Source organism: Rhinolophus sinicus, linkage group LG03, assembly GCF_036562045.2.
Source record: "Rhinolophus sinicus isolate RSC01 linkage group LG03, ASM3656204v1, whole genome shotgun sequence".
In the NCBI taxonomy this organism is placed as follows: Eukaryota; Metazoa; Chordata; class Mammalia; order Chiroptera; family Rhinolophidae; genus Rhinolophus; species Rhinolophus sinicus.
In genome coordinates this window covers 96042825-96274279 of record NC_133753.1, presented here as the reverse complement: position 1 = coordinate 96274279, position 231455 = coordinate 96042825, and the positions used below count along the sequence as shown (strand labels likewise).

Below are 231455 nucleotides of genomic sequence, written 5' to 3'. Positions count from 1 at the left end.
CGAACTGAAAAATTAAAATGAACAATTTTTTTTCCCCCTGAAAGTTTGGGCCAAAAACATGGGTGCACATTATGCACGGCAAAATACGGTACATTCCACAGTAGGTGAGAGGTTTCCTTTCTCTCTTCACCTATAAATGAATAAGGATACGTGGTACCACTATTGCTGCTGGAAATCATCATGTAACCAAGAGGGAATCCTCTTGAGGGTGAACCCAACAGGCAGAAGGGCAGAGCTGTGAGAATTGCTTAGAAGTGGGGCCTGTATATGGTTGCACATTAACTAGAGAGACCCTAACCACTGGACTTTCTGTTTTGTGAGATGATAAAATTTCATATTGTTTGAGCCTGAGTTAGGCATCATTCATTATGTGCAGCTAAAAATATCCTAACCATCTATGCATAAAAAATAGTATACGCTCAGCCTAACACTTTGGTTTTTTTTTAAATTAAGTTTATTGGGGTGACAATGGTCAACAAAACTATATAGGTTTCAGGTGTACAATTCTGTAATACATTATCTATATATCACATTGTGTGTTCACCACCCAGAGTCAGTTCTCCTTCCATCACCATATATTTGACCCCCTTTACCATTTTCTACCATCCACCCTGCCAAACACTTTGTTTTAAAATAAATGTGACCAGCTCTAAACCCTCAAACCATAGCAAATTATATTTGATAACCTAATCAATAAGTATGTGACATAGAGTCTTTGGTCCCTGACTTTATCACCAACTCTTCTTTCACGTAGATGTTGTTCTACCAGCACAAACTTTAAACTTTCATTGTGGGGTACAGTCTGAGAAAGGCTTTCTTACCCAGTTCAGGAGCTCTGGCATAGTGTTTACATTAGTATCTATTTAACTATAGGCAATGGATCTGCATAGAAGATTTATGTATTGATTGAGCCCTTACTATGCAAGGACTGAAAGATGGGGCCATTGAGGCACAAGAGAAACTTGGGGACTGTAATGTCAAGGAAGCAAAAGGAAATAATTGTTTTGAGAAGGAAAGAATATGCAGCCCTAAAAGTGCTGCAAAAACTTTCTTGGAATGTACAATGCAGTTGACTAGGCAAGATATTCACCCTACAAAACAAAGACACACTGTATTACTAATTTCCATATAGTAAATGTCATGTGAATTCAGTCTGTACATTATAGCTCTTTGCAACTCACTGTGGTTCACAAACGAAAGCATCCCCGAGGAGCTGTTAAAATTGCAGAACCTCATATCCCCAGAATCTACTGAATCAGAATTTGTCATTTTAATAAACTGATGAAGGCTGGCATTTTAGGAATTTAACCTAGAGATATGCAGTATGAATTGGAGAGAATAGGGTCTAAAGTAAGGGGATAGGCTTCTCTCTTCCTTTTAATTGAAAATTTTTATGTACATATAATTTGTTTTATATATACATACTTTATTTTTCATCTTTAAAAAATTTAGAATTTATATATGTGTAATTCTTTTTAACTTTTAAAATGTATATATAGATATTCATATATAATTTTCTTTATATGTACATATACATTATATAGACAAGTACTATATAGTTCTCCACATATAATAATACATGTAATTCTTTTTTCACCTTTAAAAAATTTTTTTATCTTTGACATAATTCTCTACTGATTCATGATGAGGTTCCTAATCATTTTAAACAGCTTAATGGTATTCCACTGCCTGAATAAATCATCATTTATTTTTCAGTATCAATGATAGACATTTAAATTGTTTACAGATTACTTTGACCAATACATGGTCCTGCAATCAATGACTTCCCTTATGCATATGTATATCTGTAGGATTAAATTCCTAGAAATTGAATTGCTGGGTCAAAAAGAGTAAGTGTATTTTAAACATTTTTTACTGTTACTGCCAAATTGCCCTCCATAGAGGAGGTACCAATTTACACTTTCCATTCTGGGAGAGTGATATCAAAATTTTTGACATTCGCCTATCTGATAGATGGAAATAGTAGCACGTTGTTAATGCGGTTGAGCATCTTTTAATATATTCAGAAACCATTTGGATTTCATTTTCTGTGAGCGATCTATAATTATACGAATTGTCTTTTCACTTTCTTGATGGTACTGTTTGTAGCACAAAAGTTGTTAATTTTGATGTAGTCCAATTTATTTATTTTTTTCTTACATCATTTGTGCTTTTGGGGTCATATCTAAGAAGCCATTACCTAACTTAAGATCAATAAGATGTACTCCTATACATCTTTGTTTTTCCTAAGAGTTCCATAGTTTTACCTCTTACATTTAGTTCTGTAATCTATTTGGAGTTAATTTTTTTTTGTATAGTATAAATGTACGCATTTATTTCTGGGCCCTTAGTTCTACTCTATTGATCTATAGGTCAGTCCTTCTGCCAGTACCACAACTGTCTTGGTTACTGTAGCTTTGTACCAAGATTTGAAATTAGGAACTGTGAGCCCTCCAATTTTGTTCTTCTTTCTCAAGTTGTTTTTGGCTGTTCTAGGTCACATGTATTTCCACATGAATTTTAAAATCGACTTGTACATTTTGCAAGCTGTAGTTTTGATAGGGATTTTGTTGACACGGTAGATCAGTTTGGCAAAGATCGCCATTTCAACGCTATTGTCTTTTAATCCATGAACATGGGATGCTGTGCTATTTATTTACATCTTTAATTTCTTTCAACAATGTTTTGTAGTTTTCAGCCTGCAAGTACTACACTTCTTTTGTTAAATTTTTACCTAGGTATTTTATTCTTTTTGAGCTTTTGTAAATGGAATTGTTTTCTTAATTTTATTTTCATGATGTTCATTGCTAGCATAGAAAAATACAATTGATTTTTTAAAATATTGATCTCATATCCTGTAACTTGAGGAACTCATTTATTGATTTGATGAATTTTACATATAAATACACCCGTGTATTCGCCAGCAAGATAACAATATGGTACATTTCCAAGACCCCACCATTGCTGTACCCTAAAGGGAACCCCTGTTCTTTTGTCATTGTTGATTCATTTTGCTTGTTCTTTAACCTCACATAATGCAACTATACCTAGGCAATCTTTTGCATGTCTTTTTTTGCTCAACATATTGTTTGTGAGATTCATCCATGTTGTTGCATGTATCAGTGGTTCTTATGTTTTAACTGCTCTGGAGTGTTCTATCTGTATGAATATACCACAATATATTGATCCATTTTTCTTTTGGTGGACATTTGGGTTCTGGTTTGTGGGTATTATGAATAAAACTGCTACAAGTGCATGACTTTTGGTGAACACATGCATTAATTTCTGTTGGAAATCTAGGAATGGGATTGCTCAGTGAGAGAGTAACACAGACAGCAAAAGAGAAAACTACAAACCAATCTCCTTCATGATAGTTCAAGTCCTTCGTTAGATATTTCATTAGATTTTGGCTTGGCTTTTTACCTTCTTAGCGTTCTCTTTCGATGAACAGAAGTTCTTCATTTAAATGAAATATAATGTATCCACTTTTATTGTTAGTGTTATTTTTGTGTGTGTCCTGTTCAAGAAATCATTTCCTGCCTTGATGTCATGTAGATATTCTCTCATGTTTTCTCCTAGAAGCTTTATTGTATTGAATTCTATTCAATTCTATCACATATTTAGCTTCATATAGTCACTGCAACAGTCAAGATACGGAACAGTTCCATCAACACAATGATTCCTTCTGTTGTTCTTTAATAACCACAACCCCTTTTTCTCCTACACCGTCCCCCATCCCTAACCCTTGGTAAACACTCCTTTTTTCTCCATCTCAAAAATTTCATCATTGCAAGAATGTTATATAAATAGAATCATTTAGTATATTATTTTTGGGGTTGTTTTCCCCCCATAATTCCCTTGAGATCCTTCCAAGTTGTTGTATCAATCGTTTATTCCTTCTTATTGCTGAATAACATTCCACGGTATTTATATACCACAGTATAATCATTCCCTCATTGGAGGACATTAAATTTTTTCCAGTTTCGGGCTATTATGAATAAAACTGCTACAACCATTCATGTACATGTTTCCATTTGAATATAAGTTTCCATTTTTCGAGGATAAATGCCCTAGAGTGCAGTAGCTATGTCATATGGTAATTTTAGTTTTATGTTTAGTCTTATAAGAAATGGCTGTGCTCACTTCGGGAGCACATATAGTAGGAAAGAAATGGCCAAGCTGTTTTCCAGAGTGGTTGTACCATTTTACCTTCTCACCAGTAACATATGTGTGATCTGATTGCTCTGCATTCTCAACAGCATTTGGGAATATCGCTATCTTTTATTTTAGCCATTCTAATGGGTGTGTAGTGATATCTCACTCTGGTTTTTAACATGCATCTTCCTAATATTTAACAATGTTGAATGTCTTTCCATACACTTATTTGCTATTTGTATATCTTCTTTGGCGAAATGCTTGTTCATGTGGTTTGTATATTTTCTAATTTGAATGTTCTGTTTGTGTATTTTTTTAATTGTGAATTTTAAGAGATCTGACAATTAAGTTTGTGAACTTGCCACCATGTGCTTACACTGGCAGCACTGTACAAACAGTTCGGTAAGGTTTCATAACTTTGGCATATCAGGGTCTCACAGCTGTGTTTGGGTCAACATGTGGTAGTGTCTTGCTGAGTGGTGTTCATTATTGTTGTTGCGAGTTTTTGTGTGCCGTCACGAGAGTGGCTAAGCTTGAATTAGAGCAATGAACAAACATTAAATTTCTTGTTAAACTTGGCAAGAGTGGAAGTGAAATCAGGGACATGTTAGGCCAAGTTTATGGGGATAATGCCATGAAGAAAATGGCAGTGTGCAAATGAATTAAACGTTTTTCTGAGGGGAGAGAATGCGTCACTGATGAAGAGAGGTCAGGGAGGCCAGTGATGAACAGAACTGACGAAAACATTGCAAAAATTCATTGAATTGTGTGTCAAAATCATCAGCTGATTGTGAGAAGCATAGTGGATCAAGTAAACATCGATACAGAAACAGGACAATCTTAACTGAAAATCTTGGCATGAGAGAGGTGTGTGCAGAAATGGTCCCGAAGGAGCTCACCGATGAACAAAAGCAAAGGAGAGCTGAAGTTTGCCAAGACCTTTTGGAGAGGCAAGATGATGTTTCAGGCCATGTTATCACTGGTGATGAAACCTGGGTGTACCAATACGACCCTGAGACAAAACGTCAAAGTGCACAATGGAAGTCAGCCAATTCTTTTCTTTTTTTAAAAAATTTTATTTTATTAAATTTACTGGGGTGACAATTGTTAGTAAAATTACATAGATTTCAGGTGCAGCCAATTCTTTACGACAAAAAAAGGTCCCTCAGTCCAAATCAAGGGTCAAAACGATGTTGCTAACCTTTTTTTGATATCAGAGGTATTATTCATTATTAATTTGTACCAACTGGAAAAACTGTTAACCAAGTTTACTATTTGGAAATGCTGAAAAGTCTTTGTGAAAAAGTTAGTCAAAAGCGACCTGAAATTTTCTCCAACAACTCATGACTCTTGCATCATGACAATGTACGACGACAGCTCTGATTGCCATTCCAGAAAAAGAGTTCCAAAATTGCTTTGAAGGGTGGACTAGGCGCTGGCGTTGATGCATAATTTTCCAAGGGGAGTATTTCAAAGATGACTGTAGTGATATTCAGCAGTGAGGTATGAAGCACTTTTTCTAGGATGAGTTCATGAACTTAATTGTCATTCTTCGTATCTAGTATATTATAGATACTAGTTCTTTGTAATATATGTGGTTTGTAAATAATTTTCTCCAAGTCATCTGTGGCTTGTTTTGTTTTTCCTCTTCTTAATGGAGACTTTCATGAGCAAAAGTTTTTAAAATTTTCATTAGATCCAATTTATCAATTTTTCCTTTATTGATGCTTTTGCTGTCAAATCTAAGAACTCTTTACCTAACCCTGGGTCCCAGTTTATATTCTAAAAGCTTTATAGTTTTACAGTTCACATGTAAGTCCATGACCCATTTTGAGTCAATTTTTGTATAACTTGTGTAATTTAGGTCAAGGTTCATTGCTTTGGCTACGAGATGTCCAATGACTCCAGCACCATTTGTTGAAATGTCTATCGTTCCTCGTTTAAATTGTCTTTGCACTTTAGTTGGGTGTATTTGTGTGCTTCTGCGTCTGTGATCTCTATTCTGTTTCACTGATCTATGTATCTATCCCTCCCTAATACCATGCTGCCTTTATTATGTCGCTCTGCAGCAAGCCTTAATATTACGTAGAGTGATTCCTCCCACTTTTTCTTTTTCAGTTTTTATTTTTCTTTATTCTTTGGTATTTTATTATTCTTTACGATTATGAGTGTACTTTGTTATACATCCTAATTGGTTATACTGCTGATTTTTAAATTAGCTGTTGATTTTTGAATGTTACTCTTTTATTCATCCATATAACTGAAGTTCTTTTGTTAGTTCTGATGGCAAATTGGGGAGTGAAGCGGAAGAGGAGAATGAAACAACTGACACCCTGGAATCAGGGGTGCTTCTTGTTTAGACCTTACTCCAAATGCAGGCCCTTTGAACTAGCTCAGCCATCCAGGAAGGTCTGGGAAGAATCCAAGGTCACACCTCGAACAAGAAAGCAGTGAAGCAAATACCCGCTCTTAAGGTGGAAAAGCTTTCATAATTTCTAAAAAGAATGAGAGAGAAGAGTATCACAATGAAATACTGTGTTTTGTCTTGTTTTCTTCTCCTGTTGCAAAGGAAACCTCTTTGCAAAATACTGCAGAGAAAATGTAACTGAGAAAACTAAATGAAACTCTTCTATAATACTAGGGGATGGACCTTTTCTATAAACTACAGTTTTAAAAACAACACTTTGAAATAATTAGGTGAGCCCTTGGATCTCCACAGGGAGACTCAGAGATGATATTGGAAGTAAGGGATTGGAAAAAGGTGAAATTTCTGTGTGTAAGAAAATGTGAGGAAAATGGATATTGCTCTGAAAAAGAATTAGGCAGCAAGAAGTAAAAGAGGACAAAGGAAAGAAGAGAAATAGAAAAGCAGGAGTTTATGACAAAATGCTGGAATTCAGGGAGAAAAGTGACTGAGGAAGTGTGCTTTTTACTTTTTAAGCATTAAGTTGTTTATTTATTTACTTAAACATCACTTTGTTTTTAGATAATGTTTTACTTTTCAATTACAGTTGACATACAATATTATATTAGTTTCAGGTATACAACACAGTGATTAGACATTTATATAACTTTTGAAGTGATCACCCCAATAAGTCTAGTGCCCATCTGACACCATACAAAGTTGTTACAATATTATTAATTATATTCATTATGCTGCACTTTGCATCCTCATGACTATTTTGTAACTACCAATATGTACTTCTTCCTCCCTTCACCTTTTCCACCCACCATCCCAACCCCACTCCCATCTGGCACACATCAAAATGAAAGACTGAGTTTATTAAAATACAATTTTAAGCTGTTGTGTTGTAGTTATTACTGTTTCCCAGACTTCAACAAAGACAGTGATTTTTCTCCTAGATAAAGCCGACTCTATGTTATCATTTCCTCTTTCTCCAGAATGAGCTCATTTGCATTTTACCAGTCTGAGCACCTTTCTCTTACGCCCCTGGACTGAAGTGGGTTTGCCCTGCCTTTTGTGTGCTATTAGAACTCCTCAACCCATACTTTACGTTTCTCTTATTGTCTTTATTCCCCACTACAGTGAACTACTTGTTAACATTCCATAAATCTGTTTAATGTTTGATGGATGGATGACGCCTGAGAAGATGGGTATGAATAGGACAAAATGGAGGGTACAGGTTTCCAAACCAGTCAAATATCTGTTGCCTCCATGATTTTTGGCAAATGTATACGGGAGTTGAAATTTGTCTTTATCAATCTCCCACATTTTTTTCTACTCTTTCAGGATCCCTGACCTCCAGGGAATCAGCCCCTGCATCCTGCCCGAAAACTCTCAAAATTCTCCTGCCATCTAGACCTTCCAGTTGCAGTTTCTTCTTCATTCTCCTCTCTCTACTATCAAAGCATCTACTTAGTAGTACTTGACTATGTGATTATCTGATCAATTTAAATAATCTGAATTAAGGGATGACTAAAATTTAACTATCCCGTTAGAAATTTGTACCTTAAAACACACATCTGTTAATTCATATTTACCGCGAGGAATATCTTTTAATGCTTCCTGTCCTGTGCATCCTCTACTGTCTCTTGGTTCCTTATCTAACGTTCCAGAAATTAAAATATGTGTGATGGAGATGATACCATTTGTTGAAACCACTTTTAAAGATGATAAATTAAGGACCAGAGACTTTATCTAACTTGTTAGAGTTACAAGCCAGCAACAATAGTAAAACAGTGACTGTTTACAGAATTAAGAGTGGATTTTCATGGTGAACTGCTCATATAGCCAACCAAAAAAATTACTTCTGCTGTCAAAGGCCACAGTCCCTTTTGTGAAACCCTTGAAGGCCTCACAGAAATTTTCTGAGTCTAGATGGTACACTCTCTCTCAGCGAGTCTGGGTCCTTTCGCCTTTACCCTTTCCTTCCTTTCTAGTTCCTGGAAATAGTATAACACAGTGAGAATAACTTACATTCTTTTATGAGATATCTAAATAAAAACTAAGAAGTGACTTGCCAGAAGCAGCATTAGAGGTAGAGAAATGAATTTACTTCCTCTGACTAGATTAAGTTGCCTACGAAAATAATCTGGGGCCAATTGGAATAACGTCTCTATTGTTTATCATCTGTGGCCAGAAACAGCACTAGAGGAAATCTCAGAGAGTCAAGCTGGTCAATGAAGGATCGTAGGCCCAAGAAAGTTAAATGTTTGTCAGAAGTCAGCCTCATTAGGGGAGTGAGGACAAAACATGAGTTTGAATTTCCAAACTCAATGCTCTTTCCATTCTGCTGAGATGTTTCATTGTGTGATCATGGAAAGCTGGAAAGGCTTGGTGGCCTAGACACCTCCCTCTATTGTCAGCCTTCCTCAGTCACCGCACAAAACACTCATATGGAAACATCCTTTAATAAGCTTTCATCACTTTCGTGTGATTCTAAAGTTGTTGGTGCCTTTGGCCTAAACCATGCAAATGACTTTCTTTCATCCATAATATTGACTTGTTCAGTGCAAGAGGCATGTCTAGGGAGGGTTCCACTGAGTTATGATACTGTCATCTCAGAATTACCTCTGATTCTCCTACTTCCCTTCATACAGACCCACAAAACATCTTCAACCCTCTCTGGGCAAAGTCTCTGCCAGGTCTTTTTTTTTTTTTTTTAAATATTGCTGCCCTCTGTTACCTTATATCTAAGATTAATTTTTATCTTGCCATCGTTGTTTTTCTCAGCTGAATCTCTGTCCCCATTATTCTTGTCTTCTGTCACATTGCCTAGTGCTATCTCTGCCTCAGGCCTTGGCTCAACTGTGTCAATTGGTTTTATCTCAGTAGCTACCCTGCCTGAGTTATTAACCCATCCCTTACTGTGACTCATTTCCTATCTCTGGCTCTGTCTGAGTCCTTGACTCAGCCTGGGCCTCTGGTTCTACCTGAGTTCGTAGCGCTTTGGGGGTCTCTGGCCCTGAGTCTCTTGCTGTTGTGTGGGCCCCTGCCTCTGTTTGGGTTCTTGATTGTGCCCCTGAACTTGCCTGCCTTTCGGGTGCCTAACTCATTCATGGAGAAATACCTACATTGTCTCAGTTAGACGCAATTTTACTGTGGCTGAATTTCCTATCCTTGTCTTGGAGACAGGGATCACAAAGAGCTTTTGACCTGAAACCTGAGATCTTATGTGATTACATGCAGAGAAGAACCCTAAGAGAAAAAGAAAAGGGAAGGGTCAGCACTGTCGATTAGTAATAGATAAAATCTGAAGTCATCCAACACCCTAAAGAGTAGCACTGGCTTAATTATAATGGAATTTGATTAACAATCCATTGCTGAATATCCTGTTCCTTATCTTTAGGGGCCTGGGATTCAAAACATTGACCCCAGCTTTTCTGTAGTCGTGTTTTCCAGGGGGTATGCACGCCAATTCATGAGAGCAAAGGAAGAAATAGTAGTTTCTTTTTGTATTTTTAGCAAATTGTTTTAAATTCTATACCTGAATATATTTTACAACATAATGAAAATATTAGTGACATAACACATGTACATATTTTATAAATAAGCATATATCTTTTTGGAATGCTTTCTAAAAAGTGTTTTACTAATAGGATGTGTGATGCAATGGTTTGGACACCACTGTTGTAGTTAATTAATAAAAATAAGTATGTGGCTTAGAAGGATTAAAGGAGAAGTATACACAGGCAAAACTTCTACATGGTGTGACAATTAAATTCACAAACTTGTTGCAATGATGTTGCTAACATTTTTTTGATATCAGAGGGATTATTCATTATGAATTTGTACCAACTGGACAGTTAACCAAGTTTACTATTTGGAAGTGCTGAAAAGGCTGCTTGAAAAAGAGATGAAACGACCTGAACTTTTTGCCAACAATTCATGGCTCTTGCATCACTACAACGCACCAGCTCACACGGCACTGTCTGTGAGGGAGTTTTTGGCCAATAAACAAATAACTGTATTGGAACATCCTCCCTACTCACCTGATCTGGACCCCAATGACTTCTTTCTTTACCAGAAGATAAAAGAAATATTGAAAGGAAGACATTTTGATGACATTCAGGATATCAAGGGTAATACGATGACAGCTCTGATGGCCATTCCAGAAAAAGAGCTCCAAAATTGCTTTGAAGGGTGGACTAGGCGCTGGTGTTGGTACATAGCTTCCCAAGGGGAGTACTTCTAAGGTGACCTAGTGATATTCAGCAATGAGGTATGTAGCACTTTTTCTAGGGTGAGTTTGTGAACTTAATTGTCCGACTTCATATGTTATTGCTCTGCTTAATATTGGTAATATTTATCTACGTAAGACATGTCCAAACCTCTAGAGAAGTTTAATCAGTTTATTTGAGCCAAACTGACGACAATTGCCTGGTAGCAAAGTCTTAATGGATTAAGAAAGTGCTCTGAAATATGGTGGTTTTGCAGCTTATTTTATACATTAGAATCAAAGGAGGAGGGTTACATGAAATTCATTGGTGGTAGATTAAGGGGCGGGAGAAAGCAAAGCAGGGAATCTCTGGGATTCTATAAAAAGTAAAATGGAGAGACAGGTACTTCTTTTACATTGGTGGGTACAGGATAGCTAACAGCCAGCATTTCACAGCACATAGAGATGGGAATCAGAGGAAAGAATAACAATGAGGGATTCTGTGGGAAAGGGGAGGACTCTGACTTTCCAAGGGTATGTTATCTTAGATGTAAAAAGACAACAGACAGGCTCACTTAAGGTAAAGACTGACCTTTGTCAAGGAAGCTACAGGCCAAGAATGTGACTACCACCCCTGACCCGCTTTTAGTTAGGAATTTTATGTTCAAACCATCCTGTGTGGTTAATTTCAGTCTCTGAGGTTGTGGGGCCTGCCATGTGGGCCCTGAGCGCATCAGGTTTACTATGTGGCCCCTTTTACAGCCACATATTATAGAGGAACATATGTTGACCTTTTCTTTTTCGAGGTCCATAAAGATGAAGAGGATGATATGATGAAAAAATTAAAAGAAAGAAAGGGAAGAATTTATGAACTTTTTTTGGAAGGGCAGAAGAACTATGAATAATTCATTTATGTCTTTGCTTTCTTCCTCTACTTTCTGAACCTTGCTCCTGTCTGTGCAGGGTCAGGTATCATTAGAGAAAAAATATTTTCGGTAAATAGGAAGCGCTTGCTATTAAGGATTGTTCACTAACATGAAATGACTTTTGAAGAGCCCTTCCAAATCACAAGATTCTAATATACCAAACAAACAACCAAATGGAAGAAAACAAGAGAGAGGAAAGGGCCGGCCCTGACTCACCAATTATCACATAGAAGATGCTACCCCACCAATTGAGGTGGCAGACTAGCAGGAAATGGGGCTCAAAGACGTTCTCACTGTACAATCTCACTTGCATCAGAAACCAAATGAGGCAGAGAAGTAGACAGGTGCCTGGAATCAGAATAAAAGCTGTCACAAGCCATCAGAACTCTCCTTCCCCGCCCCTCCCATTCCACCCTCCTCCCTCTCTTTGCACTTCTTTGTCACCCTCAGCCATCTCAATTATGCTGTGGAGTCTATTACATGGGAAGACCCATGTGGCAATTAACCAAGATGGAAGCGTGAAGAGCTCCTGTTTAGACTGAAATAAGATTGTCAAGATGGAGCCTATAGATAAGAAGGACAGGGTAGCTAACTAGCTACATAGTAATTTTCTGGTGCCAAAATGGCCCATAAAATCTCCCCACAACCCCATCAGATAACAACTCTTAGAGATATTTCCATTGGGTTAAGCACAGTCTCTTCAGTTTCCCCTTTTTAGGAGGCAATAGCCCTAGAAAGAGTGAAAGTTTATCGAAAGCTTTCCTCCCTTTGGGAAGAGACAAGAGTCCTTTGATAGCAGTATCCCTGTGGGGCTGGGGGCAATTGGTAAGGGAAGGAGAAATGGCACAGAAGGGGAAGAAATACAGGGACAAACGTTTCCCACCTTATCATGTTGTTGTACCTGAGATGAAACAGATGATGGATATGCCCAGATCTATGTGGGTTTTGTCTCCGGGCCCTTGGGTGAGAGAAATGCTGAACCGTGTAATAATGATGAGAATGACGAGGGCAGAGACGAGGAACAAGACACTGAAGTGCTGGAGGTAGTCTGCAAGGGGAAGGGGAAACAGAGAGGCTTGGCTGGAGCAGAGGTGACCTGCCCTTAAAGGAGGCTACACAGCGTCTAGGAAAGTGAGTGAGGGGCAAAGGAGGATGGAATCAGGGCTTATTTCAGATGCGATGGAGTCCAAGTAAGGAGCCACCAAGTGGGTGGGTGGCCTCACAGGCACCAGTAAGGACCCTCTTCTATCTCCTCGTTGGCATGTAGAATTCCTTTTACAAGGAAGGAAATAATTTATTCCACCATGAGACAAAGTTGAAATTATAACTATACCCTTGACAGGTATATTAGCAGCTAACTTGCATATTAAGGTGTAAATGACTAATATTTCTTTTTCTGAGGGAAGTTTGTGAGCGCAAAAGTAAGAAATAGCACAAGGTCCCTAGGCATTAGCTTCCAATAATTAAGGGGCCATGGCTTTTAAGTCACTGGGGCAGTCTAGTCAAGACAAACTTGGGCAAATTTACCCTGTTGGAGGAGCTGTCCCTGGTGCTTGTGACTCAGGGGAGGAAAGTGGGGAGCTGTGGGGCATCCCAGCCGTCCGACCAAAGGGGGGGCTGGAGGATTTGGAAGGCACTCACAAGATGCCTCAGGTGTGCGGCTCAGCAGAGATCGCGGTGACCCACGGCCCCCGAGATCCCCCCCAAAGCCTCTTCTGGTCTTTCCGCAGGTGAGCGGCACCCAGCGTGGAGGGACCAGCACAGCAGGACGAGGCTGAAGCCAAGAGGCCGGCACAGAACAGGCGGACGCAGTGCCCGGTCCTCTGCAGGGGCCGCTGCTAGTGGGCGGCCCTGCCTGCAAGCGCGGGGAGAACTGGTTGTGGGGGAGACGGAGGAGGCATCAGGAACGGAAGCTTGTCTCAGGTGTCTCCATCTCCACTCAGACAAAAGAAAAGCCGTGGGTCCTCTACTGGGGGAATCCCTCACGCCTCCATACTCAGATCTTTTTCTCCTCTGGCTCCTGAGCCTCCCGCAGGTTTGATTATTTATTTAGTTAGTTAGCTACAGGGGTACAAAGCAACATCATATTTAGACATTTACACCACTCACAAAATGATAACCCTCTTCCCCCAAGCTGCTGTCCCTCTGACACGTATATATCTGTTACAATTCCATTGACTAGCTTCCTCATGCTGTACTCCATATCCTGTGACCATACATACACATACACATATATATGTATATGTATATATATGGCCATATATGTGTATATATACATACAATATTATTCTACTTCAGCTTCAGTTGTACAGTGCATTGTTCAGACATCTACACAGTCTATGAAGTGATTTTTTTTGTTATTGTTTTAATTAAAGTTTACTGGGGTGACAACTAGTAAAGTTACATAGATTCCAGGTGTACCATCCTGTAATACATCATTGTTGTGCGGGGGACCCTGATCGCTGCGCCATTTGTCATGCGGGGCAGCCTGCGGAGTCTCTGGTCCCGCTCCCCACATAAGAACGCAGGACATGGTGAGGCCAAAAAGGAACACCCATGGAGCCATAGGTAGGGGAGTCATACCACTATGGTCTCACTGGAGGCTGGGTTCACACGACGTGCGACCTGCCGTCCGTTTTGCTACCAACCAACTGACTCTCCTCCTCTCTCCTCAACTCTCCTCTTCTCTCCTCAACTCTCCTCAACTCTTCACCACAGCCGCGGGAGTTATATTAGTGGCCAATGGCCCAATGGCTACAGCTGACAGCCAACCAGCCACAGCTGACGGCCATCTACTACCAGAGCCAGCACCTTTCCACATGAGGCCGAGAGCCTGGAAACTGCTCTCTGGGACTCTGTCCCCACAATCATCTATATATCACATTCTGTGTTCACCACCCAGAGTCAGTTCTCCTTCCATCACCATATATTTGATCCCCTTTTACCCTCATCTCCCACCCCCCACCCCCCTTACCCTCTGGTAACCACTAAACTATTGTCTGTGTCTATGAGTTTTTGTTTCTTCATTTTTTTGTCTTGTTCTTTTGTTGTTTTCAGTTTTATATCCCACATATCAGTGAAAATCATATGGTTCTCAATTTTTTTGTCTAGCTTATTTTGCTTAGCATAATAATCTCAAGATCCATCCATGTTGTCACAAATGTTCCTATATCATCTTTTCTTACCTCCGAGTAGTGTTCCATTGTGTATATATACCACAACTTCTTCATCCATTCATCTATCGAAGGACATTTTGGTTGTTTCCATGTCTTGGCCACCGTAAATAGAGCTGCAATGAACATCAGAGCACATATATCTTTATGGGTAAATGTTTTCAGAATTTTGTGGTAGATCCCCAGGAGAGGTATTGCTGGGTCATATGGTAATTCTTAATTTTTTGAGGAACCTCCACACTGCCTTCCATAGTGGCTGCACCAATCTGCATTCCCACCAACAGTGTATGAGGGTTCCTTTTTCTTCAGTCTCTACAACACTTGTTGTTATTTGTATTGTTGATGATAGCCGTTCTGACTGGTGTGAGGTGATATCTCATTGTGGTTTTTGTTTGCATTTCTCTGTGATTAGTGATTTGAGCATTTTTTTAACTGTCTATTGGCCATTTGTATGTCCTGTTTGGAGAAATGTCTCTTCAGGTCCTCTGCCCACTTTTTAATTGGATTGTTTTTGTTGTTGTTGTTGTTGAGTTGTAAGAGTTTCTTATATATTTTGGATATTAGCCCCTATCAGAGGCATTGTTTGCGAAAATCTCCCATTCGCTTGGTTGCCTCTTTATTTTGTCAATGGTTTCTTTTGCTGTGCAGAAGCTTTTTAGTTTCATATAGTCCCATTCATTTATTCTGGCTTATACTTCCCTTGCCTTTGAAGTCAAATTCATAAAATCCTCTTTGAACCCAAGGTCCATAAGTTTAGTACATATGTTTTCTTCTATGCAGTTTATTGTTTCAGGTATTATGTTTAGGTCTTTGATTCATTTTGAGTTAATTTTGGTACATGGTGACAGATAGCAGTCTAGTTTTATTCTTTTGCACGTGGCTTTCCAATTCTCCCAGCACCATTTATTGAAGAAGCTGTCTTTTCTCCATTGTATTAATATGGTTTTGGCTTCTTTGTTGAAAATTATCTGTCCATATTTATGTGGGTTTATTTCTGGGTTCTCAATTCTATTCCATTCGTCTGTGTGTCTGTTTTTCTGCCAATACCATGCTGTTTTGATTACTGTTGCCCTGTAATACAAGCTGAAGTCAGGGAGTGTGATACCTCCAGCATTGTTCTTTTTTCTTAGGATTGCTTTGGCTATTTGGGGTCTTTTGTGTTCCATACAAATCTGATGATTTTTTTCTTCTATTTGCTTAAAAAATGCCATTGGGGTTTTGATGAGGATTGCATTAAAGCTGTATAATGCTTTGGGTAATATGGCCATTTTAACTATGTTGATTCTTCCAATCCACGAATGCAGAATGTCTTTCCATTTCTTTGTGTCTTTGAAGTGACTTTTTAAATAATTAAGTTTATCGTAACATATTCCTGTTTCACCTGTCCCCAGTTAAAAAAAAATAGGAGTGAACTTTGCTTCTCCCTTCTTGACGTTTCCCCCATGTCGTACACAAGCTGCTTCCTCCAAAAGGACTACAGCCCCTCCACAGACTACAAAAGGCTTTCCCACCCTGTATGTTGGGCAGCCAGGTATGCTGGCATTGTAAACACTGTCAAAGGTCATAGCATTTACTTCCTTTCTTTCCATCTTAGCTTCTAGCTCTAGAACCTAACCCTTTGCTATAGACCCCAAACCAACTGCTGTGGAACCTAACCCTCTCTGCCCTGACACCCTTTCCTGCCCCTCCCCCCACCACAGAGCTAGAACCAAAAGGAGTCAGAACACATAACATGGGTACAGTGTCTAGATCTGGTCCAATCCCTTCTTCCAAACCAGGTCTCTACTAAACTCCAGACACTTAGAGACACCTGCCAGCCGAACCTGGGTTTCTCACAAATTCACCACACCCAAGAGGTCTTTAAGAAATTCAGTCGTCTTCTTTCTCTCCATCCTGCACCCCCATTCTGTGCTCTTTTCTTATCCCCCACCAGTCAATCACAATGTGTTCTGCCAATTCCAGCTCTTTAATGGTCTCAAGCCAATCTTGTATTTCTGTGTCCACTTCCGTGTAGCATTGCTTTGTCATGTCTGTCCTAGATTTCTGCAACAGCTTTTTACTGGGTCTCTGCTATAAGGCTTGCTCTTGTTCAGTTTATTCTCCACAAAGTTATCAAGATTGATGCCTCTAAAACACAAATCTGATTTTGTTTCTCCTGTGCTTAAAAGACTTTGATTGCACCCCACTGCTGTGAAGTAGAGTTCTAATGTGTTAGCATGAATTGGTTAGACCCAGCAAGACTGGGTTTTCGCTTGTCTCACCAGTGTCATTCAATCGCTCAATACCTCCTCCATGCCAGGTGTTGTGTTAGGTACTGAGGGTGCAGTGCTGTGTTGGACTTCTTCCATGTGTCCTTCTGGATCCACTCTCTGTCCTTGTTCAAGGAAGCTGACTATTATGGGCTACGTCAATGGGTTCCCTTGCCATTCAGGTCTGACCAATGGCAGGCATGGGCAGATCAGAGGTCCAGAGATCAGTGTGTTTATTCAATGGTTCTATCTTTACTCACGTACTAAGGGTGGTCTGAATCCCTTCACCTAAGGTGGAGCTCCTGACAGGCAGCCCTCTCCTCTGAGGCACGTTTTTCTCTTCTGGTAACTGCTCCTTTTGCTTAGTGATCAGGTTTAGGAGTGGTAATGACTTCCCATTGATAGTTTCCCCCAAGCATTTTCAGTGCAAAGGGGCTTTGAACTAGTCCCTTAACTCTTCCAGGTGAACCATTTTGAGCAAGTCATCTGTTCCCTCTGCGTGTGCTCCTTATTGGCAGGGAGCAGAAAGCCTAGTGCCATCTAGACTCAGTCTCTCCCTCCTTCTCTTCTCATGCTCCAAGCCATTTTATTATTTTTGCAGTTTTTTAAACCCATCTTGGTCTTCCTTTGAACGTGGTGAGAAGGGTCCCTATCTTGCACATGCTATCTATCACACATCCCACCTCATCTTTGTCTGGATTAACATTAATCAAGATTCATTTTAGTCTAACCTTTTTTGGGGAAGCCTTCCCTGAATCCAACCCTCAATCGCTGACTTTGTGCTCCTGTAGGACTTGTGCTTACTTCTTTATACATAGTGTGCCAATTTGTCTGTATTTCCTTCTGGGCTGTGAATTCCTTCAGCAGCAAGGACATACCCTATTCAGCTGTGTCTATGTAACATCTAACACAGTGTTTAGACCATAATAATGATTCAGAAAATGTTTCCTGATTGCATGAAAATTAAAAATGTCAAAAGGAAAAAGTGGACTTCTGGTTTCCAGTCTGTCATGCAAGGAGCATGGAAGTTGTCACTCCATTATAACAACAGATAAAAATCTAAACAAACTGAAAAATCAACAACAATTCTGTTTAAATTCATCAGAGAAACGAGATCACGAGGTAAATGGTGGCCCCCCATATTGGAGAGCTGTAAAACAAATGTAGAGAATCACAACATACTAAAGCAGAAACCTCTGCAGGAACCAGTGCCAGGGTAGGAAAATCTGAACCGTAACTGAGGAATTGCTGGAGGTTCTGTGTGGATGAGTCTGAGGGATTAAAAACTCTGTGGGACCCCGTCATAGAGAGACCCACTAATGTGGGTCTTCCCACATTAGTGAATGTTACTCCAGCACCTTGACCAGGTTCTCACAATGACTATCAGAGAAAAATCCCCTCATGCTTCCAGCAGAAGGAGGAGAAAAGGAATCATTTTGAAATATGCCAGCGCATTCTGCTGCTCTTCTTAACAAGGCTTTCCCTAAAGAGAAACTATCTTACCAGAGCCTAAACTATTGGGGTTTTATCAAAGCTTAACTGACCTGGGGAAAAGGAACACAACTCCAGCCTGCTCTAACCACTCATGTGGGAGGAAGGAAATACCCAACTCCAGCCCACTCTATCTATCCTATCCCACCTAAGGGGGTTGGGGGGTGGGGGGTGCTGAGAAACACTTGTGAAGTTCACAGTCCAGAGCATCACCTCACTGAAATACTGAGACCTAATCACAGGACAATACAAGGTCTGACAGTTAGGTTTGTGAACTCACCCTAGAAAAAGTGCTACATACCTCATTGCTGAATATCACTACAGTCACCTTCGAAGTACTCCCCTTGGGAAGTTATGCACCGATGCCAGCACCTAGTCCACCCTTCAAAGCAATTTTGGAATTCTTTTTCTGGAATGGCCATCAGAGCTGTCATCATATTACCCTTGATGTCCTGAATGTCATCAAAATGTCTACCTTTCAATATTTCATTTATCTTCGGGTAAAGAAAGAAGTCATTGGGGGTCAGAGCAGGTGAGCAGGGAGGGTGTTCCAATGCAGTTATTTATTTACTGACTAAAAACTCCCTCACAGACAGTGCCATGTGAGCTGGTGCATTGTCGTGATGCAAGAGCCATGAATTGTTGGCGGAAAGTTCAGGTCGTCTAACTTTTTCACGCAGCCTTTTCAGCACTTCCAAATAGTAAACTTGGTTAACTGTGTGTCCAGTTGGTACAAATTCATAATGAATCATCCCTCTGGTATCAAAAAAGGTTAGCAACATCCTTGCAACAATTCGCGAACTTAATGGTCAGCCCTCGCATGTTCTGGAGAGGTATATCGGTCAGCCACTACTGTAACAATGTCACACAAATAAACACTCCCAGTGTTCTCAGTGGCTTTCAACAGTGAATTCTCATTAACAGGTCTGCAGATCAAATGAAACGTGGCTGCTTTTGACTGGGTTTGCCTATGTTTGGCCAGACTAGGCTGGACTGCAGGCTTCAGATCGAGTTCAGGTCTACTTCACACGTCTTCACTATTCTGGGACAAATTGCCTGCCTGAGACACATTCTTCCCATGGTGGGTAACAGAAGCACGAGAGAGGGGTAGAAATACGTAATGCCTTTTAAGTGTTCAACTCAGAATTGTCACAGTCTGTTTACATTCCATTAGCTAAAGCATCCACAAGCTACACCCAATGGAGCAGAATAGTATGAGGCTTTGCAGTAAAGAATTGAAAATGATGATTCAATCTGCCATGAGGAAGGGTGGGAGACAGAAAGTAAATATGTATATATTTACTATGTATATGTATGTATATATATGGCAAGTTAAGGGCAACAAGAATGAAGAGAAGGACTAATCTTTTAGATATGATGGTCAAGGAAAGCTTTTATGCAAAGGTAGACATTTGAGCAGCATTCTGTAGGAAGTGAAGAAACCAGGTAGTGGATTGCTGGGGTGAGAACATTCTAGGGGAAGAGGACAGTGAATGAAAAGTGGGTGCCCAAGGTGGGCACTTGCTTGAAAGGATTAAGAAACTGCCCATGTGCCTGGAGTAGACTAAGCAAGAGGGAACACAGTGTAAAATGAGACCCATTCTTCTGTGGATGAATATTTAAATTGTTTCTAATTTTTCACTGTAACAAAAGTGCTATACTGACTATCCTCATAGACACCTCTTTATGCATATGATAAAATCTTCCTGTAGGGTTTATATCTAGCAATACAATTACTGAGTTCATTGGGTGCACCTATCTTCCAGTTTAGTAAATATTAACAAATTGCTTCCCAAAGCATTTTTTACCAATTTATACTCCCCCCAGCAGTGCATAAAATTCCAATTTGCAGTTGATAATGTCAGACTTTTTAATCTAACAATAATTTTATTATGGAATTTAATTATTCATTTTATTCTAACATCGTATTAATGATGCCCTCATAGTATGTGTTAGCACTATTATAATAACATTCATTACAGCATTGCTGTTTTACTTTATATTTCCCTAATTACTGGTGAACTTGAACATCTTTTTTATGTTATTGCCACTTAAGCTTCCTTTTGTAAACTGCTTATGCAGATCCTTTGCCAATTTTTCTATTGGGTTATTTGGCCCCACCTTCCTTTTACTTTGCATAGAATTTCTTTACATATTCTGGGTACTGACGCTTTGTCAGGTATATATATACATATATATATATATATATATATATATATATATATATATATATATATATATATACATATATACACATATATATACATATATATGTGTATATATGTATATATATATATTAAGTATCTTTCTACAGGTGAACTTATCTCTTTGATGACCTTCTGTTATATTTTGTAGTACTTAAGTTTTAATTATAAAACAGTCAAATTTATCAGGATTTTTCTTTGTGGCTATAAATGTTTTTATCTTAAGAACTCCAAAGTCATAAAGCTGTTTTAATATTTTTTGTTTAAGTTTTTGCTTTTAAAAAATTAATCTTTTTGGGGGCGGCCAGATGGCTCAGTGGTTAGAGTGTGAGCTCTGAACAACAGGGTTGCCGGTTCGAGTCCCACATGGGCCAGTGATCTATGCCCTCCACAACTAGGTTGAAGAACAACTACTTAGAGCTGATGGGCCCTGGAGAAACACACTGTTCCCCAATATTTCCCAATAAAAATTTTTTAAAAATTTAATCTTTTTATTTTGCTAAATCTAAAACCCAGAGAAAATGTGAGGAATAGTAAAACTTCCTTCACCTATATTTGCCAAATATTAACATCTTGACAGATTTTTTTTTCTGTCTTCATATACATATAAATATATGTATATGTATGTATATATATATATATTCTTTTTGACAAATCATCTGAAAGTAGGGTATAGAAATTATGACGCTTCACTTTAAAATATTTCAGCATATCTCCCAAGAAACAGGTATATTCTCTTACATATCTGCAGCATCAATACTACGCCTGAGAATAACGACATGAAATCAATATGACCCACAATATACTCTCTATATTCAAATTTCCCAAATCATCAAAAAATGTTTATACATTAAAAAAAATCAACTGACTCTGGGTGGTGAACACACAATGGGATTTATAGATGATGTAATACAGAATTGTACACCTGAAATCTATGTAATTTTACTAACAATTGTCACCCCAATACATTTTTAGAAAATCCAGAATCAATGATTTCATCTGACTATTTTATGTCTTTAGTCTTCTCTAGCTAGACCAATCCTCTCACCTCCTTCCCTTCTTCACGATTTGAATCTTTGAATGTTCTGGGTCAGTTGTCATGGAGAATGCCCTACCTTCTGGATTAGTGTGACTCTTCACTATTAGACTCAATTCAAGCATTTCTAGCCAAAACATCATAAGGTGATGGTGTTTACCTTCCACTGCATCACATCGAGAAGCATGTGATGTTAAGCCATTCTCCTGCTGGCAAAGCCAAGCTTGACTACTTAAGGTTGTGATTGCCAAAACTTTCCATTGTAAAGGTACATTTCCCCTTTGGCATTGATAAGTGTTCAATGGAGGGATAACCTGATATCCTGTTTCCCAATGATCTTTCGCTCAGTGATGATATTCTGGGGATCCTTACCTGAATTATATTGGGGATTATAAAATAACAATTTTCAATTTCTATCATCAACCCTTCTGTATTTGTTACTTGGCATTCTTCTATAAAGAAAATATGCCTCTTCTTTTTTCTCCATTCTCTGTTTCTCTCTTTTGCTGAGTGTCATACACTGTCTCGGATTTTTAAAAAAAATTTGAAGTGTTGGGGGCAGCCGGGTGGCTCAGTTGGTTAGAGTACGAGCTCTTAACAACAAGGTTGTGAGTTCAATTCCCACATGGGCCTGTGAGTTGCACCCTCCACAACTAGATTGAAAACAACGACTTGACTTGGAGCTGAGCTGCGCCCCCCATAACTAGATTGAAAAACAACGACTTGACATCCTGGAAAAACACATTGTTCCCTAATATTCCACAATTTAAAAAAAAAAGAAAAGAAAGAAAGAAAAATTTGAAGTATTATAATCTATTGCTATCATTCTTTTTGATGTTCAAATTTCCTCCAGATGGGCTAGTGGAGGTCTCTAGAGTTTTTTGTTTTTCACATTTGGGTCTTTAATTTATGTGGATTTCTCTTTTTAAAATACGATCATGGAAAAAGAATCTTTCTTCCCTATTTAACCAAAATACACCAGCCCTACTTAATGATTTCAACTACTAGTTGAACAGTCCATAGTTTCCTCATTCATTTTTTTAATACTACCATTATCATACATCAAATTTCTACATATGCCTGTGTCTATTTTTAGATTTTCTATTCTGTTACATTTGTTTTTTTTAAACCTGTGCCAATATCACATGTTTTGATTACAATAGCTTGACAAGTCAACTCCATATCAGTTAGGGTAAATGTCTCCATCTTTTTATTTTTCAAAATGATCTTGGCTCTTTTGGCCCTTTGCAAAGAGAAAAGAATGAATGGTCCTAAATTTTAGGACTGCTTGTCATTCTCCATTAAAAAAACAAACAAACAAACAAAAGAAAACTGTTAGATTTTGTTTGGAATTACATTGAATCCGCAGATTAATTTGGATATTTGATATCTTATTGGTTCAAAATATTAAGTAGACACAGATAGGAATACAAGGGGAAAAAATGAGAAAAATCTAAAGCCATTGTGGGTGATTTTAACAAAGAAACAAAGCACAAAGATGGTAAAGAAACACAAAATTTAAACAGTAAAATATGTTCAAATAACACATATATGTATGTATATACATATGCATATAAGGAATATGTATTATATAAACTTTAGTATATATATTCCTTCTCTTTTTTCTTTCTTAATTAGATTTGCTTGTAGTTTGTCTTTTATTTCATTTTTTTCCAAAGAATTAGATTTTACGTTATTGTTGAACCTAAAGACATTTTCATATCTTACTAATGTTTACTTTAAATTTTTTTGTTTCTTCTTTTGGTTTATCTAGTTATTCTTTTTCAGGTTCATTTGTTTTCAATAAATGCACCTATGGGTTTTGATTGTTACAATTCTTTTATTGTTGTTCAGTTCTAAATATTTGGTCATTTCCATTGTGATTTTCTTTTTACCCATGAATTTTAGGGAGCATTTTTTAGTTCTCAAAAATATAAAGAAGTTTTAAAAATTGTACTTTTTTTATTGAATTCTAATTTAATTTCATTGTGGTCAAGAAACATAGGTTGACTGAGAGCCTTTATTGAAACTTTTTTAGTTTATTGAAAATTTCTTAACAGACATAGTATTTGGTCAATTTTTGCAAATATTCTATTTTCTCTTTGTTGAGTGTACTATCTAGATTTTATCCTATCAATTGTATTTTTTATTTCAATGGCTAAATATTTTTTAAATAATTTTCATATTTTTCAATTACAGTTGACATACAAGTTCCTACGATTAAGTTTGCGAACTTGTTGCAACAATGTTGCTAACCTTTTTTGATATCAGAGGGATTACTCATTATGAATCTGTACCAACTAGACAAACACTTAACCAAGTTTACTATTTGGAAGTGCTAGAAAGGCTGTGTGAAAAAGTTAGACAACCTGAACTTTTCACCAACAATTCATGGCTCTTGCATCACGACAATGCACCAGCTCACATGGCACTGTCTGTGAGGGAGTTTTTAACCAGTAAACAAATAACTGTATTGGAACACCCTCCCTGCTCACCTGATCTGGCCCCCAATGACTTCTTTCTTTACCCTAAGATAAAGGAAATCTCGAAAGGAAGACATTTTGATGACATTCAGGGCATCAAGGGTACTATGATGACAGCTCTAATGGCCATTCCAGAAAAAGAGTTCCAAAATTTCTTTGAAAGATGGACTAGACGCTGGCTTGTGTGCATAGCTTCCCAAGGGGAGTACTTTGAAGGTGACCATAGTGATATTCAGCAATGAGGTATGTAGCACCTTTTCTAGATTGAGTTCATGAATTTAATTGTCTGACCTCGTACAATATTATATTAATTTCAGGTGTACAGCATAGTGATTAGACATTTATATAACTTACGAAATGATGACCCCTGATAAGTCTAGTACCTATCTGACACCATACATAGTAATTACTATATTATCGACTATATTTCCTATGACAATAGCTATATTTTTTATTTCCGTGATTTCTAATTGGGTCTTTTTCATTCAACCTTTTCTTGTTGTATGTCTGTTTTTTGTTTCATAGTTCTGGGTTTTGTTTTGTTTTGTTTTGCAATCTATGATTTCATCATATGTCTCTTTGTACATCCTAAGAATACTTTATCATACTATATATCCTAAGTCTTTATCATACTATAACCCAAATAATCTGAAATAAATTTATTTTCTGATTGTTGACTTTGAGGTTTTTTCTGAACTTTTTTTATTTTACATGTTTTGCATGCACAGATTTTCTGTTGTTGTTGCCTTTTTTGTTTCTTTCTCTCCCTCTAGGCTTATGCCATCCGGTAGTTTTGGGGATTCCTTATTTTGGCCAAAGGCCCCAGTCCAGGGTCAAGTCTCATCATATGGTATTTCAGATTTCCTATTGAATTATGCTATCAGGGACAACATATGCTGTCACAGACACAGTTCATGAATCAATGGATTGCTTGGTCTCCTTTGGGTCTGTAGTTCCAAAGAAGCTACAGCCCCAGTCCGTGCTTGGCAGTAGGTTTTGTTACATTTCTTTTCGTAAGTCCCTAGTTTGAACTAGAGGTGTGAAGCTGGCTCTAGCCTGTATCTTGAGAAGCACTGTTAATCCTTTCCACTCCATAGGAGCTGTCTTCTGTTCACCTCTGCTTGCCTTTCGACTCAGAGCCCATTAAGTTTATGGTTTACCTTGAATCATGGCCTTTTTGTTGTTTTTGTTATTTTTCTGGTCAGTGAAAATGCTTGTCTTGTTTTGACCTGGATTAATATAATACTTACCCCCTCTCTTCCAATTCGTCTATCATGCACTGTATTTAGAGCAGAGGAGATGTATCAAAAGGTCATTTACTGAACTATCTTATTGGAAATCCACTTCAGCTTTTTAAGGAATTCTCTACAAGCAAAGAAAGAGAGAAAGAAGAATATGGAGGGAGCATTCAGTTTCTAAAGGAGCAATGAAAGGTTGTCTCTGCTTGTAAGATCATTCTCTGCTAGCAAAGTAGAAAACTTAGTTATAATTACTGCCTGTTCTCCCCTAACAGCCAGGGTCGTTATCATGACTTCCTTATTATCTAGCATCTTCCACTCTTAGACCCGCTTCCTTCTCACCCCACTTCAAACTTCCGTTTCCTGAAGAGTCATCAGGACTCAGCTCCGCATCAAATTAGTCATATAATTGAAATATTCAAACTGAGTTATAAACAAAGCTTGTGAACCCAGTGAGTCCTTCATTAGTTAATATGTGTGGTATAGTTCGTGTGTGAATGGTGACAGGAGGAGAGGGAGTTAGACTTGATTTGACTGCACGTCTGTTCTTACAACCAGAGAAAGGCCCAGGAACAGCCTCTGAAATGAGGCAGCTTGGAGTAAGGAGGCACCATTCATTCTGCCCTGACTTGGATCTCCTGCTATGATGAGGAGCCAACATGGGGAGCAGGGTTTTCTCCAGCAGAGCCAAACAAGGTGCACGCACGTATGTGGGTCTCTGTGTGTGGGTGCACACATGCTTGTGCTTCAAAACTCCTCCCCTCAGGGATAAAAGCAGAAGTATTAATCTATTGGGCTTCCAGTTACCATCTAGAAATGTTTGGGAATACTAATCAGGGACCGGGATTATAAGAACTACATGATTGCTCCATTTCTGTTTTGTTTGTTTTCTCCAAAGGTTACCAGTGACTATTTAAACCCAAAAGACCCAAGGGCTTAACTTTAAGAACAGCAAGGGCTGAAGCTGGGCACTGTAGTCCATTCCATTGCCAGGCGTGAGGAAGAGAAGAATGGACCTCAGCAGTAGCAGTGGCAATTACAAAAGGAGTGAGAGAGACAATCAATATCAGGGACCTTCTACATGGAGTCTGGTCTGGGTTTGAAAGGCATCTTTAGCCATCAAAAGATCGATGTGATTGCTGGAACCCTGCCCCTGCCCCCACTTACTCAGTCTAACAGGGTGTATAAAACATGGAAAAATCTTTCAACTTGGTCCACATATGTACCAAGGCTGAAGAAAGCCCTTTAGCCTCATTTGGTTCTAAAACGTAATTGATGCCTAACAAATCAAAGGAGTCACAGGCTTGTCAAGAATCTGACGGAGGCTATGGCCCTGTTCATAGAAAAGTGCAAACACAAGTTTTGTGTAGAATTTCAGAGGGTTTGTGGATGTCTGGTAAAGGTATTGCCCAGCCAAGGTAGAAGCAATGGGTCGCAAAATAGACTGTATGGGTTTCAAATTACCAGTCCTCATAGGAAATGGGACCCCATGGATTTCCCAGGACCTCTCAGCACCTTTCGTATTATCTCCATTGGTGTTCATTCCATTTCTGGTAATGATCTCCAATTGAGATTAAGTACTATTGTCCAAGTACCTTCCATGCATGTGTAACAAAGGAAATGTCAGACAGAATTAGGTGGCATTTTTCTCCATGACCATGAGATCCCTGTTGCCCAAAAAGATCTTGGATCAACACACCGCATCTATTGCTAGTTTCTTTGATTCATGACCCTAAATACTGATGTTTTCTTATAGATTTTTTTCTTCACTGAGTTTTCATTACTTTTTTTTATGACTATTATACATATTTTGGATCCAACACACACAAAGGACATTTCATCAGCTTTAATGCTGTCTCCTTCAGTAATATGGACATGATATTAGGAGAGTGTTTTTTTTAGAATCTGCACAATCATTCCCAACTCAGTTAGCTTCTCCCCCGTTGTTAAGGCAAGCAATAGTTGAGTTTTCCTATCACCATCACATTTCTGCATCTGGTAGGTCTGCATCTGGTAGGTCTGCATTTGGTAGATTCTCCTCTCTGTCACTTGCATATTCCATCTCAGGCCTTGATCCTTCATCTTCAGCAGGTGAAACTGTAGTCACTGGACCAATCCCTAGCCTTGACCGCTCTGTGGGAATCACAGTGACATTTTGATCAAGGGGAAGAGATCTGAAAGTTATGTAGTTGACAAAGGAGATGATCCCTAAGGGAAGAGAAGAATTTCACGTTTATTTCAATGGACACATGGTCTTTGGCTTTTAAAATTCTTACTCATCCTTTACATACTCAGTTCAAAAGGCCTCTTTTCAGTGACGCCAACCCTTCTCTCCGCAGCAGGGTTCCTTACCCTCCCATGTTCCCACTCCATTATAGTATTTCTCACATGGTTAGGACAAAGCTTGAACTTCCTGGATTCAAGTCAGAGCTCCACTACTTTCTGTATGGTCTTAGGCGAATCACTCAAGTTGTCTATGGCTCACTTAGTAGTGGAACAGATTACTAATTCCCGGTCGTCAGTGACATACCATACTTCCTCTTGATGTATAAATGTTCTATATAGGAACAGTCAGTGTTTCTATTTCTCCTAGATTCTACCTCCCTTTCAAGAAGTGATTTCCCCTCCGATCCTTCTAGCATAAGGCGGGGGACTGACTCACCAGAAAACATGTATAAGAAGTCACTCCACCAATTAATATGATAGGCCCATAGGAGAGCTGACTCCATAGCATCCCTGGCATGCCCGTGAACCTGTGCCAGAAATAGGATGAGGCAGAGGAGCAAGCAGATGGCTAGGACCAGAAGAAAAGATGTCACAACCCATCAGTGTCTTCAGTCTGCTTTGACTACCACCCCCAACTCTTCTTTTTCCAGATGCCATATGTATGGCAGGATCAAAATGTGGGGATTGACCAAGAGGGGAGAGAGAAAGGGGTTTTCACCTCTCCCCTGGTATAAGTTACCTAAAGTGTGTTTTATATAATAAGACAGGGCAGGTAACTGGCAGCTTGATGTGATACTAAAGAAGAGAAAAGGGACCCAAAAGAAAAATTAGGATGAAAATGCCACAGAGAAGCTTTGTTCCCTTGACAATTTTTCCCTGGCATCACCCTGCCTGTCTATGTTTGTACCTGAGAAGAAGCTGAGCATGGAGACCTTCAGATCCAAGTTGGTGGTCATGCTTCCTCTTCTGGGCAGGCAAGCGCTGAGGAGCCAGCCAAGGCTGATGAGTGTGGTGAGGACAGAGATGAGGTAGAAGGCCCTGGAATACTGGAGATAATCTGCCAAGGAGAAGGAGAAAGGAAAGGCTTGGTTAGTCCAGCAGGCAACCTCTCTCAAGACAACAGATAGAGTCTCCGAGAAGGCAGTGAAGACTAAGGAGGATGAAGCTGAACTTGTTATGTTGCATCCACAGCACAACTAAGGATTGTCTTTCTCAGCTCTTCACTGATACTTGGGATTTCTTTACTATGAAGGCACAGCCTTTACTGTAAAACCAAAAATAATATACACCTAGTTCTGGGTAGTTAACATGTTAACGTCAATGTAAAGTAGCTTGTAAGAGGTATGACTCTAACATCACAACACAGATTCAAATTTTTTCTTGTTCCTAATCCCAATTTTAATAAGTAATACATGCTCAATATATAAGCATTGGAAAGATGACAAAAGCATCAAAAATCAAGAAGAAAATCAGCCACAATCCCACTACCCAGAGGCAACCACTGTTAACATTTTATTTCTTTCTAGAATTCTCCTATTTTCTGTGCACAGTAGATATGATACTCAATACCATGTGATTTTTTTCTAAGATTATATAGTAAGATGTTTCCCAGATCACACACTGTAAACATCATTTTTAATGGGTACAATACAGTATGTTAACACGTTTTGCTTAATAATTAAACCATTGCTGGACTTGGAGTTTCTTTCTGTTCTTTTCTCTTTCAAACGTATCTGGCACGTGTAGGCCTTTGTCAGCCTGTGACTACAAAATGAAGTCACATTTATTTTAACTCCTATATTATAATGATTCCAAGCCCTCGATTTACTGGATTTCAGGGATTTAACACCCCAAAAGTATCTCCCTTTCTTTTCCTGAAATTCCCTCTATGTCCTATCTCACAATTGTTCAAGGAGAGGTCTGCTAAAATTCGTTTGCTCCAAAGCCCTTGCCCAAGTGCCATATACTCCTTCTTCCCTCATCTCTTGGCTCCCAATCTCTGCTCTCTTTGGCTCTGGATGTTGGTAAGAGAGAAGTGGGGCCGTGCTAAACCTTACTTTTTGCTACCACACCCCTAACATGGAACAAATCCTTCCTGAGCTCACAGCAATGTTTTAAGAAATAGAGAGGTTAACTTGTCATTGCAAGTTGATATGGCTTTTCTGAGCTACCACAGACTCAGCAATTTCTTCAGCATCCTTGGAAGGGTGCCTCCTTATCTAGCTTCTTTCCTGTCTCAATGTAGCAGGGGCCAGCTCATCTCCACCACTGAAAGTTCTCTAAGCATTTGTGCACCTAAGAATCCCAATCCCGCTTCCAAGTAATACAGACAGACAAAATTATGTACCAATGTTATCCCAGCAGAAGATCTGCCTCTAAAGTTTTATTTTGTTCTCTAGAACTTACCATCAATAACGGTGATGTCCATGAAACCACACCCCGACTCACAGAGGTGAGTTGTTCTGCAAGTTAGCCACATTGAAACATAATAACCCAAGAGCAGCACATTTTATGAAAACTGAGTCATTCAGAATTGGCAGTATATGTAGCTAGTGAGAACCACCAGCCCAAATTGAGCTGTGTGAAGCTCAGTGTCATAGGCATCTCAGCCCACAATCCCCCTCGGGCCCTAGCAGCCCTTGTCTAGGCTCTGGACTCTGGCTGATTGGACCAAGGAAGGGGACCTGACTCATGCTGGACCAATCTGATTCTTATGGTTGGAAATTTGGATTTGGAACTGATTCATGTTAATTTCCTCTTTTGCTTGCTTGAATCAAGAAGATATAAAACTAGACTGGGATATCACTTTTGGGGCAGTTATACACTAATAAGCAGGGAAAACTGAGCTGTAGCGATAAGACAAAGCTGAAACAAAGATGAGTGACAAAGCAAACCTAGAGACACTGAGTGAGGTGGGCTTGTTTCCAATCTCCTCTGGAATCCTCAAAGGTCCAGCAAACTTCCTGCCTTTGGGAGTCTGTGAGATTCTCCTGAATCTTTATAAATACATTTACTCTTTGGCTGACACTAGTTCAAATTGGTTCTGATATTTAAAACACAAAACTGAATTGTCTAAGATAGCCACTCCAACTCCTGTGTCAGGTATGTTACAGTCCGATCTTTCTTCTACCCTGAGGGGGAGACTGTGCCCTCATGTTCTTCATACCTTTTCTTTTCTGTCTTAGTGCCTCATCTCCTGACAACTACATAAACAAGATCACTCACTACTCCAAATAAACAGCTAAACATTCATGCATAGAACTGTCTAAGTTTTCAAAGGAATCAAGTCTACTAGTCATAACCATGCACAACAAATTGCCCAACTAAACACTTAGCGTCAAAATCTAAAACAGCTGCATTTGGTTACCTTCATAGTTTTTAAAAATTCATTTAACAAAACAAAGGTCCCAAAGCTGCTGAATCTCCTGTAAAACAAAAAGAAAAACCTATTTCACCTGTATCCAAATATTTCTGAAGCTTCCCTTAATGATACGCTGTGACTTAGGCTGCAGGAATAGCAAGGCAAGCCTCCCAGGTTACTGAAGGTGATGAAGCTGACACCCTGGCAAGACAGGGGTCGTCCCTCTCAACTGGAAGAGAAAGAACTCCGAATCATTCGAAAAACGTGGCAAGACCCTTGCTGGCATTCTCAGGACCTTTGCATTCAGTGATTCTGCACTCCACAGCCGTCAGGTAAGAGGTCACTTACCAGGCCTGGGAGGGACACTACCCAACCAGAGGACAGTAGTGCTTCTCAGCCAGTTGAGAACTCGCACCATTTGGCCGTTTGTCACTGATGGGCAGGGTCCCCTACTGCTATGAAAGTAAAACTTTGCCTGGGAGGTTTTGGGAAGTGAGGGGGGCTCAGTTCACACTAGATGCCCTCCTCCTTTCTAGCTGTCGACGGCCCTGGAAGGAAGCAGCGGGGAAGCCGAGATGACATGAGAAGAAAGAAGCCATGAGAGGAGAGAAGCCAGCGCGCGGTGCTCGCTGTTCCAAAGAAACGTGGTGGTGGGGCTCCCTCAACGCACCCTGCGTCCTCCAGCAGAAATCGCAGTCCGGGTAGGAGGCAGTGCTCCGCGCGGATCTCGGCCTTTTCACTGTGAAGGAGCTGGACTGGGTGCGTGGGCGTGAGGGTGGAGATCGGTTTTGAGGATGAAGGTAGTACTGCTGGAGGCAAGCTGGGGAATCAGCCACTTATTCAGCCAAGTCTAAACCCCCACGCTGCTGCCATGGTGCCTTCACTCCAGGCACACAAGGACAAAGCAGAATGCCCCCACACTCAGGGGACGCGCACGCAGGACTTGGCTTGAGAATGGAAAAGATCCCGGATGGAGATGTAGCACCCTGGAGGGGAGGCAGTGACATCCGCTCAGTAGTCGGGTTCGCTGGTGACCCAGTTGGAGCGCCAGAATAAAGCACTTCCCACAACTTGGTGATGTTTAATGCATGGTGGTTCCCGGGGCCCTGGCTCTGGAGTGCCCAGTGTCTGGAATAAAAGACCAACCCTTTCTCTCCCACCCTCTACAAAACAGATCAAGTTACTGCCCATGGGAACACATTCCTTTACACTACATTGCAATCTCACTTATGCTATGAGGGAATTAACAGAAAGGTCCGCTCCACACTTGAGACCTAGTAAAACACGTGAAGGATGGTGTCCTCTACTTCCCGCCTCTTCCTTGTTCTGTCATCAACAGCTACAGCAGAGAGGCTTCGGTCATCTAGAACAAGGTGAAGTCAGAGGCAAGGCACAGTGGTCTAGAGTGGGTCCAGGGCCCAAGAATCTGAGCACACACATTCCTGAGACCACCAGAGATAGCCCCTGTGAAACTCTCAGAAACGACTGCGGATGGCATACGAACAAGGCCCAAATTCTTGCAATCCAGTAGATACAAGTTTAAAGTTCTTGAATTTGGGCAATAACAACGTATTATTGTCACAGGCTGATAAAGCCTGCACTTATCGATTCCATTTTGGGAATTCCTTATGAGATCTGTATTACACACTGATTATCGGACCTGGAATTAGCACTAGTTAATGTTGGAAATCGGGTGGGTACTTAATTTATATGTGTGTACGTAGGGGACTCACATAATTGACTCTCTCTAAACCATTAACAGTTGGCCTCATAGGTGAATTCAAGGCTCCAAAAAAAATAAACTATTTGCTATTTTAAGTGACAAAATTTCAAGATTCTGACTCAAAGATTTAAATAATCTCAAGTCCTGAGTTTAAGCCCAGGAATAGAGTTTACATAAATATAATGACAGCTGAACTTGATGCCAATGTCTTTTACCTCATTTCTCTAGAAATGGAATTAGTGAGTGTAAATCTCTGGATCCACTTACACATATTGCTCGGCTTATACCTGTGTACGTTGTCCTCAGCGTGCATGGAAGTGTGCAGCATTGTATATCACCATTTAAAAATCTGTTAATGTCATGGTTGAAAAATTCTTTCTCATTGTCATTTAATTTGCCTTTCTTTAATGACTGATTGAGGTTAAAATTGTTTTTCCTATGTTCATTAGACATTTGTCGTTTCTCTTTTGTGAATTGTCTGTTTACAAAGAATTTGTTTATTTGGGTATTTATCTTTTTCTAACAATTTGAATACATTTTATATATCAAGGTCATTAATCTTTTATGTTTCATATTTGTTGCAAGTATTTTTCCTAGTTTTTCTTAGTTGAAAATGCAGTTGACTTGTCTGCCTGCCTTTGACTTCAGTTTCTACCCACGATCTTGCGGTACCTTCCTGCCCCTTAGCTCCAAATGCCCCGGCCCATGGCCAAATAACGATGCTCCACCTCAGTGTTGGGCCCAGGTGTCCCCACACCCCCAGCATCTGGGGCACCTCCGTCTCTGACAAGGAGAAATAAATGCTTTTCTTTCACAATACCTGTTTCTTTGTGTAAATGTTATCTCTTGCGGGTGAGAAGGAAAGTTTTTAGTTTAGCTATGTCTTTCCTCTAAGTCTTGGTTCTGATTGAAAAACTCATACATATGGTATCTTCTAGCCTAGAAGCTTATTTTTAAGTATTTTGTGTTGCATTTTCAGTTTTCTTAAATTCACATAACATTGACATTAATAACTTACTCTAAATATCTGGCATTTGTTAAACTACAGATCTGACATGCATTTAAGCTCTCTCCTACTGTTAGCAGACCAACAAATAGACCTTGAAAGTTAAATCTGATGGAGGTTGAGATGCTTTGCTTTATCTCCCAGCTATGATCAATCATTTCTTTTCCGTTTCTGCATTAGAACACCAATCACATAACCGCTTGTAAATGACAAAAGAGTTCTTCCCAGAGAGTAGAGAGGGTATCAACTCATAATTGGGAGAGGAAACAACCTGGAGTACGAGGGAGAAAGGACACCAAAGAAAAGAATGGCTATATTTACAATCTGGCCGAGATCCATCCTGGACTTGGAGACATGAAGGCCAAAGATCTTGGAGGAAGAAAGATGAAGACCAGTGTGGCAGAAAGCTCTGGAACTGTGGGGCCTGCGGCATTTTAGTGGCACTCACAGGGTGGCTTGGGTGTGTGGCTCCAGCACAGCTCATGGTTGCAGGAGATCCAGAGTCCTGCGTAGAGTTCAAAGCCATCCTTGATCACCAGGAACTGCACCCAGTTCAGTGGGGACACGCAGATCAGCATTAGGAGGCTGAAACCACACAGGCTGCCACAGAGCATTCGGATGTAGGTGTGTGTCTGATCCACACGCTGCTGCCGCCTCTGGGGTGGCATCGAGGCACTCGGATGTTTGTTGGTGGGGAGGGTAGGCTACAAGGATGAGGGAAACATTGCCTACCCACAAACATACCCCTACCCCCAGGGTCGCCTACTCTTCTCTACCTGGAGAGTCCCCATGTGGCTTTGATTTGTGGATATCTATCCCGACCCCTTCTACAAAACACAAAAGGGTGATCTTTTCTCTATCCTTATGACATGCTGTCTGGGCCTGCCTTTCAGTCACTTATTTTTAAGTATTTTGTGTTGCATCTGACCTCTTCCTCCCATCTGACCTGCAATTAGGTACCTCCTCACCCTTTGGTATTTCCGGTTCCCCTTAAGTTTGGGGACCTCAGGACTGTAGAAGGTCAAAACTAATTGGTCCCTCCTCTCCATCTCAGCAGCCAGTTCACCTTCTAACTGCCACGGAATTTGTCTCAGCACCTCCTCACACATGCTAGCAGAATCCAAAGGGGCCCAGAGCCCAAGGCGCCGAGCGCATTTCTGTTTCATATTCCAGGTCTGGTCAGATCAGGAAGAGATCATTACATTTTAAGCATGTGCCTGTATGTGTGAGGCTCCCCAGCCTCCTTCCTCTGACTCCTCCCAACTCCTTTATTAAATAAATCCACAAGTGTTTCATCAGCCATTGTTGTGTATCAGACTTTGTGTTAGTTCCTGGGACATAAAGAAGAATAAGACACAGTTCCTTAATAGCAAATAAAAAAAGTGATGAGGTGGTGAGCACACAATGTGATATAAAGATGATATATTATAGAAATGTATGCTTGAAACCTATGTAATTTTACCAACCATTGTCACCCCAATAAATTTAATTTTAAAAAGTAAAATATATATATATATATATGATCGTGATTTACTGCTATCTGTACACACATCTGTACACACACACATCAGTAGCCCAGGATTCATGCTCTTCCCCGAGCTCCAAGTGGAAGGCCCCAGGTGTATCTCAACAGGCTCATGAACCCGTCCGTCAGCCACAGTCCTTCATGCAACATCCACCCTTTTCTGGTTCCCTCTTGTGGGGACAGAGCCAGGAGTGCAGTTTCCAGACTCTCGGCCTCATGTGGAAAGGTGCTGGCTCAGGTAGTAAATGGCCATCAGTTGTGGCTAGTTGGCCGTCAGCTGTAACCAGTGAGCCATTGCCCACTAATATAACTGCTGTGGCTGTGCTAGCAGAAAATGGGGGCTAGCAAGAAGATGGTGGCTGAGCTAGCAAGAGCAGATTGCACTTAGCACGGCGGATGGCAGCTAGTAAGTGGGGTTGGTTGACAGAGAAGCGGACGGCAGGTTGCGGATTGTGAAGCTCCTGCTTCCTGTGTCTCCAACCCAGCCACCAGCGAGAATATAGTGGTGTGACTCCCTCATCTATGGCTCCGTGGGTGGTCCTTTTTGGCCTCACCATGTCCTGCGTTCTTATGTAGGGAGCGGGAGCTGAGATCCCGCCTGACACCCTGCATGACACCTCTCTTTAATTCCCTCTGCTCTTGAAGCCATTGAAGGGTGCTACCCCCCTGCCACTGCCACTGCCCGCTGCGAAAATGCCAGTATCCTAGCCCAGGGGCTACTAGCCAATGCGCTGAAAGCTACCGTTCAATACACTGCAGCGGTGTTGGGGTTTGTGTGGACGTGAGAACGGCCTTCCCCTGCTTCCACACCAGCACTTGTGCGCAGAGTATCTCAAAGCCTCCTTTTCAAACAACTCTCTCAGAGTTGGTCCTAACTTCTGTTCCTACAAAGACTCAAAATCAGTCTAAGACGCCGAACAGATGCCATCCTTTTCCACCGCATGAATGTTTATTCAGATAAACGCTCAGGTGGATCCCCAGCTCATTTTCTGCAAACAGGTAAACTTTGATTCCTAAGTGTGGGCTGACTCAGGGTGCCCCGTAACACTTTGCTGGCATTCCCCTACCCCACCCACCCCACCTTGACACCTACTCTTTATTTCAGTGGTGGGAACTCCTGGAAGTTCAAAGTCTATAGAGTCCTCCTTCTGCAAAATGGTATTTAACCCTCTGTCTCTTCATACTTAGCCCAGTGCCTGGCAAAAATAGTATTTACTGTTGAATGAATGAGTGAAAGGACAAAGGGCAGAATGGGTAACATTGTCAGAAGAAAGTTAGGGAAGGTTTACTGGAAGAGATGATGCCTTGGCTGGATTTTAAAGGAATCTGCCATGTAATCAAGGTAGAAGGAAATAAGACCTACCATGAAAATAAGACCGGGTCTTATACTGTATTTCCCCGAAAATAAGACTGGGTCTTATATTAATTTTTGCTCCAAAAGACGCATTAGGATGTATTTTCAAGGGATGTCATATTTTTTAATGTACACAATCTACATTTATTCAAATACAGTCATGTCATCTTCTTCTGGAACATCGTCATAACGTACTAAATGCGTCCATCTGGCTGACGATCTTACCTGGGGCTTATTTTCAGGGTAGGTCTTATTTTCGGGGAAGCACGGTGTGTGTCAAGGCAAGAAGCCATGAACAGCATGAGGTTCTCAGGGTACGAGAAGCAGTGCGGTTCTGCGAGGCACAAAATCAAAGGGAAGGGTTGAGGGTTGCCGATGTAGCTAAGGGCTAGGTCACAAAGAGTCTTTTGTACCACACTATGCGATTATATTTGAAGCTCAATTGTTGGAATACCCTAGCCCTACTGGCATGATTGCTGTAAAATGGCTTGTGCAGCATGGTGATTAGATACACATGTTGGCTACAGAGCTAGATAGAGACTTTCAGTCAAGAGGCCAGCATTTCAATCTTGGTTCTAATTCTTACTTAGTTCCAACACTTACTAGCTAGGTTCCTTTGGGAAATTTCCTTAATCTCACTGACCCTCGGTTTCTTCATCTCTAAAACTGGGATAATGATTACTCCTGCCTCATAGAAGTTTTGTGAAGATTAAATAAGATAATACACATAAAGCTCTCAGCACGGTGCCTTAAGTACTCAACAAATTCTATTACTGATGGATATTGATGTTATTGATAAATGTGTTATCTATAGCAACCAATGAATAAGTGCTCAGTAAATATTATCTCTTATTATTTTTTAAACTGTCTTTCCAAGTTTGCTTGAGCATGGCCTTGGTACAGGCCACCTTGAGACCGATGAAACACTAATGTTAATGGAAAGAATGTGTTACCCCTTCTCCCTTCAGTAGTGGCACTGAACAAGTACATTACCGAAGAGGTAATTTTGCTGTAAGGTGGGCTAAGAGGTCATTTTGTGAACAGTGTCTGATTTCGTAAATGATGTAACCCTCTAGCTATTAAAGGAACAGGTCAGGCACCATTCAACTCTCAGACCTACCAAAAGGTAGGAGGGATGTCTGTCCTTCTGGGAACTTGCTAGGTCCTGTCCTGTGATACATATGACAAAACAAGCATTTATTCATACCTGGTGGTTGTGTATATTGCCATTCACCCACTTTAATAAGCAATCTGGGGTCTCTGGCCTGTGCAGTGACCCGGTACTTCCAGCACTGAGCTGACACTGCCTGGAGCTGCTGCAGAAACGAGACTGTGAAGGCCATTTATGCTCCCTGCAGAATCCCAGGGCTCTGCTTCTGCGCTGAGGCCCTTCAATGTGGAACTGGCTCAGGACGGTTAAGGATTCAGTCTCTGAGAAAACAACTGAACTGATTCAATTGCAGTTTGGGAAAAAAAGGTGAACAATATATACCGTAACAATATACCACGTTAGCCTGTGGCCGTTGAACCATGGAAGGTCTGTGCACCCCCAGAGGCTGGCCCTGTTTCTGGACCCCAGATTGACATCCCCAGGAAGGATGAAAAGCCAAGCCCCCTATGCAGGGGACTGAGAAGAAAAAGTGAAAGGTAAACTGCTGTCAAAAGACATAATCTGACTAAAAGATGGCTCATGAAAAACATTGATGAAAGAGAAAAAAATTTGGATGACAAAGTGTATCATAATATCCAGGAACTGGAAAATTATGCTGAAAACACACAGAACTCTCTCCTTTATTGAACACTAGTAATATTGGGTATAAAGGATCTTCATGTAGATGATGACACAAGTCACATTGGAAAAGCATGAGGCATTGTCACATTCCCAAGAGCCACGCCCTATCACACTTGCAAACGGTGTTCCTTCCCTGGGATATTTGTATGTTTGACAAATACAACACCAGGTGTTTCACAAGAGGATTTTCTACGCCAAAACCAAGAATAAAATGTGAGCAACCCAATATATGTCATTGCTAGCTAGCGAGGCACAGTTGCTCTTAAAGAAAATTCAACAAGTGGATTTTGATATATTCCATCCATCTTTACAGCAGAAGAAGACATTACTTCCATTATCTTTGTATATTCAGTCATTGAGAAAAAGATATTAAAATAATTTCATGGCACTGGGAAAAAAACAATTTGGTTAGAAGAAAACAGAGTAACACCTTTGTGATCTTGAAGTAGGACAAGATTTTTGTTATAACAGAATTTCTGTTCACCAGAAGATACCACTGAAAGAGTAAAAAGGCAATCCAGAGAATGGGGTAAGATATTTGTAATATGTGTATCTAACAAAGGACTTGTAGCAAGAATATATAAAGAACTCATGAATCAATGGGATAGACAACCTAACAGAAGAATGAGTAAACAGAGGAGTGTCCACACGTCCGCCAAAAGCCACGTACTACAATGCTCACAGCAGCAGTTTTCATAATAGCCCCAAATTGGAAACTACCCAGTTGCCCATCAACAGAAGAATGGAAAATTGTGGTACATTCATACAATGAAATACTAGACAGCGGTATGAATAATCTGTAAGCACACTAGCAATATGGATGATTCTCATAAACATAATGCTGAGCCAAAGAAGCCAGACACAAAAGAGTACATATGCATGATTCCATTCATGTAGAATACAAAACAGGCAAAACCAATTTGTGTTGGCAGAAGACAGAGACACCCTTGGGAGGAGATTACTAGGGATTGGGAGAGGACATAAAAGGGTTTTTGGGTGCTGGAAGTGTTCTGTTTCTTGATCTAGGCACTGATTACCAGAGTTCTACATGTATATTATAATTTAATAAAAAGTTAAAAGAATAACCTGGATATATAAATCAAGAATCTTAAAAATGTATCCTTTGTCTTGGTAATTTCACCTTTAGTTATCTATAAAATCAATATTATTATTACATCGTATTTATATAACCTCTTATCTATTAGGAATTGTGCTAAGTGTTTTACATACATTAATTTGCTTTTGTGAATCAAATTTTTCCATTTAATTTTCTGATTTGTTATTGCTAACACAAATAAGCTATTTTTTTCTATGTATTTCTCTTTCATCTCATCACTTGACTGCCTGTATTGCTTTTTGTTTCATATGTATATTCATTTTCGTGTAATGAAGTAAGAAGTTTCTTACTATTTCTATTTTATCAGGATTTTAAATTTAGAATGGCTGTATCAAATTCCTTTCTAACCTCTAGAATATGGGGTTACTCTTTTAATCTATTTAATGCAAACATTGCCCTAACACATTTGCTAATGTTTATCTAATTTGCATTCCTGTAATAAAATGTATTTGGACAGGATACATTATTCTTCTGATATATTGCTATGAGTACTTGTTTTTATAATTGACCCAAGAATTATTTAGAATTTTAAAAATTTATTCACATATTTAGATCCCCCCCCCCCAGTTTTGATAGATTATAGTCAAAGAATATGTCCTCTAAGAATTCTACTTTTTGCTTCTGATCACAAGAAAAAATAATTTTGTAACTATGTATGGTGATGGATGTTAGCAGAATTATTGTGGTGATCATTGTGTAATATGTGCAAGTATTGAATCACTACATTTTGCACCTAAATTAATATTATATACTATTCTATGTCAATTACCGAGTTTCCCTGAAAATAAGACCTAGACGGACAATCAGCTCTAATGTGTCTTTTGGAGCAAAAATTAATATAAGACCCGGTATTATATTATATTATATTATATCATATCATATCACATCACATCATATCACATCACATCACATCACATCACATCACATCACATCACATCACATCACATCACATCACATCACATCACATCACATCACATCACATCACATCACATCATATTATATTATATTAAAGACCCGGTCTTATATAATATTATATAACATAAGACCTGGTCTTATAATAAAATAGTAAAATAAGTCTGGGTCTTATATTAATTTTTGCTCCAAAAGACGCATTAGAGCTGATTGTCTGGCTAGGTCTTATTTTCGGGGAAACGGTATAACTCAATAAAAAAAAAATTTGTTTTGGGATTTAGGAATATTTGCGTTTTTCCAGTTTTTCTCAATGTCCCATGGGCATTTAAAAACAATGTATTTAAAGTTTTAAATATATTTGTGTAGGGTATATTATAAAGCTATTATATTCAAATTATTAATTACATTATGCAAGATGTTCCTGTTCTTATTTATTTTTTTGCACTTGTTAAAACAGTCTCAGAGAAATGTTAATATTTCTCACTATGATTATAATTTTTCCTTTTCCCTTACATTTCTTCCAATTTTTGCTTTATATACATATATTTGTTTCTTTGTTGTTAGGTGGATAATGGTTCAGGATGTTTATCCTCTTTGTGAATTGTACCTTTTATCATTAAAAATATTCATCTTTGTTCCTCGTAATTCTTTTGCCTTGGGTTCTGCCAGATGTTAATAAATGCTTCACTTCCTCTCTTTTTGTTTGCATCCTCCTGATATATCTTTGATATACCATTCTTTTACTGTCATCATTTTATATCATTTTAAATGTCTTTTATCAACAACACTTAGACTGTTCTTTTGTCAATCTGACAGTCTTTGTCTTTTAATGGGGGAATTTAACCTATTTACATGTAGTGTGATAGTTCAGATAGACTGCGCTTATTCCTATACTCCTATTCTCCACATTTTCTGTTAATTACATATCCTTGTTGCTTCCTCTCCTCTCCCTCTTATTTTGTCAGAATGATCCAGTTTTATTTGGTCCTTTTCTTTTCTATGTTGATGTGGAGGTCATGTATTCTGTTTCTGTCTTGCTGGAGCTAGCTTATGTATCAATTTTATTAGCTATATCTTTTTAAAAATTAATTTTAAGGCATCAATAGTAGCAACAAAAAAATAACAGTAACGTTGAAGGAGACTAATGAAATGGACATTTTCACACATTATTTGTGGGATTGTACATTTTAAAACTATGTTTCCAAGTGTTTAGATTGAATGGGTGAGGAAAATAGCCCTGATTACTTGGCTTAAGCCAGGGAGGACCTGTGGCCATGGTCAATCTCATCCAAGCTACAAAACTAAAGGCTGAAATTTCCAAGTGAAAAACAAGGTATCAATGGTGAGGAAGGGTGAAAATAGATGCTACTGTGTGGCAACCAATATCCTCTATAATGGTCATTGTAGTATTGTTTATTACTGAGAAAATTTGGAAGAAACCTAAATGTGTATTAATAGGGAATTGGGTAAATAAAAGATGGAACATCCACAATATTCCAGCTCTCTATGTAATCTTGGGGCAAGTTAGTTAACCCCTCAATTCTGTTTTCCTATTATCTAATAAATAGAAATAATAAGAGCACCTATATCACTCATAAACTTATTGTGAGGCTTAAATAAATTAACATATGTAGAGCCCTTATAATAGTATCTGGCACATGATAAGTACACAATAAATGTTAGCTATCACTATTATTATTATTATTCAGCTTTTAAAAACAGAATATTATCGGGGAGGGGAGGAGATAGGAGGAAGGTGGCCAAAAGGCACAAACTTCCAGTTACAAGATAAATAAGTACTAGGGATGTAATGTACAACATGATGACTATAGCTAACACTGCTGTATGATGTACATGAAAGTTGTTAAGAGTAGATCTTAAGAGTTCTAGTCACAAGGATATACAGAGGGTGCCAAAAAAATGTATACACATTTTAAGAAAAGAAAACTATTAAAATTGTAATACTCAATATATATGGACAACTAAAGATGAATACAAATCCCATTTGACTTCTGAAATTATAAGAGGGGCTCAAAGTGTTTACCATCAGCATCCAGACATCCCTGATTACGGCGAGCTACTGCTTGAGCAACATTGACCCAAGTGTCCACTTGTATACATTTTTTGGCACCCTGGTATATATGTGTGTGTGTGTATATATATTTGTATCTATATGAGACAATGGATGTTAATTAACTTATTGTGATAATCATTGGATGATATATGAAAGTCAATCATTATGCTTATTTGACTTACATATATCATGCAATGATTGCCTAAACCTGCACAGTGCTGTATGTGAATTATATCTTTATAAAACTGGAAAAAATAGAATATTAACTCTTTTACACAATATGTTAACTGAAAAATTTGCAGAATACTGATTATTTCATGCTCTAAATTTTTGTTGTTAAAGATTATAGATGTGTGCATACTGACAATGGTCATACACAGAAATGACCATACATCGTATTTATGCATAGAAAAATATGTGCTAAAATGCCAGTAGTCTATCTTTCTGCTTTTATGTGGTTCCTTGGCACTGTAAAAGGCTCAAAAGTGTGAAGTAAGCCTAGGGAAGGATGTAAACATCAGAAAGGACGTTGGTGACGTTTCCTTGTAAACTCAGCAGGTCAGGGTCTTGGGTCATGAAGGTAGAAAATATTCTGGAAAACAAAGTTGCAATTCCTGTATAGCCAAGTTTGTGAACTGAGCATCATAACTTCTACATGCAAAATGGTGTTCTTTGACTTTTTCAAATCCAATATGTATTGCTTTTATAATAAAGAAATGGCAGTCATTGACTCCCCACATATTCCCTTCTAAGTGAAGCCATTCCCTCACCAGCACCTGTTCCATCTCTTCTTAGCTGGGTTAATCATTCTCTCTCTGGAGACTTTGAAACTGGAATACAAAAGGACTAAATTAGGAAGAGCAGGAGAACAAAGCAGATGCAGGGGTGGGGATGAGAGACTAAGGAGTAACCTTGATTCCTAAAACATATCCCAGCCCATTTGACCCTGACTATAATTAGCTTCTTGTGTTTTGATGCTTGTGAAGATGATAAACTCCCCACTCTTGAAGCTAGTTGGGATTCTCTTCATAGTAACTAAGATGTCTCTGACAAGAATATCAGGTGTTTAACCTTTTGCACCTAGAACATGAAGGATCTTTTTAATTTCTGAAGCATTTTTATCTGACATATCATCACTCAAAGTGAGGGGAAGGATCACTGTTTCTTTGACCTTTATCTCCAGGGTTAGAGCTCTAATTACCTCATAATTATCTGTGTGTTCACTTGTTGGCTCTGAACAATTCTTTATCCTTCTACTGGCCTCCTGCCACTATTTGGCTGATGTAGACTCAAGGAAGGTTAACGGATTTTAATATTTTCCTAAGCAAAATTTCTTTAGGAAGATTAGTCAGCTACTGCCAAGGGAGAAAAGCATAGGCCAAACACAGTGACTTTTATATTATTTGCATCATTGCTTCATCATAGTTCTAAAGTTAATTGAGAGTTGGCCATGCACATTCAAATCCAGCGATCATTCCTTTCTAGAAGTCAGCGAGCTAAGAAAAAGATGTAGGCCCACTGGGCTCCATGATCAAACCCATGATCAATCTCAAAGAGACTAGATGACTGCAGATATTTCCAGAGGCACAATCCAGTGAAGCAGGGAAACCCCTGGTCAGGAAGGTCACACACCTGTAGTCTATTTCCAGCCTTACCTCTCTCTGGCTATAGTCACACTTGGTTGAATAATTTCAATGTCAAAATTTATCGGTGTGTCTACTGCATGCAATGCACTGTACTATGTGTAGCAAGGAATGAATTTAGTCATTTGACAGTCATTTATCGAGTACCCACTATGTACCTGGCACTATGCTCAATGTTGGAAGTATCACAAGGAATAATATCCTATTCTTGCTTTTGAGGAATGCACTTCACTTCTCTGGTTCTCAGTTCTCTTATTTTAAATAAGAGAAGTGAACTACATACTTGCTAAGATCACATCTAGGTCTATACTCTTATGATTCTCAAAAATTTCCCCTAGATTTTTGTACCCCTTTGGGGGAGGGGTGTTTTGATGTTGTTTTAGTTCAAGCAGAAGTTTACAATAGAGGATCAAACAAAGTTTTCAAACATACATTACAAACAGCATATATTGGTTTGAGTTCAGTAGTATAATGCTTCTCCCTACATCTTTGTTAGAGGTTAATCCTTTCTCTATGGAATTTTATGGATGCTTGATCTTTATTCAGGATAGTATGAGGCCAGGAACAGAATTTTCAAACAACTGAATTCTGACCAACTGCCTAATATGGCTATAACCCTGCCAGATTTTTGTGGGAGAGAGATGCTGAGGACACTCCAGGCCAAAAAGCACTATACAAGAGGTGATCAAACAATATGTTTAAATAAAACATGAATGTTTAAATTTAAAAAAGTATTACAGTGAAAGACAAATTGCCATTAATCCCCCTCAAAATACTCCTCCTTGCTTCAAACACACTTATCCCATCATTCTTGCCACTTTCTGAAGCAGTTCTGGAAGTCAGTCCTCTTTTGTGAATGTGTTTAGTTGAGCTGTCGTGGCTGCCTCGATGTTCTGAATCGATTCAAAGTGTTTACCTTTCATGGTCATTTTGACTTTGGGGAAGAGCCAGAAGTCTCACAGTGCGAGATCCAGTGAATAAGGTGGATGAGGACACACTATAATGTTTTTATTTGACAGAAATTGCCATATACCAGAAGCAACGTGTGACACAGAGCCTTTTCGTTGTGATCACAAAAATACAGTGAATGCTGCTGCCGAGGGCCATCCAATGAAAAAGCAGGGATTTTCAATACAGGAAGCAGCACGTCGAACCTTAGTAACAGTGTGTGACAAGTTTCAACTTGTTCAGCGCAGTCAGTTGGGTGTGAGCTATGGTTGAGAGAAGATATGTTTTAAAAGTGTGCTGTAAATCATCCTCCATCATGACAATGCTCCGTGTCACACATCACTTCTAGTACATGGCAATTTCTGTCAAATAAAAACATTACAGTGTGTCCTCATCCACCTTATTCACTGGATCCCGTGTGACTTCTGGCTCTTCCCCAGTCAAAATGATTCCAGGCATTGAGGCAGCCATGACAGTGCAACTAAAGACACTCACAAAAGAGGACTTCCAGAACTGCTTCAGAAAGGGGCAAGAATAATGGGATAAGTGTATTCAAAGCAAAGGGGAGTATTTTGAAGGGGATTAATGACAGTGTGTCTTTTACTGTAATAATTTTTTTAATTTAAACATTCACCATATTGTTTGATCACACCTCATAGCTGAGACCTTGACCCAGACCTCGAATGAACACGCTGTAGGGTGAGCTAGGCATCACCACACTGGGTGCCACAGGGACTCCTGCCTGGACTACATCCTGGTCCAGCCTTGCTTTTTCTGGACACCTCCTGCCTCCTCTCCCAAGTGGGAGGAAGCTCTGGGACATTTTCTTTGATACCACATGGGAAACAAGTTGTAGAGGGATAGTCAACTCCAACATGAAGAAAAGGAGTCCAAGAGAAAGATCTAAAAGGTGCTGCCAATAGAAATAAGACATCTTAACTGGAGTTCTTGGCCCCAGATGTCCAGCTTTAGCATCAGTGAAATTGGACATTTTGGAAACCTGTTTCACAGTAACATGCCACTAATGTTTCCTGAAGCCAAATGTTAACAGATGGCCAAAGAACAAAAAAGCTGAAGGAATCTGTGCTCTGGTGTCCCTGGAGGCTGTAGCTTCATTATTAGTCATGGAAGGAAAATAAGTATGGGGGACCCAGGCAGGAGGAGAATGGGAGGAAGGCAAGGAATGAGTGGTAAATCTTTACCTGGGCTAACTGGGGAAATCTAGGGGCAATAATGCAGGGTCTGAATGATTTTCCGTAAAGGACTTACTTATATACTCAGATTAAGGTTTCATTGACGTTCCACCTCCCTTAAGGGGTTTCAAATTATTTCTGCAGTTTGGCCAGCATGAGCATTTATAACCATTAAGGCTAAAGGCATGGAGGCCAAAGAGATCAGACTAGAGCAAAGATAATCCTCGTCCAGAGCAGCCATCGGGATGTCTGGAGTAGGATGTAGTTTAAGCAAAAGGAGCCCCTATTAAAAGGGCCTTAAACATACATAACTGTCCTAAATATCTATATAATTTTTCTCTTTTTTGATCTAAAAATCCCAACATCAGAGGCCCTGGACTGATGGTCTAACCCTTGATAGGATTTCTCATGTTTTTCTATGAGTTTATCTGACTTAGATGTAAGTTTAAAGTAGGCAAGGGCCTTAGTTAAACAGCTCTTATGGTAAAAAAGAGATATTAACATGATTTTTATCAGTATTTCTCTTCATGCACTATTGTTTCTAGACAAATAGAATTGCCCACTTCCCTGGTATAACTTCAGATTCTTCAGAGATCTGTGCCAAGGTTCGTTTGCCATTTCATTCTATCCATCCAAAAAGATTCACTGTCCATGTGCCGGATACTCTTCTAGGACCTGTGGATCCTAAAGTGAACAAGTTAGATGGAGGTTTCCTTCTGATTTGTAATCCTTCTCCATGGACCACTCTTTTCCTCCACACATTGAAATTCTGACTGTATTTAAAATTGGAATACAAATGCTTCCTCATTCATGCATTCGTTCAACAAATACTTGTTGGACTCTTACTGTGTGCAGAGTCCTGGTTCACAGTAAGGATACAACTGTGAAACAAGATACCATTCACTCAGCATGTTGTCTGTGGGGGGCGTAGACAGGTAAAGAGGCCACATGAGGCTGCCATGAAGAAGCACCCAAATGGAGGTGATGTCTAAAGGCTTCTCAAAGTTGCTCACATCACAACACATTTAGGGGATTGCTGTTGGCTGGAGGTGGCTGGCCAGGATGTCTATCTGCCCAGCCTCTGCCTGGCCACCCTAAGGATTGAGGGGACCACTGTCTCAGCACACCTGGACTCCATTCTCAGCATACTTGTTGGTCTGCTTTGGGCTAAGACCTGAAGGATAAGTAGATGCTAACTAGGAGAAGAGATATTCAGGGCCCTTCATTCAGTCTGCACTTCGCAAGTCTTCATTGAGCATCGACCATGAGCCAGATGGTGTGCCAGGGGTTAGGATTACTACGGTGAAGACAGAATCTGCCCTGAGGAGCTTTTACTCTAGTGGAGAAGACAGACAAATGGACAGGCAATTATGCTACTATGAGATAAGTGCTCTCATGGAGATAAACTCAAAGGATTATGTGATTTTACCCAAGTTTGAGAAATCAGAGATTTACAGGGTGGTAAAATAAAAGTTTAGGCCATCAGGTAGGTGGTGGGAATGGAAGTGGAGGTGGGAAAGGCATTCCAGGGAGAAGGGACTATGGTGAGATAATCATGGCACACCTCTTTGTGCTCTCCCATAAACCTTATGCTCATTATGCCATCTTCTTTCACACCTCTGTGTTTCACCTGTGCTCCTCTTCCCTGACTGGCTAACAAAGCTCAAAAGTCACCTCCTTTGTGAAAGACTTCCCCAAGCAAAATTCGTCATTCCCTCTTCTCTGCATCTACAGGGATGACACATTATCTGACGTTGAATTCTTTTTCTGATATGTACACCAATTTATTGGAAGCTATGGGAATTAGATCATGTCTTATTCATTTCATAAGCTCTTTAACAAAAGGAAAAATAGAGAAAACAACCAAATATTATATTCATTATTTTTGTTATTCATCATCCCTCAAATTTGATGGTAATGTTATGTAATACTAATTTAAAGAATTCTTATTGTTAAACGTTTAATTTTAAACTGTGCTACTATCTATGCTAGTTTCTGAATATTTATTTGGATTATGATGATTTTTTAAACTTTTAATGGTCATTCATTACTTTTCTGATTCTGTGATATACTGGTCAGAGAGGGTAATTGGAATAGCATGTTTGGAATAGTCTCTCATCAAAAATCTCTAAGAATTTTCATTAATAATTTCTCCAATCTCTTTATTCAAGCCCAGCTCCTTCATTAAGTAAATGACTCTTCTCCCCGTAATAGGTAGAGTATCACATAAGGGGTGCCTGGGCACATGCTCAGTCCTGAAACCCTACTTTGACATACTGCCTGACATACATACCTTTGAACCTGCTCTGAACCCTCCCAAAACTATTGGTCTTGTGGGACAGAACCCTGATTATAAATTGGCTCTTCTGACAATGATTCTTGGATCCTGTCTCTTGGTACTTTGGGTAATGTATCTCCCAAATGGGGGAGTACCCACGAATTGGTGCTGATACAATTTAGGTTTAAAAAATGTAGGAATTAATGTAAATATGCAATCTTAGGATCTGAAACTGTGATTTTGAGATCTAATTTCTACTTTTTTTTGTTATGAGCTCCATTCTACCATAATCAAGCTTCTAAGAGAAATTTGATGAATCCAGGGAAGTTACAGAAGTGAGAGATGATGTTTCTCTATCTGATTTCCCATCATGAGCCATGTATATATAACAATTAAATTAGGCACCTTAATATAAATTACCGTGATTTTAAGAGGCTTTTATTTTAAAAAGTTAATTTTTCTGATCTTCACACTTAATACTAACATGTAATTTTATGATTTAAAAAATTACCTACTAGTCAAATAATGCCACACGATGGCATTATTTTTGTCTCCTTTTGCAGTCAGGGATTCAACTACACTCCGATAATACAGTGGTGACCAAGGAAAGAAGGGTCCCTGACTCGAGTATCTGTGGAGTTCTCATTGCTCAGCCCTCCAGCCTCTCCTATATAAACCCCGGTGCTTCTGGACACCCACTGTTTCCTGAATCTACAGCTCTCTTCCTTCCCCACTGCTGTAGTTCAAGTTCTCATTATCTCCCGCCTCCTAATTGGTTTCTTATCCATTCAACTATTCAACGTGAGATTTCTAAAATGCAAATATTTGGGGTGATTTTCAATTGCCCACAGAATAAAGTCCTGACCTTGGACTTCTATGCAAGGCCCCTGCAGGACCAAGCCTCTGTCTTATCTCTGGGCATTCTCCATCTTGCACTCAAAGTGCAATCAGTGTCTTACTATTTGCAGTAAGTATATACCCCATTTTTTTGAAGTTTTCCTCTCGGGGAGAGGATTTGGGGGCAGTTACCAGGAGTTTATTGACTATCAAGGGAAGCGCTCAGACCAGAAGCAGGAATTGGGGAAACTTGAGCTTGCTCTGAAAGTACACATTTTTTCCCCCAGTCATAAGCAGATCACATTTTTCTGTGACCTTGTGATGCCCTCTCTGGAAGAGCCAGACGACCTACCCCTGACCCTTCCCACCCCACCGCATTTCACATCACAGCGACCTGTGGCTTTAATCCCCCTTTTCTGCTTCTGAAAGTCCCGGGGCCTGGACGTCTTTTACCTCCCAGGCAGGCCTGACGAACTTTTATTCCCCGTTCAAGATTCAGCCTAGAAGTCCTCAGTCCGGGGACTTGCCCGCTCCCCACCGGGCGCGTCTAGTCTGGTGCGCGCACAGCTGTGCGCTGGCAGGCACGGCATGTGCGGTGGGCATGGGCTCCTGGGCCACCAGGCCCGCGAGCCGCCCGCACCGGACCCATCGCCGAGGGCCCGCACCCTACGCCCCCCGCCGCAGGTCAGGAGGTCGGCGCTCCCGGGTCGCGGGCGCAGAACCGCGCCGGGTCACGTGACACGCCGGTTGTCACGTGGGCGCCGCTCAGCTGACCGCGCGGTCACGTGGCCCGGCCACTGGGACTGGGGAGTCCGGCGGGCCATGGCGGGCTCCGGGCTCTGGTTTTCGCTGCTGCTGGCGGCAGCGTTCGCTGGGCGGGCCGTGGCCCTGTGGCCTTGGCCGCAGTCCATCCGGACCTCCAACTGGCTCTACACCATCTCCCCGCACCGCTTCCAATTCAAGTACCACGCCAGTTCGGCAGCGCAGCCGGGCTGCTCCGTCCTGGACGAGGCTTTCCAGCGCTACCGCGGCGTGCTCTTCGGCTCCGAGTTTTGGCCCGGCCCTGCCCGCACAGGTGAGCCGGGCGTGCCCCGCCTGTTCCGGCTCTGGGACAAGTCCCCAGGCTTCCTGAGACGCCCTTCTTTCCGCGGTGCCGCGCCCTCCTCGCACCAGCCTCTCGTCTCCACTTCCTCAGCCCTTTGACTCCAGCCGTTGTCTCAGCCTCCCCAGGGGTTAGCGCCCGACCGCCATTCACTGCATGGAACTGACTTCTGGGGCCAGGGTTTACGTGGAATCCTGTCCTCGGGCTGTATTTCACCCAAAATGCCTGCTATAGGACTGCAGTCCAGTCCGGATGTCTAGTTAATGAAAACACAGTGCCTAGAGGCCTCTACAGTGACCCGTCTTATTACGTTCAAGTGTCACAGGGTCCTAGTGAAGCTGTGACCCGGGCTGGGTAGATGAGGGACAGCTAACACCCACAATTGGTAAGACAAAACGTGAGAAGTGTATTGACCTACGCAGAGTTACATGAAAGTATCTGACACCCTTAGTATGTTCAGTAAATGTTTCAACTGTGAGATAAATCATAGAACACTTTCCATAAAGAGATGAGTTTTGAGCGGCCACTTGCAGTGAGGTGGTGAACAGAAGGGGCCAGGATTGAAACGCTATTCCAGGAAAGATAAAAGACTTGAGTAGAGGCACGAAGGGTTATGATTGAGCTCAAAGTGCTGGGCTGGTGTGTGTGATGAGGGCCGGGGCTAGAGAGAGGGGAGGGGTGAAGTTGGGGGCTGTGTGGGATTCAATGAAAAGCCCAGAGTGCTGGGGATACTGGTTTCATCTAAATGAGCAGGGGCTGGCAATATTCTGTAAGGCAGCTGCTGGAAATGGTGTTTGACGCTTGTTATTTCAAAGCAAATTGATGAGTGGAGTCAGCAACACAGAGGAATAAAATTCTACTTGGTGGAGTTTTCTTGCAAATCTGGAATCTAGTTCTCTGTTTATGATGTGTAGGTGTTTATGAGTGGAAGCCGTATTTATGGTTGGGCCATAGGATCACAGTTTGTATGTTTCAACTGCTTAAATTACTTTCACGAATGTTCTCATTTAATATGTAGAATCAAAAGGATTTAATTAAACAGATGGCACTTAGAAAGTGACAGAGAGTCTCAGCATCAAGGTGGTTCTTAAGGTATAAAATGTATTAGGCTGGGAAGACAAAAAGCCTGCTATCATGCGTGTGGTAGATCACATATTTCTCTGACTCCTTCATGACATAATAGAATACCTTATACCTGATTGATGCTCAGAATATGTTTATTTTGGTATAAAACAGTTAGGGCCTGGCTGGTGCAAAAAAATCAATCTATCATCTAATTGGTATGTGCCTATCCCCCTGCTGGGCGCTCTGGAGGTTACATTAGCTACTGCAGGTAACAAGAAAAGTATAAGACCTAGGCCCAAGCTTTGCAGTCCTATTGGGGAAATATGAAACAAAAGGAGACAATGTATCATAAAATGCTCAAAAGATAATGAGAGTGTTTACTACCGTTGTGTAAATTAGGATAATTCCTGTACTTCTAAATTAAGCCTTTACCTCCATTGCTATAGGACTACAGTTTAATCAAGAAAATAGAAATGGGGTGGCTACGTGGCAGTGGGGTGCTATATATTCCTAAAGAAAGATGTAGAGACAGATAAGAAACGAAATAAGATGTTTATTGCAGTTTATTACCTTCCTGTGAGTGAATTTGCTCTGTTAGTTGAGGGATTCTTGTCCGTTGAAAGAGAATGACAACTGGTTTGGATGCACACTGTCAAAGATGTACGAGTAACTTCCTTCTCTGTTCTTCCCATGGAGCCTTCCCTTAGGAACGGTTTTCTGGGGAGGCTTTCAGATGACTTGAGCTATAGTCCTATTTCTGCAAAACAAACAAACAAAAGGATACATTGACAGAGGGGAAAGCAACATCAACAAGGCCCAAACCAGGGTGTATTTCTCTATAGTGCTGATTTTAGTAAAGAAAACATATGCCAGTTAAATCTTAGCTAACAGCTTTTCGTCCCAGTCCTCCAAGTAACTTCCTTATAGGTGCTGGGCCAGAGTTTTTCTTAATGCAGCACAACTTCTGCTTTTGATCTGAACCTGGAATTCAGTGGAATTCATGTTTTCCTTTTCTGAGATATAAATCTAGTACTGAGGTTCCATTCTATTCTGAATTCACCTTCAAAGTTTAGCCGTAGTCCCACCAATCGCTAAATGGTCTGTGGAGGTGTTTCATATTTGCTCCCTGTCTTGGTCATTGAGAGGTATTTCTGTCAACTGGAGGGTGTGTGTTACATGTTGTTAAACCTGTTAAATGGAATTATTTTAGGCTCTAGATATTTGAATGAACCTAGTTTTCTGTTTCAATTATTAAGCCACATCCTGTTTGCAAATCAAAGGTTTGATCATTTGGGATGGCACCCATCTAATGTGGCCCAAATACTTTTTGAGTGCTTGATGGAGCTGATGAAGCCCTAATTTTTCAGGTCAAGTGACTAAATCTGATTTTGTTGTTTGATTGCCTTCTTCTTTGCTTTTCCTGAAACTAGTTGATTGAAGCCATAGTACTTAATGACTATTACATGTTCCCATTCTGTTCTGATGTCCACACAAATATCCCTTCCGTATTTCCCTGAAAATAAGACCGGATCTTATATTAATTTTTGCTCCAAAAGATGCATTAGGGCTTATGTTCAGGGGATGTCATCCTGAAAATCACGCTAGGCTTATTTTCCAGTTATGAGTTACTTAGGTTACACGGTATGAGTTATTTAGGTTACCGTCATCCCTGAACAGAATAATCCCCACGCTTCTCCCAGTCCTTTTATTCTAGAATGGAAGGAAGGTTATTATATGAGAGTCTGGATTCTTCTGCAGTCATTATCAATATTTGATTTGCTTGTCCTCAGATATCAAACAAGTGACTAAATTAATAAGCGGCATAATGCATTATAATCTGAATCTCCTAAAATACCTCCTTTGGCTATTCCTTCTATAATTATGCCTGAGACATAGTAGATACTTAACTACTCGTTGGATATATTCACTTAAAAGGGCTATTTTGTGTAAAAGTTTGTAAGCAGGCTTCCTGCTTTTGTTTATTTCTAAGATGATTTGCAGGTTTCATTTAGAATGGATTGCCTGCATTTCCTTTCAGGTTTCAAACTTAGAATATTAGCATGTGATTCCAGGGCAAGGAGGATCACAGTATGCTGTGGTCCCAACTCAAGTTGATTCTATCTCATCACAGAGTTGGGGAAGCACTGGGAGTGCATCTAGGGAGTTGTAGGAGGGAAACAGATCAGGCCAGGCAGCGGGGCTGCGGAGAAAGAGTAAGGCTGATTACTACATAGTTCTCTCCACTCTGATTGGGCTAGAGGCTGTGTACACTTTCACCTCTCCCATGACAGCACGCCCTTGCAGAAGACTTGATTGCCCGAGTTTATTGTTTTAAAAGCAAAGAGGGAGAAAACAACGCAGGAAGAGCGTTCTGTAGTTAGAATTATCTTTCTTGTGTGTTGGTATGTGGAGAATGGAGGGACACATAAGGAGGGGAAATACAAAGATGGCGGAGGACACAGGTAGCAGGAGCTCATTTTTAGTGAGGGCCAAAATAATTGTTGTGTTCCATTTTGAATCACAGGGCCTAGATGAGCGTGGCCTGCAGGCCTCAGTCAGCCTCTCCTCTCACAATCCTGTGTTCTTCTTTATTACTAAATCGTAATGATTTTGCGATAGCCCTCGGTGGTACTGAGTCCAGGAAGTTCTGTTTAATCAAGGTGTGTGGGGATAGTCTGGGTCCGGTTTATGAAAAATTGGAGTCGATAATTTTTTTGAGCTGCTGTTGCTTCCCCTGCCTTGGACATTCTGGTCGGAGACTGTATGCAATGGTGGACTCAGGGTCTGGGACATGGTGTATTCAGGAGTCAGCCAGAGAATGTTTATTAGTCACTGGTTCAACTGTGTGCCCTCAGGCAAATTGCCTAATTTCCAAGCAGTTCCTGCTGATTTTTGTAAAAAAAATCTGTATTTCAAGCATTTCTGAAGATAACAAGGAGTTGGTGATGAATGTCTTTACAATCTTTGAAGGAGGGTATGTAGAAGGAAGAAGTTGTCGGTGATTTAAAAAATTAAACAATAAAAGTTAAAAGTCTGAGCTCCAGTGGCGTCCTTCCTTCCATCTTCCTCTACCCCCCACCCCGCTTCCTCACTGCCAAACAGAAGAGTAAAGCAGGGCAAAGAGTAAAGAAGAGTAAAGTATAGGTTTTTGGTTGTTGATACCTTCTTTTTTGGTTTGTTTTTGGTTTTAATAGCAGGTGTGGGCTCCCCCCCCCCCCCCACTTATAGCTACACAGTCTCTTGCTGGGGCATGTTGTCCCTTTCTTAGCCTGTTAGAGGCATACAACTCAATTATTTTCCTTTTGATTATACAGAGGGAAAGTTTTACTGCCGAACCTCTACTTCTTTTAGAAATGGAGGAGGTCACTGTTATGTGTCTGCATTTTTGTAAATTTCCTCTGCTGGTCCTGGAAATACATGATAAGATTGAGTCCATGTGCATCCTCAAGAGGGTAGACCAGTTGGATTAGGTAGGACCTTTCTCCCACCTGTGAGGCCACTGACAGCAAGGTCAGCTGAAGAGAGGAGGTTGCGTCTCTAGAGGTCAGAATGGTGAATGTGTGAAGGGTTTTCTGTGATCTGCCTTAAGGTTTACAGGTCTGTAGTCTGTTGTAATAGAGAAATGGATTTGTGTTTCTTCTCTATTCCTGGCTGTAGTGAAGAAGACCCATTACGGGGTCAGGAACTTCTCTCTTTCATTTCCCTTCTGCTTTAAGCTTCTGTCAAATTGCTGAAGCTTCCTGGCCGTGCGCTCAACCCTGATCTCTAGCCAATAACAATGTCCTTACTATCTTTGAGTCCACGTCTGAGGTTGGTTGAGGTTTGGCTATGGTGCAGAGCGCTTTCCTCTGGAAGTGTGCGCTTGGATGCAGAAGTCTGAGCGCTTGTCAGCTCGGGTGGTGGTCAGCAGCCTCCCCTTTTGTGACACTTTGGGATCGGAAGGGAGATGGCTTACTAGGTACACTAGATGAAAAGTTTAAATTCTGTCCCATCGACCTTGTCTCGGTGGTAACTACTGGGACCCCACTTAGTGGCTTTGGTCTTTTGCCTAGGGCCACAGTCCTAGTTTGAGGCAAATGCAGAGTTCCACGCTTATGTCCCTTTTATATGTTTGGTGTCCGCCTGCTTGCCATACAGGATGGTACCACACAGTAGTGGATTCTTCAGGCTCCACTCAGAAGCTCATGAAAAACTTCGGGGAAGCTGCCCCCATAGTGTTTATTCCACAAAGCCGCCACCCCTGGGCTCCTCCAGCCAAGTGGCCAAACTGACCTCGTAGGAAAAAGGAAGTGAAAAATGAAAGGAAACTAGCATTTATTGAGTGTCTGGCACTTGCTATATGTTATGCTCTATAATCTAAATAATAGCTCTGTGAAGTTGGTGTTGCCCCATCCTTCAGAACTGAGACTCACAAAGGCTAAGCGTCCTGTCCAGGGTTACACAGCCAGGGGTGGTGGAGCAGAAACTCCAAACAGGTCTGTTTGTCTACAGAGATTTTTATTGTGCCATCTTGAAGATAAGTATCTTCATCGAGCAATACACCAATTAGCGATTTGGAAACCACTGGCCTCTGGTAGGGTTAAGCCCTGATCACACTTCAAGTGTTAATTACTTCAAATAGTAACTTCTAACATCTAATTGCTTAATCAGTAGCATTCAGGTTGTGAATATTTTGATACCTGGCCCATTGTTATCAGATTCCAGTAGTGTTTCTGGCTGGCTTCCTTCTTTCCATCCATTCTTAGTACAAGTAGTATTTATTAAGTAACTCTAATTTGTCAGTAGCACTGGTCCAAAGAATATTAATTGAACTGCTCCCATCCTTAAAGAATTTACAGTCTCTGGAAGTGGAAATATAGACACACAATAAAGTGTGATTTTTGCTGGTAGTTGAAGTATAAGGTGTTTTGGGAGCACTTGACCCAAGTGTGTGCGTGTGCGTGTGCAGGGGTACATTTTGAGAGACTCCCATAAAGAGCTGTCTAGTCATGTCTGAAAGTAGGAGTTGGTGGGTATGGAGGTGGTGACCTGCATAGCAAGAGCTGCCTGTGGGAAAGGCCTTTGGGGAAGAAGCCTCCGTGCCATATTCAAGGAAGCTGAGGTCCGTGTGGCTGAAGCAGACAGCTCTAGGTTGGGTCAGCAAGTTCAGAAGCCAGAGAGGCAGTAGACCCGCGTCATCTGGGGGTGACTGCAAATTTATGACTTAGCAATTTGAATGTTTCCTGCAGCCATTCACAAAGATAGGGAAAATAGCAGGAGGGGAAGGGAAGGGAGGGATGGAATGAAAAGAGAGAAGACAGAGACATTAATTAAGAGGTTAGAGGTGGGATGAGAATTATAAAAAGTAAGTTTGATTGTGAACCTGCTGAGTGCAGTATCTAGTGTCTGGCAAACAGGTAGCTATGTGGTGCTGAAGCTTGAGAGAATGAGTTGGAACACTTCCTGGGACAAGAAGGTCCAGGAGGTGAGCATGGGAGGGGGTTGAGGAGGAGGAAGATGAACTTGGATAACTGGTAAGCCAGAGCGTGGGTTACTTCTTCCTCTTGAGTGTTGAAATCGTCTAGGACGGTAGCCAGCCTTGAGCTGGAGAGGAAGACGGGGACCAGGATCCAAAGTCTTGGTTAAATAAAGAAGTGACCAGGAAGTTGCAGAGTGTTGTGACAAGGAGAGGCTCAAGATTTTACAGCTGGGTGACATGAGCCACAGAAGAGAGGATGTGGGAAGGAGCTGTCTCCCAGCGTACGTTTTAGGGGAAGTAGCATTCCTGGGGAGAGTCAGGCTTCAGTTAAGGAGGAAGTAGATGAGACTGAGGATTTTCATAGTTAAAGAACCATAGAACAAGATTCCAGATGGTTTGTGGGGGTGGGTGACTTATAGTACAGGTGGTTTATGGAGGAGAGGAAATACTTACAGGAATGGGAGCGTGGGTCCAGAAATGAGCAGAGGCAATTATATATTGGGCAGAGTGACAAAAGATGATAGAAATATGACATGGTAGATTTCCCTGACTGTAAGACTGCCAGGAAAATAAGTTCCAGAGATAATCAAGAATTCACATACACGTGAAAATTTAATATATGATGAAGCATTTCACATCAAAAGTGAGAAGATATATTAGTCAATATATTAGTCAGTGGGTAGGGATGGCTTATCTTATCCATGTGGAAAAGATTTAAATTAAATCTTTACCTCATAGCAATAACAAAAGTAAATTCCAGATGGATTAAAGATTTAAAGATAGAAGGTGTGCCATAAAAATATTAGAAAGAAATAAAGGAAACGGTACCTATACCTAGGGGTAGAAGAGACCTTTCTAAGCCAGTAAATAAAGGAACCATAAAGGAAGAAACTAATAGATTTCACTGCATAAAAAGTAAAGTAAAAGAACCCATAGGTTCAAAAATAAAAGACAAAATGGGGCAAATATTTGCATCCTTAAAAAATAAGTTTAAAATCTAGGAAAAGCTCTACAAATCAATAAAAGAACATTAACCCCCCAAAAAAAGTACAAAGAATATAGCCAGTAAATGCAAAACAATGCTCAAATCCATTCATTATTAAGGAAGTATGAATTAAAACAATGGTATATTTCTTTATCAGGCTAGCACTGTTGAAAAAGAGTTGAGGTGGTCTAGTTTTAGATGTGGAGAGATGGGTCCATGTATGTTGGTTCAGATGACAATTGGTGCAATGATTTGGAAGAGTAATTTCGCAGTGTCAAAACCCCAAATTTTCTTCTTTGGCTAGGCATTTCCACCTCTTGGAATTTTCCTACAGAAATCTCTCGCAACTGCTTACAAAAAATCTCTCACAGCATATATGTATATGTATATATACTCATATATGACTATTTACTAGAGCATTGTTTATAATATCAGAAAGAAGTATTTCCAAATGCCAACAAAGAGGAGAAAAGTTAGGACTTTTAACTCTTTAAAGTATATCTCAAAAATGGAATTCTATATAACACTTGTAAATGATGTAGTCTGTATATATTGGCATTAAAAGATCTGCAAATCGGACTGGCCCGGTGGCTCAGGCGGTTAGAGCGCCGTGCTCCTAACTCCGAAGGCTGCCGGTTTGATTCCCACATGGGCCAGTGGGCTCTCAACCACAAGGTTGCCAGTTCAATTTCTCGAGTCCCGCAAGGGATGGTGGGCTCTGCCCCCTGCAACTAAGATTGAACACGGCACCTTGAGCTGAGCTGCCTTCCAGATGGCTCAGTTGGTTGGAGCGTGTCCTCTCAACCACAAGGTTGCTGGTTCGGCTCCCGCAAGGGATGGTGGGCTGTGCCCCCTGCAACTAGAAAACGGCAACTGGACCTGGAGCTGAGCTGCGCCCTCCACAACTAAGACTGAAAGGACAACAACTTGAAGCTGAACAGAACCCTCCACAACTAAGATTGAAAGGACAACAACTTGACTTGGGGAAAAAAAAAAAAAAGCCCTGAAGTACACACTGTTCCCCAATAAAGTCCTGTTCCCCTTCCCCAATAAAAATAAGTAAATAAATAAAATATTTAAAAAAAAAAAAAAAAAGAAATCACTCTTCAACCCTCTTTATAAAAAAAAAAAAAAAAGATCTGCAAATTGTTTTGGGACGTGGGAAAAAGTTACCAACTGATATGCATCAGGATCTCATTTTTGTTTTAAAAATTAATAATAAATCTGTATTTACAAAAAAATTGAAAGACTGTGCAAAACGTTAACCAAGGTTACCTGTTGGGATCTATAGTTATAGGGACTCATGGGACGCCATGATCCAAACTGAATTCAGCAGCAGTGTGGAGGGGCTCCAGACTCTGGGCTCCTGTCTCCGGGCTCCGGGCTCCAGGCTCTGGGTTCTGGGCTCTAGTCTCCAGGCTCCAGGCACAGGGCAGCTCGGTTCTCAGACTCCTGCTTTACTCGGATAAGGACTTTGACAGAGGTGGCCTTCCTCTTCCCCTCCCCACAGCACTGTACTTGGGCACTGCCTGTTTCCCAGGCTTTGGAATGCGTTTTCCCCTCTTGATAGCCTGGCACCCACCAACTCAGTGTTCAAGGTTCTGCTCAGAGGTCCCCTCCGAGGTTAAGCCTGCCTCTCTCTGTGGAGGTAGCTATAGTATGACTGTAGCCCTATTAGGCTGTCTTGTAATGTTTGTATTTGTCTTTCTCACTAGACTGTGAGCTCCTCAAGGGCAGAGACCAGGGCTTCTTTTCTTTCTAACTGCCCCAGCACTTAGCACAGTTCCTGATACACAGTAAATTCTCAATATATCCTGGGTGGAATGAAGAAATGTGTGGGAAGTGAGTGATTTCAAGGGTTTTTATTAGGCTGAGTATGGGGAGAGGAAGCCGGATGTGATGTATACAAAGATGGGAGGGGGAGGGAAGAGTGTGGGCGTGGAGAAGCACAACGCTGGCACCAGCCAAGGAGAGATCCAGGACGAAGGGGCCAGGCAGACCTGAAAGAGTGGGACGCTACCAAAGGCTGGGTTGACTTTCCTAGTTTCCACTCCAGAAACCAAACCAAATGGCACGTTATAACCAAACGCATGTGTTTTCTCCATGCTGCTAGGATTCTGTGACTTAAACACATTGATACGGTAGAAATGTTTTGATTCGAGGAAGAGCAGGGCTGGTGGAGTGAGAGGCTATTGTGCGCTGGGTAAAGACATCGCTTCCGGTACCCTAATGCAGCAGTGAGTTGTCCCTTCCAGAGAAGTGGAAAGACCTGAACCTTTAGATTTATGGACCCAGAAGTCTTCAGAGCAGTGTCTGAAAAGTCACTTTCTGTATGCCTGGGTGTCTTCTTACCATCCCCCTTCCAATGCCAGGACTTCAGAAATACTAGGTCTGGGTATAGAAAAGTAACCTCTACATTGACTGTTTGCCGTTAATGCCTGATTATCATGCAGCACAATCGTTATGCACACATACCATTAAATATGCATTTTTTAAATTCTAGCATCATTCATTTTTTCAGCAAACATTTATTGAATGACACCGTGTTTCAGGCACTGGGAAACAAAGACACTGAGATTGGTCCCTGCTGTTGAGGAACTCACAGCCTTGGTGAGGAGATAGACAAACAACGTGCATTAAAATAAATGTTACGAAAAATGTATGTACGTGTTCCTTCATGATCACATAGGATGGTCTCTTAGGAAACAGTGGGGCAAAGTTTAATGAAAGGAAAACCAGAGTTATTTCTTAATCAGGTGAGATGTGGAAGCAACGCAAAGTTTGTTTCAATTGACAGAAGGAGTATGTGCAAAGAGAAGCATGGATAATGTGGCCTTTTCAGGGTTCTGTGGAGAGTTCGTTGTGCTACTGTGCGAGTTCCTACCCAGAGCAGAGGAAGACGAGGCTGGAGTTTTTATAATCATCCAGTGCAGGGCTGTCCAAACTTTTTTCAACGTTTTTCACCAAGGGCCATATGCGGTAAAATACACAAACAGCCGGGCCACTCACTCGAGGTGAAGCACGTATTGCCTCACCTAGTTTATTTAAGTAAACTAAATATGTTTTTGGAATTTGCTGCAGGCCAATTAACAATGGATCATGGGCCGCAGTTGGCCCGTGGGCCGCACTTTGGACACCCCTGATCCAGTGGATCCTGGACTTTCTCCTGAAAGCTACGGGCAGCCATTGGAGGACTTTGAGCAGAGATTATCATTACCTGATTTTCGTATTGAAAGATCACAAAGGATAGTAGATTGGAACGGAGTCTATATGGAGGCAGGGAGAGATCGGCTGGGAGACGCTGAATCAAGGCATTAACCCATGGAGTGCGGGCATGGTGGTGGTGTTAGGAGAGAATAAGGGTTTTGTAGTTATAAGACTTAATTGGGTCTTTCTTTTTTACTGTTGTAATCTCAGTGCTTGGCACGGTGTTTGACACATAGTAGACAGTCAATAAGTATTGAGCAAATCAACTTGTGGGCTACTCAGGAAGGTGGGAGAAGGAGGAAGTTTCTTGTCTGGGTAAATCAGTAGGTGATGTGTTATCCATCTGAGAGAGCAGATCAGCCATGAAGAGGAAGGAAGAGTTGGTTCAGATTTGTATTTAAGAGTTGACATGCTTTTGAGACATTTCAGGGGAGGTGCATGAGTCTAGAGCTCCAGAAGACGAGTTGGCATAAAAAGTTAGGTCTGAGAGTTATCAGCCTACGTGGGAGTACATGACAGTGTCCAGAGAGAGTGTAAGTGAGGAGAAAAAGAGAAGTTTGTGACCCAGGGGAACACCAGCACGTAGGGGTTGGTGTAGGGAAAGCAGAATGAGAAAACATATTGAAGGAGTTACAAGGAAAACCAAGCGAGAGCAGAGAGGTTTAGTTTCAAGAAGATCTGGGATGTCAGATGCTGCCAAGGGGTCTCAGAAGCAGTGAGTGGTCGCTCGAACATTAGCTCCGTGACAGCAGGGGATTTTGTCTGTTTCGATCACTGCTGTATCCCTCACACTTAGAACACCCAGTACATAGTAAGTGTTCAATAAATAACTGTTGTGTGAATGAACGAATGAATGCATTGAAAAGGGTCCCTTGAATTTAGTTACAGAGCCACAGGACCTTGGGGAAGGCATTTTCAGAGGAGCGGTGGAAGGAAACCAGACTGACGAGCAGATAGGATGTGAAGAAGTGGCTACAAAGAGAGGACTAAGGATAGCCAGCTCCACGAGCACTTATCACGTGCGGGTACTGAGCCAAGTACTTCACATGCATTAACTCTTTTAATCTTCCCAATAGCCCAGAAGGTGGGCACTGCCACTGTCCCCATTTTACAGATGAGGAAACTGTAGCTCTGAGAGGGAAAATATCTTGCCCAGGGTCCCACCGCTAGCACAAAGCATTAGAAAGAATCAAGATTGGAACCCAGAGCTGTCAGACTCTGCTCAGGTTACATTTCCTCGAGAGTTTCTTTGTAACTGGAAGGCAAATGAAAGAGTGACTGTTTGAGATGACATACAGTTGAGACTTGCGAATATTTTAATGCTGATGGGAAAGAATCACCAGAAAGAAATAATTTGAAGACTTTGGGGGAAAGGGAAGTAAGTAACTTATACAAGAAGAGCCTGAGGAGAGATGCAGAGCACAGGTGAAAGGAAACCCCTTCCACTGAGGTAGGAGGAGGACAAGCTAAAGATCAGACATGTGCTGTAGGTATTTTTGTCAGAGAGGAAGAGGAAGGTGGGATGGATGTGAGTTCCAATTGTCTGCTTAGAGTGAGGGCAGTGGTGATCAAGCTACAGACGTGAAGAAAGTGGTAGAAGTTTGAACTAGCTGTTGCAGAGATTAGGGGAAAAGCAATAGTGGAGATAGAAGATTTTCAGGGCCGCATCAAGGGCCAGCTGAGATGCAAGAGCATGATTTTGTCAGTGGCCCAGTCCTGCTGTTCCGTGACTTTCCCCTTTCCCTCCAGCAGAGAGGGAAGTAGTCAGGCTTGGGTGCACAGAAGGCAGAGGTTAGTTTGAATTAGGATCGGGAGTTTTGCCCACTGGATGCAACAGAAGAAAAAAGAGACAGGTTGTGGAGAGTACAGATTGTATCTGAAGTGATGGACCACATCTGGGGCCGGAGGGAAGGAAGTGAAGGTGGGAGAGGAAGGCAATGGAAGAGTCCTGGTACTGGCATCTGGAGAAGGTTCCGCAGTGGGACTTGGGTGCTCGGGCTTCTCAGAGGTCGCCGTCCAGCAGATGTATCTGTGATGAATACAGCTAATTATGCTGCAGGCGCACACAAGGGTAGAAAACTTCAGAGAGGGGGTAAAGGAGGGATACCTACGTTCTGTTTGAAGTTCTTCAACTTTTTAAATGAGAAAAAAACCAAACAGCTTTTTAGTGGCCCCAAGAAGATCAACTTCACATGAAAGCAGGGAGTGAGGGAACCGCAGAGACAGGAGGCCGTCATGGAGGGGCCTGACTACACGGTCTGCGCTGTGTGTGGGCCACGTGCCAGCTCGGAGGAGGGAGGACGGAGGACAGAGGACGAGAGGCCACCTCGCCACTGTTTACCAGGGAGGAAAGGGGAGCCTGTGACTCCCTCAGCTTGGCACCAGCAGAACCAGAACCAACCTTTCCTGCTTTGCCAGCTCAGTGCTCTGTTTATCGTGCTGCTTCCGGAGCACTGGAGGCTTCAGAATTTCCTGCTGTCCCGCCAGCATGTTGTGAGTGTGCCTAGGAGATGGCTGCCTGATGGGTTGTTCCCTCTTGCACGTCAGTGCTTCTCTGTGCAGCGTGTGTGCGTGTGTGCAGAGGTGGCGGGCCTGGCCCCTGCCTGTTTCCTGCTCTCCAGACAGACGACCAACTTGGAAGGCAGAAAACCAGTGAGCCTCTGTTTGCATCCTTGTAAGTGATCCAGGATCCCTCCTGTTTTGCCAGCTCTCACTTCACCACCTCCCCCAGACTTTTCCTCCCTCATAGTGTGTTTAAGCAGCAGCCCAAACCCAGATGAGTCACTGAGAGCACTCTTAGGACAGTGATTCTTTACCATAAGATTGGTGGCAGGAGTGGAGGGACGAGCCCTTAAATCAGGGGCACTGTTCTGGGTGGAGAGGAAATCCTTTTATTTTCATTAGCGCTTCAAAGGAGTCCGTGACCCACCCCTCTAAAAGACTGCAGTGCCGGTGTGTTTTAGAAAAATAAGACAGAAAAGCAATAACAGCAAACACTTGTTGTTTTCTTGTCTTCCAAGTAATAGTTCAGAGAAGCCTGGTGTTCGTGCCACCTCTCGTCATCAGGACAGTGACGGTGGCGGCCACGTGTGGATTAGTCATGGTTTCTCCTCAGTTCCTAGATGAGCAGCGAGGTCCCCAGGCCTCGTGCCTCTCCTGGATGGCCGTCTGCGTAGTCGAGCACACGAGTGGCACTGACCTCTGTGCTGTGCAGGCATGGAGTGGGCACGAGGAGGGGGCAGAAGGCCTCGCTTAAGGAGGGATATTCTTCTACAGTTTTCCTGACCCCCACTCCTCACTTAAGTCCTTCTTGATCTTTTTTTTTAAAGATTTTTAATAAACTATAGAAATGAATATGATATGAGTTTCAGGTGAACATCGTACTTACTCAGCAGTACCCACCTGGCACTATACAGAGTTATCACATTTTTTATTATATTCCCTGTGCTAAAGAAGTAATCGCCACGATAAATCCAGCCTTCCTTGCTCTTTGTTTTTGTAGAGATGGCCGATCTGCTTGGGGAGCTTGGGCTGACCCTCCAGGTTCTGCTCGGAGAGTGGTCCCTGCCCCGAAAGCCTGTGCTTCTGTGCTACGAGGATAAGTTTTTAGGGTTTAGAATGCAGCTGTGAGTGGCTGGCCCAGACCGGCCTCAAGTTCCCTTCTCCCTGCAGGGTTTAGGCACGCATTAGAGTGAGGGCACAGAGTGTTTACTGGGAGGGGAAAGAATGTTTGCTCAGGATGATAGGAAAGGGCCGCTTATTGTTCCTTCTTGGCAGACCTGAGAGCTGAGATGCAGCCAGGAGGCCGTGCTCAGGGCGGGTAGGCAGGCTCCTCTGACATGGTTCACGGCTCTCGGATTCCTTCTGTCTAGCGGTGGAGAACGTTTGGGATTCTGGTTTGGTTCTCAAGCCTCTGTCCCGGCCTTTGTAGTTCCACAGGAAGTCGTGGGTGTGTGGTGCCCCTGGGGACACGTGCGGCTCCAGGAAGAGTGGGGGGGGGGAGTTCACTGAGGTTAAGGCTGGGACACTACAGTCACAACCACCTGAAGGTCACAGAGAAGAACTGGCAGGAGGGTGGGAAGACAGCGCGTTTGTGTTGGGCTTTTTTCCAGCATGGACTAGGCTCTGGAGGGCTATATTAGATAGTATGTCAGCTCATACTGGGTGGCTTTCCACTGATGGGAGAAGTCTTGGACAGAGAACCTGTTTGGGAAGCGGAGGGAAGGAAGGAGGATGGGCTAGTGACATGTGCCTTCTCTGGGGCACCAGCTCCGTCATCGCAGGCCTCCCGCGCAGGAGACCCCTGTCATCTGCTTCATCTGCTTCATCTGCTCACATTAGCTCCTGGGCTTTTACAAGGTTGGAAACCCTTCGTGTGGAGCCCTCGAAAGCAGTGCTCCTTCAAGCGCCAGTCTGCAGTGAGGGGAGAAGCACACACACCAGAATGTGAAACTGTCCCCTTCATCAAGAAGACCTTGTTGTGGAAAAATGTTAGAACTAAACAGTGTGTTTATTCTGACATAATTGGTGTACATTCTGGCATCAGACAAGCTTCCTGTCTGGTGACCAGTGACACCGTTTACAGATCAGCAACCAATCCACAGACCACGCCTTGAGCACCGGCACTCTAGAGCTGCCTTTAGTTTCAAAGCAATGGCTGAGGTCTTGGAGTCTGGTGCTTGGACTGGACCAAGCCAGAGATACCGAGTCCTGGTTACAAAGGGCTGCCGCCCGATCATTCATCCGTGGGGGCTGGGGGGGCCCAAGCACAGGAGAAAGTTGGACAGATGAGTAGGCAGTACCTGTGCCAAGAGCATGTTCTCTGTCCTCCCTCCCTTCATGACACAGGCATGTGACCTGAGGGACTAGAGCTAGGGGCCCTCTTATAGGGCTTTGGTTTTGCCCGTTACTTGTGGTGGCCAGTCAGCCACACCGAGTTTCCACTGTCCTTGCAGGAAAGCAGCCTATGTCGGAGAAGACTTCATTGGTTGTCCTTGTGGTCACTCCGGGATGTGATGAGCTTCCTTCTTTGGAGTCAGTGGAGAATTGTAAGTACCACCTTGTTCCCGCCTGGAGCCCTCCGTGCCTGTGGGGACCAAGGGCCACCAAAGCCAAGAGCCACAGAAGGCTTTTTTCCTATGTGCTGTCACCAGTGTCACGCTGGCTGTTCACTGAGTCCCACAGGACCCCTGCCTTCTGCACTGAGCATAATTCCATTGCCATTGTCGGAATGTGTACACTTTGCTGATTTTCTTTATGAACTACTCTGGGGTTTTTGATCCTTTGTACTGAGGTGAGGTCAGGGCCTGTAACTGCCTCCTGTCTTCCCTGAGCAGCCGCGTTTGCGGACTTCCCAGGCAGCAGAGAGAACATTCAAGTCGTGGCTTCTTCCTCATATCCATAGTTGTGGTAGCTGAAGGCTGGGGGGAAAGGAAAAGGAGGGTGCTTACAAAGGCCTTGGGAACGTGGGAACCCGGTCCCACCCCTCCAAGCATCACCGTCCCCTTTGCCAGTAGGACACTTCGTATTTTCAGCTGAAGGCTGGTGGGGATTCATGTTTCTTGGGGGAGAAACTGACCCATAAGCGGGTGGTGCTTTGCAGAGGACTCTGCTGCAGGCTGTCCCCCATCACGCATCATCTTCTAGGGCCTGCAGTCCCTGGGTGACCACCCTCCCCCTCTGGCCCAGGCCTGGCTGACCTGCAGTTGCCCTGCTCTGGGGACATCTCCTCTTTGAAAGAAAAACAAAATGTGATCTTGCTGTTGTTTTTTAATCCAAGGATTTATCCAGAAAATGTGGTCTGTAATCTGAGAGTAGAAATCCTTAACCAAATGGGGTCATTGCTGTCATTCCAGACACCCTGACTGTGAGTGACGAGCAGTGTTTCCTCCTCTCGGCAACCGTCTGGGGAGCCCTCCGAGGTAACGAGGTGGGGCTCATGCTCGGGAAGAGACCGGAGGCTGATGGGGTGGTTGGCATTGGTGGGTGGGAGGACAGGACAGGGGGGCCCAGCGGTGCCCCCACTTTAGGAAACTTTCTTTATGGAGACCAAGCGAAATGTTTCCACAGCCCCCTGGAAGGAGGGTTCACGTACACCTTCCCTGGGCGTTGTCAGTTTTCGCCTGTGCACTGGCGGTGGGCCCTCTGGGCGGGTGCTCGGGGACGCAGTGGGAGAGCCTGCGGGCTGCTGCTGGTTGCCAGTGGGACAGGGGCGACTCGGCCACAGGTGCTGTCTGTTCAGCTCTCACTAAAGCCACTAATTGGCCAGGTTTCATTAAAAAGGAAAACTATATCAAAAGAAATAGATAAATGTGAAAGAAAGAGATAAGTAGTAGGAAAATATGTAGAATTATGTTATTTGGGAGAAAATGAGGCCTTGACTAGCTGCCAGGTGAGAGGCCTGTGCCATTCCTCTTGATTTCCTGGAAAGGTTTTTGGTCCCTAGATACAGACTTAGCCAAACACCTGCTTTTGGTAACACTTCTACAGGTGAAGGAAGAGGGAAATTCTCACAGAACTGAAAACCTCGGTTTGGTTTGTCGTTATTCCCTTGCCCCTCACGGCATGCCACCTCCCCTTTCTTCCCTCTTGTACCTTTTGTGCAAGTGCTAATGATGACTCTGGTTGGGTGGGGAAACCTGCGACTCCAGAACGCTGGGCGTCAGTCGGGGGAGATAAACCAAACGGTATCCTAGCGGTCTGTCTCACATTAGGTGCTGAGTGGCCACTAAGGTCTCACAGATTGATTCATTCTGAAAATTCGGGACTCTGGGAACCCTTCCTGGAGCTTCTGTTGGGTTTTCAGAGGTGCGGCTCCAGCTGTTGAGGACACACAAAGCTCTGGACTCCACGTGCCTGCCCTTGGGCCGAGCTGGAATGTAGAGCCTGTGTCCTGTGGACTGAGACACTGCTGGGCCGGCTGCTCCCTGCTGCACCTCAGCTCCCTACAGCTGGGTCTCTTCTCAAGCTCTGAAGAGGAAAAGTGGACGACTCTTTGTCTTGTAGGTCCAGCTGTGGACCCAGGCTCTTTGGAAACTCAAGCTATGATCACTTTTGCACAGTTCAGTCTGGGAGAAGTGAAGGGGGCAGCAGACAGGGGACTGTTTCCTCCACTCCCTTAGCTCCAGTGGGTGCTATCCCTGCAAAGCCTTAGCCCTGTGCAGGCTGATTGTCCGTGTACCTGTCCTACAGGCACACATCTGGGCCTCTCTTAATATTCTTGTGAGTTCACACCTTTGGAAATACGGGTAAGAGGGATGTGGGTTTTGAGGGTTAGTGTCTTCCAAGGAGGAGCACCAAAACCCCTTACACTGCCTCCTCCCAAATAACTCACAGAGCAAAACTTGACACCAGCTTCCTGGTATCCCCCTTTCATGGTGCTGAGAACGTTCACGCCTACTACGCTATGTCCCCTTTCACTGTGGCTCAACGCGTTACCTTCTGGCACACTGGGAACCTCCCAGATGGATGTCTTTCTCCTCCCCACCCCCCGAATCTTTACTCTGCCTCTCTATTTCCCTATAGGTCTGGAGACTTTTAGCCAGCTTGTTTGGAGATCCCCCGAAGGCACGGTGAGTGTGGGCCCTCAAAAAGGGCTCCTTTTAAGTCTCTAGGGTTTACTCCCCACGTTGAGAGTCTTGAAAATATCTAATTTTACTTTAGAGTCCTGGTGGCTTGAAATGGCCCCAACAAGGGTATACAAGGAAACATGGGTGGAAACTAGTTAGGTAGACTCGGCCTGTTTGGAAACGCTATAATTTAGTCCCCTGAGTCATTATTTAGTAATGATCTTGAGACCACACTGCTTTGAAGAAAACAGACATGTTAACAGCCAGTAAAAATCCAGAGTCTATAGGCTGAGTGCTGTGTTGGGCTAGAATGGGGCAGTTGCTCTCTAGACAGGGTGCTGCTTATGCTCATTGAGATGGAGGTGTGGGGTGTGTGGGGAGACAGTTACCCTGCAAAACAGTCACAGAGCGGCTTTTCAGGGATCTCGGGAGACTTTTCCTCATCCCCCACCCCACCCCCATGGTGAGTTCCCTTTGAGTCCTGACATGGTCAGTGTTTGGTCCACACAGCTCTTTATCAACAAGACGGAAATTGAGGACTTTCCCCGCTTCCCTCACCGGGGCTTGTTGTTGGATACATCTCGCCATTACCTGCCACTGCCTAGCATCCTGGACACTCTGGTACTCAGGCCTTACGGCCTTCTTTACCTGTAGGGTTCTGGGGTGATGGGGCAAGGGATAGCCCGGCTGCATGTTCCTAGAGAGATACAGAGAGAGTGTAAATAACTTTAGGGGCGCCTAGGAAAAATGTAAAGGATGACCTGCCTTACAACTGAAAAAAGTAACAAGAGCATTTTAAATTTACTCCCTGGTCCCTGTGGACACATGTCCAGGCTGTCTCTAGGGACACAGAAGGTGGTTTGGGGATTGGCTTCTTTGACCAGCAGAGCTAACTCTAGTTTAGTTAGGACAAGGTCCAACCTGGGGACATTCCTGTCCCGAGTTCAGTGGGCAGGCTGATCTGACAGTTGCTGACCCAGCTCAGGTGTCCGCCTTTGCATTTGTTCCTCTGGCGGAACCAAAGGAGTGGAGACAGCCCTCATCTTGGCTTCTGAGATTTGCAGGTTATGGGACTACTAAATTCACAACAGGCTCACAGTCTGGATAAACACAAGTCAGCCTACCCAAAACAAATGGCAGGAAGAAGTGTTCGTCGTCAGGGTATTTGAGGGCTTTTGGAAAACTCCAGGGTACCACATAGCTGCAACCCTGCTCTCAGTGTGGCTAGACCTCATCTCAAAAAGAGACACCACTTCTGTCAGCCGCCTTTGGATGGGGGTCCTACAGGGGTCCTACAATCCTGCCACCCACATCTAACAGCACAGGATGTGAAGGAGGTGATTGAATACGCCCTGGGGAAAGAAGAAATGTGCTGGGCTTTCCCTGCATGGCAGGCACGCCTGTCAGGACGGTTTGATAGACCCTGTAAACACTCAACAGAAAGCTGGGCAGGCTGGGTCTGTTCGGGTATGTGGAGCAGCCTAGAGCTCGCCCCAGCTTCCCAAGTCTGAGGCTGAAGCTGGAGAACCTGGTGGGTCCACAGTGTGTGCTCTGCCCTACAGGATGTCATGGCATACAATAAATTCAACGTGTTCCACTGGCATCTGGTGGATGACCCTTCCTTTCCGTATGAGAGCTTCAGTTTTCCAGAACTCAGCAGAAAGGTATGTCTCGATTTTGCCCTAAGTTTATGGGTCGATGTCTGAGCCTAGCTATGGCCTCACTGGCAAGGACACCAGCTCTCCTCCTAACCAGCCAGTTTTAGGGACACACCGACACTGGCTCTGGATTCAGGAGACCCGAGTTCGAGTTCAGAGTTTGCCATTAATTTGCTCTGTGACCTTCAGGAGATATTCTCTCCTGGTCTTTTCTTTTCTTTTCTTTTCTTTTCTTTTCTTTTCTTTTCTTTTCTTTTCTTTTCTTTTCTTTTCTTTTCTCTTTCTTTCTTTCTTTCTTTCTTTCTTTCTGTCTGTCTTTCTTTGTTTCTTTGTAGTTGTTATTCTTTCATTTTCTTTTTATTTATTTATATTCTGTTAGATGGGTGTAATACCTACCTTGTTCATCTCACTGGCGTTATGATACGCAGATTAAACAGTAAATGTGATGGCTTATGGGCAGTTCTGATTAAGTTCCTTAAAGATAGTCCCTGATGCCCAAAGGCTGTGGGTAGATTTTCTGATATCCAGGGAGTCCTGCAGGCATTTTGAGTATCCTCTACTCTGCTAGCCTTCAGGAAATGAGATCCTTAAGGATGTCTTGTGCCTTTCAGGGGGCCTACAACCCTGCCACCCACATCTACACAGCACAGGATGTGAAGGAGGTGATTGAATATGCACGGCTTCGGGGGATCCGTGTGTTGGCCGAATTTGACACTCCTGGCCACACTCTGTCCTGGGGACCAGGTAAAACCATGTCAGAGGCAGGAGGAAGTCTCCTGAGCCCCCTCTGTGGGGCTTTAGCACATTGGCGCTGGGATGTGCCATGCCCCGGTCATCGGCATCCTCCACCTGGGAATTTAGATAGGCAGAACTTACTTTGGGTGAAGGAGGCCACTTCTTACTATTAAAATATGGGCAAGTTCTTCTCATATGTCCTTGTCTTAATGATGCTCTCGCGGGGTGTTGTGCCCTAGAGTGGAAGAAAGATCGAGCCAACTTGGCCGAACGGGGGCTCTCTCTGCTTCTCTGCCCAAAGGCAAGGTGAGCAGAACAGCCGTTAGGAGCAAGGGTGACCCCTGCTGGAAGCCGTGTGTCAGGGCAAGAGCCTGTGCTGACTGTTGTCCGGCTGTAACCCAGCCTCTGACTGTCTACCATTGGGATGTATTTGAGTTTCTTTGATTAAACCCTCACGATGTCCAGTGTCTGTGATCCCAGCGTGTTTCTGCCTGTGTGTGTGGAATGTTTCTGAATGCCACTGCCTTCTCTGAGCGCCTTACTGTCTGTGTGTATGACTGCATGGGGGTCTGTGTGTTTGTGATACTTGCGTGGGTTTCTCTACTGGTTTAGGTGTCTCTGGATTACTGACTCCTTGCTACTCTGGGTCTCAGCCCTCTGGCACCCTTGGACCAGTGAATCCCATTCTCAACAGCACCTATGAGTTCATGAGCACGTTATTCCTGGAGGTCAGCTCTGTCTTCCCGGATTTTTATCTTCACCTTGGAGGAGATGAGGTGGATTTCACCTGCTGGTACGAGCCCTTTCACCTTCCCATCCCATCCTGATGAACTGCTTACTCAGAATAGAGGTTAGCGCCCGACAGGCTGCCTGTCATATGTGCTCCTCAGGGGCTACCCTCCGAGAGCAGCTGTCTCCGTGCACATGACTCAGGTTTTGGGCTTTTCCTTGCTCCAGCTACGGAGAGGTCCTACCCGATTTTGGCAAGGCTGTGAATTCACGCTCTCCCTTCTTGTCATATCCTTAAGTGACTTATGGAAAAACCAGCTCTGGGCACAGAATTGTCTGGAAAAATCCAGGATATGGAAAAATAGTCTCTGCTTTTGAAGGCTTAAAGTAGTCTGGTGGAAGACTCGACACAGATGAGTTTGAGACTAATATATGACAGTCCACTTAGTATTAAACTGTAAAATCCAAACCTTCGGATCTACTTAGCTCAGAAAAGGTGGATGGGCTCCTTCAGGAAGTGGGCACTTGAGCTGGATCTGAGGAAACAGTTTGGCTTTTCTGAGACATGGAGGAGGGGAAAACATTCCAGGAGGAAATGTGAGCAAAATACATTGTGGGGCAACGGAGCTGCGGCCATGCTTGTATCCGGCTGGAATAAAGGATGAATATTAAGGGAAACGCAGAACATGCCCAGGTGGGCGTTAGAGAGAAGCCAGATCCAGCGTGCCGCAGCCCCAGGGCCAGGCTCTGAGCCACGTGGCTAGTCCAGAGACATTCATGCGTGTTCTGAGAGTTGAACTTAAAGCTCTTCAGGTCTAGGCTCCAACTTTCTCAGCCTGTGTCAGTGGCCTCTCCATACAGCTTTGTTAGGCCACACCTTCTATATCTGGGGCCTCTGAGATGCTCAGCTGATTGTGTTTCAAGGTGAAAAAGGGAAGCTGTGGGAGGCGGTAGGACTAATCCCCAATTAGTATTACAGAGTGGGTCCCCTGGCTTTGGGCTGTGAGGATGTGGAAAGAATTAACCTTCATTTTCTCGGGATTCAGGAAGTCCAACCCCGACATCCAGGCCTTTATGAAGAAGAAAGGCTTTGGTGACGACTTCAAACAGCTGGAGTCCTACTACATCCAGACGTGAGGAAGGAAGGGGGGTGGCCAGGGTCCCTCGAGTTACCTCCCAGGGGGTCCTCACTTTCCATACCAGGGCCAGGCCCTGCTTGACCACTCTCTGGCCCCTTCAAAAGGGTCCCTAGCCCTGGATTTTCAGGTTTGGAGTGGTCAGTTCCCAAGTGGGGAAGACACTGCTCAATGGGGGACGGCCTATAGGCACCGACGGCCTAGAGCCAGTCTGAACTGAGCAGACCCTGTCTTTACCCTCCAGGCTCCTCAACATCGTCTCTGCCCTTGGCAAGGGCTACGTGGTGTGGCAGGAGGTGTTTGATAATAAAGTAAAGGTAAGCCAGAGGCAGAGAGAGGGGGCGTCACCCCCAGTGTCCCCCACTGGTCCCCCAGCCCTTCCTGCCTCTGTACGGACTGGGCCTCCCGGTTTGCATTAGGCTCTCATGTTCAGAGCCCTAGGCCCATGTCCTTTCCCTTCAGAAAGGTCGCAGAGGTCTGCGTGTGGGTGTCAGAGCCTCTCTGTCTCCCCTCCTTACACACTGTTCAGGAGTCATTTCTGCTGCTAGGGCACTTGGGATGCCTGAGACTCGCATGTGAGTTGGGTTTTCCTTCCTGAGTCATAGACTCGGGTCATGCAGGTCGATGGAAGCAGGGTTTCCTTCTCCTTCACTGCTGACCAGTAAGATCCCAGTTCCTGCCACATGCAGGGGCTCTGCAGGAACCTTGTCCCGTCCTCAGAAACATCTGGAGCCTTGGACATGCGGGGTCCCGGGGAGTCTCCTGGGCTCCACTGCTTGCCTCCCTTAGCTCCCAGCAGCATTACATCTCAGTGTGGACAAAGGGGGCTGCAGAAGGCCGGGGGGACGAAGCAGCGGGGAGCTCTCCTACGGCCTGTGGAACCCTTGACCTCTGCACCGGGCTAGGAGTTCAGTGGTCAGGAATCACAGAGAACTACTTTGCTACCGGAGAGCAGAGGGGATTCATAGCCCTTGACCTGGGTTGCCTGCATGATAATGTGGTCCAGGAATCCTGTCAGCTGTGTGCCATTGCTGCCCTTTGACCTTTGTGACAGGTTCGGCCAGACACAATCATCCAGGTTTGGCGAGAAGAGTTTCCGGTAAACTACCTGAAGGAGATGGCGCTGATCACCAGTGCTGGCTTCCGGGCCCTGCTCTCTGCCCCCTGGTACCTGAATCGCATAAGTTACGGCCAGGACTGGAAGGGGTATTACCTGGTGGATCCCCTGGCATTTGAAGGTGAAAGCAGGGAGCTTCCGTGCTGATCAAAGGAGGCTGGGCGAGCACACGGGGGAGGCAGGAGGGCCTGGGCTGAATATTTCACGTTAGGTGATGAAACAGCCTATTTGAGGAGAAGGGGGGTGAAGGGAAGCCCTAGAGTTGTCTGTTGTTGCATGTTTTCCCGCAGGGAGTACTGAGCAGAAGGCTCTGGTTATTGGTGGAGAGGCCTGCATGTGGGGAGAGTATGTGGACACCACAAACCTGGTCCCCCGGCTCTGGTAAGGGTTTTCTGAGGGCGGACAGGGTTGGGCTTGTGGGCATGGGGTCTTCCTTCCAGACTCAACCCCATCTAGCCACGCCCAGACTAGTGCCCTCCTTCAGGCCCGAGAGAGAGGGGGCCTTGTAGTAATCCTTCTGTTTGTATGGCATTCATCTCCCGCCTGACTTCCATCTACGCTTCTCCAGCAACCCAGCAGGTGTGTACGATACAGGGTGTTAGCCCGACTTCGCAAATAATGAGGCCTCGGGAGCACAGATGACTTGCTCAGGCTCCAGCCTGAAGTCCATGATTCCTCTAGTAAGACTCCCCCAGGCTGTCTCCTCAGTAGCCTCACCCAGCCTGGGGGCGGGGGCGGAGCTGACATTTTGAGAACACCTGCTGCTGTGGCTGCTGTCAGCAACGGTTCCCGCTGCCTTCAAGACTGTGCTTCCCATGTGTGTGGGAGAGGAGAAGAGTGGGACCCTGTCCACGTTTTCATGAAGATGGAGCTGAGTCCTTGAGGGCCCTGGGAGCCCTCCAGCCAGGCTGTGACCCTGAATCAGGGGTTGATCACATCCCTTGACCCTGAGCCTGTGCGAGAGGCAGTGGCCTGTGGGTGTCCCATGCCCTTGCAGGGAATCCTGGGTCCAATCTGGTGTGTGCCCCCTTTCCTCCAGGCCCAGAGCAGGGGCTGTTGCCGAGAGGCTGTGGAGCAACAAGGCGGTGACTGATTTGGACTTTGCCTTTAAACGTTTGTCACACTTCCGCTGTGAGCTGCTGAGGTAGGTTGGCTGTGGGGCCTTCCCAAGGAAGTGGGAAGGTCAGGGGCTCGGGACCCCTTGCTGACAGGAAAAGAGTACTAATAATACTATGCTTAGCCCTTTAGGCATTATTTCATTGAATCTTCTCTATATAGTAGGTAGTTTTTTCCCCATTTCAGAGATAGGCAACTGAGGCACAGAGAAGTTAAGTAACATGCTCAAAGTCTCTTAGAACCAGGATTTGAACCAGTCCAACTTCAGCGTCTGTACTCAGCCATGGCCATGCTTTTCTGGGCTCTCGTGACATGTGTGCCCATGCTGGGGATAGAACTATATAAGGTGGTCTTTTCCACGATTCATCCACTTCCTGAGTCTCAAGGACCTGAGGGACACAGCCTAGTGCAGCTCAGGGTCCCAGCTGTCTGTAACGCACTGGTGCCTCCGAGCTAGCTCCTTACCACCGCTGAGCACACTGGGTAATGCAGGAGATGTGCCTAGAGCTGAGGCTGAGACCTAAGGACGGATTTCCTGTCTGCACAGGTGGATGGTCCCTCACCGCCTCCGCATTTATAGCCTTTTAGAGCCATTAAAGGGGGACTCAGTGGGCCAAGAGCACTGGGCATCTACCCCTCAGGCATCGACCTCTTTTCTAAAGTGACTGAGTATTTGGGGCTGGGGTACAGAGACAGGCAGGTTAGAAATAGGGTAGTGCTCCCCAAAGTTCCTGGGTGTCCCTATATAGAAATCACCTGGGGCACCCGTTCAGAATGTAGATTCTTGCCAACACATGGCCCCACCCCAGGTGAGAATCTCTGGAAGTGCGATCCCCGGTAACTTCAGTGTGCAGTCACAGTTTGCGACCCACTGAAACAGGGGAAGGGGAGACTGCCGGTTGAGGTGAAGGTGTTGCTGGGCCTAAGACTGACCCCCTTCTGAGTGGCTCATCTCACGCTGTTTCTTCGTGTCCTGCAGGCGAGGTGTCCAGGCCCAGCCTCTCAGTGTAGGCTATTGTGAACAGGAGTTTGAACAAACCTGAGCAAGCAGCCCCAGACATGGAGGAGACGCCGGCCCTAAAAGAGTGGTCATGGGGCCAGGCTTCCACTGCATCCCGGCCGGGGGACCAAGCCCCTTGCCCACGTGCCCCTGTGCCTGGAGAGAAGGGGGCTGGTGCTAGTGTCCAATAAAGAGCAATGTGGCACTTTACTACAATGCACATGGATTACCTATGTGAAAAATGTGAGTGGCCCTGGGGTAGGGGAGCTGCCAGGCCTGGCCTGTGCTCCTCAGAGTGATGGGCTGAGCGGGGCCCAGCCAGGGTGTGCTCAGTACCGGCCCCTGGAGGCATCTTACAAGTTGAGGCCTGGGAAGGAAACCCACAGCCTTTGTGCTGCCCTGCTCAGCCGCATTAGGAGTCGCCCCTCCCACCCCACACAGCCCGGAAACAAACCCCCATCCTCCAGTCACTGCCCTCCAAGTGGGGAGGTCACGCAGACCTCCAAGGATTCCATATATGGAAGAAGACATTATAGATGGTCCAAGAAGTGCTGGGCTATGGCAAGGGCTCTAGACCCAACCTGGTCACAGAAGAGCCTCCTGGCTGGGTGCTCACACGCTGTCCTGCCCTAGAGCTTCTCTTCTGCTTTGGGGTTCTTCCTACATCAATTTCATGCAACCATTATTTGACTATTATAGAACATATACTGCGGTCGGTGTTGAATTTGAAGGAATTGTTCCCTAGAGGCCCTGCTCAACTCCCCAAAATGCCAGCAACTTCCACCCCTACTCCTCCTGCCCATTTCCAGCCCAATAGCATCCTTTCAGAGAATCCATGGCACAGCCCAGACCCTGAGGGGAAAGCTCCTAGGGCCCGGGAGGTGGGCGTGTGGAGGAAGTAACTCATCGTGGGCTCTGGCTGCCCCCTGATGGTTTCATGTTCACAAGGAACAGTGCCACCCAGAGGCTGGGGCAATAGTAGACAGCAACTGTTTCCCATGAGGATTTCTCTGACCATTATTTAAGTTCTTTTACCTGGTCCTGGGGTAAGGGGACAGCAGAGAGCTTCCCAGACATTTCTTTCAGAAAGTTTCCAGTATAGTGGATACAGAGCCTTGGGGAAGGCGGGCCGAGCAGGGGTCCTTAAACGTCATCCTGCAGTCCCTCGATCACGCTCCTTTGGGGACCTGGTGGAAGGTGCACCAGCACTACCTTCTTGCACTGTTTCTGTAGAGACAGGGAGGGCTCCTTCTGCCTGTAGAATCCTCTTGGGGATGGGGTTTTCACAGCCCAGAGTAGCCAAGCCCAGGGCTCTACTACCTACACCCACCAGAGGAGCCCCCTCACCTCCATTACCCACAGAAGGCTGTGGGGTGGTTGCAAGCAAGGACCCTGCAGAAATGCGGCTATACTTAGTTGATCATAACTATAACATTGCTATTGTTTGGGTTAATGGTAAATAAAATCAGCCACTAAGCTGTAAGTTTCAAGTCAATGAAGGAAGAGACCATGTGAACACTTGTGATAAAGCAGTAAAGTTCTATGATACTGTTGTCATAAACATTTTCTTTAATGCTATTATTTGTAAAATTGAAAAAAAAAATGTGGCCGGATCGAGACCTTCAATGGGGGGATGTGCTGTTCCCAACCTCCACTCTGCTCCTCTGAGCTCACTGGTCGTCAGACCTCCAACTGCTGACCGCAGCGACCCCCCAGTCTGTTCCAGTGCACAGAATCACTGCTTGCCCATGTGGGCTCCCTTCACCCCGCTGTGGATTTAGTGCCCCACGGGGCCCTTCGTGGGCCACCATACTCTAACCTACCTGTGTTCTCTGGGCACCACCAGGGGGCAGGGGAGTGCCAGACTGATTTCCTGGCTCCAGTCATCTTAGGGCACACAGTCCACCCCTGCTCTCCTCTGATTCGCCTAAAGATGCAAAACAGGCCTAAAGCAAAGGAGTGAATGGAGACTGGGAGGACATTCAGTACCACCACTACAATCCCCGCCACCCCCCGGCCCCCACCTCCTTGGTAGGAATCCAGGCTGCAGGCCAGGTATCCTCTCCCTTGGAATCTGGTGTTTTCAGGTTCACCTCAATGGACTAGCACAGGAACGGATACAGAGGACTTTCCAACACTAGAGATGGAGTCAACAAGGGGACGATAAAAGCAGAATGATACCAGGAAAGGATGGAAAAGGATTAGATGGGTATAGATTGAATTTAATTTGTATAGCTGGCCATATGCATGACTGCTGGCAACATTAACACTCTAAAGTTTAGATTTTTATAGTTTTGCCAATGTCGTTTGTAAGAGTAATCCATACAGGCCATGACAATTGTGTATCATATACTTTTTTTTTCCACTAAGAAAGAAGATAAGTAGGAATTGGGTGCTTTGTCTATTAAAATTCTATTTTTTTTCTTTATAAACTCTGAAAGTTTGAAGATTAGTGTCCTGTTATACCAACTATTAATAAATATGTATAACGTATAAATACATATTAACTAATTTCAGTGAAATGTTTACTTGTTGAATTTTTTTCATTAGTATTCATTCTACATATAAATCTTCACAGTCCTCACAATTAGTTTTTAAAATCCCTTTTGAAGCAATCCGTGTGTGTGTTTTCCTGCATTTTTCAATGAGATTTTAAAATTAAAATCTCCGTGAACCCTGCTTATTTTCACAGTAATTATTGTGCTCTGACCACATCCATGCTATGTCTTCCCTTTCACAGTAAGTACTTTTATTTTGTAATGATTTCAAATATATCAAACAAAAATGTAACTACCACCCAGCTTTATCAAAGCTTAATAGTTGCGTGTGCTTCAGGTGTTTTAGTTAAAACATATGTCCCCATCCCAGTCCTAATCCCTTTCTCCCCCCAAAATAACCATGTTCTAGAATTTATTTTAAATCTCATTTCCTCTTGAATATCTGATAGTTAGCTGTGATTTTTCTTCATTGTTAATAAATTTTTTATGGCTCACTTTATAGCAAATTAGAGTGTTTTGGAAGTCACTCAAAAAAGGGGAGTGTGTGTATGTGAGAAAGAGAGAGGGAGGAGACAGATCAGCTGGCAGGCAGACATGGGCTGGGAAATGGGGCGTGTCTGTGCTATGCTGGTGTGCTACTGAACACGAGTAAGAGCATATTGGGGGTATCTGGATAATCTATAGGAAAGAGAAGGTATTCGAACATAGAAATTCAGAGGCAGGTGGTTTGTACAAAAAAGCCACTTGAAGAGGCTTGGGTGTGCCCGAAAGTTGGGTGGGGCTGGGTCTTAGAATCACCAGGGCATGGCCAATGAATGGTGTCAGCCAGCTTGATGGAGACTCAGATATGGTGGCTACCTACATCTGTACACCAGATGTGGGAGGGCTCAACAAAGAAACCATGGCTTCCGACAGCTCCTCAGTCTGGGAGAAAGCTGCCCCTTCAGCCCTTGTCCTGAAGCCAGACAACTCAGTTCCCCCTGTATGTACCTGTCGCCTCTCCAGCTGCTGCCCCAGTGCTGGAGTTCAGAGCCAATGATTCCATTGGTAAGTCTATGTGGGTCCCTTTAAGAGGAGTTCTTGGGGCTCCAGCTGACCTCTGTCTCACTCAGCCATAATCTCCGCTGGTTTTCACAGCCAAAAAGTATGGGGTCTTCTCTCCTTGGCTGAGAACCCTGGAACCCTGGGCTGAGAAACCTGGTGTGGAGCTGGGACCTCTTGCTCCTTCAGGGGGTGAGCAGACCTCTGCAGCCAAGATATCCCCCTGACATTTAAGAGTCACAAATGGGACACAAGGGTGTGGGACTAACCTATTCTGTGTCTCTGCCCCTCCTACCAGTCTTGAGGTGGCTTCTTCTGTATGTCCTTACTTGTAGGGCCTCGATTCAGCAAGATTTCAAGTGGTTCTCAACGATGGTTGGTTTGTACTTTAGTTGTAATTTTGATGTGGTCGTGAGAGAAGGTAAGAACAGCGTTTACCTACTCTGCCATCTTGACCGGAACTCCTATGACTGATTTTTTTTTTTAAGGAGGGCACAGCTCACAGTGGCCCATGTGGGGATTGAACTGGCAACCGTGGTGTAATTAGCACCAAGGTTATTAGCACTTGGTGTTATTAGCATGCTTTAACCGACAGAGCTAACCAGCCACCCCTCTACAACTGATTTTTTACAAAAGCAATTCAGTGGAGAAAGAGCGTTTCTCCACAAATGGTGCTAGCATAAGTGCATGTCAGGGTGCAAAAAAAGAATTTATTTTTTAATGAACTAAATTCACACCTGACCCCATACAAGAAAATTAACTAAAAATGATTCATGGAACTAAATGTAAAACTTAACACTGTAAAACTTCTAGAAGAAAACATAGGGGAAAATTTTTGTGTTAGGCAGATTTCCTAGACCAAAAGCATAATCCATTAAATAACATATTAATAAATCCATGTTCATAAAAATTAAATTAAAAATTGAAAACATAAGCCACAGCCTAGGAGAAAAATATTTGCAAAGCATAAATCTGACAAAACACTTGTAACGGTAATATCTAAAGAACTCCCAAAATGTAACAGTAAGAAAAGAAACAATCCAAATTTTTTAATGTGGAAATGATTTCAATAGATGGTAAATAAGAACATGAAACTATTCTAAACATTAATCATGAGGGAACTGGAAATTAAAACCATGATGATATACCACTACACACCTATTAGAATGGCTAAAATTAAAAAGACTGATTATAAGATGTGTAGACAAGAAGAATGTGGAGGAACTTGAACTCTATACACTGCTAGTGAGAATGTAAAATATAACAACATTTTGGAAAACAGTTTGAAAGTTTCTTTAGAAGCTAAACATACACCTATGACTTGATCCAGCCATTCCATGACCCAAGTATTGACCCAAGAGAAAAGGAAATATATGGCCATAAAAAGACTTGTATAGAGTGTTCATAGCAGCTTTATTGTAATAGCCAAAAACTGGAAATGACTCAAATGTCCATCAAAAGGTGAATAGATAAACAAATACTGGTATATAGTACATACGATGGAACACGACTCAGCAATGAAAAGGACGCACACAACAACATGGATGAATCTAAAACTAATTTGCTCAGTGAAAAAAGCCAGAAAAAGGGTGGCCAGATGGCTCAGTTGGTTGGAGCGCGTCCTCTCAACCACAAGGTTGCTGGTTCGACTCCCGCAATGGATGGTGGGCTGTGCCCCCTGCAACTAACAATGGCAACTGGACCTGGAGCTGAACAGCACCCTCCACAACTAAGACCGAAAGGACAACAACTTGACTTGGAAAAAAGTCCTGGAAGTACACACTGTTCCCCAATAAAGTCCTGTTCCACTTCCCCAATAAAATCTTTAAAAAAAAAAAAAAAAAAAAAAAGCCAGAAAAAAAAGAGTACACACTGTATGATTCCATTTATATAAAACTAAAGAAACTTCAAACTAATCTATAGTAGCAAAAATTATATCAGTGGTATCTTGGGGAGGAGGGAGGCAGGGAAGAGCAGGAGGGAGAAATGATTTAGGAGTACAATTAAACCTTTGAATGAAATGGATCTACTCACTATCTTGATTAGGATGATTTCATGGGTTTATATGTCAAAATTTATCAAATTACTTGAAATATGTGCATTTACTGTATTCAACCATACCTCAATAAAGCTGTTTTAAAAGAAGGCATTGCCCTATAAACCCCAAAATACTAGCACTCGGGGATGAATCAATAATGCCTATAAAACCAATATGCATTCAGTATCTGTCCAGGAGAAATAAAGGGAAGGCAATGAGGGGTCCAAGATCCCTGAGAACAGGAGAATCCCGAAATCACTGACAGGAAGTAAATGGTAAGTACAATCTGAGGATAGCACCAAAACTGGGAGGACGTCATGCAGACTTAATTTGCAAGTGAATGAAAAGGAACTGCAGTAAGTTTTGGAGATGTTCAAGTGGTCTGAGCCCTATAATATGTTGATACTAACCAATCATACCCTTCCAGGACAAAGCCCAAACTGAAGAGAAACTGATGGGAGTAGCATCCACATGAAGCTAAACAGGGACAGTAAGGATAAAAGAAAGAGAAGCCTTTGATAAAAGTGGGTGGGACAGTAGAGGATGCAGATCTCAGAAGTCAAAGGTCATATTTTTATCACTTCTGTTTAAATTAAAGTTTATTGGAGTGACAATGGTTAGTAAAATTACATAGATTTCAGGTGTACAATTCTGTAATACATCATCTATATATCACACTGTGTGTTCACCGCCCAGAGTCAGTTCTCTTTCCATCATCGTGTATTTGATCTCTTTTACCCTCATCTACCAACCCTCCTCCCCCTTACCTCTATCACTTCTTTAAAGAAAAATAGAGAAAACTCTAAAGATTTGAAGCTAGAAAAGATATTCTTCCCATAGCTCCTTGTAAACAGAAAAACTAATTGCACTTAAACATGAGCAAATGAAACCAATTTCAGTTGAATCCCATACACGGTCGTAAAAAGGAAGGGAATAAGGACTACAGTAAAGTCCCAATTGGCAATGAAAGCATAATAGATTTACCCAGACATTTAAAAACAAAATGGGAAAAAATTAGTATAAGAATTAGAAAAATTCAGAAATATAAGGATTGGAAAAAAATAAGATTCTAAAAAGTAAGGTTACAGAACTCAGAAAAGAGAATAAACTAAAAGTTATTTCTGAAATGAAAACTAAACTAGAAGGAACACAAGAAAAAATGACAATGGATAATATCTTCCAGACAAAAGAGATTAAATGAAGGACTTTTTTAAAAGATAGAAGAAAGAGACAAAAAATGGATTTGAGAGAAAGTGATAGTAAAGAAGATAGACAAAGAAGATCTAATTTATGCATGATATGATTTCCCGAAGAGGAAAATCAAAGCAATGGAACAGAACATATATTAAAACTATATTTTAATAAATATTTTCTGAAATGAAAACTATACATTGAGGGGAAACACATGTACCTGGAAGAACAAACCAGATTGACCAACACCTGAAGAGATGATGACACGCATCTGTGGTGCCAGTGCTGGGCCTGTTCTATCACTTAGGCAAAGATGGTCTCTGTATATTAGCCTTATGTTAGTCATTTCTTTGGATAGATGCACCCATTAGCTCAAAAGCCAGCTGGCAACATTTGTACACTGCATTATTTTAAATATAGCCCAAATACACAGATTTTTAGCCATTCACAACCTGCCTGCTTTGGATACCTTGTGAAACTGAACGCAACATCTGCAAGCCATGGATATGATAAATTCCAGAACTATAAAGACCCCAAGCCACTGCTGCCTTTCAGAGTTCTCTGACCCTAAGACTCCTAGCTGTGAAACATCACCTACACATGTAAGCCCCCTCTTTGGTCTCTTCTCCCTAGGAATTCTCATGCCCTCCTTCCCTTCTGAGTGGTGGTCCCTATGCATTTGCCCTTAGAAGGTCTCCTGCTGTGAGAGACATCTCCCTCCCCCTTGCCCTGCAAACATGTTAAAACATCACCCAAATAAAATTCATTGTGTGCCACCACCAATCTGTCGTCATATCTTTTACATTGATCAACCCTGAAATCTTTCAAATCCACTGCAGGCCAGTCCTCCTGATTAATATGCTAGCTGGGTCCTACAGAAACCATACTGGGCTCCTCAGGGTTTGATTGGAGACGTCACCAACAGGGTTACGAGTTCTCCCCCAGCTTCTCAGGCTCCCCTTGGACATAAACTGTCCTCACCATCGTGATACATTACCCAAGGGTGAGGTTGAGTATTACTATATTGGGGCACAGTGTTAATAGCACAATTACAGAAATAGATGAGGAAGTGAGGCACAAAATTCCTGGTTCAACTTGGGCCCTTGTTCCTGATCACATCCCTGTCTTTTTTTCAGGGGTTGATTCTGCCACTATTCAAAGTCACAGGGGGACAGTCACATTGATCTATGAATAGTGAGCTGTTACTACTTTCTAGTCAACGTTGGTGTTTCATTCCTTTTTATGTCCATCACAGGTGATAAGATAGGTCAAAGATATGTCTGCCAAGTAAAGAGAGAGTACGGGTGGTTAAACAATACAAATTAGAATTAAATGCAAATAGCTTGAGACCTGATTGTGAGGATAATTTTATGTTGTAAGGATAAACTCTCAATTAAGATATAATCTATATAAATCTTAAAATTCAGCATAATTTAGCCTCAAAACATGGAACACAAAAACTTGTAGAAAAGATAAATATATTAGTGTATGGCAAAATGGAAACATATACAGTTGTTAGAGTTGTTGGGAGAATGTAACCCACCTCTTTTACAATGCTACTTCATGTAAAAAAATGTGGGATATAGAGGATGTGCAAATTACAACCGAATCAATGCATATCTGTAGAACTTTATACCCCAGAACCAGAGAATCAATGTTTTATCAGGTTGGCAAACTCAACACAGCTTCATTCTCATGTCCCAAATCATACAAATATTATTACATATGCTCTGTAATTGGAATAGAAAAAAGAATTGGATAAAAATTATGAATAATTTTCTAAATCAGAAATTAAATCAGACAGGATTAAAGATGAAGACTTGATTCCCAAAACACTATTGAAATAAGTGAGAATGGCTTCAGTGTATCTTAAGGAGTACATATATAGGGTAAAATCAGCATAATATCAGATATACAAGTAAAATCAGAGTAATTGCTTCAGAGAATCTCTCCCTACCTTTGACCAAGAAGCAAGAATTATAGTAAAAGATGCAATAAAGATGAATGCAGAAATTAATGAAACAGAAAAAACGCAGTAGTTAACCAATAACACAAAAAGATGGCTGGAAAATCCAAGCTGTTGCCAACTATGATCAAGAAAAGAGAAGGAAAAACTTCAAGAATGAAAAAGAAGATATAGTAGTAAAACAAGATGAAAATTTGAGAAAAAAGTACCAGGTAAAATATTGTGTAAATACATTTAATGCTGCAATACAATTATTTTTTTTAAGATATATACTAATTACCAAAACTGGCTCATGAATACGTATGAGGATATATGTGTGGTACCAGATATTTGTGTGGAAGAGATGCACCAAACCTTCAAGCAAGGTTTCACAAACTTTTTAAAATATAAGTTTCATTTATTTCCCAGACATGTTGTATTACATTTTCCCAAAGCAATGTGGTGCTAGTAAATTTTGTAAAGCAATATCTTTAAAAAATGATTCATAGTAGAAAATAGCTAAGGAGAAAAGTAGTAAGCGAATCTAAAGCGGTAGCTCTTAGAAAATTACCCAGAATGTATCGAAGAAAGTCAAGGTAATGGAAACTGAAAGAGGTAAAGAGATAGGGAGACAGAGTGAGACAACCTGATAATCTAATCAGAGCTTCAGGCATGACTAGAAAGAATGGGATACTGCAGGTTTGGTTCCTTAGTAAGCTGTGTCTTAAATCAAGTTTAGCATGTAGGATGTTTATAAAGGAGTGCTTCTGGAATCAATCCCCGTAGAAGGGAATGAGAGGAAGTAAAAATAGATAGAGGGAAAAGATGAGCCAACAACAACTACAGCTGACCCCACAGGGAGCCCTGCTGGCTTTCAGAATTGTTCTGATTGGGTGTCATGCGGGGCGGCCTGCAGGGTCTCTGCTCCCGCTCCCCACATAAGAATGCAAGACATGGTGAGGCCAAAAAGGAACACCTATGGAGCCATAGATAGGAGAGTCGCACTACTATATTCTCGCTGGCAGCTGGGTTGGAGAAACAGGAAGCAGGAACCACACTGTTCGCAACCCTCACTGCACCGCTTGCGGGCCCAGCCACCATCTTCTTGCTAGCCCCCATTTTTTGTTAGCATAGCCACAGCAGTTATATTAGTGGCCAATGGCTCACTGGTTACAGCTGATGGCCAACTAGCCACAGCTGATGGCCATCCAATTACAGTTGATGGCCATTTACCACCTGAGCCAGCACCTTTCCACCTGAGGCCGAGAGCCTGGAAACTGCACTCCTGGCTCTGTCCCCACACTGGGGCTGAGATAGACAGGCCTTTGTAATTGGTTATTGATCAGTCATTGGATGTGAACCACCCTGGAAAGGGGCATGATCTTGAGGCAATTTCTGAAAGAGCCGACAGCTGAAGGCTTTCTGCTCTCAGCACTCCCAGCAACTATAACAGCAGATCCTTCATCAAAGGGGAGAGAATGGGCCCTCAGCAGCACATCACACCACATAGGAGAAAGACACTCACTGAGGAGACGATGACTGAGGATTCTCCAGAATTGAGGAAAAATAAGCAGATTTAGGAAGCACAAGAAATTTCAAGCAATTTAAATAAAAAGAATTATACTCTTAAACACAAGATTACAAAAAAAAAAAAAAAGAAAGAAAGAGAAAAGATCTTAAGAACAGCCATAGAGAAAAGCCAATTACCTGCAGAGAAATGACAAGTTGACTTCTTATAAGCAAAAACGGAAACAAAAGGATGGTGAAATAATATCTTCAGAAAGTTGAAAGAAAATAACTAATTAACTAAGCTAGCTTTCAAGAAGTGGGCCAAAATTAAGAATTTCCAGATAAGCACAACAGAGTTTACCACCAACAGACTCCTCACTAAAGGAACTTCTAAAGCAGTAGTTCTTAATCTTGTTTGTAAGCCCACTGGAATCAACAAGGGGGCTTTAAAAACATACTTATGCTTAGGTCCTACCCCAGCAATTCCAATTCAGTTAGTCTAGGCTAGTGGCTGTAACAAGGTACACCTTCTCCTCCCCAACACCAATGTGGTGTCAGAGAAGGTCAAGTGGGAAGCTAAGACTTTCATTCCCACCCAGCATTAACAAGTTCCTTTTCTGTGGATTCAATGGAAGCCACATGGGACTCCTCCCCCTCCTTGCTGGAATTGCGTCAAAGGGACCTAGTTGGAAGTTCCCACCTCCATCCAATAGTAATAAACCCCTTTCCCTCCCATTCAGGGTGGTTTCACCAGACTTAGTAGGAAATCTGAATTTCAACCACCACCTGTCAGTGACAAGGCAGTGTCCCTGTTTCTCAACTAGTGTGGGGTCAAGGGAGACCTGCTAAAATAGAAAATTTAAATATCCAGAGTCTTATAATAGGTACCAACACTGATATGACGCCAATGACAGGACTGTCAAAGATTGTAATGTAACCATCATAAAATGCTTCAACAATCAATTACAAATACACCTGGAACAAATGAAAAAATAAAAAGTCTCAGCAAAGAAATAGAAGATATAAATAAAAACCAAATGAAAATTTTAGAAAATCTCAACAACCAAAATGAAAAACGTACTGAATGGGCTCAACGTCAGAATATAGATGACAGAAAAAAGAATCAGTAAATTTGAAGGTAGAAAAGAACATGTCCAATCTGAACAACAGAGAGAAAAATAAACTTTAAAAATTTTAACAGAGCCTCAGGGACCTACGGGATTATAGAAAAAAGATCTAACATTCCTGCCATCATAATCTGGAGAAAAAGGAGAAAGAGAAATGGCTGAAAAAGTATTCGAAGAAGTAAGGGCTGAAAACCACCTAATTTAGCAAAAGACGTAAATCTACAGATTAAAGAAGCAGAGCAAATGCAAAGAGGATAAATCCCAAGAAATCCACATCAAAACACATCATCGTCAAACTTCTAAAAACTAAAGACAAAGATACAATTGTGAAGTCAGTTAGAAAGAGATGACACCTTACCTACAAAGGGAAAACAATTGTCTCATCAGAAACTATGGAGGCCATAAAGAAGTGGCACATTTTCAAATGCTGAAATAAAAGAACCGTCAAACCAGAATTCTATATCCAGCAAAATGGAGGGGAATGAAGGGGAAATTGACATTTTCAGTTGAAGGAAAACTTAGAGAATTTCTCACCACCAGAACTACCTTAAAAGAATGGATAGGGAGGGACAACCAACATGGCACAGTAGGTAAACACTATGTTTACCTTCTCTCACAACCACAACAAACTTACAACTAATCTACAATACAATCATTGTTGAGAATCACCTAAAAGCAAGCTGAACTGAAGCTTTTCAACTAAGGACATGCAGAAGAAGCCACCTCCAGACTGATAGGGAGGTCAGAGACACAACATGAGCTGGTCCCACACCCACGTGTGGCCATTAAAGATCAGGAAGGCTATTTCAGCTGTGGGGGGTGTCCCCCCATCCCTTAAGGAGCAAGAGATACCAGCCACACTCCAGCCCAGGGTTCCAGTGCTGGGGAGAGAAGTCCCCACAATTTTTGGTTGTGAAAGACAGTGGTGATTGTGACTGAGTGAGACAGTGCAGCTGCAGCCACAGGCGCTCCTCTCAAAGGGACTGTGCAGGTACATACCAACCAGTGGAATCACTTGCTCTGAGCTCCAGAGCTGGGGCAGCAGCTGGAAAAGTGGAAGGGACAAATGGTGGGGAATTCAGTCGTCTGGTTTGGACAGCAGCTGGAGAGGCGGCTTTCTCCTGGACTGGAAAGCTGGCAGACGCCATTGTTTCTTTGTTGAGCCTGCCCCCTTCCCAGTGTATGAACACAAAAGGGCACCATTTCTGAGTCTCCACCTTTCTTTTGCCCCGCCCAACTTTCGGGCACACCTAGGCTGTTTCCAGGGCTTTTTAATGCCGATGACCTGCCTTGGCTCAAGCTGCAGACTTTCCTAGACTCTCAAAAGTTAGCAGAACCCAGATAAGCAGCATCTGGCCTCAGCATGTCCTATACTTCTGGCTGAGCAGCCCTTAGCCGGCACTAGTAGCAGCTGGCCTTGGTTTGTGGCTTGGCCTCTCAAGGCACTTCCAAGCACAACACAGGTGGCAGCCATCTGCAGATTTCTTTCTGGCTCCCACTAGGTGGCCCTGGGTGGGGCAGGGGCTGTGGCTGAACTTGATCTACAACAGATTCCCTCCAAGGTGGTCCTGGGCTGGCGCCCCCAAGTGGCGAGCTTCAAAACGAGTTGGAACATCACCTAGCCGTCTCCAAGTACAATGCAGGCACCAAAGTCCTGCTGAGGCAGACCCTGCTCCATAGGATCAGCCTCTGCACAGCTCTTCCAACTGTAGTCAAGGCCATTCCTCACAACAGTGAGCCCAAGGGTCAGTCCCTCACATTGATGTGCAATTATCAACCAAGGCTCATCTATAAGAGGAGGACACACACAACCCACACAAGGGATACACCTGAAGTGCATGGCTCAGGTGACCGGAAAGACTGTGCCACTGAACCCCACAGCACACCTATTACATAAGGCCACCAGAAGACATAGCAGCCCTACCTAATACATAGAAACAAACACAGGGAGACAGCCAAAATGCGGAGATAAAGAAACATGTCCTACAAATGGCAAATAGACATGAAAAAATGCTCAACATCACTAATCATCAGAGAAATGCAAATAAAAACCACAATGAGATATCACCTCATCCAAGTTAGAATTGTCTATCATCAACAAGACAAATAGTAACAAGTGTTGGAGAGGCTGTGGAGAAAAAGGAACCCCCGTACACTGTTGGTGGGAATGCAGACTGCTGCAGCCGCTGTGGAAAGCAGTGTGGAGGTTTCTCAAAAACTTATGAATAGAATTACCATATGACCCAGCAATCCCTCTCCTGGGTATCTACCCAAAAAATCTGAAAACATTTATAAATAAAGACACGTGTGCTCCAATGTTCATTGCAGCTTTATTTACAGTGGCCAAGACATGGAAACAACCAAAATGTCCATTGATAGATGAATGGATAAAGAAGTTGTGGTATATATACACAGTGGAATGCTATTCAGTGGTAAGAAAAGATGAAATAGGACCATTTGTGACAACATGGATGGATCTTGAGAGTATAATGCTAAGAGAAATAAGTCAGACAGAAAAAGCAGAGAACCATATGATTTCACTGATATGTGGTATACAAACCAAAAACAACAAAAGAACAAGACAAACAAATGAGAAACAAAAACTTATAGTCACAGACAATAGTTTAGTGGTTACCAGAGGGTAAGGGGGAAGGAGGGTAGTAGATGAGGGTAAAGGTGATGGAAGGAGAACTGACTCTGGGTGGTGAACACACAATGGGATTTATCGATGATGTAATACAGAATTGTACACCTGAAATCTATGTAACTTTACTAACAATTGTCACCCCAATAAACTTTAATTAAAAAAAAAAAAAGAAACATGTCCCAAATGAAAGAACAGAGCAAAGCTCCAGAAAAAGAACTACGTGAAATGAAGATAAGCAAGGTATCAGACACAGAGTTCCAAACACTGGTTATAAGAATGCTCAATGATCTCATAAAAATGGAGATGGAAAACTTAAAAAAGAACCAGTCAGAAGTAAAGGATACCATAATGGAAATGAAGAATATATTACAGGGAATCAACAGTAGATTAGATGAAGCAGAGGATCCAACCAGCGATGTAGAAGATAAGGTAGAAGAAAACACCCAACCAGAATAGCAAAAACAAAAAATAATCCCCCCCAAAAAATTTAGGAGAGTTTAAGGGGCCTCTGGGACAATATCAAGCATACCAAGATTCACATTATAGGGGTACCAGAAGGAGAAGAGAGAAAGCAAGGAATTGAAAACCTATTTGAAGAAATAATGACAGAAAACTTCGCTAACCTGGGGAAGGAAATAGACATACAAGCCCAGGAAGCACAGAGAGTCCCAAACAAGATAAATCCAAAGAGGCCAACACCAAGACACATCATAATTAAAATGCCAAAGATTAAATACAAAGATAATCTTAAAAGCAGCAAGAGAAAAGCAGTTAGTTACCTACAAGGGAGCCCCCATAAGACTGTCAGCTGGTTTCTCAACAGAAACTTTGCAGGCAAGAAGGGAGTGGCAGGAAATATTCCAAGTGATAAAAAGCAACAGCATATAACCAAGATTGCTCTACCCAGCAAGGCTGTCATTTAGAATTGAAGAACAGGTCAGGAGCTTCCAAGAGAAGAAAAAGCTGAAGGAGTTCATCACCACTAAACCAATATTACAAGGACTCTTAGAGGGACTTCTTTAAGATGGGAGGGGGTTAAGGATGGGTGAAAGGGGAAGGGATTAAGAAGAACACATTGGGTTCTATATGGTAGTCATGGGGATGTAGGTTATAGCATAAGGAATATAGTCAACAATATTGTAATAACTATGTGTGGTGCCAGATAGGTACTAGATCTATCGGGTGATAGATGGAAATGGGGCTGGGGTCAGGGTGAAAAAGACGAAGGCATTTAGGAATATAAATTGATAGTTAATACAGTTTGGGGAATATAATCAACAATGTTGTAAAGATCATGTAAGGTGCCAGATCAGCACTGGACCTATCAGGAGGATCGTATCACAGACTGTGTAGATACCTGACCAATGCACTATACACCTGAAGGTGAAGTAGAATAATATTGAATGTCAACTATAACTAAATATATAGGTATATATAGTCATGGGATGTGGAGTACAACATAGGGAAAATAGTTGATGGTATTGTAACAGCTATATAAGATGTCAGAGGGGTGGTAGCTTGAGGGTGGGTTATCAATTTGTGAGGGGTTTAAATGTCCAACTATTATGTTGCTTTGTACACGTGAACCTAATTTTTTTTAAAAAGGTTATAAAAAAAAGAATGGCTAAAGAAGTTCTTAAAACATAAAGGAAATGATAAAAAAAGAAATCTTGGACTACATGAAAGGGGGAAAGAGCAATTAAAGAAGAAAAAGTATAGGTAAATATTATAGGCTTTACGGCTCCTCTTGAGTTTTCCAAATTGTTTTTGAATAACACTGTCTGAATTGGTTCTCAAAGTATGTAAAGGACATACTTAAGGCAATTATATTATAAATGAGGGAAGATAAAGGGACTTAAAGGTAAGTAACTTTTCTACATTTCACTTGAACTGGTAAAATATCAACACCAGTAGACTATGTTAAGATATGTATGTTTAATGTATCTAAAATAAGAAACAAATAATCCATAGGTAGGTAGAAAAAAGAAAACAAGAGAAATGAAGAACAGAGGGAATGAAAAGAAAACAAAAAATTAAGTGGCAAAAAATAAAGTCTTGGGGCGGCCGGATGGCTCAGTTTGTTAGAGTGTGAGTTCTTAACTACAAGGTTGCCAGTTAGATTCCCACAAGGGCCAGTAAACTGCACCCTCCACAACTAGATTGAAAACAACGACTTGAGTTTGGGGCTGAGTGGTTAGAGCACTGGCAGGTGGTTACAGCGTGGCGCTCATACACCAAGGTCGACAATTCGATTCTCACATGGTCCAGTGAGAAGCAACTGCTTGAGCCTGGAGCTGAGCCTTTGGTGGACAGTTTGTTGGCTCAGTGATTGGACTGTGGTCCTCATAGCACCAAGGTGACCAGTTCAAGTCCCGCATGGACCAGAGAGCTGTGCCCTACACAACTAGATTGAAAACAATGACTTGACTTGGAGCTGAGCTGTGCCCTCCACAACTAGATTAAAAAACGACTTGACATCCTGGAAAAACACACTGTTCCCCAATAATAATAAGTAAATAAATAAACAAACAAACAACAAAATGTTTGATAAAAAAATTAAGCCCTAACATGTTGATAATTACATTAAATGTAAATGGTCAAAATACAGCAATTAAAAGACAAAGATTAGTGGCCTGGTTTTTAAAAAATGACCCAACTATATGCTGTCTACAAGAAACTCACTTGAAATTTAGCAGTATAGGTAGGTTGAAAATAAAAGGATGGAAAAGATATACCATACAAACATTAACCAAAAGAAATCAGGGTTGGCTATATGATATCAGATAAAGTAGATCTCAGAGCAAGAAATTTATCAAGAACACAGAGATAAATGTGTATGCACCAACCAACAGAGCTGCAAAATATGTGAACAAAAAACTAATATAACTGGGCAGTGTCCTTGTCAGTCCCTCAGATCTGTCTCTAGCTTCAGCAGTGTTTGGACAGAACAGACCCAGGGATGTCCCTCTTCCAGTCTCCAACCACCTTCCAACTTCTTTTCCAGTCACAACCTTCAGAACCATTTCAGCCATCCTCAGCCTCCAAGACCAGCCAACACCATTTTTTGGCTTAACCCCTTATTGCTGAGCAACCATGAGCCCCCAAGTTTGTCAAAAGTATTCCAGCAAGGTGGAGGCCACCATCAACCACTTGGTCGACTTGCATCTGCAGGCCTCCTACACATATCTCTCTCTGGGCTTGTATTTCAACCACAACACTGTGGTTCTGGAGGGCGTGGGTCACTTCTTCCATGAGTTGGCCAAGGAGAAACATGAAGGCGCCGAGCATCTCTTGAAGATGCAAAACCAGTGTGGTGGCCACACCCTCTTCCGGGACCTACAGAAGCCTTTCCAAGATGAGTGGGGTAAAACTCAGGAAGCCATGGAAGATGCCATGGTCATGGAGAAACCTGAACCAGATCCGTTTGGATCTGCATGCCCTGTGTTTTGCCCACACAGACCCCCATCTTTATGACTTCCTGGAGAGCCACTTCTTGGATGAAGAGGTGAAACTCATCAAGAAGATGGGTGACCACCTGACTAACCTCCACAGGCTGGTTGGCCCCCAGGCTTTGCTAGGCAAGTGTCTCTTTGAAAAGCTCACCCTCAAGTACCACTAGGACACTTTGGAGTCCAGAGGCCTTTGAGGGGCCCCTCTGCATCCCCCTAGTGTTGGGCTTCTGCCTGAGCCTCTCCCTGAAACTACTAGGCAGGCTTCTAACCACCCTGGAGCCCCCTCCCATGCCATGGACCAAATTGAAACAATTAAAACTTTTTGCAGGAAAAAAAGAAAGTAGGGCCAGCCTGGTGGCTCAGGCGGTTGAAGCTCCATGCTCCTAACACCGAAGGCTGCTGGTTCAATTCCCGCATCGGCCAGTGGGCTCTCAACTACAAGGTTGCTGGTTGGACTCCTGCAGGGGATGGTGGGCTGCGCCCCTGCGGCTAGCGACGGCAGCTGGACCTGAAGCCGGACTGTGCCCGCCATGGCTACTACTGGGGGGACAGCAACTTAAGTTGGAAAAATCCTGGAAGTGTACACACTGTACCCCAATAAAGTCCTGTTCCCCTTAAAAAGAAAAAAGAAAAAAGAAAGTAATATAACTAAAAGGGAAAATAGATAAATTCACAATTATAGTTGGAGACTTCAACACCCCTCAACAGTTGATAAATCAACTAGACGTAAAGTCAGCAAGGATCTAGAAGAACTCAACAATACCATCAACTTACAGGATCTAATCAGCTTTTATAGAACACTCCACCCAACAAGAGCAGAATATACATTCTTTTCAGATACCAACAAAACATTTACAAAGACACATCATATTCTGAGGGTCATAAACATCTATAAACAAATGCAAAAGAAGTGAAATCATACAGAGCATGTTCTCTGACCATAATGGACTCGAACTAGAAATCAGTAACGGAAAGATAACAGGAAAATCTTCAAACATTTGAAAACTAACCAATACAATTATAAATAATCCATGGGTCAAAGGAAATTTAAAATTACATCGAATTGGACGAAAGTAAAATGCTCTAGTAACCCATTTCGTAATCAGGTAATTACAAGAAGTAACTTTTGTTAAAATTTTAAAAATAATATTTTTTAAAAAAATCACAATTTATTTCTGAATAATATTTTGTTGATTCCAATTGCTATTGCTGCTCTTGAGAGTTTCTCAGAACAGTCAGTGGACACAGGTTAGCAATTTTACTTGAAAAAAGACAAGAAAAAGTTTTGTAAAATAAAAATATAATTTATGAATTATTTATCTTTATTGTATTACTCCTCTGTCCAAACATCACTGGCCCATCAAGAGAATACTCAGACATGAGCAAGAGTAATAAAATTCCATCAGCTCTGATATTTTGCCAACATTCAATCATATAAAAAACAGCTTTACATATATTTTTATTATGAACATGTATTTGTGAAAATGAGACGCGAACATATTTTATTGAACAAATTTGAACTCATTTTACATCTTTTAAATATATAAACACACTGTTTGTCTATTTCCATTTCTTCTCTTGCAATAGGCCCTGCAGATGTCAGGGGCGGGCCTGGTCCTAACCTACTGGACCCTCACTCAGCTTCGTTTTCCAGAAAAGGTGGATAACTCTTTTGAGCTCACGGAATTGCGATGAACTAGGCATCTGAGCAAATATGGCTAATAAGTTCTCTCACCCTCCTGAGGAGGAATCCGAGTTCAAAGAGTGTTTTGGAGTTTTTGTTTTATTATTTTTTTCTTTCTTCAAAAATTTTTTTAAAACAGAGGGTGGGTGCAAGGAAGAACGTGTTTGAGGCTCGTGGGTAAGGAAGTGGTTGAAGACACGGAAGAGAGATGTGTGATGGGGCGGGGTAGGATGGCTCGGAGGAACTGGCTTTGGGAGTGTGAAAGGGAGAGGAATCCCCATCCGCCCCCGCAGGAAAGGTTCCTGTGATTTGAGGTGTGTGTGCTTGTGTGTGTGCTTGTGTGTGAGGAGGGGTGTAGCTCCGACTCCCGCAGACGCATGACGAAGCTACTTCCCCTCACGCGGTCTAAGGCGCACACGCGCGATTCACGGCCACGCCCGCACATACTCGACACACACAGGGCATCCGAAGGTCCGGTTGCCATGGCGAGCAGGCGCGCGTGAGCCCAGCCGCCCCTCCGCCCCCGGCCGAGCCCGGTCAACTCCAGCTCTGATTGGCCGCTGCTTCCTCATTATGCAAATCATTTGCGTAGACTCGGCGGCCAGCTGCCTGACGTCACCAAGCACGGGGGCTGGGGCTCAGGGCTCGGCTCCCGGAGAGCTCCGGCGGGAGCCCAGAGAGAGCGGAGCGGGCACCTGAAACCAGACCCCAGCGTCCGGCAGGCTCGGCCCGGGCCTGCCCCGCCCCCGGCCCCGCCTCTTTCCAGCCCGCCCCTCCCCTTTTACGCCCCTCCACCAGGGACCCCGCCCCCTGTGCAGCCCCCCGCCCTCGCTGCCCGGGCCCCGCCCCCTCCCTCCTGGCCCACGCCACCGGTCCAGGGAGGGGACGGCGGGACAGGCGGGACCGGTGGGACCGGCGGGAGGGCGGGCCGGGCGGGGATATGGCCGCGGCGCCCGGAGGGTCTGCACCGCCCGCCGGCCCCGGCCCGCGCCTGGGTTTCAGCACCGCGGACAGCGGCATCGGCATGAGCGGGCTAAACCCAGGTCCTGCGGTGCCCATGAAGGACCACGACGCCATCAAGCTCTTCGTGGGGCAGATCCCGCGGGGCTTGGACGAGCAGGACCTCAAGCCGCTGTTCGAGGAGTTCGGCCGAATCTACGAGCTGACGGTGCTGAAGGACCGGCTCACCGGCCTCCACAAAGGTGCGCGGGGTCAGCCCAGTCCAGCCCAGCCCTGCCCAGCCCTGCCCAGCCCAGCCCTGCCCAGCCCCAATCCGATTAGAGTGCGGCCCAACCCAAACTCCAGCCTCAACCGCAGCCCCAACCCTAGCCCTACCTAGGGGCAGTCCAATATCAGCCTCATTCAGCCCAGTATCCTCCCCAGATCACAGAACCCCTAACCCAGAATTTTCTCTGTTGTCCTTCCTCTGATCATCACTCTGGTCCTCTGACATGTTCTCAAACTTCCTACTCTTCGCCTCTCACATCCCAACAGTCCCTGCCTTTCAGTTGGACCTCCCTCCATTCTTTCCATTAGACATCCCAAAGCCTGGAATTTGGAAACTTATTCCACCTTCTAGGTCTCTAATACCTTCAGTCCTCCAAATGCTGGACTCAATCATTCCTGAACACCTCCATCTGATGCCACCCCACTTAAGCATAACCACCCACACACATCTTGAACTTGCACCCCTCATTCTGGCCTCCAAGCCCAGCCAAACTCCAGAGTCTTCGTTTGACTCTTAGACTGCCACCTTAAAATGCCACAGATCCAAAGTCTCCCCTTCTTCAGAACCCAGGCCTAGTGAACTCACAAAATCCAATTCCCTTCCCAGGGGGCTCTCAGCTCCAAATTCCACCCTGATGTTTAAGAGTAACTTCCAATCTCTCCCACCCCTTGCCAGAATCCCAACACTGTCTGCCTCTGATTTGAGTCCAGAACCCTAACCTCGGCTTGGAACTCTTGCCACCTTGTGCCCCCTCATCTCAGGTTTCCTCTCAGCTGAACCGGCACTTTTTTCATCCCCTAATCACCCCAATCCTGTGCCTCAACTTTGCCCTTTATGGCCTCCTCTTTTCCCTTCCTCACGGGCTGGTCCTGGACCACAGCCTGTGGGCCAGAGACTTAGGGTGAGTCAGGTTGAAGAAGCAGAAAAGGGGTCTTCTCCCTGCCCCTGCTAGAAAGACAGAAGCATCACAGTCCTGTCCAGCCACACCCCTTTATTCCTGTAGAGAGAGGGAGGAGGCTTGTTTACATGCAGAAAAGTGTTTCCAGGCTGGGCTGGAGTAAGAGAGCCAGAGTCACATGTCATACATGGATGGGGGAAGGAAACGATTTGAGGAGAAACAGTTTATCTTTCCCTACTTTCACCATGCTGTGGTTTCAGGATTTGGGGGAGGGAAAGTTCACCAACTATCCTCCATGATTTTCCTGGGAGAGAAGTGGTAGACCCTGGATAACAGCTAAAGGTACTTCCCTAAGGGAGCTGTAATCAGGCTTCCCCCTCTTTTCAATTGGGAGGCCTTGGGGAGTTCCTAGTGACTTCAGGAAAATAAACACCCATAGAAGATCTGGGACCAAGTAGGTAGCATCTCCTACCCTTTGGGGTGGGGTTATTTTAAACACGGCATGAAAGGACAAGAGCATAACACCCAGATTCCTTCTAATGCAGTCTGGCTGCCTGGCTGTCCTCCATCCATAGCAATTTATTTTCTTATTTTCTAGACATTTATTTCAGTATGTAAATAGAAGCTAATTTGGGGGGTCATCTTTACAATATGGGAAGTGTATAGAATACCTTAATTCTCACTCAAACATCATCAGAGTGTCTGGACTGTTTCCTCATATTCTCTCTCTCCATTTAGTTCTAATTTTTCCTGTTTTTTCATTCACCCCTCCCTCAAGCCATGTTTCTCTGTCATTCCATCCTTCATTCTTCCACCCCCTATCTCAGGTAGTCCACATGGGCTCCTTTAGGCAGCAGTTGGGTCCCTGAGCCTTTCAGACAGGGCCCCAGCCCTGCCCAGTTCTGATGTCAGCTGATATGGCTTGGTGGCAGAAGACGGAACAGAGAAGTAAGCGTACTCCGATGTTTGGTGATTTAGCCCCAAACCAACCTGCAACTCTCCAAGGCAGATTGCCTTGCAAGATGACCAGGGAGGGTCTCCAAGTCAGCATCTTTCCCACCCTCTCCCCAGCAACAATGACGTCCAAAAGCCAGTGACTCATTTTCCTTTTGATGGCTGGGTGCTGAAGGAGGCAGACACAGTGCTCTGAAAACAACCTCAGCCTAGGAGTTAAGAGATTCTAAACCCTATCCTGCCACTGACACACTCTCTGGGCTTCAGTTTCCCTATTGATACGATGAGAATTTGTCCCAGGTAAGGTGCCATTAACTCAACAAACAGTAAATATCCACCCACCTTAAGGGGGAAGCCACATAGAAGGCATTGGAGAAAAGCTCCCATTTGCCTTTCTAGTCCACTGAGGTCTAAGTGGAAAATTGCACCAAGCTCCTAAAGGCTGCCCACATCCACTTTCTCTTCCTTCAGCCTTTCTCCTTCCTACACTCAAAAGGCTCTTTTTGAAAATGCAGATCTTACCATGCCACAACCCTGTTTAAAACCCATTAGTGGCTCTCCACTGCTCTTAGAAAAAAGTTAAAAATCCAGACTGAGGTGTACAAGACTATAGATGTCCTGATACCTGTACACCTCACTGGCTACTCTGCCTCCATCCACCAATCTCCAACCATACTAGCCTTCCACCCATTTCTCCAACACACTGAATTCTTGACTCAGTCGTCATACGTGGCATTCCCTCTCTTGAAATAACCACCACCCTTCTTGTCACCTGGTTAAACCCTATTTGTTATTGCAGACTCAGTGGGCTCTTTGCGACATTCCTCAACCCTTTGGATTCAGTTACATGCCCCTCGTGATCCTTTATATAATCCACACGAAGGCATAGAATGTGTCTGTCTTGTTGCCACTTTATCCCCAAGCCCATCATAATGCCCCACCATAAGTAAGTATTCAGTAAATATTTCCTGAATGAGAGCTCAATGACTGTTGGAAAGGAAGAGATCCCTACCCCAGTGTTTCCTAATAGGCCACAGGTTCTGAGGCTGAACAAAAAGGGGTAGGACTTTTGGTTCAACCCAGACTCCTCTTCCCCATAATCTAGTAGCTCTTCTAGAGAAGTCAGATTTGGGGCACAATAACCCTTTAAGATGCCCTCTCTAGTAACCTTGGGAGAGCTGACAGATCAAGCTCCTTGGATGGGATTGGAGGTCCTGGAAGCTCCCACTTACAGGAAGCCCTTAAGCCAGCCCTATCGTCTAAGCTTCAAATTATCCCATTCCTCAGCTTCAAACTTGGAAGAGGGAAGTGTTAGAAAGGAGTTGTGGGGTCCTGGACTTGGATCCCAACCTTCCTTCTCCTCTTCTACCCCCTCCCATCTGAAACTGAGTTGGGAAGGAATCAAGGCTGATTCTGGGAGACTCTGTGAGTGTGAATCCAAAAAGGAAGGGGCAAGGCTGGGCTTAAGGCTGAAGGCAAAGCCGCTTAGGGAGGTTTAACCCCAACAGGATTTATGGCTGGAGTCGGGAGGAGAGGTGTGGGATTGTATGAGCATGTGACTGGGTGTGGGGACGCATGTTCCCTAGGCAGGAGGTCAAGAGCAGATGAAAGGGAGCCAGAGCCTGGGACACAGGCACGTGAAACCCCTCATTTCAGAGCGGGTAGGAGGCAGAAAAGAAGCAGTGTCCTTGCTTAAAGGAGAGTGGCCTTGAGTTTGTCAACTTAATGGAGTATTTCCAGGAAGAGTATTTGGGGGTTTCAGGAAACCCCCTGAGCCAGCCTCTTCCTCCCCAGGCTGTGCCTTCCTCACCTACTGCGCCCGGGACTCTGCTCTCAAGGCCCAGAGTGCACTGCACGAGCAGAAGACCCTGCCAGGGGTAAGTCCACCAGGGTTGGGGGGTGGGAATCACCTCAAGCTGGGGACAGGCCCTACGTGCACGCCAAAGCAGCACGTAGGAGCTGGACTGAAACCAGGAACTGGCAGCAGAGCCATCTTTCTAGGAGAGGCTTACCTGTGCCCTGGACTGCTGCTACAGGTTCTTCTTCTGGCTGAAAGAAATGGTTCCATCCCATCTTTGAGGAGAGGCATCAGTGTGGTAGGCTACACTGGAATTCACCTACCTTGGCTAAAGTCATGGTTTCAGGTGTCATTTGTCACTGGGGTGAGCATGGATGCAGATACATGGCTTAGGGCTCTTCTGGGCTGGTATCCCCTTTTCTCCAGTTCTCAGGTCCTTAATGGCACGCCCCTCTGGTCATCTTTCTGTAGTGTTTTTTTGGGGTGCCTTGACTCATCAAGACTGCCTTCTCTCTGCACCTAAAACACTTGGCTGAAATTAAGAGAGACCTGATTCTCCGGGCAGCCAGGCCATTATGTACCCATGACACCTAGTACGGCTTTGGCTAATGGCTAATCACTGGACAAAAGGCAAAGAAGGACCTGTTGACCATGTGGCAGGAAGAAAATGGCGATTGTTAGGAACTAGCATGAGTTCACCAAGAGCAAGTCACACTACCCGTCTTCATGTTCTCTTGTCCAAGGAGTGATGCGTCTAGAACAAGAGCAGTATGCAAATGTCTTGGGCAGGCTAAACCTGGGACTATGTCCAGTCCAAGGCCTCAGATTTGAGAGGGTCATTAGCCTACCAAAAAGAGACCATGACGGGATGAGGACATAATATATACATGGGATTACAGTTTAAAGAAATTGGAGCTAGTTAGCTGGAGAAGATAGGGGGGGTTTTACTAGAGAGGCATCCTAATATAATAATTAATAATAGTCGTTTTTGAGTCTCACAGACCTGGATTTGAATCCCCGCTCTTCCATTTACCAGTTCTGTGTCTCGGGATACATTACTTAGCCTCTTGGACTTCAATTTCCTCATCTATAAGTAGTGGGTGATACTAACGCTTAGCTCACTGGGCTTTCATGAGCATTAACTGAGGCTTAGCAAGTGCCTGGCACAGAGTAAGATCTTGATAAATATTACTGTTGGAGGTGGGGGTAATCACCTTCAGATTCTGAAGAGGGATTTGGTTTTCTATGGGTGGTCCCAGAGGAAAGGATCAGGATCAGTGGGTATACAACGTGTGGCAATTAAGTTTGTGAACTTGTTCAAACGATGTTGCTCACCTTTTTTGATATCAGAGGGATTATTCGTTATGAATTTGTACCAACTGCACAAACAGTTAACCAAGTTTCCTATTTGGAAGTGCTGAAAAGGCTGCGTGAAAATGTGAGATGAAAACGATCTGAACTTTTCACCAACAATTCATGGCTCTTGCATCACCACAATGCACCAGCTCACACGGCTCGGTCTGTGAGGGAGTTTTTAGCCAGTAAACAAATAACTGTATTGGAACACCCTCCCTACTCACCTGATCTGGCCCCAATGACTTCTTTCTTTACCTGAAGATAAAGGAAATATTGAAAGGAAGACATTTTGATGACATTCAGGACATCAAGGGTAGTACAATGACAGCTCTGATGGTTCCAAAATTGCTTTGAAGGGTGGACTAGGCACTGGCGTCAGTGCATAGCTTCCCAAGGGGAGCACTTTGAAGGTGACCGTAGTGATATTCAGCAATGATGGATGTAGCGCTTTTCCTAGGATGAGCTCACGAACTTAAGTGTCCGATCTTGTAAAGAACAGAAACACTACCTTCATCTCAAGCTAAAGAAGTCATTTCTTTGAATTGGAGCTGTCCAGCAACGGGACACACTTTGCCTAGCGCCGAGCAAGCTGTTAATGGGGTGTCAGATCCTAGAACCAACCCTAATAATTGAAGCCTCACTGTTGAAGATTTAGTGTCAAGTAACACCAACTTATCACTCTCACCAGTCCCCTGTGTGCAGGCTCTGGAGTCACACAGACCTGGGCGTGGATCCAGGCTTCACTCACTAACTCTGTGACACTGGGCAAGTCTTCACCTCTCTAAGCCTAAGCTTCCTCATCTGTCAAATTGAACTCCTGGGGCTGTTGTAATAAGTAACTGAACTAAGTCATATAAAGGGCTGAACCCAATACAGGTTAGCTGGTGGGGGTAGTAGTAGTAATAGTAACAGCAGCGTTAGTAGGAGGAGGAGGAGAAGTCATTCATCCAACCATGAGAGTAAATGACTTCTGTGGCTAGAATTAGAATTAAGTGTCACCGAGACAAGCCGTAACATTCCATGTGAGAAACAGCGTGGTAGAGGTGCGGAGACAGAAGGAGCAGGATGTGTGTGAAACGGGGCTGGAAGTGTGGGGGAGGGCTCCCGTGAGCGTGGGCCAAGCTGGAGAGAATCCACAGAAGGATCCCCTGGTTAGAGAGGAAACTTTGGATGCCAGGCTGAGGAGTTTGGACTTTATTCTGAAAGCAACTAAAAGGCACTGAAAAAATTAAGATGAACTTTGGGAAAATAACACCCCTCCTCAACCCGCCACAGGGCTCCACAGGATAAGGGGTACCTGGAAGACTACGAGGCTAGGAGCACCTGGTATAAGGGCTGTGAAGCCCTGGCCTCCTGGGATAATTTGTGGGGAAGAAAAGAGAAATAATAGTAAGTAACGTTTATGGATTCCAGAACTTTACATATTCGAAGTCATTTAATCCTCCGTGAAGAAGGTATTGTTATTGGCATTCCCATTTTACAGATGAAGAAACTGAGTCATTGAAAAAAGGTGACATGCCCAAGGTTATGTAGCTACTAATGGGAAGATATAGGTTTTGAGGCCAGGTAGTCCGGCTCCAGAACTCATTCTCTGTTATCTGAGCCAAGGTGGTGACAGAGTGGGGTCTGGGGTCTTGGAGGGGTTGGTGACTGAATATAGCTGCCCCCTCCCACCCTTTCATCTACAGTCTTCCAACATTGCCTGGCCTTCTCTGGCACTGCCAGGATTGGCTTTGTTCCCCCTCCCCAGCTTAACAAAGTGAAAATTAATATTTAATTATTCTCCTAAATGAAAATTGATGGCTCCATTGGCCAGCCCCAGCAACATCCATGCCATCAATCTTTCCTCTGGGCCTGCCAGGGGCAGCAGCAGCTTTATTCAGCTGGCCTCAGGCCCACCAGAATGGAGGGAGGAAGGTGTCCAGCTTTCTCTAAGCGCTGGGTCCCAGGTACAACTGCCATCTTCTGGAGAAGAAGAAACAAAATCAATCTCGCTGCTTCTGGAGACAGGCAGGACTGCCAGTGGGACGAGGAAATGCCAAAGAGAAATCCTGAGCCCCTCGGGGAAATTTCATGGGAACTGCTGCACTGGGACCTCCACCTGCCCTGTGCTCATTTCTGTCACCTATCAAAGCTTGGCTCCCTACTCAGGATTTCCTTCAAACCTCAGTGGTGTGTCCCATCTTCTTCAGCTTCGTCCCTGTGACGCTGGAGCCACTTCCTTCAGCCCCACTTTAGGTCCCAGAATCCACCTGCAGACGGTGAAGCCCAACTTCACCCCCACCTCTGGGACTGAGAAAGTGCCCCCTTACTTGTGTATCTCCCTGCTTATGACTTCCTTTCCTTTGGGCATCCATCCCTTGAACACTATGAAGGAGATGGACAGACTGAGTACATTTGCTCTTGCAGTTGTGCCCTGCACAAAACAGCTTGAGTGGAAAGAGCAAATGGGGGGCAAAATCCAGCCATGCTCTGCTGACCAAGCCATGCACATTATCACAGGGTTGTGTCAGCTCAGAGGAAGACGCACGTTTTTTCTAACTCACACAAAGGCACTGTATGTGCTAGCAGATGCCCAGTGAGTGAGTCAAGTCTTTGCCCTCAAGGAGCTTCCAGCCCAGAAATAGCTCATTACATCTCAGTGGGGTTTACAACTGGGTACGTAAAACACGCAGCAGGAGTAAAGAGGGAGAAGAAACTTCATAGAGGAGATGCCATCAGAGCTGAATCATGATCATAATCCATCATGTTTGAAGGTCTAACTCCTAAAAGACAAAGGCCACTTCTGGAAATCTGTGGACAGTGTGAGAACTGGTAGAGAAGGTGTCCAGCAAAGAGAGCTAAGGCTCTCCGTGAATGGACAGTATCGTGTGTGTTGGGCAGCAGAGAAGGCAGGACTCACAAGTTCTGACTGCCTGTCTCAGGATCTTGGGATTTACTGGGAGGCTTGCAATGGGGAACCACGGGTGGGTTTTAAACAGGGAAGAGTGAGGGACTGGTTTTAAAAGACCACTCTGGCTACAGGGTGAAGGTTGGCTTGGAGAGTTAGCACCACTGGCGGGAGGATGATGCTTTAGGATGGTTGCTTGAGTGCAGGTGAATGATGATGCTGGCCTGGAGCTGGGCGTGGGGCAGGAATGAGGCGGAGAGGATGCACTTGAGAGGTATTTACCATATGCCTATAGAGTCTAGAACCATTGGCACTTGGTTGAATTAGAGGAGGGGGTGAGTAGAACAAACTGCTGGAAGTGGTGAAGTTTGCTTTTCCTCTGCTCTGCTCCTCCCTGCACCCGTGACACCTCTCTTACACCCACCAGTGGTCCCTTCTCTGGGGAGATTCTGAAAACACTCTTCCCGTTGGGGGGGGGGGAAGGGGGGAGAGGCTGAGAGCATGAGTGCCGAGTGGAGGAAGGAGTTGGCATTAGCACAGAAGCACCTGAAGAGGGCAATGCTGAGCCTAAGGGCAGGAATTTTAGGCAAGTGAAGCAGGGCGAAGGGGTGGGGTCTTGCCTTCCCTCTGCTGATGGGGGCAGAAGCATCAAGGCCCCGCACGTGTACATGCTGACTGCCGCCTTCCCCTCTTCACTTCCTGGAGTAAATTGTTCTCTCCTCTCGCTGACATTCTGTCCCTTGATTTCCCCTCCAGGACTGGGCTCTGAAGCAGACATGAGCCTGCACGCCACCTAGGAAACTCTCAAGGGAATAGGTGCAAGCCCAAAGCAAGAGCTCACCTGAGGTCCCGTGACAAGTTCTTGGCCAAGGAGGCAATGCCTTCTTTTCGTCAAAGAGGAACCATGGTTACCTCACGTCCCTCCCCTGGCTGTGGCAGGAAGGAAGCAGGGTAGGCTTGCCCAGGCCGTTCACGTGGGCAGCTCTCTTTCTCCTCCAGCCACAGCATACCTAAATCCCTTGCCACCTCCCCGTGGGGACTGGGCCCAGAGCACGGGGGGCACTGCTCTCCCCAGTTCTGTCCTCATCCTCTTGGGCTACTCCCTTGAGGACTTGTCCTGCACCTCCAAACTCCCAAACTGCCAACCTCCCCAACACCAAAGCCGTAAACCTGAGAGTCAGCCATCATTTCCTCTTCTGCCTCAGTCCCATACCCACCAGGATTTTAGTCCAGTTAATTCTTCCTAAACATCTCTTGAGTCTGTCCGTTTCCAACTCCCCTGGCCCAGGTCACCCTCCCCCCTTTCCTGTATCACTGATTTTCCTGCCTCTGATCTTTCGCTTTCCAATCTTTTCTCTGGATGGTGACAGCTTGTGAGATCTTCCATAAGACAGCAAGGACTAGATTATTTTGCTTAAAACCCTTCCCTGGATCCATATCACCTTTGGAATACAACAAAGTCAAATTCCTTGTCGTGGTTTTCACAGCCTGCCCCGATCTGGCCCCTGCCCACCTTTCAGTTCCATACCCTTCCATTAAACAAACAAACAACCTGTATTACATCTGGTGCACCTACTAAGACGCAGCCATTGTCATTTTCACCACAACCCTGGAAGGTAGGACCATGATTCTCCTTTTTACTAATGTGTATTGAGGCTCAGAGACCTTAGAGAAGTTGCCAGTGATGGAGCCAGGATTTCAATCCATGTCTGTCTGACTCAAGTGATTTGTTATACCCAGGTTGATTCTGTGCCAGGTGCCCACCAGAACCCTTGCTCCTTCAGACTGGCAGCTGCCTCTCCATACCCCAGGCACCTGGAGCATTCAGCCTCTAGCCCTACCTCTCCCATTATCGTCACATGGCCCAGTGACCCCAGTCCTACAAATGACCCCCCAGGTCAAATCTGCCTCCTCCACGAAGCATCCCCTGATCAGCGTCTCCAGCTGGAGTCAGCCTCTCCCTGAGCTCATTACCGTGCACTTCTCCTAAGGCCCTGCTCACTCTGTACCCCATTACTTGTTCATGTCTGAAGAATAGAGTCGAGCAGCACAGCACAAAAATCATGGCCTTCAATGTCAGACAGAACTGGAGGAAAATTCCAGCTCAACCACTTACCCACCATGTGTTCTTGGACAAGTGATTATCCTCCCTCAGCCTTAGCCTTCTCATCTACAGTATGGGGACAATGGTATTACTTGCAGAGAGGTTGGACGGAATTTAGAAACAATGTATGTCAAGTGCCCCAGGAAGGTCCTGGCGCATCCTAGGTTCTCAGGAAATGGTGGCATTATCTTCCCGTCTGTGAGCTTTTGAGGACAGGGTCCCCAGGGTCATCACTGTCTCCTCCAAAGGACCCATACTGGGCATCTTCACAGAGTTCAGGAAAGGCTGGCAGCATGCCCCACTGGTGAGAAGCCTAGGTGCCCAGCCTCTGAGGTCTAGACTCTGCCAGGTCCCTGGGAAACATGTATGTACCACCTAATGCCCACTCTCCATCAAAGGGTGGGGGGGAGGAGGAAAAGGGCGTTCTCCAGAGCACCGATGAGCTCCATCTTCCCAGAAAGCCAGCTGGGAGGCAGCTGCCATGGAAACCACTGCTGTCACATGTGCTCATCACTCTAGGCTCCAGAGAGAAATTCTCAGGATCTATTTAAGAACTAATAAAATAATGATGGTCTCGCTCGCCCTCACTGCCCCCAACCTCAGGTTTCTACCCTTCTTCCCTTCTCCCTCTCCACTCTCCTCCCTGCCTTCCTGCGTCCCCTTCCTGACCCGTTATCTTCTCATTTCCTTCCCATCTCCACCAGTATTTCTCTTTCCTTGTCCCTTTCTAGATCTGTCTCTTATAGTCTCTCATCATTTCTGTCTTCCTGTGTCTCTTCATCTCTCTGTGTGTCTCTGCTCTCCATGGCTCTGTCTCTTGGTCTCTGCTCCACAGTCACAGGTGGCCATGCCCAGCGACGGTCCTGTCCTCCTGGTCCCTGGTCCAGGCCAGCCCAGACCTGTCCAGCTTGCCCTGATATGCTTGGATCGATCTGTCATCCCCTCTAGACTGCAGCCCGAGTCCTATTGGTGTCTCGACCCCCACCCGCAGCCTGGGACACTGCAGGTGCTCCACCACCAGCGGGTGGGCGTGTCAGAGTGTTTAAGAACCTGAGCTTTGGGTGGGAGGGAAATTGCACAGATTCAGGCTTCGTCTGTTTTCCTTCCTTCCTTTCTTTTTTCCCCCCAATAAACCCTCCCCACTCCCCCACCCCCAAATTTGATCCAAAGGAAATTGCTCAACTGTGACTGCCAGGGCGTTACCATGGTTACTGGGTAGCACTTGTGGCTATGGTAACAGGAAGCTGCCTGTTGTCTAGGCAACGAGCACATTGGTAGAGGATGGAGTGGCCCGTGATTGGTGCAGAAGCAGTGCATTTCCTGAGGGGAGGGGGTCAGATCATCACCTTCTCAGGCCAGATGGGCATCAGTACCCCTTCTCCATGACCAGGAAGGCCGCTGTTCTTTCCTCCGGGCACTCAGCTGTCTGCCCCCCAACAATAATTTCTCACATCCTACGCACCCAGCTCTTGGCAGTTTACAAAGACCTTTTGCATCCCCATTATCTCATGTGATCCCCACAACACCCATGAGAGGAAGGTGAGATGGGGATTCCATCATGAATTCTCTTAGGGTGGTTGGGGGATGGGAATGTGTGGGGTGTAAATTGACAACACCTAAGAGCTTTTACAAATTCAATCCCCAGCTTGAGAGTCTGATGTGGTTCCCAGGTAATTCTTGTCCACTCCTGATCAGGGAACCCTTGAATTAAAAGGTGACATTGGTTGGTGGGGGAGGGTATGGGGAGGAGTCAAGCTGCTTTTCAGGTTTATATCTTGGATGACGGGAAGGATCAAGTTCAGGCAAAACACTGAACTCTGGTTTGGCTGTGTCACGTGGAAGGTGCCAGTGGGACTTTCTAGTTGGGATGTCCAGCAAGCAGCTGGACACTTGGGTCTGAAGCTCAGCGGGGAGGGAGGGCTAGAGATGCAGAGCTCTGAGTCATCCCCGTGGGGACAGCAGCTGTGCTGTGGGGTGTGGGTGACAGTATCCAGGAAGAAGAGGAGGAGCAGAATGAGCAGGGCTGAGAAAGACACCCTGGAGAACCCCAACATCGTCAGGGGAAGCAGGGCCCAGGGAGGGGGCTGAGGGGTAGACACAGAAGCTTGGGGAAGCTTTTTCCCATTTAACAAAGCGAATCTGAGAGACGTTGGCTTATTGGAAGTCATACAACCATTAAATGGCAGAGTCGGGGATAGACAGCGCTAAGTCTGATTCTCAGATGGTTTAATCTAAATGACACATAGAATTATATCCTCAATTTGAGGCACAAAACACAAATCTGCAATATCATGTTTACGCTCCCACCCAATTCCTCTCACCCAAAGCCTTTAAGGGAGTCTAGGAGCCAGAGGCACAGGCTTCATGTGGTCCCTGCCCAGAGCCCAAGGCAAGAGAATCTCCTTAGCTTCCACAGTCTGTCCTGCTCTTGACAATGAGCTTCCTATCACCCAACCCTTCAGTTTCCAGCACCTTCTAAATTCCTGGATTTAAGGCAGGAATCCTGGAGAAAATCTGTAATCCCAGTGTGAGAGGGGTAAAGTACAGAGTTCAGAGGGGCCAGGGCTTAGATCCTGCAGAGTCCGGGGGTGGAGAAGCTGGGGGTCCCTAGGGCCAGGCAGTCATGCTGACTGGGAGTGTTGGTCTGATGTCTTTCAGATGAATCGTCCAATTCAAGTGAAGCCGGCTGCCAGTGAGGGCCGAGGAGGTAACTTCCCTGCCTGATGGACCTCAGCGTGTCACCTGTGTAGGGGATGATGGGCCCACTCCTGGAATCAGTCCTACCCATGGTTTATTACTAGAGACTCCCTGGGTCAGGGGGTCAAATGATGTCCAGAGTTGCTCAGCACCAGAAACAGCTAAGCCATCCTAGCTCAAACTGAGAAGGGATGGGGTCCAGGATCCCTAGACCCAGAAGAGGCAGGAAGAGCTTAAACCAATGCTGCAGATAGAAGAAGGGAGCTCTTGCCACCTTGCCCCTCGAGAGAGTTCATTCCTGTTTTTCCAGGTTCTCTTTGTTTGAAGAACAGGGCTAGAGTTACTCTCCTTTCCCAGATCCTCCTGATTACAGAGAACCCAGTCCTCTTGAGGGCGAGGCCACTCATTCCCTCATTGCAGTTGCCTGGCTACTCATGGTCAAAGATGAGGCTGGTACGACAAACTTTGTAGGCCATATTAAGGAATTTGACTCTAGGCTGAAGACCATAGAACTACTTTGAAAGTTTTTTAGTGCATTGCTGGTGCACAAAGACCAATGCTTCTTAAGAACAGGAGGGGTTGAGAGCTTGCGCTTTCAGACAACCCGCTACATTCTGGCCACTTCCATGCTGGAAAAGCAGTGCTAGCTCCTGGTATCAGTTTTTGGTGTCTTTCTCGCTTTTGGGTCTTATATTGCTTGTCACCCTCCCTGATGTCTGCTGACTCTCTCCCTTGGCTAAGATTCTCCCTGCCTTACTCAAGATCAGCCACCATTTTGTTAGGTGAAAGAAACTGCTCAATGTCATGGAGACAACGGAACCCAATTGACAGACATTTATTAACCCTACTAACTCTGCACACCCTCTCAGAAATCATGCTCAGTACGAGGGCTTCTGGTAGCTTCCTGGTTCCATTGTGGAGTTCTTTCCTCCAAAAAATCGTACTTTCATCCTTCTAGATTCTCTGACCTCTGTTCTCTGATTCTTAATTTCTGGTCAAGATGTCACCACCCCTACTTTGCCTCGAAGAGGTATTTCCAAGCTTCCTCCTCCCCTCCACACACACATTCTCCTTTCCCGTCTCATTCTTTCAATTTGTAAGAAGTCCCAGGCTGCATACCAAACCTCTGGGTCACCTGTCCCAAGAATTTCTGTTTCTTGGGTAACTGTTAGGCATCAAGGCCACTGCTGGCCATCTTCTATGCCCTGCCCACAAACACTAGACATCCCATAGCTGAGAGTCCTGCTGAGAGTACCCGAGTGAGCTAAGAAGCAGACAGGTTGGGATGCCATTTATTCAACCATCCAACCAGCAACTTACTCCACATTAGGAATACAGATGTGAGCAAGGCAGACCTGGCCGCTGGCCTCATGGAGCTCTGCGCTATGAGAGGATGTAGACAAGTCAACAAGGGGTTACAATTCAGTGTGATCAGTGCTTTTCAAGTCCTGGGGGTACTGTCGGGACACAACCAAGGGGCAACCAGCTTAGTCTGGGAGGTCAAGGTGGGCTCCCAGAGGTAGAAGTATTTGAGATCTCTAGGACGAGCAAAAAGTAGTGAAACAGAAAAAAAGAGTAGGGAGGAGAAAGTGTTTCAGGCAGAGAGAATAGAACGTACAGAGCTCGGAAGAACATCAAGCAACTTGGAGTCTGGTTTAGGAACTAAGTCCACAGTGCTGGGGGCACGCCTGCCGTTTGGAGTCCAACATCTTGTCTGGGTTGGGGCAGCTGCACAAAGGAAGCTTCCATGCTGACAGTGCTTCTGGTTGGCTACGTCCCTATGTCCTGGTCATCTGGGCCCCAACCAATGGCATCAGCCTAAGTTTTATCATTTTTCTCTTTCTTTTTGTACAAGTGTTTCAGGTGTCACATCAATGGTAAATTCTGTGCACGTAGCATCTCACCTCATTACCTGTTTATATTCGAGCAGCTCAAGAGAGCAGGAAAAGCAAATCTAGCTGAAAAGAGGTCTGCCTGGCAGTAGAATTCATAATTTTAGTAGTGATGTGTTACACAGATATTTCTTAAGGAGCATATACACCACAGATGGCTCTTAAGGAGCATATACTCCAAATGCATCCATGGATAATGCTTCTTGCAGCTTTGGATGGCAAGATCTCTCAATTCCGCCCTGCTCCCGCTCAGCGTCACCAGATGTTCCCTGACACATATTTGGGAGAGAGGAGGCATACATGTATTAAGTCTTCTTGGAGAACAGTTGGGCCTTTATAATTTATAAATATTTTACTACCAACTGATCTGTGTTACATAATCTTGTTAGTAATCAAAATGTTTTCCTTTTCTTCCATGTTGTCATCTCTCTCTTCCAAAGTGAGTTTAGCTCTCTGCTGAATTTTAACACAAATTAATGTCTTAGAAACTTAACTTTTAAAATGGTGTTGGATTTTGCTTTTGAAATGTAACATCTGACACCAATGTGCGACATCTTGTCCCATTCAAATCTTGTCTCTGTGATCCCAGACATTCTGTAAACATTCAGAATTAATGGTCATACCTGTCCTGATATATTTAAGCCTGTGAACCTGCGTGTTTTTTATTCCTGAAGTTAAATCCCTTAGTTTATGATAGTTGATTAATAATGATTTCTATATCTGATAAGAATACTAGTATCAATGTAGACATAATCCAAAGATTATCAAGGCAAACATAATCTTCCAAAAGTCTGCCATTTTCTTGGGATTATTAGATTTTTCTTCCCATAAAATAGGGATCACCAACTCAAATTCTATAGGAGTCAGGTGAGTAAGCCTAAATGGGTGAGACAGACTATCATGATTTAATAAAAAAATTACATTTTAATTATATTAAATGTTGGCAGCTAATTAAATTTTTTAAATAGAGCAGCATATGAGAATCTAACCAAACCTATCAGGTTTGCTTCTTTGGCCCAAAGACTTCCATTTTTTCATCTGCCATACAGAGTTTTCTATTGTGCACACATGAGCTTTTAGACAAAAATAGTTACTTTCCATTCTGTCTCTTGAATTTTGATGCTAGTGCAACAGGATAGTATCCCTCTTATTTTTAATCAATAGACATGAGACTTGTGGTTGAAATAACCTATATTTTGAACACATTGTATATTGTATTACTTTTAGAAGTCATGGGTAACACGCACATTCAATGCTTACAGTGCAATACCAGTAGCAACACAACAGGATCTGCCTAAGAGGAGATGCTAGGCTCCTCTTCTTCCATGGCCATGCCCTGCAGCTTTTCCAGCACTCAGAGTGTTAGATGGGCATCCACGTCCTCACGGACTATATTATAGCAGCCTTTGAATGTATCCCAGCCAGTTCCCATAAATTCTGCAGCTAAATTCATACTGTTCATATATTCCATACTCCATGCCTCTATTTTACATCTAGGGGCACTGAGCAGTATATTCTTAAGGAAAAAATGCACCTAATTTTCCAAAATAAAATTATCTCCAATTATATTAAAGACACTATATACGAGGTGTGATCAAACAATATGGTGAATGTTTAAATTAAAAAATTTATTACAGTAAAAGACACATTGCCATTAATTCCCCTCCAAATACTCCCTCTCACTTTGAACAAATTTATCCCACTGTTCTTGCCACTTTCTGAAGCAGTTCTGATAGTTATCTTTCGTGAGTGTCTTTAGTTGTGCTGTCATGGCTGCCTCCATGTCCTGAATCATTTGACTTTGGGGAAGAGCCAGAAGTCGCATGGTGCCAGATCCAGTGAAAAAGGCAGATGAGGACACACGTAATGTTTTTATTTGACAGAAATTGCCGTATACCAGAAGCGAAGTGTGACACGGAGCATTGTTATGATGGAGGATGATTTACATCACACTTTAAAACACACCTTCTCAGAGCGGCCGGTTAGCTCAGTTGGTTACAGTGCGGTCCTCTTAACAACAAGGTTGCCGGTTCGATGGGCCACTGTGAGCTGCGCCCTTCACAACTAGATTGAAACAACCACTTGACTTGGAGCTGATGGGTCCTGGAAAAACACACTTAAAATAAATAAAAGTTTAAAAATAAATAAATAAATAAATAAATAAAAGTTAAAAAAACAAAAAAACAAAACACACCTCGCAATTGTACCTCACACCTGACTGACTGCACCAAATAAGTTGAAACATGTCAGACACTGTTACTAAGGTTTGACACTTCGCTATCCGTTATCTGTATTGAAGATCCCTGCCTTTTTGTTGGATGGCCATTGCCAGCAGCATTCACTGCATTTGCTGATTACAACGGAAAGGCTCCATGTCACACATCACTTCTGGTACGACAATTTCTGTGAAATGAAAACAGTAATACAGTGTGTCCTCATCCACCGTATTCCCGATCTGGCACCATGCGACTTCTGGCTCTTTCCCAAAGTCAAAATGATTCAGGACATGGAGGCAGCCACGACAGCGCAACTAAAGACACCCACGGAAGAGGACGTCCAGAACTGCTTCAGAAAGTGGCAAGAACGATGGGATGAGTGTGTTCCAAGCGAGCGGGAGTATTTGGAGGGGGATTAATGGCAATGTGTCTTTTGCTGTAATAAATTTTATTTTTAATTTAAACATTCACCGTAGTTTTTTATCACACCTCATACTTTAAACATACGTAGTGCCAAAAACTTTTCCTTCAGCATTTAGATTTATTTGAATGTGAACACTAAAATGTTTTCCTGGACAAATATTTAAGGTTCGTGTATTTGAAAATGTTAACCACAAATTATATGAGGCCAGAGCTAGAGATCCCCAAATCCCTCACATTATGGTAACTAAATAGGTCTATTTTATTTGCTCTTCAGCACAGAGACTGTGGTTGATATTTCCTAGCTTACATTATCTCTACTGTGGAAACACTAAAAATAAGTTAAACTGTAAGTATCAATCTTATCAGAAAAGCATTTTTTAGTCCTAAGGCAAAATCTTCAAAATCATTGAACTCCTGTATTCTTTCCTCTCTTTCAAATTTCATAACATAAAATCAATAAATTCATAAATCACAATGGTGATTGCTCTGCTTGTTCCATTCCCCAAATTTGCTGTATTTTTTTACTCAGCAAATATTTATGTATCTAAAATGACCAAGGTACAGAAATAGGTTAAGTAATCAATCTATGCACTCTTTTTCCCTTACTTTTTAACTCTAAAATTGAAAACATTTTTTGAGGTGAGGAATCTCTTTTTTAATCTTGAAGTTTCATTTAACTCCACTCTAAAATCCAATTATTGTTTTCATATAAACCCTCTTATCCCCATCCTATAATTGTTTAAGTAATTCTGCCTGAATTTGCAAGGGTTTGGTTAAATATTAGCCTGAGTTTTGAGTAATAAACATATATTAGTATCTGACTAGGTGAGCCATCTTTTCCAAAATTTTTCTAGGATTCTATTTTATTCAGCGTTTAACAACTAAACTTTGAGTTGAAGTTAAATTTTGAGCTAGAATTTTCAGAATTTCATAAAAGTGGGACATATCCTCTGATCAAAATCAAATATGGATCTTAGTAACAACGATTCTATTGGTCAGTTGACACTCATATCTATCTTCAATTAAATACTTATTTAATTCTAAAAAGTATTCTTCCAACTGACTGGATATGTTTCAACTGTACTGCTTAAGATTTTACTCAAGTTAATGTTTCACTTCCTGAAATGCATTCTACCTATGAAGGTAAAGAGAGCTGCTTCCCTTCAGTATGGCTCAGAGCAGGTCATCCAAAGCTGATCGTTTACGCCGTGGGCATGGCTGAACCGCTGACAAGCCCTTCAGGTACAGGTGTACAGCTTACAAAAAGAAGAGGCATCGCGGGAGGCTGAAATTCTTCTCTCTTAAGGGAACACGGAAGCCCAATCTTGGTTTCCCTTTCTTACTCATCTCCTGGCTTTCCTGGATCAGGATAAAGATACAGTTCTTTCTTGGTCTAATTTCCTATTTTTTCAACTATCCTTAAAGCTCTTTTTATTTTTTCTAAATTGTGGTAAAATAGACATAACAAACTTTACCATCTTTACCGTTTTTAAGTGTATAGTTCAGTAGTGTTCAGTACATTCACATTGTTGTGCAACCAATCTCTACAACTTTTTCATCTTATGAAACTCAAACTCTGTACCCATTAAACAGTCATTTCCCACTTACCTGTCCCTCCAGCCCCCAGGTAACCACCATTCTACTTTCTGTGTCTCTGGATACCTTGTATGAGGGAAATCATGCAGTATTTGTCTTTGTGTCTGGCTTGTTTCACTTAGCATAAGGTCCTCCCTCAAGGTTCATCCATATTGTAGCATATGTCAGAATGCCTTCCTTTTAAAGGCTGAATAATATTTCATTGTACAGATCACATTTGTTTATCCATTCATTGATTGATAGACATTTGGGTTGCTTCCACCTTTTGACTGTTATGGATAACATTACTGTGAACATGAATGCACAAGTATCTCTCTGAGACCTTGATTTCAATTCTTTTGGATATACACTCAGAACTGGTACTGCTGGATTACATGATAATTGTATTTTTAATTTTTTGAGTAATCACCATACTGTTTTCCATCATGGCTATACCATTTTACATTCCTACCAACAGTGTACAAGGGTTCCAATTTCTCTACATCCTTGCCAACAACATTAGTTACTTACTGGATTTTTTTTGTTTGTTTTTTGTTTTGTTTTGTTTTTGGATAACAATCATCCTGATGGGTGTGAGGTACTACCTCTCTGTGGTTTTGATTTGCACTTTCTTAATTTGTACTCTTGTTGAGCGTCTTTTCCTATGTTTGTTGGCCCTTTGTATATCTTTTTTGGAGAAATGTCTATTCAAGTCTTTTGCTTATTTTTAAGTCAGCTTATTTGGTTTATTGTCATCATTGAATTGCAGGAGCACTTTATACGTATATTCTGGATACAAACTCCTTATCAGATATATGATTTGCAATTATTTTCTCCCATTCTGTAGGTTGCCTTTTCACTCTGATTATGTCCTTTGATGCACAGAGTTTTTAATTTTGATGTAGTCCAATTTATCAATGTTTACTTTTGTTGTCATATCCAAGAAATCATGGGCCAAATGCAAGGTCATGAAGCTTTTCCCCTATTTTACATCTAAGGGTTTTACAGTTTTAGCACTTATGTTTAGGTCTTTGACCCATTTTCAGTTAATTTTTGTATATAATTTAAGGTAAGGGCCCAACTTCATTTTTTTTATTTTATTTTTTTTTGCATGTAGATGTCCAGTTTTCTCAGCACCATTTCTTGAAAAGACTGGTACTCTTGTCAAAAGTCATTTGATCATATGTATGAGGGCTTATTTTTGGGCTCTCTAGTGTATGTCACTGATCTGTATGTCTGCAGTTATTCCAGTACCACACTGATTACTGTAGCTTTAAAGTTTTGGTGTTTTTTTAAGATTTTATTGGGGAAGGGGAACAGGACTTTATTGGAGAACAGTGTGTACTTCCAGGACTTTTTTCCAAGTCAAGTTGTTGTCCTTTCAATCTCAGTTGTGGAGGGTGCTGTTCAGCTTCAAGTTGTTGTTCTTTCAGTCTTAGTTGTGGAGAGCACAGCTCAGCTCCAGGTCCAGTTCCCATTGCTAGTTGCAGGGGGCGCAGCCCGCCATCCCTTGCGGGAGTCGAACCGGCAACCTTGTGGTTGAGAGGATGCGCTCCAACCAACTGAGCCATCTGGGAGCTCAGTGGCAGCTCAGCTCGAGGTGCCGTGTTCAACTTTAGTTGCAGGGAGCGCTGCCCACCATCCCTTGCGGGAGTCGAGGAATTGAACTGGCAGCCTTGTGGTTGAGAGCCCACTGGCCCATGTGGGAATCGAACCGGCAGCCTGCGGAGTTAGGAGCATGGAGCTCTAACCGCCTGAGCCACCGGGCCGACCCAGTAGCTTTAAAGTTTTAAAAGTTTTAAAGTTAGGAAGTGTGAGACCTCCAATTTTGTTCTTTTTCAAGATTGTTTTGGCTATTCAGGGTCTCTTGAGATACCATGTGAATTTTAGACTCTTTTTTTCTTTTTCTGCAAGCTATGCCATTGGGTTTTTCATAGGGATTGCATTAAATCTATAGATTGTTTTGGGTAATATTGACACCTAATGATATCATATCTTTCAATCCATGAACACGGGGTGTCTTCCACTTATTTGTGTCTTCTTTAATTTCTTACAGCAATGTTTTGTAGTTTCCTTTTGCCTCCTTGGTTAAGTTTGTTCCTAAATATTTTATTTTACTTTGATGCTTTTCTAAGTAAAATTATTTTCTTAATTTCCTTTTCAGACTGTTCACTGCTAGAGTATAGAAACACAACTGACTTTTGTTTGTTGATTTTGTATTCTGCAACTTCACTGAATATATTTATTAGTTCTAAAAGGTGTGTGTGTGTGTGTGTGTGTGTGTGTGTGTGTGTGTGTGATATTAAAGCTCTTCTTGAAGTTCATCATATCTGGCCAGGAGACTCTGTTTGCCCTGGATATTAGCTTCATTCAAGTTTCCAGTCTTCCTTGGATCCTTATGCTTCAGTCATCACTAAGATCATCAGTGGAGATGTTCTGCCACCAGCAGGACCTGCTGGGTTGGTGTTTGGAGGAAAGGTGGCACAGTATTTTGAGGATGTGTTTGGTGGTTGGTACCCCAATGCTGAAACCTTGCTTCTACATTATTCCTATAATCATGACTTCCCATCAACATTGAGGTGAGTGGGTGTGAGGGACCTAGAAGCCAGAAACTTGATTACCTCAAGAATTCCTCAGGGTCAACTTGAGGCCAAGACTCCTTTCTTGAATAGCATCTTGGTGCTATTCCTGGGGAAGATGAAGCAGACTGACTCTGCCGCTGGGCTCTCAACCCCATCATTGCTGCATTAGAATCCCTGAGCTGTATGACCAGCTGCACAAGGCGGCTTCATAGATATGGACCTCTGGGGCCCAAACAACTTGGTTTGGGTTCAAAAAAGCATTTGGTAGAAGAGCAAGGAGTACACATTGGTTGCAAACAGAACAATGCAGTTATACCATTCAACTGTGTGTCTTTCCTACTATGTCTTAATGCCACACTGATGTTATCTTCCAATTCCTCCCACTTCAGGAAAGTTGAACTTCCCTCTTTGATAGTCTCATATTTCTAGGGACCCATTCACCACCCATGGGATGCTTTTATTTAGACATTTCTGACCTACCTCTTACAGACTTTTCTTTTTTACCAAACTGGTAGAGTTTGACCTATAGGAAATTGAATTATCTGAACTAAATCTCATCATCATCTCTCCCTGGTGACATTGATCAGCCCTCCAAATATTCAGGGCTGTGGATTTGAGAACTATTCTCAGCAGTCTAGCCTGTACTTCTCTTTTACCAGGTCTCTTAAGTGTATCCCACCACTTTGGGATCACCCGAGGCTTAAGGTCACTGTGACCCAGGTCATCCTCTTGTCAAACACCATTAAGGTCCATGTACAACGGCAAAGAGGATACTAGGATTCAAGGTGATGCCTGGGAAACGGGCAGCACAGAGCCCAGCCTATACCCTGGCCTCATTTCAATTTCAAATTCTGTACAGCCCTGTAGCCCAGAACCATCGAGTCCATGCCTTATCTTGGAAATGGATATTCACAACTTGGGAGACTCTCACTACAAAAGAAGGATCACAGAATTTCATGGTCTGTGATATGACCTTGAACCGACAAGCATCAGCACAAAAGAGCAACAAGAAAAAGAGCAGGTGAAGGATCAGACCACAGTCCACACAACCCTCTTTCCCATCCTGCGGACTCTATCTCAACCTTGACATCTCTCTTCCTACCTAGGATGCTGGTCATGTAGCATGACATCTTATCTAGGTACCATCAGCATCTTGTAGCTCCTACCCAATGACACAGCTGCACTATAAATTAGGGCATCATGAAACCCCTTTTAAGCCTTGGAACTCTGGAGGCCCTAGGATCTTCTCCAGCCCCTCCTGGGCCTTCTGCAGCCAATGGGCATACTTTAGTGTCATAGCTCAGAGTAATGACACAGTCTTCTGGGGTTTGATTCCCTGACCAAATGAGGTCTGTCCTCCAATGTCAAGGCAAAGCCGCCAACATCATACTAGTCAAGAGATTCATGAAAAACCTTTCCTATCTTCTCAGGTTCCTGAACAGGATGATCTCAGATCCCTCTTCATACACCTTCTGGAACTCTATTCCCTATCTTTTAGGTCAGTGGTTTTCAAAAGACTTTCCTTGGAGCCCCATCTAAGGGGTAGTAGGGGAAGATGAAGCCAGAGGAATTCCCGCACACACACACCCCGCACTTCCTTCACTGACGTCAGTCAGAGAAGTTCTGCTTTTCTCTTATATTTTCAGCTTCATCCTAATATTTTTGTAAGAACAATGGGTTCAATAGCCTTTTTAAAAGGTTGGGAAACCAGTGATGTGTTCCAAGGGCACTATTCTATGGCTAACACTCCAAGAAATGAAGCACACCCACTGATTGTGTCCTCACCACAGAAGGTCGACACCTCCTCTAGAATTCTGGCCACAAGTATCTTACCCATCCTTTTCCCCTCAGGATCACTGGGCAGTAATCCTCTGGACAGATTCTGCTGAAACACACTATGCCCATCCCATATAAACTGCAGCCCCGCACCTCCCCCCCCACACACACACACACAGACACAGCATTGACAGACAGACACCTTAGTGTACCCAGGGCAGCCTACTCTGAACCTTCCAGGTGCAATATGGACACACACACATAGCTTTGTTGGAGATTCCCTCCACGGCTAACTTTGGACAGTCTGTTCTTCCTTTCCACTGTCACCCAGGCTTCAGTCTATGACCCTTACCAGCCTTGCTCCATTGCACTCAGGATCCAAGCAACCCCATGGGCCTATCCGAGCTTATAAAGGATGTAAAGGAGTTTGGGGTGGGTTTTCTTGGGCTCCAGGATCTCAAAGGTGAAGCCTGAAGCCAGATTCCCACCCACTTCTTCTCTCCCAACTTGTATCACCCAGATAAAGCCCCACACTGAATCCAGAGACTTCCCTTGGTACAGAAAGGAGCAGGGCTTTGGCAGCAGGCCCCGTGGGCGGGGCCCCTGTACCCCAGGCTCTCGGATAGTGATCCTGTGGCCTGACTTGCTGTATGTGCACCTAAGCCATGGTCTCTAGCCCCAGCTCTCCGCCTTTCTCCAAAGGACACAGGCCCAACTTGCAGCCCTTTTCCTGGAATCTCTGCCAGTCCCAGAGGAAGGGTGGACACAGTGAGGGATCAGACATATTCTCAGGTGGCCTTCCAGGTCTAGAGGCAGAACTTGTTCTCCCATAGCGTGAACACCTGGAGTGGGACCAGGGCAGAGGAAGTCAGAAAGGAGGCAGCAGAGCTCAGTGAGGGCCCTGGCAGCTCAATGAGGCAAGGAAGTGGTGGAGGTGGGAGGTAAGGAAAGGGGTCAGGGATTCAGCAAGTGTAGTGGGAAAAATGCTAATGCTGGAGGCTCAGGAACCCAAGCTTCCTGTCCTCTTTCAGCCTTTGGGGGATGGGGGACACCCAGGTTGAGTTTGGTGCAAGGGGTGGGGAGTAATCATTCCGGAGCTCAGTGTCTGAGGATGAGGCAGTATGCTGAGACAACTGCTTCCGCTGCTGCTTTTTGACCCAGAATACTACTTGATTTAGCAGGAAGGGGCATTGATTCTAGCCACTGCCATCAGGCTGAGCAGCAAGGGTGTGCTTCTCTTCTCCAGACCCAGTCCGAATGCAAAGGCCTTCTCTGAGGACCCCCGACCTTAATAGGGCTCATATGGTCCAAAATAGCCTTTCCCAAACTCTAAGAACAGAAAGGTCAGACATATAAAAGATGTATATCGGGCTCTACCCAACCAGGATAATAACTGAATCACTTTCCACAAAGACAGCAGTGAGTCTTTCTGGATTTTTCCAGGATCTGGGTTTTCCTTATGGAAATCTGGGTTGCAGTTCCTTTTCTCCAGATGTGTCTGTAGGTGGTCCTGCCCCGGAAGAAACCCAACCTTGTAGCCCCAGGACCTCCTCACTCCCCAGTCTCTTCCCAAAGCTAGACTGCGGTGCGCTACCTTCTTAAGTTCCTCCAGCTACTCTGGGGAGTCCAAGAGGACTTAGGTTCCCCAGGTCACTCCTGGATTTGTCCCCAGAGGACCGAAAGCTGTTTGTGGGGATGCTGGGGAAGCAGCAGGGTGAGGAGGACGTCAGACGTCTGTTCCAGCCCTTCGGCCACATCGAGGAGTGCACTGTCTTACGGAGCCCGGATGGCACCAGTAAAGGTGACTTGAGCTGACCCTGGGATTTCCTGGTGACCCTGCCTCACTCTGGGCTACATGACCCTTTGGCCCCTGTGGCCTGAGCCACCCAATCCCTCTATCCTGCCCCAGGCTGTGCCTTTGTGAAGTTTGGGAGTCAGGGGGAAGCTCAGGCGGCCATCCAGAGTCTGCACGGCAGCCGGACCATGGCGGTGAGGGCGGGCGCGGGGGCCGAGGGTGAGGCCAGTGGGGTGGGGACGGGCTCCTCCTCCGCACATACGATCAGTGCCCCAGGAAAGGGCTTGATGGGCAAGGTGCTCAGCCCAGGGCTAGGGCTGGGGTCTGGACCAGTTACGGTGGCTTCCCCTGCCCTACCCAGGGCGCCTCATCCAGCCTCGTGGTCAAGCTGGCGGACACCGACCGGGAGCGCGCGCTGAGGCGGATGCAGCAGATGGCGGGCCAGTTGGGTGCCTTCCACCCGGCGCCACTGCCGCTCGGGGCCTGCGGAGCCTACACCACCGCGGTAGGTGCCGGGCCTCCGCAGGCGCGACGGGAAGGCGGGGGGCCAGGCAGGGGGTCGGGACCCAAAGCAGCTACCCGCCGCTGGGCCCTCCACACCCGCCCTTCTTCCCTCTCAAAGATCCTGCAGCACCAGGCGGCCCTGCTGGCGGCGGCGCAGGGTCCGGGTCTAGGCCCGGTGGCCGCAGTGGCGGCACAAATGCAGCACGTGGCGGCCTTCAGCCTAGTAGCGGCGCCGCTGCTGCCCGCGGCAGGTACTGCGCGCAGGGCCGGGCGCGGCTGGGAGGGACCTGGAGCCGGGCCGCGGCTGGGAGGGGACCCGGAGCCGGGCTGCGTCCTGACAACGCGACCTCCTCCGCCACCAGCAGCCAACTCCCCTCCGGGCGGCGGCCCTGGCACGCTTCCCGGCCTCCCGGCGCCCATCGGGGTCAATGGATTCGGCCCTCTGACTTCCCAAACCAACGCGCAGCCGGGCTCCGACACTCTCTACAATAGCGGGCTCTCCCCTTACCCAGGTGGGCCCCCGCTCCGCCCAAATCTCCCCGAAATGGAGTGGGGAGCGGGGGGTTGGATGAGGGACTTCTCCTCGATTCCTGCTGCCTGTCGCTCCACCCTGCCCGCCAGCCGGCCTTCACTACGGCCTCACGCCCCTCTCTCCCCAGCCCAGAGCCCCGGCGTGGCTGACCCCCTGCAGCAGGCCTACGCTGGGATGCACCACTACGCAGGTTTCACTGGGCGCTACGCGGCCTGGGGCGGGGGTGGAAGGGCCCCCAGAAAGGACTAGGAAAATTTGGATGGGGGGCGGGGGGTTTGGGCTCTCTTCTGAGGAGTTGACCCTCTCATTCCTCTACCCCTGGCCCCAGAACGACCTCTCTAGGGGTGAGGGTTACCATGAACTGGACCGAATTGGTCAGAGGTGGCCAGGCAGATGGGACCCTACTTGGGAGATGGATCCTGGGGTTCACTGCCCACTCCCACCTCTGTCTCCAGCAGCCTATCCGTCGGCCTATGCCCCAGTGAGCACAGCTTTTCCCCAGCAGCCTTCAGCCCTGCCCCAGCAGCAAAGAGAAGGTGAGGGACAGGGGGCTGGAGATCAGAGCCTGGTGGGGGCTGGACTCAGGGTCCCTCCCTCTGAACCAGCCTGCTACTGTTCTTGCAGGCCCCGAAGGCTGTAACCTCTTCATCTATCACCTGCCTCAGGAGTTTGGTGATGCAGAACTCATACAGACATTCCTGCCCTTTGGAGCCGTTGTCTCTGCCAAAGTCTTTGTGGATCGAGCCACCAACCAGAGCAAGTGTTTTGGTGAGCTGTGCCCCAGCCCTGGACTTTTCCCATTGCCAACTCTGAGATTCCCTACAGACCCTAAGATTGTCCCTCCACAAGCCATTGATTCCCAGAGACTGAGTATATGGCATAAAACAGGGTCATAGACAAGTGACGAGGCTCAGCCCAGGCCAGCAACAAGTCTAGTTCAGGATCATCTGGGAAGGTCAGGTGTCTGGAAGATGTTTAACCAGGTCAGGCTTTAGAGTCTAGCCAGGGCAGGAGGAGTCTGGATCTGGGACCAGAGAGCCCCTCCAACTCCAACTGCAGTTCAGACGACCAGAATGGGAACCGTGGAGGGAGAGAATCAACCCATGCTACTGAAAGACAGGGGAACTCCCTGACCAATACACAAACTCAGAATTGCTTCCTGTCCTTCCAAGAATTACCCTTTTAGGAAACTCAGGCCATTTGTCCATGTAAGTATGAGCATGTGTCCGTGTGTGTGTGTGTGTGCGCGCATATGCAAACAATGGAAGGTGGAAGGATGTATGTTTGATGGAACTGGCCTGAGGGGGCAGGGAGAAGAGGGGGCTGGTCAGAGAGAAAGGAGGCCCTGCTAAGCAGAGTTCCCAGCTAACCTCTGCCCACCCCTCAGGGTTTGTTAGCTTTGACAATCCAACCAGTGCCCAGACAGCTATTCAGGCCATGAATGGCTTTCAAATTGGCATGAAGAGGCTCAAGGTCCAACTAAAGAGGCCCAAGGATGCCAACCGGCCTTACTGATCTGCTCTCACTGACCAGCCACAGAAAGGTGAGTCCTTGGTGGACCCCAGGCAGATGGGGCCTGAGTGATGGAGGCCCTCTCCCCTTTGATGTTCTTTTTGGGACATTGGGGCACCCATCTCTGAAAAGTCTGGGAGAGAAGAGCCAGGAGTTTAGGAGGAACCCTTAGTTGGAGATGTTTTTCCTTCCATCCAAGGACTGAGATAAATTAGGCAACATTCTTTTCCCCATCGTCTGGGAGTGACAATTAACAGCAAGATCCAACCAGTTAGTTTTGCTCCCAGGATAGCCGCAGTGGGCCACGGGAATAGAGAACTCCTGCTGAAGGAGGGCAGAGGGATGGAGAATGAGACTAGAAAAGTAGGTTTAGGCCAGCTTGTGAAGGGTCTTAAAGGCCATGAGTTTGGACTTTATTCTGAAGATGGTAGAGAACCATGAGGAGTTCAGGTGAAGAAAGGACACAGTGTAAGGGCTGGGTAGTGTCAATGAACGCGGAGAGGAGGAGAGAAGCAAGTATGCTGAAGAAGCAGCGCCTGCGGGGCCTGGTGGGTGACGGGGAAGGAGACACCAGGCTGTTAGGTTTCTGGCAGGGCCAGCTGCCTGCGACTTTTAGAGACTTGCTATCTCAGATGGTCCTCGTGGCCCTGCCTCACTTGAGTTAACCCTGGGAGCCCTCTGGGGTGGGTGCTGGGCTGAAGTCATCTGCCGAGGACCCAGAGCCTGGCTTCAGTGAATCAGGCTGCTGCCTTCGCCCTACCGTAGCTCTGCTCTTCTGGAAGAGAAGCCCAGCCACTCACCCAAGCCGTCATTGATGGGGCAAGCTGCTGTTCTTGTCTTGCCCTCCAGAGTTATTTTTGCCTCCCTCCCCCACCCTTACCAATTCATACCAATAACAGATACCTAAGAGTGAGAAGAAGGAAAGGAAAACACAGAAGCGCTTGAGCAGCCCTTCTTGAAGGAGCAGCCGCAGCCAGAGGTGGATTGGACCCAAGACCGACGCCTGGGGCTCAGGCCACTTTGAGGATTGTTTTCATCACGTGGGTTGTGCTGTGCCTGTGGCTAGAGCTCAGTCTGGCAAGGCAGCTGGGGCTGGCTGAGGACTGACTGTCTAGGGGAACCAGCAGGGGCCCTTGGGGGTGCCAAGGGCTTCTCCGCAAGGGAAGCCCAGATTTACTTCTTTCAAAATCATATCATTCCTTAGAGTTTAGGGACCAAAGGACTATTGCTTTTTTAAGAATATATATATATATATATATATATAAATTAAAACAAAGAAAACAAACAAACAAACAAAAACTCACAAAAGACAGTATAGAGTCTCATAAAAGCTGCCTTTAACTATCCCTAGGAGACAGGGTGAAGGAGACCTTTAAAAGTCCCAGCCTAGGCAGAAGGGGGCTGTGGGAAGACTGTTCTGTGTCTCATTCTCTCTTAAACCATCTCCCCACCCGCCTTTTGAAGATAATGGACTGAGGTATAGGCTCAGACGCAGGTAACAAGAGCGTTACGGAAGCAGTGAACCCACAATCCCCAAACTCCTGAACAAGCGTCGGGAGGAGCTCTGGCCGCCCAGACAGGCCACCTAGCCAGCAGGAGTGGGAACCACTGCTTCCCCAGGCAGGAAGAAAGAGGGAGTGGGGGCCACCCTAGCTTTTCCCTTCCCCTTCCAGGTAGACAGAGGCCCTGCCTTTGGCTGAGCCGAGACACCTCCTGTGTCCCCCTCACCTCGAGCCAGCCCCAATATCCCCTCGCTCCAGGCCACCTTCTGACTCAAAGTCTAAGTTTGCCCACCTGTAAAGTAGATTCAGGATATATGTAGAGGGCTGTGACAACAGACTTGGAAGGTTTGCTACTGTATATACTGCCATTGAGAAGGGGATAATTTTCAATATGTAGAAGCTTCAGAATTTAGAGGTCCCTCTTTACACGGGACCTGGGAGGGAAGTAGACGTTTTGCCAAAATACTTCTTCATTCCTTTAAAAAGTACATCTTTCCTATGCAAGAGTGTCTCACATGTGCTTATCCAAGGTGCTTCTAGATGGTGAGCAGTGTTCAGCTTAGAAGTGGTGTGTGCTCTGTCTGTCCGTCTTTGTCTGTCTGTTGTATACAGTGGGTGCCATATAAAGCTGATCAAGGGTGGTGCTTTCTGCCTGCTTCTGTGAGATGGGCAAAAGATTTCAGCTTAGAACACCATGACTCACCTTGCCTTGGTCAGCCTTTTCTGGGCCTGCAGGGCCTTGCACATATTTTTCCCTGAGGAGAATTTCTTCTCCACCCCGTAGACATGGATCAAACTAGTCTGGGGTCCCAGCTGTGTGGTGGGCACTCTGATCCCCAGGTGTTACTGAGGCTGGAGGCCTCGCATCTGATAGCACATCAGACAGTAAGGATGTGGGGGTGGGGTTGGAGGGTTCCTCCTTCATGACAGTTTCTAAGAAAACTTGTTTCCACCTGTTCCTCTGTCTTTGACTCATTTTTGGAGGGAATGGGATGAAAAATAGATCCGATAATAACATTACCAGGTAAGGTGTGGTGTATATCAACTAATAATTTCCAACTGAGAAAGGAACCAGTGTCAAGGGCATCTGTACATCAGCACAGTGCTGACACATAGACTAACCACCCTGGACAAAGATGGAGCTATATAGCACCTGCACATTCAAACAGATATTCAGATGGAGGTATAGCGGCCCTTCGGTACTAAGTGCTAAGCGCTGTGCTAGGAGCTGGGGCTCAGGCATGTGCTAAGTACCCAAAGTTAGGAGAAAAGACACACCAGTCATGTCCTTATAATGGAGGACCACACAGGGTCTGTGATAACATGAAGGAGAGTACTAATTCAGACTTGACTGGAGATCAGAAAATGTTTCCTGAAGGAAATGAAAGGAGGGAGGGGTCTTTGAGGTTGAACTGGGGACAGCTGCATCATTTTGATAAACCATCTTTATTGCCAAGAAATAATCATGGTTACCATTTATTCAGTGCCTCTTATGTGGCAGATAATGGGTACCAAGACCCTTTTCCCATTCCCTGAGCCTTAACTCATTAAGTCATGTTAAAACACTTGAACCAAAATGGCATTTAAAAGTATTTTGCTTCGTGGTTAGGGACGGGCAGATTATGGCAATGCTGCAGGGGTTGGCAAGGTCAAGACCAGGAGTCAGCAAGCTATGGGCTGAGGGCACATCTGGCCTGCAGTCTGTTTTTGTATGGGCTACAAGCTAAGAATGGTTGTTACATTTGTGAAGGATCGTAAAAATAACACAAAGGGAATATGAGACCGAGATGATACGTGGCCCACAAAGCCTAACGTTTTTATCTGATCCTTTAGACAAAAAGTTTGCTGACTCCTATAAGATCAGGAAAGACTTGTGTAATGTTTAATGAGTTTGAACAACATGGTGTTTGTGTGTCTGTCGTGTGTGCATGTGTTAGTCTCAACCTTTTCAGCTGCAAGTGTCAAAAACCTAACTCAAACATGTTTAAGCCAATAGGAAATTGATTGGCTTACATAACTGGCAAATCAAAGGATGTGTCTGCCTTCGGGCATGACTGGATCTAAGGGTTCAAATGATGATGTCTCCATCTCTTGGCTCTGTTTCCTTCTTTATGTTGGCCTCACTAGCTCTAGTTCTAAAGTCCTAGGGAAGACTGGCCAGAGTGGACATGTGACTACCTCCAGTGTGGATGAGTAGGCCACTTCCCCAGGACTGTGTGGAGGGGAGAAATGGGTCTCTAAAGGAAGGGGTGATGGGCAGATAAGCAATATACATCTACTATATTCCACCCTTTTATTGCTCAGCATCCACTTATACTTTTGTTGACAAACATACTCATGCAATCTCAAAAGTGTGCCTCCCTAATGGTGCAATAATCCTAGCAAAAAACATACCCACTTCCCAGTGGAAGACAAAACAGAATCATGTCCAGTTGCTTTAGCCCAAAGTCCCTTTGTGATGTGCAGTTCTTGATCAGGTCTGGATATAATTTGTTATGATTTTACAATCTATGGCTAAAAGATAAATTTAGCTATACCTACATAACTAATATGAAATAGTGGAGGAAAATGGGATAATCATTTTTTTGCATAGTTTGCTTTTCGTTTTTAACACAAAACAATATACTACACATATTATTTTCCAGTTATTTTAACAATAATCTTTAAGATTTTGTAGAATTAACACATACTTTTTAAATGCTTTCTTGCATTCTCTAAAGATAACTATTTCTTAGAAAAAAAACACACCTTCCATTTGGAATAGGAGAGAAGAGAAAACACTGGCCACTAATCTATAGCTTATAAGCATATCCTTCTGGACAGTGGAGTAAGTTTCTTGGTCAACAAAACTGATTGCTTTTGGTCCTTTCCACTGGGAAATATATCCTTTATCCATTCTCCTTTATGAACATGCCTGAGAGGATGACCCTTCTGGAATTGAAGCGTTGCTCTTTTCTTTGGACAGAATTTTGGGCCTAAAGATTGCCTTACAGATTATGTATTCCCAGATCTCTGTTTGCCATGTGTGCAGGTCCTCTGGTCATACAATGCCTTTCCAACTGATTGATTTGGCTCCAACTGATTGATTTGGCTCTCCATGAGCTCGTAACCATCATCAAGAATCTTGCTCGGTCCTTGTGTTTGAGTCTGGATCTGGCCCTTGTGGTTTCTGTCTCTAGCAACAGGTCACACTTTGCCCATTTTCCTCCCCCTCAGCTTCATGGCTTCCATAATGGCCTATGTATGGCGATAAGTCAACCTTAATCTGCCCAGTGCACCAGAGAGAGATTACCTACCCAACACTTGGCTGGCTCAAGCTCCCTGAACAGATAGTCAAAATCCCTGAATGGCAGTTGCTCCTAGGCCTCAGCCCCAAGGAGATGCTTAGGACAGGGGTAAGGCAACCACACGAGCACTCATTCTGGCTGACGTGCAGCTTGCTTCACTCCTCACCCTCCGGCTCTGGTCCATTACTCCACTGAGGCCACATCACCAAAGCACTCCTGAAGGGAGTCTGTCCATGGACCCCAAATTTGGGGGCCTTTTGAGAACTTGTACAACTTGAGGACTGTGGGCAGAGTCTTTAGCCTTCAGCAGGGCCACTGGGATTTCTCTCTCTGGGTATCTTAGATGTAGTGACCTTAGGTCTGAGATGGGACTTATGAGCTCTGACCTTGGAAGCCACTCTGGATCTACTGTGTGCTCTGACCAGACCTGGCGACTCGCGTCTGTCCCAGTGGAACAGAACATACATGCAATACCCTCAAAAGAGGGTGCTAAGGATGTGGGGATCCCATAACTTCTTTTGATCCTTTCCAGCTTTGGTTGTAATCCTTGGGCATCTGCTTTCCTGACTGCACCTGCCTGCATTGTGACAAGAACAAACCCAGAAGGGACTCAGAGGATACGTTTGACCTCTGGTCCTCCCCTCACAGCCAATACATTTGCACAACTATATTACACAGCCCTGTGTTCTTTGGAAGAGCCAACAAAGGAAGACACCTCCCAGACTCAGGGAGCTCAGAGCCAGTGCAGGCTGTGCAGCTGCCCTGGCAACCTGAGCCATGTTCAGTCTGCAAAGAGGTGACCGCGTCTGTGCCAAGTGCCACTCTTTTTCTCCCCTGGATTCTGACATCGCTATTACAATGTCCTCCACCCTCTAGCATCCTGGGCCAGCCTTTGACTGGCCATCTGTAGAGGAGGCTTTGAACTTCCAGGGTCTGGCCTCTTGCCCTATAGTTGCCAAAAAGCACAGAGACCCAGAAGGCAGAGCAGGGTGCAAACATGGGTCTGACTTCCCAAGAAAAGTCTTAGATGCCCAGGAGAAAATGCAGGGAACCATAAAAAGAGCCTGTGAAATGGGCTTCATATTCTATAGAGTAGGCCAGAAATGTCCTGAGCCGGCGCTTTGGCACTGGGCCCATTACAAGAAGCCGGCAGACTGGGCTACATTCCCTGCATTTGAAGAGGAAAAATCAGTTGTGTCCTCAGGACCGTCTTGTTACTGTTGGGACCAATGCTGGGATGGGGGCATTGACTGTGGTTCTGTGTCTTAACCCAAGCAGACTCTAAGGCAAGGATTAAAGTGCTTACACTTTTTTGGGAGATGGGAGCCCAGCTCAGTGAGAGGGGAGAAGAGATGGGAGGCGAGGGAAGATGTAAGATGATGCATTACTGTATTGGCCACTGCTTCACAGGAGCCGGGAGCACAGAGAAGGTCTCCTGACAGGTGGTTTGCTAAGTTCATGGTGTTTGCAAGGAGAAACCGCACGTTGGAGCAGCTCACCAAGAAGAGAACTGAGAGGGAATTTATTTAGCGGTTCCCCTTGTCTCTTGTTTTCTGCTGGCCAAGGTGCACCCCGGAGAGTGCTAACTCCACTTCTGAGCTGCATCATTGCCCTCTGGGTGTCTGCTTGGGAAGTCAGATCCCATGGCCTGCCAGGTGGTATTTCTACCACAGGTGTGGAAATGGAGGGGCTACTCGGCGTAGGTGGGGTGCCAACCAAGACAGAGAAAGGAGGAGGTGGCCCAGGGAGTCCAATAAGGTGCATGAGGTTTGTGACCAACACATCTCACTCTCCCACAGGGTTCATAGCCAAGGTCTCCAGGCACCAGAACCCTCAGCGCCATCTGGATGCTAAGTGAAATAAGGATTATTTAATTTGGGAAGAAACAAAAGAAGCATTCAGGCGTAATGTGGAGGATTAGGCTTTTTCTCTGGAACGTCCCAAGCTCTAAGCTCCAATATCTCCTGTTGGATTTCCTACCTGAATGCCTTTGTTCTCACTCACTTTAGCTAGGGGAAGAGGATCTGGTTTTCATAATCTATAAGACACATGGTTATCTGACCCTTGGCAGTTTAGCTTTCTGGCCACAGGCAGAAAAGGCAACTCTACACAAAGCTGAGTATGGCTCTGGTTCTGCTAGCATGGAAGAAAGCTGAACTGCATGACCTTATTGAAAATCTTGAGAAGACGCCAGCGTACTCCAACATTCAGACAACTACCCAGTGTGTCCCTGAATTCTCCATCTATGATGGATATATGACCCAAATCTCAAGATAAAATAGAAGACCACTTAACCAGCTGATTTGATACCACATGACAGGGTTTTTCAACCCTCCTTCTCAGCCAAGGATCATCAGATCCCCACTGCCTCCATTTCATTTTAGTCCTGCCAACTCTACATTTTAGAGTCTGTTGTTTTGCACACTCCATTCCATTTCTGTATTAGGATTCCTTTAATTACAAGTAATAGGAAGCCACAGAAGCCAGCAAGAAGGGAACTGTGTGGTGGTATTACTGACTTCAGGTAGGGCTGGATTCAGGGCTCAAATGAAAAACCATGTCTCTCCTGCTCCATCTCTCAGAGCTCTGCTTTGCTTTGGGCCTTGGTGCCATTCTCTTTCCTGCCATAGACACAATTTTTCCAAGTGGCAGAGAGAACTAAGTGCCAGCAGCTTCAATCACATATGCTCCTAGCACCATGGCCTCAAAAGCAAGAGAGCTTTGAGGGGAATATTATGATTGGTTCTACTTAGGTCACAAACCCATACCTAAATTAATCATTTTGGTCAGGGTGATGGAGTCTCCTGTCTGGTCTGATGGGTCATGTATCCATCTCTTTGAGGTGGAAGAGGGGAGGGGGCTGAAGTTGCACTGTAACTGTCAGCCCCACCAAGTACTTACGGAGCGGAAACACATGTCCTTCATGGTCTGGAAGAATGAGTAATTTGGCTTAGATGGAGTGTAGGATGCAGGTGAGGGAGCGGTAAAAGTCTAGTAGGAGGCAGATCCTAAGAAAAGGGTACGTTTTACCCTGGGGGCAGTAGGGAGCCATGGAAGGATTTCCATAGAGGAGTGAGGTGATCAGATTTGAGTTTTAGAAAGATTCCCTTGGGCAGCTAAGTGGAGAACACATCAGAGGAGTAGACACTGGGATGGGAGGTTTAGTTAGGAGGCTAGAACAATGGTTCTGTTGAGGACATAGGAATATAAAGGAAGGATTTACTTAAGATGTATTAAGGGGTAAAATTTAAGGTGTTCAAAAGGGGAAATCAGTTCAGTTTAAGTGAGGGTGAGAAAAGTCTAAGAGGTTTCCCTCTCAGGGTTCAGACTGACCATGTCATAGGTGCTATTTACTAAGCCAGGAACATGAAGCAGATGCAGGTTGAGATGAAGATGAGTTTGTCTGTCCGTCATACAAGTTGAGTTTTCTAAAAGGCATCTTATCCAAGGCAACTTGAAACTCCAGAGGTAAGAGATGGAGATGTAGACTGGGGAGTCCTGGTCACTTGCAGTCAGGGTGTCACACAGACAGATTTAAACAGAAAAGCATCTGTTGAAAGGGTACTGGGTGGATCACAAGATTGCCAAGCAGGAGACACAAGCTTGGAAAATAAGCAGGAACAATGGGAGGCCAATCCAACAGAGCAAAAGCCAAAATCAGGTGCCAGAACCAGCCCAGCGACAATACTGAAACTCTCACCATCACTGGACACTGGATGGCAGTACAACCAGTGCCCACACCACTACAGCCCTCCAACATGGGATCAAGCTGACCCTACTGTGGCCACGGTCACCAGGATGAGTTATCTGTGGTTCTATTTCTCTGAATTATTTACTCTGGAATCAACATTTCTGGGGCTACGTGACCAGGCCTAGGTCACATGCCTCTGTTTTAGCTGCCAAAAAGCTGGGAAAGCAAAGACCCAACCCTTTTGATGTCTGTCACAGAAGGTGGGTTGCTTACCTCCAAGACTTTGTAACATAGAAAAGGGATTCAGATCTAGACATCCCCAAATTACCAAGTTCTGCTCCAGCTGGAATCTCTAATGAGGTCACTGGGAATGGTGAGGGCAGAAATGAGTGTGGATCGAGCTGGTTTTTGTTGTAGTTTGTTTCCGTTTAAACAGTGAATGACAGAAGAGGAGTCTATTAAGGATGCTGAGAAGAAGCCATGTAAGGTGTAGGAGGAAACTGGAAGAGAATAGCCCATGGGAGCCGACAGAGGAAAGGGACGCAGGGGCTCGACGATGCCAAATGACATCAAGCCACCAAATAAGTTCAGCCTGGAATTTTCCAATGGGTTTGGCAGTTTGGAAGTCATTTATAACTTAGGTGCAAGTATTTTCAGTAGACATTTTGGGGAGAGGTCAGATGGCACTAGATTTAAGGAATAACATGGAAGGTGAAGAAGTGGAGACAGGGAGAGGTGACTACTCCCTAGAAGCCTGGTTGAAGGCAAGAAAAAATGTGCAATAGCCAGTAGTGTACGGGATTAAACTTGGATTTTTTAAAAAGGTGGGGCTAGTTGATCAAGGTTATGTGCTGAGATCAAAGAGTAGGGGAAAGGAAAAGTGGGATATCCATGGAGAGGCATAAGTGAAGGAGGAAAGGAAATGAAATACACATCACCGTGAAAGGATTAACCCTGGGTTTCAAGGGAGACCTCTCTACATCTGAGAAAGAAGGGGTGGAAAGATTCAAATGTTTGGACAGTGCTGAAAATTGGGAGTGTTTCCCTCATAGCCTTTATTTTCTCTGTGAAGCGGAATGGGGCATGGTGGCAGAAGTGTGGAAGGACAGCGGGGGGTGCTGAGGGCCCAACTAGGGAGACAGAATCTGTAGTAGCTCTGTATTGAGTACAAGTTAATGTAAAAAATTTATTGTAGGTAATGGTGACTCATAGATCCCAAGGTCGGGGGCCTCAGGAAGAGCCTGAGAAGCTTCCAGAAACCAAAGAGCAGTCTCACCATTTCTGGTTTCTGCCTCTTCAAAAGCTATTATGGGGCCCTAGCTGGTGTGCTGTTTTAAGGAGTGTGGGGACAGAGCCAGGAGTGCAGTTTCCAGGCTCTCGGCCTCACGTGGAAAGGTGCTGGCTCAGGTAGTAAACAGCCATCAACTGTGATTGGACGGCCATCAGCTGTGGCTAGTTTGCCGTCAGCTGTAACCAGTGAGTCATTGGCCACTAATATAACTGCCGTGGATAGGCCAACAGCAAAATGGGGGTGTGGGGACAGAGCCCCAGAAAGCAGTTTCCAGGCTATCGGCCTCACATAGAAAGGTGCTGGCTCAGGTAGTAAATGGCCATCAACTGTGATTGGATGGCCATCAGCTGTGGCTAGTTGGCCGTCAGCTGTAACCAGTGAGCCATTGGCCACTAATATAACTGCCGTGGCTACGCCAACAGCAAAATGGGGGCTAGCAAGAAGATGGTGACTGAGCCTGCAAGCGCGGATTGCAGTTAGCACGGCGGGTTGCGGACAGTGTGGCTCCTGCTTCCTGTGTCTCCAACCCAGCCGCCAGCGAGAATATAGTAGTATGACTCCCCTACCTATGGTTCCGTGGGTGTTCCTTTTTGTCCTCACCATATCCTGTGTTCTTATGTGGGGAGCGGGAGCAGAGACCTCGCAGGCTGCCCCACAGGACAAATGGCGGAGCGAGCAGGGTCCCCGGCATGACAGGGAGCACAACCATCTCGTTCCCCAAACACTCTGAATTTCTGCCCTCTGAGACTGAGTCCTGTTATTTTATAGCCCTCACTTTTTTCCGGCGTTATAAACAATGGGTATAACAAACTAATGTTGCGACAGTGTTGTCGCCCAGGCTGAGTGACAAGGTGAGAAGAGGGGGGCATCAAAAAGGAGAAGGAGTCAGAAAGGAGATGCTGAGGTTATTCAAATGCAAAAATATCACTGGGAAAATTCCGACTGAGGCCAGCTCAGGAGGGATAGATACAACATGCGTTTATATTACTCATGGCCAAAGCCTTCCTGTATGTGCCGGGTCCAGATGAAAAGGGAGAGAGGAAGGAAAGGAGATCTAAGATAAGCCTTTCCTCATTCGTGCTGATAGTAAAGAGGGGCATGTGGGAGCCTCAAGACACCCATTTCTGATAAGGATGAGGTCTGGCCATGTCTGAGGTTAATTCTGTGTTTCCCCGGAAATAAGACCTAGCTGGACCACCAGCTCTAACGCGTCTTTTGAAGCAAAAATTAATATAAGACCCGGTATTATATTATATTATACCCAGTCTTATATAAGACCCAATCATATTATAGTAAATTAAGACTGGGTATTATATTATATTATATTATATTATATTATATATTATATAAGACCCAGTATTATATCTGGTATTATATTATATTATACCCAGTATTATATTTCATTATTATATTATATTATACCAGGTCTTATATTAAAATAAGACTGGGTCTTATATTAATTTTTGCTCCGAAAGATGCATTAGAGCTGATGGTCCAGCTAGGTCTTGTTTTCGGGGAAACACGGTAAACATGGTAACTGTAATAATCACAGTTACAACTTCTATTTATGGATTACAGTAAGTCCATAGGTTCTTGGAAACTGCGACTTTAAGTGAAACAATATAAAACGGAACCAATTTGACCACAGGCTAATTGATATCAACATAAGTTAAGTTCCTATGACATATTCCTTGTCACAAAACATCACCAAACTTCTAAATAAAGACCCAAAACCCTTCTAATATTAAACATTGACATAAATGTGAGCTATACACACATTTAAGAAAGATGAATAAAAACAAGGTAATTATTTTCCAACCGTCTTATTCCAGTTCAGGATCACAGGTAGATGGAGCCTTCCCAGCTGCTTATGGCGCAAGGCAGGACCCACTCTGGACAGGATGCCCTTCCATCCCAGGGTCACTCCCACCCATCCACACTTATTCAGACTGGGACAACAGGGACATGCCAATTCACCTCACATGCACATCTCTGGGATGTGGGAAGAAACTGAAGTCCCCAGTGGAAACCCACACAGACATGGGGAGAGTGTGCAGAGTCCACACAGACAATGGCCCTGCTGGAGATCAAAACATTTTTTTCATCAATGTTGTAACAAAATGACATTGAGTGAAACAAGGTTATCTGAGGACGTGCTGTACTTCCTAGTCCTAGGTACTCCACTGGTTACTTTATATGTACAGTTGACTCTTGAACGGCATGGGTTTGAACTGCTCGGGTTCACTTAATATGCAGATTTTTATCAAAAATACATAATTGGCCCTTTGTAACTGCAGATTTTGTATCTGCTGATTTAGCCAACCCTGGATGGAAAATAGTATATTTGATTCATGGTTGGGTATCTGTGGATGCAGAGGGCTGACTGTATGCATTGTTGTACGCCATTTTACATAAAAGACTTGAGCATCTGCGGATTTTGGTATTTGCGGGGGCCTGGAACCAATCCCCAATGGATACCGAGGAATGACTGTAGTTAAGTTTTGGGGGAGTCAAGTTACATGTGGATTTTTGACTGGGGGTCCCCCTAACTCCTGCATTGTTCAAGGGTCAACTGTATTAGGTTAAACCATATGAAATTGCAGTATTTGACTCTTTATATCTTACAAAAAGGCACTTGCATATGGTTCAACCTACCATTGCATTTCATCCTCTAGAACAGCTCCACTAAATAGATATTATTGTCCCCACTTTCCAGACGAGAAAATTAAGACTCAGAAATGAGGGTGAACAGTCAATGTATGCTGAAACCAAGCTTTGAACCCTGCCGACGAAGGAACATCCAAACCTGTAGAAAGCTTGATAAGAATTTATTTGAGCCAAGATTTTGAGGACACTCCTAGAAACAAGTTCTCAACAGGTTTAGAAGATGCTCGGAAATGGGCAGTTTTGCAGCTTATTTTATACGTTTAGAATCAAGAGAGAAAATATAAGGAAGGTTACATTGAAATCTATTGGTGGTAGATTGGGGAGGCAGGAGAAAGCTAAGCGGGGAAATGCCTAGGATTGGGTAGAAAGTAAGATGGAGAGATACATACTGTTTTTACATTGGGTGGTACAGGATAGTTAACATTTACAGTGAATAGAGATGGTATGCGGCAACACGATAACAAGGTCGAGGAGTGTCATGGTCTCCTGCTCTAGTGGTCTTGTGCTGTGATGCTGGCGGCTGTGCCTGGAGCGGTCTGAAGAAGAAAATTACTTTGGCATTTCAAGGGTATGTTATCCAAGACGCTGAAGAACAACGGACAGGGCTCACTTAAGGTAAAGATTGATCTTTGCTAAGGAAGATATAGGCCTGGGATGTGACTACCTGCCATTACCTACCCAGTTAGGAATTTATGATCAGACCAGCCTGTGTGGTTACTTTTGGTCACTGAGCTTGCCAGGCCTGCCACTTAGTCCCCTGAGCTTATCAGGTCTACTATGTTGCCCCTTTCTTTCACAACCGCATTGTCTGAATAGACAGTCAGGGTACTTTTCAGCTGCCAGTGGTGCAAATATGTTAAAACTTAGGAATTAAAAGACCCTGAGGTGTTTGACTCCCATTGGAAACCAGAGATTCTTGGAAATCAGTACCCTCTCAAGAGGCCCTTCTCAATCTCCATCTGCCCAGCGGGACCTCTAATGCGACGAGGCACCCGGGGATTGCGCTCCCTGATCATTCCTCCCAACCACACGAGGCGCCAAATGCCAACTGTCTCTTTCGAAGGGCCCTCCCTGCACCCGCAGAGCCCCTCTTGTTCCTCCACGCAACCGCCTCCAACCTCAGCATCAGAGGCCACCTTCGCTCCGTATCCCCCCTCCCCACCAGCCACTACCGCGCAGGCGCCCCGAGCCTGACGTCGGGCCCACAGCGGGCCCAGGGGCAGGCCGCGGGGCGGTTGGTCCGGAGCAGGCCACGTGGCTACGGCATCGCCGTGCGCGCCTGCGCAGAGTGGCTCAGCGCGCCCGTGACGGAAAGACGAGGCGTGAGGGAGCGCGACCTCGCCCGCCCGGCCCGGCCCCCGCCCCTTGGCCTGCCGCTCCGCCCCCGCGGGGCGTCCCGGGCCGCTCGTCCCCTCAGCGGCGGCCGCGCGCGGCCCGGGGTCGCCGTGAGTACTCGCGAGGCCGGCCTCTGGGGCGGTCGCCACGGGGACGGGGCGGGGCGGCCGGGCCGCGGGAAGGGTGCGGGGCCCGCCCCATCTCGGCCGGGGTGGATGAAGTGAGGGGTTTAAAGCGGGTGGCCGTGATCCGCCCTCTTAGGCTTGACAGGCTTCGCTCAAGGCCGGGCGCCTGGCGACACAGATCCGGCACAGAGCTTCTTTCCCGGGAGGCAGGTGTTGGTGCCTTTGGGGTCTCCGGAGGCAACCGGAGAAGAGCTCTAACTGCTCCCCTCAGGGAGGTCTCAGGGCCTGTCCTGGAAGCGCGGGTGGCCGCCCGTGTTTGGGGGCAAACCCCGTCCTCCCCGTCCACCGACATAGCGCTGGCTTGCTCGAATCTCCCTCTGTGGGTTCTCCCCCGCACTCTTGTTCAGTGGCCCCGTCTTTCTGAGAAAGGAGCACCCGTACGGAGCAGAGTAACCTCCTTTCCCAGGACCACAGAGCTGGGAGTCAAACCCAGAGTTTAACCGTGGAGATCTTTGACTAGATGTAAAGTTGTCATACCGGGAAGCGCCCGCGGACCTAGGGAAAGACCTTTGTGATCCAGACTTAAGGCTTATTTACATTTGGCCTAGTCCCAGGAAAATTCATAAAGCGTTCTATATTAGCTGCCATCATCCAAGCTAAACGCCGAGCTGAACGACACCCTTCTCTGGGAACACCTCACACAGTCTGTATTTGGCCCAGCTTCTCTTGAAAGGTTCCCTCCTTCACCTCCTTTCTCGCCTAATTCATGAACAACGTCTTTAGTTATAAGCACATCACGTGAAGATCGGATGTAGTTAGGATCTGTCAAATGTGCTTCAGTCCCAGTTGCACTCTACTGCTAAGCAAGTTGCTTGACGTCCCAACACTTGAGCGTTCTATGTATAACATGAAAGCTTTCAAATAGGTCATCTTTCAGGCTTATTCCTCTTGAAAATGTCTGTGATTCTATGAATTCTATGACTCGCCACTCCCTTTTCTCTTCAACTTGTGAATCTCTTCAGAGGAGTGGGCATTGAGAGTGGAAGGTGGGAGTCTGTTTCACTGTAACAGCCTGGTTTAAAAAAGATGGTGGTCTCTGAATTGTCTCTTCCCTGGACAAGAAAAATTCCCTCTCAACTACCTTTTTCTCCTTGTGATAACAGCAGAAACCAAGCCGCAACAATCCTTGGAGAGAAGCTAAGTGTTTCAGTGACGAAGACCTCCAGAAAGCTGGTACTTCCCGTCTACGCTGCCATCATCCTACCACCCAGCCCAAGACAACCTAGGCTGGACTTCAGTGCCTCCCTCTTGGTTCCTCTGTGATCATTCAGATCATCGCCTGACTGTTTCTTTTCAAGTCTCACAAACCCAGCCCCCAAATCTTCATATTCTGGTTTTCAGCTGCTCTTGAAGGTGAATGGAGTCTTGCTTTTTGAAATCATTTTTATATGATTTTTGTCTGTGTAGATGCATTTAGGTTCTTGTATCTGCCCTTTGCTTCAGGTATCCAGCAGATGGTTCATTCATTCATTCATTCACTCATTTAATAAGTATGTGTGGGGAGACTAACAAAATAGCCAGTGAAAACAGTTAAAGCCTGTGCTACCACAGAGTTTACTTTCTGGTGGGAGATAAACATTTGTATGTCAGAGCATGATAAGTACTGTGGACAAAATAAAGCAGGGAAGGGGGATCGAAGTGCTAGTATGTGTATGTGGGCGTTTTGCTATTTTATACAGGGTGGTCAAAGTGACCTTAGAGCAGAGATCTAAAAGAGTGAAGGAGCAAGCCATGTGGACATTTGGGTGAAAAGCATTCCAAGAAGGGGGAACAGCAGGGACAGAGGCCCTATGGTGGGAGCACGCTTGGTATGTTTGAAGAACAGCAAGGAGACAGTTGTAGAGTCTCAGGGGTAATCTTCCTATTCACATTTAGAGTTAGTTGGCTTGAATTAGTTATAACCACATCACATCAAGAGTCTACGAGTAGCCTCTGATTGTTTAAAACTTTTTATTATGAAAGTTTCCAACTATACACAAAGGTAGAGAGTACAAGAAATCCTCACGTAGGGCCGACCAGGTGGCTCAAGTGGTTTGTGCGGCGTGGTCCCATTCCCACATGGGCCAGTGAGCTGCGCCATCTACAGCTAAGATTGTGAACAACGGCTCTTCCTGGAGCTGGGCTGCCATGGACTACCATGTGCTGCCATGAGTAGCTGGCAGCCAGCATGAGTGGCTGGTGGCCAGCATGAGTGGCCGGCAGCCAGCATGAGTGGCTGGTGGCCAGCATGAGTGGCCAGCAGCCGGCAAAAGCTGCTGTGAGTGGCCGACCAAGGACTGGCGACCGACTGCCTCAGCCGGGGGGACACAAGGCTCACAATACCAGCATGGGCCAGGGAGCTGTGTCCTACACAACTAGACTGAGTAACAACGGCTTGAAGCAGAGTAGGGGTGGAGGGGAAGGCAGAAGAAGGGGGAAGAAAAAAAAACAAATCCTCATGTACCCATCACTCAGCTTCATCAACAATCAGCATTTTGCCATATTTATTTCATCTATCCTGTTCCAGCCCCTTTTTTGTGCTGGAGTAGTGTTTTAAAGCAAATCTCAGATGTCAGCTATGTCATCTCTAAGAACATCACTTGTCATTTCCTTTGGCATATTGTTTTTGATGGGTGAGACAGCACTGTCAGCTAGGGGACTGCCATGCTGTTTGCCCTGGCTGTATGCCTTATGTGCCCACCCTAGGTCAGTTACCGGGTTTAAGTTGGTATATGAGGAACAGACCACAGGCCCCTTGAACACACAAGGATTTAAAACAGTGTTTCTGAAATTTTATTATGCATCAGAATAATGTGAAGGGCTTGCTAAAACACAGATTACTAGACCCCATCTCAAATTTCTAATTCACTAGGTCTCAGTAGGGGCCCGCAAATTTACATTTTTAACAAGTTCCCTGGTGATACGGATACGTACTACACATCTACAAAGCCCATTTGAGAACTCGGATCTACTGGAAACCTAAGGTTCAACAGAACCATATTAGAGACCAAGAACACCTCTGTGTAAAATTGGGGTGGGTGAGAGTGAGATGTATGCAGAGCCAGGAAGGCCTATAACTGGTTCTCACTTTTGTGAAAGGACTAGGAGTTCGTGTTTTTCTAAGCGTTTGTTGGGAATCATTATTGCATTTTTATTTGTGGAGTAGGCTGCAAGGTGAGTCCAGGGCATTATGTTGGTCATGACGACTCAGACCATGTCTACCAGAAGCTGTTCAGTGTTGATGGCTTTTTAAATTAGCTGTGATTGTCATATAAAGGCTTCTAGGGATACTGATGTTTAATAAGAGATGATGACTCAATTTGGAGAAGTAACGAGGGGTAAAAAGTCCCCAAAGAATCTGATTCTGCTGGGAGCAGGTACTGTGAAGAATATTCTAAGTGAACTGCTGTGACCGAGGAGCATAAGCCTCTGGTCCTGCCACCATTATTTCTGGCTTCAGGGTTCATACAGCATTATGAGCTCGAGCAGGGACTTGTTCCAATCCCAACTCGCCAGCTTGAATGGAACAGTAGTGTCTTGTGTTTCTTTAGTGCTTTCACGGTTCATTATCTTTAAAGAACTGTGTAGAAGTGTGTATGCATGCACGCAAGTATGTTTCTTTATGTACAAGTGTCTGTACATATGTATGATCAAAGTGTATGTATAAACGTGTGCCTGTGTATACACCGCCTAGCTTTTGAGTGGTGATGAAACCAACTGTTGTCTCCTTTCCACAGGACAGTGACTTGTTACTACCACAACAGCAGAGCCTGCCATCCCCAGCCGATCTCCCGTCAGCCCCTGACGTCACCCCCTTCCTTGTCTCCCTTGTGGCCTCCTAAATGCCCGTCTCGTTGTCCTGGGTTCAGCTGGTGGTATGGAGGGGTGCTGCCTAGCACTGACCGGGGAGTGTGTGTGACCCACTGACCCAATGGTGAGAAATGACTGCCCACCTCAGTAACTGATCACCCAGGGGTAGATGGAACCTCCCCTTTTGCTGGTAGTTCCCCTCCCACCCTTTCGGAAGGTAGAGTGAGTATTTGAAATTAAAGAAAGGAGACGGGGCATGGAAACAATACTACTCGGTGTGTGTAAAGGTGGGTTTTCTTGGGAAGGAAAGGACTAGAAAGAGAGTGACAAGGCCAGGGAACTTAGGTATGTTGGAGCTGCCTTGGGTCCGTAGATGATCCTAGAAGAGGCCAGCTTATGCTAGAACCTAGATATGCCTGGGAGCCAACCTTGACATTGAATTCTTCTGCATCCCACCCCAATGTCTACCAGACCGTCGATCATACTGCTATTTCTCTCCATCCCACCAAGTCAGAACTAGGCCGTGTATATGACCAGATTCAGGAAGAGTCTGAGATGCTCCCAAAGGGCGAGGTGAAGAGAATAAAGGGATTAGGAGCTCATGCTGTCCCACGGGACCTTCTCCCATTCTTTGTGAGGATCTGTTTCCCATCCTATCACCCCAGTTCATTCCATGGGGTAACAGGGACCAACAGAGTTGTTCTCTTATTTCTCTTTACTAGGACATCAAAGGCCAGTTCTGGAATGATGATGATTCGGAGGGAGATAATGAATCAGAGGAATTTCTCTACGGAGTTCAGGTGAGATTACAGCCCCTAAGATCCATGTTGGACAGTTGAAATATGTGCTTCTCTCTGGATCCATCAGGAGTGGAAGATTATTCTGGACCAGAGATACAATATTGGTGTGGTCTGACCATGGTCTCGTCAAAGCTGGTGCAGCCTTGCTCTTGCCTGGGACTCATACCTTTCCCAGAGTAAAGTACATGCACTGTACATGGAGGCTACCCCTACGTTCTTAGTTGGAAATAATTATTTTTGGACTCTTCCCTCACTAACCAGTGGGGTCATTTCATTAGAGTCAAATTAAAAAAAAAAAAAAAAATCACCCTGTCAGAGATTGCTAACACCGTGACTACCCAGGCGTGGTCACGTGCAGCCATGCTGGACTCTGCAGACAGAAGCAATCTGCGTTAAATTCTGTACGCTTCAGTCTGTTCTGAGTTCTCGTAGAAGGGACACCCAAGAGTCCTGGTCAGGGTCTGAGAGGGAAAGCTGGAGACTTAACGATGTGAACTCCTTAAGCAAAGCCTGCAGGGGGACCCCTGAAACTTGTGAGTGGTAACAGAGGGAGACTTAGCTGTCACTGAAATCCCCGCTAGGTCCATTCCTAAGAGCCCCTTCATACACAGTCTTTGGCTTATATGTCCTGCTATTGTTGGATTTTCCTGGTCCTGGTGCGTTTTCGTGTTCTTTTTCTTTTTCACCTCTCTCTTCCCCTCCGTCTTCCTCCCCTGCCACTTTTGCTGACGCAGGGGAGCTGTGCAGCTGACCTGTATCGGCACCCACAGCTCGATGCCGACATTGAAGCCGTGAAGGAGATCTACAGTGAGAACTCTGTATCCATCAGGTGGGGCCCCACAGCAGGGAAGGCAGGGGCGTGGGGAGCGGGCCACTTCTGAGCTGTTAGAAGGCTGAAGGGTTTTTCCTTTTCAAGGTGTGACAGCGGGTCTGTGGACATGGGTAAATTATGAGCTTACTGGTAGTGAGTGCTGCTCAGCGTACTTGAGCTTGGCTGACAGGAGTAAGTGGGGCAGAAATCCATCTGATCTTAGAAATCCATCCGATCTTAGACCCCTCTAGGCTGCTAGTTTCCCCTTTGAGGTAAGAAGGGCTTCTGGCCCGGAGAAGGCCCTCGTCATGCTGATGCTTAAGGCTGTAGCTGAGGGCCGATAACACAGCTACCTTCTACCTTTCATGGTCCCGGCCCAGGCTCAGGGCTTTCTCCGCCTCAGGCTCTGTCCCCTTCTTTCTCCCTAATGAGTTTCACTTGTTCCCCCCTGTATCTCTGTAGAGAATATGGAACTATCGATGACGTGGACATTGACCTTCACATCAACATCAGCTTCCTCGATGTAAGTGCTGCTGGTACCTGCCTGCGCATCGAGCTGGACTGGGGGATCGCGTCACGTGGGCCCTGAGTTGTGCTCCTCAGTGCTGTTTGGAGCACGGATTCTTCACCCCTCTTTCCTAGACCATCAGCAGACAGTGACGTGCACTGTCATGTGCATGTGTGTGCCATACAGGGAAAGCTTCAGGTCCGCTCCTCTTTGATGCTAAATCGGAAACTATTTCTCTTACTCCTTCAGGAGGAAGTCTCTACAGCCTGGAAGGTCCTCCGGACAGAACCTATTGTGTTGCGGCTGCGATTTTCTCTGTCCCAGTATCTTGATGGACCAGGTAAGGGAGTGACTTTGGGCAAGTGGGTTCTCTGAGTCTGATCTAATCCAAAGTCCTGAGTTACATGAGACAGAAAAACTAGGAACAAGGCTGAATAAGGCCCTTGGTGTAATCTGCAAGCCATTGGTGGGGGCTTTTCAGTTTCCTCTCATTGGTGTCTTCATTCCCTGTCACCTGATAGCAAGCCCCTCAAATCCTTCTTGGTTAATGAAATTGTTTTCTCTGGTTCCCAGATATTATTTATTTCTCCCCTTCCCCTCAACTTCCTCATAGAAGTTGAGGATATTTGAAATTGGTCAGTCAGCTCCCAGAATCTCCCCTCTGCTGCAAATGTTTTCCTTCTCCGCCATTGTTTCAAGTACCTTTAGACTCTGAGGAAGCTGGTCCGCTGGATTGGGGCTTTGGAGTCCCAGGAGGATAAAGACATGTCCATACTAGGAGCTTTCTCTTCTTTTTGCAGAACCATCAATTGAGGTTTTCCAGCCATCGAATAAGGAAGGGTTTGGGCTGGGTCTTCAGTTGAAAAAGTAAGAACTTTGATCTTTCTGGTGATGGACATATGAGGGAAAGAGAGGTGGACATATATGGATGGACAGGCAGACTCTTGGATGGAATGTTTCCTTTCTTAAATGTCTTTCTGAGCTATGCCCTAGAAAGACTAAAATCAATTTGGGGGGGCAAATGTATGGTTAGACAGAGGAGCCTGTGGTTCTGGGTGTCTGGCATTGAGACTTCTTGGAGGTGAGAGGAGAGGCTCATCAGCATTTAGTGTTTAAGTCAAAGGACAGCCCTGGAATTAGAGCCATGCTCTTCACATTTTCTCTTGTCTCCTCAGAATGGGGCTGCAGGACTGCAGACAGCTCTAGTGGAATGAATGTGTTGAGCACTTTGCTAAGTATTTGGTATACAAAGAGAAATGAACTACAGATTCTACCCTCAGTGGAGTTCCGATAGTCCATTGAATACATGCTCTAACAGAAGTGAATACATACGTTTTAGAACGAGCACAGGAGTGAGTCAGTCTGGTGGGAGATGGAGGGCTGTGAAGGAATGAATGAGAGATGATTAATGGTTTTCAAAGATGGATAAGAGTTGCCATGTAGACAGTCTCTGAGAGTGATTAACATTTGCTAGGGCACAGTCACCTGAAGCAGCATGTATGCAGGAAACTTCAGGAAGTTAAATATTGCAAGTACACTGCAAGGGAAGAGAGGTAGGAGCCAAAGCCAGAGAAGTAGGGAGGGGTCCACATCACAGAGGCCCTTGGGCTTTGATACTATAGGTGGTGGGAGCATTGAAGGGTTTTAGGCAAAGAAAGGACATGGTCTATTTAGCTTTAGAAAAAGCATTCTGGTAGCATTGTGCAAAATGGGTAGGAGGGGTTGAGACAAGAGACCAGAATTAGTTTAGTAGGAGGCTTTTGTAGAAGACCAGACCTGAGATGATGAGGGCCTGAACCCAAGTGTGACTGTAGCTGAGATTAGAGATGATAGTCTAGAGAGATTTATGGGGTACAAAATCATTAAGAGTTGAAGATTGATTTGGATATACTGTTTATGGTCATAAGCCAAGGAATAGTGGGAAGTTACTCCTGGGTTTCCATCCTAGATGTCTGGGTAAATTGTAATACCAGTTTAAGTAGGGATTTAAGAAGAAGAGCAGGTTTGTTGGATGAGGATAGATAATTAGTTCCATTTTAAACATATTTAAAGGTAACCTTTGGATATTCAAGAGGCGATGCTTAATAGAGAGATACGTAGATTTAGTATTTACAGGAGTCATTATGGTTGAATATACATCAGTGTATGAGTAGAAATTACACTGATACATGTCTTAATATAGGTAGAATAAGAGATTGCTAAGGGAGAGCATAATAGAGTGAGAAGAAGGTAGGATCAAGGGCAAAACACCCTTTATCTGGGCCGGCCCAGTGGCTCAGGCGGTCAGAGCTCCGTGCTCCTAACTCCGAAGGCTGCCGGTTCGATTCCCACATGGGCCAGTGGGCTCTCAACCACAAGGTTACCAGTTCAATTCCTCGAGTCCCGCAAGGGATGGTGGGCAGTGCCCCCTGCAACTAAGATTGAACACAGCACCTTGAGTTGAGCTGCTGCTGAGCTCCCAGATGGCTCAGTTGGTTGGAGCGCGTCCTCTCAACCACAAGGTTGCCGGTTCGACTCCCACAAGGGATGGTGGGCTGTGCCCCCTGCAACTAACAATGGCAACTGGACCTGGAGCTGAGCTGCGCCCTCCACAACTAAGACTGAAAGGACAACAACTTGACTCTGAAAAAAAAGTCCTGGAAGTACATACTGTTCCCCAATAAAGTAAAAAAATAAATAAAATAAATAAAAATTTTTAAATGTAATATTTTAAAAAACAAAACAAAATAAAAACACCCTTTATCACCATAAAAACATCCTTTATCACCCAGACAAAATACCCAAGAAATTAGCAGAGTTGGCAGAGGAAGAAGAAACACTAAAGGTAGGTCAGAAAAGTTGGAGAAGAATGGCAAGAGAATGGTGTCACAGAAGGCAAGGAGGAGAGCAGCTTCTACAAGGAGATCCAGAAAGAATAGGCAAGAGGAGAACTTAGGGGTTTCTGTTGGAATTAGCATCAAGGTGAGAGCAGTTGGAGTGGAGTGGCAAAGGTAGAATATGTTGAGAAGTGCGTGACAACAAAGTAGAAACAATAAGTGTGGATTGAGAAATTTGGGTGTGGATAGGAGGGGAAGAGGGAGCGGTAGTTACATCAGTGGCAGGAACTTGAAACTTTTTGTAGATTTTGGGAAAGGAGTTACCAGGGGAGGGGGGTGATGGATGGATCAAGGTCCCTGAAGAGGCGAGAAGGGGCTGAGATCCTGAGCACAGATAGAGGTAATACTAGGAGGGTTTCCTTGTCTCCAGAGAATGGCAGGATTGAGGTAATGGTGGAAAAGGAAATAGATTTTGTAGTAGACTTGGAAAATGAAGGGAGCTGGTATCTGATGGCTTCAGTTTTCTCTATTAAGAAGGAAGCGAGGTTATTGGTTGTAGGTAAAGTTAGTTGCTTAAAGAAGATGATAAGGATTTAGAATAATAGCTTACAGTAACGCTAGAGAGAACTGATCAATGGCAAGTGACAGGATTGACAGAACTAGCTGAGGGCCCAGCTCAAGTCAGAAACCATAAATTTGGGGATGTAACTTTTCACATAATTTCAGTACCCCTCATTTCCCTAGGACTTTTCCTCACTTCACAAGGCAGAGGGTGGTACTCACCTCCACCCCACTACTTCTGTTTCACCCTCAAAGTATAGTCATTCTTAGCAATAAATTCCAAGGTTCCCCACTTTTGAGGGCTCACCTTTGAGATCTGCCTTTAAGGGCAAAGCATCTCAGAATGTTTTTTGGTCTGTTCGACTAGGTAATGGGGGTGGGTGTTTACCCCCTAGAGTAAAGAGGTACTTTAAGACTACGTTTCCATGTGCTAAGGTCCTGTGGGTGGAGGGAGCTGTTCTGACATTCCCCCACCACAACTTCCTCTGCAGTCCCTGGATGTGAATTCTAGATTGTTTGCTTTTCTTTTCTTTAAAAGTTTATCTTTATTTACTTATTTATTTTTTTTGGATTAGTTGCTTTTCATAGTCCTATTTCTCCACTTATTCCCCTGCCTGAGCTTTCCTAAGCCTGTTTTCTTTGATTCCTTAGAATCCTGGGTATGTTCACATCCCAACAATGGAAACATCTCAGCAACGATTTTTTGAAGACCCAGCAGGAGAAGAGGCACAGCTGGTTCAAGGCAAGTGGTACCATCAAGAAGTTCCGAGCTGGCCTCAGCATCTTCTCACCTGTCCCCAAGTAAGTGCTCCCCCAGGGGCCGGTCACCTCTGGTCACTTTAGTCTGGCTCAGTCGCCAGCCTACCTTCTTGATTACCTACATTTATCTTTGGTGTCCTCTCCGTAGGTCCTCTGAATCCTGTACCTTTAATTGCTAACACCACCCACGTGGTCCTGTTCCCTGTGTGTCCTCATCCTTCTCCTGACCCAAGTATTCATACCTGTCATCTATGTAAAACATAACACCTAACTCGTGGAATGTCTTTGGAGAAATGTGTGCCAGTCACTCCATCTTTCCTTTATTTGAGCCTCATCCTTATTCCCATCCTAAGGAGGCCAAGTCAGAGACAGGCACCAACTCCTCGCTCTTATGCAGGGGTACATTGATTTGTTACCTAGTTCTAAAAATAAATATTGCTCCATTCTTTGACCTTAGGCCTACATCCCCTTGTGACAACACCCCAAACCCTGGTGCTTTCTGATCTTCGCAGAGGCAAACACAGACCCAGATTTGTAGCTTCTCAGCCACTACTGTGGACAGTCAGACATCACGCTCTTTGGGAAGAAACTATTCTTGCCTAGTGCAGTGTATGTATATAAATACACACACACACACACACACACATTGAGTAAATCAAACAGGCATCCTTTTCAAGGGATCATTCCATACCTTGCCTGGATGCCACAGACAGTGACCTAGGCTTTGCCTCTGCCTACCCTCCGTGTTCCAATGGAGAACACACATAGATAATGACAAAAAAACAATTCTGATGTGTCACCTACTTGTTTACCAGTGTTTAGATCCCATGGAACTGTCCTTATATGTGAGTTCCTCTTTGGCTCCAGTCGTTTCACTGATCCTGGCCGAGGACCCACTTGTCTCCAAACCTCTTCTAGGGCTCGTACTGAATGCCCAGTTTGGCCTCTCCTTGCTCCCTCTCCAGGTCGCCCAGTTTCCCCATCATACAGGACTCCATGCTGAAAGGCAAACTCGCTGTTCCTGAGCTTCGGGTTGGGCGCCTCATGAACCGCTCCATCTCCTGCACCTTGAAGAACCCCAAAGTGGAAGTGTTTGGCTACCCTCCCAGCCCCCAGGCAGGTCTCCTGTGCCCCCAGCACGTGGGCCTCCCTCCCCCAGCACGGACCTCTCCTTTGGTACATGGCCTGGGGAGGGTTTGACTGGGGTGTCAGGTGGGTGGAAGTGGAATTGTGGGAGTATAGCTTCTCAAATGGGGTGGGAGTGTGGTTTTTCAGGCATCGTAAATCAAATCTGGGCATGTAGCTGAGTAGGTGGAATGGAACACGTATTTTTAATAGCTGAAAACTGACATCTAAACTGTTAAGTAAGCTTCTCTGATAGTAGGCTAAGAAGCAGAGTCTGGGGTTGGGCATCCCAAAGATGTCACATGATTTTATTAGGTTGTGGTTAGGACTTAGTAATCAGCTGCTGTACTAACCTATTCCACCGAATTTTGAAGAAGGTTAAGGACGGATGAGCCCTTTTGGAAAACTATCTAAAAGTCTTCTCTCCAGCTTTGGGATCACTTAGGCTGATTGGAGCGAGGGCTTAGCTGCTTTGGGAGAATCCTAGGTAATGGGCAGAGTGAGGTCTGTCCAGGCAGCAGCGTCCTGGGAGGCTCATGAGGGCTGTCCTTTACTCTCATCAGGTCAGTGGTCACTGCAAGAACATCCCCACTCTGGAATATGGGTTCCTTGTCCAGGTAAGTAAAGTCCAAAGCCTCACGCCAAAGCCTTTCCTCTCTTGTCTGACCCGTCTGATCGCCTAACATCTCCCAGCTCCTCAGTCAGTTAAGTATTTCCCGAGCTGCTCTGCTCCTGGAACTATGCTGAGTGTCATGTAGATAGGAGATAAGAAGGCATAGTTCCCATCCTCAGGGAGCTCACAGCATTACTGGCAGACCGTACTTGCAGAGCACATATGATCAAGCGCCCATGATGTACTCCAAACTTGAAGTGCCTGGGTGTCAAGATGAGGGTCATTGACATGGTTTCCTTAGGGTCCCAAGCGCCTTGCTCATGTGGTCTTCAGTTTTCTGTGCAGACCTCTCACTGTTCAGCCACTACTGGTTGTTTCCTCTCTTAAATGTTTTTCTTCCTTGGACATGCTTTCACTTTTGCATCTCTGTTATCTTTGTTCTGTCATTCCCTCCACTGGCCCTCCTCCCTGTATCTGCCTGTTGCAGTCAAGGCTCAATGCCACTTTTTCCCTGAGAGCTCCATTCCTCCAGCTGTATTAATTAGCTGGAAGTGATGTCTCCTCTCGCTGAACTTTCATGGTGCTTTTTGTTTTGTAGGCACCTGTGTGTCACGTGCCATATGCTGCCTTGAATTGTAATTAATTTGTATACATACCACACCTTCCCCATTGCAGCATAGGGCCTGTGAAGACAATCTTTTATATTATTGCACAATCAAGGAGACCTTTCACTGAGCTGGATATGTAGCATTCATTCAATAAATCGGAATGAATAAAAGCCCTTGCCTGTTCCTTTCCCAGCCCCAAAGTAGTGAAATGGGAACAACTTAATACAGAAAATGTACCTGGTTGAAAAAGCCATGTTAAGAGAAAGCATTTTAAAAAAGACTAGGCTATTGCTGCAGGAGCTCTGAATTGTGCTCTCTTCGCAGCGCAGAGCTGTGTCTGTGGGGGGACCCGTGGATAGGCTGATGGTTCTGGGTAGTGGGGAGGCTTCTCAGGCCCCCCTGCCATCCATCACGGAGTAGTACTCACCTGTCCCAGAGGACATTCATACTTACTACAACTAATGTTAAAGTTTAATTAATAGCTGTTAGTGTTTACCAGATACTTCCACAGGGATCATGTCATTACTCTCGATACCTCTATGACGTGAATAACGGCCCACTTTATAAATGAAGAGACCAAGGCTCAGGTTAACTGACTTGCCCAAAGTTATATATGGTTTTAAGTAGTGAAAAGGGGAATCTTAACCCAGATCTTCTACCATGGCTGGTCTTATTTTTACTCTAACATATAGTCTGAGCTCTAGAATCAGGCCATCAGTTTAAGTGCAGGATTCTACCTTGGGCACAGGGCTGGGAGGGAGGAGGTAGCTGGGAAAGAAGCTCAAGTTGTACCCTCTCTGTGCCTGTACTTCCGAAAGATGCAGTAGAATCTCTTCCCTCCCCAGATCATGAAGTACGCGGAGCAGAGGATTCCCACGTTGAATGAGTACTGCGTGGTGTGTGATGAACAGCATGTCTTCCAGAATGGGTCCATGCTCAAGGTACACGTCCTGCTCTGTTCCAGGACGCTCTTCCTTAGCCCACCTTTATTGTTTTCTTCCTGGGTCTCTGGTAAAGACAGAATTCTGTCCATACTCTCTGAGACTCTTAGAAATAACTGTTTGTCTCAGAAAATAACTCTCAGCACTCCTATTTGGAAAGATGAGGCTATGTGAATATTTTGAAGATATAATCCCCACTCAGTATTTAAAAATGGTTCAGATATTGACCAAGATGACTGGATAAGATGCAGTCTGTGAGCACTCTGAGTGGGTAGCAGACACGTCACTCTAAGTGTATAGCAAAGATATGAGCAGGATTGTAGACGCTCAGACGAGAGAGCATCTAACTACCTGGGGAGGTCATGGAAGGCTTCCTGGAGGAGACAGCATTAATTCTGAAAGGCATTTGAATTAGACATTACTTATTTATTGTCTTTTCCTGGCAGAGGGCCCCACATTCCTACCCATTCTAACGTTGTCTGAGGTCAACCCCTTCTTACTGCACACCCCTAACCTCCACTGTCTGCTTAATCTATCCATGTAGCCAGCCGTCTGTACTCGTGAACTGTGTGTTTTCTCCTTCTACACACTGGGAGTCATGTCTGGAGCTGCAGAGGAGGTGGCCACTGGAGCAGAGGTACGGAGAGCAAAAAGCTGTGGGAACTGGGATCGAGAAAACCTGGGGAAGCTAGCAGTTTCACACCTCAGAATTTAACCTCCAGGAATGCTTTCATACGTAAGGATACTCACAATAGTATTGTTTGTAATCGTAAAAAAACAACAACAGACACAACTATTAGGTTGGTGCAAAAGTGGTTGCAGTTTTTCAGTTATTTTGAACCTTTTAAACTGCAGTTACTTTTGCACCAAACTAATACATCTGTAGGGTGTCCATTTAAAGAAATTATGGTGTGTCCTTACAGTAGAAATACTATGCAACTATTATTTATAGATAGAAAATTATAACACGTAAGAAAATATAGCAGTATGCATAGTACAATTTGTTAAATTGCTACATAACAAAATAACAATTTCCATAGGAAAAAATATCTGGAAGGATATACATCAAACTTAGTAGTAGTTACCTGTGACGAAAGAGATTTGTTTGGGGGCAGAGGGATGATTTTTATCTTTTCTTTCATCACTTTTTAATTCATTGTTGCTTGAATTTTTATAATGAGTTTATATTATTTCTAATGAAAACAAACCATAAACATTTGCTTTTGAAAAGAACAGCAGAGAAACATGCTGAGACTCCAGAGGGTAGACCCTGTCCTGGATGCCACGTGCCTCCTAGCCCTGGGCAGTCACTTAGCTCTGCCCTCTTTCTCTCCTTGCCCCTAAGGTGGTGGATCTGCTGGTGGCCATGTGTAGGGCAGCTTTGGAGTCCCCAAGAAAGAGCATCATCTTTGAGCCTTATCCCTCTGTGGTGGACCCCACTGATCCCAAGACCCTGGCCTTTAACCCTAAGGTACAGTCACTGGGAAGGAAAGTCAGGGCTAATGAACAGGAACATGAAATGATAGTGGAGACCACGGGCCATCATTCTCATGGACACAGCAGCTTGGAGTAAGGTCAGAGGAAGTGAAACACTTGTTTCTTGGGAACTCTTGAACCCCAAGCTTTAGCTGTTTCGGTGAATAAATAACTGAGTTTGTCAGAAGGAGGGGAGAAGGATTAAAATTAGTTATGTCATGAAAGAAAAGAATGCAGATTTTGGAGCCAGACAGACCTGGAGTCTACATGAGACTTCGCTGTTCCCGAGCTGAGTGGTGTCAGCAAGTCACTTAACCTTTGTGAACCTCAACTTCCTTATCTGTAAAAAGAGGTAATATCTACCTTGTGGATTGTTATAAAAATAAGGGATAATGTATGTAAAGTACTGCATTGCTCAGGGTTCTCCAGAGAAACAGAACCAGTAAGAGATAGGTATACAGAAAGAGATTTGTTACAAGGATTTAGCTCATGAGTGTGGAGGCTGAGATGTCCCAGGATCTGCAGTCAGTAAGCTGGAGACCCAGGAGAGTCAAAGGTGTATGTTCCAGTCCAAAAGCTGGCGGTCTCTGGATCCAAGTCCAAAGGCAGGAAAAGACCAGTGTTCCAGATTCAGGAAGTCTGGCAGGATAAGTTTCCTCTTACTCTGCCTTTTTGTTCTTTTCAGGCCTTCAACTGATTGGTTGAGGCCCACCCAAATTAGGGAGGGTCATGTGCTTTACTCAGTCTGTGATTGAAAGGTTCCATGTCTTCCAGAAGCACTTCACAGACACACCCCGATGGCCCAGTCAGATTGACAGTTAGCCACTGACGAAACTAACCAGCACAGTGCCCAGCACAGCTGTTCTTGTAGTGTAGCGTGTACTGTCCAGCTACTTTACACGCACTGCTTAAGCCTCAGAGCGTCTCTACGAGGACAGTGGGAGTTTTATCTTCATTTGCACACAGGGAGCGTGAGGTGCTGAGAGGTTAAGTAACTTAGCCTATGATTCCCAGCTGGTGAAAGAACTAGCGTGTGATTCCAGTACTGTCTGACATTAAATCTGTGTTCTTTCCATGACATGCTGCTGGTTCCCTAGCCCTCCTTTTCATCACATTTTACTCTCTTCTTTTCATCTGGTTCTTCTCTTCCCATGAATTCCCCACAGAAGAAGAATTACGAGCGACTTCAGAAAGCTCTGGATAGTGTGATGTCCATCAGGGAGATGACGCAGGTACTCTGCCTTTGGTCTGTCCGCCGTCCTCTGCCTGCGCTGCTCAAGGGCCCTGTGCTGCTTGGAACTCACGGGAGTGGAGTGAAGACTTAGACAGGCTACTCAGATTCCTCAGTGTTTTCTTCAGTCTTCCTAGTCCTGTTCTGTGTTCTAGCTCTGTTACTCCTCTTTCTCACTCCTAATGTCTCTCTTAACCTTTACCTTCACTGTGAATTTCTTCACAAGTTCGTATGTAATGTTTTCCCCGTAATTCTCAGGGAATTAGAGAAGTGAGGGGAAGACATCTGCTCAGGGTTGGGAGGCTGAGGAGGGGGGCTTGGAGGTCAGGAAGTAGACCCAGGGCCTACATCTTCTGTCCTTCCAGGGGTGGGGCAGCCACATGGAGCAGTGACCATCCTTTGACTCAAGGCTGTCCCTCACCAGACTTCCCCACCCCTCGTCTGCAGTCTCTGCATGAATAGACATTCATTTGTACTCATTTACAGGTGGGCCTCTTCTCAGCAAATCCTATGTATCACAGTTCAGATTAACACATAAGACACACCAAGGAGGGATGATATACTTGTCAGAAGGACTCTGCTTTATGTTAAGTTGTACCACAGGATTCCTTAGCCTGTTCTTTCTGGACATTGATTTTATTTATTTTTTGATTTAAAATCAACTTTTTAGGGCTGTAGGAATTGCATTAAATGAGGGAGACCCACCTGCATGTTGTTTTGTAAGCATCTTCAGTCATTTCCATATTTATTTATGAGTCTTCCCGATCTGACTGGGCTCCTTGGGGGTGGGAACCCCATCTCCTCTTGCCTTTGTGTGGCCATCAGTACCCACCTTGCCCTGGGCCCTGAGAGTCTGTGGAAAGTGGGAGGGCTCCCACCACTCCTGGAAGATAAGCTTATGGCTACTGTCTTACAGGGCTCATATCTGGAAATCAAGAAGCAGATGGACAAGCTGGACCCCCTCGCCCATCCTCTCCTGCAGTGGTATGGATAGAACCCTTGCCCCGGGGGCAGGGCAAAGGGACATGGTATTGGGGACGGAGCCTGGACTTCCTCATAGAGGCAGTGTCAGCCTCCTTTCTGAGGTTATCGATGTCATGGCAGCTTTTCCTTGGTGTTTTATTGATACACCTGGCCTTGACAAGAACTCAGATCCTGCAGAGAGCTCACAGATTCTCAGATGATGTCTCAACTGCTCTTTAGGGGTTTCTTGGTTACCAGTAGGTTTTTGAGTGCCCTTGGCATGTAGGACTTAACACCGTTCATTTCAAATAAGCTTCTGCGCATCCAGAGGGTCAGTGTCCCCCTGCGACTCCCTGTCTCTGTCTCAGGGCCTCCCTGGTGATGTAGACAGTCCAGAGCCTGGAGGCGTTGTTGTTATTCCCTTCTGGAAAGATTTTTGATCATTCTCTACTGCCCTCCATCCCTTGCCCGCCCTCCCTGCTCTTGATTTCTGCTCTGTTTTCCTGACACAGCTTTCCCGTCACACCTTAGTCAGCCTTTGACATCAGTACTTTCTCAATGCAACATGCTCCCTCTTTAGTATTATATGAGGAATGACCAGGCACAGACCATTCAGGAGGACGTGACGAGTACAAAAGCACAAAAAACCAGACCATATCCACTATAGGAGATAATGCTCCCTTGCTGAGCCCTCAGTGTTTTGTGCCTTTGTTCTCTCCTGTCCCTGAGTTCAGCCTACGCACAGCCCAATCTATCCCTGAAGCTGCAGGAAGTTTGTTCTAGTTTCTTCCGTTTCTTTCTCCAGCGTAAACAGTAACTTTCTGTCCATTCCTCCCCATCCCTGAGAACCTTCAGGTTTCCTCTGAGCTCAGGTGGATTACTCCTGAGCCCCCATTCTAAATTTCTGAATCCCAAGAATAAGTTCTCAGCATCCTAATACAAACCCCTCCTTTCTAGTGTTTTATTTTTTTTCAGTTGACCTCTGTGTTCTTTTTTCATCCACTGTTTAACTTCCAGCACCTAGGTGGTCTCTGTTCAGTAGTTTCCCTTTTACATTTCTATGCACAAGCATTACTACCCATGGGGATGTCCTGATAGTGACCTGGATACTCCACACAGTTGAGACAGCCCCGGAATCCTTGCTTGTCTCCCAGGGGCACAGCAAGCCGGCTGCTGTGTTCAGGATGGCCTAACCACACACTTATGCTGTCCTCCTTTTTCCTCTGTTTTGTCCTAGGATCATTTCCAGCAACAGGTCACACATTGTCAAACTACCTCTCAGCAGGGTAAGTGACTTTTCTTCCTCTAAAGTCTGAATTGCTGGTGGGGGCAGGGAGGGGCTCCAAAGCAGCCAGCCACCTTGGTCCTAGCCTTGCCTGGTTGGCTCTGTCCATCAACAGTAGTCATTGGGCCTGAGCACATTTCCCTTACTAGGGGACATTACAGGCCCTGATTTGCTCCCTATCCCCAATCCTTCCCTCCCTGATCTCCATTTCTGCTCTGTTTTCCTGACCCCACCCCACCCTGGGCAGCAGCTGAAGTTCATGCACACCTCACACCAGTTCCTCCTGCTGAGCAGCCCTCCTGCCAAGGAGGCTCGGTTCCGGACCGCCAAGAAGCTCTACGGCAGCACCTTTGCCTTCCAGTGAGGAGGGTGGAGGCGGGAGGGGGTAGGGGAGGCAGCAACTAACGCAGGGCAGTGGGAGGGCAAGTTCACGAGAGGTATATGAGTTTGTGTTACCTGTGTCTATCAACCTGTTGGTCAGCAAATATTTATTGTGGTGGGTGCTGTAGAGAATAAAAAGATCCCTTCGATACGGTCTTTACTCTCAGGCTACTGGTAATGTAGTTGGGGAGAAATTACATTTACATATTAAAAAGAAGTGGTTGAAGGAACAGATTAGAGGGGATAGATTTGAAAGCTACTTTGAAAGAAATCAGCAATTGGTGCCTAATTGTGGGAGAGGGGAGAGGAGAGCGGGAGAGGGAGAGAGATTAAAGGTAACCTAAAGGGAATGGTGGGAACCTTTTCTCAAAATAGACATGAACTCAGGACTGGAAGCCATATTTGGGATCAGTGATAAGTGTATTGAGTTTGAGAGGAATTTAATTTGAAATATAAGAGAAAAAGCAAATGAAAATACTGAACCAGCAGTTGAGGATCTAGGATGGGAGTAGCTAAAACACCGCAGAGAGGATGGGACTAGAAATGAAGATGTAGGGTCAGCCACACTCACACACCTTGCATGCCTATGACTGTCCATGTGCATGTCCATTGCTAGGTCTGTCTGTCCATCTTCATGTCCTGTGTGGGTGAGGATGGGTGGGAATGGCAATCATGGAAGTGCTCCTGGGAAACTCCTACCGTTTGGAGACATGTGTTCTACCCTGCCTTACAGTGGGTCCCACATTGAGAACTGGCATTCGATCCTGCGCAATGGACTGGTCAATGCATCCTACACCAAACTGCAGGTGAGGCTGTGCCCCTTCCCCTTCTCTCCAACTTCGCCCTGCACCACTCAATTTGGGGGAAAGCTACTGTAGAGTGCTCAGCTGGTTCTGCCTCAGCATCCTCAAATGCCGCCTGCCATGCGGCTTCCCTAGGGAGGAAGTTGGAGCTGTGCGTATAGAATGAATGTGGCTGTTGTATATTTGGCCCTAGGCTGTGTGTGTTGGTGGTTTGGGGAATGGGAATTTAGCTATAGGCAGGAGTACATATTGCTGATCGCAGCCATTAGATGAATTACCTGTTAGAACTTTTCAATTTATGTGACTATTCATTCAGAGAGTTGAAATAGGAGAATTATTTCTTTGCCCTGTGAGACTACTCCAAGGAATGGTTTGTCCCTCCTCCTGGCGACATATTCCGTCATTCCTGGTTTTGGAATCTGCGTATATATCCAGGCCTGGGGACAGGTGCACGGATGCCGAGGGACTGACTCAGTGGCTCTGCCATTCCTCTCTCAAAGGTGTCAATACCTAGTATTTCATAGGCAAAGGGTTAACCTGCATCCAGTTTTCAGCCAATCAGCTTTGCAAGAGTAGGTGCCTAGAGTTCTCTGAATGAAAGAGAAGGTAAATGGAGGGACAGGGCTGGATAAGCCTATGGCTGCCTAATATACAGCCCCGGGAGGGCCCAGGCTCATATTGCTCATCCTGGTGTTTCCCTGCAAGCTGCATGGAGCAGCCTATGGCAAAGGCATCTACCTGAGCCCCATCTCCAGTATTTCCTTTGGATACTCAGGTAAGAAACACTCTCCGGCCACCTTGCCTCTGTTTACATTGCATCCATTCTGTGAACACGTGATCTGTGCTGTCTCCTGCTCCATTGTGGGTGCCTGGTCTATACCAGCTCTCTCCCCGGTTACGGACACAGTTTGTCTTTCTCTACTTGCTCCCATTAGAAGTTTAGATTCTTTACAATGAGGCCAGTTTCCTCCCTTTGTCTTAGCTAGTCCGCTTCTCCATGGGGATGGTTTTAGTCATTGTAGGGGCTAGGCCCTGGCAACAGGTCAGGGAATGACTGAGAGATGAAGCTCGGCTTTCTGTGTACTACATTTTTGGTTGGCAGTACTCTGTCATAAAAAGTTGTGTGTGTGTACATGTGCATGTGAATTTATCTGAATACGCTTGAAGGCTTGAGTCCCTTCCATTAGCTTACATTTTTGGAGACGTTGTTCTCTTCCCTGTCAACCACCTTTTAAAATGTAGACTGCCATAGTGTGAATCACACACTACGATATTAGTCACATTGGATGCACGAGAAAGCATTTTACTCCAAAGATAAGGCATGAATGAGGTCCAGATTCTAGTCAGGAGATGAGTCCAGCTCTGTCCTGCTCAGATAATGATTCTGACTTAAAACTTAGTGTTCCAGGTTCATGTCTTAGTTTCTTTTCAGTCTTCTTTTGTTCTTGTTCTATATAGTGTCTGTATAAAGGAGAGCCACCACATAGTTGCATGTCTGCCATCCGAAGGGGACAGTGCTAGAGTACATATAGATTATCATTTAGTATTCTCCAGTAATTATAACTGTTATAAAGGTAAGAAAACTTAGGTCCAGAGGCTCAGAATTAGAAATGTCTCTAACAACAAAATAAACCAAAGTAGAAGAAAAGAGATAATATATGTAAGAACCAAAATCAACCAAATAAAAACAGGTACAGTAGACAGGACCAAAAAATCCAAAAGATGATTCTTTTAAAGAACTGAAAAAAAAGATTAAGCTGCTTAGACTGATTAAGAAGAAAAAGAACACAATTAGAAAAAGGGAACATACCTACACATATAGCAAAATTGAAAAAGCTAATGGGAGAATTCTGTCATCTTTAGGCCACTACTTTGAAAACTTTGACAAAATGGATAAATTTCTAGAAAAATATAACTTGAAACTGATTCAAGAAAAAGTAGAAAGCCTAAATAGCTCTAAAACTATAAAATACATTGAAATAGTAGTTTAAAAATTTAAACACACATACAAAAACCCACCTAGCTCAGATAGTTTTCATGTAAATCTTAAACCAAACTTTCAAGGAATAAATTATTACACAATTTTATACAAAATCATCCAGAGAATAGAAAAAGATGGAATCATAAATCATAAAAGATTGTTAAATTTATTAAAACTAGAAACTTCTGTTCATCAGAAGACACCTTAAGAAAGTAAAAAGACAAACTACAAATCAGGAGATGACATTTTTAACATTGTAAGCACAAAAGATTATCAATAAAAATATATTTTAAAAATTCTTGGGGCCGGCCCGGTGGCTCAGGTGGTTGGAGCTCCGTGCTCCTAACTCCGAAGACTGCCGGTTCGATTCCCACATGGGCCAGTGGGCTCTCAACCACAAGGTTGCCAGTTCAATTCCTCGACTCCCGCAAGGGATGGTGGGCTCTGCCCCCTGCAACTAAGATTGAACACGGCACCTTGAGCTGAGCTGCCTCCCAGATGGCTCAGTTGGTTGGAGTGCATCCTCTCAACCACAAGGTCGCAAGTTCGATTCCTCAACTCCCGCAAGGGATGGTGGGCTGTGCCCCTGCAACTAGCAACGGCAACTGGACCTGGAGCTGAGCTGCACCCTCCACAACTAAGACTGAAAGGACAACAACTTGAAGCTGAACGGCACCCTCCACAACTAAGATTGAAAGGACAACAACTTGACTTGGAAAAGTCCTGGAAGGACACACTGCCCCCAATAAAGTCCTGTTTCTCTTCTCCAATAAAATCTTTAAAAAAAAAATTCTTACAAATCATTAGGAAAAAGACAACCTAACAGAAAATAGCCAAATGACATGAACAGCCATGTCATTGAAGAAATGACCAAAAGATATGAAAAGTTGCTCAATCACTGTTAATCACGGAAGTAAAATGAGGACCCAAATGACTTACCATTTAGCACTCATGTGGATTGGCAAACATTAAGAAATCTGATAACACCGCTGATGGTTCCAGAGGTTGTAGATCATGAGACCCTCTTTTTTTTTTTTTTTTTTTTTAATCTTTAGCTGCAGGGGGCACCGCCCACTATCCCATGCAGGAATTGAACTGCCAACCTTGTTAAAGCATGAGACCCTCTTTTATTGCTGATGGAGATACATGTATATGAGTAAATTGGAAAACAATTTTGTGTTTAATTTCATAAAGCTGAGAAATCTTAGCGCTGTTACCCAGCATTTTCATTCCTGCATATGTTCACCCAAAGATGTTACATGAATGTTCAAAGCAATACTGTTTGCAAGAGCAAACCCTGAAAACAACCTAAACGCTCATCATCAGGAGAATGGATACATTTTAATATATTCTCACAATGGATTATTATTCAGCAATGAAAATGAACAAACAGTGGAACTCAACAACCTGGAAAAATCTTAGTAATATAGTTGAATAAGAAAAGGCAAGCCTTTTTTATATTGTTTAAAAGCCAAAAAATTCAGCATTATTTAGGTGTGCGTGTGTGTGTGTGTGTGAGTTGTGTGATGAAACAAGAAATTTCAGGTTGATGGTTACCTCCCAAGGAGAGGCAGATAGTTTGGATGGGGTAGCACATTGTTAGATATAAGTCACTGGTAATGTTTTAGTTGTTGGACTTAGTCCTTAGGTTGGATCTGTAGGTATACGTTGTCCTATTAAATAAATGACAGTGTGTCATGAACCGAATGTTACCTTGAATCAGCACGGGGTAAATGCCCTATAAATATTTATTGAATGTGTGAATGGATCTTATTCTTCCTGCCTGGGGTCCAAAGTGGGGTGGGGTTGGGGTAGTCTTTCTGGCTTCTTTGTCTAGGTTCCTCAATTTTTATCTTTGTCTCAGCCTGAGCTTCCCTCTCATGAAGCTTATTATTTTCCAAATAGTGAGTTTCTCCTGGTTCCCACAGATACTTTCTTCCTGTTTTCTCCCTGTCCTCTCTCACTGGCCTTTGTTTACCACTAAGTGCCTGAATACCTTTAGTTATAGATGGAGCCAGGAGTCTCTATTGATGTCTTATTTTTCTTCATCACTTTACTAATTACGTAAAAACATCATATGGTACTATTCTCCTCCTTTTCAAAAAGGTCAATTGATTATAGGTACAAAATACCATAGGACTTTACTATTAGAGTTACAGATCATCTCATCCAATCCCATGTTACTTTATAGATGAGAAAGCTGGTACTCAGAGACGTTAAATGACTTTGGGGTCACACAGCTATGAGTAGCAGTGCTAAGACGGGAAAGCAGATCGCCTAACTTCTGGGACAGTGTTCTTACCAGTATAAGGACTGACAGGGTGGGCTTTGCTTCAATGATTGACTCTCTGATGGCCCCACAGACAAACGGGAGTCTCTGTAACGGTGGGTGGGATGCGTGCAAGTGTCCAACTAGTATTTGCTCTAGCATTTGGCCAACTATCTTCTTGGATGTTTCCTTCCACCCGATTCTGCTCTGCTTTTCTGTTCTTCCTCAAGGTATCCTTAGCTTGATGGCCTTGGGTGCCCCCTGGGGGCGTGTAGACAGCATCCATTTGACGAACAGAGCCTCCAATGACTTGGTCAGAGCGTGCAGGTTACAATGAGGGCCAGTGAAAAAGGAGATGGTGAACTCCATCTGTTTGTTTAGTCCTATTTAGAGACTTGATAAGTATGTACTTTGGACACAAAGCATCTAGAAATCATTCTAGCCACCATGTTCTCAGGGTCTGGTCTTAGGAAACTGGGTCAGTATAGATAAGACAGTGTGCAACAGGATTGGAATGGGACAGGATTTGTATCATGATGGCCATCTCTAAGATCAGCCATAGGAATCAGATTGTTCTGGCCTCCGGGGTAGAACCCAAAGGAGAATTCCACTCAGAATCTTGCTGTAAAATACCCAGGCTGAGAATGTCGTGAGGTTTGGGTGCAGAGCTAAACCCAGTTAAGGCTAATAGAGAAGGTGGGAACAGAGAGGTGGTGAGTGTCCTGTAGGAGGAGGAAATTAGCGGTTCTAGTCTGAGGCTCTGATTACCCTGAGTTCCATTCAGGCCATAAATCTATGACGGGACTTGAGTGTGGGTGCATGATGGACTGACAGCCTGAGCAGTGAACGCTGTCAGTCCAGGGGTTTTCATCCCCCCACTACACCATGGCTATTGCAAGACCAGACACTGACGAGTGGTTAGTGACAATAGGAAGTTCCAGGGTGGAGTGGGGAGGGCGCCTGCATGTGGCCTGCGATGATGGCCTCATGTCCCTCTGTCCGTCCCCTCAGTCTCATACACACAGACCCGTGTCCCTAACTGACAAGGTGGGGCTGTGCCATCGCTCAGGAGAGACTGAAGTCCTCAGCACAGGCCAGAGAGAGCTGGCAGGAGGGGCACACAGGCTGATTCGTATCTAAATCAGAGAAATCCAGGTGGAGCCTGTAAGTGTTAGCAACAGGGTTAGTCAGTGAGAAGTGAGGGTGATGGATTTATGGGTTTAGATAGGATGGGAACAAGGGAATTGGCACTGCTTCCTACAGTCTGGGAAGACTTTCTGAAGGAAGCAGGACTCCTCAGGGTTGTCATTATAGTTATCTGTGGGAAATTCTTCCTCAGCTGCTGCTGTGCTTTCTCCCTCTTCTCTTGAATGGCTCTGGTCACAGTGTTTTCTGTAACGCCGAGACTGGAGCAGGCCTGACTTGCTCTGCTTGCTTTCTCTCCACTCACTTCACGCAGCCTGGCACTGGATCCTGGGTGTTATGTCACTGCTCTCTCGGGCTCCTCCTGCCCGTCTCGATCGCTTCCTGTTACTTCCCTGTAGAAGCCGTGAGTGATTCCCTGATGCTCTCAGGCTGAGCTCCAGTTGTCTCACGGGGTCTGCAGGCCTGCCTGACCTGCCGCGAGCTCCCCTCTCACACGTGCTCCCAGGCCGTTGCCACGGGCTGTGCCCCCAACAGGCGCAGGCACGCTGTTTCTCCCTCCGGGTTCCGTCCTGTCACCTCTGCCCAGGTACTGCCCTCCTGTGTAAATAGCTCTAGTCCCGACTTCTCAGCCTGCTGTCACCAGGAAGCCTTCTTCGATTCCCCAGGCTGGGCTCCACCTTCTCCTCCTGTAGCTCACAGGGCTCCATGTGCTCCCATCACAGCCCTCACCATACTGTGTTGTGATTACTTGTTCTTTGCCTATAACCAACCTCCACCAGACTACATTTTTTAAGGACAGATAGCTTGTTTTACTCTCACCGCTGTGTCACCAGGTTGTCTACCTCAGTGCCTGGCACTTAGCAGGCTCTTGAGTAAATGTTTGCTAAAGGAATGGGGGAATGAACTGGGTCTGTTGTTCTGTGACAGGAATGGGAAAAGGACAGCACAGGATGCCTTCCAAGGATGAGCTGGTCCAGAGATATAACAGGATGAATACCATCCCCCAGGTATCACCAGTGGCCCTGCTCCAGTGAGGCAGGACTCTTCCCCCAGGCTAGCTGTAGGCTGCAGAGATGGATGAGGAAACGGTGGGAGAGGTGGGTGGTTTGAAGATCATTTGAAGGAATCAGGTACATCCCAAGATGAACACACTTCCAAAGTCACCTGTGGCCTCAGTCAGAAGTATGAAAACAGAGACTGAGTTTAAATGCAGTGACATGAAAATGTAAAGATGGAAGCTGTAGATTCACCCAGACTGGTTATGATGGGAAAGCAAAATGGGGGCAGGAGGTGGGCAGCGGGAGCCCAGGATGTCCCTGACCCCCCCACAACCATCGCCAGCTAAGCCACCTCTCGGGAATACTGTGACAGTCTGCTTGGCTCTGCTCTCTCTTCCAGACCCGATCCATTCAGTCGAGGTTCCTGCAGAGTCGGAATCTAAATTGTATAGCACTTTGTGAAGGTAGGTAGCTCACCCGGTCTGTTTTTCTGGGTCCCCAGCCTTTATTTCTGGTGCAAGTGTTGGCACACAAGCCAGCGAAGGGTGATGTTGAAGCATCGCGCCTTCCCTCCCCTGCCTGGCCTGTGACTGAAACGCCCTATGTATAACTTCTGGCCCCTTCCCAGTGATCACGTCGAAGGACCTGCAGAAGCACGGGAACATCTGGGTCTGCCCTGTGTCCGACCATGTCTGCACGCGCTTCTTCTTCGTGTAAGTGCAGGCGGTGCCGTGGGAACAGCTTGGAGGAGTGGGGGCGGGGCGTGCCGGCCTGTGACTGCTGAGAGAATGTTGTTGTTTTACTCATCTCTTATCTGAGACTTGTCCCTGGCTCCCTGAGTGGAGGGACACTGGGACTGTCCCTTGGAGCCTGGGGATGGCTATAGATCGGGGTCTGGTCAAAGAAAGCCAGATAAGCTAAATCTCTTCCCACCCAAACAGTAGCAAGAAAGGATTTTTCCTTCTGGGGTGGGATGGCCACACCTCCGAAATCAGTTCCACTGGTTGGCACTATCCTGGTATTGTTCCCCCTTATGCTCACACTTGCCCTGTCTTCGGCAGATATGAGGATGGGCAGGTGGGCGATGCCAACATTAATACTCAGGACCCCAAGATACAGAAGGAAATCATGCGTGTGATCGGAACTCAGGTTTACACAAACTGAGGGGGCCCCAGCCCTCGTACCACCCCGTCCCCCCAGGATCCATCTGCCCTCATTAAAGGGCTCAGGAGCAGCAGGCGAGGCTGCCCTGAGGAATCAAGGGGCCGTTACCAAGGGGCAGGAAAAGGACAGAAGACGCGGCCTTCCTGGTGGAGACTGACCCAGGAATCTCTCCACATTTGGATGGCCCAGACTGACTCCCTACCCCGATTTTCCCAGTTGACTTTACCCCGTTTGTAAATAAAACAATAAAATGGAAGGTGCTGTGGACTGGATATGATCACTGGTCTGACTGGCTTTGGCCAAGCACCTGCCCGAGCCTCCGCCTGGGGTGGGGGTGAGGAGAGGACTCTCATGAGGGTTGGAACTGTTTGTTGGGTGGACTGAAAGCTAAGTCCATTGAGTGAGTGTACTACAGCTCTGTCAGCATTTTTATCAACGGATTAGGTAAGGAAGGGAAACTGAACAGGTACGCAGATGACACAAACTGAGAAGGGTATAGAATACCACTGATTAACTATGTTCCTCCAGATTGAAAAGGATCACTGAGCCAAAGCACTTCAGATTTCCTCCCTCTAGAAACTGGGTCAGATCAGGAGCTCTGCTTTCTGCACAAAACCCACCCACTCTCCCTTGCTCTCTGCCTCCTCCCAGCTGTTTTTTTTCCTTTGGGATAGGGAGGTGGCGGGGAGAGCCCGCAGGTGCAGGAAGTTGGGTTGGTCTCTAACTTGAGATCTATAAAGAGATCCTAAGGAAATGCAGCCTCCCATAATAAAACAAAGTCCACATTCTCCAAGGCGAGCAAGGTGAAGGAAGACAGCTGTTTCTAGATCTAACTGTTCCGGTGAAATCCATCTCCCTGTTGAAATTCCTTCCCATCGCCAACCTCTGCTAGCCTTCCAGGCGTGCTCCATGTACTTAAAACCTTAAGTCAGTTGTAAGAGACAGGTTTGACCTTGAAATAGTAATGAAATAGTTTATGAACTATTAATGAAGAAAACAGGAATGAAAGCACAAAAGTTAAAAAGCATTTAAACAAGCCTGGCTTTTCAAGTGCACGCAGACCTTGGAGAGACTGGGGGTTTGGTTCCACACCACCCCAATAGAGCAAGTCTCACAGAGAGGTGGCTCATCATCTTTTCTGGTGGAGGGTCTTCCCTTTAAGAGTTTGTAAAAAATACACCAGAGAAGTGCAGTAACATGAAACGTCATAAAACCATGTATGCCTGTGTAGGTTTTTTCATTCTGTCAGCTTCCTGATTTACTTCTAGCCTGTACTAGACCAGGTATTTTCTTGCATTACCTTCACCCTACTTTGGAGATAACCTTTGCCTGGGTACCTTACCGGCTTTGTAGTTCCTGACTTGCCTTAACTTAGAAGTGCCATTCTTCAGGTCCATCTCCCTAGTTGCTGTTTCTTTAACTTCTGTACCTGATCTTGATCAAGACTACTTCTGACTACAAGTCTCCTAAGGCCCTCTGCCCCATTCTGGGTTCAGGTCTAGCAGAAGGCCTCACAAAAATGACCCCGTCAGGGAGGAGCCTGGAAGCTTCTCTGTGTGGTGTCCGAGACTGCTAACGTCTTTTAGGCCTTACTGGGCAGGTGGGGGCCATTACGATGAGCACTTGAATAATTTGCTAACACTTTGGCTTACTGTGTGCTTGGCATTGTCAGGTCTCTGCATGTATTAACTAATGTAATTCTCACAAGGAGCCTATAAAGTGGGCCTATAAAGTCCCACTTTGCAGATGAGAAAACAGGCACAGAGGATAGTGATTTGCCAGCAACTGACCGGCAGCCTGATTCCAGAACAGCTGTTCTGGTTCTCTGCTCTGTAGCTCTTCAGATTTCACTAAGGTTTTCATTTAATTCTGACAACTAAAGGTTTTCTTTAGGGACCTTAAATAACGTGTCCAGGTTCTAACAGCTGGGTAGTGGCAATCCTGGGTTTTCACCAGCTCTGCCCAACTAGGACCTGAGCTCTGAGCCATTCTTTTACTTCCCCAGAGGTTCTCAAACTGTTCCCACTGACGTTCCAGCAACTGAACCCAGGTGCTTGGTTACTCAAATGGTATAACAACATTTTTGCTCTATTTTCAGAAAATGTTAATGGACTTTTCTCAGCTGTTAAGAAATTATAAGCATTTCTTATAATTTTTCTTTATCAGTGGCAGATGACATAAGTTCTAGTAAATGATGGAACGAGAAGTAATGAACAGGTAGTGTATATTACCAGAAATATTCAAATACCTGAGCTAGTCTCATGGGTGTCAATTTTTGTTAGAACATTGAATAATGGTCTTTTTTTATATCAATTAACTTATGATAAAATTGGTCCAGTTATGCATTGTTTCACTTAAAGTCACAGAGCTACCATGACACTGAAGACTTACTGAATCCCATTTTATAGTGTCCCATATAAAAGCAACAGGACTTTGAATCTGAGATGTTTGAGAGCCATACACAATCACATCTGAAAAAATTCAGAATATACCCATATATGGTTGTAAAACAAATCTAATTAAAACCCTATTAAAAAGAAAAAGAACACCCTATGACAAGAATGCCTCCATTGCAGAGAAACTTGCAGGGCTTCTGGAGAGGAATTCTCTCACAGCCTGCAGAGGGATTTGGGAAGCCCCTTTCCCTCACCCAGGCCTGGCTGGCTACCTTGGAGGTGGGGAGATGGGGCCTGTGAAAGCCAGGTCTGAGCAAGAGATCATCCTCCTTCAGAGGCCGAGGCTATTACACATCCTGCACGCAGAGGTTGCCAGTGGCCTCTTTTCATATACTCCCAGGCTCAAGCAGCCTTACTGCATTTAGACCTGGACATGCTTCGTTAGGGCTAGGGTCAGGGCCAGGAAAAGAACTATTTACCTCACAATATGTTCCAGGTGGAGAGTAGATGGCTGTGATTTCTGGATTGGGAACTCAAAAACCCCGGGGAGTTTAACCTTCTTCTTCTCTCTTACTGTAATTTTCCATCCATGCAGGGTGTGGCCTTGACTCGTTTGTGGGGAGGATGTGGCCATCCATAGGGGAAGGGCCTTCTGCTTGATTCTGCCTTTGGTACTGGCCAGTGGGGCGAGAGAGAGAGAGAAAAGAGTCTGGTGCTGAGTCATTACTGGGTTACTTACCAGCTTCTCACAGGATGGATTCTGAGATGGAGGTTTGGAAGCTGTCTCAGCTTCTGGGCCCAATTTGGGAGTGGTGGCAAGGAATTCATGAGTCACAATTCCCTCAGAGTTCTCCTCCCCCAGAAAGGGTGGGAATAAAGTAGGCTTCAATTCATTCGAAGGGACATTCTCTCTGGAGGATAGGACTTTCTGTAAGTATTTCAGAACCCCCCTGCAATGGGGCCAAACATGCCACCCTTTAAGTTAAAGCATTGCCCGCCAACATTATCTTATCTAGGACAGAGACAAAGTCTCCTTAGTCCTAGCCATCCTTTCCGGAATAAGTGGGTCAGGTTAGCTGGTAGCCAGTGAGCACAGAGGGGGAGACTGGAAGCATAGTGCCAAGGAAAAAGCAGACTGGTGAACTGCATGCAGCAAGAGGACTTCTGGCGAAGGGGGCACTTGACCCATTGCTCACCAGTGCCTTTCTCGGTGGTCTTCCAAATCTTGATGACTTTTGAGGGATAAGATCTGCTTACAATTGCATCTTAAGGAGCCTGAACTCTGGCTACACTTGTAGGGGAAAAGGAGAAAGCACAGGGCCTCAAAGGGAGGTTTTTGTGGGCAGGATTAACCCACCCTGGGGAGGCTTTTCTTGGGAGCCCTAGCAGTCCTGAGCTAGAGAAAGACTGCTTGCTGGAGGTCCCATCAGCTGACAAGAGACCCTGGCTGAGGTTGTACTTCCACTGGAATGAACAAGGACTCCTCAAGCTTCTTCCCTCTTCCAAGTGCTGATGGGGCATTTCCTCAGGAGGGGGGACCTAGATACACAGGTGCATTCAGAAAACATTCTTCACTGTTCCTTTTCCCCGGAATGGCCTTCCCATACCCATCTCTATCCTAACCAACCCTCCATGTCTCCTCCATGAAGGCTTCCCTTTCCCACACAGATAGCCTGTTCTCTCTTTATCCTTAACTCCAAAAAAACCAACTTCCTCTTCCTTCTAGAATTTTTCGGAGGGGGGCGGGGAGGAACTCTTGTGCCATCCTGGTGGGATTGAAGAGATGTTGGGAGTCTGAAGGAAGGCACAGAATAAATTTAAAGATCTACTTGGTCTGGCTCTGGAAAGGGCATATAAAGTCCAAAGTGATAAACACTTCTGCTTTAAACCTGCCACTGAGGGCCTATGGGCTGCCCTGGAAATCTGGATTGTCCTGAGAGAGAAATAACACTGCTGTTTCTGGCAGAGGCCAAGAGGTCATGGACCGGTCACGTCTGTAACCAGGGCCAAAACTCATCTCTGGGCTGCAAGATTGGGTCCACTGTTGGTTGCTGACACACCTACCCCACCAAGGACTCCAAATGACCTTCACAAGTGAAGCCATTAAACTCCAGATTCTGTGGTTCTGTGGCCCAGAACCCAAACAGAGAGCACAGCAGTATATATCCTCACTGACAGCCCAATCCAGTGAGCCTCGCAGCTACCGCCAACCCGGCCACGTCAGTGAGCACAGGAGGCTCTGGAGGAGGAGCCTGGCCTCTAGGAGAATCTGTGTCCTCCCTCAGCTTTCCCCAGTTTCCTACACTCCTGGGGTTACTTGTTGCTGGGTCAAGGGAGCGAAGATTAAGGAGGATGGCCAAGAGAAAGGCAAAAGAATTACTTGAATTCAGAAACGCGTTCTCGCACTAGTCACAAGGACAACCCTCCAGGACTAGTCAATTCCCAAAGAAAGGATGCCTCTTGGGCAGTGCTGTACTCATTCACATCCAGCATCTGATCAAACCCGACCCTGTGAAACAGGAATTACCTTCAATTTATTTACAAGGAACTGGACTCACACATTATAGTATACAATCATAGGGACTAATGAGTGGAATTGGAACTCAGATATGATGGAATCTACCTAAGCTTTCTTCTATACTATGCTGCTTTTCAGCAAAAGACAGCACTTTAAACTCAATGTGACAAATGTGCACTATGCATCTAATGTGAGCAGGATATGCTGGATTTGTCTCTGCCCGTTTCATGGACAGCATTTTATAACTGCTGACCAACATCTGTCACTGAAGGGCAATAGTTTGCCACCAACTCATCAGTTTAATAGCTGTGCATTTCAATTTTGGGAATATATCTCGATTTAGAACTTTAAAACACAACATAGTACAGCATTGGCCTGAGCATTCCCCCCCTCCCCCTGTTGTCCTCCCCTGTACTTAGCTCATTCTTAGCTCAGGGGCCTTGTAAGGGCCGATCATGCCATTCCTTTTTCTCTGGGTAGGTTGGAATGTCATTATCCCTGGTGGGGTATGGCCCGTTTTCTTCTCAACAACTTCATGTGCTCTCCCATGAACAAGCATTTACTTCCTGTCTACGACTAAGGAGACCAGAAAAGGCTCACAGAAGAAATGAAATATTTAATCTCAAACAGAAATTTACTTTTAGGCTGTCACTTTCTCCTCCCAGCTTATCTGGGCTAGAGGAAATCATAATGAAGACCCGTGATTCAGCTGCCGGCAGGGTGTCTGCCCGAGCAGGTCACACCCATTGGTCTCATTTTCCAGGAAACGGACAGATCCTAAAAGAACAGCCTTCACGATTTTTAATGAAGTAACATTGTATCTGCTCTCAAAACTTGGCTGAATGAAGGCGAGGGTTAATAGCTGTTTCATTGATTACTGTTTTCACTGGTTGTGGCTAATTACTGAGAAATTGAAAAATGCCTTGGAGAAAAATACTGGTTTAAATACACAAGGTTGAAAACAGAAGTGCTGACTCCTGCAAAAATAATGGGCCTTCACGTTCTGAGTATTTCTTGACGGTCTGCATTAATAGTAATACTTTCTATTCGCTATTTCCAGGCACTTGCTCTGCAGGATTCCAGCCCCTACTACAGTATTCCCATGGCCCCAACGTGTCCTTCCTTGTTCTAGCCCTAAGAACAAAGGCCTCGCACTCCCGCTCCAAGCACCTCCGCCCTCCCTAGTTCGCCCTATCCCCACTCCCGGCCCGACCTCCAACCATCCCACGAAATCTCCATCCTCCCCACCTTCTGATCCCACCTCGTGCTCCCCAACCTCCTGTTCGGCCCAGTCCCCGAGGTGTGCGCCGGGGCGGGCACCCGTAGGGGTGGGGAGTCGCGGGGCGGCGCTGGAGGAATGCTACCCCAGGACCCATAAATCTGGGCACCGCCCGAATAAGCCAGGGCAGCTGGGGTGGCCTGGGCCGAGGGTCAGGAGTACAGCGTTCCAAGTTGGCGGCAACAGGTGGACTAGGCGCCCGGGGGTCTGGGAGGAAAGGACTCCGAGGTTCCGAGGGCGGGTCTTGCCGCCTCCTCGCTTCCCCATTGGCCTCCACAGAGTGCGAGGATCGGTTTTATGTACCGTATCCTTCCGCCACGGAATGTAGTCCTTCCCAAAGGGCAACCTAACTATCTGTTCCGGCGCCGCCGCACTTCCTACAGCAGAGACTGCACCCCTCGAAGACGCAGGGGGCGGGCCGGGCGAGCGGGGAGCCAGGATTGGGTGGGGGGCGGGGCGGCGGAGGGATTGCGGCGGCCCTGTAGTCGGGATAACCTTGAGGCTGAGGCATTCGACTGCACGCAGAAGCGACCGCGCAGAGCCTTCTGACCTCTCCGCAGTGTACCCGCAGCCCGAGCGAGACCACACCGGAGGTGAGCTGGAGGGAGACAGGCTGAGCCATCCGTCCTCACCTGGGCTCCATCGCCCGGCTAGTGCGGAATCTGGCCGGTCTGCGCATACAGGGCACCCATTCCGGGGCGGCGCGCGATCCTGGGCATCTTGTACCCGGTTGGGGTCGGGAGAGAAGAGAAAGAAGCTGCTCGCGCCTAGGGCCTGCTCTTCAAGGCCCCCAGCTCTTGTTTCTTCCAAAGTCAGATGACTCAGCCAGACCCTCTCCTGCCTCGATCCCTACCCCAATTTTGGTGCGATCCTCGCCTCCCTTCCCACATGCCCTCCGAACCTCCTTTCCTCTCCTCTCTCCCCCCGGCTCCCTCGCTCGCTTCCTCCCCTTGCCCCTTAATACTGTTCCATTCGCCCTTCGTCTTCACCTGCCCGTGCCTCCTCATTCTGATGCTTTTCTTGTAACCTCCACGTTCCTCCACCATTCAGGTTCCCAGTGCCCACCTCGTGCCGCCCGCTACCCCATTCATGCGCTTGTTCCGCCCCTCCCCCCCACTCCGGTCACGTCCGCTCCTCCGCATCCTTCTCCGCGCGCTGCGGCCCTCGCCCCTCCCAGTCACGTTCACGCCCCCTCCCCCGCCCATCTGGTCTCGTCCCGCTGCTTCCCCGCCCCCCAGCTCGTGTCCCCCGTCTCCATCACGGCTCTAGTCTCCGACTCCTGGAACCTGTGTCTGGGGTCACCGACGAAGGGCAGTGGTCTGCGGGCCGGCAGAGCTGGGTCGGGTGCGGCGCGGGATGCAGCGGTGGCCCGGGTTACGTAACCCTGGACCTTTCCAGCTGCAGGGAAAGAAAGGGTGGTTGCACCTGGGTGCTCCAGATTCGATGCGGTGACCCAGGCGCTGCGCTCGCTCCGGGAGCGTCGCAGGGCTCCATCCCGCCGCGGCGGAACTGCACGTAGCAGCCGGCGCCCGGGACCGGCCCCGCCCCGCCGGACGACTGGCCTGCCGACCCGTTACCGCCCAGCCTCACCTCGGGCTTGGCCAGCCGTCCGTACGGCACGGAGGCCTCCTCGCCTCTGCTTCACGTTGCTTCACAGATGCGCCCAGATTGTAGAACGCGGAGGCCACGGGGTGGGTGGGAGCAGGTGTGGGTAGCGGACAAATAGGTCGGGTGGTTGGTGCCACGAACCACCTCCACTCAATAAAAACTGTTCAGAAGCTGTTTGCGGGGAGGGGGATGGAGACCCGGATGACTACACCGGTCATTGCCCACAGAGCTCACAGTCTCATTAGAGAATGAGAACATAGCGGTAGAAGTTATCACTGGTTAGTGCGGTGAGGCAGGTACGCCCTTCCTGCTTGAGGAGGGGTTGGTGACAGGAGGCCTCACAAGATGGCATCACACAGGGTTTGAAGAAGCGGGAAAGCACCTGCAGTCTGAAGGTTATTTAAAGGTACCCTTGGCTTCTTGTCCGTGTGCTTTAAACCCAGGACATCGATCCCCTGCTATGTGAGTCTGATAGGTGACGTCGGTGTATGGTGGAGAGAGGCATTGGGAGGTTGTCAACAGGCGTTTAGAATGAGGTTTGACTCATACTGACACGAGTGATGGAGGGACTTCAGCCCCCGGGGCCTGTTTGCCATGTGTAAACAGTAACATTTTCCTCATGCTTGTTGAAAGGATTTGTCTCTATGCACACATCGAGGTGTATGTATGTTGTAGTGTCTCATCTCTGGCGAGATGTCCAGAAGAAATACCTCTAAATGTGTTCTTTTAGTCACTGAGTACAATTAACAGGTAACTGAGCAGGAAGGTTAATCTTCATGCCATCCCCAAACACATTCTCACAGTTCCTTTTTGGGAGGCAGGCTCTAAATACCAGACATCTCCTGGAAACCAGTTCCCTCAGGGATCTTGGTACAGTGTTTACAAAGTAACTAATAATGTGACTTTGTAACTCCATTTACACCACATCTGAGAATGGGGACCTCTAGACAAAGGAAGGGGAGGGCATTTCAATCTTTGGTGTTTGGCTATAAGTGGAAACAGACTTGCAACCCCAAGACTGAAATCTTCCCTACCCACCAGCTGGCTTCTAGGATTCGCTCAGCCAGCTGGTAAGTGTGAAGTTAGGACTGGAGGCAGGGGGCACTAACCCCCTATTGGCTGTGCTGAGGGTGAGGCCCCTCCCTAGGGGAACAGCATTGTTAGCAAATAATTTGCCCTCTGGTTGTTTGAGGATGGTGCTGGGAATGCAGTGGGGCTGTTCTGAGGGGCTGGTAACCCATCACCAGGTCTGTGGGAAGGATGACTGAACCTCTCAACCTATCTGCTTTTGAGAGAATCCTCTTCATCAGGTGAGTGGGAAACGTGTAATCTTTGCAGGTGTAAAAAGTCCCCTTTCAGTGAGTCAAATAACAAAGCATGTATTTCCCGCAGTTAAAAATGTCTCAACTAAGTGAAAAATGGTTGGTACAGGTCCCCAGGCTCTCTACTGCCCTACGAGCTGAGGTGCAGTGTGGCACAGTCCTATACCCCGGTAATGCAATCTGCGCCTTCTCAGTGGGCATGGCAGCCTCATGGGATAAGGGCTGTAGTGGATATGAATAAGGAATGAAAGAATGTCTTTGAACTCATTTCTGAGTTACTGAACTTGAGGCAAAACATATCGGTGTTAATTTCTTCCTGTCTAGTACAGCTGCTCTCATTGTAAGCACTGTATTAGAAGTAAATAATTTTAGTGTTGAATTCATAGTTTAACCAAGAGCATTATTGCATCTTTAAGAAATGTTCCCCTGGTGACTTGGCAAATTTCATGGCTGTGACTCCAAACAGAGCTAGAACCTTACGGGAATTGCTTCTGTGCCTTGAATGTTGTGACATCAATGTGGAGTCACAGGAAAAGCAATTTTCATTTCTTAACGCTGTTTTATTTCTTAATGCTGAGGCAATGGAAGAAATGAGGAAACGGCTGTGAGCAGGAAGGTAGAAAAAAAGCACCTCTTGCATTACAGCCTCACGCTGCATGGGTTTTAATTTGCTTCAGCTTTCATGAAGGCATGTCAGGATGTGTTATCCTGGCCAGGAGCTAAGATTGACAACAAGGTAGGGGAAAGTGAGTCCTACTGGACATTAGCGTTATTCCTGAATTGTTCTGAGTGTCCGCAGTCAAATCCCAGGTAACTGGTACACCACAAGAATGAGTTGCCCACGGGAGCTGAGCTTTCTTGCAACCTTGTAGGGAATCTTATGAGAAGTGTAGGTGATTTATTTGGTGAAAGGTCTTATGGGACCTTTCTTTCGCTATAAGCATCAGCTTCTGGTATGGATAGGAATAGAGTGAAATGAAGCCCTTTCTTAATACCACCATGCTTTTTGGGAATGTCCATGTTTTCCTGAGAGCCAGCATTCGACTAGATAAACGAATAGTCTGATTCTCTGGGCTTTGTCAAAGAAGCTGTTTTGGGAAAGGTGAGCCCGAGTGGGTGATCGGTGCTGTGCAGCCGCTGCTAGGCCTTTTGGCCTCCTCCTATGTCTGCTCAGCTGAAAAGGGGAGGTTGTCTGGGCCACCGAGCAGTGCCGCCCCACCCCTGCAGTGGTTTGTGCCAGTCTGCACGTAGGAGAGCCGGGCTGCAATACCTCTGGTGGCCTCTGAGACTCCGCTCCCCCACTTGTGACCTCAGGCAAAGCTCCTGAGGAGCTCTAAGCCTCTTTCCTGATGCCAGCAAGCTGCGTTTGGAAGTCAGGCAGGGACTGTGGTGGGGGAGAGTCCAGGACCCTCTGTGATAGGCCTGTGGTCACTGATGCAGCCCGCAGGATTCTCTGAAAGGAGCCCATCCCTTCCAAACGCCTTTAAACAACCTACAGACAGATCCTGTTTGTTTAACTTCAGACGACGGGTGTCTCCCCTGTCAGGTGATGGGTTAGCTGAGCCAGTCATGTTATGAGAAAAAACCATGTGCATTCTGGAAGAGCCGTGGAGCTTTGATCTAGTAAACGGAGGTAGAGACCTGCTCACCAGTGTCCCTTTTTTCTTACGACTTCAAAGTGCAGATTCACAAAGGTCACCCATCAGATGCAAACGTTTTAAACTTGGCCAGGATCAAGTGTTGGCAAAGAGGTGGGAGGCGAGCACTGACGTTACTGCTTGGTTGTAAATGGATGTACACGCTTGGGAGAGCAATGTAGCAATATTTAGTAAAGTAGAAAATAAGCATAGCCTATGACCCGGGAATTCCATGTCTGGATTTACAGAAGCTCACACCTGCACAAGGAGACGTGTACTAGGAGAGCATTGAAAATTGGGGGAAAAGTGATTTAATGGGGCGGGGGAGGGGGTGGCCAACCCTTACAGAATACATAAATGGTCTGGTTGTGCAGCAGACGGTGTGGCAGTTCATATGAATTAACTAGATCTATATGTATCAGCGGGATAGATCTTAAATGTACTGAATGGATGTTTTAGGACACTTTAGAAAACAACTAAAAAAAAAAAGAAAACAACTAAGTATACCATAGGGTTCAGTATAAATACGGACACACTTAAATGAACTGGAAGGCTACAAAATTCCTGATGGGTGTTGGGTGTCAAAGTTCTTGAAGGGGTGTGGAAGGGCTGAAGGTCTGGGGGTGGAGAAAAAATAAACTGTAAAAATTGTACTTTTTTAAAAAAAAGTCTGAAAAAAATATCTGCCTGAATGTTGATGGTCAGTTCTGGGTGGTGGAAATACAGATGTTAATATTTCTTTTTTTAATTCAAAACAAAAGAGAGGCAAACCTGTGAAGGAGACCCGTCAAACTAACTAGGTCAGTGCTCTGGATGAGCTGGCACTGCCCTCCCCCCCTCCATCCCCCCTTCTCTTCCTCCAACTGTGATGCAGGGCGGCTCCTCCTTTAAATGCTGAGCCAAAGCCTCACTTTGCTGAGACCACCATCCAGCCTGCTTGCACCTGACTTGGAAGGACCCTAAACCAGGGTTCCAGGCCCCTTGCTGCCTCCAGAGTATGAATATCATGCCCAGAAGCACCGCCTCGTTATTTTAAGCTTAGTAAAGAGGCACCACCACAAAAGCTTCCTCCAGACTTCCTCCTTCAGGCTGAAACCAGTTCTCTGCTCTGAGCATCTACCGTCAAACCAGGAAGTCTTTGGCATCTGAGGACATGGAGGTTTCTCTGAGTTGGCACTTCCTGCCCTGGAGTTGACTGGTCCTTTTTTGGGGGGGTGGGTAGGCCCATTCAGTATCAGCTTTGTGTCCTATTCCGCACTCTAGTTTGAAACAGGACCTTAGACTCCTGCTTGTAAGGCATAAGTCACTTAGCTGTAGCCTTGAAGAAATAAAAGTGCACGGGAATTTTAGTTGAACGTACAGATGGGCTCGTTTTGTTTTGTGTTACCAGGTAAACTGACTTTGCTTTCTGTTACGGGGCCTGCTGAAGGTGGAGTGGACATCTCAGCTAAAAGTTGCTTATCCTCCTGTTCCCTGCTCCGTATGCCAATACACCATTGTCATTAACAGGACATCAGAATGCAGCCATTCCCTCCAGACCCTGCCCGGTTCTGTGGCTGGCCCAGCACATGCTTGGATCTTGTTTTGATCATAGAGGAGGCCAGTCTTTGAAATTCTATTTCCCTGCTCCACCATCTTGGAAGAGAGCGCCTAGGAAGCAGGCTGGCCTGAGTGCCTTGTCACGCATATTATGATGCAAACTTTCTAATGGATACTGACCTTCTGAAGATTTGGGAATTGAAAGGCCTTCAGGCTGGCTTGGGGACTGAAGTAGCAAATTGATGTCAGAGCAAGGAATACAATTGTGGGCATCAGGTGCCATCATTATTGGGTTAGTCTGTGTGGTGAGGTTACCATCAGCACAAAATCGATACAGAGAGCTCGTTAAAAATTGTTTTGTGCCCATACAGGCCCGTAGGCCAGGCTGGTTTACTAGGGCAGAATGATCTGGGCCTTTGTGAAAGTATTGGTGGAGTGAAGCGTGAATCTTTCCCAGAACAGCATGCCAACAGTACTGGCTCTAAAAGTGACATGTCGGGTATTTTTCATGAGTCCCCTCACCTCCCACTGGTTTCTGAAGAGAGGTGCAACAGAAACTATAGTTTTAGAGAAGCAGGAGCCCTTGAGAAAGGAAAGGTGGGAATGGGTGCACCTGGAGCTGAGCTGTGACGCCTGTCGGCCACACTGAGGCTCTGATGGTGTCTCGTTTCTCACAGAGGAGAAATGGCTCTGAGGAAGATGCTCCTGCAGGGGCTCAGGCTCGAGAATAAGGCTCCTGGACCTGGGCACAGTGTTTTCCGCCGGCAGTGGATACGCCGAGCTTGCTCTGCTGGCCGGAGGTTGGCTCTGCATGTCTGTGCCTCCCGAGGAGGAGGATGCAGTCGTGAGTCAGACTGGCATGGGCTGGGCTGCATGTCCTGGCTGGCACTGTCCAAACGGCTAGCCTGAGGGAGGGGAGCTCTTCCAGAGACCCGCCCTGAACCTCCAGGGCTGAGCCTGCTGTGCTGGGCCGGCAAGGGAGTGTCCGGAGGGTGTTTTAGGCAGAACTCTAGGTAGGTGGTTGGCGGCATGGGCAGCTTATACGCAGGAAGAGAGACTCGTGGAAGACCTGGGAGACGGCAGGAGAGACTGGTTGATGACACAGGGATGAAACATGGGGTCTCAGGTTTGGAGGGCTTGAAGGACTTACTGAGACCATGTAGGGGTCTGGATCGACTTGCTGACAAGCTGCTTTTTCTTTTCTTTTTTTTAACAAATGTTATTGGGGACTATTGGGGAACAGTGTGTTTCTCCAGGGCCCATCAGCTCCAAGTAGTTGTCCTTCAACCTAATTGTGGAGGGCGCAGCTCAGCTCCGAGTCCAGTTGCCATTTTTAGTCTTCAGTTGCAGGGGGCGCAGCCCACCATCCCATGCGGGAATCGAACCAGCAACCCTGTTGAGAGCTCGCACTCTAACCAACTGAGCTATCCGGCCACCTCAGAAGCATGCTTTTGATTGCGTGTATGTATTTCCACTCATATGCCAAACATTCTCACTTGTGATTTCCATACTTAACAGCCTGGGTGAACACAGCATCAGAGCTTGTAAACCTCAGAATTAACTCGACATGGTGAAATAGGGTTAGTGCTTGAGCCCAATATAATTAATTGTATCTGCTGATAGCATCTCCTGGTCCTGGAGGCAGCTCTTATGTACCAAAACACCTTTGTTGCAAAAATTTTCCTGTGAAGCCCGAGGACAGGCTAAATAGGGAAAAAAAGTGCTGGATTGGGGCACATAACTAAGAGGTTTTAGGCACCAAATTGTCCTCTGGACTGTCTTATTCATTTGTTCATTGCGTTGAGGTTGAATGCATCAAGGTTGACTTCTTAAGCCATTGAAACTCCAGATGTGACCTAGGTCCTAAGACGTGTTACCATCTCACCTCTGCCTGTTTAGAGAGCATTCCCGAAGTACATAGAGCTGCTTATTGGAACTGGGAGCTTCACATTGGTTTTGATTTCAACACTTTTACCAGGATGCTTGTAAATGTATCATTTTTTGGAAAGAGGTGTATTTGTAATTTTTTCTTATAAAAATATTTCATATCAGTAAAGAAGAAAAAAATTTGCTGTAATCTTACTACCCAGGTAACATGTTACTATTTTAGTAGATAGCCTTCCAGTCTTTTATGTATGTTTAATTTAGTGTCCCTTCCACCTGAAAGGGGCAGGGATCAGATTCTTATATAGCATAGTGAAATGTTAGTGAGCCGCAGGTTTAGAGAGACTAGACGGGAAGCAGTCTTTGGGTGCTAGGGAAGGGGATGAAGCATCGGACAGGAGCCAGTAAGAACTCACTTTTACCTGCAAATTTTTTGGACCAGTTTCTTGGTATTTCCTTGGGAGGCCTCTGTGTTTTTCTTTGTAACACAGCTTAATCTCTGGAAACAGCTACCGCCTGGATACCTGGTTTTTAAGGCAACTTTTCAATACCCCAAAGAGCTTTAGTTACACTCAGCTCTTACTTGAATCCTTGTACAGCTCTGCAGGAAAAAGCTTACTCAGCTCCGAGCAGTCTTTGCAAGTGGGGCCAAGGAGCCACCCTGAGCCAAAAAAGCACTATGTCACCGGAAGCCCAAGCCCAGAGAACACAAGGTATGACCCAATAATCAGTGGCCTCAGCCAGGTCTTTGCAAGGGGACCCTAATGTCTCAGGTCTAGTCAAGAACCAGCTGATGCTTTTTGAGAAGAGGGGGGTTTGTTTCCACTACCCACTTATTCAGGTCTTACTTGGCTCACACCACGGTCCTGGGATTGGGCGGCGCTCTCTCCACCTGGAGGCCACAGCAAGGCCTTAGTGTCCCAGTTGGCATCGTGTGCCACCGAGTACCACCTCCTCGGGAATGTTCCCCTAACAGCCAGACTTACCTAAACCCGGCTGGGTGCTCTGCGGGAATGCAAGAAGCCCTGCCCCAACTGTGAGTGCAGTTAAAGGGACCCTGGCTGCCGAGGCCACCCTGCCAGTGATTCAGAAGTTCTCAGATTTGGGGAGTGGGGACTGGAGGTACAACTCTGATTCTGACAGAGAGACATTAAGATACACTGAAAGTATCATTCAGCCGACACCGGAATCCCTCCAAGTGCTGGGTGCTAAGAGATCCAGAACCAAATAGGTCACGGAGGAGAGGGTGGCCGTCATTTGGGGAATGCACATTGGAAGGGACTGTGCACTTGCCATGTGGAGTAGTGAGGCGGTATCTTGTTTCCCCATTTTAAAGTTTCAGATTCTGTAGTCGAGGACTTGTAGCCATCCTTGTCAGTAGCTGGCAGGAATTTTGCTCACACCTGGTCACCGAGCTTTTTGGGCTCTTATCAGACTTCTTGAAGATGATAGATGGATTTAAATGCATGCTTACTCGAGCCACCCAGAGAGGCCACAAATCGGGTGGAGGAGGAGGAGAAGGAGTCAGGGTTTTATGATTTGGAGCCCCAAGATTTAGTAGGAGGTGGGACAGTGCTAAAGCGAGGTTTGTCCCTGAGCCTGGGCTGCAGCATTTAGGCTCAAGTGTTTTAGAAGGAATGGCCCTTGGTCCGAGAACTTGAGGAAAAGGGACAGCCTTCTGAGGAGGAGTGTCAAGTTTTTGCTCACACCTTGACCTGACAGTTTTTCAGAGCGCTGGCCAGAAGCTTCTTACTTCTTTGTCTCAAATCAGCGATCTAACCGGCTGAGTGAGTTTAGTTGTAAGTCAGTAAAGAAGAAAAGTAAAGGTCAGGACAGTTGTCAGGATTGTGACCCGGGCTGGTTAATTACCTGGAACGGATGGTCTTTGTCACTGGGGGTGGTGTGCTTGTCAGACTTAGAAAGGGAATCGGAATGCTGCATCGGAAAAGCAGTTAGGGGAAAGATTCCACAACTAACCTTAATCTTGTGTTGCAAATGAAGTTGGAATAATTTTAGAATCAGACCTGTGCCGTTGTGGTCATCCTTGGTTTTATGCACCGTGCTTTGCACATGCTGAAGTCCTGACCAAAAAAGCAGGTGTGTTTTAGGTACAGATTCCTGGGATGAAATATTTTGCATTCAGGGTTTTGTTGGACTTTGCTTCCTGTCCAAGGACTGGTTTTTATTGCCTATCAGTGGGCTGGGACCTACTCGGGCCTAGGGTGAGTCGAGGAATGAATTTGTGTGGTGCTTTGAGTTAGTGAAAACCTGGCATTCCGGACCTCGGAGGCCTGTGTGTCTTCACTTACTAGGACATCACTTGGGGTTTGGGTGGGATTGTTCAGGGGCAATATGGGTGCCCCATTCACTCCACAGCAGGTGTTTGTAGCTTTGGGACAACTTTTCTTACAAAGATCTGGATTTACTGAAGTTCTAAATTGGGAGTCAGTTGTTTGTATCACTGGAAGATGGTTACAGCTTCCTTTTGAGAAAATGACTTCGGTGCATGTAAATTGATGTTATTTATAGGATTAGCTGGAAAGCTGCTGTCAAGGTAGAAATCAGCCCAATTCATTGTGAGGGAGGTCTGCTTACAGTGGATGCCTGGGAAGAACATGTATTGGGTACGAGGTTTTAACTTATTCGTTAAGGTCCTTCTCTCGCTCACGGCCCCGTGAGCCCTTTGCCTGCCCTGAGGAGCACCCACATAGCCCAAGCATGCGGGGCTCCCCAAGGCTTGTGCACAGAGCGTGCTTACTGAGTTCACATGTGAGCAGGAAACAGTCTCCTGTGCCAAGCGGTGTCTTCACCACGGGGCTCCGCAGGCTGATCACTGTCTTCATTTCCCCCGGACGCAGGACCTCAGGAGCCATGGCGAAGCCTCACAGTGATGTCGGGACCGCTTTCATTCAGACGCAGCAGCTGCACGCGGCCGTGGCCGACACGTTCCTGGAGCACATGTGCCGTCTGGACATCGACTCGCCGCCCATCACCGCCCGCAACACTGGCATCATCTGCACCATCGGTGAGTGGCTGTGCCCTGGCCCCCGGCAGGGGCTTCACGTGCCAGTGGACTGTGTCCTGCTTAAAATACTAAACAGGCGCAGCAGAGTGGGTACTGAGGAAGATTCTACACAGATTCTTACGGGAACTTAGGTCCGAGGAAATGGCAATAGAGAATCAGTTTTGCTTTCTGTTGTTTGCTAAAGGCTGAATTTAGAGGGTGTGTTCCTTAGCACATCCTTCTAGGAGCATCTCACAGACCTAGGAAAGATCTTTTTAACATGCGCTGTGCAACCAAGAGTCTATGGTGGGACGTGTGGCTGGGCTTCCGAGAGAATGAAGAGGGTCTGATCAGGTCTTACCTAGGCTTTTCTGGTGACATGGAGCCTGTAGAATTTGAAAGAAATAGAAGTTTTCTCTAAAGTGGGCCAGCAAATAATAGCCATGTATATGGCTTTTGAAAGAATTTTGAGCTGTTTAATGAAGGAAAAGTTTAGGGAAAAAAGTGAAATATCAAGAGTTCCTTAAACTTAAAGTGTTAATCGTTCTTTGACTAATTAACACTTAGGGCTTGAAAACTTTTTCACCAGGCCCAGCTTCCCGATCAGTGGAGATGTTGAAGGAGATGATTAAGTCTGGGATGAATGTGGCTCGTCTGAACTTCTCTCATGGAACTCACGAGGTGAGCCCCGGCTGGCCCGTTTGGCCGCTGGGATGGCTTGTAGGAAACGGGTGTGTGCAGCCATAGTGGACCAGGCCGGAAAGAGTGGGGTTTGCAGCCAATGGGAAGGTGGCCTTCACTAGCCTCTCCCTGCTCTCCTTTCCCTCGCTTACTATTTCAGCTGGCTAAGTCTCCTTCAGCAAAGAAGACCTTCTTGGTTCCCCCACATGCCTGTGCTACCATTAGCCCCACAAGTTACAGTGGAAGGGTTCTCCTGGAAACCCCTCAAAGCCACGAGGTGTCCTGGCCTCAGGGTTTGCTTGACACGCCGACCCCTGGGTTTCTGTAGCTGCTTATATTGCAGCGATGAATCAAAAGATCGCCCTGCAGATTGATTCTGGCCTATTCTAGACCCAAGATAACTGGGTAGGCCCAGGAGAAGGGTTTCCCCTGTGGCGAGTTAAGGACTGAGTTCAATGTACTAACACTCTGGCATTTAATAGCCCTCTTCATCAGCATTGTGTTCCCAGCCTCTCTCTTCCCAGGGGTGCTGGAACGTTAAGATAAAGCCAACACTCCCCCAGGAGCTGGGTAGGAATCTATTAGTGCTGGGGCCATTTACCAGCTGACTTGACCTGCGGACAGAGGCCTCACCCAGGGACCAGGTGGCAGCTGTTGGGAAGTCCTCCGTTCCTATTTTGTTCCCAAGTTCAGAACAAACTCATTTTGAGGACTTTGGGGGCTCCCTGAGGGATAGTGCCTTTTCAAAACCGTCAGGCTCAACCCCAGGTCCTGGGATTTCACACTGGCATTGATGGAGGAGGAGCAGATGAGGCAAATGTCCCCACTGTTGACTCTGTATTCTGATCAGAATAAAGAAGTGCTGCCCTGTACGGGCAGGTGGCAAAGGGTTGCCCTCTGGCATTTGGAAGTTGGTGTTTAGACTAAAAATAAAGCCTCAGGAAGTGCAGTCCAAGAGGTGAATTCCTCCTTTCTGGAAACATGACTCTTCATAAGTTCCCTAACCCATTTTCCATAAACAGCCTATGGCCTGGCGGATGACCAGCCACCAAATGTCATGGGGGCCTGATCAAGTTCAGAGGAACTGCTCAGCAGGCGCCTCAGGCAGGTTCAGACACGTCCGTAATTTTCCAAAGGCAGAGGGGTCCTCAGCAGGAGTCGCCAGGAATTACCGCAGTGTTAGCTTAGCCCAAAGAGCAAGCCAAAGACATCACTCAAGATGGGTTCACTATTGATCCCTGCTGCTGGAGTGTGCCACAGTCTCCTGTGTGCAGGGGAAGGAGCAGGAATAGACTAAGAAGCTGACCTTTAACGAGGCTTTATCTTCTCTTCCATCCAGTAAAGTAACACCGCACAGCTCTGAAATGGCAGGGGAAGGACATGTGGTGTCTGCTGCACCTGATGGGGGATTTGGGTCTTTTTAAACTACAGACACATTGGGAGATAATCTGTGCTTTAACTCGTATTCCCAGGTTAGACTTGGGGTTGAAAAAAACAAAAAAAACCCAAGTCCCTCTGCTGGGTTTATTTTGAGGTTTTTGCCCAGGATGAGGTTGCCCCTAGGATCTGGCTTTTGGAAGCTGATCTGAAATTGCTCTAATATTATATAATGTGATGTTACAGTTTGACTGTGTGTCAGGACTCTTAACCAGTATCTGGGACATACTTTTACAGCTCTTGACAATCTTAAACACTCTTCTACGGGAATCACTGACATTGCTTCTCGCCCTCACTCTGGCAGAGGAGCATCCACTGCCGGTGTCTGATCCTTTGCCAGCTTCACCGCAGCGTTCCTAGCCCCCCTTTGTCAGTTCAACGGGCAAGATGTGTTTTTACTGCACGTGTAGTCCCGTTGTGTCATGTTGGCCAGAAACACTGACTGACCAAAGTGAGAACCTCCCACAAGGGCAGCATTGACTGGTGACGTCCAACAAGACCGGGATAGTGGAAGACTTCAGTACACCTCCCAGAAATGTACCAAAAGATGACTATAATAGAGAGGATTTGAGTAATAGAATACTTACTAAGCTAACTGGGATGTTTATACTATTTTATGTCTCCAAGACTAAAAATGCATGTTTATTTAAAACGCTAAAGTTTCAAAAATATATTGAGCCACAAAAAAACCTCAAGTTTCACAAAGTAGAAATTATATAGACCATATTCTCTGACTTAACCTTTATGGAAATTGAGAACAAAGTCTAACCTAGTAATCAGAAAACGTAAATGCAATTGTCAGAAAGCAAGAGTGAAAGTAAATGAAATAAATACATGTTTAACTCAAAACACTAGGGGAACAAAACTTAAAATAATCTTAAAAGGGTAAAGGAAAGGAATTGATTTAAAAGCATATTCAACAAATTAAGCCAAGAGTTAGTTGGTTCTTTGGGGACCAAAAAAAAAAAAAAAACCAAAACAATAAAACAGAAACTACTGGCAAGCCTGGTCAAGACAAGGACGCGATATAAAGATTGAGTAGAAAAGGGGGATATTTCCTATACGTTAGAAGAGTTTAAGTCATAAAAAGATCTACACCTTAATTCCTTTAAACTGAAATGAAATTGAATATTGTCTAAGAAGTAGAAAATGTTAATAAACTAATAGCTTAAGAAAATGAAAAAGTGACTAGAAGATCTACCTCCACTTAGCACACCAGGCCCAAATGATTTTGATGGCTGAATTATGTCTCTCCATCAAGGAAGAGTTAAATCTTTTGTTACTCTGATTCCAGTGCCTAGAAAAGTATAGAAATCTTCCCCATGTTTTCTTTGCAACCAACATACCCTGATCGGTAGGTACTAAGATGAGACGAGGACAGTACCAAAACCAGACGTGTTAGTACCAGAGGTTAGTACACTAGACCAGACTCACTAGAAAGATGCAGAAAGCATGAATAAAATTTAAAAGTCCAAATCCAGCCATGTATTAAAGTCATGACCCAGGACCAAGTAAATTTTGTATCCTAGGAACACGCAGTTCACACTGGGATTAAGTAGTGTGGTTGCTGTAAATAAGATGATAATAATAGGTAGCATTTATTAAATAATTACTATGTGCCCTTTTCTGCTCTGATTACTTCATAGATTCTTTTGCTCACATCAACTCTGAGGAAAAGGCATTTGACAGTATTCAACACCCAGTCCTTTAAACTATTTCTATGTTCTATTCTGTACGATTTTTATTGCAAATCAGCAGTAGAAAGAAATTTTCATAACTTACAGTAAGAACCTCTACCTCAATAAAACAAGCAATGGTCCTCTTTATAGAGTATGCCTGAATTACGACCTGGAGACCCAGCCGTAAGCTTCAGGCAACGCCATGCGTGGAGATGAAGCTCTGGCTCAGCTGCCCCTCCAGCCTCCTTGCAGGTGCTGTTCTGGACAGGAACAGTGAAAGGACAAGGCCCACAACGCCAAACTGGGTGCTTCTGTTATCAGCAATGTCATATTGATTACACTGTTTAAGAACTTTTGACATCTTGTCCTTAAGTTAACAGTAATGGCAAATGGAAAAAGAGGGTTTAAAAGAGAAGATTGTAGTCAAGATTTGTGGCAAGTGAGAAATAGCAATGGGCAATTAGTTCAGAGAAAGGTATACTCCCATCTTTCCCTATTCCACTTCTGTCTAATCACTCTAGAAAGTAATTGTGAAAACAGGCCTGCATGACCTTAGCAAGGGAGGTCCCTGTTTGTTTAGCTTCGGCCACTGTTAGCTTAAGTAAATAACCTTGAGTTTGAATTGTAGCTGGAATCAATAGAGAAAAGGCTCAGAATTACCAGATCCATCAGCATCTGACACTGATTGCCAGACCAGTATCACCGAAACACAAGCCTGCGCCTTTCATTCCTGTTGTCTGCTGTATTTAATGAGTCCTGGGGAAAAGGGAACAGCTGAAGGGACACAGACTTCTGTCTTTTCTGTTGAGATGTGTTTACACTCATACCTTTACTGGTTTTTGGTGGCAGTACTCTAAACAGTTTCTCAGATTTGCCGTCAGAGTGTGTTAGTGCTATGGCAGGAGTGGGTGGAGCCGAGGAAGTTGAAACAAGCAGGTAGAGTGCTCAGTGCATGGACGGCGCTGAGACTGGAGGGTGGTGGTGGTCTTTCCTGAGTGGCCGCTTCAGCTCCAGCACTAGGTCCTCGTGTATGGGAGGGCGCTTACCATCTTCCCTCCTTTCCCCAGTACCATGCAGACACCATCAAGAATGTGCGCGCAGCAACAGAAAGCTTTGCTTCTGACCCCATTCTCTATCGGCCGGTTGCTGTGGCCCTGGACACTAAAGGACCTGAGATCCGAACTGGGCTCATCAAGGGCGTGAGTATTCGGAGAGAAGCAAGAAGGAAGGTGCACGAGCCCCAGAGGCGAATTCAGCAATCTCTGCCCTGCTTGAAGCCACATTCCTCAGAGTTTAGGTCTATCAACAAGGGTCTTAGTCATCAGTGTAAAAAATGTTGATTTAATCTGCTTTACTAAGAAAAAATACCACACAGGAATCTTTTTCACTCTAAACTACTTTCAAATCTCTCTACCTTTGGGGAGAAATTGGTCTCCTTTCCCGAATCATTTAAATAGCTTACCTAAAACATTGTAGGGTTTTCTTGGGTTATTTCCTTGAATTATACTAAGTTAAACGATATGATCATTTATTCCCAAAGGACAAGGCTTTATTACCTCCAGCTGAGGGCTGAGTGTTACTCCCTGGAGGCAAGCGCTTCTCTTCTGCAGTTTGGACGCATGGCTTTCTGTCTTGTTTGCAGAGTGGCACGGCGGAGGTGGAGCTGAAAAAAGGCGCCACTCTCAAGATCACTCTGGATAATGCCTACATGGAAAAGTGTGACGAGAACAACCTGTGGCTGGACTACAAGAACATTTGCAAGGTGGTGGAAGTGGGCAGCAAGATCTATGTGGACGATGGGCTTATTTCCCTGCAGGTGAAGCAGAAAGGTATGTCTACAACCGGCTCCCGGCTCTCAATTTCCTGGACACCAGGAAGAGAGGAAGCTTGTTTAGCTGGCAGCAAGATTGAGTTTATTCTCAGGAATTCCTTTTATATCTCCTATCCTCAAAAACAGATTTCAGTCCTGCTTAATGGTGCTCTTGGGGAGCATATGAGAAGATTTCTTCACACCCAGCCTCAGTACTTGGGTTTTCCGCTTCCTTCCTCCATCCCTCAGTAGGATACGAGTATGTTCAGGACTCCAGTGTGTCTGGGAAGGATAACTCATATTTCTATAAGTGCCAGGTGTTATTCTAAGCATTCCACATGATCACTTATTTACATTTTAAAACAACCTAGGAGTAGGTGTTATCCCTATTTAACAAGTGAAGAAACAGGCACAGAGAGTTTAATTGACTTGCCAAGGTCACACAGTTGGTGGGGTGGGATTTGACCTGGCAGCATGGCTGCAGCTGCCTCACACAGTTCACTGTAGTGAGGAGGGAGGCAACGGCGTCCTGCCGCTTCCCTTCCTGCCAAGAACATGTGCCCTCATCGCTCTGCACCCCCCCACCTACTCCATCTCACACAGGTGCTGACTTCCTGGTGACAGAGGTGGAGAACGGTGGCACCTTGGGCAGCAAGAAGGGTGTGAACCTCCCCGGGGCTGCCGTGGACCTGCCTGCCGTGTCAGAAAAGGACATCCAGGACCTGAAGTTCGGGGTGGAGCAGGACGTAGATATGGTGTTCGCGTCTTTCATCCGCAAGGCAGCCGATGTGCACGAAGTCAGGAAGGTCCTGGGAGAAAAAGGAAAGAACATCAAGATAATCAGCAAAATTGAGAATCACGAGGGAGTTCGGAGGTGAGCGTCCCCAGCGCCTGCCCAGCTCTGTGCTCTTGCCTTCAACAAGTTGGAGGGGGTGGCCTCAGGGAGCAGCCCTCGGGTGTCCTTGGCTGGAAGAGGCCATGACCTTTGTGTTGGGAGCTGTCAGCAGGCCTCAGATTCCTTTTCTGCCAGGAAAGTGTTGACTGGCGAGGATATGGCAGACACCTCAGGAGGGGCCTCATAGGAGGCAGGTGGAGAAGAAATGGGCCTGTGGGACTTGAGAGGAGACCTCACCTTCTCCCCAGTGCAGTATCCATCCTAGTGCTAAAGAAACTCAGCAGGCTGAACCGGGCCCCTTTGGGGGACTGAGGAGGCTGGCACACCCCATCACCTCTGTGCACCCATGGTGACATCATGGTGATAGCATCCTGTCCTTGCAGCAGGACAGCCAAGGCAGAATCCCAGGAAGAGTTCCTTGGCATCACTGTACGGGGGACCCTGTTCCCATAACCTGTCTTTCCACCTTCTCTGTCAGGTTTGATGAGATCCTGGAAGCCAGCGATGGGATCATGGTGGCCCGTGGTGATCTAGGCATTGAGATTCCTGCAGAAAAGGTCTTCCTTGCTCAGAAGATGATGATCGGGCGCTGCAACCGAGCGGGGAAGCCTGTCATCTGTGCCACGCAGGCATGTGCCCCGCCTCACGCACAGGAGCTTGATCGGGAGACTTAGAGGCTGCCTGGTTTCTTCCCATGGACCTCCCTCCATATATCACACACAGACACACACACACACACACACACACTCACACTCATTTTCCTCCTTGCACCTACACAAAGCCGTACTCTGCTCATACATACCGTCCGTCTCTAAAGACAGCCCAGGCCACGCCTCACTGATGCTCTGTCCCCTTCCAGATGCTGGAGAGCATGATCAAGAAGCCCCGTCCCACCCGGGCTGAGGGCAGCGACGTAGCCAATGCAGTTCTGGACGGAGCCGACTGCATCATGCTGTCTGGAGAGACGGCCAAGGGGGATTACCCGCTGGAGGCCGTGCGCATGCAGCACCTGGTGAGTCCATGGGCCCGTCCCCTGGCTCGGGCTGGGCTGGAGGCCGCGCTGGCTCAGCCACACCTCGGCTTCTGCACCCACACCTTTCATCATTGTCCAGGTCACGAGAATGAGGAGCTGTTTGCCGTGGGGTGGGGGTGTGTCTTTTGTTTTTTCTGCTCTGCCTTCCCTGCCCACACTCCCTCTCCTATTTCCTCCTGTTCTGGGGGCGTCCTCCTCCATCCGATGTAGCCTAATCCACTTCTGGCTCCCTCCCTTGGCTCAAGTACTGGTTTACTTGTACCTCCTCCTCTGGGTAGTCCAGAGGATCTTTGTCCTACTCTGGAGAAAAGCCGAGGGCTCCTGCTCCCGGCCATCCTGTTAGTTGGGCTTCCATTTGGCCTCCCCATCTGCCCACCGACAGGTGCCTCCCCCACAGGGATGTCGGCCTGCACTGGAGGCTGACGCCTGCCCTGGGTTGCCTGAGCTGGCTTTGCATGGTGCCTGCAGCAGGACCTGTCGTGCTGTGCTGTGCACTCGTCCCAGACTAAAAAGTGCGGTTTAAGTCACAGGGGACAGGTCCACAAATAGAGACTGGTGGGAGGGTGGCGGATCCTGGCTGGCCCTGGTCTGAGAACATCCGGAGGAGTCTGTAGGTGGCGCTTCTTTCTCCTCACGGAGCTACGGAGCCAGCTTCTCAAAGCTCTTGCGCTCGGCCATGTCCCAGTGCCTGGCTGCTCTCTGGGGCTTGAGGCTCAGTTCCTCTGCCCTGTCTGCTCCTGCTCCCGAGATGACGGAAGCGTTCATGGGAGGATCAGCTTGTCAGGGTTACACCTGGGAAAACGAGGGCCACAAACGAGCTTCCCCACAGTAGCCCTGGGTCAGTGTTTATAATGCGTAGCGCAGTGAACTTGTCTCTTACCCGAAAATGGTTTCTCTAACCTTCCTGTTCCCTTTCAGTCAGCAAAGGACAGCATGCCCTTTATGTGACACCCTCTCCCCTGCAGTCCCCCAAATTTAGAACAGCCCCCCAAAAAGAACCTCTAGACTAGATATCTTTTCTCCTTTCTTCTCTCTGTCCAATTATTCGGCTTAAATGGTTTCTAGAGAAGATACGTCATTTATCATTGAACACCTTTTCAGTGGTGAACTGACGTCTTGACTAAAGATGTGTTCTGGGCTGCCCTCAGCATCCTTCATGGATTTTCTCATAATGAAGTTGGTAGAGACCAGTCCCATCCTGGGGTGACTGTACCCTGGCCCTGGCAGATGTACCACCCTGTTGGTGAGACGACTTGCTGTTGTCATGCCCAGTACCCTGAGCTCACTCTCACCATGGCCCCAGTGGTGGGAACGTCCTGTCTCTCCCAGGAGACCGTTGGCCTTGAACCAGTCACCTCTAGAGTGGCTGCTGGTACATTTATGGGTCTCCCCACATGTCCCCTCAGGTGGGAGGGTGGCCCTGACGTGATTTACTGAACCAGGAAGATGGGGGACTTGAATGTACCTGTGGGCAAATCGCAGCCTCTCAGAGCCTGTGTAAAGTGAATTCAGTGGGGTACGTTTACTTACAGACCGCTGTTACTGAATGTCTGCTAAGTCCCTCTGTAGATTGCGGTCATCTTCAGCGCCTCTGTGAGATAGAGGTCGCCCCAGTTTCTAGGTGAGGGGACATGATAATAAAGCCTGAGGTTAGCTCAGACCTGCTGGGCTTTGTCCTGAACATAGCAGGAGATCCGCTGGGTCTCCCTGTGGGGCCGGGGCTGGGGTCGGAGACTGAGGAGCCGGTTCTGGGCTCTCACTTCTGCTTCCGTGTTTTCATGCCCCAGACTTGCCTATAGCAGACGGACACCTTAGCTGTAGGGCTGGGATGGCATGGTCCTGCTCAGAAGATAAGTACGGGGTCCAGCCTTCTCCTCTCTCTGTCCCTAGTTAACCTGGCTGGCAGCTTCTCTTAACGGCTCTCTGCTGTCTTAACTGCGGTCAGTGTCCCTAACGAAGGGCTAGGCAGGGCCAGGTAGGATCCAGTTCCTGTTCCAGTCCTGTTGCCTTGCCGTTGGGCTGCACGCATTCCATTCTTGCAGAAAGAAACCCTTTAACCTAGTAAGTCCTGCCTCATGTCTGCTAATACTGTCCTCTTAATGAGATGATGTCACTGATTCTTCCCTCATCCATCATTCCCCTAAGATGCTGGTAATTGCGATGTCATTCTCTAAAGCTTAAATTTTCTTTCTATTAATAATTCCTGGTGTTATCTGAGCAGGTGGTCTGTAAATAACTCAGTGGCTTTCCCATGACTTTCAATCATTGATTTTAATCAGATGTCTTGTTAAACTTACCTGCATGCCTCCACCGGCATCTGTCTCCACATGGCTGTTCCGTGTACCCTTGAAAGTTGGCCAGTTTTCCACCCTCCTGCTTTGAATGCAGTTTAGCCACATGGCTTTGGCTTTGTCTGACCCCAGCTTTCCAGTGCTGCTCAGTGCATTTCCATGGAGGGCCTTTGGAAAGGCTTATAGCAGCCCTGTGCCTGAAGCCAAGCCAAGCACTCCGTGAGTGCATGGGGGCAGACAGCCATGTGAGGGCGGGGGCCTGTTCCTTCCTGTAAGCTGTGTCACGAGGCAGCGTGGCCAAGTCCTGCCAGGGAGTGGCACGGGCCCCGCCTAGGCATGTTTCCATGCTAAGGTGCTAGAGCCTGCCGCCATATTGTCTCCCTCCACCCCACCCCCAATTACAGTCTGTCCATAATGGAAGAACCAGTTTCCCCTCTGTTGGGGGAGAATCAGCAGCACTGATGCTGGAAATTCTCCCCACATCCCTGAGCAGCCTTGTGTCACCCTGCCTCTTTGCATCTGCCTGAAGGACAGATTTAGCCAATTAACCTAAGGTTACCTTCTCTGATTAATTCCCCATTCTGTCTTTCCATGTTGTTGTCTCTTGTTTTTTTCCCTCCTTCTTCCCTCTTTGCCTCCCTTCCCCCTGCACCTTACAGATAGCTCGTGAGGCGGAGGCAGCCATGTTCCACCGCCAGCTGTTTGAAGAACTTGTGCGAGGCTCAAGTCACTCCACAGACCTCATGGAGGCCATGGCCATGGGCAGCGTGCAGGCTTCTTATAAGTGTTTAGCGGCAGCTTTGATAGTTCTGACGGAGTCTGGCAGGTAGGGCCCTGAGGGCAGGTAACTCTGTAGGATAACCAGCCTCTTACTCCAGCTGCTCGGAAGACAGCCAGGGGCCAGCCCTGCACCTGAGGCCTGGCCTCAGCCTCTTCTCTCATCTTCCAGGAGCCAGCCAGGGAGCTCAGGGCAGGGCAGGGCCAGAGGGTCCTTCAGCTCGGTAGGCACATGTGGTGTCACAGGTACCTGGTGAAGGACTGGTTCCAGTGAGTCTTGACCTTGCTCAGCTCAGAACCTCAGTGATTGGGCTCCTCTTGGCCTTCGCAGTCAGGGACACGTTCCTCACCAGCTGTCTGTGCGACCCCTCCCCTCGCTCTCCATTGTGACACAGCTCTGACAGCCCTGTCCCCCCCTGTCGTCCCTCTGGACGGATGTTGCTCCCCTAGATTGCCCGTGAGGCAGAGGCCGCCATCTACCACTTGCAATTATTTGAGGAGCTTCGCCGCCTGGCGCCTATTACCAGTGACCCCACAGAAGCCGCCGCCGTGGGCGCCGTGGAGGCCTCCTTCAAGTGCTGCAGTGGGGCCATAATCGTCCTCACCAAGTCGGGCAGGTAGGAGTGGCAGCAGCCCTGGGAATGCCCTGCTCAGTGGCACCTTCCCCTGGGGGCTCCTGGGAGCAGTGCACTGAGCGCTGCTCAGATGGCGCTGAGCCAAGGTAAGACCCTGCCTGCCGCTGGACCCTGCAGGGAAGGAGCCCCTCAGCCCCCAGGCCAGGACCCAGAAATAAGTGGAGTCCCGTCCCTGGGCCCAAAGGACTCCAGGCAGGGGGAGCGTGTGGAGCCAAAGCACGTGTACACCTTCAGGATGAACCAGAGATTTCACTGCGTAACTACAGATAAACTGACTGCTGGGTATTTCAAAGCTGGTCCTTAAAATAGTAAAAGACCACCAGCTTTGCTTACTCTGGTTACTGTGTGCTCTTTAAAGGCTCAGTTTGGGAAATTAGTTCTGTTCACTGATGTGCTCTGTGGTTGGTGCACACGTCCCTGTCTGTGCTTGAGCCCCCAAGACGAGTGGGTTCTGGCCCAGGAAAGGTCACTGGTGCCGTGCAGCCGAGCTGAGGCCTGTGTTCAGCCGTGGACTTGGGATCCTTTCCTAGTCCTGGACATTGAGTTATCATCCTTCACTCCCAGTGTGGGGTGTGCTCCTCTCCCTGTCCACAGGGTGGCGGGGCTTTCCTGGAAGAGGAGCAGCAGGTGGGGCTGCCCAGACGCAGCTCTGTGCAGAGGCCCTCAGCGGAGTGCTCAGGATAAGGCGCTCTGGCCGTCAGGGCTGACCTTTATGGAAACGTCCCGGCTGTGCTGTCTCCCTATTTTTAGCTCAGATCTTCTGGGATTTCACTCGCAGCCTGTCCTGACTTCAGCAGTTGCTTCCCTCTGAAAACCATGTATGAAGGCCTGGCCTTAAGCAGGGCATTCTCAGCTGTGACGTGGCTTAAGTTTCCTTGACACCTGTTGAGTGTCCTCATAGATTGCCTTCTGGGGTATAGTCTCCTGCACGCTCTTCCCCAACTCCCGAGACACATCTGCAACTACAAGTATATGTGTCAGTGTTCAAGGAAGCATTTGGCACTGGGGCTTCAAAAGGGTCCCCTACCTTCCAGAGGAGCCTTCACAGGCAGAGCCCCCACACTAACACTTTGGTCTCCTCGCCTTGCCTCCTGGGTAGCAGCCAGATTGCTAAGCCTGCCTCACTTAGATTCTCAGGTTTGACTTGGTCTCTGGAACTCAGTCAGTTGCTGGGACTTTTCAGGGACCTGGGGTCTACATGGGGTGGGGAAAGGGCCCAGCAGTAGGGAAGGCTTGGGTTGTAGATTTCCAGGGGGGCTGGTAGGCTCTGTCCCTGTTCTTGGCAGATGTTGAGTCAGGTGCTATTCACATGCTGCTTGGCTTGTAGTTCTTACTGTGTTCCCCGAAAATAAGACCTAGCCGGACAATGAGCTCTACTGCGTCTTTTGGAGCAAAAATTAATATAAGACCTGGTATATGATTTATGATATGATATGGTATGTGATATACTATAAGACCCATCTTACAGTAAAATAAGATCGGGTCTTATATTAATTTTTGCTCCAAAAGATGCATTAGAGCTGATTGTCCGGCTAGGTCTTATTTTTGGGGAATCATAGTAGCAGCAAGGGAAGTGGGTGCTAGTGAGGTTGGGCCAGGGTTGCCTCCGGTGGCCAGAATGAAGAAGTTCAGAGAGGGGTTCTGCCAGCTCTGGGCCATGTGGGGAAAGGGGTGAGACACACCAGGCTGGGTCAGTAGGATCCTGGGGCCCTGACCTGTGAGGAAGGGTGGAGGGCAAATGGGTCGCATAGCTATGAAGGAAAGTGACGTGCTATGGAGGATACAGGAAGAAGGACTGCCCCAGCTGTAGGAGGCAGCTCCCCACTCCCACAAGAACCCAGGGAGCAGGTGCTGAAATGAGGTGGCCAGAGCCTCAGGCTAGCATAGTGAGTTGGGTTAGAGGGTAAACGGTTGCTGAGGCCCCTGGGGGGCTTCCTGGGAGGCTCCCGGGACACTGTTGAATGGTCTCTTCTGCCTGTCCCCTACCCCTTCTCAGGTCTGCTCACCAGGTGGCCAGGTACCGCCCCCGTGCCCCTATCATTGCTGTGACCCGGAATCACCAGACGGCTCGCCAGGCCCACCTGTACCGGGGCATCTTCCCTGTGGTGTGTAAGGACCCAGTGCAGGAGGCCTGGGCCGAGGACGTGGACCTCCGGGTGAACTTGGCCATGAATGTTGGTGCGTGGCTGGGAGCAAGGACTAGAGTCTGCAGGGTGGGGGTGCTTGAGCCCCAGGCTCTCTGGGACCCTCTGGAAAGGGGACCCTCTTAGGGTGCGGGAGCCCTGGCTGCCCTCACTGGGAATGTTCTCTGACACCTCCATCCCCTTCTCTGAAGTCTGTGCTGAGCCCCGGGGGAAGGAGGTCCTTTGAGTTGTGGGGCTCAGCAGCCTAGTTCCTCTCCTCACTCATCCAGTCTAGAGCCCAAAGCAAAGGATCCTGGACAACCAGGGTTGTCCATTCTCCAGCATCTGCTCGTTACTGCGGTGTTTCTTTAATAAAATTAGCCAGAGAGCGCTCTTGCACTGTGGGGTGGCACACACAGATTATGTACTGATGTGGCCTTTATCCTTATAAGTGTAGGATGCCATGGGATGAGAGGAAGCAGCTGGTTCTGACCTTGGGCAAGGCTCTCCACCCTCCAGAGTATAAACTAATGATGTCCAAAGGTCCATGCCAACTCTGCCATCTGAGCGATATGGAAAATCTCAGGGCCTCCCTCGTCCCCTTTGCCTAGGCTGTGATGCTGGCGCCACCGTGTGGTGTAAGGAAGTAATGGTCAGCCGGTCCTGCATGCTGTCTCTGGCTGTGGGGCAATGTCCCTTGTTCACACCTGCCTGACTTGGCATTTACTCACCCACCTCCCTCTCTTTCTCCAGGCAAGGCCCGAGGCTTCTTCAAGAAGGGAGATGTGGTCATTGTGCTGACCGGCTGGCGCCCTGGCTCCGGCTTCACCAACACCATGCGTGTAGTACCTGTGCCGTGATGGGCCCCAGAGCCCCTCCTCCAGCCCCATCTGTCCCATCCCCTCCCCCCAACCCCTCCATTAGGCCAGCAATGCTTGTAGTGCTCACGTGGGGGCTGTAGTGTGGCACTAGTGGGGTGGGACACCAGGGAAGATTAATGCCTCTGAAATATGGCTATTTTTAAGACCCTGCTCACTGAAGTATCCCTGAGCCAGGCTGCCCATCTCAAGGCCCCACCCAAGCAAGAGAGAAGCAGGGGTGCCGGACTGGAGGCTCCAGACCTTAACACAGATGGCAACAGCTCCTGCTTCTCCTCCTTTGTGCACTCCGTTCAGTTCCTGTAGAAATGGATATTCAGAGAACCCTGAAGCCTGGGCTGGGGTCAGGAAACAGCCAACAGGAGAGGGGCCTTCGGGCCTGGGGCAGTGGTTCCAGTTTCCGCCCACTGGCCCTGGCCTTCACTTGCTGCTCCAGCCCCCTCAACCTGCCCTGCTCCCACCTTGATGTGCACTATGCACTTGTGTTCCTGCACTCCACTCAGCTGTCGCTGCAGACAGACACTCCATCCTCCACCTTGGTTTACCCACTCCTGCAGCCACCTCCAGGCCTGTTGCTATAGAGCCTACCTGTATGTCAATAAACAGCAGCTGAAGCACCTGTTGCCTCTCTTTTCTGATGGGGGGTGGTGAGCCCTGCCTTCTGATAGGCAAGAGCCTCGTGGCTCCTGGTGGGGGCTCCCAAGTAACAGCTCGGGCTACCTGCCATCTTGTCTATCTCCAGGGTGCAGAGGTGCTGGGAAAGCAGTAGCTGACTATCTTGAGAACAGGTTACCCCCTTCAGCACTCTGGGGACCTGTGGCAACTGTGACTGTAACAGGACCTGCAGCTGGAAGTTTTAATGGCTTGTTTGAACCAAAGATAAGGCAACAGGGCCCCTGCCTCCTGCTCTGGTGGGTAAACCAGGAGTAAAGTAGCCCTTGCCGTGCCCTGCCCTTCCATTAGGTCTTCATGCAATAGAGACCCCTAAAGGAGATTTAGGATGAGACCTGGCTGCCGAGACCAGCTTCTGCTCGCTGTTCCCAGAACAACTGCAGACCTGGGCTCCCTTTGTGCCCCTGTTTGCCGATGCCCTCCATCCATGACAGCTGGGTCAAGGAGGTGAGGGAGGGTTGGGAATGGAACTGAATCGAGCTTGCACCTTCCCCCTCCTGACCACTCAAGGACCAAGCCTTACCTGGTGGGGGTAGGAAGGAAAGGGGCCCGCAAGCCAAGAAAGAGGAACCCAAGTTTGGTCCCATTCTCAGTCCAGTTCATTGTCACATCCCCATCAATCTCAGCCCTTCTGCTTGTGCTTCCCCATTCTTGATTTCCTGGCCAACTTCAGTCTTTCCCAGACTCCTCCAAAAGTTTTTTGCCTAAGAAACACTGAAGTTTCCAACTCTGGTAGAAGTTCATGACAGCATTCTAGTTCCCAGGCTGTCCGACTGGCATTCAACCTCCCCAGTGGTGTTACCTACGCGTGTCCTCACTAAGCTGGTGAGGAGAGAAATTGAAAGCTACGGTGGAGACGAGTGTTGGCAGGGTTTGCTGGAGGACAGGAATCTTGCTGCAGAGAGCACCGAGTCCCGAGACTGGAAGGGCGGAGGAGGAAGAAACGAGGGGCAGGGCTCTCGCTGTCAGGGGCAGGAGGTGCAGACCCAGGCCTTGGCCTTGGTTCAGACTTTCCAGTCTGGAGTAACGAGCGGTGCGATCTGCGCGGCGCTTGGGCCCCACCTGTGTCTGGCGAGGGGAAGGGCCCGCCAATGAGCAAGGCCCGTCCCACTCGGGCAGCCAATGGGCGGGAGGAGGCGGGCCCTCGGCGGGCGGGGGCGGGCAGGCGCTCCGACCCGCGCTGGGTTCCCGGCGCTCGCTGGAGGCTCCGCGATGACCGCTCTGAGCATGGGCGAAGCCGCCGAGGCGGGCAGGTAAGGGGCTGCGGCCCGCATGCCAGGCTCAGGGCCCCGGAGGTTGCCGCGAAGAGCGGGACGGCCCGCTGCGCCTGGGTGCCTTCTGCCCCGGGGGCAGGCACTTCCCCGCCTCCGGAATGCGGGCTCCGCTCTAGAGCTGCGCGGAGCGGGCCCCGGCGCCTCGGGGGCTGCAGAGTGGTCGCGCCGGGGCACATTGTCCGGGCTGTCTGCGCTCCGCTCGAAGTGTCGGGACATTGGGGATGAGGAACGTCTGGGCGGCATAAGGGCGGCGGAAGGCACCATCCGTGGGACGCCTCCAATGGTCCACACCCCACCCCTCGCGAACATCGCTGTTCATTCATTCATATATTCATTCATGCATGCATTCATTCCCCAGCCATATCTACCCCCAGTTTGGACTGCCCCCCACACAAAGGCTGGCGCTTCCCTGCTGGCCCCCGGGTGGAGGGAGGGGTGTCAGCCTCTCTCCCCTTCCAGCGGGGTCTTGTAGTTGTAGCGGCCTGCGGAGGCCCAGGAGGCAGCGTGGAGCTGTCCCAGCACGACTCGGCCGCACCCGTGCGTCAGGCCCGTCCCGGTCGGGCGGGCTGGGGCCGGTCTCTCAGCCTCGAGATCTGATCCAAAGTCTCCCTGGGAGGACAGAAAGTTCTTGCAGCTGGGGAAGGGGCAAGGAGGCAGGGCAGATGGGAGGTGGCGTTTCAGGTGACATCAAGAATTGTGGCCTCTGCCCCCTAAGGTCTTGGAGCCCTGGGGGTGGGGTTATTTGGGGGAAGACAGAGCCAGTGGATGAGGCTGTAAGTTCCTGCCCTTGCCCAGGTCCCAGGTCCCACAGTCTGAGCTCTGGAGGGCAGCCTGGCACCTCTGGCCACTAGCTGTGGGGCAGGTGGGGTGAATGTGTGCCTTGTGCCCACTCCACCGGTATGTGGAGCTGGTGGAATGCTTCAGGGTTCCCTCTGGCCTGTCCCCAAAGAGGCTGGTGGGGTTCCACCGAGCTGTCATTTGCCCTTTGCTTTGCTTGCTCCTCCCCACCCCATGATTGTTTGGCGTCAGGCTCCTAGGGAATGACAGAGAGTGCCCTGGCCATCTGTGATGTCTTTGCCCCCTGTATACCTCCAGCGGGCTCTGAAGGCCAGCTCTTTTGAGAGCAAAGTCATCCGGGGTTGCAGGAAGAGATGGGTGAGGTCGGTCCCTCCCATCCTGCAGTGAGGGGGCCAGTGTGCCCCCTCTGCAGCCCTCTGATCACACTGGCTGGAGTCCAGTCCAGTCCACGCTGGCAGACAGGGCCAGTTAAGCAGTGAGCATCTCTGGAGCAAATGGGCCAAACTTGACAGGCTGCCACTGATCTTCCAGGAGAGTTTCTGCTGAGGCCAAATCAAAGTTCTCCTTCCTGACTTGCCTGTGGGAGAATGCTCTGAATAGCTTAGAGGGGACAGCCCAGGCCCTGTCCATGCCTTGCTGTTATTGGTTGCTTTCAAATGCCTGAGCTTAGGCAAATCCTCTAAGCCTCAGTGCAGACCAGAAAGACTCATGTGCCAGTTCATCCACCTAGGATGCCCCCTGGGGTTGAGGTCAAGATGCTTTTAAGCCAGCCAGCCTCGCTCAAGCTCTTCCCTGGGCCAGCGAGGGTGGCTCTGCCCAGTCCTTAACCGGGTTAAGCCACGCGTTTGGCTCTTGAATGCCACATACCATATTTATCAGACGAGCATGAAGAGCCTCTCCGGGAACCAGAAGTGAGTTCTCAGCCTCATGTGACTATTTTGCTGTGACTTGGGGACAAATCAGTTGCCCTCTCTGGGCCTTCTTTGCCATCATAAGGTAGGCCCCCTAAAAGCCCTCCTCCATGCGGTCATTCAGTGATTCTGCTACCTAGCCTGTTTCCCCTCAATTTCTGAAGGCCTTTTATTTCTTTACATCATTTCTTCTTTGTTATGACTACCTATGGAAAGCCCATGAAGACGAGAACAGTTCAGCATTCCACTTTGGTGTCCAGCTTCAGACGCTGGACACCAGAAAATCCTTTGTTCTTCTCCTCTCCTGAGAAGTGAAAAATCATTCTTTGGCATGAAGTGCACCTTGGCCACTGTGCTGCTATTCACCTGGGCCACAGGGCATTGATCAGTCACCACCTGTTATCACCAGCCTTTGAAGCTTTGATTAATTCCCCAGCTGTTTACCAATGTAGGGCAGGAAGGAAGAGGGGGAGGGCAGAAGCCCCTGGATGTGGAGCTTCTGGGTAATTCAGAAGGAAGTACCTCCCCGAGGAGGACCTGCCTGCTGCTGCACGGAGGCCAGAAGGAAGGCATTGTTCCCCAGAGTACAAGCCTCTCCAGGGCAAATTGGTTCCTCCTGTCTCCCCTACCACTGCACGTTTTTATTAGTATAGGAAAGCTTGGTCGTAATTTAGGACTGGAGTGTTTCAATAACTTGTGGAGGTTGAATCAAGCTTCAGGTCCTTGTCCTAAATTAGTGTTTCTTCAGGTGATGTTTAAAATCCACTAGAAAATCACATTGTTCATTTTTAAAAGGGACATAAGTTTTTGGCTGGCATTATTTTTTAAAATATGAAATAAAACGCACATAAAGAATTCGTTTAAACCAAACATGAATTGCTTTTCCTCTTAATGTGTTGACATGGCACATCAATGGTATATTAAATAATTGTCAAAATCCCACTGGTATTTCATTTCATTGGTGTTCCTTTTTTCTCTGACTTAGGGTCAGAGAAGCAGCATAGGTGCTGAGCAAACAACTGTGACTGGTTCTAAGAATGTTTTTCTGTCCCTTCTATAGAAAAAAAATTAAATATTTCTGGCATGCGTTAACATTAATCAAATTACTCGAAACTTGCCCACAATTACCAGGGCCACACAAAATGCTATTTTAAAATAATTTTGGAATTTGTAAGGCCTACCCAACATTTTATTTCAAAATAATTCAACAACAATACCTCAGAATTGATATTCATACTGGGCTTTCTTGATTACCAAACAAGTTGAAAAATGTTTATATTTTTAAAAATATAACTACAATACCATTTTCACATCTAAAAAAATAACAGTAGCTCGTTAAAATCATCAGATACCTAGTCAACATTTTAAAGTTCCCCCATCATCTCATGAATGTTTTTGTACCATTAATTTATTTTAATAAGGATCCAAATGAGGTTTTACAATTGGCTGGCGCATTGAATTTATATATCTGTATCTGTATAATCTCTTGTAATCTTAAAATTCCCTTTCCATTTCTTCTTCTTTGTTGTTGCAATTTACTTGTTGAAGAAACAGGATTATTTGTCCTATACCATTTCCCAGTTTGTTGATGTTGTTTAAAAGATTCCTCTGACTCCTTTATTTCCTGTAAATAGAGAGTTGGATCTACAAGTTGCTCAGAATCAAGAGGTTTTGAGCACTTGAGGAAGCATATAAGGTCTGATTATTTCTCTTTAGAGGATGCTAGGCAGCCATTGATGATTATTTCATTTAGACCCATTGTTTCATTAGAGATTGCAAAATGGTATTACTCTAATTCTATCACTCTTTCATCAATTATTAGCTTGGATCTTTCTATAAAAAGAAATATCTCCTTTTATGTTACCCTGAGGTATAGCTAGGACTAGAAAGATAGAATTAAAAACTTAACTCTTTCTTTTATTTACAAATTTCAAAATAAAGAGATGGGTCCCTAGTATTCACCAAAGGTGACCAGTAAGTTATTTTTGTATTATTATAATCTCATGGATTTAAGCAGATTTGATATGTTTCAGTCCATTGTAGACATCATTCTTAGTGATGCTCAAATTGTCCCATCTTCAAGTTGGCTCTTGAATCCTTGTGTCATGACCTCAGTCTTTGATGGCTTCCTTGCTTTCTGGTATGATTAGATATTTTTATGTTCATTTGTGCATTTCCTGCTCCAAACCTGGAATCAGCCATTTTTCCAAGGAGTGCTGGTTCCTTTTAGTGGAAAATGGTATTTAGAGACCACAGTCTAAGCATCAAGAGTGTTTGTTGTTAGGGTGTTCGGTGTTTTTTAAAATACTCAGTTTTGAAATTTATGTTTTAGATTCATTTTGTTGCTGATCAAATTGGAGTTGTGTGTGCTATCATTTTGGAAGTCATGGGCTACATTAAACATCTGATAAAAGTGAAATGCTCTCTTTCCAGAAACAGGCTCCTTTGTTCAGACACAACAATTTTGCCCCAAATTCCAGGAGTTTACAAACCTATCCTGCAACACTTGCCTGGACTCTGGGGTCCATTAGACTATCAATCGGTGTCCATAAAGATGGAGGAGGACTGGGGAGGACAGGAAATAGCCAGTTGGCCCCATGCAAAAGCAGCAGTGGGAAAGCTAATGGGTCTTGCAGTATTAGACCCAGAAGAGAGGTTAGGAGTGGCCATGGCCCAGACTCTGCACTGGTCACACCACAATGGAGCTCTCGTTTTATCAAGGAAGGAACATGGTGATAAAGATTTGTGCCTTGGTGAAAGATCACTAGATAGATCACCATTTGGGTGTTGGAAAGAACTTTCTAATGATATACGTGGATGACATTCACATGTAGTAGGCACATTATAAGTTGGTGCAAAAGTAATTGCAGTTTTTGCAATTATTTTTAACCTTTTAAACCGCAATTACTTTTGCACCAACCTAATATAAAACAGAGTCACATCTGGCCCCCTTACGGTTCTCTGGCTGTGTCATGGCCTGGTACACGTAGGAGCTCACCAAAAGTTAGTTTCCCCAGTGCGCCTCCAGCTTCAAGAATCTAAGACTAGGACTGTCAGATAATTCAGCTCTGGCTCTAAGAAAAACTTGATCTGTTTTTCTTTTCAAGGTGCAAAGTTCATTTTAAAAAAATAAAGTATTTTGAGATAACTGTAGACTCACATGCAATTGTATGAAATAATACAGAGATCTCATGTACCTTTCACCCAACTTCTCCCTGTGGTCACATCCTGTGTGACAATAGCTGAATAGCACAACCAGAAAATTGACATTGATATAATCCATTGACCTGGTTCTGTTGACCTGGTTCAGATTTCCAGTTTTACATGCACATGTATGTGCGTGTGTGTGTGTGTGTGTGTGTGTGTTTAGTTTTGTGCTGTTTTACCACATCTGAGGATTTCGTAAAATTCATTTTTAAAATCAGTTTCTTTTTCTGTTGGATTCTAAGGGTTTTCATGAAGGAAGAATAAAGTTTTAGGAATTTGGAATTTCAGAGGCATCTCTTGGTTAACATGGCTGTGTCCTGGTAACACGTTTTTTTCTTGCTGCATCCTTCTCCTTTCTTTTAATTCTTTTCACCAAATGGAAATAGTTTTTTCATTGTGATCGTAAAATTCAAGTAAAGTATAGGAAAAGTATAAAGAAGAAAATAAAAAAACACCTAACATCCCAACTCATGGAGAAAAATGTTGTTAGAATTTTGGTGAGCGTCCTTCCCACACAAGTTTTATTATGCATACTGTTCTATATAATGCTTTTTCCAAGGTTATGTAATGCTATCCTTTCATGTTAATATGGACTTATTTTTAAGAAATAACTTGATAAATATCATTTTAATAGTTCCATAGCCTTCCAGTTTATGAATAAACTATAATTTGTTCATGCCCTATTGTTGTTGTTTTTTCTCTTCTAACTTCACTTCAGTGAAGATTCTTATACGTTTAAATTTGTGTCCAATTATTTTCTCAGAATAAATTGTTAGAAGTGGAATTTCTGGGTCTGACAGGTAGCTACATATAAAATGTATCTAACCTTCTCATACTGTCCTACACACAGTAGTGTGTGAGATTGCCCTTCACCAACATGTCAATCAACAGTAGATATTATTAAACTTTTAAGCCTTTGAAATTAAATAAGTAAAAAAAGATATAATTTCTACACTTTATTTTATTTTTAAATACCTTTAGTGTTTTTGCTGATTTTAAAAGTATTGGATGCCTGTTATAATAAGTTCAAACAAATCAGAAATTATACAGTGAAAATCACCCCATAATTCTCCCTGAGATATAATCACTGTTGTTTGATATATACTCTTTAAAGATTTTTAAAAATTTTATAAATGGATTATATTTTACTTATTAATCTGTACTACTTTTCACTAAAGAACACATTTTGCACTTTTTTCCATATTATCAAATGCAGCTATACTCATAGGAATCTATTACATTGATAAAATATGATTTTGGTATTTCTATTCCCCCCATAATTGTTAACCATATGAATATACATTTTTGCCTACTTGCCCGCTCATTTTCTTATACCAAGTTCTGTGAAATGGAGTTGTTGGATCAAAGGATTTGTATTTCTTCAGGCATTTGATATGTGTCGGAAAGGTTAACTCAGTTTTCAGTCTCTTTGTAGGATATAAAGAATGATTATTTTGCACATTCTTGGTTATCTTGAGCACTGTAATTTTTTAAATGTTTACCAACATGATGGGTAAGAAAACAATTTCTTCTTTTGTGACTTGCCTGTTCATATTCTTTACTCACTTTCCTATGAGATTGTTTACCTTTTTCTTATTGACTTGGATGAGCTCATTATATGTCAAAAAATACCAATCCTTCATCAGTTTAAATTTTGATATACACAAGTTTTAAATTTTTATGTGATTACATTTTTTCTTTCATGTGTTCTGGGTTTTATATCTTGTTTAGAAAGGCCTTTCTCATATTTTAATATTCTCTTCCATTTTATTTTGTTCTTCATTGATTTAGAAAATATTTGGATGTTTAATCTACCTGGAATTTATTTTTGTGAATGGTGTGAGGTCGCCAATTGCCCCAATACCTTTTGTTGCACAATTCATTCTTCTCTTACTTATTTGAAATACCTTCTTAATTATATACTAAATTCTCAGATACCCATCGATCACGTTCTGGACTCCCTCTGATGTTCTATCGCTCTATTAATCTTTCCTAAACCAGTAAATACCATGTAATTTTAATTGCTCTAGGTTTGTTGTTTGTTCTGACATCTGGTAGGGCAAAACTCTTGCATTAAATGTACTTCTTTAAAACTTTGAATCTTCAAACTCAAGAACAGAGTTTATCTCTCCATTTATTCAAGTCTCCTTTTATGTCACTTTAAAAATGTTTGTGGTTTTCTTCTGATTTTTGTTTTTACATTTTAAAAGGTTATTCTTGGGTGTCTTACATGTATTGTGGACATCTGAAAGTCATTTTCCCAAATATATTTTATAACAGTTTATAGCTGTTGGTCTACAGAGAAACTACTGATTTTTAAAATGTTGATCTTAAACCACTATAATAATAATTAACTCCGTAAGGTTTCATTATGTGTCTATCCCAGACACAGCTCTGCCTAGCCCAGTGCCCAAATGTAAGAGTATCTGGGCCACTTGCTCACGTTTTTCAGTTGGTTATATGTCCTCTTGGTAGTTTATCTTACCATCTTTCACATAACAAGCATCTTTTTAATCTATAAACCTTTCCTTTCTTTTTCTTGCCTTTATTCAATGGTAGAACCTCCAGAACAATATTGAATAATGGTGGTGAGAACCGGCATTTCTAGGGGGTTTCCATCATTTAGAAAATCTGGGGTTTACCCCAGAGGAGGAGGTCCCAGGACCCAGCAATCTCCTGAAGACTAGGTCATCGCTCAGGAATCTAAACCCTTAGCAGCAGCACAGTTTCGGGGAGCCGAGCCGGCTGGAGCCTGCGGCAGGGCGCGGAGCCGGGCCTGCTTGGGGCGTCCCAAATCTCAGCCAGCTGCCTGGTTTGGCTCTAGGCTCCTATCCAAGAGGGGTTCCCTGATGGGGCGCAGGCTCCCTTGGCAAGGAGGCCAGGAGGTGTGGGCGCAGCTGCTGCATTCCTCACAGCGCCCCCAGTCTGCGCCAACTTACTCCTGAGGACCCACCAGCCCCCACCAACGTGTGGGCCGGGCGGACGCGCGGGATCTTTGGCGCCGGGGCAGTGCTGGAATTCTGGGTGTGGCTGCCCTCTCAGCGCAGAAAATGGACTTGTGGTTCCCTGGCTGCGACAGATAGAACCCAGGGGTAGAGGAGCGTCAGGGGAGGATGGCTGGAGAAGGGTGGTCCCGGCAGTGAGGCTGCGGGCAAGGACAGCGCCTTCTCCCTCCCCTCAGGGGACCTGGAGAGGAACGTCCAATCCCTCTCCTTCTCATCCTCCGGTATCTCTGTGGTCTTTCACTGGGAGGAAGGCAGGACCAGGGCTGCTGTGATGCTGAGCTGGCGGCTGAGCTGAGTGTTCAGCTGTGTTCAGCAGCATCCGCACTTGTGCTCCGAGGCCTGTCCCCACTGTCCATCTCTGGGATGCAGTCGCTGGCTTGGGAAGGTGGAAGGAGGAGCAGGCCTTTGGCACCCGAGTCTCGGTTCGTACCCCGCCCCCTACCGCCCCGAAATTGTCCTGGTTAAAGCTCCCCATCCCCTACTGGTTGCTAAAGCCAGTGACTGCCTTTCAGTCTTCTTCTACCGGGCCTCTCAGCACACTGCACTGTTTCCCCATGCCTCCTCTTTGAAACGCTCCTTGGGCATTCACCACCGGCTGTACACCGGTTTTCTTGCTACCTCTCTGCCCCTCTCTGCTAATCTCCTTGGGAGACTCCTCTTCCTGCTTCAGACAATCTGTAAGTGCTGTGGTTCTTGAGGTCCCAGACTTGTCACTTCCCCCTCCCCCTCCTCCTGGAGATACAGGGGGCCCTCGCCCTTTCTATCCTGGATCCTCTGGCTTCACATCCCTGAATTCAGTCAACCAGGGGTGGAACATATAGGGCGAGGGGCAGGCGGGGGGATCCCAGAAGCTTCCAAAAGCAGAACTTGACTTTGCCACGCAGGGAGCACCACTCTGAATTCACGTGAATGTAGTGCTGTGTAGGCGTACCAGCCGTGGTGCATGTGCCAATATAGGTGATGTGCACACAGGACAGCATTTTATATAAGGGAGTTGAGCATCCTTGGATTTTGGTATCCGCAGGGAGGTGGGGGCCTGGAATCAATCCCCTCTCGGATACCGAGGGACGACTATATAATTCACACACCATAAAATTCACCATTTTAAAGTGTACAATTCAGTGGCTTTTAGTGTATTCACAAAGCTGTGCAACCACCATCACTAACAGCTTCATCACCCCTCCAAAAAACCCTGTGCCCATTGGTCACTTCCCATATCCCTCTCACCTCAGCCTCTGGGAAGAGCTGATCTACTTTCTGTCTCTATGGGTTTGCCAATTCTGGACATTTCCGGTACAGGGAAACATACAATATTTGCTCTTTTGTAATCGGCTTCTTTCACTTAGCATAATGTTTTTAAGGTTCATTCATGCTATAACATGTATCAGTACTTAGTATCTTTTTGTGGTTGAATTATATTCCACTGTATGGATATACCACATTTTGTTTATCCATTCATCAGTTGATGGGTATTTGGGTTGTTTACATTTTTTGGCTGTTCTGATAATAATAATTATCATAATACAATGAGCATTCGTGTATAGATTTTGTGTGCACATGTTTTCAGTTCTCTTGGGTATATACCTAGGAGTGGAATTGTAGGGTCATATAGTAATTCTGTATAACCATTTGAGGAACCACCAAACTGTTTTCCAAAGTGCTTGCACCAGCAATCTCTGAGGGTTCCAATTTCTCCACACCCTCACCAACACCTGATATGGAGTATAGCCTCCTAGTGGGTGTGAAGTGGTATCTCATTGTGGTTTTGATTTGTATTTCCCCATGACTAATGAGGCTGAGCAACTTTTCATGTATTTATTGGTCTTTGTTGTCTTCTTTGGAAAAATATTTATTCAAACATTTGACCATTTTAGTTGGATTATTTGTCTTTTTATTGTTCAGTTTTAAGAGTCCTTTTGTTAAAAAAAGGTTTTAATTGTGGTTAAGAAAAACACGTAACATAAAAATGATCATCTTAACCATTTCTAAGTTCATCGGTATGGCACAGTTGTGTTAAGTATATTTACATTGTTGTGCAATCCATCTCCAGAACTTTTGCAAAACTGAACTTGCAAAACTGAAACTCTATACCCCTTAAATAACTTTCCACGTTCCCCTCCCTTCAACCCTGGCAACCACCATTCTACTTTCTGCCTCTATGAATTTGACTACTCCAAATACTTCATATAAGTGGAATCACACGGTGTTTGTGTTTTTTGTGACTGGTTTAGTTCACTGAGCATAATATCTTCGAGGTTGTAAGAGTTCTTTGTATATTCTGGATACTAACTAGTCTCTTATCGGATATATGATTTGCAATTTTCTCCCATCTGTAGGCTGTCTTTTCACTTTCTTGATGATATCGTTAGCAGCACAAAAGTTTCTAATTTTGATAAAGTTCAGTTTATCTGTTTTTTCATGTGTGTGTGGTTTTGGTGTCTTATCTTAAGAGACCATTGTCTAATCGAAGGTCACAAAGATTTACACCTATGTTTCCTTCTAAGAGTTTAATAGTTTTTGGCTCTAACATTTTTGAGTTACTTTTTGTATATGGTGTGAGATTGGGGTCCAACTTAATTCTTTTGCGTGTGGATATCCAGGTGTCCCAGCACCATTGTTGAAAAGACTGTTCTTTCCCCAATTGAATTGGTCTTGGCACCATTGTTGATAGCTTTTCTTCTTTATGTACCCGTTTTCTGTGGGGGTCTTCCTAGCTCCTGTACCCCTCCTTGGGACAATAACTCAGAAAGATATCCCTCCAGCCTGGACCTTTCATCTGAGCCTTTTACCCACATATAGCTTGACACCTCCATTTCAATGTTTCTCACACGTGTTCAGGACTGAACTAATGATTGTTTCCTTCAAAGATGTTCTTTTTCCAGTACGTTATCCCGTTTTGTCTCAGCAAAACAGAACAGTATCCTACTTGCTTAAACCAGAAATCTAGAGTCATATTTGACACTTTTCCCCTTACGCTTCATGTCCAATTGATCACCAAGTCAGGTAGATTCTATTTGGAAATATATATTCGGAATCCATCCCTGGCCCTCCATCATCACTGCCACCAAATCTGAGATTATTTCTCTGCTGAAATACAGTCTCCTAACTGACCTGTCTCCCTGGAAAAGTTTAAACATACAAAAGAGGAGACCGTTGTAGGGTGGACCCCCATGTATCCATCACCCAGCTACAGTAACCACCAACATAAGGTTGTCCCTATTTCATCAATATTCACCCTCTGCTCCACCTCCTTTGGATTACTTTGAAGCAAATCTGTGTATCAGAGTGATCTCTGTAATATGCAAATTGATGGTGTATTTCCCTGTTTAAATCCCTTCATTGGCTCCCCATTGCTTTTAAGAGAATGATGAAATCCTTACTGGAGCCCACAGGGTCCGGCGTGATTTAGCTCTGCCAACCTCTCCCCGCCTTGTTGCTCACCACTTCACTCTTCATCTGTACCTTTCAGACAGAAAGGTTCTGTTTGTGTTCCTCAAACATGCCACGCACCTCTGGCCTCAGGAGCTTGGCACCTCGTAACCCCTCTACAGTGAGCCATGTCCAACTCCCTGCAACCATCCTTAACCCCATCTGATCAGCACCCATTGCCGTCAGCTGAAATGCTGCTGTCTCTTCAGGGACTTCTTCACTACTCTCCATGGCTCGGTGAGGACTCCCTGACAGAGGTCCTCCTGGGACACTGCTTTTCTTTGATAACATATGTTTCACAGTTGGAATGAATTGTGTATTGATTTTTATAAATATTTGGTTCATGTCTGCCTCTCCCACCAGGTGGTTTGGGAATAGTAGTTGCCTTATCCCTCTCGGCATACCCAGCACTTACACAGAGCTGAGCGAATAGAAGCATTCAGTTGGTGTTTGCAGGAGGGAGGCAGAGAGGCCGACCGCCCTTTGGGGACTGTGCTCCTGCCAACCTCTCCTGGGACAGGGGTTCTTCTGACCACAGAGGGCCAGTGGCTATCGGCAGGCCACCCAGTGCCCGGCTCTGTTTTTCCCTCCGACATTTGCTTTCCCTCCTAGGCTGAGACTTTCTTGCCCCTTTGCAGAGGAGTAACTGAGGCCCAGAAAGAGAGAGTGGCTCCCCCAGACCCCTCAGCAGTGAGAGGTACTTCCAGGCCTGCCTCCCTGCCTTCCTGCCCCCACACCCAGGCTCTTCAGGACCCTGAGATGCCTTCGACCTGCCTGTGTCCTGAGATGAGCCTGGTGGGTCCACAGGGCCAGAGTGATTCCGAGGTGGGTACCACACGGTGGTTGGAGTGGGGTGCACTGGCTGGTATCCATGGATGGACAGAGCTGACTTGTCCCCAGAATAGCCACACCTTCTGGCAGCCTTGCGTGGGGGCATCTGAGTGGCTGAGGCTGTCTGTGCCCCCCCGGCCAGCCCGGCAGAAGGTGGCCACCGGAGCACAGGGGCGCTCTGTTTCTGACTGAATGCAAGTCTGTTTTTAGACCTGAATGACCAGCTTCTTGTCTGGAAACGGCCAGGCCCCAAGTGGCCTGCCAAGAAAAAGTGGTCTGTGACCAGGTCCAGGGGTGCCAGCTTACACAGATGCAGCTACAGCAGTAGGCACCACGAGACAGGGCCAGCAATAGGAGGGTGCTCTGCAGAACCAACCGACTGCTCCAGGGTACGGCCTGGCCTTCCTAGGAAATCCTGGCTACTCCCAGGGGCATGTCGTCTGGGTGTCAGCTGTTTGTATCCTCTGTCTCCCTGGGAACTGTTCTCCTCTGCAGGCCTTTGAGCTCTGGCCAGGAAGGGGGCAGCAACTGCTGGCCTCAGACCTCTGGTGGAGGGAGGAGAAGAGCTCTGGCGGGAGCGCCTCAGGGCTCAGGAGGGCTGGGAGGCAGTCCCTGGGTGTGGCCCAGGTGTAGCGAGGGCCCTGCTCCCAGGGGAAAGGTTTAGTCATGCAGCACATGTATGGAGCTTTGACGGTGCAGTTTGGGGCCCTGTGGTGCCTCCACCTCTGCTTCCCATGGGGATCCTTCGAAGGCATCCTTCAAGTGACATGATGGGGCTCGGGGTCAACACAGCTCTCGGTGGTGCTGGTCGGGGGGGTGAGGCTCAGTGGGCAAGGCTGTGCGAACTGGCCCCCTCCCCAGGGCGGGCGGTGACCTCTCAGCTCTTCACAGCAGCCCGGGAGACCTACAGGTCCAGGAGGGGTTTTTTCCCCATTTACAGAGGGCAGTGACGGTCAGGAAAAGCCAGAAGCAAACTTGAGTGAGCTGCTCTCACACCAGCTCTTGTGTCCTAAAGCCTCACTGCTGCTAAACAAACACAGAGGAACTTTTCAGCAGGAGGCATTTGTTTATTCAATAAATAGTTATTGAGCACTTACTGTATGCCCGAAGCTGTGTGAGGCCCTGGGGTGAGAGACAATAAGACAGTCTAGTGGGGAGATAGCCACATAAACAGGCAGCACAGCCAAGGAAGGTATCTGAGCAGACGGGTGTGGACACAGGCAGGGAGACGTCTGCTTTCCCTGGAGGGCCACGCTGGCCACGCTTCAGGGGGGAGAGGTCCTGGGAGATGAGAACAAGAGGGACTCCACCTTAGGCAGGAAGAGAGCGAAGCAGGGCCCCGAGGAGCTGGGAGGGGCACCTCGTTAGTGCACCTCTCAAGGGCAGGCGAGGCCTCCTGAGCACTTTGGTCTGGAATTCCATCCCTGTGAGGAGCTACACCTTTCTGGGGAGCTGCAACAGCCCAAGCCCAGTTGTAAAGAGGGATTGGGGCCCTTTGACCACGGTTGGTCCAGTCAGCCAAGCAGCTAAGGGCTTGGCTGAGCAGCTCTGGGCTCCACTGAGAGACCTGGGCAGCAGGCAGCGTATTGGCTGCTGAGAGAGGGAGATGGAGCCAGCCTTGCTCTCAGCCCTCCCAGCTCCCACTGGGTGAGAGAATCCAGGCTTTCTGAGATCCTTGTAGGTAGAAGGAGTTCTTAGCTCTAGAGCTCAAAAGGGTCCTTGTTCTGGCTGGATCCAGCCACCCCCAGAGGGCTGGGCCAGCCCACGTCTCCACCTGAGCAACTAGCTCTCCCAGTTCGTTTGGTTCTTTAAGTAGAGGAGATAAAGACTTGGGGTGGGGGGGGTCTGATCTAGGGAACTCCAGTCCCCAGAGGGGCCTCTGCATAGTCATCTCAGCCCAAGAGACCCTCTCTGTCTCCCCCCAGTCCCCGTCCACTGGGGCCTTTGGGGAGAGCTGGGGCCTGGTCTTGAAGCAAGGGAAAGCTATAGGAGAGGGCGGAATTCTACGATCTTCAAGCCCTCCCGACTCTGCCACGTTAGAAAGAGTGTATACTTTCAGCCAGACTGGAGTTTGAATTCAAGCTCCACTGCTTTCCAGTTATGTGTTCAGGAGCAAGGTGCTTTACCTCTCTGGGCCTCAGTTTCCTCATCTGTATAATGGGGAGATGCCATCTCCTTTATAGAACTACAGCTGAACTGAAGATTAGAGGAGATCATGAGCCAGATCTGTTCACCCCCTTGCTCCCCAGGGGCTCCCTCGGCTAATAGGGCTTGACTTAGTTTGCCCAGTGGGGTGGGAGGAGGTATGCTACCACCCAGGCTTGGGTGTCAGACCTCCGTGGAGTCCTGGCCCTGCCAATGGCTATGTGTGGGCAAGTCACTGAACCCAGCTGAGCCTCCGTTCTCTACCCGTGAGATGTGAGTAGTATCACCTGCCCCCATTAATAAGCTAATGACATCACTTGTGTGCCCTGGTTTGCAGTCTTTGAGCCAACCTGGTGTGGGGGTTTCTTGTATGGCTGCAAGCGCTGGGGTACTGGAAGCAGAATTCAAAGTTAATGGGCAGCCACGGGGGCAGACCATCTTTGCTGCCCCCAGACTGGGGGCGTGGTCCATGCCCCCTGCTTCTCTCTGCCCCCGCTTCCCTCACTCTAGGACCGATCCTGGGGTGTACCCAGAGAATCTGCTCCAGCATGCCTGGGCACGGCCTCTGGCTTCACACCTACACATCTCACATTTCCCAGTTAGGACTCATTAGAAAGAGAATCTGATGGGCCTGCTCATCTTTTCACTCTGAAGAGGCTGCTGGTCAGCTTGCGATGGGTCTGGGGCACCCCTGTGGCTCTGTCGGCTGTGGCCAGTGTCATTTGGTACAAACCACGATATCTTGGGAAGCAGGACGTCTGGCACTGCACCTCCCCCTTCATTTCAAAGGTGCCGCAGGTGGTAGAGGGAAACAAGCACATTCCTGGCCCAGGTGTTCTCAAGCTAACTCCTGAGAACAGGGCTGTGGCAGCACCAAGCTGGGCTTGGCGAGCGGGATAACTGGATCAGGACCCAGCACGTGGCCCTCAGCTCAGTGAACCTTACCCTCTTACCTGAGTATGGAATTCAGTTATGGGATCTCCCCCGCTTTTGTACTCAGGAGAAAGGGCAAAGCAGTTGTCCTAGATACAGAATATTAACTGAGAAAATAAAGAGTGAGGCGCAGCTCCTCTGTAAGAAATATTAGAATTACTTTTTGCAAAAGATTACCTTTTACCTTCAAGTTTCAGCATACTGAGGATGAGCCTGACTCTGGCCACATGAGTCCAGTTTCCCTTTGGGAGAGGGCTCTTCAGCTTCTGGGAGGCCTGTCGGGACTATGGCCCTGAGAGAACACAGGGGCACCTGGTAAGGACCCAGTGTGGCTCTGAGCCATCTTTGGCCACACCGGACAGCTGGTTTCTTACTACCTTGGAACAACTTAGCAAACGTGCTCTTAACAGATGAAGGAAATCTCTATTAACAGTGTGATTTCCTATCTTGACAGGGATGTTCCTGGAACTCCAGAGGGGCAGGGTGAAGGCATAGGAGGGTTGGGGTCCTGGAGCCAGAGCCCAGGCGGGACGATTGGCCCCGGGGACCAGGAGCCACAGGAAAGCAGGGGTGAGGGCAGGGTTCATCAGTGGTTTCTTAACACTGGCTGCGGTTGAAGACCAGTCACCTGAGAGAATTTAAAAGCCTGAAGCTGAACATATGCCCAGCTTATGACCCAGCAATTCCAATCTCAAGTATTTACCCACAGCAGTGAATGCCTGTGTCCACAAGACAGGTACTAGAATGTTCATAGCAGCACTTTTGTAACAGGCAAAAACTGGAAACTGCCCAGATGCCTATAATAGTACAATGAAGAAATCAGTTGTAGTATGTCCATAGAATGGAGTTCTAAACCCTAGTGAAATGCAGTTTAAAGCTCCACGCAACCCTGGGTGGATGTCAGCCTATTGTCGAGTGAAAGGCGTCACATAAAAGAGTGGTGTGACTCCATTCAAAGAAGGTCCCCAAGAGGCAGAGGCAGTCTGAGTGGATGGCTTTTCTTGAGGGAGGGCACGGGAGTGGGCAGTGAGGCTGGAAGGCGCAGAGGGGCTTAGGGGCTGGCTTCCAGCTGTGTTCCGTTTGGGAAATGTGCTGAATTATACACTGACTTTACGTGTACTTTTCTATATGTAAATTATACTTCCAATAACAAATTAAAAATACATAGTCACCTGAATGCTATCCCCAGAGGTTCTGATTTAATTGGTCTGAGACATGGCTCAGGCATCTTTTTTTTTTTTGTTCTTTTTAGAAGCTCTACGAGTGATTTCAATGGGTCCCCAACAGGCCACACATTCGAATTAACAGGATGATTTCTTTTCTCTGAAGTAGATGGTGAGCTGTGTGCTGACTAAGAGGCAGAGGTGGATGAGACGGCAGAACCAAGTTGCGGGGGGGGCTTGGAGCAGCACCAAGTTCAGGCCACTGAGCCCCCGTTCCTTCCAGGAAAGGGGTCCCCTCAGCTTCCTGTCCCTAGATGGCTGTTTCCGCGGTCTCTGGGTTTGTGCTCTCAGGCGCCTACGCTAAGATGTGTTTTTTGTTTGGAAGAGAAGGTCTCTCCTTGGTGCCCCTTGGGGCCCAGTGTCCTGGCTGGCTGTGGGCAAAGGTGGAGCTGTCCCTGGCCTGGCCTTGAGAAGAGCTGGCAGGACCCACCAGATGCTCTAGCATCTCACACGTCCACAAGAAGTCCTTGAGAAAGTGTAGGCATCTCCTTGGAGGAGGAGATGCCCAAGGGGGTCCCCATGTGACCACGAAGGCCCAGCTGGCTCAGGCTGCGAGGCCTGGCCCGGCTTCCTGCTTCAGCACCAGCCATGGTACTGCTTCTGCCAGAGGCCTGGAAGGGCCCTGGAGGAGGTGGTTAGGAAGGGTAGGGTGGGGGCAGGAGGCTGGCTAAGCTGGAGGAGTGTTGCCTGGATGTGCCAGAGCCCAGGGGGGTGTGGCCTGGTGGGACCAGGGGCCTGTGCTTTCCCCCAAATACCCCATCCCATCCTGTCTGGGCCACTTAGTCCTCTTCTGTCTGTCGTCTGCCTCCCACCTGAGCTCCCGCTTTGATCAGTCAGCCACGTGGATTGAGTACCTGGCAGGACTGGGCAAGGGCTGGCTGCCTCCCCACAGGCAAGGGCTCCTAGGGGGAGGGGCCCTCTTGTGGGTGACCCATCAGCTCCGGTCCACCCTCCCCCTTCCTGCTGGGTGTCAGTCATTCTCTGTACCTCTTCACTTTTACTGCCTTGCTTTTTTCCTCCTCTCCTCCCTCTTAGTGTGTCATCATCTCCCTTTCTCTGTCTCTCCTTCACTCATTCACATAACAAACACTGGGTGCCTGCTGTGTGCTGGGGACACAGATGTTTAAGACATGCCCCTGGGGGATTTCATACCCCACTGAGGGACGCAGATGTATAAAACGACAAGCACTGTCGGGGTGATAAGTGCTAGGGCAGCAGCATGAAATGGGGACAAGGGACCACAGAGGAGGGACTGGCTGCCTAGCTCTGCAGAGGGAAACCCGGGAAGGCTTCACCAAGGAGGTGACCTTTGAACAGGGGCCTGTAAGGTGACTGGGAATTCCCCAGGGAGATAAGCAGGGGAAGGAATTCCAGTACAGCGAACATGCAGGTGTGAAGGGCTACTGTGGAGAGGAAGCAGAGGGGCTCAGCTGAGCTGCAGGGCTGAGCCTAGAAGGGGAAGCAGGAAGCTCGGGAAGCCCAGCTGAGGAGGCAAGAGGGAACTAAAGAAGGAAACTCAGCAGGAGAGGCACCTGATCAGATCCGGGCCCCAGATGGCCTCTGTTGGCAGTGTGGATGCCACCAAGGCAGAGGGCACGTGTGTAAGGGCAGGGCTGCGGCAGGTGCAGTTAGGAAGCTGTTGTCAGTATCCAGGAAAAAGACGATGGTGGCCGGAGCTTGTGTGGTGCAATGGGAATGGAGAAAGTAGCGGGTATTGTGGGTGAAGCCGTGGCAAGGCTCCGCGGCCTTTGGGATTGGTTGGTTGGGCGGTGGGGAGAGGAATGAGTGGGAGACTCTGGCTCCCACTGGAGGATGGAGCCTGTCAGGGATACCAGTTGCTCAGACGCGAGCAGGCCGGGTACACCTAGCTGGCAGGGCCGAGATGTCAGGGTTAGAGGTGTACATGTGGGAGTGTCTGCCGGGAGAGGCAGCCAGAGCAGAGTGCGTGTGTTGGGTGTCCAGGGGGCCTGGTCCATGAGCTCTGTGGGAGGCGGCTTGACTTCATGTCTGGGTTCCCTGCGCACTGCCTCTCTCCCTCTCCTTACCCCTCTGGGTCTCCTTTCTTGACGGGTCTGGTTTCCTTCCTGACATCTCCGGCCCATCCTGCCCTCTCGGCAGTGTGATGAGCTCAGTAAGTATTTGTAGAAGGGATGAAAGAATGGGCAGGTGGCCTGAGTTCCCGCACTGGCCAGTGACACTGCAGGGCAGAGTGGGCACCTGCCGGGTCCTCTGGACAGGCGCCCTGCTTTCGGACCAGGCTCAGCAGGGTGAAAGGGCCTCATCGGAGGAGTTGTACAACCTTTTCTACCCCCTTTAAAGTCCAAAATACTGGGCCTCCCCTGTTCCATCCCCCTCATGACAAGAATGATACTTTTTGTGGCTTTGATTGAAAACATAAATATGGATTTGAGGACCCCGATATTATTAACTCCACAATCTGCACGTGGAGGTTGGGTGGAGATGGATGGGCAGGGGTGTAGTCCACAGCAAAGCCCGCAGTTAAGAGCCACTCGCCGGAGGATGTCTATGCAGGGATGGATGGAGGCTGTTACGGGGCCGAGGGACCAGGATAGTTCCCCAGTCTCCAGCTCCTTCGCGGAGCCTCCTTCGTGGCCCTCTGGATGGGCCCAGTTGGTCCCTGGGTGCCCCTCCCCGGCTGGTTATGTGCTGGTGAATGCTTGATGACCACTCGGCCCTAGACCTTTCATTTGGCGTTGCTCCCATTTCTTTATTTTCACTCATCTGAACAAACCAGCACCACAGGGGAGAAGACAAATTAGTAGAAAGTCTGAATCGAAGGTAGTTTTGAAAGCAGTGCGTTTCAGCCACAGCAGGGCCCCTGGATCCACAGCCTTATCAGGACAGCCAGGAGGGGCTTCTCCAGTGCATGGACCTGGAGGCACGGCTTGTAAGCACCCTCCTGATCACACGCCAAGGCCTTGCCTTCAGGGTAGATATTTGAAAGTTGTGTGTCCCCACGTGACCCCTGTTTCTTGCTGTGTTTTTCTTCATGGAGACACTGTGGGAAGGTGCACGGCCTTCTTTTGTTTTCCTCCTAGTCCATCACTCCTCCAGCCTCTGCTCTTCACCTTGCTTACACCGTCTCTTCCCGGTCATTCCTCACACGTGTCACAAGTGCCCGTAGCACACTGGTGTTCAAGCTCAGGGGGTTCAGTGAGGGAGGAGGCAGAGTCTCTGAGGTTTGGAGCCCCTGGAGGGGGACAGTCAGAGCTCACTGACAGCAGGGTGCTGTGGGTGACAGCAGGGGCTCCTCCCTAGGCGGGGGGAGGGTAGAGGGAGGGCTCCCCTCCCTGGGCCTGAAGATGAGTGGTTTGGAATCCGTGCAAAGGAATGATTACCCGTGCCAGGTTAGGTTATGGAACCCATGCAACATGATAGTCCTACCCCTTTGGTAAGGCTCAGCTTCCTTTCCTCGAGAAGCCCGTTTGTAACTCTTTCATTCCACAGGGATCTAAGTTCCTGCAGCCCTGACAACTCAAATCACACTCTCCGGGGCCTAAGGGACAGTCTGCCTGCCTCTGAAACCACGGGCCAAGCTCCTTCTTCCCCGTGGGGTCCTGTTTTATCCCCTGGTCTCCAGGCTGGAGGGCTTGTTCTCTAGAGTGGGGCTCATGCCTTTCTCATCCCTGCAGGCCCAGTGGGCTCATGGGCTACAGAGCTCACGCTCTCTAAGGGCTCAGGGGTTTGACCTATACATCTACTGTAGGGGCGTCTCCTATCAAAGTGCTCAAAGCAAGTGAGGAACAGAGAGAGGGAAGAGATGGACAGAACCTGCCACGCAGAAATTAAACAAGTACAGCAACCATACCAGACACAACTAAAAGGCAAATGACAAACTGGGGAAAATACTTGCAAAAATGGTAAACCAAGGATTAATATTCTCAATTAAGAATTTATATAAATCAATGAGAAAAACATGAAGATCCTTATAGACAATTCACAGAAGACACTTCAATGGTTAATATATATTTAGGGGGAAAATGGTCACGATACCAGTAAGCAGAAATGGAAATGAAAACAATATATTCTCTCCTTTCAAATGTGCAAAGGTGAGAAAAAGATAATACCCAGTGTAGGGTTTGGATGTAAGGACATAGGCACCTTCTCACAGTGCTGAGACCTTGTCAATTGGTGCAGCATCTGGAAAGCATTTTGGAAGTGGGTCTAAAGATCCTGAGAAATATTTGTTCTCAATCCACTAATTTCACTTCTGAGAATTTTAGGAATGGATATTGACATGGGGAATTTCTCATAAAATCGTGTTAAATAACAAAAACAGGGCTTACAAATGATATGATATATAATCCCACTCTCATAAATTGTATGTCTATTGTAACTATATCTTTGGGTGATTTGGGGGGGGGGGTTTCTTATGGGTAATTTTGATCGTTGTATTTATATATTTTATATTTTTCATATTTCCTAAAATGAGAAAAGAAAAACCGAGGGGTGGTGGTGGTGGTGGTGGTGGTAGTGGAATCATCTGTGAAATGTGAAATGATAAAACCAAATAAGTCCAGAAATTAACTTTCGGAGTCAAAGGGTCAAATCACTAGTACAACCTGTCACTTTGCAAGATTCCGGAAATATATGCTGATGTATATATCAAAATTCTCTATAGAGGTCACCAGGTTACATGGCTGTGGCTGGGCTGATTTTGTGGGTGAGGTCACCTGCCTCTTCCCTGCGTGACATTGGGTATAGCCTGTTTCCTGGTGGGTCTCAGTTTCCTAATCTGTACAATGGTATGGTCGGAGTCAATAAATAATCAGGGGGGTCAGACTAAATAATCTCTGAGAGCCCTGCAGAGCTCTGCTGAGTCTGTAACTCTGTTCTCGAAGAAGAGAACTTTGACTTGCCCGAGTCACAGAGCCGACAGCGACTAGGATTTGTAGGCTCCAGGTTCCACCTCCTTATCTGTTAAGAGACCACTGCCTAGGACCTTGTTTCCTATCCCCACCACTAAACTGCCCTGCCTTGGCTCTGCTTCTTGCCCCCCCCACCCTTCTTCCCGTCAGCCCCTGGGCCCACTCAGTTGGGGGCTAGTTGGACTGCTCAGGCTTTACTGATTATTCAAATTTGTCTTCCCTGAAGGGGCAGAAAGGGGGGAACCCCATTGTGTGGATCTGTTTAGTGGAGGCACGAACTCACAGACCATTGAGGAGCTGCCTCCCCCTCCCCCCAGGAAAAGGGCCCTCTCTCTGGGACATTTTCGAGATGGTTTGGCTTGAAGGCTGGGCTACTCTGAGTGTCCAAAGGCAACCGATGGCGACTTCCTGGTGGGGCAGCCCCTCCCATCCCCGCCCGCACACCACCTGTGGGCCGACTGGAGTCTTCCCACGCCAGCTCTGATAAGGCTTCCTGTGCTCAGTGTCCTTTCCCAGAACTCGGCCGTTTACAGTAATGCTGCCTGGGCGCCTCAGAAACTTGCTTTCAGCTGGGAGCAGGTCTCAGCGTTCTCCCTCCCAGTGTGCCTCCTTGAGGGTGGGGCCAGCGGCCTAACTCTGCCTGGCGCTTGGATGAGGTAGATTGGTTTGCTTCCAGCCCAGGCATACACTGAACTTCAAGCTTATAGGAAAGATAACTTGTGAGACTCCCAGCCGTCCGCTGCCCCAGAGCCCCCCGGCCAGAGCTGTTGCCTCAGGACTGTGATATCTTCAGCCTCGCCCTGAAAAGCAGGGTTCATTAGGGTGGTGGGCAGAGGCAGCTGCCCTGGGTATGATGGAGCTGGTAGGGCAAGCTGTTCCCATGAACGCCCCCTTCCTGATGGGCCTGTTTCTTCTTAGTAACCACCAGATGCATGGAAAGACGGCTTCTCTGAAGAGCCCTGTGTCCTGCACAGAGAAGCTAGACAGGGACCAGGCACCCCTGAACTCCAGGTGAGGCTCCGCCAAGTCCGATATACATGTGGCGGGTGGGAGCCCTCAGGCCCTGTTAGAAAGGGAACCTTCAGGCTGAGTCAGGGCGTGGGGTCTAGCCCAGCTGCCCAGGGCCTCTTCCTCCCACTCCCAGGCTGTGCACTGGGACCTAGCAGAGTCCAGGCTTCTCAGGTTACCAGCCTCCTCCCCTGCCCACCTGTCCTCAGGCCAACTTGGCTAAGGACAGCTTTTCTGTCAGCACCGCCCCTTTCCCCAGCCTTGGTAGCCTCGTCAGGTCAAGTGAGTCTGCTGAATCCTCACTGCTGAGCTCCAGGCTACCTACCGGGCAGCGGAGGCTACTAAGAGGGCAGACCTGCTGGACCATGGCGCAGGGCCAGGCCCAGAGCCGTGAGCCTGACACCTCCATCTCACCCACTCCCCAAACGGGTCCTCATCCCTGTGCATCCTGCTCATCTATTCTTGGGTGTGCTCCTCTACTTACCCCTTGGCCAGAGCAATGGGGAAGGGTTTTCTCCTGAGCATCTCCTGGAGACCTAGGCTCGGGCTGCGCGTACCTCCCGGGGTGGGGGCCCGCTGCTCACAGCTGTCTGGGAGGAGGGGCTCCTGCGGCCCCTCTGTGTGGCCCTTCGTGCATCCAGTACTACCCTTCCCCAGGGTCGAGCTGTTCACTCACTGTGCCCCTCCTCACTGTGCCCCTGAGCTGGGGCTCCTGAAGGAGGACCCTTCAGTCTCTGGCTCAAGCTTCTGGCTTGAAGCTCGCACAGAACTGGCACTGAGGATACATGGGCAGGACGTGAGGGTTCCTCATTCCTGGAATGGAATGTCTCCTTTGCAGTCTGCACTGGCCACAAGGTTTGAAGGGCGAAGAGATAACGAAGTGCAGGCGAGAAGAGGTAAGTATGTGGAGGCTGACTTCTTGCTGCGCAGCAACGGAGGGGCCTTGGGCTGCCTGAATTCGGTGATTGTTGGCTCCTTGGCCACCAAGAAACCTGAGTGGGGGCCCCCTCCTGGGTGGGAGTGGTGCATCCCCCTCCAGTCGTAGACTTCCTGTCAGGACCCAGCATTACCAGGAGACCAGCTGTGCTTAGAACTCAGCCCCCTCCACCCACTGGCTGTTTCCAGCTGCTTCATGCTAAGCCCCAGGGGCCCGTGGCATTATTTCCTGGTGGCTGGATCAGGGCCCCTTTGGTGGGCTGATCTCCCAGGACTTCTCAGCCCCATCCTGTATGTTTGCAGACACTACTGAGTAAATACAACCAGCAGTACCACAAGCTGTTCAAGGACATCCCCTTGGAGGAGGTGGTTCTCAAAGGTGAGCTGTCTCCCTGGCCTGGCGTGCCTGGACAGGTACCTTAGTGCCCAAGGCCCAGGTCCTGTCCTGGGGCCTCCAAGGCGAGATTTAGAAATGTGAACTGGCTGCCTTTTGCATGTGGTTGGTCCTTTTTTCTTCAAAAGTGTGAGAAGACTGGGCTGGTTTGGGGTATGAGGTAGAATTTGTGAAGGTTTTCTTGAGGAAATGTTATTTGTGTTCTGCTCTAATCAGTGACTGTTCTTTCCTGCTGAGGCCTCTCCCTGAGAACATGAGAGCGTTTGCACAATCAAGGCCCCCTCTGCAGGGCAGGGTAGGGCAGGGTAGGGCAGGGCAGGGGATTCTGCCTGAGGGCGTGAGAATTCAGGCTTGGGGGACCAGGGCAGAAACCTGCCCGGCCCCTTTGGGGCATGGATGGAGAAAATGGAAACATCTCGTAGTCTGCTGTGGGGGGTTTGGGGCAGTTAGGATTTTCAGGAAAGGACTCGGGGTGCTTGAGGGGGGTTGTTTGAGGAGTGGGGCTCTTCTGAGAAAGACAGTCCCTGAGGCTCGACTCTGGACTCCTGTGGGTGAGGACCCCGGCCGGGCCTGGGGCTGCCAGCTGTCCTTGCTCATGGCAGTCTCCTCTCCTGTGACTTCCCAGTGTGCTCCTGTGCCCTCCAGAGGGACCTTCTTCTCCAGGGCCGGCTCTACATCTCCCCCAACTGGCTCTGCTTCCATGCCAGCATCTTTGGCAAGGATATCAAGGTAGTAATGAGTGATAAGAGCTGCCACGGCCCAGGGAGGCCCTGGCCCCAGCCCAGGGAAAAGACGGCCCCCTGCCCTGTGAGCATGCCTGAGTCACACCTGTCCCTCTACACAACGGTGAGGCCGCTCACAGGTTGCAGGCGCAGCTGTGAGGCATCCCACCCGGAGTCATCACTGCCCCTTCCACAACAGGGGCCCCACATGTAGACTCCACATCTGGCCTGAATTGGCCAAGGCAGTTCACAAATTATTCTGCCTCCGAAATGCCTTCAGAGCCAGAGTGGGACGTCATGGTTAGGGGGAGCCATAAGTGTGGTCAGGGCACCCCATTACTAGAGGATGGGATTCACAGAGAAACCTTGACCTCCTGGAAAACAGGGTAAAAGCCTGGCGTGGCATGTGCTGCCAAGGCTGGGCAGGGTGGTGGGGGTAACGGCACGGGGCGCCTGCATGCAGACAGGGAGGCTCAGATACTCTCCCTCATGGGGCCGGGCTTGGCTCCTTACAAGCTGGGGCTGGGGCCCTTGCCAGAAGCAAAGGGACCCTGTCCTTGGGAATGAGCCCTGACAGAAGCACGCCTCTCCCCCTCAGGTGGTCATTCCTCTGGTGTCTGTGCAAATGATCAAAAAACACAAGATGGCACGGCTCCTGCCCAATGGCCTGGCCATCACCACCAACACCAACCAGAAGGTCAGTGGGTCTCTGGAACGCACTCCCTGGTCAGACTCCCCAGCCCAGCCCCAGGAGCCCCCCGCCTGACTCGGGCACACTCCTATGTCTCACTTACCCCACCTCTTGCTGTTCTTTTTCCCATGTCCCAGTATATTTTTGTGTCACTGCTCTCCCGGGACAGCGTATATGACATGTTGAGGAGGGTCTGCACTCACCTCCAGGTATGGAGCTTGAGTAGGAGTTAGGCCAGGGAGTCTGGTCAGGCCTGGACTGAGGGCTTGGCTGTCAGGGGAGGTCGACCCATCTGATCCTAGGAAACGGGCAGGGAGATGGGAGTAACAGGCTTGGGCTCAGTGTGTCAGAGGCAGTCCTTGGATTGTGTGTCTGCATTTGTGAGCATCTCTTTGAGGCCAGTGGGCCCTTGTGTGTCCCGTGTATATGCCCTCACTTGTGCTTCCTCAGTTTACAGACAGACAGGAGCATGGGGCTGCTTCCTAGGAGGACTGCAGCTCTTAGGCCTGTGGTGAGGAAGGGGGAGGGGCAGCAGCATGGGAGAGTGGGTTGCTTTGGTTGCCCCTCTGCTCCAGTATTAAACAGGGCACCCCTGCAAACTCTGGGAGCTAGGCTCCCTCTGACCCAGAATGGGAGTCAAGCTCTCGTACAGAATGCTAATGCCTCCCCATGCCTGACCTTGCCTATTCGAAATGGACAAGTGACCCCTGTTCCCTTTCCTCCTCAGCCTTCCAGCAAGAAGAGTCTGAGTGTAAGAGAATTTCCAGAGGAACCTGAGTGCGAGTCTCTGGTGAGAGCTGAGATTGGGAGCAAAAGCTGCTGGCCTGAGATTGCTCATGGCTCTGAGGCTTCAGGGTCTCCTAGGCAGGGGTCCACAATGCAGAACCAAGGTGCCAGGCTCCCGAGCCAGTGGCCATGCTGTGTCGGGGTCTCCTAGACCCGCCACGCTCCATACCGGGCAGACCCACCAGGTCCTGGCAGATTGGCTGACTTTCTGAGCAGAACAGATGTCTGGCCCCCAGAACACTGCCCAGGTTGGCTCCCACACCTGTACGGGCACAGCCAGTGACCCAGCCCCTTTCCTTCAGCAGAGTTCCTTTAAAGGGGTAGAGACATCCCAGGGGAAGAACTCCAAAGGCGATTAAATAGGTCCCAGATAGACTCACTTTACATTTGCTGATGTCCCAGCAGTTTCCTTGGGCAGCTGGGCTGCTGGGTAGGCAGAGCTGAGTTTCTAGAGTAGAGACGGAGGATGGCAATGACTCCAGGGTGTTTGAAGCCTCCTTCGGGAATGATTACGTGGCTAGCCAAGCATGCAGTGTGCACAACACCATGTAGGGAGATAGTAGGCGATGTTCCCGTTTTTGTTGATGAGGGCCTTCAGTGCCCCCTGCCAAGGTCAGTGATGTGCTCAGTGTGGTTAGAGCCTAGATTAGAAAGAGTCATGACTTACCCCATCGAAGACAGGTTGTGCTGAGCTTTCTTGGTCTCAGCTTATCTGAGCACATATCTGGGTTTGCTCCCGTCTTGGATCCCACTGTGGTTCTACAGCAGCAATCTTCAGAGGCATCGTTCCCTAGAAGAGGAGCTGGTCACAGCAAGGGAGCAGACAGGACAGACATGTGGTGGCTATGGCAATAGTTCCCCCGTCTCGGGTACCTCCTTCCGTGCCTTGCTAGGCATCCGTTTTGGTAATATGTGGAGAAAGCTTTGCTAAACCTGGTATGGGCCCCTTAAGGCAAGTAAGATCCCAAGGGCCACGGTGAGACAGCTTCCCTGCCTTCTCTGCAGGAAGTCCTCATCCCCGAGATGAAGTGGAGAAAAGTGTGCCCTGCCTCCAGGTCCCTGTCCCTCCAAGCCAACATCCCTTGTATCCCTCGGGCATCCATGGACTCCATAGACGGCTTCTTCCCTTCCAGAAAACCTCCAGGGTCTGGTGAGTTCAGGGGGCTTGTCCATGATGATGGTGTACAAAGACCAGGCTTCTCCTTCTCGCACTTCTGTGGAAAGGGGTCACCCCAGCCAGCGGGGTTTCTGAGAGCTGTTTCTTTCTTTCTCCAGATCCATACGGGAAAGCCAAGGGCCCAAGCAGCTTTCGAGAATGGCGGGAGGTGGGCATGCCCTGTGCTGGGCTGGGGTCCTGCCTGTCTCAGGAAGATGCCTAACTGCTCTCTTATTGCAGAAAATGCTGTCTGTGAGGAGGAGATGCTGGAGGAGGAGCCCAGGGCTGACACGGAGTCAAGGCTGTGGGATTACCCGCTCCTCAAGGTCTTCTTCGTGCTGTAGGTGACTGTAGTGGGGCAGGGGCAGCCCGTCTGGGTGTCAGGGTGTTTGCAGCAGGGGCCTTGGTGTGTGGGGAGGTCACTGTCCAGGGTGAGGGGAAGATTCTGAGTCAACTGCAAACTCCTGGGTGGTGTCTGGAAGCCACATGTCAGGCCCTTCTGTACCGAGACAAAGTGTCTCCAGTTTTTATTTTAACAACCCTATAATTTTGGGTTAGGGCTATGCAACGAGGAGATGCAGGATGTGAAAGTGTTGCAGAAAAGAAGAGTCGCACAGGACTGGGGAGGGCCATCCTGCTGCCCACCATTAGGGCAGTTTCTGGCACCCAGACGTGTCTGTAACTCTGCCTGAGGACCATGCCCTGCCTGAGCATGGTGGGATGGTTCAGGAGCAACCAGCCCCTGGCTTCCCCTCACCTCACTGCGTCACCTTTCCTCTGGGTCTGCTGGCTGGGTTTTGGCTGTCAACCTCAGCACTTGCTGAGGGAATGGGCCCCGCCTTACGGCGTAATCTTAATAGCATCCCAGAAAGGGTGCGGGACCAAGGTGGCTGGTTAGAGGGAAGGTGGGCTCAGCTGAAGAACCCAGAACTCCTGAGGGGCTTCAAGGACATGCCCATGCAGATGAGTCTCAGGACCCCCACGTGGCCTTTGGGATGAAAGATGCCTAGGCTTGAACATGGCTGCAGGGCAAAGGGTGCTTTAATTCCTGCAGGTGCAGAAGTAACTTAGTTCCCACTCCTACTTTTGGGGAGCCTCTACAAATGCCCTTTTCTGGAAGAGAGATTCACCTCCTCTTGTCCCCTTTTCTCCAGGATCTGCCTCTTGGTCATATCCTCGTCCTATCTGGCATTCCGCATCTCCCAGCTGGAACAGCAGTTATGCTCCCTGAATTGGGATGGCCCAGTCCCTGGCCACAGGTGATCCCCTTTTCTTCCCAATGCCTCTGGGATTCGGGGTAAGGACAGGCCCTAAACCGACAGCCAGGCTGCTTGTTGCGCTGGCTGGACTTAGCCCTGCCCTTGACACGCCGGGCTGATGGACCTCAGTAAGGTCCTGCCGAGTGTGCAGGGCACACAGACCCCATGCGACGCACTCTGAAGGGTGGAGGGCTTCCCTGCCCACCAGGCCCTCTCTCTGATCCGGGCGTGTCTTCTGTGTGCAGGTAACACCCACTGGGCTTCGGTCTCCATCCCGCCAAGAAGAGTGCTCGGGGCTAGTTTCCAACCCCGTTGGGTTGATGCTGCTGCCATGCCGGGAATGACTAGGAAGGAAAATATTCCAGCTCCCTCCTTCCCCAACTCTTCGCCCTCTTCCAATGAGTGATCTGAAGTACCTGTTTACAGAGCTCCTACAATATTTGGACTCAGACAAACAGCCAGATTTTTGGAACCAGCTGAGGAGTTCTGTACACTAAGCTTCAGCAACCACTTAAATGAAAAAAAAAAAAAAAAATTAACTCTTTCCTTGGAAACAGTTCTGGCACACAGGCAGAGCATGAGTGGCCGCTGCAAGGGACAAAGGCCATGCTTCGATACCTGGAACGCAGCTCGCTGACTGTCACATGGCTCACTCCACTGGGACAGTGGTGGGACAGAGGCCAGAACCCAAACCACCAGTGTGGGCTCTGCTCTCTCCCGTGTGCTGAGAGTTTGTTCTGGAGCCCAAAGGGCTTCTCTGCAGGGATCCAGGCACCTACCTAGCAGACCAAGGGGGAAGTGGGGGGCAAGCTATGAAAGAGGACGAGGCTTGTGACCAGCATTCTGACAAGAGAATGCTCTGCACTGAGGCTCGGTTCTGGCCCCTCATGAGGAGGCTGGCTGAATCTGGGAGGACGCTTCTGCAGCAGGGGACAGTGGCGAGGGCTGTGAAGGAGAACAGAGTCTAGCCTTCCATATCTTCAGCTGCCATTTCCTAGTGAAACGGGGAGCAGGGCCTTTGATCACAGATGGGTACTGAATCTCCCTGTGGTGTGCCCAAATATTTCCAAGGTGCCACAGGTGGAAAGTAGGTATGACAAGGGTTGTGGCTTTGACCTGAGGTCTTGCTTTGTAATCCCTGCCTGACTACCGAGATCTCAGATATGCCAGCAGCAGCTGGTTGGGGGGGCTTGGCTGTGTAGTGTCGGGCCACCATAGGGCAGAGCTCACTCATGTCACCTGCAGCTGTTCCATGAGCTCTGTTCTCCATGAATAAGGTGAAGGTGTCCAAAGTGGGTCTGGTACAGTGCAGGGACGAAGCCAAGGGGGTCTGTCTGATATCTTTGGGGACAGGAGAGGTAGGGGGTTGGAAGGGTAGACACAATGGTGGCTTCGCCTTAGAGATTCCTCCTTCTCTGTCAAGGTCGCTATTCTGAAAAGCTTCTCCGTGTCTCAGAAATCTGGCCTGCCCTACCTGGGACTCCTGTCTGCTAGGACAGTGCCTTTGGAGGTTCTGGAAGGGCCTTAGTGAGGTGGCCAGTGGTATCAGGGAAAGATACGGGTGATGGGGTGGGTGGTGTCAGAATAGCCACTGTTTTCCCCTCTTCAGACACCTGAGAGGTTAATTGGGGAGAAATCCGGGTGGAAATTATTTATCATGGAGTCATGATTGTCTGTCCTGTTTGTGACAAAATCCAAAAGAGGATCGGGGGGACTGACAGTAGGTGACAGCTCCCTAAGCTCAGGCTGGAGGCCTCCTCATCCTCTCCCCATGCCAGGTTCCAGGATTATGTTTAGAACCTGGCCTTGTGGGTTGCTTGCACCAAATCTGTACGTCTCAGGTGAAACTCACTGTTCTGTTCTCCCCACAGTGCCACACTGGATGAATAGCCATCTTTTTTGGGAACCAGCCCCCTTCGTCACTCCTTTCCGTTATGTTTTCAGGGAAATAATCCTACTTGCCCCAGCGCCTCCTCTCCCATTCCTTGCTGAAGAGTAGGGAGAACAGATCCATTCTCTGAGCCTTGCTAAGTTGAACCAGAGGCCAGGAGAGGTGCCAAGTCATGGGTGACTGTGCCAAATGCTGATGAACATACCCAGCCATGCCCCAGCTTCAGAAAGGGCAGGAGGGCTGTCGGGTCGGTGGCTTTGGGGACCCTCTTAGGGTCCAGGGGTACGGTATGCCTGTCCCTCTGCAGGGTCCACTCTCTGTTTTTCCCTTCTGTCCCCTAGCCTGGTCCTCTACGGCCAGTGTACCTTCTGCTGTGCTCATTTATAAACTATGTGTATTTATTCAGACCTGCTTGCATTGGCTGATGCTCCTCTAATTCCGAGAGTTTGGTTCAACTATCCTTGGGTTGTTCCACTATGGCATTAGCCTCTGAAAATATTTTTAAATAAAAAACCTGATTTTTCTAGTGTCCTGTGGTATGGAGAGTTCATTTTTACCTTTTTACTACTCACGTAAGGTACTCTTACGGACATATCTGGCACCAAGGAGACTGATGGAGCCCAAGGCATTTGCAGAATCCCAAGTATTCTGCAAATCTCACAGGACTTTGGCTGAGCTGACTCAGACTTCAGGCATATGGCAAAAGGTAAGGATGGCCACAGCAAGCCATCCTAGCCTTCTGTCTCCTTTGGGGGGACATTGAGAATGCTTCCCCATTTCTCCTGGGCATGCTAAAGCGATGTCTCTGGTTTCAATAGTACTGTGCTTCTGACTCAGGAAGTAAAGTCCAAAACTCAGCACCAGAAAACTCCTGTGAGCTTTTCTATGACATTGAGCCTAGATTATCAGGCAGGTTAAATTCCCATTTGGGCCACATCACCTTGCTTTCTCCCTAGATGCCCTCTCTAGTAGGGATTCATTCATTCAATAAATATTGACCCCAAACTATGTGCCAGGTACTGTGCTAGGCAGTGGGGCTGTAGCAGCGCCCATGTCAGGTCGCATCTCTGCATCTCCATCGCACTTGGGTTCCATGTAAACGTAAGGTCCAAGTAAATACGTAAACAAAGTAATTGCAGCTTGTGATTAAGTTCCATGAAGGAAAGAAACAGTGATAGGAGATAAATAGGGAGATGGTTTTAGATGGTAGTCAAGAAAGTTTCTCTGAAGTGACGTTTAAGCTGGTGCCTAAAGGACGAGGAGCCAGTCATGTGAAGAGGCAGGAAGAGCCTTCCTGGCAAGTGGATCAGCAACTGCAAAAAGTCGGAAAGAGTGCATATAGCTGTGAGGAGCAGAGAGACCATCTGCACTGCTCTGGGATACTAATCGAGTGGGAGAATGACATGAAAAGAGGTTGAAGAAGTCAACTCAAGAGGAACAAAAAGCAAACAACCATATTTAAAAATTGGTAAAGGACTTGAATAGACATTTCTCCAAAAAAGATATACAAATGGCAAACACATGAAAAGATGCTCAACGTCACTAATCATTAGGGAAATGCAAATCAAAGCCACAGCCAAATACCAGTTCACACTAGGATGGCTACGATCAAAGAAATAGGAAATAAGTGTTGGTGAGGATGTGGAGACATTGCAACCTTTGTGTTCTGTAGGTGGGAATGTAAAATGGCGCAGCCATTGTGGAAACAGCATATCAATTCTTCAAAAAATTAAAAATAGAACTACCCTATGATTTGAACTACCTTATAATACCACTTTTGGGCCTATATCCAAAAGAATTGAAACTGGTCTCACAGAGCTATCTGTACACCCATGTTCATAGCAGCATTATTCACCATAGTTAAAAGGTGGAAGCAACCCAAGTGTCCATTGACAGGTGAATAGATAAACAAATGTGGTATAAACATGCAATGGAATATTAGCCTTAAAAAGGAAGAACATTCCATCATATGCTACAACATGGATGAAACTTGAGGGCATTATGCTAAACGAAATAAGCCAGACACAGACAAACACTGTGTGATTCCACTTATATGAGGCACCTAGGGTAATCAAACTCGTAGAGACAGAAAGTAGAATGGAGGTTGCCAGGCACTGGGGCGGGGAATGGAGAATTATTGTTCAACAGGTATAGAGTTTCAGTTTTGCAAGATTAAGAATTCTGGAGATGGATGGTAGCGATTGTTGCACAATGGCATGAATGTACTTCACACTGTGGAACTATGCACTTAAAAATGGTTAAGATAGGAAGCCCTACATCTAAAGACATACAGAAGAAGCCACCTCGAGACTGGTAGGAGGGGCGGAGACTGAACGGGCTGGTCCCACACCCGCATGTGACCATTAAAAATGGGGCTATCTCGGTTACAGAAGTTCCCCCTGGAGGAGCGAGGGGTCCCAGCCCCACAGCAGGCTCTCCAGCCCAGTGTTCCAGTGCTGGGAAGACAAATCCCCATAATTTCTGCCTGTGAAAACCAGCAGAAATTGTGGCTGAGTGAGACTAGTGCAGCTGCAGTCCCAGGCGTTCCTAATAATAGGCCCATGCATGGACTTACTTGC

The 231455-nt window shown here is 46.2% G+C and overlaps 6 protein-coding genes and 2 pseudogenes across 29 annotated transcripts; 7 read left to right on the top strand and 1 right to left on the bottom strand.

Annotated features, from left to right (window-relative positions):
• Positions 1 to 27425: 27425 nt before the first annotated feature.
• TMEM202 (transmembrane protein 202) lies at positions 27426 to 36426 on the bottom strand. The gene is made up of 5 exons (XM_019735937.2): positions 34860 to 36426; positions 34340 to 34595; positions 28709 to 28858; positions 28238 to 28369; positions 27426 to 27783 (listed from the first exon to the last, which is right to left on the bottom strand). The coding sequence occupies exons 1-5, from the start codon at positions 35055 to 35057 to the stop codon at positions 27557 to 27559; spliced, it is 963 nt and encodes a 320-aa protein (XP_019591496.2). The 5' UTR covers positions 35058 to 36426; the 3' UTR covers positions 27426 to 27556.
• Positions 36427 to 38445: 2019 nt separating this feature from the next.
• LOC109449578 (NADH dehydrogenase (ubiquinone) complex I, assembly factor 6) lies at positions 38446 to 38935 on the top strand (annotated as a pseudogene).
• Positions 38936 to 50340: 11405 nt separating this feature from the next.
• On the top strand, positions 50341 to 76650 carry HEXA (hexosaminidase subunit alpha). Its single transcript, XM_019736007.2, has 14 exons — positions 50341 to 50639; positions 66337 to 66429; positions 67237 to 67302; positions 68906 to 68952; positions 69460 to 69570; positions 70512 to 70613; positions 71219 to 71351; positions 71955 to 72135; positions 73118 to 73204; positions 73452 to 73524; positions 74262 to 74445; positions 74615 to 74705; positions 75364 to 75468; positions 76420 to 76650. Exons 1-14 carry the CDS (start codon positions 50387 to 50389, stop codon positions 76481 to 76483), a joined length of 1590 nt encoding a protein of 529 aa, XP_019591566.1. The 5' UTR covers positions 50341 to 50386; the 3' UTR covers positions 76484 to 76650.
• Positions 76651 to 93529: 16879 nt separating this feature from the next.
• On the top strand, positions 93530 to 94055 carry LOC109449559 (ferritin light chain; annotated as a pseudogene).
• Positions 94056 to 96060: 2005 nt separating this feature from the next.
• On the top strand, positions 96061 to 139473 carry CELF6 (CUGBP Elav-like family member 6). Of its 5 annotated transcripts, none has more exons than XM_074328227.1 (13): positions 96069 to 96774; positions 100447 to 100529; positions 109459 to 109507; positions 121634 to 121762; positions 121871 to 121950; positions 122118 to 122261; positions 122379 to 122511; positions 122626 to 122772; positions 122920 to 122982; positions 123248 to 123328; positions 123417 to 123560; positions 124180 to 124335; positions 125204 to 126763. In XM_074328227.1, the coding sequence occupies exons 1-12, from the start codon at positions 96513 to 96515 to the stop codon at positions 124305 to 124307; spliced, it is 1443 nt and encodes a 480-aa protein (XP_074184328.1). In that variant the 5' UTR covers positions 96069 to 96512; the 3' UTR covers positions 124308 to 124335; positions 125204 to 126763. The 5 variants fall into 5 exon arrangements, with proteins under 5 accessions (XP_019591543.2, XP_019591544.2, XP_074184328.1 ...); XM_019735982.2 differs by having other exon boundaries at positions 96077 to 96774; positions 122623 to 122772; XM_019735984.2 differs by lacking the exons at positions 124180 to 124335; positions 125204 to 126763 and adding an exon at positions 139366 to 139473 and having other exon boundaries at positions 96061 to 96774; positions 122623 to 122772.
• Position 139474: 1 nt separating this feature from the next.
• Positions 139475 to 165557, top strand: PARP6 (poly(ADP-ribose) polymerase family member 6). Of its 6 annotated transcripts, none has more exons than XM_019735980.2 (23): positions 139475 to 139615; positions 141979 to 142175; positions 142774 to 142851; positions 143586 to 143680; positions 144125 to 144185; positions 144420 to 144510; positions 144971 to 145037; positions 148199 to 148348; positions 149272 to 149422; positions 149995 to 150048; positions 151498 to 151593; positions 152138 to 152230; positions 152939 to 153064; positions 154236 to 154301; positions 155217 to 155284; positions 156501 to 156549; positions 156799 to 156908; positions 157663 to 157735; positions 158438 to 158507; positions 164056 to 164135; positions 164527 to 164590; positions 164755 to 164839; positions 165188 to 165557. In XM_019735980.2, exons 2-23 carry the CDS (start codon positions 142173 to 142175, stop codon positions 165288 to 165290), a joined length of 1833 nt encoding a protein of 610 aa, XP_019591539.1. In that variant the 5' UTR covers positions 139475 to 139615; positions 141979 to 142172; the 3' UTR covers positions 165291 to 165557. The 6 variants fall into 6 exon arrangements, 4 of the variants coding, with proteins under 4 accessions (XP_019591539.1, XP_019591538.1, XP_019591537.1 ...); XM_019735979.2 differs by having other exon boundaries at positions 156796 to 156908; XM_019735978.2 differs by having other exon boundaries at positions 149272 to 149482.
• Positions 165558 to 171867: 6310 nt separating this feature from the next.
• Positions 171868 to 197333, top strand: PKM (pyruvate kinase M1/2). Of its 3 annotated transcripts, none has more exons than XM_019735955.2 (11): positions 171868 to 172076; positions 182332 to 182498; positions 183067 to 183158; positions 187342 to 187473; positions 187917 to 188103; positions 188688 to 188958; positions 189458 to 189608; positions 189839 to 189991; positions 192963 to 193129; positions 195712 to 195893; positions 196592 to 197333. In XM_019735955.2, the coding sequence occupies exons 2-11, from the start codon at positions 182345 to 182347 to the stop codon at positions 196696 to 196698; spliced, it is 1596 nt and encodes a 531-aa protein (XP_019591514.1). In that variant the 5' UTR covers positions 171868 to 172076; positions 182332 to 182344; the 3' UTR covers positions 196699 to 197333. The 3 variants fall into 3 exon arrangements, 2 of the variants coding, with proteins under 2 accessions (XP_019591514.1, XP_019591515.1); XR_012494859.1 differs by having other exon boundaries at positions 171939 to 172076; positions 192963 to 193697; XM_019735956.2 differs by lacking the exon at positions 192963 to 193129 and adding an exon at positions 193531 to 193697 and having other exon boundaries at positions 171939 to 172076.
• A 1072-nt stretch (positions 197334 to 198405) lies between these two features.
• GRAMD2A (GRAM domain containing 2A) lies at positions 198406 to 229405 on the top strand. Of its 13 annotated transcripts, XM_074328230.1 has the most exons (14): positions 206514 to 207005; positions 210053 to 210249; positions 210651 to 210837; positions 220952 to 221044; positions 221880 to 221937; positions 222281 to 222356; positions 222997 to 223100; positions 223692 to 223790; positions 223922 to 223993; positions 224512 to 224574; positions 225576 to 225720; positions 225967 to 226066; positions 226881 to 226985; positions 227231 to 229405. In XM_074328230.1, the coding sequence occupies exons 4-14, from the start codon at positions 220962 to 220964 to the stop codon at positions 227232 to 227234; spliced, it is 909 nt and encodes a 302-aa protein (XP_074184331.1). In that variant the 5' UTR covers positions 206514 to 207005; positions 210053 to 210249; positions 210651 to 210837; positions 220952 to 220961; the 3' UTR covers positions 227235 to 229405. The 13 variants fall into 13 exon arrangements, with proteins under 13 accessions (XP_074184329.1, XP_019591579.2, XP_019591586.2 ...); XM_019736027.2 differs by lacking the exons at positions 206514 to 207005; positions 210053 to 210249; positions 210651 to 210837 and adding exons at positions 198409 to 198641; positions 218872 to 218958; XM_019736023.2 differs by lacking the exons at positions 210053 to 210249; positions 210651 to 210837 and adding an exon at positions 218872 to 218958 and having other exon boundaries at positions 206513 to 207005.
• The last annotated feature ends 2050 nt before the right edge of the window (positions 229406 to 231455 follow it).

Coding starts and splice junctions, on each gene's coding strand:
- TMEM202 (XM_019735937.2), bottom strand. CDS start 35,057: ATGAAACAGAAATGCGCTCGGCGCCTTGGGCTCTGGGCCCCTTTGGAT. Junction 28,370..28,708: donor CATGCTCAGCTTCTTCTCAG/GTACAAACATAG, acceptor TTCTGGTCCTAG/CCATCTGCTTGCTCCTCTGC. Junction 27,784..28,237: donor CTTCTTATACATGTTTTCTG/GTGAGTCAGTCC, acceptor CTCTTCCCTTAG/GGATCATCTCCTTTGTCAAC.
- HEXA (XM_019736007.2), top strand. CDS start 50,387: ATGGCGGGCTCCGGGCTCTGGTTTTCGCTGCTGCTGGCGGCAGCGTTC. Junction 71,352..71,954: donor CACTCTGTCCTGGGGACCAG/GTAAAACCATGT, acceptor CTACTGGTTTAG/GTGTCTCTGGATTACTGACT. Junction 75,469..76,419: donor TTCCGCTGTGAGCTGCTGAG/GTAGGTTGGCTG, acceptor CGTGTCCTGCAG/GCGAGGTGTCCAGGCCCAGC.
- CELF6 (XM_019735982.2), top strand. CDS start 96,513: ATGGCCGCGGCGCCCGGAGGGTCTGCACCGCCCGCCGGCCCCGGCCCG. Junction 96,775..100,446: donor GCTCACCGGCCTCCACAAAG/GTGCGCGGGGTC, acceptor CTTCCTCCCCAG/GCTGTGCCTTCCTCACCTAC. Junction 121,763..121,870: donor CCCGGATGGCACCAGTAAAG/GTGACTTGAGCT, acceptor ATCCTGCCCCAG/GCTGTGCCTTTGTGAAGTTT.
- PARP6 (XM_019735976.2), top strand. Junction 158,508..164,055: donor TATTTCCTTTGGATACTCAG/GTAAGAAACACT, acceptor GTTCTGTGACAG/GAATGGGAAAAGGACAGCAC. Junction 164,136..164,526: donor GGATGAATACCATCCCCCAG/GTATCACCAGTG, acceptor TCTCTCTTCCAG/ACCCGATCCATTCAGTCGAG.
- PKM (XM_019735955.2), top strand. CDS start 182,345: ATGGCGAAGCCTCACAGTGATGTCGGGACCGCTTTCATTCAGACGCAG. Junction 187,474..187,916: donor GAACTGGGCTCATCAAGGGC/GTGAGTATTCGG, acceptor TCTTGTTTGCAG/AGTGGCACGGCGGAGGTGGA. Junction 195,894..196,591: donor GAACTTGGCCATGAATGTTG/GTGCGTGGCTGG, acceptor CTCTTTCTCCAG/GCAAGGCCCGAGGCTTCTTC.
- GRAMD2A (XM_019736019.2), top strand. CDS start 198,511: ATGGGCGGGAGGAGGCGGGCCCTCGGCGGGCGGGGGCGGGCAGGCGCT. Junction 221,045..221,879: donor CAGGCACCCCTGAACTCCAG/GTGAGGCTCCGC, acceptor TCTCCTTTGCAG/TCTGCACTGGCCACAAGGTT. Junction 225,721..225,966: donor CAGAAAACCTCCAGGGTCTG/GTGAGTTCAGGG, acceptor CTCTTATTGCAG/AAAATGCTGTCTGTGAGGAG.